The sequence below is a fragment of the Mustelus asterias genome, chromosome 18, assembly GCF_964213995.1.
Source record: "Mustelus asterias chromosome 18, sMusAst1.hap1.1, whole genome shotgun sequence".
Taxonomy (NCBI): domain Eukaryota; kingdom Metazoa; phylum Chordata; class Chondrichthyes; order Carcharhiniformes; family Triakidae; genus Mustelus; species Mustelus asterias.
Window position 1 is genome coordinate 28,671,643 of NC_135818.1, and position 210,665 is coordinate 28,882,307.

General features: G+C 45.3%; 2 protein-coding genes across 4 annotated transcripts in view; one reads left to right on the plus strand and one right to left on the minus strand.

Moving 5' to 3' along the window:
- Positions 1 to 6,604: 6,604 nt before the first annotated feature.
- Positions 6,605 to 141,761, minus strand: LOC144507046 (BRD4-interacting chromatin-remodeling complex-associated protein-like). 3 transcript variants are annotated; one of them, XM_078233636.1, is made up of 13 exons: positions 141,725 to 141,761; positions 140,366 to 140,518; positions 109,097 to 109,298; positions 107,787 to 107,896; positions 105,583 to 105,628; positions 102,043 to 102,085; positions 98,248 to 100,284; positions 43,193 to 43,321; positions 41,449 to 41,510; positions 36,737 to 36,885; positions 34,909 to 35,003; positions 33,246 to 33,348; positions 6,605 to 9,803 (listed from the first exon to the last, which is right to left on the minus strand). In XM_078233636.1, exons 5-13 carry the CDS (start codon positions 105,621 to 105,623, stop codon positions 8,629 to 8,631), a joined length of 3,834 nt encoding a protein of 1,277 aa, XP_078089762.1. In that variant the 5' UTR covers positions 105,624 to 105,628; positions 107,787 to 107,896; positions 109,097 to 109,298; positions 140,366 to 140,518; positions 141,725 to 141,761; the 3' UTR covers positions 6,605 to 8,628. The 3 variants fall into 3 exon arrangements, with proteins under 3 accessions (XP_078089762.1, XP_078089764.1, XP_078089763.1); XM_078233638.1 differs by lacking the exon at positions 107,787 to 107,896; XM_078233637.1 differs by lacking the exons at positions 140,366 to 140,518; positions 141,725 to 141,761 and adding an exon at positions 109,804 to 109,827.
- Positions 141,762 to 161,884: 20,123 nt separating this feature from the next.
- The window catches only part of LOC144506906 (papilin-like), a 90,635-nt gene continuing 41,854 nt past the window's right edge, over positions 161,885 to 210,665 (plus strand). The window contains exons 1-2 of the mRNA XM_078233260.1: positions 161,885 to 161,962; positions 181,797 to 182,140. Of these exons, the coding sequence (XP_078089386.1) occupies positions 161,885 to 161,962; positions 181,797 to 182,140 (422 nt within the window). The remainder of the gene's footprint in view (positions 161,963 to 181,796; positions 182,141 to 210,665) is intronic.

Here is a 210,665-nt window from a genome sequence, read left to right on the forward strand (position 1 = left end):
AGTGCAAGTGAGCAGATGGCTGTAAATGAAGGAAAGCTATCTGAGATAAGTCAGAAGAAGCAAAATGTGCAAAATCTAAATGAAGCAGTGCTACAGGAAAATCTTTGCATCAGAGCTGAAGTGGAAGATTTGAAGACAAGATTCAAGCTGAGTATATACCTTTGGAAATGCACAATAAACTGAACTCTTCAATGAACCAAGTTATTTGAGATCTGAACAAACAAGTTTCAGAGAGAACACAAAGGTTCTCTCAGAGAGAACACAAAGACAGAGAAAGAAAAAATGAGGTAAGATCAGAAAATGTTAAATTTGACACTGAAGAGCAAAGAACTTCAAAAAGAAAAAGCACCAATGGCTCAGGCATACTGAGGACTATTGAGCTGAATTGAGATACATAAGCTTGCAAAATGGTTTGGAAATAAAACAGTGAACAAATGTTTGGCTGTGATTATGAAACAAATGAAAATGAAGGTTCCATTTGCAAAATGTAAACATCAAGCAAAAACATGGCAGACACCATAGAAAAAGAAAATTCAAATCTGCTTTTGAATGAATGGAGTGCACATTCCTTTTGGAAGGAATGGGACAAACCCTCAATGTCCAAATTAAAACAGACAGGTTGTTAATAAAGAAATACAACTCAAAGATGCACAAAACGTGAATCAAATGACCAAGTAGCAGAAACAGAGTTATTATTACCCTTCCTCCAAATGTGCCAGAATGAGATGTGGAAGAACTGTCAAGCTTCAGGACCATCTGAATTTATAAAGTCAGAGACTTGAGGTGGGGAAGAAGGGATAGCAAGTAAAGATTGCATTTGAAATAGTTATACTGCATTGGGAGGAAAGTTTTCTTTTGAGAAGGGCGGGTGATGTAGTCTGTGCCGGCAAGCTATTGGAATGTAAAGGTGTTCAGCAGCGTGAGGATTAACATGAGGCTGGAGAATAGCACTGCCCATGGTATGATTTATAGAATCACATGGTATTAAATTGGGAGAACAGTTTAGAAGGAACTAACCTGAGTGGCAGCAGCACTAGGCATGGCAGTAACTGGGATCGGTACATGGTTAAAGTATGCCAAATCAAGTGTTCATGTTCAAACATACAAGTCTCAAGATCTCCTCAATGATGCACCAAACAAACCCATAACACAACAGTTTTAAGTCAATTAGTTTTAATTGCCATAACTGAGTTGTGTTGTCTTGCAGGAATTTACACATTTTAAATCCAACAGTACCACCAGATTGAAGATCCAATAGACCAGACTGATTGTTATCATGAGCCGCATCATTCATGTTGTTTCATTCAAGTATATTTACTAAAGATATTATCCAAATACAAAAATTGTTGTTTATCATTTCATTAAGGCTTGCATATTTGGATTGTTGAGTGCCGTCACTGTCTCAGTAAGAGACCGTGAATTTTTGCTCAGATTATCTCATGTTGATAGATTTTGCTTTGCGATCATGGTGCCAGCAAGCTCTTACACCCCATTTTGAATCCCCTCAATGATTTCCTGGAGAGCACACATAACCTGCAACTGAGCTGGCGAGACAAACCAATTTCTCCCAGGAGAGCGCTGGGGAGTGGTGGGGGAGAGAGTGTCATACCAACCTGAAAACTAATCTAGTTTATGAAGTAGTTGAGGAGAATTTTTTTCTCTCAATGGGTAGTTAATATGTGGAATTCTCTTCTGCAGAAAGCAGTGGAGACCAGGTCATTGAATTTATTCAAGGCTGAGTTAGAGGGGGCAGATGCCAAAGTGAAATTGATTCAGAACCAGATCAACAATGTTCTTAATGACTAGCGGAGCATGCTCGAAGGGCTGAATGATCTATCCTGCTCTGAAGTCTGATGTTCCTATGAGAAGTTTAAAGTTAAACACTAAAATAAATTTCAACAATAAAAGTCATCAACTCGTATGATTCTTTCACATTATCTTCATTTATTAGAAAATGGTACTTTAATAAATAGCTTAATAAAAATGTGTACAAAATGTTCATTTGTTTAGGGTAAGAGATTTAATACTATACAGCCAACCAAACAATGAATTATTCTGTTCACCAACTATTGACAATAATGACAATCCCATGTGTTTTGAGTAAGGCCTCTGAACTGGCTGAGAAGACTTGCCTTGCTGTACAAAGTAACAAAATGTATTCATTAATTATATATACACAACTGACGTGGCTTTATGGCTCAATATGCACTGGAGGTATTAGCCGCCCAACACACAAACTCATTACCTGAAGATTAACCGATTTGCATGTTTGTGACAGAAGACTTGAGCAATGACAGAATATTGAGACACTGGAATGCAATGAAATAGTCAAAAATATCGGCACAAAGTGCACTCAAGACGCAAGCACATACTTAACCATAAAGAGGTGCATCACAGTGAAACACTGCGGAGCCCAGCTTTTGAGAGACATTAAACAGAAGATACAACTTATGTGACATAGTTTCACTTGTGTGTAAAACTAAGTTAGATTCTCATTTACCTGCTAAAGCCAGTAACTGCTACCAAAACACACACATACTTAATCATTCACGTTACACAAAATGTTTAGAGCCAGTGTTATGAACATGCTCAAAGTGTGCATTTAAAAACACAAGGTACAAACCATGATATCCCTTGGCATTTTCAGTTAAACAAATGCAAACTAACCAGGTGAAGATGAGGGAAATAAATATACAGTGCGATGGGATAGGGCATTGGATTGAGGCTGGCTGGATTGCTCGACAGAGCAATCTGTTACAGCAATCCAGCAATAAACCAAAAGGCCTCTGATCTGTAATGAGCTCATGACTGTTATGAGGAACCTTTTTCTGTTTGTGCTGTGAGCTCTGATCTGGAATGCACTGCCTAAAAGGGTGGTGCAAGCAGATTCAATAGGAATTGGATCTGAAATGAAAAACATGTTGGGTTATGAGAAAGAATAGGAAAGTAGGACTAATTCTGAAGGCCTTGCAAAGACCCAGCACAATGCACAGTGGGCTGAGCAGCCTCCTTCTGCGCTGTACAATTCTGTAACCAATGTTTTGTCAAATTGCAAAATTTAATGATGGGATCTCCAGCAGAGAATGAAAAAGTTAAACAGGTCAGTGCAAACATCAAGTTTGTAATGTAAAGAATAATACACTATGAAATGTAGGGCCCTGTTTTGAGGCTAAGTGCCCACCCAGGCATGAGGGTGACCCTCCCCTCACCACTCAGCCCCCCTCCTCTCTAAGACTTGCCACCGAGTCCCCTCTCCCAGACCCTCCACTCTGTCCCTCTTCCCCACCAAACCCTCCACTCATCCTGCCTCAGACTCCCCCCTCCCCCCCCCCTGAATTCAGCCCTCCTTCAGGCCACGTGCCTTGGCACAGTGCACTGTCCCCTGGCACTGACACACCTTGGGCTGTTCAAGGAGGTAGGTCCAGTGGCCATTTGCCCTTCTGCTGCTGCTAGACTGCAGAGGAAGGGTCCCTCAGGGCTCAGGCTGGGACAAGGTGTTGTCCTTGCCACTCTCCACCAGGATGGGGGTGTTGTGGCTGGACTGCCTCTTCTAGTCCTAGCAGAACTGAAGAGCACCCCTGGCACGGTGATTTCAGGCAGCCCTGTGATCTGTTTCTGCATTCTTGCCTGTTAGCTGTGCAATTTTGATGAAGTCAGGTAACTTTAACCTCCATGCCCACCTAGCAGGATTTTAAATCATTGTAGCACTCCATTCTGCAGCAGAGATTTTCCTTTCTTCCTGTCAGAAACTGAAGGTGAGAGCTGATCCCTTTGAAGTCCTTTGACAGAGAGATGTCAATTTCAACTGGGGTTGGGGAGGGGGGGTCGGTGGGAGGGGGCCATTGGAAAGAGGTATCTCATTCTGCACAGCTGTGCCCTCAGCCCCAATGTATTCACACGGCTTCATTTTGAAGTCTGAGGCTTAATAGCAAGTTGAATTCTTTGAAACCCTCTCCATTTCAATGGAACCCTTTGATCTCCAACAAATTCAACGTGTAGTGCCTTGAAGATGACTTACATTGACAACTCAATGGATTTCTATCATCCTCCAGCCACCTGTATTTATTTTCATTTCCCTTCACGCTTGAATGCATCTCAAGCACCCCATTGATCCTGACCACAATGTTGCCAGAGTCTAAGCCTGATCGACAGCCTGTCATTTCTTCAAAACAATTGTGGTTTGCAAAAAAGTGAAGAGGGCTGAGTGGGGGGAGTTGTGAACCATGATTTGAGTGGTGGGGGTGAAGGATGTCCCTCTTTTCTCCAAGGGTTGATGGTGCTCCCCTGGACCCTCAAGATCCAGCACACCATGTCCCCACTTGGGGGTAGCATATGTAAAGCCCACCTGGTGCCTTTCCCACTGGGGGGGGGGAGGGGGGGCTGTGATTGGAGGGAGGCTGGTGAATGGCCTGTCAAACCTGCTAATTACATTCAAATTAGGGGTTTGCATAATTATCAGTTGCTGTCTGCTTTGGGTGGGAACCCGATCGGAGTGTGGGGATCCTGACATCTCTCACGCCCATCAGGAATCCCAATTTTTGGCCGACGCCTCATTCATCGGGGCATCGGGATTCCCGCCAGCCATATGAAGAGAATTGGGCCCATGATCTTAGATAGCTGAGTTTATGGCAGCATTACATTTCTTGATGCATTGCTGCCTCGTTGCAGACTGTGACTTATTCTTGAATTTAGACATTTCCAAATAGCTGCCACTAGAGGTACAATTTCCAGCACTGTAACACTAACCATGCAGTGCTCTTACTGAGCATGTGCACTCACACTGGGTTAAGACGGTCATAATTCCACTCGGCTCTGCGAGAAACACAAGTATTGTCACATGAACACAACTGAAGTTACAATCAGAACTTTTCTTTCAACTATTTTCTGCCAGTATTTTCTGTTCTGAACAGACTTGAGTATTTTTGTAAACCAACACTGATTTTTTAGAAATATAAAATGGAAGGATTTTTAAAAAATATTAACTTTGTGCTTACTATCCTCCCCTCCATTGGGAACACACTATAAGCTCATGCCAGCGCAGATAGCTAACTTGGGAGTTCCTTTATCATTTGATTAATTTATTAAGTTTGTGAAGAATGTCTGCCATGGCTCAGTGGTTGCACTCTTGCCTTTGAATCACAAGTTCATGGTTCAAGCCCTGTTCCTGAGACTGGAGCTGCTAACTCGGATGAGGTGGTGCTGCATTGTCAGAGATGCTGGGCAGAATTGTCCCGTCCCACCCGCCAGGGGAATTGTAGTGGGCAGGAGTGGACCTTGGGCGGGAATTTCCAACCTTGGGGTGAGCGTGGCTGGAAAATCCCACCCGCTGTCTTTCAGATGAGATATTAAACCTAATGTCCTCTCTCAGGTGGATGCAAAGTATCCCATAGCAATACTCTGAGAAACCAAGAGTGGTTTCCTGGCCAGTATTTTTCTCTCAACTAACATCACTGAAACAGATTATCACATTGTTGTTTGTGGGAGCTTGCTGTGTGCAAAATGGCTGCACATTTCCTACATTACAAATGGCGACTACACTTCAAAAAGTATTTCATTGGCAGTAATGTGCTTTAGGACACCCTGAGGTTCTGAAGGGCACAAGTTTTATATTTTTTGATGTTTAACTATGGGGAAGATTTTCTGTGTATGAAAATGACAAACTGATTCTTTTTACCAACAGGTTTATGATATTGTTACAGTGAGACTGTCACTTCACAATGTACAAACGTGACACAACCTGGGAAGTAGAAATCTCAAACACAGGATACCTGACCTTTTCAACTTTAAAAAAAAATCAAATCATTCGTCAGACTTTTAAAAAAATACAACCTAAAATGAGGTTACCTACATGTCAGCCTGTTAGTTGAATTCAATGAGACATTTTGCATTAAATTTGTTTTGCATAACGAACCATAAAACTGCTTTAAGAACATGTGGAGATTAGTGTCACAGAAATAAACAAAGTTTCTTCTCTAACAACCGAGGAAATGAGAGAAACAGACTCTGATGCTCCAGCTCATTAATGTTCTCCAAGTAAGCCGAAGGGGCTTGTGGTGAACCATCGTTGGTTCCCACTAGGTAGTACTGAGCCAGGGTCTGGCCAGTACTACGAGTATGTATATATATTGCTGTTGGGGTTAGGGATGGGTTGTTCTACTTGTTGCTGTTGGGGTTAGGGTTGGGCTGTTCTACCTGTATTATAGTTATTATGGTACATCCCAGTCGGGCTCCGCCTCCTGGGAGAGGTATAAAGGTCACTGCTCTGTCTGGGACCCCTCAGTCTGGGATCGTGTACTATACATGGTAGCTTCGTTGTAACAGTAAATAAAATTAATGCGCGTTATCACACACGAGGCTTGAGATGCTCAAGGAAATAAAGGCTTTTATTTACTGTTACAACGAAGCTACCATGTATAGTACACGATCCCAGACTGAGGGGTCCCAGACAGAGCAGTGACCTTTATACCTCTCCCAGGAGGCGGAGCCCGACTGGGATGTACCATAATAACTATAATAAAGGTGTAACAGCCCAACCCTAACCCCAACAGCAACAAGTAGAACAACCCATCCCTAACCCCAACAGCAACATATATACATACTCGTAGTACTGGCCAGACCCTGGCTCAGTACTATCTAGTGGGAACCAACGATGGTTCACCACAGGGCTTCAACCAGCTTGCCAGACTGAGCAAAGGAAACTGGGCTGCAGGAATGAAAGCAGGTGAGGTCAGGATGGACAGTTGCACCACAGTGAGTGAGGTCCCAGAGAGGCAGAGGCCCAGATTATTTCAGTGGATCGCTCCTGCTTCCCCCAAGGCATTCACCTCTGCCAGACCTGCTCTACTCCATTGTCCACGGCACTACTCAGAATGGCTTCATCCAACCAATCCTGATTGAAAACAACGGTCAGCTCCTACTTACATTCTAAGACCTTGAGTCCCATATTAAGAATGGCCCATTGCTTAAACATACAGGCACTTCAGACACATGACAGACAGAACAGGCGCATTGCTGATATTAACTAGGAAGGTCAATAACCATCCATTGTGAGGCTGTTGGCAATCCGTTAACTCCAGGCAAGGGTCAATCAACATTGACTGGTGTGAGCGAATTAGAAACAATAAAGATCAGGCAATACTTCTTAATTCACAGTTGTTTCCTCTCTTTGATCTGTGGTAGAAATGCACATGGGGTCCGGAAAATCTTAACAGAACCCTTTTTAATAAAAGTTTACACACATTTTGAAACTGTTCGCATTTTATGATTAGTTACATTAAGCTGTCAAAAGAAAACCCTGATAATGAGAATAAGATTAGGCACCAAGTGATTTGGGTCTACACTGTCAGTGATTATTTGATTAAAATGATAATACTTAGAGTCTATTATTATTTTTAAATATACTTTCACCAAGAAACCAATTTGTTCACTTTTGCAGTTTGGAGCTTCCTCACCTTAAATTATTTAGTGGCAATTGTAAAAATAGATGAACATTTGGATTTTAACTCCAATTCAAGGAAAGTAAAAATGTAAATTTATTAGAGTTCATGAAATTGTAAGATTCTATTGAATCAGATATGAGAAATTCAGCAATGGAAAGGTTATTTCATGTTAAAAGCAAAAATGTCTTATTTTAGAGAGATGCTTCTGGAGTAACCTGGATTATGGATTGAGAAACTTCAAATCTGAAGTGAAGTTTATAAAACTGTACAGAAACAAACACTGTTTTATTCCAAGGTGACATTATCAGGTAGATAAAATAAATCACCTATCCCTGAATAAGTGCAAGACAATTTTTTAAAAATAAAAATAACTCTGAAATTAAATATAATCAATGGAACAAACTCAAATATATATCCTAAAGTTAAAATTAAATTGTGTTTTGCAACAATCCACTTTAAGAAGCCTTTATCAGTGACCAACTCCTATTAAATGCACACTCAGTCTTCACAGCACAGACTTCCTCTGTTCACATAAGATCTGTGAACACATTTCAAAAATGATTCAAGCACACCAACTTCATAATAACTGGGTATGTATCCAACCCAATCCTCAGCACAGAGACAAGTCCCACCAATCTGAGAAAAATCTGCATTTGTTTGAAAGGAAAAAATCCGGCAAAAAAAAATCAAGGCCGACAAGAAACTAATCAACGCGGTTGTAAAAATGGTGAGCAATAGTACCAACCAATACATGGTTGGAGACCTAGGGATATGTTGAAGGCAGTGAAAAACACTAGGGCTACAATGGTCAGGGCTCAATTTTGAGTCAGCCAGTAATTTGAAGAAAAAGTTCCCCACATATCCCAGTCATCTCTTTGCATAACACTTGATGGAGGGTTATTGAGGAGTAAAGCCATCTGATATGTCTGCAAGTCTTCAGTGTTAATAAATAACGCTACTGTACAACACCAGTTGTGTAGATATCAGCCACTTTATATAAATTACTAGATCTTAGGACCTCTTTCTATATAACTGGTATTGTACAATAATTTGTGTAGGCACTGTCCAAGTAGCTGTATAGCACTTGCATCTGTAACTCTCTGCACTCAAGGCACACACAATGTGTGCCAAGCTTATTTTTAAATTAAGCCCCATTTCCAGCTTATACTTCCCATCTTTCAATGTTTCCCTAGTCACCTAAAATACTGTTTACTGCTTCTTCCAAAGTGGAGGTTGCTACTTCAACAAGGCCACTGTCATGATCAGGTTCCATGAAATCCCCTGAGGAAGCTATAGGGGAGAACTGAGGGATGTCGAGTTCTGCTGAATTGGGAGGTTCAGTTACGCACTGCTCCTCTTCTGAGGTCTGAAGTCTCTGGAGGTCCAGAATGCTGTTGATAGCACTCTGTAGGTGTTCATTTAGCGTGTTGTCCTGAGGACTATCACTGGAGAAACTGGCATTGTCCACAGAGTCAGACTTGCGACGTTTGGGCTGCGGAAGCGGCAGCTCCCAGTGCAGATCCTCTGCTGAGCCGACCCTCACCAAACCCTGCCTGAGTGCGTCTTCCACTTCTGCAAGCTCCTTCATCAGGTTGCTTGTGCTGTCATCTGCCTTCCCTCCTGCCAATCCTTCAGTTTTGACCTGCATCACACTCTGGAAGCCATTATCTGCAGCCACATCATGAGAATTCAAAGGCCGAGTTACATCATTAATTCTGCCTGAGCCAAGAGCAGCTTTTTGGTCGACTTCATATTCAATTGATCGATTAAGCTCAGGACCGATCTGTAGGAGGGATGATTTACTTTGGTCAGGCACCAAACCTGGAGTGCAACTAACAGGACAATTCCTCTCACATTTTCCAAGATTGATTAGATAGTCCCTTTGTTCCAATGCATCCTTGGTGTCTAAATGTTCCAGCTGCCATTTCTCAGCTGCAGGAGGGACTTTGCGATTCAGATCTCCATTACTTTGTCGAAGCGGGGTCACTGTGACGGTGCTGGAGCCTCCAGTTCCTGAGCACTGCAGGACGGGTGGAGGAGAGAGCTGATCTAACGCTGTGTTGTGGATAACCTTGCTGTAACCTGCCTCCTGCTTTATCTTCAGCTTGAGGCCACCTCTGCTACTGGCAATGTAAGTTTTCAGAGACTTGGGGCGACTTGGGAGAGCCTCCATCTCTGTATCTCTCATTGGTGAAGCTGTTGTCCAGGTGACAGAGGGTGAACTCCTGGCCTGCTTGATAACCAGCTTGGAGTCAGTGACCTGTGCTGAACTTTGAACTTGTTCTTTGAGAGCCACAAGGGGACAAGAAACGATTGGCAGATTGCTGGTAAGTCTAGGTTTGAAAACGGATGAGATATATGCATCTAAAAACAAACAAAACAAAATTCAGAATTCAATGGTTATTGGAGATTCAAGATAAATATGTTTAAAACAATACAATATCTTGGATAAAAGCAAATTACTGTGGATGCTGGAATCTGAAACCAAAAAAAGAGAAAATGCTGGAAAATCTCAGCAGGTCTGGCAGCATCTGTAAGGAGAGAAAAGAGCTGACTTTGAGTCCAAATGACCCTTTGTCAAAGCTAAAAGGCATAGAAAGTGGGAGATATTTATACTGCAGGGTGAGGGAATGAAAGATGAGCCATAGCCACAGAAACCGGGGGAAAAGACTGCTAATGGCAGAGAGAATAAAGGGTGTGAATGGCCAAATGGCAGAGAAGCTGAAATCAGAGGTTAAGCTGTGACAGATGAAGATGTGGGGGGATTGGGGGGGGAATAGATGGGAGAGGGGTAAAATTTAGAAAAAGGGGGAGAGGGGAAGCAAAGGGGAAGAAAAGGTAAGGAAAGGGGGCATAAAGTCCAAAGATGTGCGGGTTAGGTTGATTGGCCAGGTTAAAATTGCCCCTGACATGCGTAGGTTAGAGTGATTAGCGGGTATATATGTGAGGGTAGGGCCTGGGTGGGATTGTGGTCGGTGCAGACTCGATGGGCCGAATGGCCTCCTTCTGCACTGTAGGGTTTCTATGTTTCTATGTTTCTAAAGTAGGGAGAAAGAGTGGGGGGAAGAAAAATGAAAAAGACAATAAAGAAATAAAAGGTAGAGAAAAGTAAAAAGATTAAATAAAATGAAATAAAGGGGTTGAGGTGGGGTAGAGTTAATTATCTGAAGTCGTTGAATTTGAGGTTGAGACTGTAGAGAAGGTGCGCTGACACAATAGGCCTACCAGGACAGTCCTTTTTTGGGGATTTTGGAAAGTAGGTAGAAGCGGGCTGTCCGGGGTTGGGAGACTATAAGGTTGGAAGCTGCTGGGGGCGGGGGGGAAGGCATCCAGAAGAAATGAGGTCGATGTTGAGAAGGCTGTAAAGTGCCGAGCCGGAAGATGAGATGCTGTTCCTCCAGTTTGCGTTGAGCTTCACTGGCAGCAGGCCAAGGACAGACATGTGGGCACGGGAGCAGGATCGTGTGTTAAAATGGCAAGCAACTGGAAGGTCAGGGTCCTGATTGCACACAGATCAAAGGTGCTCAGCAAAGCGATCACCCAGTCTATGCTTAGTCTCTCTGATATACAGGAGACCACATTGGGTGCAGCGAATGCAATAGACCAAATTAAAAGAGGTGCAAATGAAATGCTGCTTAACCTGGAATGAGTGTTTTAGACCTTGGACGGTAAGAATGGAAGAGGTAAAGGGGCAGGTGTTACACCTTCTGTGATTGCATGGGAAGGTGCCATGAGTGATGGGAGGAGTGTTGGGTATAGTGGAGGAGTGGACTAGGTTATCCCAGAGGAACGGTCTCTGCGGAATGCTGACAGAGGGAGTGAAGGGAAGATGTGTTTGGTGGTGGCACCACACTGGAATTGGCAAAATTGGTGGAGGATTATGCTTTGCATGCGGAGGCTGGTGGGATGAAATGTGAGAACAAGGGGGACTCTATCCTTGTTCTGGGAGGGAGGGAGGGGGTGAGGGTCGTGGCACGGGAGATGGGCCGCATACTGGTGAGGGCCCTGTTGACAATTGTAGGTGGCAATCCACGGTTGAGTAAGACAAAGCACATATTAGAAGCACCACTTTGGAAAGTAGCATCATCGGAACAAATGCGACGGAAGCGAAGGAGCTGAGAGAAAGGGATGGAGTCCTTACAGGACGTAGGGTACGAAGAACTGTAGTCCAGATAGCTATGGGAGTCAGTGGGCTTGTAATGCATATTGGCAGATAGTCTAGAAACATAGAAAAACTACAGCACAAACAGGCCCTTCGGCCCACAAGTTGTGCCGAACACATCCCTACCTTCTAGACCTACCTATAACCCTCCATCCTATTACGCTCCATGTACTCATCCAGGAGTCTCTTAAAAGATCCTATTGAGTTCGCCTCCACCAACACTGATGGTAGCCGGAAATGGGTCAAGGAAGGGAAGGGAAGTGTCTGAGATGGACCAGGTGAAGGTGATGGAGGGGTGGAAGCTGGAAGTGAAGTTGATGCATTTTGAAGTCTGGACGAGAACACGAAGTGGCACCAAAACAGTCATCGATGTACTGGTAAAGGCGTTGAGGGAGGGGACCCGTTTAAGCCTAGAACAAGGAATGTTCCACATACCCCATAAAAAGACAAGCATAGTTAGAACCCATGCGGGTACCCATTGCTACTCCTTTGATTTGGAGAAAGTAGAATGAGTTAAAGGAGAAGTTGTTGACAGATAGAATGAGTTCAGCCAGGCGGAGGAGAGTGGTGGTGGATGGGAATTGTTCAAGCCTCTTTTCAACAAAGAAGCGAAGAACTCTCAGGCTGTCCTGGTGCGAGATGAAGATGTAGAGAGATTGCACATCCATGGTGAATAGGAGACAGTTAGGGCCTGCGAACTGGAAGCTGTCAATATGATGCAGGCATTAGAGGAATCCCGATGTAGATGGGCAGGGAATGGACCAGAGGAGTAAGGATGGAGTCAAGATAAAAGGAAATAAGATCAGTGGGGCAGAAGCGTGCTGACACAATGAGCCTACCAGGACAGTCCTTTTTTGTGGATTTTGGGAAGTAGGAAGAGGCGGCTGTCTGGGAGACTATAGGTTGGAAACTGTGGGGGGGGGGGGCGTTCCTCTCCCTTCCAGAACAAGTATAGAGTCCCCATTGTTCTCCCATTTCACCCTACCAGCCTCCACATGCAAAGCATAATCCTCTGCCATTTTCACCAACTCCAGCGTGATGCCACCACCAAACACATCTTCCCTTCACTCCCTCTGGCAGCATTCCCCAGAGACCGTTCCCTCCAGGATAACCAAGCCCACTTCTCCACTACACCCAACATGTCTCCCGTCACTCATGGCACCTTCCTATGCAATCGCAGAAGGTGTAACACCTGCCCCTTTACCTCTTCTATGTTCACCATCCAAGGCCCAAAACACTCATTCCAGGTTAAGCAGCGTTTCACTTGCACCTCTTTCAATTTGGTCTATTGCATTCGCTGCTCCCAATGTGGTCTCCTGTATATCAGAAAGACCAAGCATAGACTGGGTGATCGCTTTGCTGAGCACCTTTGGTCTGTGCACAATCAGGACACTGACCTTCTGGTTGCTTGCCATTTTAACACACGATTCTGCTCCCATGCCCATGTCTGTCCTTGGCTTGCTGCAATGTTCCAGTGAAGCTCAACGCAAACTGGAGGAACAGCATCTCATCTTCCGGCTAGGCACTTTACAGCCTTCCGGTCTCAACATCGAATTCAACAACTTCAGATGATAGCTTTACCCCACCTCGACCCCTTTGCTTTCACTTTCGAACATAGAAAAGCTACAGCACAAACAGGCCCTTCGGCCCACAAGTTGCGCCGAACATGTCCCTACCTACTAGGCTTACCTATAACCCTCTATCTTACTAACTTCCATGAACGTATCCAAATGTCTCTTAAAAGACCCTATTGAATCCGCCTCCACCACCACCACCGGCAGCCGATTCCACGCACCCACCACCCTCTGAGTGAAAAGCTTACTCTGTACTCATCTCCTCTGTACCTACTCCCCAGCACCCTAAACCTGTGACCTCTTGTGGCAACCATTTCAGCCCTGGGTAAAAGCCTCTGAGAATCCACTCTATCAATACCCCTCAACATCTTACACACCTCTATCAAGTCACTTCTCATCCTTCGCCTCTCCAAGGAGAAAAGACCTAGCTCTCTCAACCTATCCTCATAAGGCATGCCACCTAATCCACGCAACATCCTTGTCAATCTCCTCTGCACCCTTTCTATGGCTTCCACATCCTTTCTGTAATGAGGCGACCAGAACTGTGCACAGTACTCCAGGTGGGGTCTGACCAGGGTCCTATACAGCTGCAGCATTATCTCCCGATTTCTAAACTCAATTCCTCTATTGATGAAGGCCAGTATTCCATATGTCTTCTTAACCACAGCCTCTACCTGTGACGCTGCTTTGAGTGTCCTATGAACCCGGACCCCAAGATCCTTCTGATCTTCCACACTGCCAAGCATCTTGCCCTTAATATTATATTCTTTCATCCTATTCGACCTGCCAAAATGAACAACCACACACATATCTGGGTTGAAGTCCATCTGCCACTTCTCCGCCCAGTCTTGCATCTTATCTATGTCTCGTTGCAACTGCTGACATCCCTCTACACATCCACAACACCTCCAACCTTTGTGTCATCAGCAAACTTGCCAACCCATCCTTCCACTTCCTCATCCAGGTCATTTATAAAAATCACAAAGAGCAAGAGTCCCAGAACAGATCCCTGGGGCATTCCACTGGTGACCGACCTCCATGCTGAAAAAGACCCATCTACAATGGGCCTTCTGTGGGCAAGCCAGTTCTGAATCCACAAAGCAATGTCCCCTTGTATCCCATGCCCCTTCACTTTCTCAATGAGCCTTGCATGGGGCACCTTATCAAACGCCTTGCTGAAATCCATATAAACTACATCTACCGCTCTTCCCTCATCTATGTGTCTAGTTACATCTTCAAAATATTCAATTACACTCGTAAGGCATGATCTGCCTTGGACAAAGCCTTTATTTAATTTTTTTTTTACTGTTCTCTACCTTTTATTTCTTTATTGCCTTTCTTTATTTTTCTTCCCCTCCACACTTTCCCCTTACTTTATCCCCCCTTTTTCCAAATTTTACCTCTCTCCCATCCATTCCCCCCTACATCTTACCTTCTGATTTCAGCTTCTCTGCTGTTTGGCCATTCACACCCTTTATTCTCTCTATGGACAGCCATTAGCAGCCCCTGGTTTCTAGTGGCTATGACTCATCTTTCATTCCCTCACCCTGCAGTATAAATATCTCCCACTTTCTATGCCTTTTAGCTTTGACAAAGGGTCATCTGGACTCGAAAAGTCAGCTCTTTTCTCTCCTTACAGATGCTGCCAGACCTGCTGAGATTTTCCAGCATTTTCTCTTTTGAATACAGTACCTTGCATTTATACAGCACCTTTAACAGAATAAAATATCCCAAGGTGCTTCACAGGAGTGCAATGAGACAAAATTTGACATTAATATAATATAATATGATGTGAAGAGCTATTTTTTAAGGGGAGACTTAATGGAAGATAGTGAAGCAGAGATGTTTATGGAGGAAATTCAAGAGCTCAAAATCTTGGCAACTGGAGGTATGGCCACCAATGGTGAAGCGATAAAAATTGGGGATGCTCAAGAAGTCAGGAGATCTCGAAAGGTTGTGGAGCTGGAGGTGGGCACAGAGATAAGGAGCCAAAAAGCTAAAGGGGATTTCAAATAGAAGCACAGAATTGTTACAACAAAGGAGGAAGAAATTTCATGTCTGTGCCAGTTCTCCGAAATAGCAATTCACCGAGTTCCATTGGCCCACTTTCTCACTGCTGATCTGTATAGTCTCCTTTTTCAGATAGTGCAATTCCCTCTTGAATACCCCAATTAAACTGGCCTTCACCACACTCTCAGGCAGCGCATTCTAGATCTTAACCATTCACTACGTGAAAAAGATTTCCTCATCTCTCCACTGCTTCTTTGTACAATTATTTTAAACCTGTGCCCTCTTGTTCTCAATCCTTCCAACAGTGGGAATAACATTTCCCTGTGTACTCTGTTCACACCCCTCATGATTTTCAATACCTCGATCAAATCTCTCCTCAGCCTTCTCTTCTCCAAGGAGAACAGTTCCAACATCTTCAATGTATTGTTACAACGCAGAGGTTGACCCCTTTTTGAGAAGTAACGCCAAATCCCCCAAAGAAAAATACCTTGCCTTATATCTGTTAAAAGTGTGGGGAAGGTACGAACTGTTCTTCAGTAGCGTCCAGTGGTTAACAGAAATACCTGACACTCAGTTTAAAATGAACAATTAAAAATTTATTCATTCATCTAACAATAAACTTTAACTAAACAAGTAACATATCGAATAAAATAAGATTCTAATGGAATGTTGTTCAAATAAATACAATACTCATTCATTAACCAAAAAATATAGTAATAGAATTCAGTCACTCTCAAAAAATACAACCAGGTTTTGCGGCTTTCGGAAACTTTAGGAGTTCTTCTGTTGATTCCTCTGTCTGCAAGTTTTTTCTGATTTGGTACCTTTCACTAGATGGTGAGTTCTCTTTAGAGATATCTGAAGCTGGCAGAGTTGAGAGCTGCTCACTCCCTCTCAAGGCTTGAGAGATTGCAGCTTTCTGTTGCTCTCCTTTTTTTCCCTCCCTGCAATCTCTTTCATACCTGTGATGACCTATCAATTTTCCTATGATAGGGTTGGTCTGATGCTGTCAACATCATCAAATTCAAATCTTATAGGTTCTTGGTAGCTGAGTATGTGCTTTAAATTGATTGGGCTAGCAGGAGGAACATCTACTTCCTCCAGCCTATTAGCCTGTAACACCTTCTCTTCCTCAAAAACACGGCCCCTCTCCTTGGTGAACACTGAAGAAAAGTATTCATTCATCACCTCACCTATCTCTACTGCCTCCATACACAAGTTCCCACTACTGTCCTTGACCGGCCCTAACCTCACCCTGGTCATTCTTTTATTCCTCACATAAGAGTAAAAAGCCTTGGGGTTTTCCTTGATCCGACCCACCAAAGACTTCTCATGCCCCCTCCTAGCTCTCCTAAGCCCCTTTTTCAGCTCATTCCTTGCTAACTTGTAACCCTCAATCGAGCCATCTGAACCTTGTTTCCTCATCCCTACATAAGCTTCCCTCTTCCTTTTTGCAAGACATTCCACCTCTTTTGTGAACCATGGTTCCCTCACTCGGCCATTTCCTCCCTGCCTGACAGGGACATACCTATCAAGGACACCCAGTATTTGTTCCTTGAACAAGCTCCACTTTTCATTAGTGTCTTTCCCTGACAGTTTCTGTTCCCAATTTATGCCCCCCAACTCTTGCCTAATTGCATCATAATTTCCTCTCCCCCAATTATAAACCTTGCCCTGCCGTATGGCCCTATCCCTCTCCATTGCAATAACAAAAGACACCGAATTGTGGTCACTGTCTCAAAAGTGCTCTCCCATAACCAAATCTAACACTTGGCCTGGTTCATTTCCCAGTACCAAATCCAATGTGGCCTCACCTCTTGTCGGCCTATCCACATATTGTGTCAGGAAACCCTCCTGCACATACTGCACAAAAACTGCCCCATCTGAACTATTCGACCTACAAAGGTTCCAATCAATATTTGGAAAGTTAAAGTCCCCCATGACAACTACCCTGTGACCCCCCCCACCTATCCATAATCTGCTCAGCAATTTCTTCCTCCACATCTGTATTACTATTTGGGGGCCTATAGTAAACTCCCAACAACGTGACTGCTCCTTTCCTATTTCTAACTTCAGCCCATATTACCTCAGTATGCAGATCCCCTCGAAGTGCCTTTCTGCAGCCGTTAAACTATCCTTGATTAACAATGTTACTCCTCCACCTCTTTTACCAGCTTCCCTACACTTACTGAAACATCTATACCCCGGAACGTCCAATAACCATCCCTGTCCTTGTTCTACCCATGTCTCCAAAATGGCCACAACATCGTAGTCCCAGGTACCAATCCACACCCCAAGTTCATCTACCTTGTTCCGGATGCTCCTTGCATTGAAGTAGACACATTTCAACCCACCTTCCTGTCTACCGGTACCCACCCTTGACCTTGATACCTTCCCCAATACCTCACTACCCTCAACACTGACTTCCGGACTACAACTCCTTTTCCCACCCCCCTGACAAATTAGTTTAAACCCCCCCTGAAGAGCCATAGCAAATTTCCCTCCCAGGATTTTGGTGCCCCTCTGGTTCAGGTGCACCCCGTCCTGTTTGTACAGGTCCCACCTTCCCCAGAATGTGTTCCAATTATCCACGTAGCTGAAACCCTCCCTCCTACACCATCCCTGTTTAACTGCACTCTCTCCCTGTTCCTCAACTCGCTATCACGTGGCACCGGCAACGTACCAGAGATGACCACATGGTTTGTCCTGGCTCTCAGCTTCCAGCCCAGCTCCCTAAATTCCTGTTTTAAATCCCCGTCCCTTCTCTTACCTATGTCGTTGGTACCAATGTACCACGACTTGTGACTGTTCCCCCTCCCCCTTAAGAATCCGGAAAACACAGTCCAAGACGTCACAGACCCTGGCATCCGGTAGGCAACATACCATCCGTGAGTCTCTTTTGCTGCCACAGAACCTGTGTGCATATATACATACAGGACCCGCTACTCCCGCACCCCATTTTGATTTGTTGCCTTTATTTTATATCATCTCTCCTTGTTCTTCCTGCCAAAATGAGTCATGTCACACTCCTTTGCATTGATTTTATCTGCTACATGTCTGTTAATTCCACCAACCTATGTTCTTTTGAAATTTTACCCTATTCACCTCATTGTTCACAATACTTCCAAGTTTTACATCTTTCACAAATTTTGAAGTTGTGACCTGTAGGGCGGCATGGTGGCAGTGGTTAGCACTGCTGCTTCACAGCACCAGGAACCCGGACTCAGTTCCAGCCTTGGGTGACTGTCTATGTGGAGTTTGCACGTTCTCCCCGTGTTTGCATGGGTTTCCTCCGGGTGCTCCACTTTCCACCACACTGCAAAGATGTGCGGATTAGGTTGATTGGCTATGGTAAATTGCCCCTTAGTGTCAGGGTAAATACTGAGATTGCGTGGAATTGTTGTTGGTGCAGGTGAGATGGGCTGAATGGCTTCCTTTTGCACTGTAGGGATTCTATGTATACCAAATTCATTAATATACATCAGGAAGAGCAAGGGTCCTAACATCAACTCCACTATAAATCTTCCTCCAGTCTGAAAAACATCCATTAACTACTATTCTGTCTTTCTTGTCACCCAGTCAATTCATATTCATATTGCTACTGTCCCTTTTATTCCATGAGCTATAACTTTGTTCACAAGTCTGTTGTATGGTCTTTACTCAAATGCCTTCCGACATACACTACATCAACAGCATTTCTCTCAACACTCTCAGTTACCTCATCAATAAACTTCGGGCTTGAACAAATCTGTGCCAACTTTTCTTAGTTCACCCACATTTTCCCAAGTGACTTTTAAAAACCTGCTCACCATTGAATTTAAACTGATGGCCTGTGTTTATTGCATTTATCTTTACACCCTTTTTTGAACAAGAGCATAATGTCTGCTATTTCCCAGCCCTCTGGCACCATTCCTGAGGCTAGGGAAGATTGAAAGTTTTGGGCAGTGCCTCCACAATTTATAATCTCACTTCCCTCAGTATTCTTGATGCACTCCATCTGGTCCTGTGGCCGTATCTTATCCAATACTTTATCCTTATCAATTTTAAAAACTTAAAAGTGTCTGCACTATCTCCTCTTTCACCATGACTTGTATAGCTTCTTCTGAGGACAGCAGCGGAATATTATTTTAATATCACGGCACGGTAGCACAGTGGTTAGCACTGCTGCTTCACAGCTCCAGGGTCCCGGGTTCGATTCCCGGCTCGGGTCACTGTCTGTGTGGAGTTTGCACATTCTCCTTGTGTCTGCGTGGGTTTCCTCCGGGTGCTCCGGTTTCCTCCCACAGTCCAAAGATGTGCGGGTTAGGATGATTGGCCATGCTAAAAAAATTGCCCCTTAGTGTCCTGGGATGCGTAGGTTAGAGGGATTAGTGGGTAAATATGTGGGGGTAGGGCCTGGGTGGGATTGTGGTTGGTGCAGACTCGATGGGCCGAATGGCCTCCTTCTGCACTGTAGGGTTTCTATGTTTCTATGTATGTTTATCACAACCATGCTCCCGATTCATAGAATCTCTACAGTGCAGAAGAGGCCATTCAGGCCATCGAGTCTGCACCAACCCTGCAAAAGAACACCCTACCTAAGCCCAACCTCCCCCCCAACACTGAACCTTGATCATGGTCAATTCACCTAACCTGCATGTCTTTGGCCTGAGGGGGGAAACTGGAGCACCCGGAGGAAACACACGCAGGAAACCACAGGGAGAATGTGCAAACTCCACACAGACAGTCACCTGAGGCTGGAATCGAACCCAGGTCCCTGCGCTGTGAGATTGCAGTGCTAACCACTGTGCCACCTCATATTCCATGCCTAAATCTTCTTATTGGTCCCTATTTGACTCCTCGCCTCCCTTTACCACCCTTTTACTATTTATATGTTCATAGAAGACTTTGGAATTATTTTTTAGTTAGTTACATAGAACATAGAACATAGAACAGTACAGCACAGAACAGGCCCTTCGGCCCACGATGTTGTGCCGACCTTCATCTGAAACCAAGATCAAGCTATCCCACTCCCTACCATCCTGGTGTGCTCCATGTGCCTATCCAATAACCGCTTAAATGTTCCTAAAGTGTCTGACTCCACTATCACTGCAGGCAGTCCATTCCACACCCCAACCACTCTCTGCGTGAAGAACCTACCTCTGATATCCTTCCTATATCTCCCACCACAAACCCTATAGTTATGACCCCTTGTAATAGCTCCATCCACCCGAGGAAATAGTCTTTGAACGTTCACTCGATCTACCCCCTTCATCATTTTATAAACCTCTATTAAGTCTCCCCTCAATCTCCTCCGCTCCAGAGAGAACAGCCCCAGCGCCCTCAACCTTTCCTCATAAGACCGACACTCCAAACCAGGCAGCATCCTGGTAAATCTCCTCTGCACTCTTTCCAGCGCTTCCACATCCTTCTTATAGTGAGGTGACCAGAACTGCACGCAATATTCCAAATGCGGTCTCACCAAGGTCCTGTACAGTTGCAGCATAACCCCACGGCTCTTAAACTCCAACCCCCTGTTAATAAAAGCTAACACACTATATGCCTTCTTCACAGCTCTATCCACTTGAGTGGCAGCCTTTAGAGATCTGTGGATATGGACCCCAAGATCTCTCTGTTCCTCCACAGTCTTCAGAACCCTACCTTTGACCCTGTAATCCACATTTAAATTAGTCCTACCAAAATGAATCACCTCACATTTATCAGGGTTAAACTCCATTTGCCATTTTTCAGCCCAGCTTTGCATCCTATCTATGTCTCTTTGCAGCCTACAACAGCCCTCCACCTCATCCACTACTCCACCAATCTTGGTGTCATCAGCAAATTTACTGATCCACCCTTCAGCCCCCTCCTCTAAGTCATTAATAAAAATCACAAAGAGCAGAGGACCAAGCACCGATCCCTGCGGCACTCCGCTAGCAACCTGCCTCCAGTCCGAAAATTTTCCATCCACCACCACCCTCTGTCTTCGATCAGATAGCCAGTTACCTATCCAGTCGGCCAACTTTCCCTCTATCCCACACCTCCTTACTTTCATCATAAGCCGACCATGGGGGACCTTATCAAACGCCTTACTAAAATCCATGTATATGACATCAACCGCCCTACCTTCATCAACACACCTAGTTACCTCCTCAAAAAATTCTATCAAATTTGTGAGGCACGATTTGCCCTTCACAAATCCGTGCTGACTATCCCGGATTAATCCGCATCTTTCTAAATGGTCGTAAATCCCATCCCTAAGGACCTTTTCCATCAATTTACCAACCACCGAAGTCAGACTAACCGGTCTATAATTACCAGGGTCATTTCTATTCCCTTTCTTAAACAGAGGAACAACATTTGCCACTCTCCAGTCCTCTGGCACCATCCCCGTGGACAGCGAGGACCCAAAGATCAAAGCCAAAGGCTCTGCAATCTCATCCCTCGCCTCCCAAAGAATCCTAGGATACATTTCATCAGGCCCAGGGGACTTATCGACCTTCAGTTTATTCAAAACTGCCAATACATCCTCCCTCCGAACATCTATTTCCTCCAGCCTATTAGCCTGTAACACCTTCTCTTCCTCAAAAACATGGCCCCTCTCCTTGGTGAACACTGAAGAAAAGTATTCATTCATCACCTCGCCTATCTCTACTGATTCCATACACAAGTTCCCACCACTGTCCTTGACCGGCCCTAACCTCACCCTGGTCATTCTTTTATTCCTCACATAAGAGTAAAAAGCCTTGGGGTTTTCCTTGATCCGACCCGCCAAGGACTTCTCATGTCCCCTCCTAGCTCTCCTCAGCCCCTTTTTCAGCTCATTCCTTGCTAACTTGTAACCCTCAATCGAGCCATCTGAACCTTGTTTCCTCATCCCTACATAAGCTTCCCTCTTCCTTTTCACAAGACATTCCACCTCTTTTGTGAACCACGGTTCCCTCACTCGGCCGTTTCCTCCCTGCCTGACAGGGACATACCTATCAAGGACACCCAGTATTTGTTCCTTGAAAAAGTTCCACTTTTCATCAGTGCCTTTCCCTGACAGTTTCTGTTCCCATCTTATGCCCCCTAATTCTTGCCTAATCGCATCATAATTACCTCTCCCCCAATTGTAAGCCTTGCCCTGCCGTCCGGCCCTATCCCTCTCCATTGCAATAACAAAAGACACCGAATTGTGGTCACTATCTCCAAAGTTCTCTCCCACAACCAAATCTAACACTTGGCCCGGTTCATTTCCCAGTACCAAATCCAATGTGGCCTCACCCCTTGTCGGCCTATCCACATATTGTGTCAGGAAACCCTCCTGCACACACTGCACAAAAAGTGCCCCATCCAAACTATTTGACCTACAAAGGTTCCAATCAATATTTGGAAAGTTAAAGTCCCCCATGACAACTACCCTGTGACCCCCACACGTATCCATAATCTGCTTAGCAATTTCTTCTTCCACATCTCTATTACTATTTGGGGGCCTATAGTAAACTCCTAACAACGTGACCGCTCCTTTCCTGTTTCTAACCTCAGCCCATATTACCTCAGTGTGCATATCCCCCTCAAAGTGCTTTTCCGCAGCCGTTAAACTATCCTTGATTAACAATGCTACTCCTCCACCTCTTTTACCAGCTTCCCTACACTTACTGAAACATCTATACCCCAGAACGTCCAACAACCATTCGTGTCCTTGTTCTACCCACGTCTCCGTAATGGCCACAACATCGTAGTCCCAAGTAGCAATCCACGCCCCAAGTTCATCCACCTTGTTCCGGATGCTCCTTGCATTGAAGTAGACACACTTCAACCCACCTTCCTGTCTACCGGTACCCACCCTTGACCTTGATACCTTCCCCAATACCTCACCACCCTCAACACTGACTTCCGGACTACAACTCCTTTTCCCACTCCCCTGACAAATTAGTTTAAATCCCCCTGAAGAGCCGTAGCATATTTCCCTCCCAGGATATTGGTGCCCCTCTGGTTCAGGTGCACCCCGTCCTGTTTGTAGAGGTCCCACCTTCCCCAGAACGTGTTCCAATTATCCACGTATCTGAAACCCTCCCTCCTGCACCATCCGTGCAACCACATGTTTAAGTGCACTCTCTCCCTGTTCCTCAACTCGCTATCACGTGGCACTGGTAGCGTACCAGAGATGACCACATGTTTTGTCTTTGCTCTCAGCTTCCAGCCCAGCTCCCGAAATTCCTGTTTTAAATCCCCGTCCCTTCTCCTACCTATGTCGTTGGTACCAATGTGTACCACGACTTGTGACTGTTTCCCCTCCCCCTTAAGAATCCGGAAAACACGGTCCGAGACGTCACGGACCCTGGCATCCGGTAGGCAACAAACCATCCTCGAGTCTCTTTTGCTGCCACAGAACCTCCTATCTATCCCTCTAACTAACGAGTCCCCAATAACTATTGCCATCATTTCTCATACTGTCAGGAAAACAGGTAGTTTAAATGAGCTTTATTTATATTGTTAAATATTAGTAATAATTTGAGTTTAATTTAATGATTTTGTATAAGAAAGGGTCACACTCTAATTAGATTGACATTAAACAAAGGTGCTTGCATGTATGGGAGTTTTGGCTTCTGTTCAAACTGTGTTTCTATTGTGCTGAGAGAGTTTACGATGGGAAAAGTAAACATGAGCTTAGAGGAGGATTGAGATGTTAAGAACACAAGAACTAGGAGCCGGAGTAGGCCATTTAGGCCCTTGAGCCTGCTCTGCCATTCAACAAGATCATGGCTGATCTTTGTGGACTCAGCTCCACTTACCTGCCCGCTCACCATAACCCTTAATTCCTTTACTGTTCAAAAATCTATCTTTGCCTTCAAAACATTCAACGAGATAGCCTCAACTGCTTCACTGGGTGGAATTCCAGATTCACAACCCTTTGGGTGAAGAAGTTCCTCCTCAACTCGGTCCTAAATCTGCTCCCTCTTATTTTGAGCCTATGCTCCCTAGTTCTTGTTTCACCCGCCAGTGGAAACAACCTCCCTGCTTCTATTCCCTTCATACTTTTATATGTTTCTATAAGATCCCCAATCATTCTTCTAAATTCCAATGAGTATACTAACAGTCTACTCAGTCTTTCTTCACAAGACAACCCTCTCAACTCTGGAATCAACCTAGTGAATCTCCTCTGCACCCCCTCCAGGGCCAGTATATCCTTTCTCAAGTAAGGAGACCAAAACTGTGCACAGTACAAGAGATCAAAACTGTACTGAGTACTCACCAGCACCTTATACAGCTGCAACATAAGCTCCCTGTTTTTAAACTCCATCCTTCTAGCAATGAAGGACAAAATTCCATTTGCCTTCTTAATTACCTGCTGCACCTGCAAACCAACTCCTTGAGATTCCTGCACAAGGACACCCAAGTCCCTCTGCACAGCAGCATGTTGCAATTTTTTACCATTTAAATAATAGTCCATTTTGCTGCTTTTCCTACCAAAAGGGATGACCTTACATTTACCATTACACTCCATCTGCCAGATCCTTGCCACTCACTTAAACTATCTATATCCCTTTGCAGATGTCCAGTGTCCTCTGCCAGTGTAGAATGAGCTTTGGAGGGAGAAAAGGAATATCTTTGTTCACAGTTTGCTGGAAGAAAAGCCATACAATGGAGTAAGGGGCAAACAGCCATAAACTTAAAGAACAGCTAGTTAAGGAAACTGGACAAATGAAAAAAAGTTTCCAGAACACATGAAGCTAAAGGAACAGAGGAAACTAGAACGAGAACAGGGCTTCGTTGAAGACACAGGGTTGAGAATGAATTGGCTAATGAGAAGCCAGAAAGATATCTGAAGTGGTTCTAAGGTTTGTAACATCTTACCACAGACTGTGAAGTGATAATTAAATAATTGTGGAGCAATCGGTGGCTGGATATATTTTAGTATTCCACTCAGGTGGTCCTTGTGCTATCCAAGCATTAATCTTGACAATGAGTGCTGAAGGGCTATTCGACTGCATGGTGTATTTTGGTTTATCTCGACACTGTCTTCATTTGAAGTACTCACATGTGGCCTCAGAGAAGTAGCCACTCCATTTTTATCAGCTGATAAAAGTGGAGATTTACTGAAATTATACCAGGGATGAGGGACTTTATGCAATAGCAACTTCTTCTGGTTATTTGTGAATCAAATTAGAATAAACGAGTTCAGTTGGGTCTTTGATCTCCATGTGCATGCACCAGTCTCTTTTTGTCCTGCAAAGATGTCACATTTCAGTTATGTTGAGATGAGAGAAACTGGAATTATTCTCCTTAGAGCAGAGAGGTTAGGGAGAGATTTAATAGAGGGGTTTTGATGGAGTTGACAGAGAGAAACTGTTGCCATTGGCATAAAGGTCAGTAACCAAAGGATTTAAGACAATTGGCAAAAGAACTAGAGGGAGATGAAACATTTTAAGTAGTAAGCTGTTCTGATCTGGAATGTGTTGCCTGAATGAATGATGGAAGCAGATTCAATAGTAGCTTTCAAAAGGAAATTGGATAACTACTTGAAAAGGGAAAAAAAGGCAGGATGGTAGGGAAAGGAGCAGTGGAAATGGGGCAAATCATTAGCTTGTTTAGAGAGCTGGCACAGATATGATGGGGCCAAATGGCCATGTTCAGTGTTGTGTCATTCTGTAATTCTTACTATTGCTAAGCAAGGACATTTGACTCATCTTAGTTCGTTTATCCAGAAAGGCTATACAATTCCTCATTACAGTATCTGGCTATTCAAATCATTCAAGATGTGCAGGAAGTCCATTCAATGAAATGATTCACTTCTTCTGTGAAGACCTTCTTGATATCAGTCTAAATTTGCCTAATACCAAGTTAAAACCTTGTCCTACTCTCCTACTTCAGTTTGAAGTACTTTTACCTGGTCTTAGTATTGTTTGTGTATCTTAAATGCTCGTTGAAAATCACACTTTGACAATTGAAAAGCCCACATTTCTTCAGTGTTTCCTCATCACTCAGACCTCTAACTCGAAGCAGCATCTCCCACTCTTTGAATGTATCTATCGAAGGGTCAAGATTGATTTTGATTGGTAGTAATAAAATGGGTGATAGCACATCGGTGCTCATTTTACAACCCACATGATATTCTTTCCCATTTGACCTCAACTGAAATGAAAATTGTATGGGGTGATTATGTCAGCTGTGGTAGTGGGCAGCATTCTCACCTCAGAGTCAAGAGGTTGTGGATTCAAATCGCACTTCAGAGACCTGAGCAGAAGATCTAGGCTGACACCCCAAAACATTAGTGAGGGAATGCTGTATTGTCAGAGATGCTGTCTTCTGGATAGGATAAGACTTCAGTAGCACTTTAAATACCAGAAACAACTCCTGCCAGATCTGCATTCTCTCAGCACAACTGGCCCTAAGATGTTTCAGAAAGTTAAGAGGCCCTGACTGCAAACTACTACCCATTTCGATTCCAAATGTTTGCCAGTTTTGAATTGTACATGAATGTCAACTCCCCATTCTTCCAAGCTTTCTACTAAGAACAAAGAACAAAGAAAATTACAGCACAGGAACAGGCCCTTTGGCCCTCCAAGCCTGCACCGACCATGCTGAACTAAAACCCCATACCCTTCCGGGGACCATATCCCTCCATTCCCATCCTATTCATGTATCTGTCCAGACGCCCCTTAAAAGTCACTATAGTATCTGTTTCCACTACCTCCCCCAGCAGCGAGTTCCAGGCACCCACCACCCTCTGTGTAAAAAAACTTGCCTCGTACATCTCCTTTAAACCTCGCCCCTCTCACACCTTAAACCCCTAGTAATTGACTCTTCCACTCTGGGAAAAAGCTTCTGACTATCCACTCTGTCCATAGAACATAGAACATAGAACATTACAGCGCAGAACAGGCCCTTCGGCCCACGATGTTGCACCGACCAGTTAAAAAAAACAAAAAAAAACTGTGACCCTCCAACCTAAACCAATTTCTTTTCGTCCATGAACCTATCTACGGATCTCTTAAACGCCCCCAAACTAGGCGCATTTACTACTGATGCTGGCAGGGCATTCCAATCCCTCACCACCCTCTGGGTAAAGAACCTACCCCTGACATCGGTTCTATAACTACCCCCCCTCAATTTAAAGCCATGCCCCCTCGTGCTGGATTTCTCCATCAGAGGAAAAAGGCTATCACTATCCACCCTATCTAAACCTCTAATCATCTTATATGTTTCAATAAGATCCCCTCTTAGCCGCCGCCTTTCCAGCGAAAACAATCCCAAATCCCTCAGCCTCTCCTCATAGGATCTCCCCTCCATACCAGGCAACATCCTGGTAAACCTCCTCTGCACCCTCTCCAAAGCCTCCACATCCTTCCTGTAATGTGGGGACCAGAACTGCACACAGTACTCCAAGTGCGGCCGCACCAGAGTTGTGTACAGTTGCAACCTAACGCTACGACTCCTAAATTCAATCCCCCTACCAATAAACGCCAAGACACCATATGCCTTCTTAACAACCTTATCTACTTGATTCCCAACTTTCAGGGATCTATGCACACATACACCTAGATCCCTCTGCTCCTCCACACTATTCAAAGTCCTCCCGTTAGCCCTATACTCAACACATCTGTTATTCCTACCAAAGTGAATTACCTCACACTTCTCCGCATTAAACTCCATCCGCCACCTCTCGGCCCAACTTTGCAACCTGTCTAAGTCTTCCTGCAAACTACGACACCCTTCCTCACTGTCTACCACACCACCGACTTTGGTGTCATCAGCAAATTTGCTAATCCACCCAACTATACCCTCATCCAGATCATTAATAAATATTACAAACAGCAGTGGCCCCAAAACAGATCCCTGAGGTACACCACTTGTAACCGCACTCCATGATGAATATTTACTATCAACCACCACCCTCTGTTTCCTATCCGCTAGCCAATTCCTGATCCAATTTCCTAGATCACCCCCAATCCCATACATCTGCATTTTCTGCAGAAGCCTACCATGGTGAACCTTATCAAACGCCTTACTAAAATCCATATATACCACGTCCACTGCCTTGCCCCCATCCACCTCCTTGGTCACTTTCTCAAAAAACTCAATAAGGTTAGTAAGGCACGACCTACCTGCCACAAAACCATGCTGACTATCACCTATCAATTCATTACTCTCCAAATAACTATAAATCCTATCCCTTATAATTTTTTCCAACATCTTGCCGACAACAGAAGTGAGACTCACCGGTCTATAATTCCCGGGGAAGTCTCTGTTCCCCTTCTTAAACAATGGGACAACATTCGCTAACCTCCAATCTTCTGGTACTATACCAGAGGCCAACGACGACCTGAAGATCAGAGCCAGAGGCTCTGCAATCACTTCTCTTGCCTCCCAGAGAATCCTTGGATAAATCCCATCCGGACCAGGGGATTTATCTATTTTCAGACCCTCCAGAATATCCTGCACATCCTCCTTATCAACTGTAATACTGTCTATTCTACTCCCTTGCAACCCAGTGTCCTCCTCAGCTATATTCATGTCCCCTTGCGTGAACACCGAAGAGAAATATTGGTTCAATGCTTCACCAATCTCCTCCGGTTCCACACATAACTTCCCTCTGCCATCTATAACTGGCCCTAAACTTGCCCTAACCAACCTTCTGTTCTTGACATACCTATAGAACGCCTTAGGATTCTCTTTAACCCTATCCGCCAAAGTCTTCTCATGTCCCCTTTTAGCCCTTCTAAGCTCGCTCTTCAACTCCCTCTTAGCCAATCTAAAGCTTTCTAGTGCACTACCCGAGTGCTCACGTCTCATCCGAACATAAGCCTCCTTTTTCTTTTTAACCAACAACGAAACTTTTTTGGTGCACCACGGTTCCCTAGCCCTACCAATTCCTCCTTGCCTGACAGGGACATACCTATCACAGACTCGCAGTAGCTGCTCCTTGAAAAAACTCCACATGTCGGACGTTCCCAGTCCCTGTAATCTCCTAGTCCAACCTATGTTTCCTAATTCTCTCCTAATAGCCTCATAATTACCCTTCCCCCAGCTAAAACCACTGGCCCGAGGTTCATGCCTATCCCTTTCCATCACTAAGGTGAACGTAACCGAATTGTGGTCACTATCACCAAAATGCACACCAACTTCCAAGTCTAGCACCTGGTCTGGCTCATTTCCCAGCACCAGATCCAATATAGCCTCACCTCTAGTTGGCCTGTCTACATACTGAGTCAAAAAACCTTCCTGCACGCTTTGAACAAAAACTGACCCCTCTAACGAGCTAGAGCTATAACAATTCCAGTCAATATTAGTCAAGTTAAAATCCCCCATAACAATTGCCCGATTACTTTCACTCCTAAGCAGGATTGACTCCGCAATCCTTTCCTCAACCTCTCTAGAACTTTTAGGAGGTCTATAAAAGACTCCCAACAGGGTGACCTCTCCTCTCCTATTTCTAATCTCCGCCCATACTACCTCAACAGATAAGTCCTCATCAAACCTCCTCTCTGACACTGTGATACAATCTCTGACCAATAATGCTACCCCTCCCCCTCTTCTACCTCCTTCCCTACTTCGACTAAAACATTTGAACCCCGGGACCTGCAGCATCCATTCCTGCCCCTGCTCTATCCATGTCTCTGAAATAGCCACAACATCGAAGTCCCAGGTACTGATCCACGCTGCAAGTTCACCCACTTTATTGCGAATACTCCTGGCATTGAAGTATACACATTTCAAACCCTGCTCCACCTCACCTCTGCAATGCCGTGCATTGCAGTCCCCATCCATGCATCCCTCACTTTCAGCCCCACTACTCAGGATCCCTCCCCCCCCCCGAATCAGTTTAAACCTCCCTGCATGGCCTTAGCAAATTTACCCCCCAGGATATTGGTCCCCTTCTGATTAAGGTGTAGACCATCCTTCTCATAGAGGTCACACCTTCCCCAGTACGAGCCCCAATTGCTTAAGTACCTGAACCCCTCCCTCCTGCACCATCCCCTCAGCCATGAATTCAAACCTTCCCTCTCCCTATTCCTCTCTAAACTATCCCGTGGTACAGGCAAGAGTCCAGAGATAACCACTCTGTCAGTCTTGGCCTTTAGTTTCCACCCCAACTCCATAAATCCCTGCCTAATATCCCCTTCCCCTATCCTCCCTATGTCGTGTGTCCCCACATGTACAATAACTTGTGGTTTATCTCCCTCCCCCCTAAGAGTCCTGAATACCCTGTCAGACACATCCCGGACCCCAGCCCCTGGTAGGCAACACACCAACCCTGAGTCCCTACCTTTAGTTCCGACCCTCCTATCTGTCCCCTTAATTGTGGAGTCCCCAATCACAAGGCCCAGTCTTTTACAGCCCCTAACCACCTGAGCTTTCTCACTCGGCTCACCCCCAGAGATCTGCTCTCTATGCTCAGTTGATTCCTCCTCAACTGTAGCCTCCAGCACCGAAAACCTATTATGGAGGGGAACCGCCCCAGGGGATTGTCTTCCCGATTGCTTCTTACCCCTCCTCCTGGCATTGACCCAAGCCTCATTTCTAGGAGTTACTATTTCTTTATCAGAGTTACTATTTCTTTATGTCCATGCCCCTCATAATCTTGTAGACTTCTATCAGGTCTCCCCTCAACCTCCGTCGCTCCAGTGAGAACAAACCAAGCTTCTCCAACCTCTCCTCATAGCTAATGCCCTTCCTACCAGGCAACATCCTGGTAAATCTTTTCTGTACCCTCTCCAAAGCCTCCACATCCTTCTGGTAGTGTGGCAACCAGAATTGAACACTATATTCCAAGTGCGGTCTAACTAAGGTTCTATAAAGCTGCAACATGACTTGCCAATTTTTAAACTCAATGCCCCAGCCGATGAAGGCAAGCATGCCGTATGCCTTCTTGACTACCTTCTCTACCTGTGTTGCCACTTTCAGTGACGTGTGTACCCTTCACCCAGATCCCTCCGCCTATTAATACTCATAAGGGTTCTGCCATATACTGTATATTTCCTATCTGTATTAGACCTTCCAAAATGCATTACCTCACATTTGTCCGGATTAAACTCCAGCTGCCATCTCTCCGCCCAAGTCTCCAACCGATCTATGTCCTGCTGTATCCTTTGATGGTCCTCATCGCTATCCGCAAATCCACCAACCTTTGTGTCGTCCGCAAACTTACTAATCAAACCAGTTACATTTTCCTCCAAATCATTTATCGATATTACAAACAGCACTGATCCCCGAGGAACGCCACTTGTCACAGCCCTCCATTCAGAAGCACACCCTTCCACTGCTACCCTCTGTCTTCTATGACCGAGCCAGCTCTGTATCCACCTTGCAGCTCACCCTTGATCCCATGCGACTTCACCTTCTGCATCAGTCTGCCATGAGGGACCTTGTCAAAGGCCTTACTGACATGGCAAGGCCATGTAGACAACATTCACTGCCCTACTCTCATCAATCATCTTTGTCACTTCCTCGAAAAACTCGAACAAGTTCGTGAGACATGACTTCCCCTTCACAAAACCTCTCGCTAATACATTCATTTATTTCAAAGTGGGAGTAAATCCTGTCTCGAAGAATCCTCTCCAATAATTTCCCTACCACTGACATCAGGCTCACTGGCCTATAATTACCTGGATTATTCTTGCTACCCTTCTTAAACAAAAGGAACAACATTGGCTATTCTTCAATCCTCTGGGACCTCCCCTGTAGCAAGTGAGGATACAAAGATTTCTCTCAAGGCCCCGGCAATTTCCTCCCTTGCCTCTCTCATGGGGTATGGAATGGAATGCGCTGCCAAGTAGGGTGGTGGAGGCAGGCACGCTGACATCGTTTAAGACTTACCTGGATAGTCACATGAGCAGCCTGGGAATGGAGGGATACAAACGATTGGTCTAGTTGGACCAAGGAGCGGCACAGGCTTGGAGGGCCGAAGGGCCTGTTTCCTGTGCTGTACTGTTCTTTGTTCTTTGTATATCCCATCAGACACTGTGGACTTGTCTATCTTAATGTTTCTCAAAGACCCCAAAGAGTCGTCTGGACTCGAAACGTCAGCTCTTTTCGCTCCTTACAGATGCTGCCAGACCTGCTGAAATTTTCCAGTATTTCCTCTTTTAGTTTCAGATTCCAGCATCCACAGTAATTTGCTTTTAACCCCAACATCTCCTCCTTTTTGATCTCAATATGATTCAAACTATCTACACACCCTTTCCCAGACTCATCATCCACCAAGTCCTTCACTTTGGTGAATACTGATGCAAAGTACTCATTTAATACCTCACCCATTTCCTCTGGCTCCACGCATAGCTTCCCTCCCTTGTCCTTGAGTGGGCCAACCCTCTCCCTGGCTACCCTCTTGCTCTTTATATATGTATAAAAAGCCTTGGGATTTTGCTTAATCCTGCTGACCAATGACGTTTCGTGACCCCTTTTAGCCCTCCTTACTCCTTGCTTAAGTTTCTTTCTACTTTCCTCGTATTCCACATTTGCTTCGTGTGCTGCCACCTTCCTAGCCTTGACAAATGCTTCCTTTTTCTCTTTGACTTTTTTTACACAGAGGGTGGTGGGGGCCTGGAATGCGCTGCCAAGTAGGGTGGTGGAGGCAGGCACGCTGACATCGTTTAAGACTTACCTGGATAGTCACATGAGCAGCCTGGGAATGGAGGGATACAAACGATTGGTCTAGTTGGACCAAGGAGCGGCACAGGCTTGGAGGGCCGAAGGGCCTGTTTCCTGTGCTGTACTGTTCTTTGACTAGGCTCACAATATCTCTCGTTATCCAAGGTTCCTGCAACTTGCCATACTTATCCTTCATCCTTACAGGAATGTGCCGGTCCTGAATCCCTATCAACTTACACTTGAAAGCCTCTCACATGCCAGATGTTGATTTGCCCTCAAACATCTTCCCCCAATCTACATTCTTCAGTTCCTGCCTAATATTGTTGTAATTAGCCTTCCCCCAATTTCACATCTTAACTCGAGGGCTACACTTATCTTTATCCACTAGTATCTTAAAGCTTACTGAAATGTGGTCACTGTTTCCTACTGAAAGCTGGCTGGGCTCATTCCCCAATACTAGGTCCAGAACGGTCCCCGTTGGCATATTTTTAAAAACCGTCTTACCAGGACTTTCTCTGGCCAGTTGCTTCGCTTCCTGAAAAGCCACCTTTTCTTCTTGAATGAACATTCGATCGATCATCACCATCTCAGCTGAGGGTTTTGTCCTCTGACAACATATAGAGAAAGCAAAGTAGTAAATGCCACACTTAGAAACATGGGAGCAGGTGGTAGCCATTCAGCCTCGAGCCTGTTTTTTCATTCAATTAGATCAAGGCTGCACACAAACAAGAAATAGGAACAGTCATGGACTAAATGGGCCGTAAATCCTGCTCCACCATTTAATATCATGGCTGATCATGGGCTTCAACTCTATTTTCCCGCCCACTCCCCAAATTCCCTAATTCAAAAATCAAAATGACTTATCTGTCTTTTCCAGCTTTAAACATATTTAATGATGGATCATCCACAACCCTCTGGGGTCGAGAATTTCAAAGATTCACAACTCTGAGTGAAGGAATTTCTGAGCTGTACTTTCACTCCATCACCTGGTCTTTGTTCCTTATCACTTGGTACCTTCCCTCAACAAAAATACATCAATCTCAGTTTTGAAATTTTCAGCTGACTACCTTCCCAGCTTCTGAGGGAGAGTTCAAAATTTCCATCACCCATTGTATGAGAGATGCTTCTTTACATCACCACTGTATGGCCTGGTTTAAATTTTAAGGTTATGCTTCAATCTCTGGGATTTCCTTACCATGGAACAGTTTTGCGCGATTTAATCTATCAAAGCTTTTTTACATTTCAAAAGCCTCAGTCAGACGACCCCTCAATTTTCTAAACTCAAGGATAGGTTAAAGGAAACTCTCTCCTTATAATTTAACCCTTTGAGCCCTAATATCATTCTGGTGAATTTCAGAAGATGAAGTGCTACAACTAGACACTGTTTCTCAGCTAGAGGAGGGAGGAAAATAGTTAAGGTTGAAGCCTGCAGCCACTAATTTTTGCAATTTACTTCTGCTTTGCTCTTGCTTTTTGGCCAATGCTGAATATTAAAGTTACTTTGCATTGAATCTTACTTTGTAGAGATTGACCTAAACCAAGGTGTGATTGTGATTTGATTATTGATCAATTGTATAATCAGTAATAAAAGCAAATTACTGTGGATGCTGGAATCTGAAACCAAAAGAGAAAATGCTGGAAAATCTCAGCAGGTCTGGCAGCATCTGTAAGGAGAGAAAAGAGCTGACGTTTCGAGTTCAGATGGCCCTTTGTCAAAGCCGTAATCAGTAATATTGTTAACGGTAGATTTGGACTTTTCTCCCAAGGGGTTTTTCTTGAACATATATTCACAGCTGTCTCTTTGCCATTTTGACTGAACATTGTAGATGTGCCGCTGCTAAAAAAAGTTATGCATTTCTCCCCATTGTTTTTTTAAAAACTGAACTATTCTAAATATATTGGATACTGATTTCTGTTGTAGAGTATTAATATTCAATGAGAACAGAATTTAGCTAATCTGCTACCATTTCTCGTCCGCCTTCACTCTCTCTCCCTACTCTCTCCCTTTGTGCTCAAGTCACTTAGCAACACTCACTGTCTTCATGTGAAGAAGCATCGTTAGGCCAAGATCCTGTGAGGTTATTACTCTGACAGGATTCTATCTCCTGGTGGTGGTCTGGATTCCTTTTGTATAGAGCATGCATTTAAAGTAACATGAACACCGTACCCTGGACTCTTCGAGGAGCAACAGCCGATATTTGTTCAGCATGACTTGCGTTCGTTTGAGGAGTTGTGCTGATACGACCTCAAACTCTTCATCCACTAGGGGAGAAACAATCAGATGGAGTGAAAAAACTACAAAAATAATACCAACACTGGAGCCTACATCTTGTGAAATGGCTATTACCTTTACGTTTCAGACCAGTGGAAGACAGTTCATTCTTGCACTTGTTTGCGTAACAACATAGACTGCATTTCATCCATAGTAAGCCATACAGATTTCTGGCATCTGTAGGTTTTACTTCCCTTTTGATCTGCAGTACTTGTGGGGAGTGCAAAATTAGGGACCATAAATCCAATAGGGAATTCAGAAGAAACTCTTTCATCCAGAGAATGGTGAGAATGTGGCCTCATTACCCCAAGCAACAGTTGAGGCACAGACAGGTTTATGGGCAAGCGAGATAAAGCGCTGAAAGTGATCCCTGCAAGGTCTGCCACAGCCCACCCCCAAGTCACTCCCCCAATTGCATGTTTGTAATTAGTATTTAAAGTCAGATTCATTTAACACAAAATTCTAGAATTAAGCTGCTGATGAGGTGAAAGGGTTAATAATCACACACATCTGAAAATCACATAAGCTGTATGTCAGTCACGCAGGGAAAAATATGTGAAAACCACAGGTCTTGATTAAAGTAGACCCAGATAAGAGTCAAGGACAATTTGATCTAACAATGTGCAGCTGCAGCTCATGTTTGCCCATTCAAACAAGAAACAATGGAAAGAGAGGTTGTTTACTATTGGTCAGAGAAATAGCTATCATTGCTTGATGATATAACATGCACAAGTTATAATTGGATACTATACCCTTGTGTATGCATGATGTAACCTTAATCAATAACTGAGTGGATAGAGATAATTCCTATACTTTTATTGGTATATGCTAATTACTTGTAATTGAAGTTGAAACTATAATTGCTTGTGTATTTCTGAATTCTGCACTCTGGCTGGTCTTGAAGATTTGGTCAGAGTCCTGTAGCTGCAGTAATAAAGCATCTTAAATCACTCCATGATTTTGTCTGGCTACTTGAGGGGAACGATTGTGTTTCTGGTTGTATTGAAAACATTGTGACAGCACTGTAACATGGGGTAAGATTGATTTTGGGCAGAAGGAAAGACAAGACCAGGCACAAAATAAAATGCTGATTCACTATCACCTGTTTTGAGCTGTTGGCCAAGACAATCTTCACTGCCAGAGCTCTCCAAATGGAAGACAAAGTGGACAATGACCAGCCACAGTAAGTGGGCAATGACCGGCTGCAGAAAGTGGACAGGTGACCCGTCTCAGAAAGTGGACAGATCACCGGCCATATAAAATCCAGGGGATGTTCCAGGAACCCAGCTTCAGTGCATGAGTGGACTGAGGTCAGATAGTTTCGCAGTTACTCAAGCGTCATAGACAAGATAGATTATGTGAGAGATTGCAGTCATTTAGCTTGTATATTTTGGTCCTCATCCTTATCAACTTTGCATCAATAATACAAATATTACCAAATGACAAATACACTGCAGCACTTTACTTTCAGGTTTTTGTAAATGAATTTTTAAAAAGTAAAACAAACACTGCTTGTTAAAAAACATATAACTTTAGTTTAATAATTCTAACACTTAAGTGGCTCTGTGACTGTGTATAACATTAGCAGAAGCAAAGTTGATATTCTACATCTGATAATTAAAGGCCGACAATACACCTAATTACATTGTCCAACAGTTTACAGGGGCAAAGGTGATAATTTATTCCTTCGCATCATGTAGAAACAGACAAGTTTTCAAAGTACCTTTGTTAAAATTCACATCAGATGGTAGTGAGCCCTTACATACATGATAGGGCAACAGTCTGAAAACTGTGTCCTCAAAGGAATTAAAAGGAGTGTTGTATTCAGGTTGCATAACAGAGCACTGGTCCTTGCAGAACTTTTCAAGTAACCTGTTAGTACCACAATTAAAAGAAAGAGAAACAGTTAGTAATACAGATGATCTGATTAATATCACATTGCCTTGTGTTAATTGGCTGCTGTGTTTTCCACACTGCAACAGTGATTACAACAGCTTCACTGGCTGTGAAATGCTTTGGAACATCCTGGGGTTGTCAATAGTGCTGTGGGATGCACATTCTTTCTTTTTGCTTTTCAAAAACTTAATTCAGCAATTTCTTCCCTATTTCTGGGTGAAGGGTCAATAGCTTACACTGTAGAAGTTGCATAGAAAGTGTAGTTCACAATAACTGTACATAACAGCACAATGACAAATCCTACTTCCCAGATTCTATAGAATTTAGTTTACCACACTATGAGCAGAATGTGTAGCTCAAACATGATCCATGTGCCCAGTCCAAAAATGCACTGTCTCAAGCAAGTTGTTTTTTGCTGGGGAGACAGACTCAAGGCAGCCGGTATAGAATCGTACAGAATAGTAAAGATATCATTTTAAAATAAATTATTCTCTCAAGGGATGTGGGTATCGCTGGCTAGGCCAGCATTTATTCCTGTTCCTATTTGCTCTTGACAAGGTGGTGATGAGCTGCCTTTTTGAACTCCTGCAGTCCATCTGGTGTAGGTAGACCCACAATGTCATTAGGAAGGGAGTTCCAGGATTTTGCCTCAGTGAAGGAATGGCGATACATTTTCAAGTCAGGATAGTGAGTGGCGAACCCATGAATCTGCTGCCTTTGTCCTTCAAGGTGACAGAGGTCACAGGTTTGGAAAGTGCTGTTTAAGGAGTCTTGGTAAGATCCTGCAGTGCATCTCGTAGATGGTACGCTTCCATGGTATGGTACCACTGTGCGCAGTGGTGGAGGGAGTGAACATTTAAGATGGTGGATGGGGAACCAATAAAGCAGGCTGCTTTCTCCTGGATGCTGTGGAACATCTTCTGTGTTGTTGAAGTTGCGCTTTCCAGACAAGTGGACAGGATTCCATCACGCTCCCTACTTGCGTCTTGTAGATGGTGGATAGACTTTTGTGAGTCAGGAGCTGAGCAATTGCTTTGGTAGCACAATATTTATATGGTTGGTCCAAGTCAGTTTCTGGTCAATGGTCACTCCCAGGATGTTGATAATGGGGGATTTAGTAATAGCAATGCCACCGAATGTCATGAGAATTTGGTTAAATTCTCTCTTGTTGGAGATGGTCATTGCCTGGCACCTGTGAAGTGTGAGTATTGCTTGCCACATATCAGCACAACCCTGAATATTGTCCAGGTGTTGCTGTATATGGACATGGACTGCTTCAGTCATTGAGGAGTCGCGAATGGTGACAATTATCAGTGAACATCCCCATTTCTGACCTTATCTTGGAAGGAAGGTCATTGATGAAGCAGCTGAAGATGGTTGGGCCTAGGACACTATCCTGAGGAACTCCTGCAGCGATGTCCTGGGACTGAGATGATTGACCTCCAACCACTACACACATTTTCCTAGGTTGTTAGGTGTGACTTCAACCAGTGGAAAGATTTTCCCCAATTCCCATTTGAGCACAATTTTGCTTGGGCTTCATGAAACTACACTCGGTCAATGCTGCCTTGATCATAGAATCCCTACAGTGCAGAAGGAGGCCTTTCGGCCCATTGTACCTGCACCGACCACCATCCCACCCAGGCACTATTCCTGGAACATATCCCTGCTAATCTCCCTGACACTAGGGTCAATTTAGAATGGCCAATCCACCTAACCCGCACATCTTTGGACTGTGAGAGGAAACTGGAGCACCCGGAGGAAACCCACGCAGACACGGGGAGAATGTGCAAACTCCACACAGACTCGAGGCCGGAATTGAGCCCGTGTCTCTGGTGCTGTGAGGCAGCAGTGCTAACCACTGTGCCACCCTATGTCAAGAGCTGTCAGTCGTGCCTGATCTCTTGAGTTCAGCTCTTCTGTCCATTTTTTGAATCAGGAATGTAACGAGGTCAGGAGCTGAATGGCCCTGGCGAATCTCAAACAGAGCATGAGTGAGCAGGTTATTGCTGAGCAGGTGCTGCTTGATAGTACTATTGATGACCCCTTCCATCAGTTTGCTGATGATTGATCATAGACTGATTGGGCAGTAATTGGCTGTTTTGAATTTGTACTACTTTTTGTGGACAGACATACCTGGGCCATTTTCCACATTGCTGGGTAGATGCCAGTGTTGCAGCTGTACTGGAACAGCTTGACTAAGAATGCACAATACTTCAGTACTATTGCCAGAATGTTGTCAGGACTCAGTCTTTGCAGTATTCAGTGCCTTAGGCAGTTTCTTGATATCACGTGGAACGAACCAAATTGACTGAAGACTAGCATCTGTGATGCTGCAGACATTAGCAGGAGGCCGAGATGGATCAGCTACTCAGCAATGCTGGCTGAAGATTGTTGCAAGTGCTCCAGCCATGTATTTTGCACAAAATGTGCTGGGCTTCCACGTCATGGGGATATTTGTGAAGTCTGCTCCTCCTGTTCATTTTTTAATTGTCCACCATCATTCACAACTGATACGGCAGGACTGCAGAGCTTGGATTTGATCTTTTGGTTTTGGAATCACTTATCTCTGCTGATCATATGCTTCTTCCGCTGTTTGGCACGCAAGTAGCTTCATCAGGTTGACACTTCATTTTTAGGTATGCCTGGTGTTGCTCCTGGCAAGCCCTCCTGCACTCTCCATTGAACCAGGGTTGATTCCCCTCGCTTGATTGTAATGGCAGAGCAGGAGATATGTTGGGCCATGGGGTTACAGATTGTGGTTGAATATGATTCCGCTGCTGCTGATGGTCCACATGGCTAGATTTGTTTGAAATCTATCCCTTGTAGCACATTGGTAGTGCAACACAACATGATTGAGGGTTTCTGTGATATGTTGGTGGGACTTTGTCCTGCCTCGGAACATTATGGAATAGCCATTTGGCCTCTTGAGCCTGCTTCGCCATTCAGCTAGATCATGGCTGACTTTCTACTTCAATGCTACCTTCCCACACTATCCCCATATCTCTTGGTGTCATTGGTATTTAGAAATCTATTGACCTCTGATTTGAACAGACTCAATGGGGGTGATCTTACTAAAAAAATTCTAAGTCCAGGATGGGCATAAAAACAGGAGAGTTTCAGATCCATTCTTTGGGCAAGTCTGATATCTTATCAACTCAGTGCATGAAAAAATGGCAGAAATGATTCTTGCCTGTCGGGGGAGGGGGCTGGCTAAGAGTAGTAGAGGGCACCATTGCGCATGTGCAGTGCCAAGGAGGTGGGGCGAGCATGGGTGGGGCCTAATGGGGGGGCATGGCCAGACCAGGAGACAGGTCTCTAGCAGCAGTGACCTGTCACTCAGCCTCTGCTGCTCTCAGCCAGCCTCCATGGCTTAAAAACAGCAACCCACTCCCCATCTACCATTGGGGCCCAAGCTTATCGCTACTACCCCGGACCCGGACCGGTCCCCTCCCCTCCCTGCAATCGCCAGCCCAAGCCCCCACGATTGCCAGCCCAACTCCCCCCGCCCCTGCCAGCCCTGATCATGCCCTTATTTCTCCCCCACCGATCCCAATGCAGAATGTGCAGTGACTTGTCCCCCCGGCCACCAATCAGTTGCTCCTGGTCTGGCCATGCCCCCCCATTAGGCCCCACCCATGCTCGCCCCACCTCCTTGGCACTGCCCAGTGCCCAGTGGATGGTGCCAGTGCTATGTTGGCACTGCCCAAGGGGCACCCTTTTGCCCCAACTTCCCCAGGGGGGTCTCCATGCAAGGCCAACATGACTGGTCCACATTGCTGAGGACCAGCTGTGATTCTCGTTGGAGAGAATCTTTTCTGGTGAGGTCACAGTCAAGTAAGCCTGGATGATAACGTCCCAGTCTCATTAAACCAATGTAAAAAACATTTCCATGTACTTTAAATAAATTATCCAGCCTCGCATCAGAAATGGGCGCAAGGCTGCTCACGCTGGGTATCCGATGCTGCTAAGATTGCGACAGGCGAGAAATTGGTCACGAACCTGATTTCTCGGTTCTTGCGCAATCTTACTGGCTTGTCCCGCCCGTCGGCCAATGGGGCGCAATGGTAAGATCGCCCCCCAATGACTGAGTCTCTTCTGTGCTGACTCAGAGCTACTGAATTCATCACAGCACCCCTTCTCTTTTCTCCATAATGCTTCAATTATTTTCCCTTCAAGTGGGGAGCACTGATGAATTTTCTATTCTTCCTGTTGTTTAAGCACTGGAACTCCAGTTGGTACTCAGCCTGACCACTTAGCCAAGAGCCAGCATGATTTGACACTGGGGCTCCAAGCCTGCAACATATTCTGCTGCATGAGCATTCTAAACAACTGTCTCGTCTCGCAGCCACTATTCTCATATCTAAATACAGACAGTTTCAAGAAGCCAGGGAGCAGGAGATGCAGCACATTACTTTAAGGTTCTTTATGCAAAATAATGCAAGTAAAACTGGAAGAATAGGAGAAGAAAAAAGTTCACATTGTCTTAAAATGTATGCGCAAAGGACAAACAGTTTTGGACAGAGTTGATGCACTTACAAGTCTCCTCTGTTTAGAGTGGCTGTTGCTGATCGCTTCAAATTCCCAACTGGTTCTTCAAACTGCAAGATTCAAAAGCAAAATTAATTTATTTCAAAAAATTGAACAGAATAAAAATGTCTCCTTTCGAATCCTTTGGATGAGCATATAGGAGGCATGGTTAATAAGTTTGCAGATGACACTAAGGTTGGTGGCATAGTGGACAGTGAAGAAAGTTATCTCCAATTGCAACGGATCTTGATCAATTGGGCCAATGGGTTGACAAATGGCAGATGGAGTTTAATTTAGACAAATGCGAGGTGATGCATTTTGGTAGATTGAACCAGGGCAGGACTTACTCAGTTAATGGTAGGGCGTTGGGGAGAGTTACAGAACAAAGAGATCTAGGGGTACATGTTCATAGCTCCTTGAAAGTGGAGTCACAGGTGGACAGAGTGGTGAAGAAGGCATTTGGTATGCTTGGTTTCATCGGTCAGAACATTGAATACAGGAGTTGGAATGTCTTGTTGAAGTTGTACAAGACATTGGTAAGACCACACTTGGAAATACTGTGTGCAATTCTGGTCACCCTATTATAGAAAGGATATTATTAAACTAGAAAGAGTGCAGAAAAGATTTACTAGGATGCTACCGAGACTTGATGGATTGAGGCTGGATAGCCTGGGACTGTTTTCTCTGGAGCGTAGGAGGCTGAGGGTTGATCTTATAGACGTCTATAAAATAATGAGGGGTACAGATCAGCTAGATAGTCAATATCTTTTCCTAAAGGTAGGGGAGTCTAAAACTAGAGGGCATAGGTTTAAGGTGAGAGGGGAGAGATACAAAAGTGTCCAGAGGGGCAATTTTTTCACACAGAGGGTGGTGAGTGTCTGGAACAAGCTGCCAGAGGTAGTAGTAGAGGCGGGTACAATTTTGTCTTTTAAAAAGCATTTAGATAGTTACATGGGTATGATGGGTATAGAGGGATATGGGCCAAATTGGGATTAGCTTAGGGGTTTTAAAAAAAAAGGCGGCATGGACAAGTTGGGCCAAAGGGCCTGTTTCCCTGCTGTAAACCTCTATGACTCTATGAGTGATGTGCTGGAATTTACACACAAGATTTTCAATAAATTTACAATTGGTATTACTGAAAAAGAGACATACTATTGAAGCTTTACCTCTTGGACTCATCAGGATAGCTCTGAAGATACATGAGAAGAGAGAGTGCTGACTGGTCGGCAAGTGAACTCTAATTGGTAGAGGCGTTGCCTTGGAGAATGAAGCAGAGAATTGTTCACTACTAAACTTTTGTTCAAATTCAAACAGGGCAGATGAATTCTGATTGGTCAAAGCATTTACAAACAGAAGGAGCATGTCCATGCATTGCATCTTTTCCAACTAAACAGTTTGGGGGCAGCCATTCTTGGTCCATTCCCCATGCAAATGTCTTGACCAGAGTCAAGTTGCCTGATTTGAATTTGAACAAAAGCTTGGCAGTTAGATGTTTTCTGTTGCATTCTTCAAGGCAATACCAATTAGGGTCCTCTTGCCAACCAGTCAGCAGTCTCTTCTCATGCAGTATAAACCGTTGTCCCCTTTACTGTTGGTTTATATTGTGAGCTGCCCTAATGAGCGCAGAATGAAAAGCTTCAATATGATGTCTGTTTTTCAGCAATACTCAATTCTATACTACCAAATGACTACATTTCCAATGGTAAAAGTACAAGAGTAAGAAGAAAGTTCCCATTGCTGCTAATGCACTAACCAATGATGATTGCAAGTTTCCTGCAGATGTAATGCGGGCAATCCCTTTCCCAACCATTTGGATTTGTATTGACCCCTTACTTAGGGCGACATTCAGGCCTGTGAGGTTGCTGATCATACTGGGGGTTGCCTAAAAAACAAAAGGGAAATCATATTTCCAAAAGGTTGCGCAAGTATATGTAACTCAACAATAAATCATTACAAAATAAGTTGATATTTTAAGGTCTGAATCTAACCTTATTGTGCTTTTCTTTCTGGGATTTACAGGAACACAGAAATAGGAGAAAATTCAGCACCTCAAAACTCTTCTGCCATTAGATCAGATCATGGCTGATCTGTATCTTAGCTTCATTTACCTGCCTTGGTTGCATGACCCTTAGTTAACACAATCTATCAAGCTAAGTTTTCAGCTGATAATCCTTCCAGTCTCATCAGGTTGCTGGGGGAGTTAGTTCCAGAGTTCTACTACCTGAAGAAGGGCTTCTTGACATCACCCCTTGAATGAAATTTTTAAGGTTATGTGCCCTTGTTCTGGATTCCCCCACCTGAGCACATCATTTCTCTCTAACTGTCCTATTAGACCACGCACACCTTTGGAATAAAACTGGAGAGGGGAATGGTGAGGAAGGAAAGTGAGAAGACGTTTCCTTGACTTCAATCAACCCCTGGCATGGAGAAAGAATAAGAGCAATAAATCAATTTTTCATTGCTGAGCAGAGGGTGTTATACATTGGCTGAGTTTTATTGGAGTTTGAATTGAATGTGCAGTGCAGGCTGGACACTTTCAATTTTCCATCTCAAGTTTTAGAAAGACCAGAAGCTCAGAGGCTGTGATTTTAACTTGGAACATATCAAAATGTTTGTATGCCTCGGGTGAACAATAAGCTACAGAAATGTTCTCAGCAGTCAGTTAAATCCTGATCATGGGAGGATGATGCCTGGGGCCTGAGGAAGGCCTGAGGTTTCCTTGTGCACACAAGCTCCCGTTGCCCCACAGGCAAACAAGTGAAAAGTGAACTAAAACTCTCCTCTGGCCCTTGACTACTGTTCCCACCGCCACTTAGGAAAAGGTTAAAATAGCAGATGACCCTAACCACCTTCCTGATTTCCACACAGGAAGAAGCCAATCTAAACAAGCATAATCTAAACTAAGCGCTAAATGTTTACACAACAATGGATTTTATCTGGTCCACAATATGCATGATGAAACTGAACTGAATAAAACTTTAAATATATTCAACACTTAAGGGAAGTGTATCCAAAAGGTCTAAGGCATTTCAAGTATTTTTATTTTCCCTTGGATTATTGGAAGGATTCACAGACTGATTGATAACCTGATATCTGGGCCATGAATGCTCCTTCCATGGTCATCTTCAATGACTGGAGTGAGACTTGAACCCTGAGCCTTCCTGGCTCCGAGCTGAGCCACAGGACCTCCTGAGATTTCAAGTTGCTCACTCACATTCACTATCAGTGACTGTTCCAAACTTATCCCCGGAAATCCTTCCTTTTAAAACAAAGAAAACACTATGCCATTCAGCCATCATGTCTGCATTGCTGGAGCAATCCAAAACTAACCACACTGGCTTGCTCTCCTGACAGCCTCGCATCATCCGCTGCTTTGAGCAATTCTTTAGTTTTCCTTCAAAAACGATGATCTTTGCCTCATTCCACGCCCTGTTGTAAAGGAGTTGGTTCAATAACTCTTTGTGAAAAGAAGCATTTCCTGACCTTTCTCATTATTCTCAGCGACATTTTAAATTCATTAACCCACAGCACTGATACTGCAAGCAAAGGAAACCGAGTAAACATACTAAGACTACCAGAACTTCAGGTCATTTAAAAAAACTTCCTTTAACTCTCCACTTTGTTTTCTCTGTTCCGGTGGGAATCAGTCTCCCAAGTCTCTCCTCAATACTATAATTTTCTATTACTGGCATCTTCCTGGTAAATCTACACTGCGCACTCTCTATGGTTTTAATGTCTTTTCTATGATGGGTCATCCAGAACTACATGCTGCACTTCAGTGGGGACCTTTGTAGATTTTTATATAAATGTATTATTACTTCTTTACTTTGTGCCCTTTTATAATATTCAAAGTGTTCCTGGCTATTTTTATACTTCATTCACATATTTGGGGAATGATATATTTAAATTTCCCAGGCATCTTTGCTCATCAATCCTTCAGTGCCAATCCACTGAATGCACTTCTCAATTCATTGGTTTTCCTCCCAAAATATACCTGTTATGGTCTTCAATGTACACCAAAATTAACAACACAATTTACAGTATATTTATTTTGCACTTTTGATGTAATGAAATATTCTAAGATACTTCAAACAAAATATGACATCCCACCACATAAGGAGATATTAGGTCAGATTACAAAAAGCTTGGTCAAATAGGTAGGCTTTAAGGAGCTTCATAAAGAAGGAAAGCGAGGTAGAGAGGAAGAGAGGGAATTGCAGAGTTAGGGCCCAGGCAGCTGAAGGCATGAACATCAATGGTGCAGTGACTAAAATTGGAGATGATCAAGACAGCCAGAATTAGATTTGCACAGATGTCTCAGGGTTACAAAGAACAGTACGGCACAGGAACAGGCCCTTCGGCCCACCAAGCCTGTGCAGACACACAAAGCCTTTCTAAACTAAAGACCTTTAGACTCCATGTGGTCCGTGTCCCTCAATTCCTTGCCTATACATGCATCTGTCAAGATGATGCACATTGCTATTGTATCTGCTTCTACCACCTCCTCTGGCAACGCATTCCTGGAACTTACCACTCTGTGTAAAAAACTTGCCTCTCACATCTCCTTTAAACTTTCCCCCTTTTACATAAACCTTATCAAAGTAATTGATTTTCTACCCTGGAGAAAGACTCCGACTATCCATTCTATCCATGCTTCTCATAATTTTGTAAACTTTTGTGGCCCAACTAAGGTTCTATACAGCTGCAACATGACTTGCTAATTTTTCTACTCGTATGCCCCAATTGAAGAAGGCAAGCATGCCATACGCCTTCTTGACCACCTTATCCACTTCTATTGCCACTTTCAGGGAACTGAGGATCAGTACACCTAGATCCCGCTGCATGTGAATGCTTCTAAGGGTTCTGCCATTTACTATACTTCCCTCCTGCATTAGATGTTCTAAAATACATCACCTCACATTTGTCCGGATAAAATTCCATCTGCACAAGTCTTCAGCCTATCTATATTCTGCTGTATCTTCTGGCAATCATCCTTGCTTTCCAGTCTTTGTATCGTCTGCAAACTTACTAATAAAGCTATTTACATTCTCCTCCAAATCATTTATATATATTATAAACAACAGGGGTCCCAGCACTGATCCCAGCGGAACACCACTGGTCATAGATCTCCAGTCAGAAAAACACCCTTCCACCATGACTCTCTGTCTTCTATGACCAAGATGTGGAGATGCCGGCGTTGGACTGGGGTAAACACAGTATCTTAGAATCTTAGAAAGAATCTTAGAAATCTTAGAATCTTAGAAACCCTACAGCACAGAAAGAGGCCATTCGGCCCATCGAGTCTGCACCGACCACAATCCCACCCAGGCCCTATCCCCATATCCTTACATATTTACCCACTAATCCCTCTAACCTACGCATCCCAGGACACTAAGGGCAATTTTAGCATGGCCAATCAACCTAACCCGCACATCTTTGGACTGTGGGAGGAAACCGGAGCACCCGGAGGAAACCCACGCAGACACGAGGAGAATGTGCAAAGTCCACACAGACAGTGACCCAAGCCGGGAATCGAACCCAGGTCCCTGGAGCTGTGAAGCAGCAGTGCTAACCACTGCGCTACTGTGCCGCTCAGGTGAGGAAGGGGCTTAAGGCTCTGAAAGCTTGTGTGGCTTTTGCTCCCAAATAAACCTGTTGGACTTTAACCTGGTGTTGTTAAACTTCTTACTGTGTTCTATGACCAAGCCAGTTCTGTATCCATCTTACCAGCTCACCAATGATCCTATGTGACTTCGCCTTCTGTATCAGCATGCCATGAGGGACCTTGTCAAAGGCCTTGCTAAAATCCATGTAGACAACATCCACTGCCCTACCCTCATCAATTATCTTTGTCACTTCCTCAAAAAACTTAATCATGTTTGTGAGACACGATCTCCCCCACACAAAGCCATGCTGCCTGTCGCTAACAAGTTCATTCACTTCCAAATGTGAGTAAATCCTGTCCCTAGGAATCTTCTCCAATAATTTCCCCACCATAGGCTCATCGGCCTGTAATTTCATGGATTATCCATGTTGTCCTTCTTAAACAAAGGAACAACATTGGCTATTCTCCAGTCCTCTGGGACCTCTCCTATGACTAAAGAGGATACAAAGATTTCATACAAGACCCCAGCAATTTCCTCCCTCGCCTCCCTCAGTATTCTGGGATAGATCTCATCAGGTCCCAGAGACTTGTTTTTTTAAATGCTTTTCGAAACACCCAACACCTCCTCCTTTTTTATATCAACATGTCCTACAATATCAACAGACCCCTCTCTAGAGTCAACATCCACCATGTCCTTCTCCTTTGTAAATACCAATGCAAAATAGTCATTCAAGACATCACCCACTTTCTCCGGCTCCAAGGATAAATTCCCTCCTTTGTCCTTGAGTGGAGCTACCATTTCCCTAGCTACCCTCTTGTTCCTTATAGATGTATAAAATGCCTTGGGATTTTCCTTAATCCTGTTTGCCAAGATGTGGAGATGCCGGCATTGGACTGGGGTGGGCACAGTAAGAAGTCTCACAACACCAGATTAAAATCCAACAGGTTTATTTGGAATCACGAGCTTTTGGAGCGCTGCTCCTTCACCTGATGCGGAAGCTCGTGATTCCAAATAAACCTATTGGACTTTAACCTGGTGTTGTGAGATTTCTTACTGTTTGCCAAGGACATTTCATGGCTCTCTTTAGGCCTCCTAAATCCTTGTTTAAGTTATTTCCTGCTTTCTTTATATTCTTTGAGGGCTCTGTCTGTCTTCAGTTTCTTAAACCTTATGCCTCCTTTTTCTTTTTGACTGAGCTAACAATTTCTCTTATCATCCAAGGTTCTAGAATTTTGCCATTCTTTTCCTTCATTTTCACGGGTACATGCTGGTCCTGAACTCTAATCAAGTGGCCTTTAAAAGATTCCCACATGACAGATGTGGATTTACCCTCAAACAGCCGCCCCAATCTACATTCCCCAGTTCCTGCCTAATACTGATGTAATTAGCCTTCCCCCAATTTAGCACTTTCACCAAGGACTACACATATCCTTACCCATAAGTAACTTAAAACTTTCGGAATTATGAATTATTCCTGAAATGCTTCCCCGCTGAAACTTCAATCACTTGGCCAGGCTCATTCCCCAAAGCCAGGTCTAGTATGGCGCCATCCCTAGTTGGAATATTTACATATTGCTTCAAGAAACCCTCCTGGACATACCTAATAAATTCCTCCCCCCATCCAAGCCCTTGACACGAAGGGTGTCCCAGTCAATTTAGGGGAAGTTAAAATTACCCACCTCAACAACCCTGTTGTTTTTACATTTCTTCATGATCTGTCCACAGATTCTGTTCCCCCATCTCCTAATCATAGAATCATAGAAACCCGACAGTACAGAAAGAGGCCCTTCGGCCCATCGAGTCTGCACCGACCACAATCCCACCCAGGCCCTACCCCATATCCCTACATATTTACCCACTAATCCCTCTAACCTACACATCTCAGGACATTAAGGGCAATTTTAGCATGGCCAATCAACCTAACCCGCACATCTTTGGACTAGCTGGCCTCCTCTAGATATCCTCTAGCTGGCTGTTGAATGGCCTGTAGTACAACCTCATCAAAGCGATTGCACCCTTCCTATTCCTGAGTTCTACCCAAATGGCCTTACTGGATGAGCCCTCCAAGGTGTCCTCTCTCAGTACAGCTGTGATATTCTCCCTAATCAGTAACACAACTCCCCCACTTTTTTACATCCCTCTCTATCACGCCTGAAACATCTAAATCCATCTGCCCATCTAATCCTAATATTTTTTGTCTTAACAAAAATCTGTCAATCTCAGTTTTGAAATTGTCAATTGACTGTCCCATAGAATCCATAGATTCCCTACAGTGCAGAAGGAGGCCATTTGGCCCATCAAGTTGGCACCAACACTCTGAAAGAACATCTTAAACAGGCCCAGGCCCACCCCTGTAACCCCATGCATTATCCCTGTAACCCCATGCATTTAGCATGGCCAATCCCCCCTCGCCTGCACATCTTTGGACACTTAGGGGCAATTTAGCATGGCCAACCCACCTAACCTACATGTCTTTGGACCCTCACCCCCCCAGTCTTAACAGCTTTTTAAGTGAAAAGAGTTCCAGATTCCCACTGTCCTTTGTGTGAAGAAGTGCTTCCTGATATTACCCTGAAGTGGTCTGGCTTTAATTTTACTTAGATCAAGACTGATCTATGTCTTAACTCTATTTACCTGCCTGTCTTCTATAACAGTCAAGATCCTCACCACATAAACAAGTAACGAAGGTGTGACAGAAATAAAGGTGGTCCTCTGATTTTCACATTTGGCTTTGACAAGGATGTGTTTAGGAAGGCTGAGCTTAGGGTGACTGCCATGAGGTGAAGGTGCTTCCCAGTCGATTCCTTACCTGCACTGTCGATTGCAGTTGTGGCTGGACAAGTGGTTTTAAGTGAACTGTCTGAACCTTCCCTTGTCACTGTGGAGACGCTGTCCTTGCAGAGTTTACGTGTGACAATACACTGAGTCACCCACAGCAGTCGAGTCTGATGGAAGACAGAATTAAAACCAATTGTCCATTTGCACTGTACTTAAAGAGGAACTAAACACTGGTGGGTGGAAATCCATCCCTTTCCCAGTGATGACTAATGTTTCTCTCCACCTGATCAGTGTGAATGCTTCTTGGTTGGTTCTTATTCTTTTGGTCAGAGTATTTCATTACTTGGTGCTACACTTGTCTCTAAGAGTTATGAGAAATTTATGAAATCTATGGTTCATAGTTCCTGTGCGCATCATACCTTCTCATCCTCCCTGCCCCATTAACAACATACAAGTTTGATTGCTTCAAATAACATCATTCATACAGGAACTGTAAGTCAGAAATTACATCATACACCAATAATTCTCAGCTGGGAAACGAAAGACAAAGAGCACTCCGACCAGGAAAAAATAAGAAAACATTTACAAAAATGTAGATGGCGAGGAGAGAGAACAATAAATGGAGTTACTCCACCACTGGGGTTCAGTTCCGCTTTAAGAAAGGTGCAAAGACTGTTCAACCAATTAGAATCAACAAATATTATGGAACAGAAGGATGCTATTCAGCCCATCATGTCAGTAAAGACTCTTTGGAAGAATCAGAGTCATTACAGCACAGAGGCCATTGTCCATTGATTCCATGTCTGTAGAGAAATCCAATGAGTCCCATTCTCCTGTTGTACCCCATTTGTCCTGCAGACATATTTTCCGAAAGTGCCTATCCAAATCCCTTTTAAAAATCATTCATTATTTCTGCTTCCACCATCCTCATAGGCAGCAAGTTCTAGGTCATCACCAAAACAAGTTTGTTCAAAAATATCAATGTATTGCAGTTCCTCCCTGTTCTTTTCCCATAGTGCTGTAATTTTTCCTTCTTCAATTACTCATATAATTCCTTTTTGTAAGTTGCTGATGAATTTGCTTCCACCACACTTTATGGCTGCATTATTCCACAGCACATCAACTCACTGTAGAAAAAGATTATCCAATTATTTTAAATCTGCGTCCTATGCTTACTGACCCTCCTGCCCCTGGAACAGTTTCTCCCTATTTATTTCCCTACTCTAAGGAAAACATCCCCAGCTTTTTTATTCTCTCCACATGACTCAAGTTCCAGGCATCATTCTAGTAAATCCCTCTGGATCTTCTCTAAGGTCTTGGGCTCCTTCCTAAAGTCTTGAGCCCAGAATTTAACATAATAATCCAGCTGGGATCAAAGTAGTGATATATTGTTCTGGTGCAAAGTGGGTGACTTAACGCCATTAAATTCCATTCTTCAAATAACATCAAAATCATGTAGACTCTTTGAAAGGGAACACAACATTTATTACCTCAGACCAGAAAGTAAATACTTCCTCCCATGTTGAGCCAGCGATTCTCCACTAAGTGAAGCTCCTTGTGATAAAAATTAACAGTGAAATGCACTCATTCATTTTAGAAAGTAAAATACAATCTGGGAATCTTCTTTAGTAGCTGTCACTAATTCCTGGTTGGTATATATATCAAAGTCTCCTTCAATAACACTTCCCAACTCCACAACCTCTACCACAACTAGGAGGATAAGGATAGCAAATGTATGGGAATATCATTATCCGTAAGTTCCTCTTCAAGTCACACTCCATCCTGACTTGGAACCATACCTTTATTCCTTCACTGGGCCAAATCCTGGCCTTCCTTTCCAACAGCACTGTGGGTGTCTCTACACCCACAAGCAGCGGCTCAAGAAGGCAGCACACCACCACCTTATCTAGGTGGTTCTCAGTGTTAATGGAGGAGAGAGGCCACAGGCCCTGTTAGCATCAGGTAAAATGCACCCCTCTGGACTTTCTTAATGAAACAAGCTGTGTAGATACCCATATTTCAAACAAGGATATCGGTCAAATATCCTTGATACAAGAAGCTAAGAATAGGGGATACAGGAAAGATCCTTCATGTTCAGGAGATTAATGGAGTCAAGAAAAGGACAAAATCCAAGTGTGATCAACCATGATTTCTATTGGGCTAAGTGCTGGTAAATGGGATTAGATGGGAGATCAGGTGTTTCATACATGTCAATGTAGATTCGATGGGCTGAAGGGACTCTTCTGCATTGTATGATTCTATGATGGAAAAGTAACAGAATTCAGTTGCTATTTTTAAGTAATGCATCATGATACTCAGAGAAGACAATCTTACAGCTCAGCACACCAACTTTCAACTCAGAATAACTCTTTCAAAGAATCAGCTCTATGAGCTCTTTCCCCAAAGCAATGTAGAGATACTTAAGAACATACAAGGCAAAGTCTTAATACTAGTGAAAATCTGCTGCTGAATGGTATGTTTCTCCATCCGACTCTATGGCATCTCTATTCTCAGGCTCCTGCACTGCTCCACTAGAACTCAACAGAAGCCCCTCATTTTTCAATTAGTCATTTTAGACTCACCAGCGAGTTCAACAATTTCAGACAATAATCACCATTTCCAATTACTATTCTGACAGTGTGTGCTAGTAATGATTCTGCTGTTGTATTTATACCTCCTCTCAACCCATCTTCAGCTTCTTTCCATGTCCCATTATCACAGTCTTTCATCTTGCAAAATCAATCCTCCTTTCATTTAATCTCTGCTGCCTTCTGCCCTATCAATGACAACCCCCCCCCTCCCCCCTCACCTTGTTCTTTAATTGACATGGTACATCTCTAACTCCACCAGTTCCAGTGAAGTCAGTGACCTGAAACAAAGTGCAGCCTGAGCTGCTGAGGATTTCCAACCTTGTCTGTTTTAATTTCAGCATCATGTTTTCAGTACTTTGATTTAGTGCCAGTGTCTGCATTTATGAAAGTGTTTTGTATCGCAGGCAGGAATTTGCTTTTGGTTAGTGTTTGGCATTTTCTATGAGCTGGTGTTGAGGTTCAGCCTGGGCCTATGGCAGTGACTGAGGTAGCAATCAGTGCCAAGCCTGGGGCTAGGATAGAGCTGCTGATTGGCTTGATAACTGAAGCCAAATGTAAGATTGATTCAAAACAGATAGAAACATAGAAACATAGAAAAACTACAGCACAAAACAGGCCCTTCGGCCCCACAAGTTGTGCCGAACATATCCCTACCTTTTAGGCCTACCTATAACCCTCCATCCTAAGTCCCATGTACTCATCCAGGAGTCTCTTAAAAGACCCTATTGAGTTTGCCTCCACCACCACTGACGGCAGCCGATTCCACTCACCCACCACCCTCTGTGAGAAAAACTTCCCCCTAACATCTCCCCTGTACCTACCCCCCAGCACCTTAAACCTGTGTCCTCTCGTAGCAGCCATTTCCACCCTGGGAAAAAGCCTCTGAGAGTCCACCCGATCTATGCCTCTCAACATCTTATATACCTCTATTAGGTCTCCTCTCATCCTACGTCTCTCCAAGGAGAAAAGACCGAGCTCCCTCAGCCTATCCTCATAAGGCATGCCATTCAATCCAGGCAACATCCTTGTAAATCGCCTCTGCACCCTTTCAATCTTTTCCACATCCTTCCTGTAATGAGGCGACCAGAACTGAGCACAGTACTCCAAGTGGGGTCTGACAAGGGTCTTATATAGCTGCATCATTATCCCCGGACTCCTAAACTCAATCCATTGATTGATAAAGGCCAGCACACCATACACCTTCTTAACCACCTCCTCCACCTGCGGAGCCGATTTTAGAGTCCTATGGACCGGGCCCCAAGGTCCTTCTGATCCTCTACAGTACTAAGAGTCTTTCCCTTTATGTTGTACTCCTTCATCCCATTTGACCTACCAAAATGGACTACTACGCATTTATCTGGGTTGAAGTCCATCTGCCACTTCTCCGCCCAGTCTTGCATCCTATCTATGTCCCTCTGTAACTTCTGACATCCCTCCAGACTATCCACAACCCCACCAACCTTCGTGTTGTCGGCAAACTTACCGACCCATCCCTCCACTTCCTCATCAAGGTCATTTATGAAAATGACAAACAGCAAGGGTCCCAGAACAGATCCTTGGGGCACACCACTGGTGACCGACCTCCATTCAGAAAAAGACCCATCTATACCCACTCTCTGCCTCCTTTGGGCAAGCCAGTTCTGGATCCACAGGGCAGCAGCCCCTTGGATCCCATGCCCTCTCACTTTTTCTAGAAGCCTTGCATGGGGGACCTTATCGAACGCCTTGCTAAAATCCATATAAACCACATCTACCGCTTTCCCTTCGTCAATGTGTTTAGTCACATTTTCGAAGAATTCCACCAGGCTCGTAAGGCACAATCTGCCTTTGACAAAGCTATGCTGAGTATTCTTGAGCATACTAAATCTCTCTAAATGCTCATAAATCTTGTCCCTCAGGATCTTCTCCATCAGCTTACCAACCACTGAGGTTAGACTCATCGGTCGGTAATTTCCTGTAATCTTTCCGGTAATCTTCAGATGGATTTCCACTCCATCTGACGAAGGAGCAGTGCTTCAAAAGCTTATGGTATTTGCTACCAAATAAACCTGTTGGACTTTAACCTGGTGTTGTGAGACTTCTTACTGTGAACTCTCGACAGACATTCCTTGAAAAACTGCTACCTCTCTTCAGTACATTTCCCCGAAAATACCTCCTTCCAATTTACTCCTCTAATTTGCTGCCTTATGTCTTCATATTTCCCCTTACTCCATATAAACGCTTTCCTAGCTTGCCTGATCCTCTCTTTTTCCAATGCAAGCATAAAGGAGATAGAGTTATGATCGCTATCCCCAAGATGCTCTCCCATTGAGAGATCTGACACCTGTCCAGGTTCATTGGTCGGTATCAGATCAAGTACAGCCTCTCCTCTTGTAGGCTTGTCCACATGCTGTGTCAGAAAACCCTCCTGAACACACCTAACGAACTCCTCCCCATCCAATCCCCTTACCCTAGGGATATTCCAATCTATGTTTGGGAAATAAAAGTCTCCCATCACAACAACTCTGCTATTACTGCATCTCTCCAGGATCTGTTTCCCTATCTGCTCCTCCACCTCCCTGTTACGATTGGGCGGCCTATAGAAAACTCCCAGCAAAGTGGTCGTCCCCTTCCCACTCCGAACTTCCACCCACAGAGACTCTGTAGACAATCCCTCCACAGCATAAACCTTCTCTACAGCTGTGACACTATCCCTGATCAGCAGTGCCACTCCACCCCCTCTCTTGCCTCCCTCCCTGTCCTTCCTGAAACATCTGAATCCCGGCACCTGGAGTATCCAGTCCTGTCCCTGAGACATCCAAGTCTCTGTAATGGCCACCACATCACACTTCCAGGCATCAATCCACGCTCTGAGCTCATCCCCTTTATTCACTATACTCCTGGCATTAAAGTAAACACATCTCAATCCTTTGGTCTGAGCTCTCCCCTTCTCTATCCCCCGTCCATCCTCTCTCTTGCACTGTCTATAACCCTTCTCTGTTTGCGAGCTAACTTCCTCGCTCCCAGTCACCTCGTCTCGATCCCCTCCCCCCAACCTATCTAGTTTAAACTCTCCCCAGTAGCCTTAGCCAACCTTCCTGCCAGGATATTGGTCCCCCTGGGATTCAAGTGCCACCCGTTTTTTGTGTACAGGTCACACCTGCCCCTAAAGAGGTCCCAATGGTCCAGGAACCTGAATCCCTGCCCCCTGCACCAGTCCCTCAGCCACACATTCATCCTCCACCTCACTCCATTCCTGCCCTCACCTTCCCGTGGCACAGGCAGCAATCCTGAGATTACTACATAGAACATAGAACATTACAGCGCAGAACAGGCCCTTCGGCCCACGATGTTGCACCGACCAGTTAAAAAAAAAACTGTGACCCTCCAACCTAAACCAATTTCTTTTCGTCCATGAACCTATCTACGGATCTCTTAAACGCCCCCAAACTAGGCGCATTTACAACTGATGCTGGCAGGGCATTCCAATCCCTCACCACCCTCTGGGTAAAGAACCTACCCCTGACATCGGTTCTATAACTACCCCCCCTCAATTTAAAGCCATGCCCCCTTGTGCTGGATTTCTCCATCAGAGGAAAAAGGCTATCACTATCCACCCTATCTAAACCTCTAATCATCTTATATGTTTCAATAAGATCCCCTCTTAGCCGCCGCCTTTCCAGCGAAAACAATCCCAAATCCCTCAGCCTCTCCTCATAGGATCTCCCCTCCATACCAGGCAACATCCTGGTAAACCTCCTCTGCACCCTCTCCAAAGCCTCCACATCCTTCCTGTAATGTGGGGACCAGAACTGCACACAGTACTCCAAGTGCGGCCGCACCAGAGTTGTGTACAGTTGCAACATAACGCTACGACTCCTAAATTCAATCCCCCTACCAATAAACGCCAAGACACCATATGCCTTCTTAACAACCTTATCTACTTGATTCCCAACTTTCAGGGATCTATGCACACATACACCTAGATCCCTCTGCTCCTCCACACTATTCAAAGTCCTCCCGTTAGCCCTATACTCAACACATCTGTTATTCCTACCAAAGTGAATTACCTCACACTTCTCCGCATTAAACTCCATCCGCCACCTCTCGGCCCAACTTTGCAACCTGTCTAAGTCTTCCTGCAAACTACGACACCCTTCCTCACTGTCTACCACACCACCGACTTTGGTGTCATCAGCAAATTTGCTAATCCACCCAACTATACCCTCATCCAGATCATTAATAAATATTACAAACAGCAGTGGCCCCAAAACAGATCCCTGAGGTACACCACTTGTAACCGCACTCCATGATGAATATTTACTATCAACCACCACCCTCTGTTTCCTATCCGCTAGCCAATTCCTGATCCAATTTCCTAGATCACCCCCAATCCCATACATCTGCATTTTCTGCAGAAGCCTACCATGGTGAACCTTATCAAACGCCTTACTAAAATCCATATATACCACGTCCACTGCCTTGCCCCCATCCACCTCCTTGGTCACTTTCTCAAAAAACTCAATAAGGTTAGTAAGGCACGACCTACCTGCCACAAAACCATGCTGACTATCACCTATCAATTCATTACTCTCCAAATAACTATAAATCCTATCCCTTATAATTTTTTCCAACATCTTGCCTTTGCTTTCCTCCTTCTCAGCTGTCTCCCTAATTCCCTTTACTCTCTTTTCATGACCCCTTCCCCCTTCCTTCCCACATCAGCGGTACCAATATGTACCGCTACCTCTGGCTCCTCTCCCTCCCCCCTCAGGATTTCTGAGAGTCGACCAACGACATCCTGGATCCCGGCCCCAGGGAGGCAGACCACCATCCGAGACTCCCGCCTGCTCCGCAAAAAACGCCTGTCCGACCCCCTTACTGTCGAGTCCCTGATTAATACTGCCTTCCTCCTCTTTTCCTTAGTCCTCTGAGTTACAGGGCCGGACTCCACTCTGGAGACACGGCCACTGCTGCTTCCCCCAGGCGGGCTGTCCCCCCCAGCAGTACTCAGGCAGGAGTACTTGTTGTGTAGGGGCACATCCACCAGGGTGCTCTCAATCACCTGAGCTTTACCCTTCCTGGCCGTCACCCACTTGGCCTCCACCCGTGGCCCTGGTGTGACCACCTGATGATAGCTCTTGTCTATCACCTCCTCATTCTCCCTTACCATCCTAAGATCCTCGAGCTGCAGTTCCAGCTCCTTAACACGGTCCCTCAGGAACCGCAGCTCGACACACCCCTCACAGATGAACTGACAATGCAGATATCACAAGTTTTCCTTTAAAAAATTAAATAGATAGGAAGTTTCTGTCAACCACAATTAGAGCTTCAAATTGTGATCCTATGAATATTTGTGAAACTCACTCAAGGGGCTGAAGGGCCTACTCCTAAAATCATAGAAATGTACAGTACAGAAGGAAACCATTTGGCCTATCAATCCTGTGCTGGCTCAGTGAAAGGGCAGTTGTGTTTAGTTCCATATCCCTGTCTCTCTGTCTATAAACCTGTAAGTTCTCCCTCTTCAAATACTTGTTCCAACACCCTCTTTAAATGATTTATGGGATGGATTTTCTCCACCTTTTCAGGAAAAGCTGGATAACTCTCCCCTCTGGGTCTTGTGTCAATGATTTCAAATCTACAATCCAGCTGGAATAATTTCCCTCTAACTACCTATCTGAACCCCTCATAAACTTGAAACTCAATTAGGTTAAGAGGTGACCTAATTCTGTGCAGAGTTCCCCTTTGTATGGAAATGCTTAATGCGTCGGCATCGAATTCCTTTGTCCACTCATTTAACTGAAGTCTTAAACCAATGAGGATGTAAGTTAACACCCCAGTTCAAAATGGATCAAACTTTCGACTGAACATGTTAACCACTTGTACATAGGTTATTACGAGGGAATTAACATGGACATGCAGTGAAAGCTTAATTCCTACTTAAAGGTGACACAATTTAAGATTACTGGGACAAGATCTGGTTGGGAGATGAGAGAACCTTTGCTTTTACAACAAATTGTGATCGGCAACACATTGAGACCTGGAGACATTCTTGAAATGGAAAATAATTTACAGAACCATGTAACTAATTGAATAACTTTTACAAGGAGCTGGTACAAGATGGGCTGAATGGCCTCATTTTCTGCACTGTATCATTTTATCGTTAATTCATCTACACGGGGATGGAAGTACCATATGGGAAAGGTGCCTCCACCAGCTCTAGGAATATTTTCTGGTATCCAGCAGACTGTGAGGGTGTGCAGATAGGAACGTAGAAAATAGGTGCAGGAATGGGCCATTCGGCCCTTTGAGCCTGCACCAGCATTCAGCCACTCCCACTTGTTCTCCATACCCCTTTGATCCCTTTAGCCACAAGGACCACGTCCAGCTCCCTCTTGAACATATTTAACAAACTGACCCCAGCAGCTTCTGTGGTAGAGAATTCCACAGGTTCACAAATCTCTGAGTGAAGAAGTTCTTCCTCATCTCAGTCCTGAATGATTAACCCCTTATTCTTAGACTGTGACCCCTAGTTCTGGCCTTCCCCAACATTGGGAACCATAGAAACCATAGAAACCCTACAGTGCAGAAAGAGGCCATTCGGCCCATTGAGTCTGCACCAACAACAATCCCACCCAGGCCCTATCCCCGTATCCCTACATATTTACCTGCTAATCCCTCTAACCCTCATATTTACCCGCTAATCCCTCTAATCTACGCATCCCGGGGCACTAAGGGGCAATTGAGTTTGGTCAATCAACCTAACCCGCACATCTTTGGACTGTGGGAGGAAACCGGACCACCCGGAGGAAACCCACGCAGACACGGGGAGAATGTGCAAACTCCACACAGACAGTGACCCAAGCCGGGAATCGAACCCAGGTCCCTGGAGCTGTGAAGCAGCAGTGCTAACCACTATGCTACCGTGCCGCGGGAACATTCTTCCCGCATTTAGCCTGTCCAGTCCCATCAGGATTTTATATGTTTCTATCAGATCCCCTTTCATTCTTCCTAATTCCAGTGAGTACAAGCCCAATCAATCCAGTCTCATAGAATCCTACACTGCAGAAGGAGGCCATTCGGCCCATCGAGTCTGCACCAACCACAATCCCATCCAGGCCCTATCCCCATAACTTAGCTAGTGCCCCCGACACGAAGGGGCAATTTAGCATGGCCAATCCACCTAAGCCCGCTAATCTCTGGATTCTCTCTCCATATGTTAGTCCTGCCATTCCAGGAATTAGTCTGGTGAACATTCGCTGGACTCCCTCAATAGCAAGAATGTCCTTCCTCAAAACTGCACACAATACTCAAGATGTTGCCTCACTAAGGCCCTGTATAACTGCAGCAAGACATTGTTACTCCTATACTCAAATCCTCTTGCTACAAAGGTCAGTGTGCCATTAGCCTCCCTGTCTGCTGTACCTGCATGCCAACCTCCAGCAACATTCCACCATGACACCCAGATCATGTGGCACTTCACCTTTTCCGAAACTGCCACCATTCAGATAATAATCTTCCTTCCTGTTTTTGCCACCAAAGTGGATAACCTCACATTTATCCACATAATATTGCATTTGCCCACTCAGTCAGCCTGTCCAAGTCACCCTGCAGCTTCTTAGCATCCTCCTCACGGCACACACTGCCACCCAGCTTGGTGTCGCCTGCAAATTTGGAGATATTGCATTCAATTCCTTCGTCCAAATCATTAATGTATATTGTGAATAACTGGAGTCCCAGCACTGAGCCCTGTGGTAACCCACTAGTCACTGCCTGCCACTCTCTGCTTCCTGTCTGCCAACCAATTCTCTATCCACATCAATACATTGCCCCCAATACCATGAGTTTTAATTTTGTTCAGTAATCTCTTATGTGGGACATCGTTAAAAGCCTTTTGAAAGTCCAGATACACAACATCTACTGGTTCAGCCTTGTCCACTCTACTGGTCACATCCTCAAAAAATTCCAGAAGATTTGTCAAGCACGAGGAAGAGGCCAGCCTCTCTAACCAACCAAAAGTGTGGCTGGAAGTGGCAGATACAGCCAGCTGCAGCAATGCATTCCCTCAAACATGGCTTCAATACTACAAGAGATTCAATGACCTCACGAGGACAGGAAAGTTAAGTGATGTTCCACTATCAGGTGCCAAACCCTGGCTTCTTCAGCATTCACCTGCGCTGCACTCCTCAGAACACACCTCATAGCTTAATTAATTCCGCTTTCTTGAGGCTTCTCACATTCTCATCTGAATAGTCACCACTGATACTGACCCTCTTATTGATATCGCCTCAGTCCCCATTTTTTTCATTCTTTTATGGGAAGTGAGCATTGCTGACAAGACAACATCCAATGTCCATCCTAGTTGCCCTTCAGAAAGTGGTGGTGAGTCACCTTCTTGAACCATGTGATGTAGGTACACTCACAAATGTTGTTGGGGAGAGTTAGAGGATTTTAGTCCTGTGACAATGAAGTGATATATTTCCAATCAGGATGGTGTGGGACTTGGGTGGTGTTCCCATCTGTCTGCTGCCCTTGTCCATTGAGGTGGTGGGCTTGAAAGGTGCAATTGAAGGATTGCCAGCTTGGCCAGTTGCTGCAATGTATTTGGAGACGGTACACATTGCTGGTGGTAGAGGGAGTGTATGTTTAAACTGGTAGATTATTTGACAATCAAATAGGTTGCTTTGTCTTAAACAGCGTTCAGTCTTGGGTATTCTGTCACAGTCTTGACTTGTGCCTTGTAGATGGTAGACAGGCTTCGGGGAGTCAGGTGAGTTACTCACTGCAGAATTCCCAACCTCTCGTATACCGCAGTATTCATATGGCTAGTCTAGTTAAATTTTCTGGTCAATAGTGACCCCCAGAATGTTGATAATGGGGGATTCAGAGATGGTATGTAACATTCACTCTTGTTCAAAATAATCATTGCGTGACATTATGTGGCGCGCATGTTATTTGCCACTTACCAACCCATGGCATACTTCAACAGCACCTTTCAAACCTGCGACCTCCACCAGCTGGAGAGACAAGGGCAGCAGACATGTGGCAACACCACCTCCTGCATATTCTGCTCCAAGCCACACACCATTCTGACTTGGAACAATATTGCCATTCCTTCACTGTCATGGGGTCAAAATCCTGGCCAAACAACATGGTAGGTGGATCTATACCACATGAACTGCAGCGATTCAAGAAGGCAGCTCAGCACCACCTTCTCTAGGGAAATTAGGGATGGGAAATGAAAATGCTTGCCAAGACAGTGACATCCACCATTAAGAAAATACTCACTCATGTTATCTGATGCCATCAATAACAAATATACACCGCAACTGCACAATGATGATTTTGAACCCTATCCATTGTCCGTTCTAATTCATGTCCTTCACCTGCCAGAGATGAGGAGATGGTGAGATAGTGGTAATGTCATTGGAATAGTGATCCAGAGGTTCAAGTTAATGCTCTGGGATCATGGGTTCAGATTTCACTATGGCCGCTGGTGGCGTTTAAATTTAGTTAACAAGTCTAGAGTTAAAAAGTTAGCATTGGCATCCTCCAACACGGAACAGAAATCCAATCTTGTATATATTTTGTAACGTCTCAACTATGTTAGGAGTTGTGGGTTTTAAACAAAATGAAAAAGATATGGTTTATACAAGTAGATTCAAACAAATGACAACAGGTTTATTCTCGGAACTCTTGTCTGTACAGAGAACAAACTGAAATTGAAGAAACAGTCTGGTCAACACCCTAATGACATCACCATCAAATCATGTGACTGACTCTTAATGCAATCATGCAACTATTAAATATATAACATCCCTCCTCCTTGACTTATGTGGTCATGACAATAAATTACTACCATATGATACATAGGATCAATAATACTCGAGACACAGTACTATGCATCATTAATCATTATACACTCGGGACTAAAGAAGTTGGTACTTCTGGAGGTGATTCTGAGAAATCATTTTGAGATGAAAGCAACCGGTCACTATGGCATCGCCAAACTAGTTCATCTTTGGTTTGAACCATGTAAGAAATTGGACATGTTTTTGCTAAAACTATGGCTGGTACCCATTTGTCACTCATGGCATAATTACACATTAATACTCGATCTCCGAGTTGAAATGAGTGTTGTCTTGCCCTCACTTGTCTCGCAACTTGAGATTGTTGTTGACGCTCTATCACCTCTGAAGTTTCTGGAGGCAATAACAAATCAAACATAGTTATCAACTTTCTCTTTCAGAGCCGTAGCCGCAGGTGAACTTTGGGTAGATGATGAGTAGTGTTTCTATAAGATGCCAAAAAGCTATTTGCAAGACATGATAACGAACCTTGCTCTCTTGAAACTTTTAAAGAATATTTCAAGGATTGTATGAATCTTTCAACTAATCCATTTGTTGATGGATGATAAGGTGTGGATGTAATATGATGAAAACCATTTACTTTGAGATAATCCTCAAACTCTCGTCAAATAAACTTTGAACCATTATCATTAACAATCTGTTCCAGTTTACCAAATCTTGAGAAATGTTTTGTCAAGTTTTTGAATGGTTTGTTCAGATGTAGTACATCTCTTGATAACAATCTCTGACCACTTTGGCTGTGCATCAGTTATGACTAAGAACATGTAACCCTCATATGGACCAGCAAAATCTACATGCAAGTGTTGCCATAGCATTTTAGGCCACCCCCAAAGGTATAAAGGAGACAGTAGTGGTGTATTTCTTATTCGTGCACAGGATTGACACTGTCCCACGTTTTCTTCAATCTGAGCATACAAACCCAGCCACCAAAAATAACTACATGCTAATTCCTCCTTCTGGGCAATACCAGGATGTCTTTCAAATTGTTTAAGAATTCTTCCATGCAGACTAGGAGGAATGATCCACAATAAACACCCACATTGGACAGTTAACTCAAGCCTTCTTGACACATATGGAGGCGATTCCCCAGCCTGCTGTGCTGCTCTAGAAACACAACGGGCTGGGTGACATCAGTGTAGTGAGCTCCCCGCTGGGTCCACGGCCTCTGCACATCTCCAGATTTCTGGCATCATCAATTCTGCGCTGGAAATCGATGCGGAGCTGATTTCCATATTTAAAATAGAATTTAAATATCAGTCTCTGAAGTCTGAAGTCTCTGGGCCCACTAGCCACCGACCCCCACCAGGAGTGGCTCACTCCAGCGGGGTTTAAAACACCTCTCCATTAATGGGCAACTGTGGCCCGACCCCGCTGGAGTGAAGGGGGGCCATGGAGGTCGGGGATGAGGGGGTGCTCTGGGCATTGCCAGCCTGGCAATGCCAACCTGGCCCCTGGCACTGCCCAAGTGGCAAACTGACAATGCCCAATGGGCACCTTGGCACTGTCCACTGGGCATTGGCCAGTGCCAATGGGGTGGGACCAGAGAGGGTGGGCCTGAAGGGGAGGGGTCCATGGGGGGGGGGGCCTGCTGCCTCTCTGCAGTCGGGATCAGTGGCAGAGGGAGGGAAGGGGGTGATCGAGCTGGCCAACTGGGTGTGTGTGTGTGTGTGTGTGTGTGTGGGGAAGGGAGATTCGGGGATATTGGGGCTGGCCCACAGACGTCCGGGAGGCCAGTGATCGGAGGGGCAGAGGGGGTTGCATGGCCAGCAATGCGGGGTTGCTGTGCTGGCCAGAGACCAAGCTGGCCAGCGATCGGGAGGCTAGCAGTGTGGGGCTACTGCACATGTGCCAATCCCGGCACTGACAGGTCGCCGCATGTGCAGTGACCCTCTCAGTGCTATGCTGCTAGCCTCTTCAGTGGGAATAGACCCCGCTCCTGGATTTTCAATGTGAATCTCACTAAGGCTCTCTGTGATGTGCAGAGTGTGGGAGATTCATTTTGAAAACCCCGCTGAAAAAACCTGCAGAGTTACTCCAGTTTTTACATGAATTCAGTAGTTTGAATTTTTTGGGGGAGAATCGCCCGCATGGTTTTTAAATCAGGATGCAGACAATGTGTCCCAGCTATTATTCCTTTCAATACCGTATCCATCAACTTCCCCATCATGGGATCATTTCTGATATGTCTCTGAACTTGAGAAACTGTCACAGGTAAACGATCTACCAGCAAAAAATAAAAAATATTTACAAAACTAGTTGGTGTCACCTGCTCAATGGTAAAGGTAAGCGTGGTAATGCATCAGTATAAGCATTGCATTCTGATTAACGATACTTTACATCATAGGAGTGTGCAGATAAGATCAGTGACCATCTTTCCAATTGACTAGCAGTCTTTATGTGGCCCAAATATAGCTGTTAAGGGCCGATGATCTATCAATAATGTGAAATAATGAAAAATATTATACTCAATGCTTCTTTTTCTAGCTTGTATAGTTAAATTTAGCACTAGTCAGAATACATGAAGCAAAAGCTATTGGTCGTTCTTCTCCCGAAGGCATAATATGTGAAATTACTGCCCCATGGGCGGCACGGTGGCACAGTGGTTAGTACTGCTGTCTCACAGTGCCAGGGACCCGGGTTCAATTCCAGCCTTGGGTCACTGTCTGTATGGAGTTTGCACATTCTCCCAGTGCCTGCATGGGTTTCCTCTGGGTGTCCGGTTTCCTCCCACAGTCCAAGGATGTGTGGGTTAGGTTGATTGGTCATGCTAAATTGCCCTGTAGTGTCAGGGGAACTAGCAGGGTAAGTACATGCGGCTACGGGGATAAGGCCTGGGTGGGATTGCGGTTGGTGTAGACTTGATGGGCCAAATGGCCTTTTTCTGCACTATAGGGATTCTATGATTCTATCTCCATAAGGTGAAGTGTTGGAAACAAGCAGTAATAGTAGCTTCGGATCAAAATGAACAAATAGTTCAGACTATTCAGACAAAGCACCTTTGACATCCTTGTATGCTTTCTCACATTCTGTTGTCCAGTCCCATGACTGTTTCACACACAGTAAATTATGTCATGGCTTCAATAATGAAGCTAGGTTAGGAACAAATTTGCCATGGTAATTAATCCTAGAAATGACCTTAATCGCGTCACATTTGTCGGAAATGGTGCTTCTAAAATAGCGTCCATCTTCTTATGTGCCTTTACTATCAAAATACTGGAAATACTGAACTGATATTGGAAAAAGTCAGACTTTTCTTTCTTGATATGCAGACCATGTGCTTGAAAACATTCCAATGTTGCTTCTAAATTATTCAAGTGCTCCTGTTCACTGGACCCTGCAATTAGAATATCATCCAGGTAACATTGTACACCACAGAGACCATTTAAAATCTTACTCATCCACCTTTGGAATAGAGCTGGTGCGGCTGTTATTCCAAAAGGCAATATTTTATAACAAAATGGGCCTTTATGAGTAACAATGGTAATCAATAGTTGAGATTCAGCAGCTACTTCATCTGTAGATATGCTTGTGAAACATCAAGCTTGCTGAATTTCTGCCCAGCAAGCAAGTCTTCAATTAAAGGAAGTGGATACTGATCAGCACACAGCATTGGATTTATGATTGTTTTAAAATCACCATAAATACAAAAGAATATGATGGTGGTAGCCCAGTCACTCATTGTAATCAATTCTAACACACCAGAGCTAATAACTCTAATTTTTCTTTGACCTTGGGATGAATTGCTCCTGCTTTGAGACTTTTTGGTTGACTTAGCTACATCTTGAGTTTCACTTCAACTCCATTCATTGAGCCAAGTGTCCCTTCAAATACACGCTTGTATTCATCCAGGTGTTGTAGGTCTGTTTTGACATTGGTCAATTTGTTGACAGCGCTCCAGTTAAGTTTTATCTTCTCCAACCATGATCTCCTAAATAGAGCTGAAAAATTACCACTGACTACGTGGAGAGGTAACTTTATTGCAGCATGATGTAGTGTGATGTGGTATATTCTATTGTAGTATGTGATGTGGGTATAGTTTACTCCAATATGGTATACTGTGACTGCTCTGCTGTTTGCCCACTTAACTCTATGTTGACCATGATGTAATCTTTCAACGGCACGATTTCTTTCATGTATGTCCTTAAAATCACATCAGGTGATTTTAAAGGAAGATGCTTCAGCTTCTGTTGGTATGTACATAGAACATAGAACAGTACAGCACAGAACAGGCCCTTCGGCCCATGTTGTTGTGCCGAGCTTTGTCTGAAACCCAGATCAAGCTATTTCCTCCCGAAGTACTCCATGTGCCTATCCAATAGCTTCTTAAATGTTCCTAAAGTTTCTGACTTCACTATCACTGCAGGCAGTCCATTCCACACCCCAACCACTCTTGAGTAAAAAACCTACCTCGGACATCCTTCCTATATCTCCCACCATGAACCCTATAGTTATGCCCCCTAGTTACCACTCCATTCACCCGAGGAAATAGTCTTTGAATGTTCACTCTATCTATCCCCCTCATCATCTTATAAACCTCTATCAAGTCTCCTCTCAACCTCCTCCGCTCCAAAGAGAAAAGCCCAAGTTCCCTCAACCTTTCCTCATAAGACCTACCCTCCAAACCAGGCAGCATCCTGGTAAATCTCCTTCGCACTCTTTCCAGTGTCTCCACATCCTTCTTATAGTGAGGTGACCAGAATTGCACACAATATTCCAAATGTGGTCTCACCAAGGTCCTGTACAGTTGCAGCATAACCCCACGGCTCTTAAACTCAAACCCCTTGTTAATGAACGCCAACACACTATAGGCCTTCTTCACGGCTCTATCCACTTGAGTGGCAACCTTCAGAGATCTTTGGATATGAACCCCAAGATCTCTCTGTTCCTCCACATTCTTCAGAACCCTACCTTTGACCCTGTAATCCACATTTAAATTTGTCCAACCAAAATGAATCACCTCGCATTTGTCAGGGTTAAACTCCATTTGCCATTTTTCAGCCCAGCTCTGCATCCTATCTATATCTCTTTGCAGCCTACAACAGTCCTCCACCTCATCCAATACTCCACCAATCTTGGTGTCATCAGCAAATTTACTGATCCACCCTTCAGCCCCCTCCTCCAAGTCATTTATAAAGATGACAAATAGCAGAGGACCAAGCACTGATCCCTGTGGCACTCCGCTGGTAATCGGTTTCCAGTCCGAAAATTTTCCATCCACCACCACCCTCTGTCTTCTGTTAGATAGCCAGTTACCCATCCAATCGGCCAAACTTCCCTCTATCCCACACACCCTTACTTTCTTCATAAGCCGACCATGGGGGACTTTATCAAACGCCTTACTAAAATCCATGTATATGACATCAACTGCACTACCTTCATCTACATACTTAGTTACCTCCTCAAAAAATTCTATCAAATTTGTGAGGCAAGACTTGCCCTTCACAAATCCGTGCTGACTATCCTGGATTAAGCTGCATCTTTCTAAATGGTCGTAAATCCTATCCCTGAGGACCTTCTCCATCAACTTACCGACCACCAAAGTAAGACTAACCGGCCTATAATTACCAGGGTCATTTCTATTCCCTTTCTTAAACAGAGGAACAACATTCGCCACTCTCCAGTCCTCTGGCACCAGCCCCGTGGACAGTGAGGACGCAAAGATCAATGCCAAAGGCTCTGCTATCTCATCCCTTGCCTCCCAAAGACTCCTAGGATATATTTCATCAGGCCCAGGGGACTTATCAACTTTCAGTTTATTCAAAATTGCTAGTACATCTTCCCTCCGAACATCTACTTCCTCCAGCCTATCAGCCTGTATCACACTCTCATCCTCAAAAACATGGCCCCTCTCCGTGGTGAACACTGAAGAAAAGTATTCATTCATCACCTCTCCTATCTCTTCTGACTCCATGCACAAATTCCCACTGCCGTCCTTGACCGGCCCCAACCTCACCCTGGTCATTCTTTTATTCCTCACATAAGAGTAAAAAGCCTTGGGGTTTTCCTTGATCCGACCTGCCAAGGACTTCTCATGCCCCCTCCTACCTCTCCTAAGCCCCTTTTTCAGCTCATTTCTTGCTAACTTGTAACCCTCCATCGAGCCAACTGAACCTTGTTTTCTCAACCTTACATATGCTTCCTTCTTCCTCTTGACAAGACATTCCACCTCTTTTGTGAACCATGGTTCCCTCACTTGGCCATTTCCTCTCTGCCTGGCAGGGACATACCTATCAAGGACACGCAGTATTTGTTCTTTGAACAAGTTCCACTTTTCATTAGTGCCTTACCCTGACAATTTTTGTTCCCATCCTATGCTTCCTAATTCCCGCCTGATTGCATCATAATTACCTCTCCCCCAATTGTAAACTATGCCCTGCCGCATGGCCCTCTCCCTCTCCATTGCAATAACAAAAGACACCGAATTGTGGTCACTATCTCCAAAGTGCTCTCCCACAACCAAATCCAACACTTGGCCCGGTTCATTTCTCATTACCAAATCCAATGTGGCCCCACCTCTTGTCGGCTTATCCACATATTGTGTCAGGAACCCCTCCTGCACACACTGCACAAAAACTGCCCCATCCGAACTATTCGACCTATAAAGGCTCCAATCAATATTTGGAAAGTTAAAGTCCCCCATGACAACTACCCTGTGACCTCCACACCTATCCATAATCTGCTTTGCAATTTCTTGCTCCACATCTCTATTACTATTTGGGGGCCTATAGTAAACTCCTAACAACGTGACTGCTCCTTTCCTATTCCTAACCTCAGCCCATATTACCTCTGTAGGCAGATCCCCTTTGAAATGCCTTTCTGCAGCCGTTACACTCTTCTTGATTAACAGTGCCACTCCTCCACCTCTTTTACCAGCTACCCTACACTTACTGAAACATCTATACCCCGGAACTTCCAACAACCATTCCTGTCCTTGTTCGACCCATGTCTCCGTAATGGCCACAACATCGTAGTCCCAAGTGCCAATCCATGCCCCAAGTTCACCTACCTTATTTCGGATGCTCCTTGCATTGAAGTAGACACACTTCAACCCACCTTCTTGTCTGCTGGTACCCACCTTTGACCATGATACCCTTCCCAGTACCTCACTACACTCACTGACCTCCGGACTACAACTCCTTTTCCCATCACCCTGACAAATTAGTTTAAACCCCCTCAGAAATGTAGCCTCAGAAATTAAAGATAGAGCAGCACTAGTATCCACCTTCATCCGAATTGATTATCCACTTAACCTATGAATCACCCAGAATCTATGTGATTCATCCTGTATGGATAAGATGTTCAGTTGGAGCTCTTCGTCGTATTTCTGGATATTCTCTTCTTCATGGTGGTAATTCTTTTCTTCCATGTTGTACATTCTTTTTCAAGAATGCAACTTGCTCTTCTTCTTGAAGGTACCCAGATTTTTCTTCTGAATATTCTTCTCAAGGGTTGCTGGTATAGCCCAATAGCTTTTGCAATGTGACCCATTTGCCACAATTGTTGCATTAACTATCCTTGCTCCATCATTTACTCACTGAATGGCCAATTTTGGCACATCTGTGACATGCTTGTTGCTATTTTGACTTCTTATGGGCAGTTCCCAACTTGTGGATCTTCATTCCTGCATCAAATTGTGAAGACTCTTTAACAGTGAGTTCCATTGACACTGTGATTTCTACTACTATCTTTTAAAGTCAAAGCAGGTTCAGTAAGCAATCCTTTTTGGATAACCTCATTTTGGAGACCACAAACTAGACAATCTTGAAGAGTATTTTTTAATAACTCACCAAACTCACAATGTTGTGCCAGCCTTTTTTAAGGTTGTCACAAACTGAGCAATGCTTTTGCCTTCCATTTGATTTCTATGATGGAGCCTGAAACGTTCCGCGTGATCAGTGGCTGTCGAGAGAAATGTTCTTCAAGGATCTTTGTCAAGTCATTGTAAGTTTTAATTCCTGGCTTTCTTGGATGGGCCAAGCCCCGGAACAAATTAAAGGTTTTACTTCCTATTGTACTGAGAAAAGCTGGTATGAACAACTTGTTGGCAATTTTATTTACTTCTAGAAAGTACTGAAAATGTATGGAATAGGAACTCCATGATTCATTTTCTTTATTGACTTGCCATTTCTCTTGCAGGCACTTGTGACTTGAGACTGCTCAGTATTTTTTTTACTGTCTTCCCAGTACTCCCCATTTCACCCTGGAAGTTGTAGACTTGATGTACTTTTTTCAAATGACCCCTGCTGTATAGCAAAACATCCTTTCTTTTTAAATATACTGGGCAGATACTGCCTGGAATCTCAACCTTCTCTGATCAGAACTGCAACCCCCCCTCCCCCCCCCCCCCCCCACCCTTTTCAAACGACAGAGAGCTTCCACACTTTTTCAACTGTGTAGTGAGTCTCCTGCTCTGCCGCTACACACTGCTACACACGCACACACCTTGCACCTTACAAAAATCTCCCCGATTTGTTTTCCTCTGGTAAGAAACATGAACTTTATTTTTCCTTTTTTAACCTGCTGGGGATTCCTTCACTGGCAATTCTATATTTAATCCTCTGGTTGATTTTCAACCAGATCTCCACATCATGATTTTCCCTAGCCTTCTAATGTTCAAAGTGCGAGGACCCACAATGTTTTTTCTTACTTAGGATCTTTTCTTGGATATCCTCGATGAAACAAAATTCCATCCCCGTCGTTAATTTTCTTTTTGTAATATCCTAACTATGTTAGGAGTTGTGGGTTTGAAACCAAAAGAAAAGGACGTGGTTTGCACATGTAGTAACACACATCAGGTTTATTCTAAGAACTTTTGCCTGTACAGATCAGGAACTGAAACTAAAACAGCAGCCTGTGCAACACCCTAATTACATCACCATCAAATCACGTGACAGCTCTTAAAGCAACTACTTAAATATGTAACACCTTTTAAAATGTTATCACTATCTTTTACTTTAAACTGGACTTTTCTGCTGAATAACGACAATTAGGATGGTTGACCCTCTATCAGGAAATTATCCCCAGCAACTTCCAGACCAAAAAAATTATCTTCTCAGTTTTGGGAATGCCACATCTTGTTATGCCTAAGGAGCTTCAGCAGACCACCAGGGAATGTTCAGACTAATTTCAAAGGGAGCTACAGGAATGCCATTTGCATTTAATAAGCCAACCTCGCTAGCGAAGTCCATGGGGCTTACGAAGCACCAGAACCTCAACACGAATGGCACCTCTTTCAATCCATAATGGTTGAAATATTATCAGTCCTGAAAACAATCCCAAATTCCAGGTGTTAGGAATCCATATCTCCAAGAACTATGTGTTTTTAAAAATTGGAAAAATATTGAATTAGAATCATAGAAACCCTACACTACAGAAAGAGGCCATTCGGCCCATCGAGTCTGCACCGACCACAATCCCACCCTGGCCCTACCCCCATATCCCTACATATTTACCCACTAATCCCTCTAACCTACACATCCCGGGACACTAAGGGGCAATTTAGCTTGGCCAATCAACCTAACCTGCACATCTTTGGACTGCGGGAGGAAACCGGAGCACCCGGAGGAAACCCATGCAGACATGAGGAGAATGTGCAAACTCCACACAGACAGTGACCCAAGCTGGGAATTGAACCCAGGTCCCTGGAGCTGTGAAGCAGCAGTGCTAACCACTGTGCTACCGTGCCGCTGAGAATTATTTGGATACTGACCTCATTTTTTAAAAAAGGTCATAGGTTCACTCTGAACTGTGAGCAGGCTGCTTTTTCCAAGAAATGACATGATGTCAGCTAAATGACTGGCAACACCTGGGGAAATAAGGATTGTTTGTATTTGAGCTTTAATTGCTGTGGGGGGAGGAGAGCTGGTGTTGCCAGTCTATGGCCCATGCTGATTGGCTGAGAAATACCTGTGATGTGGAGATGCCGGCGTTGGATTGGGGTAAGCACAGTAAGAAGTATCGCAACGCCAGGGTAAAGTCCAACAGGTTTATTTGGCAGCACTAGCTTTCGGAGCCCCGAGCCTCATAGTTCCACACACATGAGGACGGCCTCAATCGGGATCTTGGGTTCATGTCACACTATCTGTAACCCCCACGACTTGCCTGGGCTTGCAAAATCTCACTAACTGTCCTGGCTGGAGACAATACACATCTCTTTAACCTGTGCTTAACCCTCTCTCCACTCACATTGTCTGAAACTTTAAGACTTGATTACCTGCAAAGACTCGCATTCCACCCATTATCTTGTAAATTGAGTTTGTGTCTTTATATGCCCTGTTTGTGAACACGAGTCCTCACTCACCTGAAGAAGGGGCTTCGGGCTCCGAAAGCTAGTGCTGCCAAATAAACCTGTTGGACTTTAACCTGGTGTTGTGAGACTTCTTACTGAGAAATACCTGACATGGGAGGCGTTTTTTTCAATTTCAGTATGTGTGTCTTGGGAGCAGATTGTGAAGGAAAATTGTTTCTCTCTCTCCCCCGTTATCATCTCAAGTCTAGAATGGATGTTCACCTTCATCCAGATAATTCTCATCTCAGTATAACTCACCTGCATTTGAAAGTCTGAGTAGCTGTGACAAGCAAGAGTTAACAAACAGTGTTCCACCAAAGGTTTTTTCGGAATGACTTCCAGACAACCATTGTGACTAACAGTCCATGCATGCAGGAACACCATGATAACAGTGTCAAGACCTTTTGAAATTGATGTGAGAGGGGGATTTTAAAAGGGGTAAATCGTCACACTTCCGGATTACAGATGGGGTATTAACCAGCTTTACAACTCGTTTTAAAAATAAGTTGTGTTTCATAATGAATCAACTATCCTGTATTTATTGGAAGAAGACTGGTTAATGTCTATTTTATGCTGGGTCTAGCAATAGCGAAGGTAAACAGTTGTTGAGTGAATTAAACATTTACACTTATCATACAACTTAGAATCATAGAATCCTACAGTAGAATCCTACAAGCCATTCGGCCCATCGAATTTGCACCGACCACAATCCCATCCAGGCCCTATCCCCGTAACCCCACATATTTACCCCGCTAATCCCTCTAACCTTTGCAACTTGTGGAGTAATAGGGCTGGAGAAACTGAGCACTCCTGACCAGTTGTAATGAAGCTTGGGGGCTCTTGCAGGGTTTCAAAATGCAGACAAAGGAAGATTGAATGCAGGATAATAATGAATAGAACATAGAACATAGAACATTACAGCGCAGAACAGGCCCTTCGGCCCACGATGTTGCACCGACCAGTTAAAAAAAAAAACTGTGACCCTCCAACCTAAACCAATTTCTTTTCGTCCATGAACCTATCTACGGATCTCTTAAACGCCCCCAAACTAGGCGCATTTACTACTGATGCTGGCAGGGCATTCCAATCCCTCACCACCCTCTGGGTAAAGAACCTACCCCTGACATCGGTTCTATAACTACCCCCCCTCAATTTAAAGCCATGCCCCCTCGTGCTGGATTTCTCCATCAGAGGAAAAAGGCTATCACTATCCACCCTATCTAAACCTCTAATCATCTTATATGTTTCAATAAGATCCCCTCTTAGCCGCCGCCTTTCCAGCGAAAACAATCCCAAATCCCTCAGCCTCTCCTCATAGGATCTCCCCTCCATACCAGGCAACATCCTGGTAAACCTCCTCTGCACCCTCTCCAAAGCCTCCACATCCTTCCTGTAATGTGGGGACCAGAACTGCACACAGTACTCCAAGTGCGGCCGCACCAGAGTTGTGTACAGTTGCAACATAACGCTACGACTCCTAAATTCAATCCCCCTACCAATAAACGCCAAGACACCATATGCCTTCTTAACAACCTTATCTACTTGATTCCCAACTTTCAGGGATCTATGCACACATACACCTAGATCCCTCTGCTCCTCCACACTATTCAAAGTCCTCCCGTTAGCCCTATACTCAACACATCTGTTATTCCTACCAAAGTGAATTACCTCACACTTCTCCGCATTAAACTCCATCCGCCACCTCTCGGCCCAACTTTGCAACCTGTCTAAGTCTTCCTGCAAACTACGACACCCTTCCTCACTGTCTACCACACCACCGACTTTGGTGTCATCAGCAAATTTGCTAATCCACCCAACTATACCCTCATCCAGATCATTAATAAATATTACAAACAGCAGTGGCCCCAAAACAGATCCCTGAGGTACACCACTTGTAACCGCACTCCATGATGAATATTTACTATCAACCACCACCCTCTGTTTCCTATCCGCTAGCCAATTCCTGATCCAATTTCCTAGATCACCCCCAATCCCATACATCTGCATTTTCTGCAGAAGCCTACCATGGTGAACCTTATCAAACGCCTTACTAAAATCCATATATACCACGTCCACTGCCTTGCCCCCATCCACCTCCTTGGTCACTTTCTCAAAAAACTCAATAAGGTTAGTAAGGCACGACCTACCTGCCACAAAACCATGCTGACTATCACCTATCAATTCATTACTCTCCAAATAACTATAAATCCTATCCCTTATAATTTTTTCCAACATCTTGCCGACAACAGAAGTGAGACTCACCGGTCTATAATTCCCGGGGAAGTCTCTGTTCCCCTTCTTAAACAATGGGACAACATTCGCTAACCTCCAATCTTCTGGTACTATACCAGAGGCCAACGACGACCTGAAGATCAGAGCCAGAGGCTCTGCAATCACTTCTCTTGCCTCCCAGAGAATCCTTGGATAAATCCCATCCGGACCAGGGGATTTATCTATTTTCAGACCCTCCAGAATATCCTGCACATCCTCCTTATCAACTGTAATACTGTCTATTCTACTCCCTTGCAACCCAGTGTCCTCCTCAGCTATATTCATGTCCCCTTGCGTGAACACCGAAGAGAAATATTGGTTCAATGCTTCACCAATCTCCTCCGGTTCCACACATAACTTCCCTCTGCCATCTATAACTGGCCCTAAACTTGCCCTAACCAACCTTCTGTTCTTGACATACCTATAGAACGCCTTAGGATTCTCTTTAACCCTATCCGCCAAAGTCTTCTCATGTCCCCTTTTAGCCCTTCTAAGCTCGCTCTTCAACTCCCTCTTAGCCAATCTAAAGCTTTCTAGTGCACTACCCGAGTGCTCACGTCTCATCCGAACATAAGCCTCCTTTTTCTTTTTAACCAACAAAGAAACTTTTTTGGTGCACCACGGTTCCCTAGCCCTACCAATTCCTCCTTGCCTGACAGGGACATACCTATCACAGACTCGCAGTAGCTGCTCCTTGAAAAAACTCCACATGTCGGACGTTCCCAGTCCCTGTAATCTCCTAGTCCAACCTATGTTTCCTAATTCTCTCCTAATAGCCTCATAATTACCCTTCCCCCAGCTAAAACCATTGGCCCGAGGTTCATGCCTATCCCTTTCCATCACGAAGGTGAACGTAACCGAATTGTGGTCACTATCACCAAAATGCACACCAACTTCCAAGTCTAGCACCTGGTCTGGCTCATTTCCCAGCACCAGATCCAATATAGCCTCACCTCTAGTTGGCCTGTCTACATACTGAGTCAAAAAACCTTCCTGCACGCTTTGAACAAAAACTGACCCCTCTAACGAGCTAGAGCTATAACAATTCCAGTCAATATTAGTCAAGTTAAAATCCCCCATAACAATTGCCCTATTACTTTCACTCCTAAGCAGGATTGACTCCGCAATCCTTTCCTCAACCTCTCTAGAACTTTTAGGAGGTCTATAAAAGACTCCCAACAGGGTGACCTCTCCTCTCCTATTTCTAATCTCCGCCCATACTACCTCAACAGATAAGTCCTCATCAAACCTCCTCTCTGACACTGTGATACAATCTCTGACCAATAATGCTACCCCTCCCCCTCTTCTACCTCCTTCCCTACTTCGACTAAAACATTTGAACCCCGGGACCTGCAGCATCCATTCCTGCCCCTGCTCTATCCATGTCTCTGAAATAGCCACAACATCGAAGTCCCAGGTACTGATCCACGCTGCAAGTTCACCCACTTTATTGCGAATACTCCTGGCATTGAAGTATACACATTTCAAACCCTGCTCCACCCCACCTCTGCAATGCCGTGTATTGCAGTCCCCATCCATGCATCCCTCACTTTCAGCCCCACTACTCAGGATCCCTCCCCCCCCCCGAATCAGTTTAAACCTCCCTGCATGGCCTTAGCAAATTTACCCCCCAGGATATTGGTCCCCTTCTGATTAAGGTGTAGACCATCCTTCTCATAGAGGTCACACCTTCCCCAGTACGAGCCCCAATTGCTTAAGTACCTGAACCCCTCCCTCCTGCACCATCCCCTCAGCCATGAATTCAAACCTTCCCTCTCCCTATTCCTCTCTAAACTATCCCGTGGTACAGGCAAGAGTCCAGAGATAACCACTCTGTCAGTCTTGGCCTTTAGTTTCCACCCCAACTCCATAAATCCCTGCCTAATATCCCCTTCCCCTATCCTCCCTATGTCGTGTGTCCCCACATGTACAATAACTTGTGGTTTATCTCCCTCCCCCCTAAGAGTCCTGAATACCCTGTCAGACACATCCCGGACCCCAGCCCCTGGTAGGCAACACACCAACCCTGAGTCCCTACCTTTAGTTCCGACCCTCCTATCTGTCTCCTTAATTGTGGAGTCCCCAATCACAAGGCCCAGTCTTTTACAGCCCCTAACCACCTGAGCTTTCTCACTCGGCTCACCCCCAGAGATCTGCTCTCTATGCTCAGTTGATTCCTCCTCAACTGTAGCCTCCAGCACCGAAAACCTATTATGGAGGGGAACCGCCCCAGGGGATTGTCTTCCCGATTGCTTCTTACCCCTCCTCCTGGCATTGACCCAAGCCTCATTCTAGGAGTTACTATTTCTCTATAACTCCTATCAACTTCCACCTCCGCCTCCCGAATTATGCGGAGTTCCTCTACCTCCCCCTCCAGCTCCTTTACACGCTCCTCCAGAAGCTGCAATCTAATGCACTTCTTACAACTAAAATCTCCTGAAACACTACTGGATTTCCTCACCACATACATCCCACAGGAGATGCAGCATACTGCCTGAACTGCCATCCCTGAAGCCATTACCAGCAAGAAAAAAAGAAAACAAAAAACTTCCCCACACTTCCCCAACTGTCACTCTCCACTGCAGCCCGAGCAACACTCCCTAAATGGTAAAGATAGCGGGACCAAAATGGTTTTGGAAGTTGCTAAGACTGTTCTGGGAGTAGAAGATGTAATAATATTGTTTTAAATCCTTGACGAAAGCTAAGAGAGTTAGCAGCTAAATTAAATGTTGCGTAAGGATAATAGGAGACATCTTAAGTTAATGGCCGGGATTCTTCCAAAACAAAATTAAGTGTCCAATGGGCGGGAAAACAGGAGAATTTCCCGCCCATTTTTTGGGCGTACTTACCTGAACGAATCTTTGACACTCTGTGCAATGCAGGGTACCCTGGAGTGATTCACAATGAAGAGTGGGGTCAGGACCTCATCCCGCCCAAGAGACCAGCATCACTGTGCTGAGTGGGTCACTGCACATGCACTGAGCTGTCAGTGGAGAGATCAGCACATGCGCACTGGCTCCCCCATTGCCGGCCTCTCAATCACTGGCTTCCCCGATGTTCCTCAACCATCCCCGATTGCTGGTCTACTGGACCGCACCCCCCCCCCCCCCCCCCACACACACACCAGCCAGCCCCAATCTACCCCCTGATGGCCAGCCCCAACACCCCCGATGACCAGCTCCAAACCCCCTCTGGCGGCCAACCCCGAACCACCCCCTCCCCCCCATTGCCAGCCCCGATCCCCCCTCAATGAACAGCCCCAATGCCAAGGTGCCAGGTGGGCAGTGCCAGTGTGAGGGCACTCCCCTTGCTCCTGACCTCAATGACCTCTGTCCCCACCAGCAGGGTGAGGACACCTGTTCCCCGCAGTTGTAAACCGGTGATTATCATATGGAAATGTGAATTTCCATGTGATAATCACTAAAGACCCTCCACTGTTGTCTCCCGGGCTTGTACAGCGGGCTTGGAGTATCCCAGCCAATACAGCTAGAGTTCGCTAAGATTCAGTTGCAGATTAAAAATCCTGAACAGAGGAAAAAGAATGAGAAAGAAAAAATGAAAAACAAAATGAATTAAACAGGAGAAAAAAAAAGAAACAGCAAAGGAAATTGATACGAAAAAAAACTTGAACAGTAAAGAGCAGAAAAGAAAATGAAACAGCATTTTAGAAACTGGAACTGGAATTTCAGGCAAGAGAGAGACAAAGGAGAAGGAAAGAGAGAGAAGGAATGAGAAAGGGAATATCAGCTTAACAGGCAAACATTCTAAAAAGGGGCCTCAGATGCTGAAGTTCTGATGACATAAAAACTACCCACAACCAAAGCCCAGTGGGGAGATGTTTAAATTTGTATAAGCCCATCCAAAATTTGAGGAATGAGTTATGGAGGCATTCTTTATTTCATTTTGAGATAGTAGCAAAGCAAATTAACTGGCCAAAAAGAAAGTGGACACTACTCCATGCAAAGTATGTAAGTATTACTTTCAGATGAGGTTTCTATGGATCATGATACAGTAAATAGGCTGTTCTTAGTGCATTTGAGTTGGTACCTGAAGTGAATAGGCAGAAATTTTGAACCATAAGGAAACAGCCTGGGCAGACCTGTACTGAATTTGAGAGGGTAAAGCAATTTTGCCTGTTGGATTTGGGCATTAAAGGTATCTGCCAAGTGTGAAGCTCGAAGGGAAATAATTCTGCTGGAAGAATTAAAAAAATCACTTCTTCCAGTAATTAGAACCCATGCAGAAGACCAGAGTGTTACAATAGGTAGACAGGCAGCGGAGATGGTTGATGATTATAAACTGGTCCATAAATCCAAACACCTTTTCCATTACCCCCACAAACTCAAGAAGAATAGAGAGTAGGAGGGTGAAAGGAAAGCAAGTAGCCAGGGAAGAGATGGGACAGCTAAGAATCCCCAAGGAATTCTATCTCAGACTGGAACGGTTACAAGGTGGGACACCTTTGTACAGCCATGCTGGAAGTTGTATGGGAAATCCATGGAACTTATTGGGGTATGTAAGGGCGATTCATAAAAAGGAGCCCAGACTGAAAATACAACAGATTCAGTTGGAGCGTGAAATAGAGCTTTGGATCTGAGTGTAAACACTGCTAAGAGTTCAGGAATTACATGAGAATATTGAAGAATTTTTGTCAAGAGGAAAAGTAACTCCATATCCCTCAAATAAAACAACTAAGCTTATTATAGTAAAAATTATAGTAAGAGATATGGGAGCCACTCAAAACACTTTTGCTGGGAAAGGCATAATTTTAATACATGGTATTGGTGGAAAGCATATAGCTGTATCTTTGTACTGAGTGCACCTGGACCTAATGTCTGGGACAGTGACGGTAGGTGTTATCCAGAAGTTACCTGTAAATGGAGTTGGCTTACTCCTGGGAAATGATTTACTGAGTGAAGGTAGTATTCTCACACATTTATGGAAAGCCCAAGTGAGTTTAAAGAGATGAAGCAATTACAGGAAAAGGTTTGGGGAATTTTTCCTTCATATGTGATGACCTGAGCAATGACTAAGCAAAGCCCATCATCAGAGGTCAAAGTGAAACCACAGACAGATATTTGATTAGCCAAACCTTTCTTCAAAGACTTGGATAATCTGAGAGAAGAGTTTAATACGTTTTCCCTAAGAGTTTGCAAGAATGGTTCCAGGGATGAGAAACTTCCGTTATGAGGATAGATTGAAGAGGTTAGGACTATCCTTCTTGAAGAGAAGGAGGCTGGGAAGATTTGATACAGATGCTCAAAATCATGAGGTGGCTGGACAGAGTAGATAGGGAGAAACTGTTCCCCCTCGTACAAGGATCAAGAACGAGAGGGCACAGGTTTAAAAGTGATTTGCAAAAGAAGCAAATATGATGTAAGAAAAATCTTTTTCACACAGCAAGTGGTTCGGGTCTGGATGCACTGCCTGCAAGTGTGGTGGAAGCAGGTTCAATTGAGGCGTTCAAGAGGGAATTAGATGATTATTTGAATAGAAACATCGTGCAGAGGAATGGGGAAAAGGCACTAAGTCATGATGCTCGTTTGGAGGGCCAGTGCAGACACGATGAGCCAAATGGCCTCCTTTTGCACCATAACAACTCTGTGATTCTCTGATCAAGGCTCAACAAGCCGATCCAGAGTTAAGAACGGTTGCACAAATATCCCAAACTGAAGCTGAGGCAGTTCCAGAATGCTATTTTTTAAAAAACAGGATTCTAAATGAGGAATTGGAGATCTCCTCTTAAACAAAGAGTGAACAAATTTTCATTAAATAGTGGTCCCACCCAAATATCGTAAAGGGATATTACTTGGGGGGAGGCAATGGCCTAGAGGTATTATCGCTAGACTACTAATCCAGAAACACAGCTAATGTTCTGGGGACCTGGGTTTGAATCCCATCTTGGCAGACGGTGGAATTTGAATTCAATAAAAAAAAATCTGGAATTAAAAATCTACTGATGATCATGAAATCATTGCTGATTATCAGAAAACGCATCTGGTTCACTAATGTCCTTTAAGGAACTGTTCTCGGGCAACTACAGTAAGAAGTCTCACAACACCAGGTTAAAGTCCAACAGGTTTATTTGGTAGCAAATACCATAAGCTTTCGGAGCGCTGCCCCTTTGTCAGATGGAGTGAAAACCAGATTTTCACTCCATCTGACGAAGGGGCAGCGCTCCGAAAGCTTATGGTATTTGCTACCAAATAAACCTGTTGGACTTTAACCTGGTGTTGTGAGACTTCTTACTGTGCTTACCCCAGTCCAACGCCGGCATCTCCACATCATGACTACCTCGGGCAACTAGGCATGGACAATAAATGCTGGCCAGCCAGCACCACCCATGCCCACGAATGAATAGAAAAAACCCATGAAATTCCTACGGCAAGACAGGATACAGAAATCGGTGTGCCATACGTACCAAATGGTGGGGAAACCACAATCTACAATCAAACTGGCGCCCTTAATTCCGATACCAGTTTTTGGGCAACCATCTAGTAGGGTGTTGGTAGACTGTGCGGGGCCATTACCAAAAACAAAAGCAAGACATCAGCGTTATGGATATCACAACTCAATTTCCAGAAGGCAAGTCTAAGTACAAATTTTTGGGAAATGTTGGTAAGATAAATTTTAACTGTGTAAATATAGTCTTGTGTTAAAGTTTTATTTTCTTAATAAATGTTTTAATTTAAAGTCTCCAGAAATGATATTGGAATTCTTACTCCTGTCTTCAGCAGACATACACTTTTGTAATAAAATACAAATTGCAAATTGTTGTGATCGCTTAATCAGGATTTGGTCAGCCCAGCAATTACCATCTGCCATATCATAATAGTTGGCAGTACCACTTCCTTATTAGGATAGATTTATTAAACGATACTGGCAAGCACCTTTAACTTCTATCATCAGTTTGTACCAAACCTCAGCACAATAGCTGCTCCACAAACAGTGTTTTATTTGCAAAATGATGACCATGAAACTAATGTCAATTGTCATAAAAACCCATCAGGTTCACGAGTGTCCTTTAGGGATGTAAACCACCATCCTTACCTGGTCTTGGCTCACATGTGACTCCAGACCACAGACTCTTAACTGCTCCTGAAATGGTATGGCAAGCCACTAAGTTCAAAGGCAATTTGGAATGGGCAACAAATGCTGGCCTCGCCAATGATGCCCACATCCCAAGAAAGAATAAAGAAAAACGAAAGGTCCTAAATGCATTGCATAGGAACTGGAGTGGAAGGAGCCTGAGGAGTGTTCAGAGCAGGTCAAGGACTTTGAGGAAGCCTCTGTCACATGATTCAGGCACACCTTGCACTAACACAGTTACAAAGACCTTGGTGGGGCCTCCAACTGGGATAACTTGGTTGTCACATGGTGATATGCACATCTCAAGCAAGGAGAAGCAGGTCTTGGGAGGCAGGGACAGCAGTGGAGAGTCCCCTTAGGAGTGCATGACATACTCAAAGACTTCTGGAAGCAAGCCGAGCCTTGTGCATCAGGTACAAAGAGGACTATCCTGGAACAGCAAATAGAAAAAGTTTGAGGATCTGCTGGCATTTCCTGAAGCACTGCAAACTCCAGGAGGCTGAAGAGACCATCTCAGTCCTTTGTACTGTTATTAATCTCCTGGATAATGATGTTGTGCAATGCACAGCAGATCACACCCATTCTAGATACTTTGCCCTGGTGCATACTGAAGGACACCCCAGGCACTTGAATTAGCATCCCAATAACTTGTTCTATGTGTGACATTGGGCTTATGTGGCTCCAGTAAATACTTCCTCTAGATGAATGGTAGGACTCCTCAGTGGTACCATCGGCCATATACTTAGTGGGTAGCCCTTGTTTCCATGGAGACACCTGCTGACTCTGCTTGGAGTTAGGAAGAGCTGTGGGGTGCTAAGCAAATGCATTGTGGGAGCTTCCAGTATGAACATGAAAACTTTCTGGTCACATACCAACTGAACATTGATGGAGTGGAATTCCTTGCAATTGACAAAGACTTGGTTGATCTGATTGCCATATGGGTACAGTTGATGAATACCTGTACCCGTGGGAATCCAGCCATATGCAAGAGTTCACTGGTCTGATCAGTTAGCAAAGAGTGCCTAGTCGCCATGCGTCCCTATAAGGAGGCACTACAGGGATCTTGGTGATGCAGAGTCTGTGTACTGGCCAAAGAGATTTAAAGCACTTGGCTCCTTCTTCGCAGCAGCCTGCAGCAGTGGATCACAGAACTGCACCTGAAGCACGGTAGCACAGTGGTTAGCACTGCTGCTTCACAGCTCCAGGGTCCCGGGTTCAATTCCCGGCTCGGGTCACTGTCTGTGTGGACTTTGCACATTCTCCTCGTGTCTGCGTGGGTTTCCTCCGGGTGCTCCGGTTTCCTCCCACAGTCCAAAGATGTGCGGGTTAGGTTGATTGGCCAGGTTAAAAATTGCCCCTTAGAGTCCTGAGATGCGTAGGTTAGAGGGATTAGCGGGTAAATATGTGGGGGTAGGGCCTGGGTGGGATTGTGGTCGGTGCAGACTCGATGGGCCGAATGGCCTCCTTCTGCACTATAGGGTTTCTATGATTTCTATGATCACCCTGTGAAAATCACTGACACACAGAAACAGTTTGTTTAGCTATCCATAGAGATGCAGCAAATTATCTCATTTGACCTCGCCAAAGTTCTGAAGCTGCATTCCCCACATCTCCTGCAGATGGAAGTTACAGATGGCCAACCATCAGTAACAAAGTAGACAAAAGTTATTAGTCCAGAAACTCAGCTAATGTTCTGGGTATCCGGGTTCAAATCCTACCATGGCAGGTGGTGGAATTTGAATTCAATTAAAAATATGTGGAATTAAAAATCTACTGATGGCCATGAAACCATTGTTGATTGTTGGAAAAGCCCATCTGGTTCACTAATATCCTTTAGGGAAGGAAAACTGTCCTTACCTGGTCTGGCCTACGTGTGATTCCAGAACCACAGCAATGTGGTTGACTCTCAGCTGCCCTCTGAAATGGGCTAGCAAGTCACTCAGTTCAACAGCAACTAGGGATGGGCAATAAATGCTGGCCAACTAGCGATGCCCATGTCCCATGAATGAATAAAAATAAGTGGCAGCCTTGGCACATCTGGCATCAGTGAGCAGTGAGCTGCACTTCTGGGCAGCAGATTGTGAAATTCTACAGATATCACCAGCAGATTCCTGGAAGGAACCAGAGGCCATGAAATAGGCCTGTCATGACCTTGACAACCACTAGCAATCCATTGGGCACCAGCTGGTCTACTGGGAAACCAATCTTGTTTCCAGAAGTTGCAGGTGTCAGCACTATCCTGGTGTGAAAGCCTGAGCCTTCTGAAACAGTGGGGGTGATCTTACCAAAAAAAGGTCTAAGTCCAGTACCGCATGGTAGGTTGTTGCATAAGGTTAAATCCTCATGGGATCCAGGGTGAGGTAGCCAATTGGGTGCAAAATTAACTTGATGACAGAAGACAGAGGGTGGTTGTTGAGGGTTGTTTTTCAAACTGAAGGCCTGTGACCAGCAGTGTGCCTCAGGGATCAGTGCTGGGCCCACTGTTATTTGTCATTTATGTTAATGATTTGGATGAGAACTTAGGAGGCATGGTTAGTAAGTTTGCAGATGACACCAAGATTGGTGGTATAGTGGACAGTGAAGAAGGTTATCTGGGATTGCAGCGGGATCTTGATCAATTGGGCCAGACGGCTGATGAATGGCAGACGGAGTTTAATTTAGATAAATGTGAGGTGATGCATTTTGGTAGACTGAACCAAGGCAGGACTTACTCAGTTAATGGTAGGGCGTTGGGGAGAGTTATACAACAAAGAGATTTAGGGGTACAGTTTCATAGCTCCTTGAACATGGAGTAACAGGTGGACAGAGTGGTGAAGAAAGCATTTGTCATTCTTGGTTCCTTTGGTCAGAACACTGAATACAGGAGTTGGGACATCTTGTTGAAGTTGTACAAGATATTGGTACGGCCACACTTGGAATACTGTGTACAGTTCTGATCACCCTATTATAGAAAGGTTATTATTAAACTAGAAGGAATGCAAAAAAGATTTACTGGGATGCTACTCAGACTTGATGGTTTGAGTTATAAGGAGAAGCTGGATAGACTGGGACTTTTATCCCTGGTGGCTTAGGGATGATCTTATAGAGGTCTTTAAATAATGAGGGGCATAGATAAGGTCGATAGTCAACATCTTTTCCCAAAGGTAGGGAAGCCTAAAACTAGAGGGCATAGGTTTAAGGTGAGAGGGAAGAGATACAAAAGGGTCCAGAGCGGCAATGTTTTCACAGAGAGGGTGGTGATGTCTGGAACTGCCAGAGGTAGTCATAGAGGTGGGTACAATAGACAGTTACATGGGTAAGATGGGTATTGAGGGATATGGGCTTTTGTGGGCAATTGGGACTTGCTTAAATGTAAAAACTGGGCAGCATGGACAAGTTGGGCTGAAGGGCCTGTTTCCATGCTGTAAACCTCTATGACTCCAGGGCGGGCGTGAAAATGGGAGAGTTTCAGATCCGTTTTTTGGGCACGTTCAAATCTGCTGTCTTATGCACTCAGTGCATGAAAAAAAGCAGAAACAGTTTCTTGCGAGTAGTTGGGGGGGGGGCGGGGGGGGTGTGCTTAAATAATCATAAAGCTGGCTGAGAGCAGCAGAAGACACCATTGCGCAGGACAGACCTTCATTCGGCCATTGCTGCTCTTAGCTTGCCTCCATGACCTCCACAAAGCACCTCCCCAGCCTATTGTGACCCCTACCCCGCCCCCCCCCGCACCCTCCAAGGCCAGCCCAGATCATCCCCTCTTTCCCACCGATCTTGAGTGGGCGAGGATATGGCAAATGGAGTATAACGTTGAGAAATGCGAGGTTATACACTTTGGAGGAAATAATAACAAATGGGATTACTATCTCAATGGAAACAAATTAAAACATGCTACCGTGCAAAGGGACCTGGGGGTCCTTGTGCATGAGACGCAAAAGCCCAGTCTGCAGGTACAACAGGTGATCAAGAAGGCAAATAGGATGTTGGCCTATATTGCGAGGGGGATAGAATATAAAAGCAGGGATGTCTTGATGCACCTGTACAGGGCATTGGTGAGGCCGCAGCTGGAATACTGTGTGCAGTATTGGTCCCCTTATATGAGGAAGGATATATTGGCATTGGAGGGAGTGCAGAGAAGGTTCACCAGGTTGATACCGGAGATGAGGGGTTTGGATTATGAGGAGAGGCTGAGGAGATTGGGTTTGTACTCGTTGGAGTTTAGAAGGATGAGGGGGGATCTTATGGAGACTTATAAGATAATGCGGGGGCTGGATAGGGTGGAGGCGGAGAGATTCTTTCCACTTAGTAAGGAAGTTAAAACTAGAGGACACAGCCTCAAAATAAAGGGGGGTCGGTTTAAGACAGAGTTGAGGAGGAACTTCTTCTCCCAGAGGGTGGTGAATCTCTGGAATTCTCTGCCCACTGAGGTGGTGGAGGCTACCTCGCTGAATATGTTTAAAGCGCGGATGGATGGATTCCTGATCGGTAAGGGAATTAAGGGTTATGGGGATCAGGCGGGTAAGTGGTACTGATCCACGTCAGATCAGCCATGATCTTATTGAATGGCGGGGCAGGCTCGAGGGGCTAGATGGCCTACTCCTGCTCCTATTTCTTATGTTCTTATGTTCTTATGTAAAAGTGGCAGGAGGTCCCACCCCACTACCACTGATCGCATTGCAAAATGCAAAGCAGGTTCCCCTCCCCCCACCAACCGGCCACCCCCAATCTGGCCCTGTCCCCCAGTAGGCCCCACCCCATGTGAGCCCAGATGATTCCGTCCCGGGCTCATTAAATCAATGTAAAATCAGTTATAAATATATTTAACTAAATTATTCAGCCTCGCGCGGGAAATGGACGCAAGGCTGATAACACCGGATATCCGGTGCCAGTAAGATCATGAGAGGTGAGAAATCAGGCGTGAACTTGATTTCTCGGCTCTCTCGTGATCTTACCAGCTGCCCCACCCATCGGCCGGTGGGGCGCAACAGTAAGATCGCCCCCACTGTTACTCAGTCAAGAGATGAGCCAAGTGGATCAAGCATCAGGAGGGGAACATTTTGGGAATAGTGATCATAGTTTATTAAGGTTTAGGTTAGCCATGGGAAAGGACCTGGAGCAATTTAGCATAAAAATATTCAATTGGGAGAAGGCGAATTTTGGTGAGGTGAGAAAAGATCTGTTCCCTGGCAGGCAAAACTGTAATAGAATATGGGCCATTGCTGAGGAGGAGATGGTTTAGATACACTCAAAATACATTTCCATAGGGGGAAAAAGGTCGGGCAACGTAAGAGAGCTTCATGGATAATGAAGGAGATAGAGTCTAAGATGATTTTTATAAAGGGTGCCTGTGATAGAATGATCATAAGTGAATAGAGAAAAGTTCAGAAGGAAAGTGAAAGAAAAAAAGAGGCAGAGCATGGAAAGCGACTAGAAGCTACTGTAAAACAGAATCGAAAAGTCTTTTATGGGCATATGAATAGTACAGGGGTAGCAGGAGGAAAGGTAGTGTTGATTAGTCTCAGGAAATAAAGGTTGGTTGTTGCCCATATTTGGATTGTTGGATATTAGAAATAAGGGCTGGAATTATCCCAATAAAAGCTAAGTGTCTCACCGGCGGGTAAACGGTAGATTTTCCCTCCCGTTGTTTGGGCACACTGACCCGAATGAATCGCTGACACTTGAATGCCTCAGAGGGATTCACGTCGCTAAGTGGGGGGTGGGGCCTCCACCTGCCCGAGAGCCGGCAACAGCGCAGAGCAGGCCACTGCTCATTGCCGATCTGTCAGTGGGGAGATTGGCACACGCACACTGGCCCCCCACCAATTGCAGGGCTCCTGATCACTGGCCTCCCCCTCCCATTACTGGCCTCCCGACTGCCCCCCCACCTGGTCACTGGCCTACCAGACACACCCCCGGGCCAGCCTCAATATTATGCCCCATCGTCAGCCTCAACCCCCCGCCGCAACCTGCCCCAATCTGACCGCACCCCCCCCAGCCTCCATTGATGGCCAGCCCCAACAACACTCCTGATGGCCAGCCCCAATTGCCCCCTCACTCCCTCCCCCACTGATCCCATTGCAGAGTGGCAGCGGCTCTCCCCCCCCCCCCCCTCCGCACTGATTGCCCCACCCTTCTGGACCCAGTGGGCAGTGCCCAGGAGCCCTTTGGGCAGTGCCAGGATGCCAGTCTGGTACTGCCCAAGGGGCAGCCCCCCTCCCCCCGACCTCCCAGAGGGGGCCTCAATGGCCTCTGTCCCCACCAGTGGGGTGAGCACACCTGTTCCCCATTGGTGGGGAGCACGTGTAAACCCCGCTGGTGGGATCCTCTCCCGGCACCGGGGGAAGACATTACTGAGCCTGGAGACTACTGTTCCGGGCCCACTCATCATATGGAAATAGTGATTTCCATACGGTAATCAGCCCCACGTACGCAAAAACTGTGGGAGGAAAGGGGCGCACCCATGCAGACACAGGAAAACTCCACACAGGCAGTCACCCAAGGCCGGTGCAGTGAGGCAGCAGTGCTAGCCACAGTGCTACCCTGCTGCCATCATCAATGAACACCCCACCTCTATCTCAGCCTGGAAGACAGGTCATCAATAAAGCAACTGATGTTGGTTGGGTCTAAGATACTCCCCGAAAGAACTCCTGCAGCGATGACCTGTAGCTGGGATGACTGTCCTCCAACAACAACCATCTTCCTTTGTGCCAAGTATTAATCCAACGAGCAAAGTTTTCCCGAGTCCCATCGACTCCAGTTTAGCTATCGCTCCTTGTATTCCACACTCAGTCAAATGTTGCCTTGATCTCAAGGGCAGTCACTCTCACTTCACCTCTGGCATTCAGCTCTTTTGTCCCTGTTTGGACCAAGACTGTAATGAAGTCAGCAGCTGAATGGCCCTGGCGGAACCCAAACTGAGAGTGAGTGAGCAGGTCATTGCTGCTGCTTGAAAGCAATGTTGACAGTGACATTCTATGAAGTTGCTTATGATTAAGTAGCCTGATAGGACGTAATTGGTCAGAATTTATCCCACTTTCTGTGGACTGGGCACACCTGGGCAATTTTCCATAATGTTGGGCCAGTGAAAATATTGTGGCTATACTGGAATAGTTTGCCTAAGATGTGCTAGTTCTGGAGCGCAAGTCTTTAATAGCACAGCTGGATATTGTCAGGGCCCATTGCCTTTCTTGTATCCAGCGCCTTCAATCATTTCTTGATATCACGTGCATTTATTAAAAAGGCTGAAAACTGCTGTGAAGCTGGGAACCTCCAGAGGAGGCTGAGATAGATCATCCACTCGGCACTTCTAGGTGAAGATGGCTGCAAATGCTTCAGCTTTGCTTTTCACACTGATGTACTGGGCTCCTCCATCTGGGCTCCAGAAAATGGGGATTTTCTGTGGCGTCTCCTCCTCCAGTGAGCTATTTAATTGTCCACCACTTTTCATGACTGGATCCAGTCGGACTGCACAGCTTAGACTTGATCCGTTGGTTGTGGGATCGCTTAGCTCTGTCTAAAGCATGTAGTTTTCATTGTGTTGCATACGTATGTAGTCCTGTGTTGTAGCTTCACCAGGTTGACACAACTGTGAAGGGCTGCATGAACAGAGACACTTGAGGGTATATGTGCAGAAGTCATTGAAGGTGGCAGAGTAAGTTATGAAAGGTTAAAATGGCATTCAGGATCCTGGGTTTTATAAATTGGGGCGTGACACACAAAAGCAAGCTAATGATGATGGATCTTTGTAGAATATTGGTTCTGCCTTAACTAGAATATTGTGTCTAATTCTGGGCACTGCACTTTAGGAACAATGTGAAGGTTTTAGAGAGAGAGCAGGAAGATTCACGAGAATGGTTCCAGGGATGAGAACCTTGATTTACATAGATTGGAGAAGCTGGAGCTATTCTCTTCGCAGGAGATGGTTGAGAGAAAATTTGATTAAAGTGTTCAAAATCATGAGGGGTCCAGAAAGAGGAGATTATAAAGAAATTGTTCACACTGGCAGAAGGGTCAAGAACCAGAGGACGTCAATTTAAGGTGATCAACAGTGACATGAGGAAAACCACTTTTATGCAGCGAGTGCTTAGGATCTATAATTAGATATAATTCGTGGGGCTAAAGGGATCAAGGGATATAGGGGAAAGGTGGGCTCAGGATATTGAATTTGATGATTAGCCATGATGAAATGAATGGTCGAGCAGGCTCAAAGGGCCAAATGGCCTACCTGCTTCTAGTTTCTACGTTTCTATAGTGCACTGCCTGAGAATGTGGGGAAGGCAGGTACAATTGTGGTGTTCAAAACGCATTGGAAAATCAACTGAAGAGCCAGCACAGATAGGATCGGTGAAATTGCCTCCTTCTGTGCCCATTCTACATTGAGAAAGCTAATCCTCTACCTGTCCATCCTATGCTAGAAATATCGTCTCCTTCAAGCTGAAACTCTTTCTTGTGCAATGACATGTGGCTAAGCAGAAAGGAGCTGGTGCTGCTACTGTAGTGCTCCTGCTGCTATTGATGTCGGTGGTGTAGGATGAAAAAAAACTTTTTAAGCTTTGGTGCCCAGAACTGCTCACAGTGCCCCAACTATACTCTAGCCAGAGCTCCGCATTCTTCAAACATGACTTCTACCCCCTTGAATTCTAACCTCTGGTTATGAAGGCTAGCATTCCATTAGCCTTTTTAATTACCTTCTGATATATTAATAATCTATGTACCTGGACTCCTATGTCTCTTTGGATCACCAGTAGCTTTTAACCATTTAGAAAATACCTTTTTAAGGTCCATAGTAGATGACCTCACATTAACCTACACTGAAATTAATTTGCAATTCAATTAATTTATCAAATCTCTTTATAATATTATGCTTCTATCTACACTGTTTATAACGCTACCTATCTTTGTGGCTTTGGAGACATGTGGCTTTCAATTTATTAATTTATTTTAAAATGAAGCGAGGTACTCCTCTTTCAGTGGTTAAGTGTTAGTTCTCAGAGGGGGGAAATCAACCTCCGCTTCATAACAATACAAAACAAAATAATACAGATACTGGAAATTTGAATCAAAACCAGAAAATACTCAACATCAGTGGAGAATGAGTTGTTTCAAGACAATGACTTTTCAAGATGTCATCAGCCTGAAACATTAACTTTGTCTCGCAATGCTGCTGAAACATCAAACTATTCCCACCACTGGTCATAATGCCTTCAGCTATTCTTTTTATTCTATCATGGGATGTGGGCATCACAGGCTAGACCAGCATTTATTGCCCATCCCTAGTTGCCCTCAAGAAGACATGGTGAGCCACCATCTTGAACTGCAGCAGTCCATGTGGTGTAAGTACAGCCACAGTGCTCTTAGGGAGGGAATTCCATTATTTTCCTAAGCTGAGCTGTGATTTAGCTAAAGTGAACTGGAAACAGCTATTTGGAAGGTAGTGCCAGATTAATGGGAACATTCAAAGAAGAGATAGAAAGAGTTCAAAGCAGGTATATTCCCTTAAGGAAAAGGGTGGAACCAGCAAATCCAGAACCGCCTGAATGTCATAGGGCTAAAGGGAAGGATACTATAAAAAAGAAAGCTTATGTCAGATACTGAGGGTTCAACACTGTAAAAAAATCTAGAGTATAAAAAGTGTGGTGGTGTGTTGTGAAGTTGGGTAGAATAATTGTAGATTGGTGTTTGTAAAATTGTAAAATGCTAGGGAGAAAGTATTGCATGGTCCCTTTAAAAGGTGGTGCTTTTTCTGTGCTTAGAAAGTTTAAAAAATGCAAGTACATCGGGAGCCCCAAACTGAAACATTTGCATCGAAAGGCCAAGCAGCAGTTTTACCAAGACAACAGGCTTTTTAATTCAGCCAATCAATTTGAATCAGGCACTTAGATACCAAGAACCTATTCAATTTAAATATAGTGGCTTTAACAACCTAGGACCAATCCTATTGTGGGAAATATTGATATGTCATCACGGGTATAAAAGAACAAAGAACAAAGAACAATACAGCACAGGAACAGGCCCTTCGGCCCTCCAAGGCCACGCCGCTCCCTGGTCCAAACTAGACCATTCTTTTGTATCCCTCCATTCCAACTCCGTTCATGTGGCTATGTAGATAAGTCTTAAACGTTCCCAGTGTGTCCGCCTCCACCACCTTGCCCGGCAGCGCATTCCAGGCCCCCACCACCCTCTGTGTAAAAAACGTCCTTCTGATATCCGTGTTCAACCTCCCCCCGCCTCACCTTGAACCTATGACCCCTCGTGAACGTCACCACCGACCTGGGAAAAAGCTTCCCACCGTTCACCCTATCTATGCCTTTCATAATTTTATACACCTCTATTAGGTCACCCCTCATCCTCCGTCTTTCCAGTGAGAACAACCCCAGTTTACCCAATCTCTCCTCATAACTAAGCCCTTCCATACCAGGCAACATCCTGGTAAACCTCCTCTGCACTCTCTCTAAAGCCTCCACGTCCTTCCGGTAGTGTGGCGACCAGAACTGGGCGCAGTATTCCAAATGCGGCCGAACCAACGTTCTATACAACTGCAACATCAGACCCCAACTTTTATACTCTATGCCCCGTCCTATAAAGGCAAGCATGTCATATGCCTTATTCACTACCTTCTCCACCTGTGACGTCACCTTCAAGGATCTGTGGACTTGCACACCCAGGTCCCTCTGCGTATCTACACCCTTTATGGTTCTGCCATTTATCGTATAGCTCCCCCCTACGTTAGTTCTACCAAAATGCATCACTTGGCATTTATCTGGATTGAACTCCATCTGCCATTTCTTTGCCCAAATTTCCAGCCTATCTATATCCTTCTGTAGCCTCTGACAATGTTCCTCACTATCTGCAAGTCCAGCCATTTTTGTGTCGTCCGCAAACTTACTGATCACCCCAGTTACACCTTCTTCCAGATCGTTTATATAAATCACAAACAGCAGAGGTCCCAATACAGAGCCCTGCGGAACACCACTAGTCACAGGCATCCAGCCGGAAAAAAACCCTTCCACTACCACCCTCTGTCTTCTGTGACCTTTAACCTGGTGTTGTGAGACTTCTTTCTGTGACCAAGCCAGTTCTCCACCCATCTAGCCACCTCCCCCTTTATCCCATGAGATCCAACCTTTTGCACCAACCTACCATGAGGGACTTTGTCAAACACTTTACTAAAGTCCATATAGACAACATCCACGGCCCTTCCCTCGTCAACCATTCTAGTCACTTCTTCAAAAAACTCCACCAGGTTAGTGAGGCATGACCTCCCTCTCACAAAACCATGCTGACTATCGTTAATGAGTTTATTCCTTTCTAAATGCGCATACATCCTATCTCTAAGAATCCTCTCCAACAACTTCCCGACCACGGACGTCAAGCTCACCGGCCTATAATTTCCCGGGTTATCCTTCCTACCCTTCTTAAATAACGGGACCACATTAGCTATCCTCCAATCCTCTGGGACTGAAGGGGGCAGTGGGACAAAAAGAGAGAGCAACTGCCATCCTGCCAGAGCTAACAGCTCTCAGCTCTAACTCAAGAGAGAAAATCGTTGGCTCTCGTAGCTTCATCTATGTCTTAGAGAAACCACCATTTAGAGAGCAAAGGTACCAAAGAAGAAAGAAGTTCCAGACAGAAGAATCAACCCAAGAAGGCCCAGAATATTCCGGAAGACACAAAACCTGGTTGTAATTTAGAGAGTGACTAAATTCTATTTTGTTAATGAGTGGAAATTGTATTTATTGGAACAGCATTCCATTAGAATCTGGTTTTATTTGGGAATAGTTAATAGTTAGAAGGGATTTATTTGGTTTGTTAATAGTTTAGTTAAATTGTTCACTGTTAGTTAGATAAATAAATTGTGACATGTTGATTTTAGAGAGTGTCAGGGATTTAGTTTGTATTTAACCACTAGAAGTTGCTGAAGCGCAGGTCACAGCACTTCACACACACTTTTTACAGATTATGAGGTGAGGTACTCCTCTTTGGGTGTTTCGGTGGTAGTTCTCGGGGGCGGGGGGGCGGATCAACTTTCTCTTTATAACAGGTGAAATTAAAATGTAAATTAGGAAAGCAGAAATGGGGCATGAAAAAAAGTATTGGCAAGTTAAATCAAAGAAAACTTTAAAAGATTTTTTTATAAATATAAAAAGAGGAAAAGTGTAACAAAAGAAAGAGTAACGCCTATTAGGGACCATAAGGTGTGTGGCGGTGGAGCATGTTGGTATGGTTCCTAATGAATACTTTGCACCTGTTTCCATGAGAGGGATGATACAACATTGCAATCAGGGAGGAGGGGTGGGACTTATTAGATGTAATTAACATAATGAGAAAGCAGTATTGAATATCTTTGGAAGTGGATAAATCCCCAGGCCCAGTTGAATTGCTGTTAAGGGAAACAAGAGATGATATAGTTGAGGCTCTGACCATCATTTTCCAATCCTCTGTGGCTACAGGTGTTGTGTCACAGGACTGGAGGACAACTAACACTGTATGCTGTTTGTAAAGAGAAAAACAAATAGAGTGAATAGTGACGGGTCAGTCAGCCTATAATAATTGGAAAATTATCGGAGAAAACTCTGAGGAATAGGATAATTCTTCATTTATGAACACAGCATAGATTTGTTAAAGGAATGTTGGACTGTCATGATTGAATTATTTGAAGCAGTAACAAGGAGGGTCAATAAGGGTAGTACATTTAATACAGTCCAAATGGAGTTCAGCAAGGCTTTTGATGTGATCATCAAAGTAAAAGCTTCAAGGCAAAATGCCAACTTGGATCCAAAATTGGTTCAGAGGTAGGAAGCAAGGGGGAATGGTCACTGGGTGACTAGAATGATGTTTTCATGAGTTTCTGCAGGACTCAATACTGGGCCCTTTGCTTTTTGTAATATACATTAATGATGTGGACTTGAACGTAGGGGCTATAATTAAGAAGTTTGCAGATGATACAAAAATTGGCCTTGTGGTGAATAATGAAGAAAGTGAGGCCTATCAGAAGATATCAATGTGGGCGGAATAATGGCAAATAGAATTTAATCTGTGGAAATGTGAGGTAATATCTTTGGGGGAGGCTAACAATAAAAATGAGCGGCTGAAATAAATACTGAAATGTGGAGGAACAGAGAGACCTTGGAGTATATGCCCATAAATCCCTGAGGTGGCTATACAGGGAGGTACGGTGGCCAAAAGGCATATGGGATACTTACCTTTATCTGCTGAAGTGTAGAATACAACAATTAGGAGGTTATGTTGGAACTGTATAAAGTACTAGTTAGACTGCAGCAGCAGTATTGCATACAGATTCGGTCACCCCATACTGGGAAATATGTGACGACACGAAAGAGGATTATGAGGGTGTGTCAGAATAGGAGAATTTTAGTTATGAGGAAAGATTGGATAGGCTCGGGTTGTCTTTAGAACAGAGGAGGCTGAAGGGAGGCCAAATTGAGGGTTCTAGGTAAAATTCTAGAGTTCTAGTCCCTTCTCCTCTTGGCTGAGGGGTTCAAAATCAAGAGCATAGGTTTTGGGCAAGAGGTAGGAGGTTTAGAAGGGGATACAAGGGGAACCTTTCTCACTCAAAGCGTGGAGGAGATTTGGAACTCACCCTGTCTGAAAAACTGGTAGAGGTAGAAACCCTAAAAATATAGAATAAATCATTAGCTGTGCAATTGAAGTCCCGTAACCTACAAAGCTGCAGAACAAGAGCTGGGAAGTGTGATTAGGCTGGATGGCCAATTGTCAGCTGGCAATGACATGCTGGGCCAAATAGTCTCCTTTCAATGCTGTAAATTTCTCCGCCACCCTAATTCTTTCCCTCCTAAAAACCTAACTCTTTGAGCACCCTTTTGTTACTTGACCTTTACACGGCGCAACTTCAAATTCTTGTCTAATTACGGTCCTGTGACATGCCTTAAGATATTTTACAATGTTAAAGATGCTATATAAATGCAAGTTGTTATTGCTTTGAAGGAAGACAGCAATAATGATCTGACAGAGGGCAAATTGAGCTTCAATAAATGAAGAAATTTAGCCACCAGCAGCCAATTTATTTTGCCCCACTGCCACTCCAGCCCCCACCAGTCATTTCTGTCCAAGTCCGGTACTAGCCCACCATGGAAAGCAAATGAGTCTGAGCCTGGGCTGCTTTCCGAGGTCAGGGTCAAGAAGGCCATCACCCCCACCCGCCCTGGTTCCCATCCCCTTCCATTGAACTTACCTTTCCACATGGTCCCCAGCCAGAAACTGATATTCAAAATTTACTCAGCAGCTGATGTTGTGCCAACTCGTCCAATCACAGGCTGATTTCAACCTGCATTGGCTACAGATCCTATCAGCAGCCAATATTCAGGGAAACCACCCTGTGATTGGCTGAGCAGACATTGAGCAGTTGTTTAAATTATTTCCAGGAGGTTTTGAACTTGAAATGTTACCTACACTTGGAGGACATGGCGAGCCATTCAAAAAATGCCTTGCAGGCTACATCCAGCTGGTGAGCCGGCCCTTAGACAAGCCTGCTCTAAAATCCTGACAGCACAGAGCAGCCATTTGATTGGCACCCCATCCACCATCTTCAACATTCCATCCCTCCACCACAGAGAGATGCACCGCAACAACTCACCAAGGCTAATTCAACAGCACCATCCAAATCCCTGACCTCGATCACCTTGAAGAACAAGGGCAGCAGAGGCGTGGAAACACCACCATCTGCAAGTTCCACTCCAAACCACACAACATCCGAACAGAATTATATTGCTGTTCCTTCTCTGTCACTGGATCCAAATCCTGGAACATCCCAACAGCACTGTGGCTGGCCTACACCACATGGATTGCAGCGGTTTGAGGCAATGGCTTACCACCACCTTCTCAAGGGCAATTAGGTATGGGCAATAAATGCTCAAGATTTGCTGTAACACCCACATCCAATGAAAGAATAAAACAAAGTGTTGTAGATTTAAGAGAAACCACCTTTTATCAATGATACAGATTTAAGCATACTAATGTTCAGCCAGAAAGTGTATGTCCCACATTACAACAACAACATGCATTTATATAGTGCCATCAGTGTGGCAGAGCATTCCAAGGTACCTTTCAAGCACTATCAAATAAAAATTGACAACCAGCTTCAGAATGAGATATTAAGGGCAGGGGATCTAAGCTTGATCACATCTTAAAGGACTAGAGAGGTAGAGATCTAGAAGAGGAAATTCCACAGCTTAGAGCTCAGGTGGCTGAAGGCACAGCTATCAATGGTGGAGCAATTGAAAATTAGGAATGCTCAAGAGGCTAGAGGAGCAGAGCACAGTCTTTTCCATGGGTTGTAAGGCTGAAAGAGATTGGGAGCCCGGGGGAAATTAGTACTTGAGGCAAGAATAATATCAATAATTTGGGAACCAAGCGACTAAGATTGTGGGAACATGAGGTGGCTCTCATGGACAAGTTGAGTTTGGAGAGGGTATATGGGGAAATAGGAGGGAACCCAGAGAAGGTTGCAAACTCAGGGCTAGAAACAGGGGGAAACATGAAAGGAAGTTTATCTCGGTGAGCTAAAGGAAGGGAAGGAGGCAGCGGACTGAATGGTCTTGACCTTGCGTAGAATTTACTGCACAGACACAGGCTATTCAGTCCATGTAGTCTATGCTGTTGCTGTCCATTAGCTTACATCCACCCCTCTGCACCTAACTGCATCAACATACCTTTCCATTCCTTTCTCCCTCGGGTGCTTATCCAACTTCCCCTTAAATTCACCTATGCTATTCACCTCAACCATTCCATGTGGTAGCAAGTTCCACAATCGCACCACATTGGGTGAAGAGGCATCATCTGAATTCCCTGTTGGATTTCTTAGTAACCATCTTGTATTTACATCTTCCTGTTTTTGTCTCCCCCACAAGTCAAAGCATCTTCTTCATGTCAATGCTATCAAATCCCTTCGTAATTTTTAAAACCTCTGTCAGATCACCAATAGGCCATCTATTTTTTGAGTAAAGAGCAGCAGCCTCTTTCGTCCTTCATGGTAGGTGTAAATCCTCAATTCTGATACTATACTTGTAAACATGGTCCAGAACCAGCAGGAGGCCAATCAGCCCCTCCAGCCTATTTGGCCATGTAATTATATTATGGCTCATCTACACCTCAGCTTCATTTCCCCATCTTTGATCCTGTCACCGAAGAAATTCTTCAAAATCTCAATGGACTGCCAGTATTTTGGGTGAGAGTTTACAGTCTATTTTTTAATCAGTTGGGATTTCCAATTAATGACAATTAGTGTGAAGATATTGCATTCCTATAGCATATCTTACCTTTGTGAGCAAAACCTGACCAGGAGTCTATCAATGTATCTGTTATAATGTCAAAGTACTAACCTGTTGGAAAAGCAAAAGCTGGTCGGCGTTGAGTGCTGATTCTATGCCTTGCTGGTTGATGGATTTGTCAGTGTTTTCAGCTAAGGTATTGTTTGGTTGTGAGGTTGCAACTGAGAGTGGAGCAGATTGCTGAATTTCCACCACTTGGGACTGAGATTGGGTCTGAATACGTCGGTGACACTGGGGTAAAGCGTGTGTCTGCTGTAGTCCAGGAGCTGATGCTAACTCGGCATCAGTGGAAGGTTGTGACTTCACAATATTGCTCTTGGGGGAGCTGATGCTCACCTGCTGAACATTAATGGATGGTCCTAAAGAGCCAGTACTATTAAGAACAGTTATCTGATTTGGCAATGAGACACCCTGTACGACAGTTGGGCCAGGCTGCATCACCGTACGTTGACCAGATGAATGCGACTGTGAAGCAAAGCCAGCACCTAGCTGGCTGGGCATCTGAAATAGCGTAGATGGAGCGAGCGGACCGGGCTGTAGCTGCAGAGATCCAGATAATATATGCGCCGTTCCTTGGCCAACCGTCAGCTGCGTGTTTGCTGCTGTAAAAACCTGGCCAAAGTTAGTCTGGCCGGTAATCAATTGTCCTGTCACATGTTGGGCAGTCAGTATCTGCGCAGATAGGGATTGACTGCTGACTAATTGACTAGAAGATCCCTGGCGCCCCATAACACGGTTTGTGGCTGGCTGTCCAGGGGGAGTTGACGTTGCTGCACTCTGGCCAGTTAACAGAGTTCCAGGTTGAATTGAAGAAAGTTGCTGGGGAATGCCGCCTGCTGTTGCTGCTTTAGCCAATTGCCCTGGTAAAATAAACTGGCTTTGACCTGGGATGACAGCCTGAGGTACTGACTGAGGCTGGATTACGATACTACTCCCCTGGTTTAGAACTTGAACACTGACTGGCTTGCCCACGTTGGACTGCACTTGTTGGGGTTGTTGTTTGATCAGATTGGCAGCAATAGTCTGAGCAACTGTTGGGCTTTGTGTTGACAGCAGGACATTCTGACCCGAGGCTCCTGCTACAAAAGTCAAGTTCTGTTGAGCTTTCTGTTGCTGTAGTGTGGTTTCTGTTTGGATTTTTAATGCTGTCTGGAGGGCAGAAGAGTTTGGGCTAAATGAAGGCTTTGGGCTTATCTGAACAAGTTTGGGCTGGATACTTACACGGTGCTTTGGCTGAATTGGAGTCGGTGTCCTCTGAATTATTTGGGTCAATACTGGAGTATGAACCACCTGGTTATTGACAGCTGGCCTAACAGCAACCTGTTGTGTTGATTGTGCAAGATTTGTGTTGGCAAAGAGCGAGTTTCCATTTAGATTGGTGCTTGTGATAGTCTTTTGGAACTGTGAAGAATTTGATGAACTAAGGGTCACCTGACACTCCGAGGCAGAAAGGTAACTCTCGGAAGGAGGCGCAGACATCTGGGATGTTTGGCCAGGTTTGGCGAACAATCCTTGCTGATGGTGGTGCCCAACAGGCATCAGGGCAGCTTGACCACCGTGTTGGTCAACCATCTGAATCTGTCCAATGCTGCACGCTCTGGGACTGCCATTGGTCTGAATGCTGGCTATTGGTTGTATCGCAACACTGTTCAATCCAACTTGCTGAATCAAGCGTTGCACGCTAATAGTTTTATTGACAAACTGAGTATTCACTTGTTGTTGAAGCAGAGGCTGTTGTGCAATTACGGCAGTTTGCTGTTGCTGGGGTAACCCACTGAAATCTGTGCCAACACTCCTGAGGAGCTGGGAGTTGCCCTCGGCAGGTTGGCTTGCAGGGTTCGGGTGGCAGTAGGGTTGTATCTGTAGCACACTGGCCGCCAGGTCAGCTTCCTCTTGCAATGTCTGCTGTGTGATATTAGCCTCCTGCAAACTCTGCTGCAAGATATCGCAGGGCTCCTCTGCAACCTGCTGAACACCAGAACTAGCTGGTGACCCGAGGATGTCATCTTCAAGGAAGGAGATGTCAACGCAGCTTGTGGATGAGGATACCTGGCTGTTGATTCCTTCACTGGCTGAAGCCAGCTGGCCCTGAAACCCGAGAAAAACATTTTACTTCTTATATAGATGGTCAAATATTGAGGGGTTTGGGAGGGAACAGGTCAATTGAAAGGAAGAAGTGAGGTAGCAAAGCACTTGAACAGGGGATCCCAAAATAACACAGATCAAAAAGTTAACATTTTCCAATTTGTCGTAGAATGAATTTTCACCACAAACATGGGGATCAGTGACTGGCTTCCTCTTGCTGTCAACTTCATTTGTTACCCATGCTCCCTTTTAGGCAAAAAGAAATTCTGCATCAGCTCCTAATCGGTTGCATCACCAGACTGCCTAAAACTGGCAAGTTTAGAACAAAACTAAAATTATCCAACTCTAGGATCCACAACTAATCACATCTCCTGTCGTTACAAAGAGAAAAACAAATAATGGAATCACACTGTGGACAAGGGGTCAGTCAGTCCCTCGTGCCTATGTCAACTCTTTATATAATCACTGATTAATGCCATTTTCTCTGCTCTTTCCCCAAAACCATGTAAACTTATCCTTCATGTATTTATCCAATTGTCTTGTGAAAGTTATTATTGAATCTGCTTCCTCCACTTTTGCATTCCAGATCATAACAACTGGCTGTGTAAAAAAAACACTCTTGTTACTTTGCCAATTATTTTGCTGTTCCTCCTGTCAGTGGAACAGTTTCTTCTTATTTATTTCATTAAAACCCTTCATAATTTTGAACATTTCTGTAAAATCTCCCCTTAATCTTCTCTGAAATACAGTAAAATGTTACTCTCACTGGACTAGTAATCCAGAGTGGGCTAATGTTCTGGAGGTAGGAATTCAAATCCCACCAATGCAGCTGGGGGAATGTAGATTCCATTAACTAATATTTCTGGAATAAAATGCTGGACTCATTAATAATGATTATGAAACCAACAGATGATGATGCCATTAAAAGTCAAGGGGAGATGGTTAAATTTTCTCCTTAGACATAGTCAATACCTGGTACTTTTGTGACATGAATGTTACTTGCCACTTACCAGCACAAGCTTAAGTGTTGTCCAGGTCTTGCTGCATAAGGACACAGACTGTTTCAGTATATAATTTTTGATACAGTTAACTCCCCAAAGCCTGTCCACCATCCATAAGGCCCAAGTTAGGAATGTAATGGAATTCACTGTTGCCTGGATGAGTGCAACACTCAAAGCTCAATACCATCCAAGATAAAGTAGCCTGCAACATTGCATCCGTCACCTTCGACATTCACCCCCTTCACCACCGGCACAAAGTGACAGCAGTGTGTATCGTCTACAAGACGCACAGCAGTAACTCACCAAGGCCCATTGGACAACACCTTCCAAAGCCACAATCTCTTGCACTTAGAAGGACCAGGGCAGCAGATGCAAAGGAACATCATCACCTGCACATTTCCCTTTAAGGTATGCACCATCCTGACTTCGAACTATATTGCTGTTTCTACACTGTTATTGGATCAAAATCCTTGAGCTTTCTCCCTAACAGCACTATGGGGGTACCTACACCACATAAATGGCAACAGCTCAAGAAGATGCCTCACCACCATCTTCTCAAGTGCAATTATGGATGGGCAATAAAGGCTGGCCTTGCCAGTGATGCTCACATTCCAGTGATGAATAAAAAAAAAATCCTAGCTTCTGCATTCTCTCCACATAACTGAAGTTCTTCATCCCTGGCACTATTCTAGAAAATCTCCAATTTTATAATTAATGGAGAATACTTCAGAAGAAGTAACATGGATGGGCATGTACTAACCTTGTCACTTCCATGCAGAAAGTCATTCAGGGCTTGAGGGTCACTGGAGCATAGAACAGAAGATAATTTTAAATGCTTTGGTTTTACTGAAGGAAGCCTATCATGAAATATGCTGTGGGATGGGGGTGGGGGACACCATAGGAGACTTTTGATCAATGATTTGAGGTTCCTGATAGTCACTTGGTAGTGCGGAACTTGAATATTGCTGAAAATAAAGAGACAAACTGCTGAAGCTTTTCACCTTGCACTCATCAGGCTTGACACAAGAATGCCAAATTTCAAAGGGAGCAACAATTTATGCTGCATGAGAAAAGCTCGCTGATTGATTGGTAAATCAACTTTGATGGGTCACACTGCCATGGAGAAAGCACCAGGGAACTACTGTCCCACATACCTTTATTTAATTCAAAAAAAGTGAAATGCCTGGACATGTTCCTTTTTCCTGCAGAGGACAGGTCCTTGGATATATTTTTCATGCAGTACAAATTGTTGCTCCCTTTGAAATTCAGCATTTTAATGTCTGTCCTGATGAGCGCAAGATGAAAAACTTCAACAGATTGTTGCTTTTTTCAGCAATACTCAAGCTCCCTGATAGTTTAGTCACATTTACTCAATGTATCAATTTAGGTACAGCTACAAAACACAATCAAAAGGTTATTTGAATATCTCAGGTGGCAAAGGATAGAAAATGATACTTCAGTTGCACAGAGCATTGGTTAGACCCCTTTATGATCTCAGCACCGCACCCCAGAAAGGATATATTGGCCTTAGAGAGGATACAGCACAGATTCACCAGTATGACTCAGATATCTAAAAGGTTTCAACTGTGAAGAGAGGTTGGTTTGCATTTCCTCTGGTTTATAAGGTGACCTGATTAAGGTGTTTAAAATGATAAATTGGATAGATACAAAGAAACTATTTCTTCTGATGGAAGAGTCCAGAGCAAAGGAGCATAAACTTAAACATTAGAGCTGGGCTAGCATTTGTAAAAGGTAGACCATGTCTTGACGAACCTGATTAAATATTGTAAAGAGGCATCTCAAGTGTTGAACAGGAAACTATATATTTTAATTCTACAGATGTCCCCAAAGCATTTGATGAAGTTCTCTATATGAGGCTGTTAGCTAAAGAAACCCAAAAAATTGAAGGCAAATAATTGACCTGGTTAGAAAGTGGAGCAGTACGCGAATGGGCAGGTACTTGAATGGGCAACGTCCCACAAGGATCTGTGTCAGAACTTCATGAGAGGAACTCTCATGAGAGGATTCATGAGAGGAAAGTCAGGATTCATGAGAGGAAAGTCGGGATTCATGAGAGGAAAGTCGTGTTTGACGAACTTACTGGATTTTTATGAAGATGTGACTTGTGCGGTTGACGGAGGGGAACCGGTAGATGTCGTGTTTTTGGATTTCCAAAAGGCATTCGATAAGGTGCCTCACAAAAGGTTGCTGCAGAAGATTGGGGCACACGGAGTTGGGGGTAAAGTGTTAGCGTGCATTGGGGATTGGCTATCCAACAGGAAGCAGAGAGTTGGAATAAATGGGTGCTTTTCTGGTTGGCAGATGGTGACTAGTGGTGTGCCGCAGGGATCGGTACTGGGGCCTCAATTTTTACTACTTACATAGATGATCTGGAGGAGGGGACTGAGTGTAGGGTAACAAAGTTTGCTGACGACACAAAGATAAGTGGGAAAGTGAATTGCATGGAGGAAGCAGAAGGCCTGCAGAGAGATTTGATTAGGCTGAGTGAGTGGGAGAGGATCTGGCAGATGGAGTATAAAATTGGCAAATGCGAGGTTATTCACTTTGGAAGAAATAATAGCAAATTGGATTATTATTTAAATGGAAAAAAATTACAACATGCTACTGTGCAAAGGGACCTGGGGGTCCTTGTGCATGAGTCGCAAAAACTCAGTCTGCAAGTACAACAGGTGATCAAGAAGGCAAATGGGATGTTGGCATTTATCGCAGGGGGATAGAATATAAAAGCAAAGAAGTCTTGCTGCATCTGTACAGGGCATTGGTGAGGCCGCAGCTGGAATACTGTGTGCAGTTTTGGTCCCCTTACTTGCGAAAGGATATATTGGCCTTGGAGGGAGTGCAGAGAAGGTTCACCAGGTTGATACCGGAGATGAGGGGTGTAGATTATGAGGAGAGATTGAGCAGATTAGGTTTGTACTCGTTGGAGTTTAGAAGGCTGAGGGGTGATCTTATAGAGGCATATAAGATAATGAAGGGGCTGGATAGGGCAGAAGTGGAGAGATTCTTTCCACTTAGAAAGGAAACCAGAACGAGAGGGTACAGCCTCAAAATAAAAGGGGATCAGTTTAGGACAGAGTTGAGGAGGAACTTCTTCTCTCAGAGGGTGGTGAATCTCTGGAATTTTCTGCCCACTGAAGTGGTGGAGGCTACCTCGTTGAATATGTTTAAGTCACGGATAGATGGATTTCTGATCGGTAAGGGAATTAGGGGTTATAGGGATCAGGTGGGTAAGTGGAACTGATTCACTTCAGATCAGCCATGATCTTATTGAATGGCGGGGCAGGCTCGAGGGGCTAGATGGCCGACTCCTGCTCCTATTTCTTATGTTCTTATATTCTTAACTGCAACTATTCCCTGTATTTGACAGTAACTTCCATAGACAAATTTTCTAATGACATCAAGGTACTAAGCATTGTAAGCAATTTAAATGGAAGTGTAAAATTACAAAGAGATATTGGTAGATTTAATGAATAGGAAAAGATGTGGCAAATGGATTTCAATTTAGGCAAATGTGAAATCATCCACTTTAGACCTCAAAAGAATAGAACAGGATACTTTCTCAAACCAAAAGAGAAAACACTGGAAGCTTTGACAAAGGGTCATCTGGACTCGAAACGTCAGCTCTTTTCTCTCCTTACAGATGTTGCCAGACCTGCTGAGATTTTCCAGTGTTTTCTCTTTTGGTTTCAGATTCCAGCATCCACAGTAATTTGCTTTTATTAGGGTACTTTCTCAATCGTCCAGAGAAACCTGGGGTCCAAATATATAGATCCATTAAAATGTAACGAAAATAAAAGAAAAGGCTAAGGAACACTGGTCTTTATGTGTAGAGGACTAGAATATAAGGGTGTAGAGGTCATGCTTCAACTATAGAAAACCCTCCCTCATTAGACCACAGCTGCAGTACTGTGAGCAGCTCTGAGATTGCGATTCAGTTCATAATGGTCTAAATTAATGATTGAACAGGCTTGAAGGGCTGAATGGTCGCCTCCTGTTCCAATGTCCTATGTGCCTATTTTATTGCTGATGCTTTAACTGTATCAATTCACATGCTGTGAATAATGTGAATTCCAGCTGCCAATTTAATGGACTAAATTAATTAATGGCATTGAAGTTGTGTTTTATAATTGCCAAACACCAAAGATCAAGACTGTGAATACAAAGTTTGAAATGTACTTCTAACTATTTAATTAAATCACCTGACCAAAAAACCTTTAAAACACATTGAAATAAACAGATACTTGAGTTTATAACAGGTTTAATAATAAGACAAACTTACCAAATAACATCCAGCAAACACCTGCCATCTTCATCATCCATGGCAACTATGAAGAAAGACATTTAATTCATGAAAAGAATAATGGTTATATCCTTCATCAACATTTAATCACACTAGTAAGATTCCTAATCATTTTTGGAATTTTTTTGTTAGGTATATATGTATATACTGTATATATATATATTATATATATATATATATACATATATCGATTTAAAAAAATAATTTGTCAATAAGATGGCTATGGAACCTGAAGAACGGAACGCAATGTTGTAAATCTGGGACTGGACCATGGAGGAAACATAAACGAATACACCAAAAAAAAGCAGACACGGAAAGACCAGCTATTCCATCAAGCATACCCCATACTCATGATGCCTGCAACATCATAACTAAATATTTCTTCCTTCCCCTGCTCCTCCCCCGCCCCTTCTTTACAACCATGTTATCTCCTGGGAGTAGAACAAATGGAGAGAAAAACTCGAGGCAGTAAGAGATAAAAAAACCAGAAGCCTGGCTAAATTCCTATCCTGTGCTGAGGTAGCTAATTTCAGGAAGGTTAGACATTAGGGTCTAGCAGTATTCCTGTTTGATAAAGAAGGAATAAAATCCAGTTATCCCTCTCTCTATTCCAGTTACCCTGACGTAAAGCATGAGCGTGATATGCAAAAGAAGCGAGCTGTTGCAATCTGGAATGTGTTGCATGAAAGAATGGTGGAAACAGATTTAATAGTAACTTTTAAAAGAGCATTGGAAAAATACTTGCTGGAAAAAAATCTACAGGGCAATGGGGAAAGAGCAGGGAAATGGGTCTTAATGGTTAGTATTATCAAAGAGCTGGCAGAGGCACAATGGGCTGAATGGCCCCTTTCTGTGTTCTTTAATCCTATGAGATTTAGTTTTGTAAATGGTGTTCAAATAATTTATCTGATCATAAAATTACACGTAACAAATTTCAACAACAATCTACTTCATTATTTGTTATACATATGGGGATATACAGGTGTCTTTCCTTATCTCATCCCTATTCTTTAATTTATCCCCCTTTACCTGGCCAGCAGGCTGGACTAAAGACTACCAATATTTCAGACCCGCTTCCATGCCATCATAAATGACCTGGATGAGGAAGTGGAGGAATGGGTTGGTAAGTTTGCCGACGACACGAAGGTTGGTGGTGTTGTGGATAGTCTGGAGGGATGTCAGAAGTTACAGAGGGACATAGATAGGATGCAAGACTGGGCGGAGAAGTGGCAGATGGACTTCAACCCAGATAAATGCGTAATGGTCCATTTTGGCAGGTCAAATGGATGAAGGAGTACAATATAAAGGGAAAGACTCTTAGTGCTGTGGAGGATCAGAAGGACCTTGGGGTCCGGGTCCATAGGACTCTAGAATCGGCCCCGCAGGTGGAGGAGGTGGTTAAGAAGGCGTATGGTGTGCTGGCCTTTATCAATCGAGGGATTGAGTTTAGGAGTCCGGGGATAATGATACAGCTATATAAGACCCTCGTCAGACCCCACTTGGAGTACTGTGCTCAGTTCTGGTCGCCTCATTACAGGAAGGATGTGAAAAAAATTGAAAGGGTACAGAGGAGATTTACAAGGATGTTGCCTGGATTGAGTGGCATGCCTTATGAGGATAGGCTGAGGGAGCTCGGTCTTTTCTCCTTGGAGAGACGTAGGATGAGAGGAGATCTAATAGAGGTATATAAGATGTTGAGAGGCATAGATCAGGTGGACTCTCAGAGGCTTTTTCCCAGGGTGGAAATGGATGCTACGAGAGGACACAGGTTTAAGGTGCTGGGGTGTAGGTACAGGGGAAATGTTAGGGGAAAGTTTTTCACACAGAGGGTGGTGGGCAAGTGGAATCGGCTGCCGTCAGTGGTGGTGGAGGCAAACTCAATAGGGTCTTTTAAGAGACTCCTGGATGAGTACATGGGGCTTAATAGGATGGAGGGTTATAGGTAGGCCTAAAAGGTAGGGATATGTTCGGCACAGCTTGTGGGGCCGAAGGGCCTGTTTTGTGCTGTAGTTTTCTATGTTTCGATCTTCTGAAAACTATCTAACGTTGGAAATTTTCTGGAACACTTCAAAATGGGTAGAGGTGTCTCCACTGGTACCTCTCTGACCCATGTAACTCACATTATTATTAGCACAGAGCAGTTTTTGTGTCATCCCACAGTGACAGTCTGATATTACACTTACACTGATGGATGTCCTACGCAGGCTCCAGCAACTGCCTAAAGCAGTCAAACTGTATGGCATGACACCAAGTCCAGGGGGCAATGGAAGAGCATGATGTCATCAATGAACCACTGTTGGCAGATAAAAAAACTTTGAGTTTCTGTTGCAAGTGTCAGAATGAGATGAGGATTTAACATGCTTTAAAAGCTTTCCTGAAGGAGCTTCAATTCTATACAGTAAAAGGGTTTTATAGGCTCCCACAAACCATAAAATGAGAGGGCCTAGGGCTCACTCGGACTGTCTAGACCTGGGTTCAAATCCTGCACTGTCTGACCTAGAGCTGGGAGTGTTATCATTGAATCAAAGGATCAATCCCACTATACACGATGGTAAAATGATATGTATATCATCTCCCTTCACATTTAATGCTCATTCAAATATCTGTGGCATCAAGAATGATTGCAAATTCCAGAATGAGGAGACTAATATTTTAATGTACTGAGTTGTTGAAATTTGATCTGGTATGCACTGCCTGAAAGAAAGGTGGAATCAGATTCAATAGTAACCTACAAAAGGAAGTTGAATAAATACTTGAAGAAGAAAATTTGCAGAGCTCCAAGGAAAGGCCAGGAGAAGTAAACTAATTAGATTGTCCTTTCAAAGAGCTGAGGTGGCCACAATGGGTTGTAAGTCCTCCTCCTGTGCTGCATCATTCTATGCAGCTCCTCTTTTCATTACCAATTGTTTGAATAAGAGACAGTGGAAAAGGAAAAAAAATTGCTGGACTCCTTACCAATGTGGTTGCATTCCGATTAACAGATCAAATGTATTGACTCATTCTCAAGATTGGCCTCAGTCTACGAGTACCTAACAATCTTCATTAAACATTCTATACTTTCGGAACAATACATAATGAATGGCACTGTGGCACAGTGGTTAGCACTGTTGCCTCACAGCCCCAGGGATCCAGGTTCGATTCTGGCTTTGGGTGACTGTCTATATGGAATTTGCACGTTCGCCCCGTGTCCGTGTGGGTTTCCTCCATGTGCTCTAGTTTCCTCTCACATTCCAAAGATGTACAGATTAGGGGACTGGCTGTGCTAAATTGCTTCTTAGTGTCCAAAGATGTGCAGACTCGGTGGATTGGCGATGCTAAATTGTCCCTTAGTGTCCAAAGATGTGTAGGTTAGGGGGAGTAGCGAGGTAAATATGTGGGGTTATGGGGATAGGGCAGGAAGGCGGGCCTGGGTAAGATGCTCCGTCGGAAAGTCAGTGCGGACTCGATGGGCCAAATGGCTGCTTCTGCACTGTAGGGATTCTATGATTCTTACATAGTTCAGATGCCACCCCATCCAGTGTAGATCAGCCCTGGGAATGCATTGACTGCATAGAAAGCTTTACACAGTCCAGTCTTCAACAATGCATCTTCCTTCTGGGGTTTGTCCAGATCCTGCTGAAAAGTTCATCAGATGACCACAAAGCATCTTCAAGTGGGAGTTTGAGAAGTTTTAAACTCTGCTTCTATGTAAAAACCTGGAAACAATAATAAAACAATTTCTAACTTTCATACATATGTCACATTCCAACATCATAGTGAAGAGTTTTCTTCAAAAAATGAAACTGAAAGTGTGAATTAATTTAACAAATTTGTCTTGTGGCTGGAATAAACTAAGCATTTCATTATTATATTGTCTTCATACAACCTTTGTGACAGCAATGCTTATAACAGGAACTTAATTAGAAATATAGAAGCACTTTTAGGTAACTGTTTCTCATCTACACAGGGTATAACAGAGAGCTTGCCACTTGATCATTCTCTCAGCCTCTTGCCTGTATCTTTCCATCACAACCTTCTTCTTTCAATTTTACTGAAACCATCTTGATCTCTGTTCCTATTAAAAGTACAAGTTCCAAATACTAGTCCACTATCTGCCCATTTTTTTCACAATCTTACTTTTCTTTAACCCATTCTATTCCTTAACATTGTTGAACTTCTTATTTCTTATAATCTTAACTTCTACAATCTTTTAAAACTCACACATGGTAGCACGCACCAGTCCTTGGGTTATCCCTTCTCTCTTTAATTTTCAATCTTTCATCTCTGTTGTGGGAAATCACCAGATTTAAAGAGTCAACATGCAGTTTATCGGACAAAGCTTTGGGAGAAGCGCTGGGCTCTCCGCAGTGCTCACAGTCACCTTCTCAATTTTAAAATGGCAGCTGAGCTTCTTTTATATTTTTCAAAGAATTGACAAGTACAGATATTAGCAGTTATCACATCGTTATACATTTCAAAGAGTCGACAAGTACAGACATTAGCAGTTATCACATCGTTAGCCGATTATGCCCCCCTATCAATGACTAATCTCATTAACAAAACTCATTGTTTCGGTTCTGCTTTATCTTAAGCTAAGGTGATCATCTGGACCTCAAGGTCTGGTTTATTTCCTGTAGTAATTAGACAATAACAGGATTTAGCTCGTTGTGCAATGTCTATGCCTAAGTCAGCACATCTTAATGTCTTTCCACAGAGTGCATTTTGTACCAGGTAACCTTCTTGTATCTTTTAATTTCTGGATTCCCTCTGGCAGCGTCTCACTTTTACTCCAACAATTCCCCCTTTTGGTCAGGATTATGCTCTAATAATCCGATGGACCAACAATAGCAGCATCGTGGGTCCAGCAATTGATATGCCTGACCCGTAACTAACAGGTCACGCGTTCACAGGTAAACTTCCACCTTCTCGCCCTTTCCTTCATTGTTGGTGTCTTCAGGTGTTCCCATTAGATGTTCTTCTTCGGTGACCACACTGGCCCCTGGCACGGTCCGAGCCAGCATGACTTTACAGCAGACATTAAAACATCCGATAATCAGGCAACAGACAATTATTATTACAACGAGAATAATTAGTCCATGCATTAAATAAGACCCCCACGATCCCCCCAATAACTATTCAAGCCAGCTATTCCCCTTCTTGGGGCCTTGTCTAAAGTCATCGAGCTGCTTTCTTATGTCATTAATGGCTTGGGTGATGTTGTAGGATTCATCTGTAACATGCGTTATACATTTGTCTCCTATTATTGTGCATACTCCTCCCTGCTGGGCTAGCTGATAGTCTACGGCATAGCGGGTCTGCTGCGCGTACAATCTTAATTCGGCCAGTTCTTGGTTGATGGCCTCCAGTGTCTTTGATGTGCTGTTTCCCAGGATGGTTAATCCACAGATAAGATGGTTTCTATTTTTGGCACTAATTACTCCTGCTGTTCCCCCCCAGAGACAGGGCCCCCATGAACCCGTAGCCGAGTGACGATCCCAGTGTGACCGGGACCTCCCAATCGGCACAGAATTCCTTGCTGATGGCCCGGGTCACTATCTTTCTCCGGGTATGCCCTTTTTGAGGGCATGGAACAGTGAGTGGTCCTATTGTTCCTACTGCAAAGAGAATCGGGAGGGTTGGTGTTGCCGTCGTGAAGGTGCTGTTGAGGAGGAACACAAATCCCTTCTTGGCTCGGTAACATTTAATATCCTGGTTATTGGTCTGTACGAACTGTATATACCGCCAATTGCTCGGTTCACTTGACTTTCCACTTGATTCTACCAATTGGTACGTATCAAACGGGTGTGTCCATGTGGCTGAGCTGACATGAGTCCCATTACACTGACCACAAATGAGTTGCCTCCCTGCGGTCATGTTCAGGCATCTTTGCTCGTTACAGGTACAAGTAAGCTGGCCTCTGTTTACCCGACAGCGCTGACGGGCACACTGCGTCTGTACACAGGAAACATTCTTGGGGACCAAGGCATATGCACACCCCCATCCTTACCCCGGGAAGCAAAGCGGGTAGCTTGTATCGTCTGAGCATACTCTCCCTCCCACTCCCCGGAGCCCCCTGCACACAGGATCTGTGGAGTTTATTAGTTCCACACATCTTCCCTGTATACCCCTCCTATATTTGCCTGTATGTCCCGTACAGGGTACGTCCGAGGTGTCCGCCATATATAAGTCATGGGGGGTCCACCCAGGGGTGGCCACAAATAGGGCCTCTACAGATTGGGCTAGCGGGTAACACACGTATCGATTACCGTGTAAATGTACATGAGCCTTGTAGAATAAGTTATCTTCTAGTCCTGTCAATCTTGCAACCGTGACAACATAGAGTGATGCAATTATATACGCTATCTTAGACATGTTCGCAACAGGCAAGTATTAATCTTATTAACAACTTCCCAAAGGCTGTATTGCCAACCCGAACGCTTCAGTTAATCTTGCTTGTAGCCGTCACCTGTTTTGGGGGAAGCACTCCGGTCATTTTATGGCTTACTTGTTAATATCACTCATTCGTTTCTTTGTATAATTTCAGCTGGGTCCAATGTTTCCATACACCTTTCCCCCTTATGTCCAGACAGGCACAGGTATCTCCACTAATTATGACCTCATATGGCCCATTCCATTTTGGTGCAAACCCTGGTTTTTCAGGTAATGATTTTACCATGACGCGACTTCCTGCTGTTGGGACGTCAGGGAGCATTTCAAGCTCTCTCTGTGCATCTCTTTCTTCCTAATTATCCTTTACTAATTTACACATCCCTTTTAGTTGGGCGCTTAGTTCCAAAACATATGGTTTAATTTTGTCTTTTAGTGGGCCTACATCGGCCCCACCTGTTATAATGTTTTCTGGTAATTGCATCACCCTTCCTGTCATTAGTTCATAAGGGGTTAATCCGGTTGTCCGGTTTGTCGTGGCTCTTAACCTCATTAATATAGTGGGTAATACTTCTGTCCACGTTTTTCCTGACGTTTGCATGGCCTTGGCCAGGGCATTCTTAAGGGTTCTGTTCATGTGTTCCACTATTCCAGAACTCTGGTAAGGGACTCTGGTGGTAAGGGATGTGGAATTTTTGTTTTATTCCCATCAGTTGGGTCCAAAAAACACTGGTGGTCAAAAAACACTGGAAAGGTGGTAAAAACAGTGTTTTTACCACCTTTCCAGTGAAGTGCGTCCCTTGATCCGAATCAATTTGTATGGGTATTCCCCATCTAGGGATTACCTCCTCCGCCAATATCCTAGCCACCGTGGTAGCAGTACAATTTCTGGTGGGGAACGCTTCTACCCACCTGGTAAACTGGTCGATGATAACCAAACAATAGGTTTGCCGTGGGATTGTGGTAGTGGCCCTGTGAAATCTATTTGCAGATGTTCCCAGGGTCCCTTTGGTCGGGGCTGGTGTCCCATCTTAATTTTTGTGGGTCGACCGGGGTTGTATTGCGCGCATGTCACGCATCGGTGACAATGTCGGGCTATATCCCTCCCCATCCCTTTCCACCACCATTCTTTTCCCATACTAGTTGCCATGGCCTCTCTTCCCGCATGTGAGAGTCCATGGTGTAATTCCAAGAGGGTGTTTTGTATGCACTCCGGCGCCATTACCGGCGTCTCCAAACGTTATCAGTCCCTCTGCTCGCTCCCTGTGCTTCCCACTTATCCTTTTCCACTTCCAAGGTATCTTCGTGTAAGTCCCGAATATCTATTTCGTCTCCTGTCTGGCCCGTTACTGCTATTGGCAGCTCGCCAACTGCCTCCTGTTCTAATGCTAATTGCGCTGCTCTATCTGCGGCTTGGTTCCCTTTGTATTTTAACCAATCGGGGTTATCCCTTTCTGCTTCCTTCTGAGGTGCTTTGATTTTTATTACTGCCGCTTCTCGGGGTTTCTCGCTGGCTTTTAGTAATGCCTCGATCCTTTGTTGGTGTTTAATAGGAGTCCCTCCCATGGTTACAAACCCCCTCCTACCCCATGCCATCATATAATCGTGTATTACCCCGAATGCGTACCTACTATCGGTATATATATTTACCGTCTTTCCTTCGGACAATTCTAGTGCCTTTGTGAGTGCCACTAGTTCCGCCACCTGCACGGATAGACCTCCGTCAATTCTTTCTGACTTTAGGGTTTCCAATGTCATTTACTACTGCCCACCCTGTCCGGGGTGATCCTTCCACATATTTACGTGAGCCATCTACAAAAAGGATCTCTTCAGCTGTTGCTAAATGTATATCCTTTACTCTACCTTCTTCTATATCCATATCTACGTCTCCACAGTTATGTGGTTCTCCTGTATCCAAAATTCCTTCTGCTGGGTTATCTCCTGTGTCTCTTACTATTATAACTGATTTGCTGGGAGGTAGGAGGACGGCTTCCCATTTGGCCCTTCTCATGTTTGAGACAGACCTTAACTTTCCTGTATTTAGCATTTCCACCAAGGTGTGTTTGATGTGGAGGATTATGTTCCCTGTCATTATTATCGGTTCGCTAACCTTTACGGCTCAGGCGGCGCAATCTAAGGCAGCTCTGCACCTCGGCAGTCCGGTTACTACCGGCCCTTCTGCTGTTGAATAGTAACCTATGGGTCTCCGTTTATCGCCATGATCTTGCGTTACTGCTGCAGAGTAGAACCCCCCTTCATTGTTACAGTGTATGTGGAAATCTTTATTGGAATCTGGTAGTCCCAGTCCGTGGGCCGATATCAGTTCTGCCTTTAACTTTATTATAGGCCTCTTCTTGCTCAGGTCCCCATTCTACGGAGTTTAAAGCTGGCTTTCCCCCTTTAACTAGTCTCTGTATAGGCTCTGCCAATTTTGCGAATTCCGGGATAAAACTTCGGCTATAATTAAACAGTCCCAGCACCTTCCTGACTCCTCTCACGGTGACTGGCCGCGGCATTTGTTGTACCGCCTTCTTTCGGTCTGTTGGCATCTCTTTAAGCCCTTGTGATATTAAGTGTCCGAGGTACAGGACTTGTGCTTTCCCGATTTGTGCCTTTTTGGGGATCACCTTTAACCCTGCGGTTTTCAGTTCATTCAACACTAGGTATAGTGCTCCCTGATGTCCTGACTTAGATTCTGAGGCTATTAATATATCGTCCACGTATTGTAGAATCGTGCTACCCTTTGGTAGTTCTACCCTGTTCAGGATGTCACTCATTACTCGATGGAAGATGGCGGGGCTATTGTGGAATCCCTGCGTTAGGCGAGTCCAAGTGTACTGTTTGTCTCCCATTGTAAATGCGAATTTTCCTTGGGATTCGGGATCCAAGGGTAGGGACCAGAATCCATTGGCCATATCTAATACGGTAAATATTTTATGCTCCGGTGACAATCCATTCAGGATTGTCGAGGGGCTTGCTACAATGGGGTGCAATTTGGGCGTGACTTTATTGAGGGCAGTATAGTCTATTGTGAGTCTGTAACTTCCGTTGGGTTTGCTCACTGGCCAGGTAGGGGAGTTAGTGGTACTCGTAGTTTCCCTCAGGATTCCTTTCTCCACTAACCCTTTAACTATTTCTGCTACAGCTGCCTTTGCTTCCGGTTTTATCGGGTACTGTCGGTGTGGCTTATGCTCCAGTCCGGGCACCTTTATCGGGTCAGTTTTGGTTAGGCCAATTTCTAATTTTGTTTCGGCCCATACTCCGGGGACGGAGGCACAGATGGCTCCAAACCCCTTTGTTTCTAGTCGTCAATCTCTGGTGGTGGCTGTGGCCACCTTGATAGTCTTGAGGTGACTCGTGAGTTTTCCCATTCCGGTTTTCCAGCTGTCCCGTTTTGGCCAGATTAGCTCTACCTTCCCACGGTCAATCAAAATTTCATACTCCTTCATTAAATCATTTCCCATTATTGTACCCTTGTTATTTTTACATACATAGAATCTCATAGGTATATACAAATCATTTATTTCTACTAACGTGGTCTCGCTCAGGTAGGCGGGTGTTTTGTTCCCTCCTATCCCTGTTAGATAAATCATCCTACTTGTAGTGGGTAAGGGAAGGTCGGTGACAGATATGAATGCTCCTGTGTCCACCAGCATCTCACATTGCCTGCCCCCTACCAGTGCAGACACATAGATCCTTCCCTCCTTCTTATCCTTATGAATGGGGGCTGCAGGCCGTCAGTCTTGCTGATCTTGGAGGTTCCTTAGTTCCTCCAATTCTGCTGTGGATATGGACCGGGGCGGGGGTCTCCCATGTTTGTCCCAACATATTGCTTCCGTGTGTTCATTTTTATTACAATAATTACAATGTCTCCCACTGTTTCCAAATTTATTTCCTTTCCTTGGGACCCGGCACTTCTTTGCAAAATGTCCTTGTTGGCCACAATTGTGACAGGTCAGTTTGGGCTTAGTTCCACTCCCGCTACCGTAGGCGGCTACTCTTTCCTGTTTTATCTTCATCTGAGATTTCTCCTCCCTCCCTCCGTGTATGCCACTAGCCCTTTCCACCAGTTCATCATAATCCTGGGACATGATCATTCCCATTTTTAGGATGGTTTGGTGAGCACTGGAGAACCCATCCTTGGAAGCTTGAATAAAGGCTCGATCCCCACGGCCTGGGTTTCCTTGCTCTGGACATTCCTGGTATACTTGGAACAACCATTCCCCGTTTTCAGAAGCTCCTTCCCCCTCTTGTTGCTTGGTTGTTGTGATTTTACTCCAATTGGTAGGGGCATTTCCTAAAACTCTCTGGACTTCCGTTTTAAACAGGGTGAAGGGTGCCTGTTGGGCATCTATTTCTGCTGTTAGGGCTACCGCATGCGTCCAATGCCCCCCACTATAGTCTTGTGCTGGGGGAATGGCGGGCCCTCTGGCTACCTGCCTCCATTTATCCGCTGGACATGCGGCCCTAACCAATTGGTGTATATCCCTTAAGTGCAGTCGGTGTCCCACCCAAACCGTATCTAGTTCTGCCCAAAATTTCGTATTTGCGCTTCTAGGTTGTAGTTTACCCAGGGAGGCCATTATCTGTTGTCTTTCACCTGGGGTGAATGGTTTGTAATTTGCTGTTGGCTGCGCGTCCGTTCCCCCTCGGGTTACCTGCGCCAAGTTGCGTTCTAGCGCTTCCCCTTCCTCTGGAGGGGCGGTTGGTCCCTGTTGTGTGGACTCATAAGGGGGCAGAGGAACTGTTCCCCTCCCCATTGATTCTCCTCTAATACTCAATTCCTTTTCTCCAATTCCCTTACTCTAGATTCTAATTTTTAAATTTTATCCTTATCTTCGTTCCACTTTTTAGTGGAAGCGACTACTTGTTCAATTACTCCAGCTAATTGATGTACTAATAATACCCCTGCCTTTTTTGTTTTGTCTTTCTTTTCCCCATCTACCCACTTTCTCTGTTGTTCTAAGGTCTGAGAAACATCCCAGCCATCCCTTTGCATCTTCTTAATTAACGAGTGTCTGTCTGTCATATATTTATCAATAAGGGAACCCGCAGGTCCCCACTTAGTTTCCTTACCTGCCATCTTGCAGACTTCTATGCCCCGGCCACGATTACCTCCTCAGCAATGTGTTTTCTCCACCGGAGTCCCCCTTGTTGGGATTTCTATTTATACTCACGGCCACGATTACCTCCTCGGCAACGTGTTTCCTCCACCGGAATCCGGCTCTAGGTCAGGGTGATCAGTTCCTTACCGCACCGCTTTACAACGTGACAGACAAGTACACAAACACACAAACTTTTATGCAAACAGATGGCAAACTCTGCGTTTGTTCGCCACTACAGAGTTTGATGCTAAATGACCTTTATCACTTGTGCTTCACGATCCTAAGTACCTTGGTGCCCCTACGCCCACTTCAGGGTCCTGGCCTTCAAGTGGGGGATTTCCCCTCTTAACTACCGGTCTAAGGCTGCGCGTCCTTAGTCGATCAGCACAAGCAATCAATTCCTGTTTCTATCCGATAGTCCCATAAATTCCCCTAATTTTCACCTGTTTTTAACTGCATTGTTGGATCAGTCTGACTCCCACAGTTCAATAATCTCTACTCCAGTTCGCTGATCAAGGCCAACCGATCAACTCACCAGCAGTGAGATCCTTGCCGACTATGCCAATTTGTTGTGGGAAATCACCACTCGGAGTCAGATTTAAAGATTCAACATGCAGTTTATCGGACAAAGCTTTGGGAGAAGCGCTGGGCTCTCCGCAGTGCTCACAGTCACCTTCTCAATTTTAAAATGGCAGCTGAGCTTCTTTTATACTTTTCAAAGAATCGACAAGTACAGACATTAGCAGTTATCACATCGTTAGCCGATTATGCCCCCCTATCAATGACTGATCTCGTTAACAAAACTCATTGTTTCGGTTCTGCTTTATCTTAAGCTAAGGTGATCATCTGGACCTCAAGGTCTGGTTTATTTCCTGTAGTAATTAGACAATAACAGGATTTAGCTCGTTGTGCAATGTCTGTGTCTAAGTCAGCACATCTTAATGTCTTTCCACAGAGTCCATTTTGTACCAGATAACCATCTTGTATCTTTTAATTTCAGGATTCCATCTGGCAGCATCTCACTTTTACTCCAACATCTCGATTTTGTCTTAAGTTCTAGATTCACAAAGTTTAATAGAATCATAGAATCCTACAGTGCAGAAAGAGGCCATTCGGCCCATCGGGTCTGCACCAACCACAATCCCACCCAGGCCCTATCCACATATCCCTACATATTTACCCACTAACCCCTCTAACCTATGCATCCCGGGACACTAAGGGGCAATTTTAGCATGGCCAATCAACCTAACCCGCACATCTTTGGACTGTGGGAGGAAACCGGAGCACCCGGAGGAAACCCACGCAGACACAGGGAGAATGTGCAAACTCCACACAGACAGCGACCCAGCCGGGATTTGAACCCAGGTCCCTGGAGCTGTGAAGCAGCAGTGCTAACCACTGTGCTACCATGCCGCCCCTAGTTTAAGCTAGGGCATTTCAAAAACTTGCATTTATATAACACATTTACCATGGTAAAACATCCCAAAGGACTCCACAGGAGCATTATCCAACTCAATGTGGGGGGCGATTCACCCAGCTCGCTGTGCTGCTCTAGTCGGGTGCGGAGAAAGCATCAGTGGAGACCGTTTTGCGGGCTTCCCACTAGATGTCACAGCCTCCACATATGTCCCAGCCTAAGAATTACAGCGTAATCAACTCTGCGCCCATTATAATATGGAAACTGCAATTTCCATTTCATTAGCGGGCCAGGGGCTGAAGTCTCTAGGCCCTCTAGCATTCCACCCCCCCCCCCACCCCCCCACACCCCACACCGCCCCTCCCGCCGGCCAGGAGTTTACTCCTGCTCCCCACTAATGGGAACAGGCGGCCGACCCCACTGGAGGGAAGAGAGGCCATTGAAGCCCCCCCCCACCCCCCCAGGAGGTTGGTGGTAAGGGGGGTGCCCCCAGGCACTGCCAGCCTGGAATTTTGGCACTGCCCAAGGGGCAAACTGGCAATGCCCAAGGGGCACCTTGGCACTGCCCACGTGGCATCAGGCAGTGCCAAGGGGGTGGGCCAGAGCCTATTGGGGCGGGGCGATCAGTGGGGGTGGGGGTCCTGCTGCTACTCTGCAATTGGGATCGCAGGCAGACGGAGGGGAAGAGGTGATCGGGGCTGGTCACCCGGGTTGGGGGGGAGGAAAAAAATAATTGGGGCTAGCAAGATGGAGGGGCAAGGTGGGACACATCGAGGCTGGCCTGGGGGGGGTCCGGGAGGTCAGCAATCGGGGGTGGGGGAGGGTCAGAAGGCCGGCGATCGGGAGGGATCTGGGGAAGGCCAGCGATCAGGCTGGCAATGTGGGGCCACTGCGCAACACCAATCTCCACGTTCACCACTATGTGCCGACTTCTCGGGCGGGATTAGGCCCTGCCCCCAGATTTCCGGATCACTCTGAGGCACTCTGCAATGCACAGAATGTCAGTGATTCATTCTGGAAATCACGCTTAAAAGAATGAGTGGGATTTGCTCTCATTTTCCCGCATGTTAGGGATTTTTTTGGCAGAATCCCGGACGTGATATCTAACCAAAGGAAGGAATAGTAGGACAAGTGACCAAAAGCTTGGTCAAAGGAGAAGTAGAGGCAGAGAAGTTAGGGGCAGAATTCCAAAGCTTGGCAACTGAAGGTTACCAAAAGTGAGACAAAGAGGGTGGGGGTGTACTAGAGGCCAAAGCTGGAGTTCTCAGAGGGTTGCAGGGCTGGTGGAAGCCACAGAGATCGGGAGGTTTGAGGTGAAGGAGGGACTTGGAAACAAAGGTGATAATTTTAAAAGGAGCGTGTTGCAGGTTGGGAGCTGATGTAGGTCAGCGAGCACAGGGGTATTGGATGAACTAGATTTTGTGCAAGTTTGATTTCGATTAGCTCAAGTTCATGGAAGGTGGAAGATAAGCCAGCAAACCATTGCAATTGTTGAGTCTGGAGATAGTAAAAGAATGGATGAGGGTTTACCAGGGACCTTACTCCTGACCTACATGTGATTTTAAAAAATATTTCATGGGATGTGATCTTTGTTGGCAAGGCCAATAACTGTTATCCATCCCTAATTGTCTTTGAGATTCCAGTCCCACATTAGGCTAGTGACTTCAGGATGCTGTTGGGGATAGGGGCAGAGGGGAAGGATTAACTCATACATGGGTTGTACTTTCATTGAATATTTGTTAAAGCACTTGGCAAAAATGTCAGAGAAGAAATAAGAAAAGAATATTTTGTTAAAAGTAGTATTTTTTATAATCTGGAGTCTATTGCCTAAAAGTTGGTGGAAGATGATTCAACAGTGCCTTTCAAAAATAAGCTGGCTAAATACTTGTAAAGAAATAATTGGAGTGATATGGGGAAAAAGCAGGCAGTTGAGGCTAATTGGACAGCTTTTCCAAACAGCCACACAGGCAAGACAGGGCAAATGGCCTCTTTTTGTAACAATATGTTTTCTGATCAGGCCCCACATGATGAGTTTCATCGAATCATGGAATCCTACAGTGCAGAAGAAGGCCATTCGGCCCATCAAATCTGCACCGACCACAATCCCACCCAGGCCCTATCCCCATGCATTTACCCTAACTAGTCCCCCTGACACCAAGGGTCAGTTTAGCATGGGCCAATCAACCTAACCCGCACATCTTTGGACTGTGGGAGGAAACTGGAGCACCCGCAGGAAACCCACGCAGACACGGGGAGAACGTGCAAACTCCACACAGACAGTGACCCAAGCCGGGAATCAAACCCAGGTCCCTGGAGCTGTGAGGCAGCAGTGCTAACCACTGTGCTACCCATATGCACTTCAAAGTTCCCCTTCAAATCACACAAGATATTGACTCAGATATACAGAATAGAATCCCTACAATGTAGAAAGAAGCCATTGGTCTATCAAGTCTGCACTGACTCTCCGAAAGAGCCCAGGCCCACACCCTCTGCCCTATCTCCATAACCCTGCGCATTTACCATGGCTAATCCACCGAACCTACACATCCCTGGATACTACGTTAGCACCTTCAAAACTCACGAGCACTTCCATCTAGAAGGACAAGAGTAGCAGATACATGGGAACACCACCACCTGCAAGTTCCCCTCCAAGTCACTCCTGACTTGGAAATATATTGCCGTTCCTTCGCAGTCGCTAGGTCAAAATCCTGGAATTCCCTTCCTAACGGCATTGTGGGTCAACCCACAACACATGGACTGCAGCGATTCAAGAAGGCAGCTCAACAACACCTTCTCAAGGGCAACTAGAGATAGGCAATAAATGCTGTGATGTGGAGATGCCGTAGTTGGACTGGGGTAAACACAGTAAGAAGTCTCACAACACCAGGTTAAAGTCCAACAGGTTTATTTGGTAGCAAATGCCACTAGCTTTCGGAGCGTTGCTCCTTCATCAGGTAAGTGGGAGTTCTGTTCACAAACAGGGCATATAAAGACAAACAATTTACAAAACCATTATTTTATAAATTGAGTTTGTGTCTTTATATGCCCTGTTTGTGAACAGAACTCCCATTTACCTGACGAAGGAGCAGCACCCCGAAAGCTAGTGGCTTTTGCTACCAAATAAACCTGTTGGACTTTAACCTGGTGTTGTGAGACTTCTTACTGTGTATACATGAACTAGTCATCGCAAAGAGGATGTTTCACTATATCTATCAACAGGACACAGCTGAATGTCATAGAAATCATAGAAACCCTACAGTGCAGAAGGAGGCCATTCGGCCCATCGAGTCTGCACCGACCACAATCCCACCCAGGCCCTACCCCCACATATTTTACCCGCTAATCCCTCTAACCTACACATCCCAGGACTCTAAGGGGCAATTTTTTAACCTAACCAATCAACCTAACCCGCACATCTTTGGACTGTGGGAGGAAACCGGAGCACCCGGAGGAAACCCACGCAGACACGAGGAGAATGTGCAAACTCCACACAGACAGTGACCCGAGCCGGGAATCGAACCCGGGACCCTGGAGCTGTGAAGCAGCAGTGCTAACCACTGTGCTACCGTGCCGCCCTATGTCCTTGACACAAACTCAATTTACAAAATAATGGTTGGAATGTGAGTGGAATAATGGAATGGAATGGAACACTGAAACAACTATATGATGACATCAACAAGTTCCATCCCACCATCAGACTCACCATGGACTATTCTCCGGAATCGGTTGAATTTTTGGACACACGCATCTCCATCAAGGACGGTCACCTCAGCACCTCACTGTACCACAAGCCCACGGATAACCTCTCGATGCTCCACTTCTCCAGCTTCCACCCTAAACACGTTAAAGAAGCCATCCCCTACGGACAAGCCCTCCGTATACACAGGATCTGCTCAGATGAGGAGGATTGCAACAGACACCTCCAGATGCTGAAAGATGCCCTCATAAGAACAGGATATGGCGCTCGACTCATCGATCGACAGCTCCAACGCGCCACAGCGAAAAACCGCACCGACCTCCTCAGAAGACAAACACGGGACACGGTGGACAGAGTACCCTTCGTCGTCCAGTACTTCCCCGGAGTGGAGAAGCTACGGCATCTCCTCCGGAGCCTTCAACATGTCATTGATGAAGACGAACATCTCGCCAAGGCCATCCCCACACCCCCACTTCTTGCCTTCAAACAACCGCACAACCTCAAACCGACCATTGTCCGCAGCAAACTACCCAGCCTTCAGGAGAACAGTGACCACGACACCACACAACCCTGCCACAACAACCTCAGCAAGACGTGCCGGATCATCGACACGGATGCCATCATCTCACGTGAGAACACCATCCACCAGGTACACGGTACATACACTTGCAACTCGGACAACGCTGTCTACCTGATACGCTGCAGGAAAGGATGTCCCGAGGCATGGTACATTGGGGAGACCATGCAGACACTACGACAACGGATGAATGAACACCGCTCAACAATCACCAGGCAAGATTGTTCTCTTTCTGTTGGGGAACACTTCAGCGGTCACGAGCATTCAGCCTCTGATCTTCGGGTAAGCGTTCTCCAAGGCGGCCTTCACGACACACGACAACGCAGAATTGCTGAGCAGAGACTGATGGCCAAGTTCCGCACACATGAGGACAGCCTCAACCGGGATCTTGGGTTCACGTCACACTATCTGTAACCCCCAGAACTTGACTGGGCTTGCAAAATCTCACTAACTGTCCTGGCTGGAGACAATACACATCTCTTTAACCTGTGCTTAACCCTCTCTCCCTCACATTGTCTGTACCTTTAAGACTTGATTACCTGTAAAGGCTCGCATTCCAACCATTATTTTGTAAATTGAGTTTGTGTCTTTATATGCCGTGTTTGTGAACAGAACTCCTACTCACCTGATGAAGGAGCAGCGCTCCGAAAGCTAGTGGCTTGTGCGACCAAATAGATAAATGCTGGCCAGCCAGCGACACCCGTGTCCCACAAATGAATAAAAATCCACCTAACCTGCACAGCTTTGGGCTGGGGGAGGAAACCAGAGCAGCTGGAGGAAACTCACACAGACATGGGGAGAATGTGCAAACTCCACACAGACAGTCACCCAAGGCCAAAATCAAACCCAGGGCCCTGGCACTGTGAGGCAGCAGTGCCAACTACTGTGGTTAGCAATAGTAATTTCTGTTCCTTCACAGTCATTCGCAAAATCGTGGAACTCCTTCCCTAATAGTACTATGGGAGCACTTTCACCAGGTGGACTGCAATGATTCAAGGTGGCTCACCATCGCCATCTCAAGAACAATTAAGCTGGGTAATAAATTGTGGCTTTGCTAGTGATGTCCACATTCAGAAAATGAATCTTTAAACATTTTTTTATAAAATCACTGGTTCAGTCTCAGATGGACAATGGTGTCCAATTCTGAACACCACACTTTAACAAGGATATCAAGGCCTTGGGGAGGGGCAGAGGTGATTCATGAACAGGACCGGGGTTCAGGAACTTTAGGAATGAGGAGAGACAGGAGAAGCTGTAATTGTTCATCTTCGAGCAGGGAAGTGCAAAGCGGACAACTCATTCTGCCTTGCATATATTACATATACATACTTTAAAGCAATCAAATGCATTTGATACACAGTATTTGTGTGAACAGCTGAGAGGTTGAGCTTCTGGTCTCAAATTACCACATGCCACACATTGTAAACATGTGTGGCCTGCTGGAAGAATCCATTCACGGTGATAAGGGAGAAGAAACATTATAAGCAACAGCATAGCTAATCGAGCCTGCTTAAAGTCATACAGAAATGAAAAAAGTCATTTGTATTAATGAGTTACAGAAAAATCTGTTAACAAACAGGAAACAATTTCCTCTGCTTTCAGTCCCAAATGCAAAGAAACCTCAGGAGTACACTTGCAAAATGGAGTTAATTACACAGTAACCCACATTAACATTGCACAATTGTAATAAATCTCTCCCTTAATTAGACAGGACTATAATTACACTGTCGCTTTAAGTCACTCTTCATGCAGCCTTCAGTACTTCAGTGTCTGTGCCACACTGCTTACTGTATGGGCTGAAAAAATCAATTACTGCTATTGATTTCAAGAGTCTACATATAGTTCAACACACAGTATGGTATCTGCAAGATGCATCCACTGCAAGGCGTGCCTATAACAGTGCTATCAGTATCATAAATGTTTGTTAGAATAACTAATGGGATAAAATTAGCAAATATTTCAGTTAGGATTTGTTCTTAAAGCAAAATTCACCCATGTATCCCCAAGGTAACAGCTGTGTTTTAATAGTAACATTCAGAAAGTTGTGGGTTTGAGTTCTCCTTCACACAGATTTGACCACTATTTTTTACTGGCATTCCAGTGGAGTACTGAGAGAGATCCACTGTTAAGAGTAGCCATCTTTCAGCTGGTTAGGAATGAATTGGTGATAAAGTTGGTAGTGCTGAGGAACAATGCAACTTTCAGATTGCACAGTAGTGATCGCAGGCATCTCAGTGTCGCTCCTCATCGATGTTGGTGTGAAATTATCTGTACTGAGTGGCAAACACTACCATCGTTATTTTTTGAAAATTTTGTCTCACTTTTGCAACAGGCACCATTCAAGCTGACGATGACTTGATTATTCAGGTTTTGGGAAGGCTCACAGTTCCAGTGCACGACAGAAACATCAACCTCGGCAAGTTCAGATTCTATGCAGCCAAATCCTATGGGGTAAACCTCTTCTATAAGCTTAACTTCAAACTTGGAGACCTCACCAAAGCAGACATTAAAGTGGTTGATGACATTGACTATGCACTAAAGTACCCTTCCTTATTTATTGGATTTGGGGAGGTTAAGGAGTACCGTCACACTCCTTACATGGAGAAATCAATTCTGCCAGCTTGACTTGAAGCTGATGGGATCATTGAGCTAATCAACTCAGCCCCATGGAGATCGAATCTAGTCATTGCATAATGTAAAATTAATGTAATCTAGACTATGCATTAAGCTTAAGGCTATCAACAAAACAATCACTTCCACTTCCTACAACCCAAGAATTATTGACATCATTTCATGACTTCACAGTCTTCACGTAGCTTGATAAGCTTTTGTTACTCAGAGGCATGTAGTACAGCAGAGTGCACTAAGGGCCCTAAATTCAGCACCTAGCATATTCCAGAAGATCTTGTTGGATATTGCAGGGATACCCAGTTTACTTGATGACATTGTTATCTATGGTAGGGACAAAGCAGGACATAATCATCAGTGATCAGCGGTGCTCATTTGACTCGCGCAATACAATTTAATGCTTAAAAATGCACATTCGCAGCATCTAACATTGACCTTCTAGGGTAGTGTAATAGCAGTTGGTTTAAAGCCTACACACATCAAAACCATTCATGCACTTCCGACCCTGTCTAACATGAAAGAGTTGGCATTGTTCCTCAGCACTATCAACTGTTATCACAAATTTGTTCCTAAGTAAACAGAGACCACGGAGCCTCTTCAAAAGCTATTGCATAAAGATGCACAATGGGAATGGACAATCACACAGTAAACAAACATTAAAATGTTAATGGTGAAAATAGTATCTCCACCAGTTCTTGTACATTTCAGCTCACATGTGGAAATGTATGTCACAACAGATGGGTTCAGAAATGTGATTGGAACTGTACTTTCACATTACATTGAAGGAGGCGAACGATTAATCACTTATGAATCATAGATTCATAGAATCCCTACAGTACAGAAGGAGGCCATTCAGCCCATCGGGTCTGCAGCAACTCTTTGACAGAGCATCTTACCAATACCAATGCCCGCCCTATCCCCGTGACCCCATGCATTTACCCTGCTAATCCCACTAACCTACACATTTTGGGACACTGTGGTAATTTAGCATGACCAATCCTAATCTGCACATTTTTGGATTGTGGGAGGAAACTGGAACACCCAGAGGAAACCCATTCAGACATGGGGAGAATGTGCAAACTCCACAGTCACCCAAGGCTGGAATCGAAACCGGGTTCTGGCGCTGTGAGGTAGCAGTGCTAACCACTGTGCCACCGTGCCGCCCTGTGTTATGTCAGTTGTCAGAAACTGAGTGCAAATGTTCTAGTTTAGAGCAGGAAAGACTAGCCTGCATCTATGCTTGTGTAAGAAGTTTAACAACACCAGGTTAAAGTCCAACAGAAATAAACCTGTTGGACTTTAACCTGGTGTTGTTAAACTTCTTACTGTGTTTACCCCAGTCCAACACCGGCGTCTCCACATCTATGCTTGTGAACATTGGTTTAGGTATCTCTACAGTAGAAAGTTCGCTCACTGCACCGATCGCCAAGCACCAAGCACTGACTACATTATAAGTCACATCAGGATTTAGTCATCGAGCTCTACACATCTACAGACGGTCAGATTGTCTTCATCAGTACAACTTCAAAATTGAGAATTCGGAGGTTCACGCAACCAAGTCACTGAAGACTGATTGCAGTGATCTCACATAGGACCACAAGTCTTGTTATGCGAGAGGAACTAAACAAGAATCGCCAGCAGTCAGGGCATAGCCATATCTAAAAATCAAGTGGGGGAATGGCTCATTTGGACAGCAACCACAGACACGATGGGCTGCACGGCCTCCTCCTGTGCTGTAACAATTCTGGAGATTCTGCAATTGTTTGCAACGTTCATTGCGCCTTGGTCATTAAGACAAAACAGCAATCCCGTGAATCAGTCTGTGGCCAGCAATAGATCACTACATAGAAAAGTGCATTGGAAACTATACAGCATGTACATTCTGTTAATCCATGTCTCGCACCTCTCCAGCCAACTACCTGGCCAGCAAAACTATGATGTGGAGATGCCGGCGTTGGACTGGGGTAAGCACAGTAATAGCAAAACTATGGCATAGAAATGCTAGCCACCCCTTGCAATCAATGTTTTTTGCTTATGTTCAAGATTTACATTGTTGCAGAGAGGGGAAAGATAGTAGAATGGTTCCCCCTTTCCTCAATTCTCAACTGACCACAGACAGATGTGTTTTAAAGAAGTGATTTAATCCCTTGAGTGCTGTGAATTTGATCAGACCAAAGAAAGGTTTTCATCATGAGTAAAAAAAAAAGTTTACTTCTCGACACCCAAATGTATTCTCAACAGCACCCATTCACTCACACACACAAGAGAAGGTGATTACCAAAAGAGGTAGCACACACTTAGGTTTTTTAAAAAGTCCAAAATGTCAGTGGTCTCCTTAATTCTTTTGAGATGGAAGCTTGAAATGTTGCAGGCCTGGCTCACTGAAGAAGAGTTTCTGGCAATGAATTTGCAGTGGTTTACTACTTGGCAGCTGGCTTCTGATCTTGCTCTAGTCCAGGTGCAGTTGAGCCCCTGTAGTGAAGAACTGGCTTGGTTCATCAAACCATTGATCAATGGCTAGCCCCACTTCTTAGCCAGTTAAGTGATTCTAGGCAGGGTCCTTTCTTTCCTGTGTGGGATATCTTCCCTCTGAGCCTCTGTCTTCCAGACTGACTGACATACTGAGGATCCTCTTAAAATGTGTCTTCATAACTGTTCCTGATCACAAGTTGGTTTCTGTCTGGTGACCACTGGACCTGTCTTTCACTGACCACACAAAACAAATCCTCACCACTTAAGCATTGACACGCAATGGAATTGGCAATTTCGGCCATCTGCATCTCCTGGTAATCCCAGAATCCTACAGTGCAGAAGAGGCCCTTGGGCCCATCGCGTCTGCTCCGACGCATGAAAGGCCCCGACCTAATGCCAATTGTCAGCACTTGGCCATAGCCTTGAATGTTATAGCTTGCCATGTACTCATCCAGGTACTTTTTAAAGGATGTGAAGCATCCCGCCTCCACCACCCTCCCAGGCAGTGCATTCCAGACCTATTTATTGAATTCCATTCTGCAGCCAATAAGTCAGTGGTGCCATTGTGCATTTGGACAATAGCAGTAGTTAAATCCACAAGAAAGATCTGTTGTATTTTAATGACTTCTCAATTGAATGTCCCAGAACAGTAATTTACATTTTAATGTCCAGACCAGACCAACAAGCTAACTTCCAGCCTTGGGCAGATTTGAGTTTATTGGCAGACACGGAGGAAGGTCACCTGACCTCTCAACTCAATCTTGTTTCAACACAAAGTTCCATTCTCCATGTTGTTTCATAAAGTAACGTCATTTTTCCATAAATACACGGGTATAAGTACATGGCATGACAACATAGCAAATTGCTGGAACTCACTACAACAAATTCCATAACCACCAATTTGATCATTGCTGTTTGATTAAATTGATTACAAAATGGAGTTTGCCGAAGACTATCAGGGTTGACTAGCTTAGCAGCTAGATAGTTGGACTGTGTGCAGAATGGCACCATCAACACAGGTCCAATACTGCACCTGATGCAGTAGTTCATGGAAGCCTGCCTCCTTGCCTTTCCTAAAACTTGATGTGCAGTGGTAACCCTCAAGCTATAGAACCAATTGCTCTCTCTAAAATAGGAAGATGCCTATGATCATGGACTATGGCTAATTGCCATTACTATACACAATGAACCAGTTTGTTTGCAGTTATTTTATGAAGTTCCTAACAAGCTATGGAATTCAGCACCATCTGACATTGATATACAACCTGCAATCGAATGACAGCACTGAACAATTCAACAATGTAATCAAAGCCTGTCTGAGAGCCAGCATGTGGGAGGGAAAATATTTGAACAATCCATTCATATCTCACTTTGCAAATATTGACCCATCCCATACTCTCTGACCAGAAAGACATCAGCCGAACTTATGATTAGCCATAACTTAGTCATAACTTTCACATGCCACTTACTAATCTTAAGCTGTCACCATTACCCAATGAAAATGTCAGAGCAAAAGAAGAATCACAAAGCGACAAGGTAAAGCAAAAGCACACTTTAGAAAGCGAATTTGCACAACTAAACCAAGAAATTAACTTGGAGATTGAGTTTGCATCAAACAGCCAAATCACGACGACAAGCTTGCATCATGTCTATCAGGATAAAAGAATCAAGCAGTTGCTCGGCATCAACGCTTATCTATTGGATGCCAACACAACATGAAACGTGAGGTGTTTGATAGCAAGCAGACATTTTAAGGACAGCGATTATGAGAATACACTTATTTTATTGATGAAGCGGACGGTCAAAATCTATGTTCTATTAACATTCAAGGCTGAAGTGCTCGTAAATGGGATTAGGTGGGAGGTCAGGTGTTTCTCGCGTGTCAGTGCAGACTCGATGGGCTGAAAGGCCTCTTCTGCACTGTATGATTCTAACATCACGGTCGCTCATCAAAGTGATCACATGGAACCATAGCTTCAAGTTCATAGTTCACCAGTGACCTTCATACCTCAAAGACTATTTCTGTAGTTAAGAGTAAACAGACACTCTGGGCCCCAAGAAATGATTCAATGTTTATGATGTTTAATTTAAAATAAGACCTTGAGTTTTACAAGGGTGGAGAGATGTTGCTTCAATTGGCTAGTGTTTAATTGCGTGTCTGTTCACTGCGCACCACGCCACGAGCTTTGAGTGAAGCCTTGTGGGTACGGCTCGTGACAGACTGAAACCGAGTTGTAAGCATAAGGAAGCAGACATTTTAAAAGCATTGTAACAAAACTCTTGTCCACAAAAAGGGCCTGCTGAGTGTCATCTCTACATATCTCGGAAGCATAAAATATAATCCCTCAATCAAAATCACTTAAGCTGGTGATCTTATTCATAGATATCTTAGATAGCCTATTGCTATTAGCGGGATCTTGCTGTGTGCAAATCAGTTTCAATGTTTCCTACATGACAACAGTGATTGCCCTTCAAAGTACTTCATTGACTTAAAGCACTTGGGATTAAATAACGGTAACACAAAGACATGAGGGAGGAGTTGGCCAGAGTTGATTGGAAAGGAAACCTAGCAGGGAAGACAATGGAACAGCAAAGGCAGAGTTTCTGAGAGTTATTTGGGAGGCACAACAGAAATTCATCCCAAGGAGGAGGAAACATGCTGAGGAGAGGACGAGACATCCATGGCTGACGAGGGAAGTCAAGGACAACATAGAAGCAAAAGAAAAAGCATACAAAATGGCAAGGATTAATGGGAAGCCAGAGGATTGGGAAGTCTTTAAAAGCAAGCAGAGGACAACTAAAAAAGCAATAAGGGGGAGAAGATAAAATATGAGTATAAGCTAGCTAGTAATATGAAAGAAGATAGGAAGAGTTTTTTTCAATATATGAAAGGTAAGACGGAGGCAAAAATTGGACCACTGGAAAATGAGGCTGGAGAAGTAATAATAGGAAACAAAGCAATGGGAGAGGAACTGAATAGTTACTTTGAATCAGTCTTCACGGTGGAAGACACCAGTGGGATGCCAGAGCTCCAGGAGAGTCAGGGGGCACAGGTGAGTGTAGTGGCCATCACCAAGGAGAAGGTTCTGGGGAAACTGAAAGGTCTAAAGGTGGATAAATCACCTGGACCGGATGGACTACACCCTAGGATTCTAAAAGAGATAGCTGAGGAAATTGTGGAGGCATTGGGTGGTGATCTTTCAGGAATCACTGGAGGCAGGGAGGGTCCCAGAGGACTGGAAAGTAGCTAATGTAACACTACTGTTTAAGAAGGGAGGAAGGCAGTAGACGGGAAATTATAGGCTGGTTAACCTGACTTCAGTCATTGGCAAGATTTTAGAGTCCATTATTGAAGATGAGACCGCAGAGTACTTGGAAGTGCATGATAAAGTAGGACTGAGTCCGCATGGCTTTGTCAAGGGGTGGTCATGTCTGACAAATCTGTTAGAGTTCTTTGAGGAGGTAACAAAAAGTTAGATAAAGGAGAACCAGTGGACATGATTTATTTAGATTTCCAGAAGGGCTTTGACAAGGTGCCGCATAGGAGACTGTTAAATAAGTTAAGTGCCCATGATGTTAAGAGTAAATCCTGGCATGGATGGAGGATTGGCTGACTGGCAGAAGGCAGAGAGTGAGGATAAAGGGGTCTTTCTCAGGATGGCAGCCGGTGACTAGTGGTGTGCCTCAGGGGTCAGTGCTGGGACCACAACTTTTCACAATATACATTAACAATTTGGAGGAAGGATCTGAAGGCACTGTTGCTATGTTTGCAGATGATACAAAGATATGTAGAGGGACAGGTAGTATTGAGGAAGCAGGGGAGCTGCTGAAGGACTTGGACAGGTTAGGAGAGTGGGCAAAGAAGTGGCAGATGGAATACAATGTGGAAAAGTGTGAGGTTATGCACTTTGGAAGGAGGAATGGAGGCATAGACTATTTTCTAAATGGGAAAATGCTTAGGAGATCAGAAACACAAAGGGACTTGGGAGTCCTTGTTCAAGATTCTCTTAAGGTTAATGTGCAGGTTCAGTCGGCAGTTAGGAATGTTAGCATTCATGTCGAGAGGCTAGAATACAAGAGCAGGGATGTACTTCTGAGGCTGTATAAGGCTCTGGTCAGACCCCATTTGGAGTACTGTGAGCAGTTTTGAGCCCCATATCTAAGGAAGAATGTGCTGGCCTTGGAAAGGGTCCAGAGGAGGTTCACAAGAATGATTCCTGGAATGAAGAGCTTGTCGCATGAAGAACAGTTGAGGACTCTGGGTCTGTATTCGTTGGAGTTTAGAAGGATGAGGGGGGATCTTATTGAAACTTACAGGATGCTGCGAGGCCTGGATAGAGTGGACGTGGAGATGCTGGTTTCACTAGTAGGAAAAACTAGAACCAGAGGGCACAGCCTCAGGCTAAAGGGACAATCCATTAAAACGGAGATGAGGAGGAATTTCTTCAGCTAGAGAGTGGTGAATCTGTGGAACTCTTTGCCACAGAAGGCTGTGGAGGCCAGGTCATTGAGTACCTTTAAGACAGAGATAGATAGGTTCTTGACTAATAAGGGGATCAGGGGTTATGGGGAAAAGGCAGGAATGGGGATGAGAAAAACAAAATCAGCCGTGATTGAATGGCGGAGCAGGTTTGATGGGCCGAGTGGCCTAATTCTGCTCCTATGTCTTATGGTCTTATGGGATATCCTGAGGTTATAAAAGGGTCTTTCATTCTCTCTGTCTATAATATTAAAAACTTAATTCACACATGTACTTACTTGCAAGTGTCACAACTTTCTATCACACTTAGTAGATAAAACCCTTATTGTTATAAAATAGTATGTGGCCCTATTTACTGTAACACTGTAGTTGATTGGTTAGGATATAATATACACACTCCAGTTTTTTATAGATCGACAACATCAGTCTCCTTCTAACTTGTAGCCTGAAACTGACCTACTACACTGGATTTCAGCAAGGCCTTTGACAAGGTCCCTCATGGGAGGTGAGTTAGGAAGGTTCAGTCGCTAGGTATACATGGGGAGGTAGTAAATTGGATTAGACACTGGCTCAATGGAAGAAGCCAGAGAGTGGTTGTGGAGGATTGCTTCTCTGAGTGGAGGCCTGTGACTAGTGGTGTGCCGCAGGGATCGGTGTTGGGTCCATTGTTGTTTGTCATCTATATCAATGATCTGGATGATAGGGAGTGGGATAGCTTGATCTTGGTTTCAGATAAAGCTCGGCACAACATCGTGGGCCGAAGGGCCTGTTCTGTGCTGTACTGTTCTATGTTCTATGTACACGTTTTTTTCTGAAGAGAGCTTTATTTGACTGCTATAGATTTCAATACGCCTGCAAGATTTCCCCAGCAGCAGATGCTTAGACACCGAACGAATTCTTCCAAAAAAAATCTAAGTATTGAATTTGCAGGAAAACTGGAATAATTCACGTTGTTCTTTTCAGTGGGAATTCGGACTAGAATCTCCCACACTCTGTGCAATGCAGAGGCCACCAGCATGAATATCATTAGATTCCAGAGGGTGGGGCCTATCCCCACCCAGGAGTCTGAAACCAACAGGCCTCTGCATACGCACAGTGGCCACGAACTGTCAGCCTCTCGTTTGCTGGCCAGCCCAGTGCTCCCCTCCCCCAAATCCCCCACAGCCTGATCGTGGCCCCCTCAACATCTCTGCCCCCCAGGACCGCCCCAATGCCCAGCCACCAGCCCTCACCCCCCCTCCCCCTTTGCAGTGCCAATCCCCCCATCGGTAGAGCCCCTGTCCCACCCTTCCCGGGCAGAACCCCCCCCCCCCCATCCCACCCCCTGGCAGAACCCCCACAGCCCGCCCAGATCGCTGGCCTCCCTCCCACCCCTGTCGATCCCAATTCAGAGTGGCAGTGGATGGGCAGTGCCAAGGTGCCCCCGGGCATGGGCACTTTGTCCCTTGGGCAGTACCAGAGGGCACAGGCTGGCACTGCCAGGTGCCCATGCCTAGGGGGCACCTCCCTACCACCTGACCCCCCCTGGAGGTCCCGATTGCTCCCCTCACTCCAGCGGGGGCAGGCCGCTAGGTCCTCGAAAGTGAGGAGCTCGTGTAATTCCAACTGGAGTGGGGTGGGAGAGGCTAGCGGGCCTGGAGAATTCAGTCCCGGGCCCGCTAATAGCATTTACATGATGTGTGAAATATCATTTAAATACTCGCTCTGCCTCCCTGCCAATTCCTGGCGCGGAGCAGAACATGCCGGAAATCCAGCGCCGGGAGAGACTAATGGGACACGAATGTCCTCGGGAATCCTGCAAATTACCCCTTGCATGATTCTCCTGGTCCGCTGCCCTAGAAAATTAGCACAATGGGATGGGAGAATCGTCCCCACCAAGTTCAAAAGTCCTACCTACAGACTCTCTGTTTTCACCATTCTTTTAGAACTGCAACGTTCCCTGGCAAATCACCAATTAAACTTAAATAAATCCAGGTTGATGTCAATTTAACAATAATTGGTTTAAAGAGACACAGTACCATATTAAAGAACAATAACAAGTGCAGAGTATAGCACTAATGTCTGAAAAAAATTAATGCATCATCCAACTTAACGGAAGCTACAGTACAGGGAATTGACTAGTGATATATTAAAATCTATATCTAACGCTCTAACGCATCTCAAAAAAACCTTCTGACTCCAGCCTGAACCTCAAGCACATTGTAATCTGCAATGTTCCCTGAACAAACAGGAATTAATCTCTAAATGAGCCATCTTCACTTAACAATTAGTGGTAGAATAAGACATTTTGCATTACACCGTGATAAATTTATTGATTATGCACTCCATTCATCATACTTTTGTTACAGATGCAAAACATCTGTCTACTTCTAATGTAGTCATGATGTGGAGATGCCGGTGGGTGAACGCTCGCTCACCTGAAGAAGGGGCTTGGAGCTCCGAAAGCTTATGGTGTTTGCTACCAAATAAACCTGTTGGACTTTAACCTGGTGTTGTTAAACTTCTTACTGTACTTCTAATGTAACAGTGTCTGCCCCTATCAAACACTGTATCATTGAACCTTCAACAGCAACGTTTGAGAGTTTAGCTGATACATAGAACAGTTTTGAGTCTGTCCCAAGTGCAATTCCATCTAACACATATAGGATTCTTCAGGGGCTTGACAGAGTAAATGTTGAGAGGATGTTTCCCCGCATCAGAGAGTCTAGGACCAGACGGCATTGTCTCAGAACAAAATTTAAGACTGAGATGAGGAATTTCTTCTCTTAAAGGGTGAGAGTCTTTGAAGCACCTTTCACAAAGAGCTCTGAGTCATTGTGTACATTTAAGGCTGAGATAGATAGATTTTTGATCAGTAAGGGAATCGAGGGTTATGGGGAAAGGGCAAGAAAATGCTCATGAGGAATGTCAGATCAGCCATAATCCTATTGAATAGTGGAGCAGGCTCGAGGGACCAAATGGCCTACTCCTGTTCCTATTTTGTTTATGGTCTTATGGATCTAAAAAATTACAAATTTATCTCACCAACAGCAATTAATCATTAAATTACTTAAAGGAAGTCCCTTTAAGACTTAATGGTCTTAAAGATAGATAGGATAAATATCTTAACAATAGAATACTACATTGTGAACTCATGATATTAGAAAGCAGCTGAGAATCCAATTTGTCTCGAGCAAATCATTAAGAACAGAAGAACATAAGAAACAGGAGCAGGAGTAGGCCATCTAGCCTCTCGAGCCTGCCCCGCCATTCAATAAGATCATGGTTGATCTGATAGTGGTTTAGTTCCACTTACCCGCCCACTCTCCGTAACCCTTAATTCCCTTATTGATCAGAAATCTATCTACCTGTGACTTAAACATATTTAACGAGGTAGCCTCCACTGCTTCAATGGGCAGAGAATTCCAGACATTCACTACCCTCTGAGAGAAGAAGTTCCTCTTCAACTCTGTCCTAAACTGACTCCCCCTTATTTTGAGGCTGTGTCCTCTAGTTCTTGTTTCCTTTCTAAGTGGAAAGAATCTCTCTGCCTCTACCCTGTCTAGCCCCTTCATTATCTTGTACGTCTCTATAAGATCTCCCCTCAGCCTTCTAAACTCCAACAAGTACAGGCCCAATCTACTCAATCTCTCCTCCTAAGCTAACCCCCTCATCTCCGGTATCAACCTGGTGAACCTTCTCTGCACTCCCTCCAAGGCCAATACATCCTTCCACAAATAAGGGGACCAAAATTGCACACAGTACTCTAGTTGTGGCCTCACCAGTACCTTGTACAATTGCAGCAAGACCTCCCTGCTTTTATACTCCATCCCCTTCGCGATAAAGGCCAACATTCCGTTTGCCTTCTTGATCACCTGCTGCATCTGCAAACTGAGTTTTTGCGATTCATGCACAAGGACCCCCAGGTCCCTCTGCACAGTAGCATGTTGTAATTTTTCACCATTTAAATAATAGTCCATTTTACTATTATTCCTTCCAAAGTGAATAACCTCACACTTGTCAATGTTATACTCCATCTGCCAGATCCTCGCCCACTCACTTAACCTATCCAAATCTCTCTGCAGACTTTCCGCATCCTCCACGCAATTCGCTTTCTCACTCATCTTTGTATCATCCGCAAACTTTGTTACCCTACACTCGGTCCCCTCCTCCAGATCGTCTATGTATATGGTAAACAGTTGAGGCCCCAGCACCGATCCCTGCGGCACGCCACTAGTCACCAACTGCCAACCAGAAAAGCACCCATTTATTCCAACTCTCTGCTTCCTGTTAGATAGCCAATCCCCAATCCATGCTAACACTTTACCCCCAACTCCGTGTGCCCCAATCTTCTGCAGCAACCTTCTGTGAGGCACCTTATCGAACGCCTTCTGGAAATCCAAAAACACCACATCCATCGGTTCCCCTCTGTCAACCGCACTCGTTACATCTTCATAAAAATCCAGTAAATTCGTCAAACACGACTTTCCCTTCATGAATCATTCCCACATTCCCTCTGTGATTCAACAAGTTTAGTCACTCAGTAGCTAGCCACACACACCGGACATTCTCTCTTCCACCTTCAGTCAGGAAAAAGATACAAAAGTCTGAGGTCACATACCAACCAACCCAAGAACAGCTTCTTTCCTGCTGCCATCAGCTTTTTGAATGGACCTACTTCGTAGTAAGTTGATCTTCCTCTACACCCTAGCTATGACTATAACAATCCGTTCTGCACCATCTCCTTTCCTTCTCTATGTACGGTATGCTTTGTATAGCGTGCAAGAAACAATACTTTTTACTGTATACCAATACATGTGACAATAATAAATCAAATCAAATCAGACTAGCATTTGATTTGACTGTCCCACTTAAAGTAGTAATCCCACAAGTAACCTCTGTGGCCAGGACTTTTGCTCCTGATCCCTTCTGAAAGTGTAACCTGATGTCCACACAGGCACAAAGAACAAAGAAAAATACGCACAGGAATAGGCTCTTCGGCCCTCCAAACCTGTGCCGATCATGATGCCCTAACTAAAAAACAAACCTTCTGCACTTACCCTATTCATGCATCCATCCAGATACCTCTTAAATGGTGCTAATGTGCCAGCTTCTACCAGCACGTTCCAGGCACCCACCACTCTCTGCGTGAAAAACTTCCCCTGCACATCTCCCTTAAACTTTCCCCCTCTCACCTTTGCCCCCTTGTAATTGACACATCCACCCTTGGAAAAAGCCTCTGACTAACCACACTGTCCATGCCTCTCATAATTTTGTAGACCTCTATCAGGTCTTCCCTCAGCTTCCGTCTTTCCAGTGAAAACAATCCTAGTTTATTCAACCTCTCCTCATAGCCAACACCCTCCAGACCAGGCGACATCCTGGTGAACCTTCTTTGCACTCTTTCCAATGTTCCACGTCTTTCTGAGCAGAACTGCACGCAATACTCCAAATGCAGAACAGATTAGAACAGACTCAAGCTAGAATGTGATTGTTTAGCTTGTCAATATCAACTGCCAGGTTCCGTGAAACCAAACAACAGCAAAAGTCAAAAGCCTTGCAAAGAGATTGGAGAGGAGAAAATTAGCAAGAAGAGTAAAGATTATTTTTTTAAAATGCAACCTCAATTGTCATATAATGCTATTTATTACAAGCAGTGGTCAATTCTTCAACCCAGACAGTATAGTATATATTACAATATTTGTAATAAAATATGGCACAAGGACCAATAGTGAGCGAAAGAAAACTGGCAATAAGGGCTTTGTTTTTAAAATGCCACCTCAATTGTTATGTAATGCAAGGATTTAAATGAAATAAAACATTTACTCTGAATTTTTAACAATTAGGAAACCAGCTCTTCAATCCAGACAGTCCTGCTTCTCTTCAGCTTATCACTAGATTGGTGTATGCGACACCCTATAGTTTCTGTGCCCTGTTTGAGAGCACATTTCCACTCCATCTGACGAAGGAGCAGCGCTCCGAAAGCTTATGGTATTTGCCACCAAATAAACCTGTTGGACTTTAACCTGGTGTTGTGAGACTTCTTACAGCCTATAGTGACAGTGGCAAACTGGAAATGCCATTGCAGGCTGGTTAGATGCTGAATTCACCAATCTTCTCAGGTGTGTGCACAGCTCAGACCTACACTGTGAAATGTGGGGTGAAAAACAAACCAGCTGTGGCTCCCATTCCTTATCTGTGTTCAGTGACCTCTGCATTGAAGAGCTTGAGGATTGGCATTGTCCACTGAAGAGTGGCTGACAGATTTGGAGCCATTTCCTCATATAGCACTTTTCATCAATTTGGGATGTCCCAAACATTATGTAATTTTGAAATGCAGTCATTGTTGTGATACAAGAAACGCAGCAGCCAATCTGTGCACTGCAAACTCCCACAGACAACCAATATAAATGTTCACATCATCTTTCCTTTAACCACATTGTTGCTGTGGGGACAACATCCTGGTTCTTCTTCAAAGTATGCCTTCTCCAGTCTAGACCCTACGCTTTGGAATTCCTTTCCTAAAGTCGCTTGTAACTCCACCTCTCTATCTCCCTGTAAGATGCCCCTTAAAACCTGTCTCATTAAATGTCCAAAAGCTTGGTTAAATAATGTTGTGGCTTGGTGTCAAATTTTGTTTGCTGGCACTCCTCTGAAACCGGTTCTTCTTCAAAGGCAGCTGGAGCATCGATTCAATGCCTCATCCAAAAGGCAACAGCTCTGGCAGTAAAGCATCCCCTCACTACTCACTTGCTGTGTCAGACTGGATTATGTGCTCAAGTCTCTGGGATAGAGCTTGAACCCACACCTTTCTGATTCAGGGAAGTGAACGGTACCACTAAGCCATGGTTGGCACGAGTGCATGTTCCACCTATGCAGTGAATACAAGTGGTACACCTTGTATCAGGACATCAGGTGAGGTCAGGACCAGTTAACCTGACAGATACTCATGCCAAAATTTATTCATACATAGAAAATGCTTGCTGGAGTGAAATACTGGATAGAGACCGAAAAACAAAAGAATCAAACCCAACACTAATCACTCCATTCAGGATCGAGGGGGTTGAAATTGTGAGGTATAAAAACACAGTAACGAGACAATGAATATCCCCAGCTGTTTCAGAGAAGTGCTATCAAACAAGATTTGACCAAGCCACATAAGGACATTATTTAACCAAGTTTTTGGACACTTAACGAGATAGGTTTAAAGGAGCAGGTAGAGGTATTCTACAGGTAGAGTCACAGAGGACTTTAGAAAAGGAATTCCAGAGTTTAGGGTCTAGACTGCAAAAGGCACAGTTGCTAATGGTGGGACAAAAGGGGCTGGAGAACATTAGAGGCCAGAATTAGGGAAACAGATTTGCCAGAGTTGTAGCACTGTGTATTGCGAAGGGCATTACCGTGTATTGAAACAATGGGAATACTTGCTTTGTCTGAATTTTTCACCTCTGCCCACACAAATCTCTCCCACTGAAATAGAAATTTCCTGTGTACAACATTGCCAGTTTTATGCAGCAGGACTCTTAAAAAAAACACTACCTGCACTTGGGGCTGAAAGAGAATGAATCAATTGCATTGTATATATAATGACAAAGGCAAACGGGCATAATTGATCCTGGATCCCTCTTATGCAAACAGATTGCAGACGTTGACCTGGCAGAGATAATATATTACAGGTATCATATATTACAAGTATATTTGGTGTCTGCAGTGTGTGTCAGTTACTACTCTTCCCTGTGATCACATTTCTGCTTTTTTATTTTCTCTTGTACTCTGCACGTATTTCTTCGCATCCAATAAATCTTGAACGTATGGAATAATAAAGAGTTGGGCTTAATTATGTAAATCTAAACATCAGTAAAAGTTTAACCCAATTAGAAGGAAAATAACGATGGGAAATATTTATACATTCTAGCTATCGTTGATTTCCAACTCCTCCCTCCCCCTCCAATCCATCACTAGCCAAAGAGAGGCCAGACTGAAATAATATGACCTATTTGGGGGGCAACAAAACATTTAAACCCGAACGGTTCCCACATACCATCCTATGCAAAGGCGAGCTCGCAGTCCCGAGTCTCTCCAATCCAATATATCGAGCGAACAGAACACTGAAACCGGACTGGGCTACGGAATCCGGGTCAATCTGATCCAAGAGAAGCCACATTGAATACCTTATCCTGCGGACATCTTGTTACTTTGTTCAGGCGAGGAGAGAGAGAGAGAAAAGGGGATATGTATTCTTTGCAAAGGGGGTAATTATTTTTAGATATTTAGTATTTATATTCACTTAATAAATTCACCCAGCAATTCAACAATATGTATTGTTTTGAGTATATATTTATTGTACATCATAATTTAGGGTGTGGTCTCATTGTCAAGATTACAACAGAACATTATTGTGACAGTATTTTCTCCAGCTTATTACTTATTTCAAAACAATCCTGGCCCTTCAGCGATCAAAGCACTGGTTTAATTAAAAAGTTACAGGGCCCATCTTTTGCTTCTATCCAACACGGTTGTTAGCAGTGATTTGATTCCCCAGCTTGTCTATATATAGGTGAAGTCCGCACGTCTGATACACTTCAACCCGTTAGTGTGGTAGATGCTTTAAATCGAAATCACAATTCCTATTACACCGTCGCATAATTAAAGGTCACCAACTGTAAATGGGGAGAACAAGGACGGAATTTTCAATCCAGTTACCGCATTGCTTTTGGGGGGAGGAATAGCCCAATTGCTCGTTACAATCATTGATTTCTCATGCTGGTGTTTTGCAAATGAAATCAGGTTTTATTTTGTAATTTGATCTTCCAATTTCGTGAGTCATTCCTGCCCCTCCGCTAAAACATTGTTAAAACACTAAAATATTGGAAAAGCCGCTATTCAGGGAGTCGCTGGACTTTGATGAATGGAGGAGGAGGAGGGAAAGCAGGGATAGAAAAGACCAGGCAGCCGCGCACGTCTTAGCAAAACAACCTTCCAAGAGCAAAAGGGTTGGAGTGAAACACCCCCTCCACTCAAAGCTCAGCCAGAGAGGGAGGTGGCAATATACAAAGAACTTCTCTCTGCATGGAGACACGCGCCTTCTGTTGTCAGTTTTTATTTCGTTTGTTTATTTATTATGATTCCCTCTATGATCTGGGTCTAAGAGGCTGACGTGTCTGCACAGACTGATACATTACTGAAAATGATACATTCCCTGTTGCCACAATGATTCGAAATCTGAGTGTCACACCGGGCAAGAATCTACCAACTGCTTCCAAAGAGAGAATAGTTTCCTTTTTATTTACTTGGTTCATTTTCTGTTTTAGGCACAGCTTATTTTTTGAATATATATTTAAGTACCATATCACTGGGAAGAGAGAGAAAACCATTGTAACGCTTTAAAAAACGGACTCACCGCCAATGTGGTTTGCCTTGTCAACGGGGTTTCTTCGCCATCACTTCAGGGGCTGCGGGGGGGGGGGGGGGGGTGGGGGTGGGGGACAAGAGTCAAAATACAAGGAGACAGTTGTTGGCGTCTTGAACTGCAGCCTCCACACAGGCTGCAATGAAAGCAGATACATGCAAAAACTCCCAAGAGTTAGCCTCTATCGGTTCAAAGGTTTTGAGAAGTCGGTTCTTTTGCTTGTATTCTGATATGGTTCGGTATCTTTTTAAGTAAATGCAGATGCTTTGAGGGGTAACATGTAAACTTCAGCACACTTTTACAATTTAAACACATTTCCTCACATTATGGTACACATTAGCTACAATCCTTGGGGGGGTGGGGACAAGCGACACATGATTTGTAATGGAGGGAATTGTTTGAAGAAGCCCCGCTGATCAATAGGGAGTTCCCACAGGAATCTGCCTGACTATCCTGGGGTGAGGGATCCATCCCCTCCGCGCACGCTATTGGCTGAGGCCGCACTGATCGACATGGGTCTGCGGCGTCCTATTGGCTGAGACCTGTGATGGAATGTTGCTGCAGAGTTGGGGTTGTCAGTCAGACAGGAACAGGGACGGGGGAAGCTTCGTGGCTGGAAATACATCAAGAATAGGTCAGTAATCCTGCACTGACATGCGGGACACTGGACCTTGCACCCGAGTTGCTGTTCGCCACAGTTTTGGGAATGATCGGTCGCTTTATGTTAAATTTAGAGTTGCACTATTACGGCGGAGTTCAATGTTGCAATTTTCATTGCAATTCTCAATATACAACATCAGCTTTACAACAAAATGCAGGAAAAACTCAACAGGTCTGGCAGCATCTGTGGAGACAGAAACAGTTAACGTTTCGAATCGGTATGATTCTTCTTCAGAACTTTGGACTGTAAACCTTAACAGGATTTTGTGGCCCGCCAAGTTAATGAACCTTTGGCTGGCTCGCCGCTACGGGGCCGGAAAGTCTCGGCGTCCTCTCCGCACTGATGCTGTCAGCCCCGCTGAGCTTTCCCCAGAACAGAATCCACAGTATTTTGCTTTTATTTTAGACAGGTGGCCTTCAGTTTTACCACATATACCTTGTGTAAAAACCAACCTCAGCTCTTCACGGATCAAACCACATTGTGACTAATTAATTACTGCGATTCATTACTTTCTAAGGCAGATGGTGGCATAGTGGTAAAGACATTGGACGAGTACTCTAGAGGTTCATGTCAATGTCCTGGGAACATGGATTCACATCCCACCATGGCAGCAGGGAAATTTAAATTCAATTAATAACATCTAGAATATATAGCTAGTGGCATGTGAAGAAGAGATGAAAATATACCATTCTTGCTTCTTTATACACTTTCTAAAAATACTGGGCAAAGTGTCTGGTAGGGTTTCGGCTGCTACCTCTTTTCGTATTCCGTCTGTTGTTGGAGATCTGACCCGCTGGTGTCATCAGCAAACTTGTAAATCAAGTTGGAGGAGAATTTAACCAAACAGTCATAGGTGTAAAAAGGGTACAGTAAGTAAGGGCCTTGCGGGGCACCAGTGTTGAGGATAATCATGGAGGAGGTATTGTTGTCTACTCTTACCTATAGCAGTCTGTGGGTTAGGAAGTCTAGGATCCAGTCGCAATGAGAGGTGCCAAGCCCGAGGGCACAGAGTTTGGAGATGCGTTTTGTAGGAATACTTAAGGGTATTGATAGAGGGATCTGGGTGTACAGGTACACAGGTCACTGAAAGTGGCAACGCAGGTGGCGAAGGTAGTCAAGAAGGCATACGGCATGCTTGCCTTCATCGGCTGGGCATTGAGTTTAAAAATTGGCAAGTCATGTTGCAGCTTTATAGAACCTTACTTAGGTGGCACTTGGAATATTGTGTTCAATTCTGGTCGCCACACTACCAGAAGGATATGGAGGCTTTGGAGAGGGTACAGAAAATATTTACCAGGATGTTGTCTGGTATGGAGGGCATTAGCTATGAGGAGAGGTTGGAGAAACTTGGTTTGTTCTCACTGGAACCTGATAGAAGTCTACAAGATTAAGAGGGGCTTGGACAGAGTGGATAGTCAGAAGCTTTTTCTCAGGGTGGAAGAGTCAATTACTAGGGGGCTTAGGTTTAAGGTGTGAGGTGCAAGGTTTAAAGAAGATAGGTTTTTGACACAGAGAGTGGTGGGTGCCTGGAACTCGCTGCCGGGGAAGGTAGTGGAAGCAGACACGACAGTGAGTTTTAAGGGGCATCCGGACAAATACATGAATAGGCTGGGAATAGAGGGATATGGTCCCCAGAAGGGTAGGGGGTTTTAGTTCAGTCGGGCAGCATGGTCGGTGCAGGCTTCGAGGGCCGAAGGGCCTGTTCGTGTGCAGTAATTTTCTTTGTTATAGAACATAGAACAGTACAGCACAGAACAGGCCCTTCGGCCCACGATGTTGTGCCGAGCTTTATCTGAAACCAAGATCAAGCTATCCCACTCCCTATCATCCTGGTGTGCTCCATGTGCCAATCCAATAACCGCTTAAATGTTCCTAAAGTGTCTGACTCCACTATCACTGCAGGCAGTCAATTCCACACCCCAACCACTCTCTGCGTAAAGAACCTACCTCTGATATCCTTCCTGTATCTCCCACCACGAACCCTATAGTTATGCCCCCTTGTAATAGCTCCATCCACCCGAGGAAATAGTCTTTGAACGTTCACTCTATCTATCAGTGACAAAAATGGTTGATGAAGGAAGGGCCGTGGATATCGTCGATATGGATTTCAGTAAGGCATTTGACAAAGTCCCACATGGCAGGTTGGTTAAGAAGGTTAAGGCTCATGGGATACAAGGAGAAGTGGCTAGATGGGTGGAGAACTGGCTTGGCCATAGGAGACAGAGGGTAGTGGTCGAAGGGTCTTTTTCCGGCTGGAGGTCTGTGACCAGTGGTGTTCCGCAGGGCTCTGTACTGGGACCTCTGCTATTTGTGATATATATAAATGATTTGGAAGAAGGTGTAACTGGTGTAATCAGCAAGTTTGCGGATGACACGAAGATGGCTGGAATTGCGGATAGCGAAGAGCATTGTCGGGCAATACAGCAGGATATAGATAGGCTGGAAAATTGGGCGGAGAGGTGGCAGATGGAGTTTAATCCGGATAAATGCGAAGTGATGCATTTTGGAAGAAATAATGTAAGGAGGAGTTATACAATAAATGGCAGAGTCATCAGGAGTATAGAAACACAGAGGGACCTAGGTGTGCAAGTCCACAAATCCATGAAGGTGGCAACACAGGTGGAGAAGGTGGTGAAGAAGGCATATGGTATGCTTGCCTTTATAGGACGGGGTATAGAGTATAAAAGCTGGAGTCTGATGATGCAGCTGTATAGAACACTGGTTAGGCCACATTTGGAGTACTGCGTCCAGTTCTGGTCGCCGCACTACCAGAAGGACGTGGAGGCATTGGAGAGAGTGCAGAGAAGGTTTACCAGGATGTTGCCTGGTATGGAGGGTCTTAGCTATGAGGAGAGATTGGGTAGACTGGGGTTGTTCTCCTTGGAAAGACGGAGAATGAGGGGAGATCTAATAGAGGTACACAAGATTATGAAGGGTATAGATAGGGTGAACAGTGGGAAGCTTTTTCCCAGGTCGGAGGTGACGATCACGAGGGGTCACGGGCTCAAGCTGAGAGGGGCGAAGTATAACTCAGACATCAGAGGGACGTTTTTTACACAGAGGGTGGTGGGGGCCTGGAATGCGCTGCCAAGTAGGGTGGTGGAGGCAGGCACGCTGACATCGTTTAAGACTTACCTGGATAGTCACATGAGCAGCCTGGGAATGGAGGGATACAAACGATTGGTCTAGTTGGACCAAGGAGCGGCACAGGCTTGGAGGGCCGAAGGGCCTGTTTCCTGTGCTGTACTGTTCTTTGTTCTTTGTTCTATCCCCTTTATCATTTTATAAACCTCTATTAAGTCTCCCCTTAGCCTCCTCCGCTCCAGAGAGAACATCCCTAGCTCCCTCAACCTTTCCTCATAAGACCTACCCCCCAAACCAGGCAGCATCCTGGTAAATCTCCTCTGCACTCTTTCCAGCGCTTCCACATCCTTCTTATAGTGAGGTGACCAGAACTGCACACAATATTCCAAATGTGGTCTCACCAAGGTCCTGTACAGTTGCAGCATAACCCCACGGCTCTTAAACTCAAACCCCCTGTTAATAAAACACACTATAGGCCTTCTTCACAGCTGTATCCACTTGAGTGGCAACCTTTAGAGATCTGTGGATATGAACCCCAAGATCTCTCTGTTCCTCCACAGTCTTCAGAACCCTACCTTTGACCCTGTAATCCACATTTAAATTAGTCCTACCAAAATGAATCACCTCACATTTATCAGGGTTAAACTCCATTTGCCATTTTTCAGCCCAGCTTTGCATCCTATCTATGTCTCTTTGCAGCCTACAACAGCCCTCCACCTCATCCACTACTCCACCAATCTTGGTGTCATCAGCAAATTTACTGATCCACCCTTCAGCCCCCTCCTCTAAGTCATTAATAAAAATCACAAAGAGCAGAGGACCAAGCACTGATCCCTGCGGCACTCTTTTGAATAATGGTGTTGAAAGCTGAGCTGTAATCAATAAGTAGAAGTCTGACATAAGTGTCTTTGTTATCGAGGTCTTTTATGGTTGAGTATAGGGACGGGGGTGGTGTCTGCTCTGGACCTATTGTGGCGATAGGCGAACTGTAGTGGATCCAAGCAATCTGGGAGGCCGGAATTGATCTGTGCCATGACTACCCTTTCGAAGCACTTTATGGATGGATGTCAGAGCCACTGCGCGCTAGTCATTAAGGCACGTGGCCTGGCTTTTCTTTGGTGCAGGGATGATGGTCGTCTTCTTGAAGCAGGTAGGGACCTCAGATTTGTGTAGGAATAGGTTAAAGATATCCGCGAATAACCCCACCAGCTGGTCCGCGCAGGATCTGAGTGCTCGTCTGGGTACTGCATTCGTGCCAATTTCTTTCCGTGGGTTGACTTTCAAGAAGGTTGATCTGCGATGGTGATTTTGGATACCAGTTTGACCAAGGCCTCTGGAATGGAGAGCGTGCTCTCACTGATCTCTTGCTCAAAACGGGCATAGAATGGGCTCATCGAGGAGGGGTACATTGATGCCAGTGAGTCTACATGCCTTCATCTTGTAGACTGTTATGTCTCGCAGACCTTGCCATAGTCGGTGGGAGTCTGCGTGGCGAGCCTGGGAAACCAGCTTGATCCAGTACTGTCTGTTGGCGTATTTGATGGTTCTCCGTAGATCGTATCTGGATTTCTTGTATAGGCTGTTGTCTCTAAAGAAGCTTGGGTGGCACATGACACAATGGTTAGCACTGCTGCCTCACAGTGCCAGGGTCGTGGGTCCAATTCCCAGCTTGGATTACTGTCTGTGTGTGGAGTTTACAGATTCTCCCTGTGGCTGTGTGAGTTTCCTCTGGATGCTCTGGTTTCCTCCCACAGTCCAAAAGACGTGCTGATGCATTGGCCATGTTAAATTCTCCCTCAGTGTACCCAAACAGACGCTGGAGTGTGGCGACCAAGGGATTTTCACAGTAACTTAATTGCAGTGTTAATGTAAGCCTAATTGTGACTAACAAATAAATTTTAAAAAACTAATTCCCTGCAGAAATCGAATTCCAAGGAAATGCACAAAGGTCTCTTTACATTTTTGATGCAAAGCCCTGGACAACAGAGATGAACTGTCTGCAAGGACAAATCTCTAATAAACTTATTAATAGATGGAATATTAACTATCTCAGGAATTTGGACCAGGAATATACATCCTTGTCCAAACCAAGGGAAGTGGAGATGCTGGTGTTGGATTGGGGTGGACAAGATGAGAGGTCACACGACACCAAGTTATAGTCCCAACAAGTTTATTTGAAATCACAAGCTTTCGGAGCGCTGCTCCTTCATCTGACGATTGAGCAGCAAAAGCTTATGATTTCAAATAAACCTGTTGGACTATAACCTGGTGTCGTGTGACCTCTCATCTAACCAAGGGAAAAAGTGGGAGTTAAGTCACATTACACCCCGCCCCACCAAGCTGCTAGAACCTATAATATTGCCTTATGAAGCTAAAGGAGGCAGTCTGCCATCTTCCATAACAAAATAGCAGCAGAACAAGAGCTCTGTTCAGTTTAGATTGCTTAGCCCTCATCTACACTTTCTATGAGAACTTCTGTACCAGTGCCTACTGCAAGACTAATTCGTCTCTAAGTGCTTCTTCTATCTTGGAAGTTATCACTGGAAAAGTGGATCACCCAGTATCAGCTTGCAGTTTGCTAACCTCTTGGAAGCAATATACCTTTGGACTTTTCATCCTAGAGTCATGGGAAACAATAATTCTTATTTTGTTTGTGTACTTTGCCCTGTACCTTTTTCTTTCCCTTGTCCCTCTTTTTTGTATGACTGTATCGGGGGTTACATAGTGACACCCCCCACCTCCCCAGGTTTGAGGGTCTGTAAAATAAACTAACCCTATCGAGTTTACTCTGGGGTTATTAGTAGAGGATTGGCTCACTCCAGAACTGAAGGGTTGGGGAAAACGCTTACAAGGGGAAATCAAGAAACACCTTTCTGCAAGTGGTAACAGGAGAAGTCAGGGCTGCTTGAAATTAAACCCCCTCAATTTTAATAATAAAAATTGTGAGCTCAAGTCCAGGAAAGCGCATTTTGAATTTAGCCAGTGTCCAAGTTAAGGGATGAACCAAATTTAATGAAGAATCAATTGGAAGCCAAGAGGAAAGCCTGGTGGCTGGAACAAACTTTAAAACACAAATTCCTTTTCCTTAACAGTAAGAAAATGTTAATGTTTGATGCCCCCTATGTTTGTTCAGCAAGGGAACTTAAATGATGAAATTTGGGTAGCCATAGAGTCATAGAGGTTTACAGCATGGAAACAGGCCCTTCAGCCCAACTTGTCCATGCCACTCTTTTTTTTTAAACCCCTAAACTAATCCCAATTGCCCGCATTTGGCCCATATCCCTCTATACCCATCTTACCCATGTAGCTGTCTAAAGACAAAACTGTACCCGCCTCTACTACTACCTCTGGCAGCTTGTTCCAGACACTCACCACCATCTGCGTGAAAAAAATGCCCCTCTGGACACTTTTGTATCTCTCCCGGGATCTTGATCACGGTAGCACAGTGGTTAGCACTGCTGCTTCACAGCTCCAGAGACCTGGGTTCGATTCCCGGCTTGGGTCACTGTCTGTGTGGAGTTTGCACATTCTCCTCGTGTCTGCGTGGGTTTCCTCCGGGTGCTCCGGTTTCCTCCCACAGTCCAAAGATGTGCGGGTTAGGTTGATTGGCCATGCTAAAATTGCCCTTAGTGTCCTGGGATGCGTAGGTTAGAGGGATTAGTGGGTAAATATATGGGAGTAGGGCCTGGGTGGGATTGTGGTCGGTGCAGACTCAATGGGCCGAATGGCCTCTTTCTGTGCTGTAGGGATTCTAAGAAATTTCTAAGAAATCCCCCCTCACCTTAAACCTATGCCCTCTAGTTTTAGACTCCCCTACCTTTGGGAAAAGATATTGACTATCTAGCTGATCTATGCCCCTCATTATTTTATAGACCTCTATAAGATCACCTCTCAGCCTTCTACGCTCCAGAGAAAAAAGTCCCAGTCCATGCAGCCTCTCCTTATAACTCAAACCATCAAGTCCCGGTAGCATCCTAGTAAATCTTTTCTGCACGCTTTCTAGTTTAATAATATGCTTTCTATAATAGGGTGACCAGAACTGTACACAGTATTCCAAGTGTGGCCTTACCAATGTCTTGTACAACTTCAACTCCTGTATTCAATGTTCTGACTAATGAAACCAAGCATGCCGAATGCCTTCTTCACACCTCTGTCCACCTGTGATGCCACGTCCAAGGAGCTATGAACATGTACCCCATGATCTCTTTGTTCTGTAACTCTACCCAACGCCCTACCATTAACTGAGTAAGTCCTGCGCTGGTTCAATCTACCAAAATGTATCACCTCGAATTTATCTAAATTAAACTCCATCTGCCATTCGTCAGCCCACTGGCCCAATTGATCAAGATCCCGTTGCAATCGGAGATAACTTTCTTCACTATCCACTACGCCACCAACCTTGGTGTCATCTGCAAACTTACTGACCATGCCTCCTATATTCTCATCCAAATCATTAAGAGACACTGTGCCCTGTTTGTGCCCTGTTTGAGAGCACATTTCCACTCCATCTGACGAAGGAGTAGCGCTCCAAAAGCTAATGGTATTTGCTACCAAATAAACCTGTTGGATTTTAACCTGGTGTTGTTAAAACTCTTACTGTATTCACCCCAGTCCAACGCCGGCATCTCCACATTCTGTCAAGAAGTCAATTTTGTATCCATTTAGATACCTCACCCTGGATTCCGTGAGATTTAACCTTATGCAACAACCTACCATGCGATACCTTGTCAAAGGCCTTGCTAAAGTCCATGTAGACAACATCACCTGCACTGCCCTCATCTAACTTCTTGGCTACCCCTTCAAAAAACTCAATCAAATTTGTGAGACATGATTTTCCACTCACAAAGCCATGCTGACTTAGCAAGGAAACATTCCACTCAAAGCCATGATCCCTCAGCAAAGAAGCATTGAAAGGTGTATTTAGCACAGTGTAGTTAAAATTATCGAGCACCATCAAAATAATTGAACTGAACCAATCATTGGGAGAATATTTGGATCTCAAAGAACAAAGAAAATTACAGCTCAGGAACAGACCCTTCGGCCCTCCAAGGCTGCACCAACCATGCTGCCTGACTTAACTAAAACCCCCTACGCTTCCGGGGACCATATCCCTCTATTCCCATCCTATTCATGTATTTGTCCAGGTGCCCCTTAAAACTCACTATCGTATCTGCTTCCACCACCTCCCCTGGCAGCGAGCTCCAGGCATCCACCACCCTCTGTGTTAAAAACTTGCCTCGTACATCTCCTTTAAACCTTACCCATCGCACCTTAAAACTATGCCCCCTAGTAATTGACTCTTGCACCCTGAGAAAATGCTTCTGACTATCCACTCTGTCCATGCCTCTCTTAATCATGTAGACATCTATCAGGTCGCCCCTCAGCCTCCGTCGTTCCAGTGAGAACAAACCAAGTTTCTCCAACCTCTCCTCATAGCTAATGCCCTCCATACCAGGCAACGTCCTGGTAAATCTTTTCTGTACCCTCTCCAAAGCCTCCACATCTTTCTGGTAGATTGGCGACCAGAATTGAACACTACATTCCAAGTGCAGCCTAACTAAGGTTCTATAAAGCTGCAACATGACTTGCCAATTTTTAAACTCAATGTCCCAGCCAATGAAGGCAAGCATGCCATATGTCTTCTTGACTACCTTCTCCACCTGCGTTGCCACTTTCAGTGACCTGTGTACCTGTACACCCAGATCCCTCTGCCTATCAATACTCTTAAGGGTTCTGCCATTTTACTGTATATTTCCCATCTGTATTAGACCTTCCAAAATGCATTACCTCACATTTGTCCGGATTAAACTCCGTCTGCCATCTCTCCGCCCAAGTCTCCAACTGGTCTATATCCTGCTGTATCCTCTGATGGTCCTCATCGCTATCCGCAAATCCATCCATTGGTTGAATGCTATTGGTTGACATTAGATATAAAGCTCAATCATAACTCTGAATACCCCCCGAGCACATTTTGAGCTGAAAAAGCTCAGATTACAGCTGGAAAGAAAAAGAGATTAAGAGAATAAGAAAGGGAAAGAGAATTCCAGCTCCAGAAAATTGAAAATGGAGCTAGCATTTCAGAGGGAGAGACCAAACAGCTGAAAGCTGCTAGGGAAAATCTCTCTACCCAAATAGCACCCCATCTGTCTAACTCAGAACTGCTCTCTGAGGCCCTCAAGTATGCTAGAATCATTCCCAAATTTGAGGAGTCATTTTTTTTCCCACTTATGAAAATGTAGCAATTCTGGAACAAGTCCACACAAACTTTCATCAAGTTTGAATGGCTGAAGCATATTGCGATCAACCAATGGATCAGATGCCTAAGAGTCCCACACACCTGTGAGGTGCTGTGTGAGTTGGTATTGTTTGAGGTATTCAAAAATTGCTTACCCTCCAACCTGTGAATACACTCGGAGGAGCAGAGAACCCTCACAGCCCAGGGTGCAGCAGTCACAGCAGACAGCTACAGTCTCACACATAAGCCTGACAATTCAGGCAACCCCTTTCCAAACCATTCCCATGAGCATTGGAAAGATAAGCAGACCGATCTTGATGGAAAAGGCCCCCCATCCAGAAAAGAAAATAGAAAAGATATGACAAGAAGCCCCCTGCGGCCCAGAAGGAGAACTCCCCGGGGGCCATTGTGTTCTCATTGCAACAAAAGGGGCGGCATGGTAGCATAGTGGTTAGCATTGCTGCCTCACAGCTCCAGGGACCCGGGTTCGATTCTCGGTTTGGGTCACTGTCTGTGTGGAGTTTGCACATTCTCCCCGTGTCTGCATGGGTTTTCTCCACTTGCTCCGGTTTCTTCCCATAGTCCAAAGATGTGCGAGTTAGGTACATTGGCCATGCTAAATTGCCCCTTAGTGTCCTGGGGTGCATAAGTTAGAGGTATTAGTGGGGTAAATACATGGGATTACGGGGATAGGGCCTGGTTGGGATTGTTGTCGGTGGAGACTTGAAGGGCCAAATGGCCTCCTTCTGCACTGAAGGGATTCTATGATTCTATGAAAATAGACCATTCCAGATCTGAATGCAGGAGATTGCACGTCAAGCCACTTGGTCACATAAGTAAGCCCCTAAAAACTCCCCAGTGGGTAGAGCAGCAGAGCAGGCAGTCTCTCGTTACAGAAACTTACCCTTCGGAGAGCATGGCACTATGTGTGTCTGAGCCAGACAAACTCCCAGAGAGCTTCCAGGGAAGCTACCCTTCCCAAAGAATGAGCACACCTGCTGTACTGTTCCGAGACATGGAGCAACTCAGTTCTTAATGTTGAAGGGAAACTTAAACCTGCACCCCTCAGCCCCCCACCCCCACCCAGTCCACTCTAAAAGCCAAAGCCCTGATCATTGGAGGGGAAGGAGGACTTGTGTTTGCACCTCTCCATAAGCCCCATCTAGAGTGTGACCTTGTTTCACACTGTTACAGTGGGAATTGTCCTTAATGCAACAGTAGCAGTTTCTTCCTTGGGAACAGTTGGCTGGCAGGTGGTAGACAGTGAAAGAAACCAACGCAAAGCAGCAGAAATCTGCAGAAGAGCAGAAAGCTGAGGAAGATCCTAAGGCCCATAATTGCATCCCAGGCTACTGTGGGAGGCGAGGCAGGAAATTGCAGGAGCTCTGGCACAAATGTTTAATTCCTCTCTGGCCACAGGGGAAGTCATGATGTGGCAATGCCGGCGTTGGACTGGGGTAAACAGGCCTCCATCCCCCAGGCCTTTGGCACTTCCCCTGTAAGAAGTCTCACAATACCAGGTTCAAGCCCAACAGGTTTATTTGGTAGCAAACGCCACTAGCTTTCAGAGCGTTGCTCCTTCACCTGACGAAGGAGCAGCGCTCCGAAAGCTAGTGGCGTTTGCTACCAAATAAACCTGTTGGGCTTGAACCTGATGTTGTGAGACTTCTTACAGGGGAAGTGCCAAAGACCTGGAGGATGGCTAATGTGGTTCCACTTTTTAAGAAGAGTGGTAGAGATGAACCAGGAAATTACAGACCTTTGAGTCTCACGTCAATGGTAGGAAAACTATTGGAGAAAATTCTGAAGGAGAGAATTAATTTCCACTTGGAAAGGCTTAGGTTAATTAGGGATAGTCAGCATGGTTTTGTCAAAGGGAGATCATGCCTAACAAATTTGGTAGAATTTTTTGAAAATGCGATCAAGTATGTGGATGAGGGAAGTGCAGTTGATGTAGCTTGTATGGATTTTAGCAAGACCTTTGACAAGGTCCCACATGGGAGACTGATTGAGAAGGTTAAAGAACATGGAATTCAGGGAAATATGGTGAGATGGATCCATAACTGGCTTAGTAATAGGACACAAAGGCTGTTTGAGTGACGAGAGGCCCGTGTAGAGTAGTGTACCATAACATTCAGTTCAGGGACCCTTATTGTTTGTTATATACGTAAGTTAGATGATAAATGTGGAGGGAATGATAAACAAGTTTGCAGATGACACTGAGATTGGTAGGGTGGTTAATAGTGAAGAAGGTCGAAAGTTACAGGAATATATAGATGGGTTGGTCAAATGGGCAGAGCAGTAACAGATGATATTTAACCCTGAGAAGTGCAAGATGATGCGCTTTGGAATAGCAGAACACTGGGAAGCTTAGAGTTACTGAATGATCTTGGGGTGCTTATTCACAGATCCCTGAAGGCAGCAGAGCAGGTTAATAGGATAGTTAAGAAGGCATATGGGACACTTGCTTTTATCAGTCATGGCATAGAGTATAAGAGCAAGGAGGTAATGTTGGGGCTGTACAGATCATTGGTTAGGCCACAGGTGTGTGCAGTTCTGGTCACTTCACTATGGGGAGGTGATGGCCTGGTGGTATTATCGCTAGACTATGAATCCAGAAACTGTTCTGGGGGACCCGGGTTCAAATCCCGCCATGGCAGATGGTGGAATTTGAATTCAACAAAAAATATCTGGGAATTAAGAATCTACTGATGACCATGAAACCATTGTCAATTGTCGAAAAAACCTATCTGGTTCACTAATGTCCTTCAGGGAAGGAAATCTGCCGTCCTTCCCTTGCTCGGTCATAGTGGAAGCATACATTTCTGAATGGAGGGCTGTGACTAGTGGCGTTCCTCAGGGATCAGGGTCTTCGGGGACCTTTGCTATTTGTAATATATATAAATGATTTGAAGGAAAATGTAACTGGTTTGATGAGTAAGTTTGCAGACAACACAAAGGTTGATGGAAGTGCGGATAGTGATGAAGACCATACAGCAGGATATAGATCGGTTGAAGACTTGGGCGGAGAGATGGCAGATGGAGTTTAATCTGGACAAATGTGAGGTAATGCAAAAACCTTCTTTCTGATATTAAGTAGGGACAAAAGGAGTTCTCAAACTCCTGAGCTGATAGTGTGATACTTTACCCAGTCAAAAAGCCATGAGGTAGTGTAGCTGGGACTGTACCTCCACTTGAGGAGAGAAGGGTTCTAAGGGACATGGAATAAGTTAGGAAAGTGCTCGCGCTCATCCAAAAGGCTCAGTGTCATGGATTGGCCTGGCTAATGTATGGCAAATTTAAATGTGGACCAGAAAAGTTCCTAACTTGGCCCAGAAAGAGTAAAGATAATGCTTCACTTAGTTGAAAAGCCACCCAGAAGTACAGTAAGGGATGACCATCCACCAGAGGGCAGTGGTATCCCAAAAGACACAAATCCTACCACGCAACTGGCCAACAGAGGGATCCCCACCAGATTGGACTTCATGCTCACCTACTATAATGCAGAACTGCACAGTGACCGGACAGTGTTTATCCCCCGGTTTAAAATAATCCATAACGCCCCCACCCCCCGCCCCGCCCCCACCCCCGCCCCCAAGACTATAACATTAGCCTTCTCCAATATGGGGGTGTGTGGGGGGGATGTTGATAGCTCCACGAGCCATCCATGGAGCTCCCCCTCCCCCCACCTCTTCAAGGTCGAATGCCATTCCTTTAGGGGCACCTGAGCAAAGGAAAGTTCCACTTTGGGTGCCTCTTTTACCTTGCCCCCTCCCTGATGCACCGCCCCCTGGGTTTGTCAACTCTCCTGGAGATCACTGGCTCAGGATCACACACCACACCTGGAGAACCATGCAGGGACGCCACCGAGCCCAGCACACCACACCAAGGCATCAACGGGCCTCGAATTCTGTGAGTTGACGGGCCCAGAGGTGGTCTTGTGTCACGAGTCAGCAATCGGGGGGTCTGGGTTGCTGGTTACGGGGGTGCTGTCCACCTGCTTTGCCCTCCACCGCTGTCAGCGTTGCCTCTCCTTGTGGGAAGGCAATTGGGTTGTTAGTTGGGGAGGGGAGGGAGGGGGGAGCAGCGGTGCCAGCTGTAGCCATCTTAGTTGTTTCAGTGGCAATTCTTGTGAATGTGCCCCACCTCTTTCCACATGTGGTACTTCATACTGTCTACCGACCAAAAGGCACGGTGGCTGACCCCCTCATGGGGAATGGTGATGCCTCACTCCAAGCACTCCTCCCGGGTCAGGTGGATGAAGACCTGACACTGGAAGGAATAGGCGTGCCATAAGGAGACATCCTTGAGGCCGAGCGGGATTGACACCATCTTGGACTTTACCTCCCCCAGTTGATGGAGGTGGGGAAGAGGAGCTCTACAGGGATGAAGGGCGGGACATTTGATATAATAACTCTCTGGGCGGTGGTTTCCAGAGGGTCCATCGCCAGGAAGGTCCCGTCCACTGTGAGCCCCTTTGAGGGCGAGGTGGACTGCCCGCTCAACCTTCAGAAAGAAGATGGCTTTACCAGACTGCTTTGAGGCCGTGACTATGTTATGGTTATGATTATAAAAGGTTACACAAGTTAAGAGCTCACGGTGGCGGGGCTAACATATGAGCATGGAAAGAGGTTTGGTTAGCTAACATACAAGCAGGGAGTCAGGATAGATGGTCATTTTTGGGTTGGTAAATATAACTAATGGAGTGCCACAGGGATCAGTGCTGACGCCCCAATCATTTACCATCCACATTAATGACTTGGTTGAAGAGATTAAGGATGGAATATTTCATTCTGCTGACTAAGTCTGGTGGTGGGCGGGAAAGTTGGTGTGACCTGGGTGACATGGTGGCACAGTAGTTAACACTGCTGCCCCACAGCATCAGGGACCCGGGTTCAGTTCTGACCTCGGGTAACCATCTGTGTGGAGTTTACACATTCTCCGTGTCTGCATGGATTTCCTCCGAGTGCAGGTTAGGTTGATTGGCCATGCTCAATTACCCCTTAGTGTCAGGGAGATTAGCAGGGTAAATATGTGGGGTTATGGGAATAGGGCCTGGGTGTGATTGTTGTTGGTGCAGGCTTGTTGGGCTCTTTAGCTTCTTTCTGCACTGTAGGGATGCTATGGTTCTATGACTCCTATGCAGTGGGTGGCACATTGGCACTGCTGCCTCACAGAGCCAGGGTCCTGGGTACAATTCCAGCCTCGGGTGACGGTCAGTGGAGTTTGCATGTTCTCCCCGTGTCTGTGTGGGTTTCCTCCAGGTGCATCTGTTTTCTCCCACAGTCCAAAGATGTGCAGGTTAGATGGATGGGCCATGCTAAATTGCCCCTTAGTGTCCCAAGATGTGTATCATAGAATCATAGAAACTCTACTTTTTTTTATACTTTTCCAATTCAATCAAATCAAATCCAATTCAGAGTCTCAACAAGTTGAGACATTTCAGATCCAGGCTGACAAGACAGGGCGAGCGACCAAACCACCCTGTCCTGGGCCTGATCTACATGAGCCAAGCTGATTGGAGAAGGGGGAGGTTCCTCCTCCAAGACTTGAGCTCATTTGCATCTTAGCCAAAAAGCCGAGATGCCGCTTTAAAAAATTGCTTCATATGAAACATATGAAGCTTCAGTGTAACCTAATGACCTCGACCAAGTGCGGCCGACCATGGGCTGCCGACCATACTACACTTGATCTTAGCCAAAAGGCCGAGAACATAGAAACTCTACAGTGCAGAAAGAGGCCACCTGGCCCATCGAGTCTGCACCGACCACAATCCCACCCAGGCCCTACCCCCATATCCCTACACATTTTACCTGCTAATCCCTCTAACCTACACATCTCAGGACACTAAGGGGCAATTTTAGCATGGCCAATCAACGTAACCCGCACATCTTTGGACTGTGGGAGGAAACCGGAGCACCCAGAGGAAACCCACGCAGACACGAGGAGAATGTGCAAACTCCACATAGACAGTGACCCAAGCCGGGAATCGAACCCAGGTCCCTGGAGCTGTGAAGCAGCAGTGCTAACCACTGCCCTACCGTGCCGTGTAGGTTAGGGGATTAGCAGGGTACATAGGCTTACGGTGATAGGGCCTGGATAAGATGCTCTGTCGGAGAGTTAGTGCAGACTTGATGGGCCAAATGACCTCCTCCTGAATTGTGGGATTCTATGATTCTAGTGGTGGAGCGGGTGAACACAGTAATCTTCTGGTTTTCAGTTAATTAATTATGCATCCTCATGGAACACGGTGAATTTTGTGGTAGGAAGGGGCATTCAGGAAGTTGCCTGCCACGCTATTATTTTGTGTGGTCGAAGGTCCTAGTGCCATGTTAAAAGGACACCAAGACAGACATTCACTCACCACAGGCCAGGAGCTGCACACTATTCGCACTGAGTCCTTGTGGCCGCAGTCCGTACTGGAGAAGCTCGCAGATGTGAACAACCACATCCCATGGCCTACAGGGGCCACACTGGCATTGCCTTTCGCTCATACAAAGAACAAAGATGAAGTCGGTAAAAATACCTCTGAGTCTAGTCTGAGTCAAAATACAGTCAGGCTTTATTCTCACAAGCTTGAGGGAGAACCTGACCCCTTGAAAGTGGAAGCCAAAGTTCTCTCCGAACACAAGAAGCGTGGACATTTATACATCAGGGTTCCCAATACAAGCCATAAAGCAAAGTCCAGTTAACAGTCCTTGATCATAAATTATAGTTCCTTTAACAGCTTCTGATAGTCTCTGGATCATGGTTAGAGACTATGTGGTACCCTTGGGTCATAAAGCACAATTCTCCTGGTAGTTGTAGTCAAGGTGCAACCTCTGGTCCCCCGCTCTTCCCGCCGCCTTTCCTTTGAAGTGACTGTGTGCGATTGCAGCTGTCCCAGTGGGAGTCCTCCTTCAAACGGCCATTCTCGCACTCTACCATTTGGTAGCTGCTTCCTTTGTTTAAATCATACACAAGCCTACGGGGAAGTAAGACTTACAACCCAACATTTACATTTAACTGTCTGTTTTATCAGAATGATATAAACAAGCGAGAGAACCATGAACAAATGGCTTGTACTTCTAAAAGTAAAAGATGAAACCAAGAACAAATGGCTTATTCTACTACCAGGAGCAATATAAACAAAGGGGAGACTAGCCATAAGGAAGGGTTATGTTTGTGATACATTCCAGGAACAAAGTTCAACCTTTTAGGTACAAAATACATTGAGTACAAAAAAAAATTAACCCTTTCTCTTCTTCAAAAGAAAATTACAGCACAGGAACAGGCCCTTCGGCCCTCCAAGCCTGCACCGACCATGCTGCCCGACTTAACTAAAACCCCCTGCGCTTCCGGGGACCATATCCCTCTATTCCCATCTCATTCATGTACTTGTCAAGACGCCCCTTAAAAGTCACTACCGTATCCGCTTCCACTATCTCCCCCGGCAATGAGTTCCAGGCACCCACCACTCTCTGTGTAAAAATTCTGCCTCATACATCTCCTTTAAACCTCGTCCCTCGCGCCTTAAACCTATGCCCCCTAGTAATTGACTCTCCCACCCTGGGAAAAAGATTCTGACTATCCACTCTGTCAATGCCTCTCATAATCTTGTAGACTTCTATCAGGTCTTCCCTCAACCTCCGTCGCTCCAGTGAGAACAAACCAAGTTTCTCCCACCTCTCCTCATAGCCCTCCATAACAGGCAACATCCTGGTAAATCTTTTCTGTACCCTCCACATCCTTCTGGTAGTGTGGCGACCAGAATTGAACACTATATTCCAAGTGCGGCCTCACTAAGGTTCTATAAAGCAGCAACATGACTTGCCAATTTTTAAACTCAATACCCTGGCCGATGAAGGCAAGCATGCCGTATGCCTTCTTGACTACCTTCTCCACCTGCATTGCCACTTTCAGTGACCCGTGTACCTGCACACCTAGATCCCTTTGCCTATCAATACTCCTAAGGGTTCTGCCATTTACTGTATATTTCCTATCTGTATTCGACCTTCCAAAATGCATTACCTCACATTTGTCCGGATTAAACTCCATCTGCCATCTCTCCGCCCAAGTCTCCAACTGGTCTATATCCTGCTGTATCCTCTGATGGTCCTCATCACTATCCGCAAATCCACCAACCTTTGTGTCGTCCGCAAACTTACTAATCAATCCAATTATATTTCCCTCCAAATCATTTATATATATTACAAACAGCAAAGGTCCCAGCACTGATCCCTGAGGAGCACCACTTGTCACAGCCCTCCATTCAGAAGCACACCCTTCCACTGCTACCCTCTGTCTTCTTTGACCGAGCCAGTTTTGTATCCACCTTGCCAGCTCACCTCTGATCCCATGCGACTTCACCTTCTGCACCAGTCTGCCATGAGGGACCTTGTCAAAGGCCTTACTGAAGTCCATGTAGACAACATCCCTAGAAAATCTTGAAAAGAGCACTGCCAGCCATACACCCACATTCGGGCCAATGTTCACCATTGCAGTGGTCCATGTTTGTCAGCCTTTTGACTTTATAGAGGTCCGACTGCCTCTTGTTCCTCTTGCCTCTGTGCCAACTTGCAATGGGCCCTCCTTCTCCTCATCTGAATAACTAAGGCAGGGTTGCCTGCAGTCTGCATCATCGATGCCTGAGTGGAGACAAGAACAAACTGAAGAGATAAACTTAGTGAGCACATCCATCTCAAAGACACGTGCTAAGCTCTTCATCCGATCTCCTTCTAGACTTGTGTGCTTCTTTGTTAACCGAATAAAATAAATCAACAAACTGTAGGATAAATTAAAATGCAGTTCCATAAAAGAATACTGCATCAAAGTAAACAGAAATCTCAAAGGAAACTTAAAACATCAAAATAAAATGTTATTAAAAGGGTTGATAATGCAACCCAGTCTTCATGGTGCTCCCACCCATCTGGCACAGAAGGCCACAATTGGAGATCTCAAGTGTTTCTTATATATAATACATGATATCAAATCTGGTAGGATTAGGCCTCATTGAAGTTTAGAAGGCTGTTGATCTGATTGAAATATAAGATTCTGAGGGGACTTGACAGGGTGGATGCCAAGAGAATGTTTCTCCTTTGTGAGGGAATCTGGAACGAGGGTGCATGGTTTAAAAATAAGAGGTCTCCCATTTAAGACTGAGATGAGGAGGAATTAGTTTCTCTCAGAAGGTCGTCAGATTTTGGAATTCTGTTTCCCAGAGAGCGAAGGAGACGGGGTCAATGAACATATTCAAGGCTGAGTTAGATTTTGAGGGTTATGCGGGGACAGGCATAAAAGTGGAGTTAAGGCCATAATCACATCAGCCATGATCCTATTGAATAGTAGAACAAACCCGTGGGGCCAAATGATCTACTTTTTAAAAAACTCCTACTCCTGTTTTTTATGATCTTATAGAATCATAGAACTCCTACTGTGCAGAAGCAGGCCATTTGGCCCATTGAGCATGCACCGACCACAGTCCCACCCAGGCCCTTTCCCTGTAACCCCCCCATATTTACCCTGACACTAAGGGGCAATTTAGCATGGGCAATCCACCTAACCTGCACATCTTTGGAGTCATGATGTGGAGATGCCGGCGTTGGACTGGGGTAAACACAGTAAGAAGTTTAACAACACCAGGTTAAAGTCCAACAGGTTTATTTGCAAATAAACCTGTTGGACTTTAACCTGGTGTTGTTAAACTTCTTACCATCTTTGGAGTGTCAGAGGAAACCAGAGCACCCTGAGGAAACCCACACAGACATGGGGAGAACGTGCAAATTCCACATACACAGTGACCTGAGGCCGGAATTGAACCTGGGTCCCTGGGGCTGTGTTGCAGCAGTGCTAACCACCGTGCCACCTTTTTTTTTGGTACTTTATTGCTAATCAAAAAAGCCAATTAGGTCCAATGAGAGTCCCCACATGAGGGACAAAGCAGATCCAAGCTGACAAGACAAGAATATACATCCCACCTTGGGCTTGATCAAACGAGATCCAAGCTGACAGGATGAGGCATTACACCCCCTCACAGGACTGACCTGAGCTTCACCTTAGCCAGAAGGTTGGGAATGGCTTTGAGAATTGCACCAGATAAAGCCTCGGTTTAACCTCATTGGCTACCCTGATCACTTGCTCTCCCCTAGCACAGGCAAACCATGATTGCAGGCATCAGCACACCTCAAGTACAATGGGCTTGAGCCACATCCCCAGCCTGATCATGGTTGCGCTCCAGCCAGATAAGTATTTACCACTGTATCGCCCAATAGTAGGTTGCCTCAAACAGGAACCTATAGAATCGGAGTTACATATGGGTTTATTTTATGTTCAGGCTAACCCATATCTATCAATTAGGTATAATTGGTATAATTACTTCATATCTTCTCCCCAGTATCATTGTCAATGTACTTGCCAAGATTCATAATGAGGCATGAGTTGCAGAGCAAAGCAATTTTCTAATTAACCTAATTTGCATTTATGAATGAACTCTGTTTTGCATAATTATTTCAAATGTCATTTCTTCAAGTTTTATAAATATAAAAATAATGGGTTAATTGTTAACAGAAAATGTTTATGTCAGTAATGCCAATTCAACCCATCACATCTTGCAAAACTTTGCCCAGTTAAATACGCAAAATCTAAAAAATTGCAATAAATCTACTGATTGTGCTTTCAGAATACTTCCCATCTGCGCTGGACATCTGATGTTTCATTTGATTTTAATGAGCCTGGCATCAAATCTCATTCTCGATTTCAAGAGTAAATTCAGTGAGTTACTCCACTCAACAAGATGATACACAATAGAAATATCAGTCGGCGAAAGTACATCTTTGGGCCAGTATCAGCAGCAACATAACTCTACAGGGTTGCCATTCTCTGCTTGACTTGACTATAATGCTAAATGAAAACAGTAAAATATATTCTGATTCTTTGCTTCACTTAGTACTTACTTCATACACTGATCAGCAAAGCAATCATAGAAATCCTACAGTACAGAATGAGGCCATTCGGCCCATCGAGCCTGCACCAACAACAATTCTACCCAGGCCCTATCCCTATAATCCCATGTATTTACCCTAATTCCCCTGACACTAATGGACAATTTAGCATGGCCAATCCACCTAACCCGCACATCTTTGGGTTGTGGAAGGAAACCGGAGTACCCGGAGGAAACCCACGCAGACACAGGGAGAATGTGCAAACCCCACACAGACAGTAACCTGAGGCCGGAATTGAACCCGGGTCCCTGGCGCTGTGAGGCAGCGGTGCTAACCATTTGCCACCGTGCTGCCCCTAATCAATAGAAAGGTTTGTCAACAGCTGTAAAATAAGAAAATAATTTTTCCTAATGAGTGAAGAGGACACTCAATAGAGTGCATGGTAACAAATATGAGGTCTATGAGATTATTATGCTTTGGAATTGTGTCTTTAATTAAGGGAAAAATGAAGGGGTCATGTGATCTATTCTGACGTGTGCCTGTCAACAGGCCTGGACATGGCTGTTAAAGATTAAAGTGAGGCCCAGATAGATAGCCAGATAGGCTCAGATGCACTAACTTTCCATGCCGCCCTTTTTTCAACCCCTAAGCTAGTCTCAATTGCCCACGTTTGGCCCATATCTCTCTATACCCATTTTAGCCATGCAACTGTCTTTTTAAAAGACAAAATTGAACCCGCCTCTACTACTGCCTCTGGCAGCTTGTTCCAGCCACTCACCACCCTCTATGTGAACAAATTGCACCTCTGGACCCTTTTGTATCTCTCCCCTCTCACCTTAAACCTATGCCCTCTAGTTTTAGACTTCCCTACCTTTGGGAAAAGATATTGACTATCTAGCTGATCTATGCCCCTCATTATTTTATAGACCTCTATAAGATCACCTCTCAGCCTCCTACGCTCCAGAGAAAAAAGTCCCAGTCTATCCAGTCTCTCCTTATAACTCAAACCATCAAGTCCCGGTAGCATCCTAGTAAATCTTTTCTGCACTCTTTCTAGTTGAATGATATCCTTTCTATAATAGGGTGACCAGAACTGTACACAGTATTCCAAGTGTGGCCGTATCAATGTCTTGTACAACTTCAACAAGACATCCCAACTCCTGTATTCAATGTTCAGACCAATGAAACCAAACATGCCGAATGCTTTCTTCACCGCTCTGTCCACCTGTGACTCCACTTTCAAGGAGCTATGAACCTGTACCCCTCGATCTCTTTGTTGTATAACTCTCCCCAACGCCCTATCATTAACTGAGTAAGTCCTGTCCTGGTTCGATTGACCAAAATGCATCACCTCGTATTTAACTAAATTAAATTCCATCTGCCATTCGTCAGTCCACTCGCCCAATTGATCAAGATCCCGTTGCAATCCTAGATAACCTTCTTCACTGTCCGCTATGCCACCAATCTTGATGTCATCTGCAAACTTACTAACCATGCCTACTGAATTCTCATCCAAATCATTAATATAAATGACAAATAACAATGGACCTAGGACCGATCCCAGAGGCACACTGCTGGTCACAGGCGTCCAGTTTGAGAAACAATCCTCTACAGCCACCCTCTGTCTTCTGTCATCTTACTTCACCTGATGACTCACCTGATGAAGGAGCTTGAGGCTCCGAAAGCTAGTGCTGCCAAATAAACCTATTGGACTTTAACCTGGTATTGTGAGACTTCTTTCTGTCATCAAGCCAATTTGGTATCCATTTGGCTACCTCACCCTGGATCCCGTGAAATTTGACCTTATGCAACAACCTACCATGTGCTACCTTGTCAAAAGCCTTGCTAAAGTCAATGTAGGCAACATCAACTGCACTGCCCTCATCTATCTTCTTGGTTACCCCTTCAAAAAACTCTAAATTAAATTTGTGAGACATGATTTTCCACTCACAAAGCCATGCTGACTATCCTTAATCAGTTCTTGTGTCTCTAAATGCCCGTAGATCCTGTCTCTCAAAATACTTTCTAACAACTTACCCACTACAGATGTGAGGCTTACTGGCCAGTAGTTCCCAGGCTTTTCCCTGCTGCCCTTTTTAAACAAAGGCACAACACTTGCCACCCTTCAATCTTCAGGCACCTCACTATGACTATCGATGATTCAAATATCTCGGCTAGGGGACCCGCAATTTCCTCCCGAGCCTCCCACAGTGTGATAGGCTGCACTTCATCAGGTCCCGGGGATTTATCTACCTTGATGCGCTTTAAGACTTCCAGCACCTCTTTCTCTGTTGTGGCAAAATGGGTCACATTGCAAAAGCTTGTTGGGCTAGACCAGCTTCCCCTGAGAAGAATATTCAGAACAAGAATCTGGGTACCTTCAAGAAGAAGAACAAGTTGCATTCTACAAAAAAAAATTACTATATGGGAGAAAATAATTTTATGACTGTGAAGAAGAAATAAGGAAGAGCTCCAATTGATCATCTTATCCATACAGGGTGAATCACAGATTCTTGGTGATTCCAAATTAAGTGGACAACCTATTAGGATGGAGGTCGATAGTGGTGCTGCTGTATATAAAGCAGAACGAAGAACAGTATAGCACAGGAACAGGCCCTTCGGCCTGCGCTGACACATGATGCCTTTCTAAACTAAAGATCTTTTGCCTCTATGTGGTCCATATCCCGCTATTCCCTGCTTATTCATCTATTTGTCAAGATGCCTCTTAAAAGTTGCTTTTGTATCTGCTTCTACCACCTCATCTGGCAGCGCATTGCAGGCATTTACCACTCTCTGTGTAAAAAACTTGCCTCTCTCATCCCCTTTAAACTTTCCCCCTTTTACCTTAAACCTATATCCTCTAGTAATTGACATTTCTACCCTGGGAAAAAAGACTCGAACTATCCATGCCTCTCATAATTTTGCAAATTTCTATCAGGCCCCTCAGCCTCCGATGTTCAAATGAAAATAAACCAAGTTTCTCCAAGCTCTCCTCACAGCTAATACCCTCCAAACCACACAACATCCTGGTAAATCTTTTCTGAATCTCGCCAAAGACTCCACATCCTTCTGGTAGTGTGGCGATCAGAACTGTATGCAATATTCCAAATGTGGCCAAGCTAAAATTCTACACAGCTGCAACATGACTCGCCAATTTTTATACTCTTATGCCCTGATTGATGAAGGTAAGTATGCCTTCTTGACCACCTAATGCACTAGTTTTGCCACTTTCAGGGAACTGTGGACCTGTATGCCTAGACCCCTCAGTATGTTAATGCTTCGAAGGGTTCTACCATTTACTGTATACTTGCCTCCTGCATTAGACCTTCCAAAATGCATCACCTCACATTTGTCTGAATTAAATTTCAACTGCCTTTATAGGACGGGGTATAGAGTATAAAAGCTGGAGTCTGATGATGCAGCTGTATAGAACGCTGGTTAGGCCACATTTGGAGTACTGCGTCCAGTTCTGGTCGCCGCACTACCAGAAGGACGTGGAGGCGTTAGAGAGAGTGCAGAGAAGGTTTACCAGGATGTTGCCTGGTATGGAGGGTCTTAGCTATGAGGAGAGATTGGGTAAACTGGGGTTGTTCTCCCTGGAAAGACGGAGAATGAGGGGAGATCTAATAGAGGTGTACAAGATTATGAAGGGTATAGATAGGGTGAACAGTGGGAAGCTTTTTCCCAGGTCGGAGGTGACAATCACGAGGGGTCACGGGCTCAAGGTGAGAGGGACGAAGTATAACTCAGATATCAGAGGGACGTTTTTTACACAGAGGGTGGTGGGGGCCTGGAATGCGCTGCCAAGTAGGGTGGTGGAGGCAGGCACGCTGACATCGTTTAAGACTTACCTGGATAGTCACATGAGCAGCCTGGGAATGGAGGGATACAAACGATTGGTCTAGTTGGACCAAGGAGCGGCACAGGCTTGGAGGGCCGAAGGGCCTGTTTCCTGTGCTGTATTGTTCTTTGTTCTTTGCTATTTCTCCATCCAAGCCTTCAGCATATCTATGTTCTCTGGTAATCCTCCTCATTATCCGCAGCTCCACCAATCTTTGTGTCGTCCGCATACTTACTAATCAGGCCATCTACATTCTCCTCCAAATCACTTATATATATTACAAGGGTCCCAACATTGATCCCTGCGGAATACCACTGGTCACAGATCTCCAGTCAGAAAAACACCCTTCCGCCTCTACTCTCTGTCTTCTATGACCAAGCCAGTTCTGTAAACACCTTACTAGCTCACCAATGATCCCATGTGACTTCACCTTCTGTATCAGCCTGCCATGAGGGATCTTGTCAAAGGCCCTGCTAAAGTCCATGTAGGCAACATCCACCACCCTGCCCTCATCAATCATCTTTGTCACTTCCTCAAAACACTCAATCACATTTGTGAGACACGACCTCCCCCGCACAAAGCCATGCTGTCTATCGCTAATAAGTACATTCATTTCCAAATATGAGTAAATCCTACCCCTCCAATTTTCTCCAATAATTTCCCCACCACAGGCTCAGTGGTCTGTAATTTCCCTGATTATCTCTATTGCCCTTCTTAAACAAAGGAACAACATTAGCTATTTCTCTGGGACCTCTCCTGTGACTAAAATGGATAGACAGATTTCGTACAAGGGCCCAGCAATTTCCTCCCTCGCCTCCCTCAGTATTCTGGGATAGATCCCATCAGGTCCTGAGGACTTGTCTATCTTAATACTTTTCAAAACACCCATCTCCTCTTCCTTTTTTATATCGACATGCCCTAAAATATCAACATACTCCTCTCCACTCTCACCATCCACCATTCGCCTTTGTGAATACCAATACAAAGTATTTGTTCAGGACCTCACCCACTTTCTCCGGCTCCATGCATAAATTCCCTCCTTTGTCCTTGAGTGGACCTACCCTTTCCCTACCTATCCTCTTGCTCCTTATATACACACAAAATGCCTTGGGACTTTCCTTAATCCTGTTTGCCAAAGACATTTTCTGGCCCCTTTTAGCCCTCCTAACTCATCGTTTAAGTTCTTTACTGCTTTCATTATATTCTTCGAGGGCTTGGTCTGTCTTCAGTTTTCTAAACCTTTTTGACTGAACTCACAATTTCTTGTGTCATCCATGGTTCCTGAATCTTCCCACTCTTATCCTTTATTTTCACAGGAATATGCTGGTCCTGAAATCTAATCAACTGGCCTTTAAAAGATTCCCACATGACAGATATGGATTTACCTTCAAACAGCTGTCCCCAATCTACATTCTCCAGTTCCTGCCTAATATTGTCATAGAACATAGAACATAGAAAGCCACAGCACAAACAGGCCCTTCGGCCCACAAGTTGCGCCGATCACATCCCCACCTCTAGGCCTATCTATAGCCCTCAATCCCATTAAATCCCATGTACTCATCCAGAAGTCTCTTAAAAGACCCCAACGAGTTTGCCTCCACCACCACCGACGCCAGCCGATTCCACTCACCCACCACCCTCTGAGTGAAAAACTTACCCCTGACATCTCCTCTGTACCTACCCCCCAGCACCTTAAACCTGTGTCCTCTCGTAGCAACCATTTCAGCCCTTGGAAATAGCCTCTGAGAGTCTACCCTATCCAGACCTCTCAACATCTTGTAAACCTCTATCAGGTCACCTCTCATCCTTCGTCTCTCCAGGGAGAAGAGACCAAGCTCCCTCAACCTATCCTCATAAGGCATGCCCCCCAATCCAGGCAACATCCTTGTAAATCTCCTCTGCACCCTTTCAATGGCTTCAACATCTTTCCTGTAATGAGGTGACCAGAACTGCGCGCAGTACTCCAAGTGGGGGTCTAACCAGGGTCCTATAAAGCTGCAGCATTATCTCCCGACTCCTAAACTCAATCCCTCGATTAATGAAGGCCAGTACGCCGTACGCCTTCTTGACCGCATCCTCCACCTGCGAGGCCGATTTAAGAGTCCTATGGACCCGGACCCCAAGGTCCTTCTGATCCTCTACACTGCTAAGAATGGTACCCTTCATATTATACTGCTGCTTCATCCCATTGGATCTGCCAAAATGGATCACCACACACTTATCCGGGTTGAAGTCCATCTGCCACTTCTCCGCCCAGTCTTGCATTCTATCTATGTCTCGCTGCAACTTCTGACATCCCTCCAAACTATCCACAACACCACCTACCTTGGTGTCGTCAGCAAACTTACCAACCCATCCCTCCACTTCCTCATCCAGGTCATTTATGAAAATGACAAACAGCAAGGGTCCCAGAACAGATCCCTGGGGCACTCCACTGGTCACTGACCTCCATGCAGAGAAAGACCCCTCCACAGCCACTCTCTGCCTTCTGCAGGCAAGCCAGTTCTGGATCCACAGGGCAACAGCCCCTTGGATCCCATGCCCTCTCACTTTCTCAAGAAGTCTTGCATGGGGGACCTTATCGAACGCCTTGCTGAAGTCCATATAGACCACATCCACCGCTCTTCCTTCGTCAATGTGTTTGGTCACATTTTCAAAGAACTCAACCAGGCTCGTAAGGCACGACCTGCCCTTGACAAAGCCGTGCTGACTACTTTTGATCATACTAAACTTCTCTAGATGATCATAAATCCTGTCTCTCAGGATCCTCTCCATCAACTTACCAACCACTGAGGTTAGACTCACCGGTCGGTAATTTCCCGGGCTGTCCCTGTTCCCTTTCTTGAATATAGGGACCACATCTGCAATCCTCCAATCCTCCGGAACCTCTCCCGTCTCCATCGACGATGCAAAGATCATCGCCAAAGGCTCCGCAATCTCCTCCCTCGCCTCCCACAGTAACCTGGGGTACATCCCATCCGGTCCCGGCGACTTACCAACCTTGATGCCATTCAATAGTTCCAACACATCCTCTTTCTTTATGTCCACATGCTCGATCCTTTCTGTCCACCGCAAACCAGCGGTACAACCACCCAGATCCCTTTCCACCGTGAATACCGAGGTAAAGTATTCATTAAGCAGCTCCGCCATTTCTAACGGTTCCGCACAAACTTTTCCCCCTTCACCTTTTAAGGGTCCTATGCCTTCACATCTCATCCTTTTACTCTTGACATATTTGTAGAAAGCCTTGGGATTCTCCTTAATCTTACCCGCCAAGGCCTTCTCATGACCCCTTCTCGCTCTCCTAATTTCCTTCTTAAGCTCCTTCCTACATCCCGTATACTCCTCTAAATCCTTAACACCTCCTAGCTCTCTGAACCTTCTGTACGCCTCTCTTTTCTTATTCACCAGGTTCATCACAACCTTCGTGCACCACGGTTCCCGTACCCTACCAACACCCCCCTGTCTCATCGGAACGTTGTCATGCAGAGCTCCAGACAAACATTCCTTGAAAATCCTCCACTTTCCTTCGGTACTTTTCCCCAAGAATGCCTCCTTCCAATTTACCCGTCTAATTTCCTCCCTGATGACACTGTATTTCCCTTTACTCCAGAGAAACACTTTCCTAGCCTGCCTGATCCTATCTCTTTCCAATGCTATCGTGAAGGAGATAGAATTATGATCGCTATCCCCAAGATGCTCACCCACCGAGAGATCCTCCACCTGTCCAGGTTCATTAGCCAGCACCAGATCAAGTACAGCCTCTCCTCTAGTAGGCTTATCCACATACTGTGTCAGGAAACTCTCCTGGACACACCTAACAAACTCCTCTCCATCCAAACCCCTAGCCCTAGGGATATTCCAATCTATGTTTGGGAAATTAAAAACTCCCATCACGACAACTCTGTTATTCCTACATCTCTCCAGGATCTGTTTCCCCATCTGCTCCTCAACATCTCTGTTACTATTGGGCGGCCTATAGAAAACACCCAGCAAAGTTACCGACCCCTTCCTGTTCCTAACCTCCACCCACAGAGACTCCGTAGTCAATCCCTCCACGGCGTCCACCTTCTCTACAGCCGTGACACTATCCCTGATCAACAGTGCCACTCCCCCCCCTCTCTTGCCTCCCTCCCTGTCCTTCCTGAAACATCTAAAACCCGGCACCTGAAGCACCCAGTCCTGTCCCTGAGACATCCAAGTCTCCGTAATGGCCACCACATCACAATTCGAAGCAGCAATCCACGCTCTAAGCTCATCCACTTTATTCACTACACTCCTGGCATTAAAATAGACACATCTCAGACCTTCAGCCTGAGCACTTCCCTTCTCCATCACTCGTCTAACCTCCCTCTTACCCTGTTTACATTCCTTATCTATTTGCGAGCTAACCTCCTCGCTCTCAGTCCCCTCATTTCGATTCCCTCCCCCCAACCTTTCTAGTTTAAAGTCTCTCCAGTAGCCTTAGCCAACCTTCCCGCCAGGATATTGGTCCCCCTGGGATTCAAGTGCCACCCGTCTTTTTAAACAGGTCACACCTGCCCCTAAAGAGGTCCCAATGATCCAAGTACCCAAATCCTTGTCCCTTGCTCCAGTCCCTCAGCCACGCATTCATTCTCCACCGATTCATGTTCTCACTCTCCCGCGGCACAGGCAGCAATCCCGAGATTACTACCTTTGCATTCCTCTTTCTCAGCTGTCTACCTAACTCCCTATATTCTCTTTTCATGACCCCTTCCCTCTTCCTACCTATGTCAGCAGTACCTATATGCATCACGACCTTCGGCTCCTCTCCCTCCCCCTTCAGGATTTCTGGGACTCGACCAGAGACATCCCGGACCCCTGCACCAGGGAGGCAAACCACCATCCGAGAGTCCCGTCTGTGTCCGCAAAAACGCCTATCTGACCCCCTCACCGTAGAGTCCCCAATTAGCACTACCCTCCTTTCCTTACCCTTTTGCACTACTGGGCCAGGCTCAGCTCCAGAGACACTGCCACCGCTGCTTCCCCCAGGTGGGCTGTCCTCCCCAGTAGTACTCAGACAGGAGTACTTATTATTAAGGGGCACATCCACCGGGGTGCTCACCATCAACCGAGCTTTCTCCTTCCTCACTGTTACCCAGTTACCCTCCTCCCGTGGTCCCGGTGTGACCACCTGCCGATAGCTCCTGTCAATGACCTCCTCACTATCCCTAACCCGGCGAAGGTCCTCGAGCTGCAATTCCAGTTCCCTAACATGGTCCCTTAGGAACCGCAGCTCAACACACCCAGCACAGATATGGTCGTCCGGGAGGCTAGGAGCCTCCAGGACCTCCCACATCCTACATTGGGAACAACATACTGGCCTCACACTCATAATTGCCCCTTTAAACACACAGGGAAAAAAAAAAGTGAATGAAAATTTTAAACTTACCTTTCCTCCTCCTGTTTTCTCCAAAGCCCTGCTCTCACTGGGTCTTTTTTTTTAGGTTAGAGGAGGAGGGAGGGTGGGATACTCTACAAGTGTAGAGTATCGGGATTCCTCTCTGTTCCAATTTATTGGGGGAAAAAAAAAAAATCTCTCTCTCCCAGACCTCCCTGCGCGACCACTTCCGGGTTTACATATTTTTAAAGAAAAAACCCGCGAAAAAGTAAGTTAAAAAATAACAGCGCTTACCCGCAGCACTCCTCTCGCGAATCTCTCCCTCTCTGCTGCACTTCCAAGAAGCAATAGTTGCCTTCCCCCAATTTAGCACTTTCACCCGAGGACTACTCTTATCCTGACTCATCAGTCACTTAAAACTTACAGAATGATGTCATAATTCCCGAAATGCTCTCTCACTGAAACTTTGATCACCTGACCTGGCTCATTCCCAAATGCCAGGTCTAGGATGGCCCTTTCCGTAGTTGGACTATTTACAAATTGCTTCAAAAAAACCTGGAAACACCTAACAAATCCCGCCTCCCCCCCCCAACAACAACAACCTAGTTGTTCTTGCATTTTTCCATAATCTATTCCTCTATCTCCTACTGACTGTTGGGAGCCTGTTGTACAATCCCATCAAAGTGATTACACCCTTCCTATTGCTACCCATATGGCCTCACTGGATGAACCCTCCAAGGTGTCTTCCCTCAGTACAGCTGATATTCTCCTTAACCAGTAATGCAACTCCCCTACCTCTTTTACATACCTCTCTATCATGCCATCCAAATCTAAATTTGGAACGTTAAGCTACCAGTCTTGTCACTCGCTCAACCAAGCCTCTGTAATAGCTACAACATCATAGTTATATGTACTAATCCAAACTCTAAATTCATCTGCCATAGCTGTCATACTCCTTGTCTTAAAACAAATACACGTCAGACCGCCATCTCACCGTGTTCAGTAACCTCTCTCTGTCTGTTCTTTGTCTTAGCCTTACTGGCCGTAGTCTCTAACTCCTCCTCGGTTATTTCACTTGCTGACTTACAGCTCTCGTTCCCACCCCCTGCCACACTAATTTGAGCCCTCCCAAGTGACACTAGCAAACGTCCCTGTCAGGATATTGGTGCAGTTTAGGTGCAACCTGTCCTTCTTGTATAGGTTCCACCTGCCACGGAAGACATCTCAATGATCCACATATCTGAAGCCCTCCCTCCTACCAGCTCTTTAGCCATGTATAACTACTATCTTCCTACTTCTAGCCTCACTGGAATATGGCACAGGGTGTAATCCCAAGATTGCAACCCTACAGGTTCTGCTTTTCAACTTACTACCTAACTCCCTTTGCAGGACATCGTCACTCTTCTTGCCTATGTTGTTAGTACCAACATGTACCACAACCTCTGGCTGCTCACCCTCCATTTTGAGAATGTCCTGCTCCCGCTCAGAGACATCCTTGACCCTGGCAGCAGGGAGGCAACACACCATCCTGAAGTCTCTTCTGCAGTCACAGGAACACCTATCTGTGCCCCTGACTATAGAGTGCCCCATTACTACTGCTCTACTGCACTTTAACTCTCCCTCCAGTACAATGGAGCCAGCTGTGGTGCCACCACTCTGGCTGCTGCTGTTGCCATCCCCTGATAGGCAATCCCCCCCACAACTATATGCAAAACGGTATACTTGTTAGAGAGGGGGATAGCCACAGAGAACTCCTGCACTGTCTGCCTGCCCCTTCTAGTGGTCCCCCATCTACCTGCCCGAACCTTGGTGTGATCACATCTCTAATACTCTTATCTATGATGCTTTAACTTAATTCCTGAGCCTATACACCAAAAAGTTGCAGCATCTTCCTTTACAACTAGCTGATGTGATTTTAATAACATATAAGGAAGAGATGGTGCTGTTAAAAAGCTACATCTTGGTTACCGTAGAGTTGAGTGAGCAAACAGCGGAGCTGCCTCTCCATCTAGTCTGTGGTAATTTTGAGCTCTATTTGGGAGACCATGGTTGGAGAAGATAAAGCTTAACTGGAGCGCTGTCAACAAATTGGTTGATGTCAAAACAAAACTACAGCAACTTCTGGATAAATACAAGAAAGTATTCGAAGGGACACCTGGCTCAATGAAGGGAGTTTCAGGTGAAAATCAAGATAAATCCTAACAGTCAACCCTAAGTTCTTAAAACAAGAGAGACGCCATATGCATTTTGTCCCAAGGTTGAAGAAAGAATTAGTACCATTTATTAATGCTGGTGTATTTGAGCCTGTTACAATGAGTGACTAGGCTACTCCTATCATACCTGCCATGAAACTAGATGGTTCAGTTAATTTTTGTGGTGATTCTAAAACAATCATTAATTCTGTGTTGTGTGCTGATCAATATCCAGTTCCTTTAATTGAAGATTTGTTTGCTGGGTGGGCATAAATTCAGCAAGATTGATGTTTCATAAGCATATTTACAGATGAAGGTAGTCATTGAATCTCAACCATTGCTTACCATCATTACTCATAAAGGTCTTTTTCATTATAAAATATTGCCTTTTGGAATAACATCCGCAGCAGCCCTATTCCAAAGATTGATGGATCAGATTTTAAGTGGTCACGCTGGGGTGTACAATGTTACCTGGGTGATATTCTGATTACAGGATCCAGTGAACAAGGGTTCTTGAATAATTGAGAAGCAACATTGGAGCGTTTTCAAGTACATGGTCTGCAAATGAAGAAAGAAAAGCATGACGTTTTTCTGACGTCAGTCCAGTATTTGGGTCACGGTATTGATAGTAAAGGCCTATGTAAAGCACCTAAAAAGATGGATGCTATTTTAGAAGCCCCATGTCAGATGAATGTGATGAAATTGAGGTCCTTTCTAGGATTAGTAAATTATAATTGCAAATTTGTTCCTAACTTAGCTGCATTATTGAAGCCATTGCATAATTTACTATGTGTGAAACAGTTGTGGGACTGGACAACAGAATGTGAAAAAGCATACAAGGATGTCAAAGATGCTTTACAAAAGTATAAAGTATTTATTCATTTTAATCTGAAGCTAACATTGCTGTTTGCTTGTGATGCTTCACCTTATGGAGTAGGGACAGTCATTTCACATATTATGCCTTCGGGAGAAGAATGACCAACACCTTTTGCTTCGTGTACTTTGACCAGTGCTGAATCTAACTATGCTCAGCTAGAAAAAGAAGCACTGAATATAATTTTTGACATACAAAGTTTTCATCATTATGTATATGGTCACCATTTCTGATCATCGACCCTGAACTACAATTTTTGGGCCATATATAGGCATATCAATGGTAGCTGATTGCTAATATGGTCACTGATCCTATCTATATAATATAAAGTAACATAGAAGCTAGAAGCAGGAGTAGGCCATTTGGCCCTTCGCGCCTGCGCCGCCATTCATTTTGATCATGGCTGATCATGGAATTCAATATCCTGATCCCCCACTTCCCTCCATATCCCTTGATCCATTTAGCCTCGAGAGCTATATCTAATTTCTTCTTGAAATCAGGCAACATTTTGGCCTCAACTACATTTTGTGGTAGTGAATTCCACACATTCACCACCCTCTGGGTGAAGAAATTTCTGCTCGCCTCAGTTCTAAAAGGTTTACCACTTATCCTCAAACTATGACCCCCTAGTTCTAGATTCCTCCACCCTTGGGAACATTCTTTCTGAATCTGCCCTGTCTAACCCTGTTAGAATTTTATAAGTTTCTATGGGATCACCTCTCACTGTTTTAAACTCCAGTGAATATAATCCTAACCGACTTAGTCTCTCCTCATATGACAGACCTGCCATCCCAGGAATCAGCCTGATAAATCTTCGCTGTACTCCCTCTATTGCAAAGTATTGCCAATCAAAGTGCCATGCCAATGCTGGTGCATCATCACTATCAAAAATCACAGGAACAGGCCCTTCAGACCACCAAGTCTGTGCCGACACATATGCCTCTCTAATCTAATATTTGCTTTCCTCTACATGGTCCATACTCCCTGCCTATTCATGTGTCAATCCAGATGCCTCTTGAATGTTATTACAGAATCTGCATCTGTCACCTCCTCCGGCAGCGCATTCCAGGCATTCATCACCCTCTGTGTGAAAAACCTGCCGCTCACATCTCTTTTAAACATTCCCCCTCTCACTTTCAACCTGTGCCCCCAAGTAATTAACCCTTTGAGCCTGGGAAAAGACTCTGACTATCCACTCTATCCAAGCCTGTCATAATCTTGTAGACCTCTATCAGGTCTCCCCTCATCGTCCAATGCTCCAATGAAAACAATCCAAGTTTGTTCAACCTTTTTTCATAGTCCATATCCTCCAAACCAGATAACATCCTGGTAAATGTCTTCTGCACCGTTTTCAATGCATCAACATCCTTCCAGTAGTGTGGCAGCCAGAATTGTACACAACACTCCAAATGCGGCCTAACCAAAGTCTTACACAGCTGCAACATGATTGTCCAATTCCTATACTTAATGTCCCGACCAATGAAGGTCAACATGCAATATGCCTTCTTGACCACCTTGTTCACCTGAGTTGCCACCTTCGGGGAACTGTAGATCTGCACGCCTAGATCCCTCTGTATGCTAATACTTCTAAGGGCTCTACCATTTACTGTATACTTTCCTTCTGCAGTAGACCTTCCAAACAGTCTCACCTCATATTTGTCTGGGTTAAATTCCATCTGACATTTTTCGGCCCAGGTTTCCAGTTGATTTATATCCTGCTGTAACCTCTGACAATCCTCACTATCCGCTACTCCCCCAATTTTTGTATCATCTGTCAATTTGCTAATCAGACCACCTACATTTTCCTCCAAATTATTTATATATATTACAAACAACAGAGACTCCAGCACTGATCCTTGAGGAACACCGCTTGTCACAGACCTCCAGTTAGAAAAGCACCCTTCCACTGCTAATCTTTGCTTTCTATGCCCAAGCCGGTTTTGTATCCATTTTACCAACTCACTTTGGGTCCCATATGACTTCAGCTTCTGTATCAACCTGCCATCCCTTATCAAAGACTTTACTAAAGTCCATGTATACAACATCCACTGGTCAATTTTTCTTGTCACTTCCTCAAAGAACTCAATCAAGTTTGCGATACGTGACCTCCCCTTCACAAAACCATGCCGCCTATCGCTAAAAGCCTATTCTCTTCCAGATGTGAGTACATCCTGTCCCTAAGCATCTTCTCCAATAATTTCCTCATCACTGATGTAAGGCTCACAGGCCTGTAATTTCCCGGATTGTCTCTTCTGCCCTTCTTAAACAGAGGAACAATGTTAGCTACTCTCCAATCCTCTGGTACCTCGCCCGTGGCTAAAGAGGATACAAAGATTTTGGCCAAGGCCTCAGCAATTTCTTCCCTTGCCTTTCTCAGTATTCTGGGGTAGAACCTATCTGGCCCTAGGGACTTGTCCAACTTAATGTTTTTCAAAACCTCCAATACCTCCTCCCTTTTTATCTCAACATGTCCTAGAATGTCAACATCCTCCTTTCTACACTCAACATCCACCACATTCTTCTCCTTTGTGAATACTGTTGCAAAGTACTCGTTAAGGACCTCACCTATCTCACCTGGTTCCACACACAAATTGTCTCCACTGTCCTTGAATGGACCTACTCTTTCCTCAGCTACCCTCTTCCTCCTTATATACGTATAAAAAGCCTTGGGATTCTCCTTAATCCTGCTTGCCAAGGACATTTCATGGCCCCTTTTTGCCCTCCTAAGTCTCTGTTTAAGCTCTTTCCTGCTATCTTTGTATTCCTCAATCCGTTTTCAATTTTCTGAAATTTACGTATGCCTCCTTTTTCACTAAGCTCACAGTCTCTCTTGTCATCCAGCGTTCCCGAATCTTGCCATCCTTAATTTTTATAGGGATAAAGATCACGCTTAACTTTACCTATTGAGCAGATACCACCAACTAATTTTGCTAATATTCTTTTTTTCTCATGAGTAGATCATTCGTTTTTGTCAGCTTCTCAAGTTCAGAGACATACCAGAAATGATCCTGTGATGGGAAGGTGATGGTTAAGGTATTGAAAGGAATGATAGCTGGAACATATCGCCCACATCCTGATTTGAAACCATCTGTGTCAAGAAATCTTGAGTTGACTATCCAACGTAGGTGTGTGTACGTTGGAACCAGCCGTCAGCAGATGAAGGAGTCTGTTTTGCAGCATGAGTGGATCCTTGAGAAAACACAATGTTCGGATTGTGGTTAAAGAAAATAAGGATGTTTATTGAACATTGTCTGCTAAAAATGTCAAGGCTTCTGCACAACTGCATGTATAAGTGATAATGATGCAAATGAAGGATTGAAATGACGCTGAATTCTATTAGTTGAAAGTACACACCAAACTGTGTGGCTATTAGTGCTTTAACTGGCATGTTCTCTCTCATTGGCTAAAAAGTGCTATAACTGACACTTTTGCGGAATTCTGTTAGAACATCATAGTGAGATTCACTGTGTTTGTTTTCCTTGCACGCAAGTAATAAAACTTAGACTGAGTACTCACCATTCCTTGTCTGGTTTCTTGGAGGTTCCACCGAGATGGCGAACTCCTGGAGTGTCTACATGGGAGAAAAGTGTGGTGCCTTGCTAACCAATGGCTCGAAAACTGTGGCTGCCTGATTTCGGCATAACGAGCTATCTGACGGGGGGAAATGCACATGTCGTCCTGTGTGGCACTACCAAGTAAGCCATCATCATTGAGGTTTGAGTCCCCTCCTCCCGCCCCTTAGTCCCCCCCTCCTGCCCCCAAGGGAACACCTATTACATATACATATTGATACCAGAAAGTGTCCATCTCATGTTTTGGGGTGGGTGAAGTGGACGCAGGGTAAGGAAAAGCTTTTCCCGCCCGACGGTACCTTTAATAGAGACTGCATTGAGAGTTTGGGATGTGTTTTGGAAGAATAGTAAAAGACAAGTAGGGTGGTCTGCATATCTCCAGTGGCAAAAGGAGATGCTGAAGCGCTTGGATGAGTCACGGAAAAGGAGTTTAGAAAATGCTAGAAAGTCTGAGGAACTGAGATAGAATCATAGAAACCCTACAGTGCAGAAAGAGGCCATTTGGCCCATCGAGTCTGCACCGACCACAATCCCACCCAGGCCCTACCCCCATATCCCTACATATTTACCCTCTAATACCTCTAACCTACGCATTTCAGGACACTAAGGGGCAATTTTTAGCATGGCCAATCAACCTAACCTGCACATCTTTGGACTGTGGGAGGAAACCAGAGCACCCGGAGGAAACCCACGCAGACACGAGGAGAATGTGCAAACTCCACACAGACCGTGACCCTAGCCGGGAATCGAACCCAGGTCCCTGGAGCTGTGAAGCAGCAATGCTAACCACTGTGCTACCGTGCCGCCCCTTCGATGTCCTGGATACTGTTTAGGCACACACAGGTGGACATCACTCCGTGATCAGGTGCAGTGGCCTTTTTTTTTATTCATTCGTGGAACATGGGCATCGCTGGCTGGTCAACATTTATTTCCCATCTCTAGTTGTCTGAGGGCAGTTGAGAGTCTGCAGACCAGGTAAGGACGGCAGATTTTCTTCCCTAAAGGGCATTAGTGAACCAGGTGTGTGTTTTTTTTCAACAATTGACAATGTTTTCACGGTCATCAATAGATTCTTAATTCCACATAGTTTTTATTGAATTCAAATTCCACCATCTGCTGTGGCGGGATTCGAACCAGGGTCCCCAGAACATTAGCTGAGTTTCTGGATTAATAGTCTAGCGATAATATCACTAGGCCATCACCTCTCCTGTGCCTGCTGGGGATATTACCTCGGCTGCCTTAGACCAAACCTTGCTGCGACTTGCTGATGCACTACGCAAGTCGTTTCCATCTACTGTTGACTGGCATAAGATTCACGGCACCGTTCAGATGAAGATAGATAGAGTCATTGAGATTTACAGCATGGAAACAGGCCCTTCGGCCCAACTTGTCCATGCCGCCCCTTTTTTAACCCCTAAGCTAGTCCCAATTGCTCACGTTTGGCCCATATCCCTCTATACCCAACTTACCCATGTAACTGTCTAAACACTTTTTAAAAGATAAAATTGTACCCGCCTCTACTACTATCTCTGGCAGCTTGTTCCAGACACTCACCACCCTCTGCGTGAAAAAATTGCCCCTCTGGACCCTTTTGTATCTCTCCCCTCTCACCTTAAACCTATGCCCTCTAATTTTAGATTCCCCTACCTTTGGGATAAGATATTGACTATCTAGCTGATCTATGCCCCTCATTGTTTTATAGACCTCTAAAAGATCACCCTCAAGCCTCCTACACTCCAGAGAAAAAAATCCCAGTCTATCCAGCCTCTCCTTATAACTCAAACCATCAAGTCCCAGTAGCATCCTAGTAAATCTTTTCTGCACTCTTTCTAGTTTAATAATATCCTTTCTATAATAGACCAGAACTGTACACAGTATTCCAAGTGTGGCCTTACCAATGTCTTGTACAACTTCAACAAGACACCCCAACTCCTCTATTCAATGTTCTGACCAATGAAACCAAATATGCTGAATGCCTTTTTCACCACTCTGTCCACCTGTGACTCCACTGTCAAGGAGCTATGAACCTGTACCCCCAGATCCCTCATATGAATCTGAATATAACCATTCGTCTTCTGTCAAGAAGCCAATTTTGTATCCATTTAGATACCTCACCCTGGATCCCGTGAGGTTTAACCTTATGCAACAACCTACCATGCGGTACCTTGTCAAAAGCCTTGCTAAAGTCCATGTAGACAACATCAACTGCACTGCCCTCATCTACCTTCTTGGTTACCCCTTCAAAAAACTCAATTAAATTTGTGAGACATGATTTTCCACTCACAAAGCCATGCTGACTGTCCCTAATCAGTCCTTGCCTCTCTAAATGCCTGGAGATCCTGTACCTCAAAATACCTTCTAACAACTTACCCACGACAGATGTGAGGCTCACTAGCCTGTAGTTCTTAGGCTTTTCCCTGCAGTCCTTCTTAAACAAAGGCACAACATTTGCCACCCTCCAATCTTCAGGCATCTCACCTGTGACTATCGATGATTCAAATATCTCTGCTAGTCGACCCGCAATTTCTTCCCCACAATTTCCTCCCTAGCCTCCCACAGTGTGCTGGGATACACTTCATCAGGTCCTGGGGATTTATCTACCTTGATGCGCTTTAAGATTTCCAGCACCTCCTTCTCTGTAATATGTACACTCCTCAAGACATCACTATTTATTTTCCCAAGTTCCCTAATATCCATGCTTTTCTCAACAGTAAATACTGATGAGAAATATTCATTTAGGATCTCACCCAATCTCTTGTGGATCTGCACATAGATGACAGTGAGGCATGAGGAAGAGCAAGGTGGCAGATGCAGTATAATGTGCATAAATGTGAAGTTATCTTTGGTAGCAAAAACAGGAAGGCAGATTATTATTTGAATGGCTATAAATTGAGAGAGGGGAATGTACAATGAGAGCTGGGTGTCCGCGTACACCAGTCACTGAAGGTACGTATGCAGATACAGCAGGCAGTAAAGAAGGCAAATGATATGTTGGCCTTCATAGCGAGAGAATTAGAGTACAGGAGCAGGGATGTCTTGCTGCAATATACAGGGCCTTGGTGAGGCCACACCTGGAATATTATGTGCAGTTTTGGACTCCTTATCTAAGGAAAGATGTTCCTGCTATACAGGGGGTGCAGCAAAGGTTTACCAGACTGATTCCTGGGATGGAGGGCTGGCATATGAAGAGATGTGGAGGATTATGTTGAATCTTTCCGCTCGTTAATGCTCTTGTACATGACCTTAAAAAAATGTTTACATTGACCTGTGTTAGGTGGGAGGGCAAGCAGAATTTGCCTGAAATCATTCGCACTTTCTTGCAGTGTGAGCGACAGCTCCAGTATCAGAAACCCAAACTGGGAAATAGAGGAGCTGACAAGGTGTTGTATGCTGGTCAGTCGGGACCTGGGGGACGCCAGCCGCAATGGGGCAGGAATGGAGGACGCAGAAGAGAACGGTTGGCCGGCCAAGTTAATAATGCAGTTGCCTGCTTTACTTGTGGTCCCGGAATTGCCCTCAAAAGACAGCAGGTGCAAGGACCCGAGGCTATGCCTTTTCCGTCTCCACCACTCCCAGCACCTCTGATGACCCCTTTTACCATGAATAATCCCTTTGGCCTGGATGAAGGAATGTTGGATTTTTACATAGCATTCACTAACTCTCAAAGGTTTGCATTCCCAGGTTGCTGAGGTACAGAAGAGAGTTACCACTGAAGGGTGTCATACGTACCAGCCGGGAGACTTAGTCCTCATGAAGGCCTTCCAGAGGAAGCACTGTCTGGAACCTCATTGGGAAGGCCTTTACCAAGTCTTGCTGACTACTCACATGGCTGTGAAGGTGGAAGGGAGACCTCTGTGGATCCACACCACACACGTCAAGCGAGTAACACCCTTGGAAGAAGGAATTTAAACAAGGGCTTGATACAATTCGAAAGGTGGACTTCTTAAAAATTATTATTGGCTGGACTACCTTTTCCAGGGGCATGGATTGACAATTCCAAGGTCCGAAAGATGCAGTCTGTCACTTCACAGGGCAACCAGACCCAATGTTGGATCTGTATTCACGTCCCTGCCACCTCCACCTCATTGGAGATGCACTTTTTGGCCCTCCCTTCAGACCTTGAGTGGGCTGCAGATGACGTGGTGATCCTCATCCGTCATGCGTCTACTTGGAGGCTACAGCCCACCCCTGCGACCATTAAAGGACCGACGTGGCTGTGTGTTAGAAGAAATTATACCCAGGATAATACTGGGGTGGATGATTTACAATTGAGCTCTTGTACCTACCTTGATGGTTATGACCACTATGAAGCCCGATTTCGCTTCCACAATCTGTCTAGTCCCATGACATCCTTTTGGGATTGCAGGAGTAACGATCCATTATGCATTTTGCAGACACCCACTTCCAAGGCTAAACTCACCTGCACCAAGGGGGATGCGATTGCCAGTGGTTTCGTCACCATTTGGACTTCCGACGGCATATATCCTAAAGGATCAGAACTTTGTAATTATAGGGAACAGTCTGGCTGCGCTGACCTGTTGGCCTTGCGGACTTTACGCCTTAGCCGGACTTGTCGTATCTGTTGGTACGCTCAGAAGAAATTTCCCCTTACCCAGTATTGGCTGGCCTTTTGCCGAAACTCCTCATGCTGGTACCCAACCCTTGTTCACAATGACTCGTTCTGGCTTTGTGAGGATGGAGCATACAAGACTCTCCCCATCAATTGGGCCGCACCTGCACCATAGGCCACATTGTCCCTGAGGCCTTAGGGGTCAAACGCCTATCCATCCACTCCCTCCATAACCACTTAGGATTTATGGGGCATCAGAAACAGCCAGTTCAGAACTCACTAGTCACCCGTAACACTGGCTTCCACCAGTTTGAGACTTCCTCCGAGGTCTTGGGGTCTCAGAATTAGAAAGGGCCATTATTAATATTTCTGCTACCATGGGACTAATTGAGAATTAGTACTTTAGATGCCATTCAGGGCCTGCAGTCAGAAATTCAGTCCCTTTCTAAGGCGGTGTTTCAGAACCGCATGGCCCTTGATCTCTTACTAGCGGCACAATGGGGAGTTTGTGTAGCTGTCAATGAGACATATTGCTTCTACGTTGATGAGGATTGTAAGATTGAGACAGATGTGCATACCATTCAGGAGCAGGTGCGTCTCCTGCACTCATTTGCTCAGGAAAAGTCTTTTGGTGGGGTTGGCTCCTAACATTGGCGGGTGGTTTGGAGATCTTTTCAAGACTCTTCCAAAATACCTTCTTGTAGGCCTTGCCTTGCTCATTGTCCTGTACGTTGTTTTCCAACTTTCCCTTCACTTCATCCGTTCCATTTTCTGCCCCGTGGTCCTATCCACAGCCCAGCTCCTCATCTCCTCACGGCCTACGAATCAGCCGAGGAAGAAATTAGAAATCTAACACGCATAAGGCTCATGGAGGGCCCATCGGATTGTCCTCGAAGGACAAAGTGGGGGAAGTTGGAAGTTGGAACCAACCATTAGCAGATGAATGGTCTGAGTCTCTTTTGCAGCATGAGTGGGTCCTTGAGAAAACACAGAATGTTCCAAGTGTTGATTGTGGTCAAAGGAAATAAGGATGCTGAAAATGTCAAGGCTTCTGCACAACTGCATGTATAAATAATAATGATGCAAATTATGAAATAACACTGAATTCTATTGGTTGACAGTACACACCAAACCATAAGGCTATAGTGGCATAGTGGTGGCACAGTGGTTAGCACTGCTGCCTCACTGTGCCAGGGACCGGGTTCAATTCCGGCCTCGGGTCACTGTCTGCATGTTCTCCCTGTGTCTGCGTGGGTTTCCTCCGGGTGCTCTGGTTTCCTCCTCCTGTCCAAAGATGTGCAGGTTAGGTGGATTGGCCATGCTAAATTCTTCCTCAGTGTCAGGGGGATTAGGAGGGTAAATATATGGGGTTACGGGGAAAGGACCTGGGTGGGATTGTTGTCGGTTTAGGCTCGATGGGCCAAATGGCCTCCTTTTGTACTGTAGATTCTATGATTCTACTGGTGCTTTAACTGGCATGTTCTCACTCATTGGCTAAAAAAAAGCAAAGAACAAAGAAAATTACAGCACAGGAACAGGCCCTTCAGCCCTCCAAGCCTGCACCGACCATACTGCCCGTCTGAACTAAAACCCGCTACCCTCCCAGGGACCGTATCCCTCTATCCTATTCATGTATTTGTCCAGATGCCTCTTAAAAGTCATTATCGTATCTGCTTCCGCTGCCTCCCCTGATGTGGAGATGCCGGTGTTGGACTGGAGTGGGCACAGTAAAAAGTCTCTCAATACCAGCTTAAAGTCCAACAGGTTTATTTGGAATCACGAGCTTTTGGAGCGCTGCACCTTCATCAGGTGACCTCCCAAAGTGCATTACCTCACATTTGTCTGGATTAAACCCCATCTGCTGTCTCTCCGCTCAAGTCTTCCACCGATCTATATCCTGCTGTATCCTCTGATGGTCCTCGTCGCTATCCACAATTCCATCAACCTTTGTGTTGTGTACTATAGTATTAAAGTACTATAACTGATGTTTTGCGGAATTCTGTTAGAACGTCATAGTGAGATTCACTGTGTTCTCCTTGCACACAATTAATAGAGTTTGATTGAGTACTCATCGTGCCTTGTCTGGTTAATCCTCAACCATTGTCTATTGTGATGAATCTGAGTGCTCATTCCTCAGTCTGCATGGAAGAGTTCTTGAACAGCTACATGAAGGGCATCTAAATTAAGGATTTAGCACATAATTATTTTTGATAGTCAGATATAAGAAAATGTGGGACAATGTCAATCCTATGCACAACTAGGAGACACACTACCGTTGGCTCCTTTACACCTTTGGGCGTGGCCTAAAATGCTATGGCAATGATTACTTGTAGAGTTTGCTGTTCCATTTGAGAGTTACATGTTCTGAGTCATAATTGATGCACACTCTAAGTGGCCAGTTGTTGTCATAAGATCTACTACATTTGAAGAAACCATTGAAAAACTTAGCGGAATATTTGCAAGTTTGGTAAACTAGAGTCACAGAGGTTTACAGCATGGAAACAAGCCCTTCGGCCCAACTTGTCCATGCTGCCCTTTTTTTTAAACCCCTAAGCTAGTCCCAATTGCCCGCATTTGACCCATATCCCTCTACACCCATCTTACCCATGTAACTGTCTAAACACTTATTAAAAGACAAAATTGTGCCCGCCTCTACTACTACATCTGGCAGCTTGCTCCAGACATTCACCATCCTCTGTATGAAAAAATTGCCCCTCTGGACCTTTTGTATCTCTCCTCTCTCACCTTAAACCTCTGCCCTCCAGTTTTAGACTCGCCTACCATTGGGAAAAGATATTGACTATCTAGCTGATCTATGCCCCTCATTATTTTATAGACCTCTATAAGATCACCCCTCAGCCTCCTACACTCCAGAGAAAAAAATCCCAGTCTATCCAGCCTCTCCTTATAACTCAAATCATCAAGTCGTGGTAGCATCCTAGTAAATCTCTTCTGCATTCTTTCTAGTTTAATAATATCCTTTAACTAGAACAGAACTAGAACTAGAATGGCTTACTTCACAAGAGTTTGAGGATTATCTCAAAGTAAATGGTATTCAGCAAATAAAATCAGTACTTTATCATCCAACAACCAATGGATTAGTTGAAAGATTTGTACAATCCTTGAAACATTCTTTAAAAGCTTCAAAAGAGCAGGATTCATTAAGGCATCGTGTGAATAGCTAGTTGGCATCTTATAGAACTATCCAAAGTTCACTTGCATTACTACTCTTAAAAAGAAATTTGAGAACTATGTTTGATGTGTTATTACCTCTGGAAACTTCAGAGACAGTAGAACATCAACAACAAACTCAATTTGCTGGACGAGAAGTGAAAGCAAAACAACACCCATTTCAACCAGGAAATCGTGTGTTAGGGCGGCACGGTAGCACAGTGGTTAGCACTGCTGCTTCACAGCTCCAGGGACCTGGGTTCGATTCCCGGCTTGGGTCACTCTCTGTGTGGAGTTTGCACATTCTCCTTGTGTCTGCGTGGGTTTCCTCCGGGTGCTCCGGTTTCCTCCCACGGTCCAAAGATGTGTGAGCTAGGTTGATTGGCCATGCTAAAATTGCCCCTTAATGTCCTGGGATGTGTAGATTAGAGGGATTAGTGGGTAAAATATGTAGGGATATGGGGGTAGGGTCTGGGTGGGATTGTGGTCGGTGCAGACTCGATGGGCCGAATGGCCTCTTTCTGTACTGTAGGGTTTCTATGATTTCTATGTAATTAGTGTGTAATTAGCCACGAGTGAGAAATGGGCACCAGTCATAGTTTTAACAAAAACAGTTCCAATTTCTTACACAGTTCACACCAAAGATGAACTAATTTGCCGATGCCACATTGACCAATTGTTATCATCTCGAAGTGATTTCTCAGAATCATCTCCAGAAGTACCAACTTCTTTAGTCCCTAGTGTTGTGAATACTACCACGGAAGACTTAGTTGAATCTGAGTTACCTGATGAGTTTGTCTATGCTACTATACCACATGAGAATGATACAGAATTCGATCTGAAGATCTAAATCAAGGATAGCCAAATTTCACAATGTTGTATAAAACTAAAGAGGGACAGACGTCCTCCTGATCAACGTTCTTGACTGTGTACAATGATTAATGGTGCATAGTGCTGTGTCTAGAATATTATTGTTCCTATTTGATTTGATTTTTGATTTGATTTATTATTGTCACATGTATTAACATACAGTAACAACAGGTACTGTTTCTTGTGCGCTATACAGACAAAACATACCGTTCATAGAAGGAAATGAGAGAGTGCAGAATGTAGTGTTACAGTCATAGCTAGGGTGTAGAGAAAGATCAACTTAATGCAAGGTAAGTCCATTCAAAGGTCTGACAGCAGCAGGGAAGAAGCTGTTCTTAAGTCGGTTGGTACGTGACATCAGACTTTTGTATCGTTTTCCCGAAGGAAGATGATGGAAGTGAGAATGTCCGGGGTGCGTGGGGTCCTTAATTATGCTGGCTGCTTTGCCGAGGCAGCGGGAAATGTAGACAGAGTCAATGGATGGGAGGCTGGTTTGTGTGATGGATTGGGCTACATTCACGACCTTGGGCAGACCAGGAGCCATACCAAGCTGTGATACAACCAGAAAGAATGCTTTCTATGATGCATCTGTAAAAGTTGGTCAGAGTCATAGCTGACATGCCAAATTTCCTTAGTCTTCTGAGAAAGTAGAGGCGTTGATGGGCTTTCTTAACTATAGTGTCGGCATGGGGGGGACCAGGACAGGTTGTTGGTGATCTGGACACTTAAAAACTTGAAGCTCTCAACCCTTTCTACTTCGCCCCCATTGATGTAGACAGGGGCATGTTCTCCTTTACTACTTTGTGTATCATTGCAGTAATTAGTTGACATGACCACAGAAAAGGGTGAGAGATGTTATATATCTAGGTTTTTGCAGGTTGCTTTAAGTGCTGATCACATGATTTGATAGTAATGTAATTAGGGTGTTGGCAGAGGCTGCTGTTTTACTTTCAGTTTTGGACTCTGCAGAGCAGAGAACAACTCTTCAATTTAACCTGTTGTGTGTTAGTTGAATCTATGTGTGCAAACCAAGTATTTTCTTTCTGTTTAAAACCCACAACCCCTAACATCATGAGGTCATTACAGCCCTTATTAATAAAGCCCAGAATACTATATGCTTTATTAGCTGATCTCTCCACCTGTCCTGCTATCTTCAATGATCTATGCACACATACACCCAGGTCCCTCTAACCCTGCACCCCTTTAAGAATTTTACCCTTTATTTTGTATTGTCTCTCCATGTTCTTCCTACCAAAATGCATCCCCTCATACTTCTCAGTAGTGAACTTCATCATCTCCCTATTCCACCAACTTGTCTATATCCTTTTGAAGTTCTACACTGTCCTCTTCACTAGTTTACAATACTTCCAAGTTTTTGTACTGTCTGCAGACTTGCACACCAAGATCTAGATCTTTAAAGATAAAGTCGCCATAGTCCTAGCTGACCATATACTGCTTTGAGGGAGACAGCTGACTAGTGGTGATTTTAACCTGAGGATCACCAAACCTCAGGCGAGGTGCAAAGTTGAGAAGGGAGGCCTTCATGAATAATGTCAGCCAGTAAGGGAGTTGAACCTGCGCTGTTGGCATCGCTCTGTGTCACTAACCAGTTGTCCAGTTAACTGAGCTAAACTGTCCCCCTCTGGATCATTAATATATGATGTGGCGATGCCGGCGTTGGACTGGGGTAAACACAGTAAGAAGTCTAACAACACCAGGTTAAAGTCCAACAGGTTTATTTGGTAGCAAAAGTGGCTTTTGCTACCAAATAAACCTGTTGGACTTTAACCTGGTGTCATTAATATATATCAGGAAAAGCGAGGATACCAATACCGACCCCTGGAGAACACCGCTACAAACCTTCCTCCAGCCCGAAAAATATCCATTGACCTTTACTCTCTGCTTCCTATTATTCAGTCAATTTTGTATCCATGTTACTACTGGCCTTTTTATTCCATGAGCTATAACTGTTCTCACAAATCTATTATGTGGCACTGAATTGAATGCCTTCTGAAAGTCTATGTACATCACATCAACAGCATTACACTCATCGACCCTTTATGTTACATCCTCAAAGAACTCCAGCAAGTTAGTTAAACATGATTTCCCCTTTATAAATTCATGCCGGCTGTTCCTAATCAACCCACATTTTTCCATGAGACTACTAATTATATCCTGAATAATTGTTTAGAAACATAGAATCTTTCTACAAGCTTGCCCACTATTGATGTTAAACTGACTGGCTATTACATAGAAAGATTGCAGAAACTGACGTTGTTCTCCTTAGCATTGAGGAAGTTGAGAGGAGATTTGGTAGAAATGTTCGAAATCATGAGAGGTCGGACAGAGCAGATAGAGAGAAACTGTTCCAATTTTCAAAGGGCTGAAGACCAAAGGAAGCTAATTTGAGGTGATTAGAAAAAGACAATAAGAGGACCTTTTTTTTGAAACATAGTGAATGGTTAATCTGGGCTGCATTGGCTGAAAGCGTGCTGGAGGTAGAATCAATCATAGTTTTCAAAAGATGGGAGTGTATTACTGGTTGAGTTGCTCTGGAAGAAGTCTAACAAAACCAGGTTAAAGTCCAACAGGTTTATTTGGTAGCAAAAGCCACTAGCTTTCGGAACAGGCTGTCTCTTCGTCAGGTGGGTGGGAACTCCCACCCACCTGACGAAGGGACAGCCTGTTCCGAAAGCTAGTGGCTTTTGCTACCAAATAAACCTGTTGGACTTTAACCTGGTGTTGTTAGACCTCTGACTGTGCTTACCCCAGTCCAACGCCGGCATCTCCACATCATGAGTTGCTCTGGCACAGAGACAACAGGCTTAGTCGCATCCTCTGTGCTGTAACTGTTTTATGATTCTATAATCCCTTCCTAAACCTCCGTACCTCATCTCCTTTAAGGCATTGCTGGATATTTGACGAAGCTTTTTGGTCACCTGTCCTTATGTGATTTGGTACCAAATCTTGTTTAATTATTCTTCTGTGAACTGCCTTCGGATGTTTTATAATATTAAAGACAATATAAAAATCCAAATTGTTGTTTTACGAATATTTATAATAAAGTGCTAAAATACACTGCAGATGCAGTAGGCCTTAGTTTTCCACAGTTGACACTGGGTGGTGTCCTTGTCTGCTAAGTTCCAACAAGGACTGACCATTCTATCTAACAGGAAGCAGAGAGTTGGAATAAATGAGTGCTTTTCTGGTTGGCAGTTGGTGAATAGTGGCGTGCCGCAGGGATCGGTGCTGGGGCCTCAACTGTTTACCATATACATAGACGATCTGGAGGAGGGGACCGAGTGTAGGGTAACAAAGTTTGCGGATGACACAAAGATGAGTGGGAAAGCGGATTGCGTGGAGGATGCGGAAAGTCTGCAGAGAGATTTGGATAGGCTAAGTGAGTGGGCGAGGATCTGGCAGATGGAGTATAACGTTGACAAGTGTGAGGTTATCCACTTTGGAAGGAATAATAGTAAAATGGACAATTATTTAAATGGTGAAAAATTACAACATGCTACTGTGCAGAGGGACCTGGGGGTCCTTGTGCATGAATCACAAAAACTCAGTTTGCAGGTGCAGCAGGTGATCAAGAAGGCAAATGGAATGTTGGCCTTTATCGCAAAGGGGATGGAGTATAAAAGCAGGGAGGTCTTGCTGCAATTGTACAAGGTACTGGTGAGGCCGCAACTGGAGTACTGTGTGCAATTTTGGTCCCCTTATTTGCGGAAGGATGTATTGGCCTTGGAGGGGGTACAGAGAAGGTTCACCAGGTTGATTCCAGAGATGAGGGGGTTAGCTTATGAGGAGAGATTGAGTAGATTGGGCCTGTACTCGTTGGAGTTTAGAAGGCTATGGGGAGATCTTATAGAGACATATAAGATAATGAAGGGGCTAAACAGGGTAGAGGCAGAGAGATTCTTTCCACTTAGAAAGGAAACAAGAACTAGAGGACACAGCCTCAAAATAAGGGGGAGTCAGTTTAGAACAGAGTTGAAGAGGAACTTCTTCTCTCAGAGGGTAGTGAATCTCTGGAATTCTCTGCCCATTGAAGCAGTGGAGGCTACCTCGTTAAATATGTTTAAGTCCCAGGTAGATAGATTTCTGATCAATAAGGGAATTAAGGGTTATGGGGAGCAGGCGGGTAAGTGGAACTAAACCACTATCAGATCAGCCATGATCTTATTGAATGGCGGGGCAGGCTCGAGGGGCTAGATGGCCTACTCCTGCTCCTATTATGTTCTTATTCTCCAGCTCTGGTTAACTTGGATGATTCACTCTGTATCACCAAGACATACAGGCACACCTTAAATTTTCAAAAATGCACAACATGTGTAATACTGGCTGCAGGATGTTTTAATTGAGTATTATTTCTTGATTATGTTTGCTGTAACATTCTCTTTCATCAATGGCAGGAAGTACACGGACAGTAAGCACACTGACCCAAAGTTGATTAATATATTAATGATATATTCAAAAATAACAAATAACATGGGTGGATTTCAAGGCAGTAATATAATCTCAGGATTCCAATGACAGTTGGAAACTTCTGGAGTAACATTCTCAATTCTATCATGTCACCTGAACCCCTTGATTAGATTACAGTTTTGAAATAATTGCCAGCTATCCATTATATTCTTCATATCTTCTTACTCAGGCTGCTTAGTTAATAGAGTCATAGAGGTTTACAGCATGGAAACAGGCCCTTCGGCCCAACTTGTCCATGCTGCCCTTTTTTGTTAAAATCCCTAAACTAATCCCAATTGTCCGCATTTGGCCCTTTTCCCTCTATAGTGATATATGATATAAACACAACTTGTACTTATATAACACCATTAGCAATAACCCTTCCCAAAGTGCTTCATAGAGGCATTATGAGATAAAATAGACCCAGAGCTACATAAGGAGATCTGGGATAGGTGACTAAACATTTGGCCAAAGGGTTTTCAGGAGGAGAGAGTGATGGTTCAAATAAGGGTTGGAATAGGCATTTATTGGGATGTAGGTTTGAAGGCCTATGGTGGATGGATAACCATCCTTCACCAGATCTGATTGGACTACATGAGCACAATTCTCCCCAAAAAATTTGAAGTGTTGAATTGCATGCGCAGTGGCCCCGAACTGTCAGCTTCCTGTTTGCTGGCCAGCCCAGGACCCCTGCAGTGCTGCCTCCCCAAAACACCCACAGCCCGATCGTGCCCCCGACCATTCCTGGGCCAGCTTCTACACTCCCACGCTCTTTCCTAGACCCCACCCAACCCCTGCAGTGCAGACACCCCCACAGGCAGACCCCCCAAGTCTGCCCCAATCGCTGGCCTCCCTCCTGCCCCCATCAGTCCCAATGGCAGAGTGGCAGCGGGACCCTCACCATACCCCTAGGTATGCCCCCTTAGACCCCACTCCAACAGGCCCCACCCCTGCAGTGCCCCATGCCTGGTGGGCAGTGCCAAGGTGCCCCTTGTGCATGGTCACTTTGCCCCTTGGGCAGTGCCGAGAGCAGGCTGGCACTGCCAGGGTTCCCATGCCCAGGGAGCACTACACCCCCACTGCTCAACCCGCTGGGGGGCCTCAATTGTCCCCCTTCACTCCAGCGGGGTCAAGCCACTAGTTCCTTGAAATGTGGGGAGCTAGTGTAATCCCTGCTGGAGTGAAACACTCTGGTGGGGTGGGAGAGACGAGCGGGCCCAGAGAATTCAGTCATGGGCCCGTTAATAACAGTCAAATGATATTTAAAATAGTATTTAAATGATATTTAAAATAGTATTTAAATGATATTTAAAATAGTATTTAAATACTAGCCCCGCCTCCCACTGATTTCTGGCATTGAGCAGACTGCGCCGGAAATCCGGAGCTGGGAGACGCTAGTGGGACGTGAACTCATGCCCGAGTCCCCCGCAGCACAGTGGGATGGGAGAATTGCAGCCCATAGCTCTTCTCTGCTATAACTGCTCATTATTCAAAGCACTTTATAACTATAGGCTGTTATTAATGACTACATTGTATTCAGGCAAAGATAATGTTACAACACTAGAAATGGAAGATATACTTGAGGGTTTAAAGACAAAATCTATTTGGTTAGACTTAAGGAACAAAGAAGATTTATTGCACTGTGCACTGTACACTACAAGCTACCAAATATTGGGAAGATAGACGAGCAAATTCATACAGTGCAGAAGAGGCTCTTTAGCCTATCAACTCTTCATCGAGATGTGGGACACACCTGACCTCCCACCTAATCCCGTTTACCAGCACTTGGCCCAATGTTATGATCGTCTCGGTTCCTTTTAAATGATATGAGGCAACTCGTTTCTACTACCCTCCCAGGCAGCGTATTCCAGACCATCACCACCCTCTGGGCAATTGTTTCCCTCGTGACTGACCCTTCAACTAAGGAGAACAGCTGCTCCTTATCCGCTCTGTCCATGCCCCTGATAATCTTGTACACATCGATCAGGTCACCCTTCAGTCTTCTCCAATGAAAACAACCCAAGCCTATCCAACTTCTCTTCATAAAATAAATGTTCCATCCAGGCAGCATCCTGTTTGCGGGCCTCTGCACCCCCTCCAGTGCAATCACATCATTCCTATCATGTGGTGACCAGAACTGCACACAGTACTCTAACTGTGGCCTCACCAAAGTTCTAGTCAACACCAACATGGCTTCCTTGCTTTTGAAATCTATGCATTGATTGATAAAGGCAAGTGTCCCACACAGGGCGGCACGGTAGCACAGTGGTTAGCACTGCTGCTTCACAGCTCCAGGATCCTGGGTTCGATTCCCGGCTCGGGTCACTGTCTGTGTGGAGTTTGCACATTCTCCTCGTGTCTGCGTGGGTTTCCTCCAGGTGCTCCGGTTTCCTCCCACAGTCCAAAGATGTGCGGGTTAGGTTGACTGGCCAGGTTAAAATTGCCCCTTAGTGTCCTGAGATGTGTAGGTTAGAGGGATTAGCGGGTAAATGTGTAGGGATATGGGGGTAGGGCCTGGATGAGATTGTGGTCGGTGCAGACTCGATGGGCCAGATGGCCTCTTTCTGCACTGTAGGGTTTCTATGATTCTACTTCTCAATCTACAATTAATCTGCTCAACTTCACAACACCAACCCTTATGAAAAAAATTAACCATCATCATGAAAAGATGGCTTCATTGTTTTTTCTCTTTTAAACTCGTGATAACATTTTCACGACCCGCAACATGTACAATCTGTAAATTAAATGCTTATAACATGTGACTCCAACGAAACAAACAATCTAGTGTTCTTGTCTTTAAACTTTTCCAGAAACGTCAAAGGATTGTGATAGCTATACACAATCGTCTCTGATACATTGCTTGCAACGTAAACATTAAAATGTAAGGCCATGACCAAACTCAATAACTGTTTTTCAATTGTTGAATATTTTTCTGGTGGATGTTGAATTTTTTTGAAAAACAACTGATTGGCCTTTCAATTCCACAATCATCCTCCAGCAACAACACAGCTCCAACACCCTACATTGCTGGCGTTGATGGCGACTTTGAAGGGTTTCAAAAGGTTTGCGGGCCTCTGCACCCCCTCCAGTGCAATCACATTAGTCAACACCAACATGGCTTCATTGTTTTTTCTCTTTTAAACTCGTGATAACATTTTCACGACCCGCAACATGTACAATCTGTAAATTAAATGCTTATAACATGTGACTCCAACGAAACAAACAATCATTGGTTTTAAATTCTCAAAGGCCTCCTGGCATTGTTCTGTCCACCAAAATTTTGTGTTCTTTTTTAACAAATCCATCAACGGTGCCACTATGCTACTAAAGCTTGGTACAAATTTATTGTAGAATCTGCTCACTGCCTGTGGCTTTCCTACCATCTGACATGTATGACAGGTACAGCAAAATTCAACCACATCTTTATGTAATCCAGGCCAATAAAAATGATTCTGTATCTTAGCTTGAGTCTTCTTCACTTCTAGATGACCTCCTAGAGGTAATTCGTGTGCTACCCGCAGTGCTTCCTGTCTGTATTCTAGAAATCATAGAAATCCTACAGTGCAGAAGGAGTCCATTCGGCCCATCGAGTCTGCACCGACCACAATCCCACCCAGGCCCTACCCCCACATATTTACCCACTAATCCCTCTAACTGCTCAGTTTCCTGATTTTCTTTTGGCTTTTCCACTACGATGAGCATCACTCCCACCTGTGATCCAGCTATATCGTTTCCAAGGATAAACTATATTCCTGGAATAGTCAAGTTTTCCATCATTCTCACTATCACTTCCCCAGTATTGATTGGACTTTCCAGCCTTATTTTACACAGGGGAACACTACTCCTCTCTCCATTTATCCCACAGATTACCACTCTCTCGGGCAATATTTCAGAAGGAGTGCAAATATTTTCATATTTTACTGTTAGAGACAGACTACCTCCTGTATCTCTCAATATTTTAACTTTTTTACCCATTCCCCCTCTTCTACCTGAGTAAACCTTACACACACAGGTGAAGACTTTGAAAAGATTGGGGGCTATCTTACCATCCAGCCCATGCCTAGGCTGGGCACTCTCCTTCAGCTCCTCAATTTCTCTCAAGATTTTCTTCACTGTCTTAACTAATCCCGCTAGTTGAGCATTTTTTTTACCAAATCCTTTTCCCCAGTGCCTTTCTTAAGCCACTGGCACTGTGCCTTTGTGTGTCCCACCTTATTACAGTTTTGCACGTGGCATTGACTGGGGACCCCCACCTCCTTCTCCGGAGGCCCCTAATTCATCAGTAAGTTTAGAATTTGCCCCTGGTCTGGTGAATCCTGTGACTTTTAGTTGCAAGGAGGGCACAGAATTACCAGGAGATATTGATTGAGAAGGATGCCCATGAACCCCATTAAACAGACCATGTGGGGTAAGGAGCTTACACCCTCACTAACATCACGAAGAACCCCAAGTGGTCCTTTGTTTTTTTTTAAAAGGAGGGAGTGTGCTGTGTGTGTTACAGAATTTTGAGAGAAAGGAACTATGTTCTCTCAACTTACTAGGGAAATATTATAAATTAATTGGCAAGATGAAGAAAATTGATTAGAGAAAATCTAAGGTTGAGCTAATAATTTGAGTAGTTTTTGTATTTCAGTGTGTTTGTGTGGTCTGGATGCTTGTCGAATGTAGGTGGTTGCTGTTGCATTAGATTGAGCGCAGTTGTTAAAGGCTTTGCTTTGTTCTTGTGGAGTATTTATTGCGGGCAATAAATGCAATGCTTTACACTTTGGTTTAACTTCAAATGGGCTGAGAAAGTGTTAAAACTGTTAAAATTTAAGTATAAGATTTCTTGAATTTACTTCTGTTTTTGAGTTTAATTACAGTTTGGAAGAAAGAAGAATCAATTTTCTGTATTTTCTTTAAATGTTTTATTTTCATCCCAGTTTAAAATGTTAAGTTTGAATGAAAGAGGAAGTGCTGTGGAATGAATGTTGGAAGCTTCCATGTGTGTCTGTGTGTGTTTAATAAAGTGGTTGCGTGGATGTTTTGTTGTTGTTTGCTTTAATGTTTTGATGATCTTCCCCTAATTGTGATTTTACAACAGTGAGTTTGATACAGAGTTTAAATAAAAATTGGAAATTGGATTGGATTAAATTGAAATAAATTTTTGGAATTCTTTGACCTTTTGAGTATAATCAATGGCCATGATTGTGCTTAAGAGGTATAGAATATAAATACATAAGTAATATATATATATGTGGGACGTTACTTCGAACACAATTTTTTGGAAAGTAAATTGAAATTTCAAAATCAAAGTACATAAATTGAAGTTTGAAATAACCAATTTGAATTTTGAATAATCCTGGGTTCAAATTTTGTTAAGAAAGGATTTAAACCTTGGAGGGAACCATGTGCTCTTTCCTTTGTCTTGAAACAATCGTGACATCATCACATTGGAATGTGTTTTATTTCTTGTGTCATTTTTAACTGGCAGAGATTTCACCATCTCCTGTTCCTAATTTGGCAATTAAAAAATTATATACATTGGAGGTTGTAAATTTTAATTTTTGTTTTTGTTTTTAATTTGACAGATTTTGAGACCAAATTAATTCATTTGGCTCCAAGCCGAATGTACTTTTGTGTTTTGTTTTAAATAGCTGGCTCGTGAATAACAAGTCTGGCAGCTTCAAGACTCCAAGATTGTTTATCACAACCCAGTGATAATTGAGACTTGAAGAGTTTGGCTCATTCAGATTTTCTCACTGTCACCTTTCAAATTAAAGTGATTGGTTACACTTAAGCGTTACAGTTTCTGACATTTAATTGATAGAATAAATTGAGTGCACAAAATAACCAACTTATAAATGGGAAGTTGTCTAAATTCTAAAGAGGTAAATAAGTTTAATTTTGACAAATAAAGGGTAATGGAAAGAGAGTCTGTATGGGTTTTGTGTTTCAAAGAGGGATGCATTGAAACATATTCTCAGTTTATGATGTAACCATTTGAATGTGAGATAATTTTACAAAGTAGTATCTGCTTGTTTTGTGACTTTCCTATACTGAGTAAATGTTATCTGTGGTAATCCTCATGTTCACATGTGAAGTTTGTTCGGTTCAATGTCTGTAAATGCTAATAAGTTGGGAGTTAATTTTTCTGAAAAGTTAAGGGCTCTGGAGAGTGTCAATGACTTTACAACAGATGACAGAATCTTTCCTAGTACTTAGTTATTTGGGGTTACAAGAGTTAAAATGCTTAAAAGAGCAACAGATAAACTATTTGTGCAAATCATGTTATTCATAAATAAAATTGGTAAAGTAGACAGAATGATGGAGGAGTTTCCTCTATAATTTGTTAAACTGGTAGAAAATCATTTGAATTACCTCTAACTTGTACTTTGGTTACATTGTGTTAATTGGGTCATAAAAGAACATAGCATGTGGATGCTAGAAGGAGATAGATTTTGAGCTGTGACTGGAAGTTTAAATCTAAAATGGTAACTGTGACAAAAAGTGTTTATTATGCAAATTTGGATCATTTTTAAATAGCAAATACTTTGGAGAGTTAAACCTACCTCTTCAGCACTTTTGGTGCATGATCCTCCAAAATCCAAATTTAAATGTTATTTCCCTTTTGCATCTGTATCAATGATTTATTATTGTCCTGTGCATAACTCTGAACCTAAAATGGTGTTTAGAATATGTGATTGTTTGTATTTGTGGGTAACTAGCTTATTGTAATAATGGTGTTTAGAATATGTGGTTGTTTGTATTTGTAGAGTGTTGTTGTCTGTAGCTTCTGGAATGTCAATACGTTGTAGGGATGTATTGTTACTGTGCATGCCCATGCCTGGGCCTTGCTTGACTGTTGAGTGGCTGGGGAATTCCTGACAGATACTGGTCCTGAGTTTGTGATCCATCACGCTTCGCGTTCAGGATCAAAGGGGGGACTGTGGCCAAACGGGCCATCTAAAGTGGCGATTTGCAAAGCACTCTGGGACAATTGGGCAAGAACTAAAACGACAGGCTGCAGTTTAAAGACAGATAAACAAGCTGCAACCCTGACGAGTGAATAAACAGGATATGGGTCATCTCCAGGATGAAAGGGACTTTATGGTCACACTGGGTTGTTTCATCTTCAGGTGAAAAGGGACTTTATGGTCACATTGGATTGTTTCATCTCCAGGACAAAGGGGACTTTCTGGTCACACTGGGTTGTTTACCAGACACAAGGGCACCGTGACCCCTTATTTAGGAGGGAGGTATGTGACCTATGTGCCTCCAGCACCTACAGACATGGCCGTTGGAGACACACCCAGAGATTGGTGTGGCAGCACCTGATTGGACTCTTATCGATCAGGGTGATCAAGTCCTGATCGATTGATTGGCAATGGCCAAAAGGGGCGTGAAACCCAATGGAGTATAAAGGGTGCTCTCTCTTTAGCTCTCTACCTCTCTTTCTCTCGCTCTCTCTCTTTCTTTCTCTCTCTCTCTTTCACTCTCTCTCTCTCTCACTCTCTCTCTCTCTCTCTGACCCCTTGAACGAGTTACAACAACAGTGACCGTCTCCAGCGACGACCAGCATGAGGAGAGCCACCACACCCGAGAAGGAAGGAAGGAAAACCAGAGCCAGAGTGCCAGACCAGACCAAAGGACCAGACTACGCAGAGGACGACCGAGACCAACGCACAGATAAAGGCCAATATCTGCTTGGGTACTTGCCAGTCACGCAAAGTTAAGTCAAGGTCTTGTATTGGACTTGAATTCTAGTATTTTCCTGTAAGATAACTTATTGTTGGTTGGGTGGGTGATTATTGATTGTGTTAAATAAATATTGGTTGTACTAATAAGACGTCTACTCGTGGTTATTTGTCCACTGTATATGTGTTAAAACAGACTGTGCGGCAGATAAGAGTCAACAAACCTGAGGTCTTTCACCTCTTTTCCACACTCTTGCGTTTATTTTTTCACGGGTGGTAAACCGTTCCCAGTGTGATCCACTTTTTGTTGTTCATTGGAAGACCTCCCTCTCTCCCAATTTCTATCCCTCATGGAATGAAATTGCTGCTGGAAGCTAGATTTCAATTTATGCACTAATGTGTATTCATCTGCCATCTCTGCAGCTCTTCTCACTGTTTCAACTTTCTGTTCCTCAACATGAGTTCTTATCACTTTTGGAAGTGAGTTTTAAACTCCTTCAGCAAAATAATATCTCTAAGAGCCTCATATGTCTTTTGTATCTTTAATGCTCTCACCCATCTATCAAAATAGCTTTGTTTAATTCTTTTAAACTCTATATAAGTCTGACCTGGTTCTTTTCTTACATTTCTCTCTTCTGCTAGGGCCTTCCTCTCCCTTTCCTCTCTCTTTTTTCCCCTCTCTCTTTCTTCTACCTCCAGCCTTTTAACTTGACTTTCTAGCATCCAATTATCTCATTTGCAATTTATTTTTTTCTAACTCCACTGCACTTGACTGTTTCTCTGATATCCCAAAATGCTTGGCTACCTCCATTACAATTTCAGCTTTCCTATTATCCCTGGTCAAACCAAATTTTAGCCTCTTTCCTAAGTCTACAAGTGTCATCTTTTTCTGGCTTTCTAAACTTTCTTGGCAAATTTGGGAAACACCTTTGACCCCCAGAACCTCTTTAGCAATGCTAAGAGCCATTTCCCCACTTTTGATTTAACCGACATCAAGTCATAGAGTCGTAGAATCATAGAAGTTTACAGCATGGAAACAGGCCCTTCGGCCCAACTTGTCCATGCCATCCTTTTTTTTAAACCCCTAAGCTAATCCCAATTGCCCACATTTGGCCCATATCCCTCTATACCCATCTTAACCATGTAACTATCTAAATGCTTTTCAAAAGACAAAATTGTACCCGCCTCTACTACTACCTCTGGCAGCTTGTTCCAGACACTCACCTGCGTGAAAAATTGACCCTCTGGACACTTTTGTATCTCTCCCTTCTCACCTCAACCTATGCCCTCTAGTTTTAGACTCCCCTACCTTTGAAAAAAGATATTGACTGTCCAGCTGTTCTGTGCCCCTCATTATTTTATAGACCTCTATAAGATCACCCCTCAGCCTCCTACGCTCCAGAGAAAAAAGTCCCAGTCTATCCAGCCTCTCCTTTATAACTCAAACCATCAAGTCCCGGTAGCATCCTAGTAAATCTTTTCTGCACCCTTTCTAATTTAATAATATCCTTTTTATAATAGGGTGATCAGAACTGCACACAGTATTCCAAGTGTGGCCTTACCAATGTCCTGTACAACTTCAACAAGACGTCCCAATTCCTGTATTCAATGTTCTGACCGATGATACTAAGCATGCCGAATGCCTTCTTCACCACTCTGTCCACCTGTGACTCCACTTTCAAGGAGCTATGAACATGTACCCCTAGATCTCTTTGTTCTGTAACTCTCCCCAACGCCCTACCATTAACTGAGTAAGTCCTGCCCTGGTTCAATCTACCAAAATGCATCACCTCACATTTGTCTAAATTAAACTCCATCTGCCATTCATCAGCCCACTGGCCCAATTGATGAAGATCCCGTTGCAATTGGAGATAACTTTCTTCACCAAAAATAAGCCACCAAAATTAAACAGATTTTCCAACTCTCACTTAATGTTTATTTAATGATCTGGGACTGTTCAAATCAATTCTCTACACCCTAGCTATGACTGTAACACTACATTCTGCACTCTCTCATTTCCTTCTCTATGAACGGTATGTTTTGTCTGTATAGTGCGCAAGAAACAATACTTTTCACTGTATGTTAATACATGTGACAATAATAAATCAAATCAAAAATCTTGGACCCGAGTTCCCAATCTGTTGTTATGAAGCAGAAGTGGATCCCCCCCCACCCCCGCCCCGCTCAGAGAACTAACACCTAACCACTCAAAGAGGAGTATCTCGCTTCATAATTTGTCTAAGCGAGTGTGAAGTGGTACAATCTGTGCTTCAGCAACTTTTAGTGGTTAAATCAAAATAACTCCCTGACTCTCTAAAGTCAACAAGCAACAATTTATTTAAATAACTAACAGTGAACAAGTTAACTAAACTATTAACAAACTGAATAAATGACAATTCTAATTGGCTAAATTCAAAAAAATTCAAAAGCCTGAAAATCCTGAAAGCCTGTTACCAAGGCAACCCTGCTGCTTGGCCTTCCGATACAAATGTTCCATTCTGGGACCCCCATATGCCCCTGCATTTTGTTTAACTCTCTAAGTACAGAAAAAGCACCACCTTTTGAAGGGATCATGCAATGCTTTCTCCCTAGAATTTTACATTTGTTTTATAATATTACAAACGCCAAATTCTAACATTCTACTTCTCAATCTACAATTACTCTACTCGACTTTACAACAACAGTGCTATCAAGCAGCACTTGCTCAGCAATAACCTGCTCAGTGTTGCCCTGTTTGGGTTTCACCGGGGTCACTCACTCCTGACCTCATTACAGCCTTGGTTCAAACATGGACAAAAGAACTGAATTCCAGAGGTGAGTTGAAGGTGACAGCCCTTGACATCAAGGCCCCAATCAACTGACTGTGGCATCCAGCAAAACTGGAATCAATGGGTATCAAGGGGCAAACTCTCCGCTGGTTGGAGACATATTTGGCACATAGGAAGATGGTTCTGGTTGTGGAGGGTCAGTCATTTCAGTTCCAGGACATCACTGCAGGAGTCCCTCAGGGTAGTGTCCTGGTCCCAACAATCTTCAGCTGCTTCATCCATGACCTTCCCTCCATCATAAGGTCAGAAGTGGGGATGTTTGCCGATGATTGCACAATATTCAGCACCATTTGCAACACCTCAGATACTGAAGCAGTCCATGATCAAATGCAACAAGATCTGGACAATATCCAGGCTTGGGCTGATAAGTGGCAAGTAACATTCGTGCCACACAAATGCCAGGCAATGATCATCACCAAAAGAGACACTCGAACCACCGTCCCTTGACATTCAGTGTTGCTACCAACATTGAATCCCCCACTGTCAACATCCTTGGGGTCACCATTGACCAGAAACTTAACTGAACTCGCCACATAAACACAGTGGTTACAAGAGCAGGTCAGAGGCTAGGAATACTGCAACAAGTAACTCACCTCCTAACTGCACAAAGCCTGTCCCCATCTGCAAGGCACAAGTCAGGAATGTGGTGGAATATTTCCCACTTGCCTCCATGGGTGCAACTCCAACAACACTCAAGAAGCTTAATACCATCCAGGACAAAACAGTCTGCTTGATTAGCACCATATCCACAAACATCCACTCCCTCTGCAAAGCTGGCTCCACAGAGATCGGGTGCCATCTGTGAAGGGCGTCCTGATCTGTGCTAAGATCATGGGGTGGTCCTCCATGCTAAAACCTCTCCAGGGGCATGGAGGACCACCCCCACAAGCATGGGCAACCCCTTCCATCACTGAACGATCGGGGGTGGGGACGGTGCACTCTCCCCCCTCACAGCCATCACCCCACACCCGCCTTGCTGCTCCTCCACCCCCTACCATCGTGATCGAGGCTCTCTCCTCCCCTCTCCTGTCATTGGGACTCTCCCCCATTCCCCCCTCCCTGTCATTGGGACTCTCCCCCATTCTCCCCTCCCTGTCATTGGGACTCTCCCCCATTCCCCCCTCCCTGTCATTGGGACTCTCCCCCATTCCCCCCTACCTGTCATTGGGACTCTCCCCCATTCCCCCCTCCCTGTCATTGGGACTCCCCCCCATCCCACTCTCACTGTCATTGGGACTCTCCCCCATCCCACTCTCACTGTCATTGGGACTCTCCCCCATTCCCCCCTCCCTGTCATTGGGATTCTCCCCCATCCCACTCTCACTGTCATTGGGACTCTCCCCCATCCCACTCTCACTGTCATTGGGACTCTCCCCCATCCCACTCTCACTGTCATTGGGACTCTCCCCCATTCCCCCCTCCCTGTCATTGGGACTCTCCCCCATTCTCCCCTCCCTGTCATTGGGACTCTCCCCCATCCCACTCTCACTGTCATTGGGACTCTCCCCCATTCCCCCCTTCCTGTCATTGGGACTCTTCCCCACCCCCCCCCCCCCCCCCCAATCATTGGGACTCTCCCCCATCCCACTCAAGCTGTCATTGGGACTCTCCCCCATTCCCCCTCCTGTCATTGGGACTCTCCCCCATTCCCCCTTCTGTCATTGGGACTCTCCCCCATTCCCCCCTTCCTGTCATTGGGACTCTTCCCCACCCCCCCCCCCCCCCAATCATTGGGACTCTCCCCCATCCCACTCAAGCTGTCATTGGGACTCTCCCCCATTCCCCCTCCTGTCATTGGGACTCTCCCCCATCCCCCCTCCTGGTCATTGGGACTCTCCCCCAATCCCCCCTTCTGTCATTGGGACTCTCCCCCATTCCCCCTCCTGTCATTGGGACTCTCCCCCATCCCCCCTCCTGGTCATTGGGACTCTCCCCCAATCCCCCCTTCTGTCATTGGGACTCTCCCCCATCCCCCCTTCTGTCATTGGGACTCTCCCCCATTCCCCCTCCTGTCGTTGGGACTCTCCCCCATCCCCCCTCCTGGTCATTGGGACTCTCCCCCAATCCCCCCACTTCCTGTCATTGGGACTCTCCCCCATCCCACTTTCGTCATTGGGACTCCCCCCATCCCCCTCCTGTCATTGGGACTCTCCCCCATCCCCCTCCTGTCATTGGGACTCTCCCCCATCCACCCTTTGCTGTCCTCAGAACACCCCTCTCGCCTCCTGCTTCCCCCCACCCACGCCACCCACTGCTGTCATTGTGAACCCCTCTTGCAGTTACTGGGACAACCCCCTTCCCCCTCCCCACTCCCTGGCATCAGGTTGGCCACCTTGATCATCACCACCACCCCCTCCCCCCACATAGTCACCGAGGCTCTCCCCAATTGCGCCACTGTAATGGGGGCTCCCTACAACCCCACCCCATCACTGGGGAGCTCCCCCCTGCCCGTCACTGACACGTGGCACTGCCCTCCCCTCCAGGTCACCCCCTTCCCCACCTCCCCGACACTGGGGTGCTCTGCGCGCCCCCCCCCCCGACCACCTCCCCCACACCCCCCCCCCCACCTGCCCGACACCCGGGTGTTCTCCCCTCTACTCCCCCCAGCTCCCCGTCACCAGGGCAATCTTCCCCCTACTCGCCCCTACTCCCCCACCCCCCCATCACCAGGGCGCTCTGTGCCCCCCACACTCCATGCCCCTCCCTCCCATCACCGGGGCTCTCCCCACACCCTCCCACCCCTCTGTCACCGGGGCTTTATCCACGCCCTGCCCCACCGGGCTCCCCCCACACCCCCTGCCCCTCCGTTACCGCGGCTCTCCCCCACACCCCTCTGACACCGGAGCTCTCCCCACAACCTTCCCACCCCTCCGTAACTGGGACTCTCCCCACAGTCCCCCACCCCTCCGACACTGGTGGTTTCCTCCCACCCCTCCGTCACCGGGGCTCTCCGCACCCACACCCCCCCATAACCAGGTCTCTCCCCACCCCCCTCCACCCCTCCGTCACCGGGGCTCTCCCCACCCATACGCCCCCGTAACCAGGTCTCGCCCCACCCCCCTCCACCCCTCCGTCACCGGGGCTCTCCCCACACCCCCCACCTCCGTCACCAGGGCTCTCCCCACCCCTCCGCCCATCCGTCACTGGGGCTTTCCCCATCCCTGGTCCCTCCATCACTGGAGATCTCCCCATCCCCCCACCCCGCCATCCCCCCACCCACGCTGCACCGCTGCTCCATCACTGGGACGCTCTCCACACCCTGTGCCTCTCCCTCTGTCACCGGGGAGCTCTCTCCTTGCCCACAACTCCCCATAACCGGGGCGCTCTCCCCCTTACTGCCCGTACTCCCCCCACCTCACTGTCACCGGGGTGCTCTCCCCCCTCTTCTCCGGGGTGCTCCACCCTCCATCACCGGGGCGCTCCCCCCCACCTCCATAACTGGGGCGTTCCCCCCCACCCCACCTCCGTCACTGGGATGCTCCCCCCCACCTCCATCACCGGGGTGCTCCCACTCCCCACCTCCGTCACCGGGGCGAAACCCCAACCTCCGTCACTGGAGCGATTCCCCCCCAAATCTGTCACTGGGGGGTCCCCCCACCTCCGTCACCAGGGGGTCCTCCAACTCTGTAACTGGGGGCCCCCCCACCCACTGCATAACAGGGGGACCCCCCCATCCAGCCCCCATCACCGGTATTCTCCCCGCCCACCCACCCGTCACCGGGGCTGTCCTCACCCCCCCAACTCCCTCGTCACCAGGGCTCTACTCATCCCCACCCCCCACATCACCGAGGCACTACTCACCCCCCTGCCCCCCCGTCACTGGGGCTCTCCCCACACCCCCGCCCCACTGCTCCCTACAACACCCCCACCCCCCCCCGCACCGCTGTTCCATCGCCAGGATTCTCCCCACATCTAGTGCCCCTCCCATCCATTACCGGGGCGCTCTCTTCCCCCCCACACCTCCCCGTCACTGGGGTGCTCTCCCCCCGACTACCCCTACCTCCCCGTCACCGGGGCGTTCTCACTACTACTCTCCGTCACCGGGACGCTCTCCCCCCAACTCACCCCACCTCGTCACTGGGGGGGTCTCCCCCCTATTTGCCCCTACTCCCCCCACCTCACCGTCACCGAGGCGCTCTACCCCCTGCTCCCTCAGCTCCCCATCCCCGGGGCGCTCTCCCCCACCCCCTTCCCAGGGAGCTCCCGCCACCCCTTCCCCAGGGCGCTCTCCCCCACCCCCTCCCCGGGGCGCTCCCCCCCCACCCCCTCCCTGGGGCGCTCCCCCGTCCCCTCCCCCGGGAGCTCCACCCGTCCCCTCCCCGGGAAGCTCCCCCGACCCTCCCCATGGCGCTCCCCCCACAAGTCCCCAGGGCACTCCCCCCACACGTCCCCAAGGTGCTCCCCCCACCTCCCCGTCACCAGGGCACTCACTCCCACCCCACACTCCATGCCCCTCCCCCCATCACCGGGGCTCCCCACCACACCTCCCCTCTCCTCCATCACTGGGGCTTTCTCCAACACCCCCCCGGGGCTCTCCACAACCCATCCCCCCCTCCATCACCTGGGCTTGCCGCACCCCCCTCCCTCTCTCCTCCCTTCCCCACTCCTCCATCACCAGCGCTCTCCCCTGAGTCTTCGGGGCTCTCCCCTCAGCCCTACCCCTCCGTCACCAGGTCTCTCCCCACACCCCCGCCCCTCCATCACCTGGTCTCTCCCCACACCCCCACCCCTCCGTCACCGGGACTTCCCCCCACACCCCTCCATCACCGGGGCTCTCCCAACACCATCCCCCCACCCCTCCATAACTGGGGCTCACCCCATTCCCCACCGACATCAGGTCTCTCCCCACATCCCCCCGTCCCTTCGTCACCGGAGATCTCCACACCCCCCTCCGTCACCAGGGCTCTCCCCACACCCCCGCCGCCCCTCCGTCACCGGGGCTCTCTCCACCCATACCTCCGTCACCGGGGCCCTCCCCACACTCCCCTGCCCCTCCGTCACCGGGGCTCTCTCCACCCATACCTCCGTCACCGGGGCTCTCCCCACAGCCCCCACCTCTGTCATCGGGTCGGCTTATGATGAAAGTGAGGAGGTGTGGGATAGAGGGAAAGTTGGCCGATTGGATAGGTAACTGGCTGTCTGACCGAAGACAGAGGGTGGTGGTGGATGGAAAATTTTCGGATTGGAGGCAGGTTGCTAGCGGTGTGCCGCAGGGATCAGTGCTTGGTCCTCTGCTCTTTGTGATTTTTATTAATGACTTAGAGGAGGGGGCTGAAGGGTGGATCAGTAAATTTGCTGATGACACCAAGATTGGTGGAGTAGTGGATGAGGTGGAGGGCTGTTGTAGGCTGCAAAGAGACATAGATAGGATGCAAAGCTGGGCTGAAAAATGGCAAATGGAGTTTAACCCTGATAAATGTGAGGTGATTCATTTTGGTAGGACTAATTTAAATGTGGATTACAGGGTCAAAGGTAGGGTTCTGAAGACTGTGGAGGAACAGAGAGATCTTGGGGTCCATATCCACAGATCTCTAAAGGTTGCCACTCAAGTGGATACAGCTGTGAAGAAGGCCTATAGTGTGTTAGCTTTTATTAACAGGGGGTTGGAGTTTAAGAGCCGTGGGGTTATGCTGCAACTGTACAGGACCTTGGTGAGACCACATTTGGAATATTGTGTGCAGTTCTGGTCACCTCACTATAGGAAGGATGTGGAAGCGCTGGAAGGAGTGCAGAGGAGATTTACCAGGATGCTGCCTGGTTTGGAGGGTAGGTCATATGAGGAAAGGTTGAGGGAGCTAGGGCTGTTCTCTCTGGAGTGGAGGAGGCTGAGGGGAGACTTAATAGAGGTGTATAAAATGATGAAGGGGATAGATAGAGTGAACGTTCAAAGACTATTTCCTCGGGTGGATGGAGCTATTACAAGGGGGCATAACTATAGGGTTCGTGGTGGGAGATACAGGACGGATATCAGAGGTAGGTTCTTTACGCAGAGAGTGGTTGGGGTGTGGAATGGACTGCCTGCAGTGATAGTGGAGTCAGACACTTTAGAAACATTTAAGCGGTTATTGGATAGGCACATGGAGCACACCAGGATGATAGGGAGTGGGATAGCTTGATCTTGGTTTCAGATAAAGCTCGGCACAACATCGTGGGCCGAAGGGCCTGTTCTGTGCTGTACTGTTCTATGTTCTATGTTCTATCGGGGTTCACCACCCCCACCTCCATCACCGGGGCTCTCCCCACAGCCCCCACCTCTGTCATCGGGGTTCTCCACCCCCACCTCCATCACCGGGGCGCTCCCAGCACCCTCCTCTGACATTAGGGCACTCCCACCCCACACCTCCGTCACCAGGGCGAAACCCCAACCTCCGTCACTGGAGTGATCCCCCCCAAATCCGTCACCAGGGGGGATCTCCACCCCCGTAACCGGCCACCCCCGTAACCGGGGGCCTACCCACCCACCCTGTCACTGGGGTTCTCCCCACCCACCCACCCCCATCACCAGGGCTCTCCTCACCCCCACCCCCCACATCACTGGGGCCCTCCTCACCCCCCCGTCACCGGGGCTCTCCTCATCTCCCTCCCACTCCTCCCTCACAAGAGCTGTCCCCACCACCCGCCCCTCCGTCACTGGGGCTCTCCCCACTCCCCAGTCCCTCAGTCACTGGAGCTGTCTCCACCCCCCCGCCCCATTCCCTACAACCCCGCTCCCCGCACCGCTTCTCCATCACCAGGACTGTCCCCACACCTAGTGCCCCTCCCATCCGTCACCGGGGCGCTCTCTCCCCTACTCCCCCCACCTCCCCGTCACCGGGGTGTTCTCACCACTACTCTCTGTCACCGGTGTGCTCTCCCTCCAACTCGCCCCTACTCCCCCCACATCACCATCACCGAGATGCTCTCCCCCCTAGTCCCTCCACCTCCCACCACCGGGGCGCTCTGCCCCCACTCCCCCACCTCCCCGTCCCCGGGGTGCTTCCCCCAACCCCCTCCCCGGGGCGCTACCCCTGTCCCCTCCCCAGGGAGCTCCCCCTGTCCCCTCCCCGTGGAGCTCCCCCGTCCCCTCCCCAGGGAACTCCCCCGACCCCTCCCCAGGGCGCTCCCCCCACCTCGCCGTCACAGGACACTTTCTCCCCCCGCCACACTCAATGCCCCTCCCCCCGATCACCGGGACTCTCCTCACCCCCTCCACGTCCCTGTCCCCCCCCACTCTGTCACCTGGGCTCTCCCCACACCCCCCGGCCCCTCCATCACTGGGGCTCCCCACCACACCTCCCCTCCCCTCCATCACTGGGGCTCTCTCCAACACCCCGCCCCGGGGATCTCCACAACCCATCATCCCCTCAGTCACCGGGGCTCACCGCACCACCCTCCCTCCCACCTCCCTTCCCCGTCCCACCATCACTGGTGCTCTCCCCTGGGTCATCGGGGCAGTGCCCACTGCCCCACCCCTCTGTCACCGGGGCTCTCCCCACAGCCCCGCCGCTCCGTCACCAAGACTCTCACCACACCCCCGCCCCTCCGTCACCGGGGCTCTCCCCACACCCCCGCCGCCCATCCATAAATGAGGCTCTCTCCACCCACACTCAATGAATACTTTACTTCAGTATTCACAGTGGAAAAGGATCTTGTGCAGACTTGCAGTGGACTGAGAAGGTTGAGCATGTGGACATTAGGAAAGAGGATGTGTTGGAGCTTTTGAAAAGCATCAAGTTAGATAAATCGCCGGGACCGGATGGGATGTACTCCAGGTTACTGTGGGAGGCGAGGGAGGAGATTGTTGAGCCTCTGGCGATGATCTTTGCATCATCAATGGAGACGGGAGAGGTTCCGGAGGATTGGAGGATTGCGGATGTGGTTCCGTTATTCAAGAAAGGGAGAAGAGATAGCCCGGGAAATTATAGACCGGTGCGTCTAACCTCAGTGGTTGGTAAGTTGATGGAGAAGATCCTGAGAGACAGGATTTATGAACATCTGGAGAGGAATAGTATGATCAGAAATAGGCATGATCTGTCCAAGGCAGATCATGCCTTACGAGCCTAATTGAATTTTTTGAAGATATAACTAGACATATAGACGAGGGAAGAGCGGTAGATGTAGTTTATATGGATTTCAGCAAGGCGTTTGATAAGGTGCCCCATGCAAGGTTCATTGAGAAAGTGAAGGGGCATGGGATACAAGGGGACATTGCTTTGTGGATTCAGAACTGGCTTGCCCACAGAAGGCAAAGAGTGGTTGTAGATGGGTCTTTTTCAGCATGGAGGTCGGTCACCAGTGGGGTGCCCCAGGGATCTGTTCTGGGACCCTTGCTCTTTGTGATTTTTATAAATGACCTGGATGAGGAAGTGGAAAGATGGATTGGCAAGTTTGCTGATGACACAAAGGTTGGTGGTATTGTGGATAGTGTAGAGGGATGTCAGCAGTTGCAACGAGACATAGATAAGATGCCAAGACTGGGTGGAGAAGTGGCGATGGACTTCAACCCAGATAAGTGTGTGGTGGTTCATTTTGGCAGGTCGAATAGGATGAAAGAATATAATATTAAGGGTAAGACGCTTGGCAGTGTGGAAGATCAGAAGGATTGAGTTTAAAAATCAGGAGACAATGCTG

Coding starts and splice junctions, on each gene's coding strand:
- LOC144507046 (XM_078233638.1), bottom strand. CDS start 105,623: ATGGATGATGAAGATGGCAGGTGTTTGCTGGATGTTATTTG. Junction 35,004..36,736: donor TGATGTGAATTTTAACAAAG/GTACTTTGAAAA, acceptor TTTCTCCCCTAG/TGGATGAAGAGTTTGAGGTC. Junction 33,349..34,908: donor TGCTCCTCGAAGAGTCCAGG/GTACGGTGTTCA, acceptor ATATGTTGTCAG/AGGACAAAACCCTCAGCTGA.